At 34.0% G+C, this 206,315-nt stretch overlaps 8 protein-coding genes across 13 annotated transcripts; 4 read left to right on the top strand and 4 right to left on the bottom strand.

The window, feature by feature from the left end:
- The first annotated feature begins 27,409 nt into the window (after window positions 1–27,409).
- Window positions 27,410–91,522, top strand: LOC134251147 (uncharacterized). The gene is made up of 108 exons (XM_062733511.1): window positions 27,410–27,634; window positions 29,467–29,560; window positions 30,209–30,335; window positions 33,147–33,289; window positions 33,973–34,106; window positions 34,978–35,175; window positions 35,455–35,663; window positions 36,040–36,164; window positions 36,324–36,495; window positions 36,617–36,747; window positions 36,900–37,033; window positions 37,222–37,401; window positions 37,646–37,872; window positions 37,993–38,123; window positions 38,226–38,332; window positions 38,455–38,640; window positions 40,894–41,141; window positions 41,307–41,440; window positions 41,605–41,735; window positions 41,979–42,158; window positions 42,543–42,760; window positions 43,133–43,296; window positions 43,538–43,674; window positions 43,959–44,156; window positions 44,318–44,535; window positions 44,756–44,919; window positions 45,055–45,191; window positions 45,417–45,614; window positions 45,872–46,089; window positions 46,316–46,479; window positions 46,608–46,744; window positions 47,117–47,314; window positions 47,576–47,784; window positions 47,870–48,015; window positions 48,242–48,369; window positions 48,468–48,635; window positions 48,811–49,007; window positions 49,385–49,521; window positions 49,658–49,776; window positions 50,044–50,250; window positions 50,653–50,855; window positions 51,202–52,003; window positions 52,976–53,155; window positions 53,277–53,467; window positions 53,878–53,993; window positions 54,246–54,364; window positions 54,688–54,876; window positions 55,179–55,402; window positions 55,570–55,688; window positions 55,858–55,976; window positions 56,281–56,457; window positions 56,685–56,872; window positions 57,041–57,150; window positions 57,242–57,345; window positions 58,303–58,481; window positions 58,568–58,683; window positions 58,781–58,911; window positions 59,033–59,224; window positions 60,289–60,464; window positions 60,672–60,791; window positions 61,271–61,407; window positions 61,601–61,695; window positions 61,902–62,089; window positions 63,852–63,982; window positions 64,425–64,555; window positions 64,717–64,923; window positions 65,075–65,265; window positions 65,507–65,640; window positions 65,866–65,984; window positions 66,340–66,537; window positions 66,843–67,020; window positions 67,255–67,425; window positions 67,674–67,813; window positions 67,910–68,029; window positions 68,155–68,407; window positions 68,541–68,673; window positions 68,791–68,964; window positions 69,157–69,274; window positions 69,412–69,602; window positions 69,981–70,119; window positions 70,385–70,589; window positions 74,017–74,127; window positions 74,367–74,535; window positions 74,888–75,007; window positions 75,122–75,205; window positions 75,293–75,489; window positions 78,158–78,316; window positions 78,516–78,727; window positions 78,994–79,126; window positions 79,371–79,632; window positions 79,886–79,981; window positions 80,154–80,381; window positions 83,880–84,052; window positions 84,283–84,343; window positions 84,500–84,677; window positions 85,073–85,188; window positions 85,492–85,639; window positions 85,895–86,148; window positions 86,481–86,601; window positions 86,778–86,846; window positions 86,998–87,104; window positions 87,867–88,008; window positions 88,183–88,317; window positions 88,564–88,667; window positions 88,812–88,904; window positions 88,999–89,104; window positions 89,309–89,446; window positions 89,631–91,522. Exons 1-108 carry the CDS (start codon window positions 27,473–27,475, stop codon window positions 89,859–89,861), a joined length of 17,670 nt encoding a protein of 5,889 aa, XP_062589495.1. The 5' UTR covers window positions 27,410–27,472; the 3' UTR covers window positions 89,862–91,522.
- A 1,819-nt stretch (window positions 91,523–93,341) lies between these two features.
- Window positions 93,342–98,331, top strand: LOC134251183 (kelch-like protein 18). Of its 2 annotated transcripts, XM_062733566.1 has the most exons (8): window positions 93,342–93,447; window positions 93,734–94,736; window positions 95,259–95,405; window positions 95,673–95,804; window positions 96,069–96,245; window positions 96,393–96,539; window positions 96,724–96,889; window positions 97,294–98,331. In XM_062733566.1, the coding sequence occupies exons 2-8, from the start codon at window positions 93,785–93,787 to the stop codon at window positions 97,448–97,450; spliced, it is 1,878 nt and encodes a 625-aa protein (XP_062589550.1). In that variant the 5' UTR covers window positions 93,342–93,447; window positions 93,734–93,784; the 3' UTR covers window positions 97,451–98,331. The 2 variants fall into 2 exon arrangements, with proteins under 2 accessions (XP_062589550.1, XP_062589549.1); XM_062733565.1 differs by lacking the exon at window positions 93,342–93,447 and having other exon boundaries at window positions 93,695–94,736.
- Window positions 98,332–99,587: 1,256 nt separating this feature from the next.
- On the bottom strand, window positions 99,588–162,413 carry LOC134251136 (U3 small nucleolar RNA-associated protein 6 homolog). The gene is made up of 22 exons (XM_062733495.1): window positions 162,239–162,413; window positions 161,931–162,015; window positions 159,796–159,837; window positions 159,540–159,611; window positions 159,232–159,252; window positions 158,801–158,848; window positions 158,619–158,682; window positions 158,025–158,143; window positions 157,841–157,873; window positions 157,712–157,753; window positions 157,475–157,550; window positions 157,262–157,346; window positions 156,366–156,451; window positions 155,651–155,698; window positions 114,160–114,254; window positions 112,554–112,631; window positions 111,691–111,876; window positions 108,989–109,066; window positions 108,618–108,724; window positions 101,937–102,003; window positions 100,060–100,132; window positions 99,588–99,765 (listed from the first exon to the last, which is right to left on the bottom strand). The coding sequence occupies exons 1-22, from the start codon at window positions 162,328–162,330 to the stop codon at window positions 99,605–99,607; spliced, it is 1,758 nt and encodes a 585-aa protein (XP_062589479.1). The 5' UTR covers window positions 162,331–162,413; the 3' UTR covers window positions 99,588–99,604.
- On the top strand, window positions 120,744–134,121 carry LOC134251133 (uncharacterized). Of its 2 annotated transcripts, none has more exons than XM_062733491.1 (2): window positions 120,744–120,927; window positions 132,381–134,121. In XM_062733491.1, the coding sequence occupies exon 2, from the start codon at window positions 132,467–132,469 to the stop codon at window positions 133,448–133,450; it is 984 nt and encodes a 327-aa protein (XP_062589475.1). In that variant the 5' UTR covers window positions 120,744–120,927; window positions 132,381–132,466; the 3' UTR covers window positions 133,451–134,121. The 2 variants fall into 2 exon arrangements, with proteins under 2 accessions (XP_062589475.1, XP_062589476.1); XM_062733492.1 differs by lacking the exon at window positions 120,744–120,927 and adding an exon at window positions 129,498–129,779.
- A 5,069-nt stretch (window positions 162,414–167,482) lies between the features above and the next one.
- LOC134251135 (AP-4 complex subunit beta-1-like) lies at window positions 167,483–169,627 on the top strand. The gene is made up of 2 exons (XM_062733494.1): window positions 167,483–167,775; window positions 167,978–169,627. The coding sequence occupies exons 1-2, from the start codon at window positions 167,686–167,688 to the stop codon at window positions 169,502–169,504; spliced, it is 1,617 nt and encodes a 538-aa protein (XP_062589478.1). The 5' UTR covers window positions 167,483–167,685; the 3' UTR covers window positions 169,505–169,627.
- A 3,515-nt stretch (window positions 169,628–173,142) lies between these two features.
- Window positions 173,143–178,292, bottom strand: LOC134251137 (uncharacterized). Of its 4 annotated transcripts, none has more exons than XM_062733498.1 (5): window positions 178,082–178,288; window positions 176,797–176,882; window positions 175,499–175,774; window positions 174,795–174,950; window positions 173,145–174,279 (listed from the first exon to the last, which is right to left on the bottom strand). In XM_062733498.1, the coding sequence occupies exons 2-5, from the start codon at window positions 176,828–176,830 to the stop codon at window positions 174,059–174,061; spliced, it is 687 nt and encodes a 228-aa protein (XP_062589482.1). In that variant the 5' UTR covers window positions 176,831–176,882; window positions 178,082–178,288; the 3' UTR covers window positions 173,145–174,058. The 4 variants fall into 4 exon arrangements, with proteins under 4 accessions (XP_062589483.1, XP_062589482.1, XP_062589481.1 ...); XM_062733497.1 differs by having other exon boundaries at window positions 176,797–177,015; window positions 178,082–178,287; XM_062733496.1 differs by having other exon boundaries at window positions 176,797–176,885; window positions 178,082–178,287.
- A 4,686-nt stretch (window positions 178,293–182,978) lies between these two features.
- LOC134251177 (uncharacterized) lies at window positions 182,979–187,780 on the bottom strand. Its single transcript, XM_062733547.1, has 4 exons — window positions 187,711–187,780; window positions 184,547–184,777; window positions 184,291–184,374; window positions 182,979–183,537 (listed from the first exon to the last, which is right to left on the bottom strand). The coding sequence occupies exons 1-4, from the start codon at window positions 187,721–187,723 to the stop codon at window positions 183,317–183,319; spliced, it is 549 nt and encodes a 182-aa protein (XP_062589531.1). The 5' UTR covers window positions 187,724–187,780; the 3' UTR covers window positions 182,979–183,316.
- Window positions 187,781–190,885: 3,105 nt separating this feature from the next.
- LOC134251144 (guanine nucleotide-binding protein subunit alpha-12-like) lies at window positions 190,886–201,040 on the bottom strand. Its single transcript, XM_062733509.1, has 3 exons — window positions 200,560–201,040; window positions 194,400–194,450; window positions 190,886–194,199 (listed from the first exon to the last, which is right to left on the bottom strand). Exons 1-3 carry the CDS (start codon window positions 201,019–201,021, stop codon window positions 193,630–193,632), a joined length of 1,083 nt encoding a protein of 360 aa, XP_062589493.1. The 5' UTR covers window positions 201,022–201,040; the 3' UTR covers window positions 190,886–193,629.
- Between the last annotated feature and the right edge of the window lie 5,275 nt (window positions 201,041–206,315).

Here is a 206,315-nt window from a genome sequence, read left to right as displayed (position 1 = left end):
GAGACAACAAGTACTAAATACATGACTAAAAGGTTATAAGCGCACTACAATTCTACCTACTCACAAACTTAAGTATTGGTGAATAATCAGGATTTTATCGTGAGTGTAGATAAGCATTCACAAAAGGCATACATTTAAGAATTCAAGCCTTTTGATTTAATGTATGCTTTAAAGTTTGTAGTGATTGAGTATGGATTTTTTTTTCAAAGCCTTGCTTAAGTTTCAAATCAGTATGTTTGATGTACAGGCTTGCCGATACTTTGAATATATTACAGGCAGGAAGATCAAGAAATATGAATTTCACCAGTTTTATCAATCTTTTTTCTTAGAAAGGAGAGAATCTTTTTTCTAGGAAAAAAAACAATACCCAACATCCTCAGGAAGCAAAGCATAATCCCTGATGCTGGATCTGGGCCTCAATAGACAATCAAGTTTTTCTTCTTGTACATAGGGAAAAAAATTTTAAGATCAAGGCCATAAGTTTATAATTATTTCCTGCTTATAGGGTAGCAATCTCAAGTATTTTAGGTACAATTTTTCAACTTATTACACCCGGGGCAATGGTGAGGTCACAAATTCTTTTCAAGAACAGCACATTTATGATTAGAAATATTTAGTTGGAAGCCTTATAAAGAAAATATTTTGTATTTTCTAATCTGTAGCAGTAATTAAAAGTTAAAATATGATAATATAATGGAAAACTAACCAGTTCCGAAAGAGATCTAGAAGCGTGAATCAAACTTTTCGTATTCAAACTGTGTCAGTATGCTCCATAAGTGTCAGGATGAAGATATCATCCAGTGCGATGACACCTCATTGATTCTAGGGATAAGGAGACGTTGATTTTAGTCTAGACTGGTTCTCACTAAGAATGATAATCGTGAAAATGAAAAACTGGCTAATTTCCTGATAATTGTGACACTTTGTAAAATTGAGCATCTCCCACCCTGAAAATGTATATTTTATACCGCCAGGCATCAAAGATAAATCATGGATAACTTGTTTATAGAAACTCATCAGAGACAATATCTCAACTTATTGCAGAGATTATGAAGAAACCTTCTCAAGAAATAGTGCTAGATGTTCAATCAAGATTTGTAATTTAGCGTGAAATATTGCTTTTTAGCGTGGACTTTATAACCTGCACGTATTCAGGGAACATGATACCATTCTCCAATATGCTTCTTCAAATGTAGTATTTCTATAGATTTATCACCATTTCAACCTTTTCACTCTTTGTAAATCAGACACAGGCAAACGTTGACAGACTCATTACGTATATCTTACTCAAGTACAATAATGGATGAAAGGCCTAGAGTCATTCATATTTTCTGTTAGAAGATTGTGCGAATTACAAGTACAGAGCGAAAAAGAATTGTCTTTAAGCCGTTCATTGCACTGGTTCTGCCTTTGTGTCTTGCTTATCAGTATTCTCCAAAGAATAACATTACTTGTATAATATTATTAACTCGTAGGATTTCAAAATATAATGTAAGAATATTTATGCATATTTCTATATCAGCGATCACGATAATGATAAATTAAGAAATATATATACAGTGTTCAATGGCTTTATTATTTCATTCCTTTATAAAATTTTATTTCTCCCGGTTATCCACGCAGTTTTACTTTTAAGAGACATGATCAGTGATATGACCCCTATTAGTGTATCGTTACAGTACATACAGTATGGTCATTCAAAATCTCTCCATAGGAAACACAAAACAAACGTAAGAAAGAGAAGGTTGAAAAGGATAACAAGTATACATGTTCAAAACATCATAATGAGAACTTATCAAACAACATAAATACCAAATATAGGTATAAAAGTAACAGAAATATGGAGAAAACGTGCAATAATGAAGCTTAAAAGTCTATTTAAACAATACAAATTGGTAGCAGGGCAAACATGGGTCATTAAAAGCATCAGAGGTAGGATCAGGTGGCATAGAGAAGTTAGCATCCCTCGACACACACAACTTGTGTGTTCTTTGCCATGATCGGAAAAAATGTAAAAATCTCTAGATAATTTAGTGTGTAAATAATTGACTAACAACAGTATAGTTAAACCATATTGTATTTGAAATGACAAGCAGAAAATACAGGCAAGAAGCTCAAAAATCAAAAAGGATTCACAAAAAAAAAAATTCACAAACAAGTTTTAAAACTTATATTCATCCGTTTCCTTATTATTTATGATAAAGATGACAGACCCATATTAGAAAATCACAAAACACGGTTAAATTAAGCTGCTTGTATTAATATTGAGATTGACATACATATTGACTTAGAAATCATGTTGATTTACACAAATGAATGACGTTCTAATCATACAGAAGAAATCTAATGGATATACTAGTATAAAATACATGTATGTCTGTGTGTGAATGAGAAAAAACAGCAAAATATGGTTGAATTCAAAGAGAAAATAATTAAAGAGTAAACAGGTAGCAGTTACAAATATCAATACAAATTTGAGAAAAACAGCTATAAAAATGGGGGGGGAATATAGAAAAGACATGAATGACGCTTGCTACATCCCACCCTGAAAATGTATATTTTATACCGCAGTTAACAGAATGTACACAAGAACATATCTACGAGAGACAGAGTAGTGAAAAATTACTATGGTAAAACTAATTATATAAATCTTGAGGTAGCTTATTAGTAACAATATCTTTTTGGACAAATTTAAAGATCGCAACATTTTCTAACAACAGTATGAAAAGCCAGTCAGCATTCGACCAAATGATAGATTGTATTTGCTGACAAGGTCATTGTATCATTGTCATTTTCTTTACAGACAAATTCTTTGTTGTAAATTTCAGTTCAAGAAACTACGAATGAGCCAGGCTACCAATTTGTAAACCGTGATTTTTAGAGGAAGTCCCGAGACAAAAACTTCTAGAAAATGATCAGTCTGATCATTGGAAATCAGGTGAAAATGTTATCTTGCAATTAACTGTGGTGGTCAAATTCCATGTTCCATGTATTATTTATTATTTTCACAATTGGGGGGGTTAAAACTGTGATGGAGAAACTCTAAAATTATAATAGCTGACTTAAATTGACTTAAGTGTACATGCCAAATTTTGGAAAAATCTACAGTACAGATATTTTAGGGACATTGTCAAAATTCAATGTACGGAAACAATCCGTCGACAATTCAATGTATAAATAATGGATTAACAATAAGTACGAAAAACGTCAGTCAGCATTCGACTCGATGATAAATTGTATTTGCTGACAAAGTCATTGTACTGACCATAGAACTTACGAAATGATGACTTTAAACGAGACTCCTGATATTCTTGTTTCATCAAGTTGTTTGTCAATAATTTACCTCGTTTTAGAAATTATTCATACGTAGAGTATGCTCTTGCGTATAGAATCAACTGAGATATATAAACTCCGTATGCAGGTGATGAAAGATATATTGCTGCATAAGTAAGGGAAGTTGACAATTTAAAAGTTGAAGAGTCATCACGTTTATTATAAAGCTTGGTTGTTAGATTACCATTAACGTCTTTTCAAGTAAAATATCCAAATATGAAACAGCTGCGTCGGACTCTGTGGTATCTTTTATCTCAACTCACCAGGATATGTCGTATCGACATAAGAATGGAAATTACCATCGTTAATTGACAAAACGTCATCGATATATCTAAATGTCGAGTTGAAGGCCACAGCAAGTGTTTTCTTCTTTTCACACATAGGAATTTGCACAAATTCTGCTTCATATGAATACAAAAATAGGTCTGTTTATAACAGGGCGCAATTGGTTCCCATGGGAATTCCAATAGGTTGTTGGAAGACCCGGTCTCCAAAAACATCAAATGAATTGTCAAGCATCTTTTTGATGTCAACTTCAGAATGTAATCAACAAAGTAATTTTTGCAAATGACCAATGACAAGGTAAGTAAATTTACGTGTCCCATTTTTATTGAAAATACAGCTTTGAATGATATCAAAAAGCCTGGACTTTAACTTATCGTGGGGAATGGTTGTGTTAAAGCTAAAGAGTCGAAGTTTTTAAGCTGTTGATATTGGTAAAATCTTGTGATTTCAGATTGTCCAACAGTTCCTTGGAATTTTATACTGTACGTATCCACATCTGCTTTACCCACTTCTTGAATGTATTGTTGCATAGTACTCTTGAAGTTTCTTCTTCACTACTGTTAATATCAAAGTGAGGAATAAAGAAAGAGGCTTGGTTGAACATTTACTGAAACCCGCTATGTATCTTTGTTTGTAAGGATTTTATGAACTTTTGGAATCCAATATATCTGATAAGGTAGTTCAAATTCATTTTGGCTCTTTGGGATATTAAAAATATCCAAAACTGACATATGATTTTGAAGAATGTCTTCCTTACAAAGGGAACTATGAGTATAAGTTGGATGACCACTTGTAGAATTAAATTCAAGTTCTAAAATACAATTTATGTAATGAGTGTTATAAACAAAGACAATGTTGTTTCTTGCTTTGTCTGCAGGGACTATGCAGTACATGTACGTACAGATCACGTTATCTATCAAATTCTTTTTTCCCTTCTGGATTATTGAATACAGAAGGATAGATGGTTTTCATATTGCCCCTCAATCTTTTTATACGCAATTGTAACATGGATCTGATACATTTAATTCATTCTAACAACAAGTGTCAACGTCTCCTTTTTCATATCTGGCCCATCGCCTGACGTAATCTTTTATAGAATCCAAATTCCGACGCAAGTTGAAGGATCGGGGTTTCCTTTATTTAGTACCTTTTAAAATAAGTGATCTAAGGTCCCAATTATTAACTTTATTTATGCCACCTGTTATAAAGTGTCCAGCAGGACTATAGTTATAGGGTGATGAAGAACATGAACACGATTGAGGATTATGCTTCAGATATTCGATACCCAGGCCATGTAAAGTTTTTTTGTTATTTAAAAAGTTTAGAAGCAATAGTCGATGTATATTTGTAGTAAATACAAAGTGTAGTCTTTAACTTGAAATATTGTGGAATACAAGACTGGACCCTTTTGTGATTAAGAATATTACACTAAAAGAAAAACCTAGTGAATTTAACTAGTGTGTTTCGTAAAGCGTTGGTCGTGATTAGTAAACTTTCAGTTTACTGGTTAAGATAGTGAGTTGTGGAGCGGGGGTCGTATAGATACTTAGATACCTAGTGAAAGTTACTCATCAATTCTAAATTTACTAATCTTATCTAGTAAATATACCAATATCTGGTAAAACTACTATTAAGGTAGTGATTGTATGGACGGTGAATCTACTAGTTTTCTTCGTGACATTAACTAGTTATTTTTCTTACAGTGTACTTATGTTAACCGCGTCAATTCTTTTTTGGTATATTGAAGTGAAAGGAAAAGAAGGATTGTTTAGCTCCATTTTCTTCAGTAAACGTGGGGGTTTGAAACGCCTATGATTTGCAAAATTCATAATCACAGATCCGAGCCTATATTCTGGTGTCAAGGAATCAAAAAATGGGCTTTCATTGACCTTTTCAATAAGACTAAACGTTCCAAAGGGACAGAGTCAAGTTTGATGAGATTATGATGTAGACCTAACTGTTGATTTACATAAGGTAGTAATGAATCAAAAGAGACATCGTGTGTTGAAGGTTTATTGTAAGACTGAGACCCATGACTATGCTTACGTCTCTGTGTATGGTTAAAAAGTCTTGTTACACTATGGACTGGAACGATTCCCAACACTATCGACATTGTCATTTCATTCACAAGGAAAGGTTCTCCCTAGTTTTCTACTCCAATAGTCTTCCCGTTGTCTACGGAAAGGTATACTCAATGATCGACTGTTTGTGTGGTGATGATTCTTTTCGAGAATTCTAACTTTCATTGACAAAATAGTAAATTTATAGTAGTATTTTTTAGGCTTTTGATAAATAAGTAATTTTTTTATCGACAGTTCTTTGACATCAGATCGTTAAACTGCTTGGTGAAGAGCTATCATTATTCTCATGATTGTTAAGTATAATCATTTGGTGCCTTGTCAAATTTGGTTTTTTTTTTTTGGTTTTTTTTTTTTTTTTTTTGGTTTTTTTTTTTTGGGGGGGGGGGGGGGGGGGGGGTATTGTGTATAAAGTTGTTTAATAAAGTTGAACAATTTCGTTTTTATACAGAAAGAGGAAAGAACGACAACTCTAAGTTTTGAACTGTTTGTCGGTGTAGTCATTATTCAATACAAATTGAGTAACTAATTCGAGATACGGACGTAAAACAACATACAAACAAACAAATCCACATTCAAATTTCTCAGACTGTACCTATCTAACGCTTGACACATTTTAATATGCAAAGTACGTTAACAATAACAAAATAAGATAATGCACAAGAATGAGATACAAGAACAAGACTTTTACAATTCTTGAGAAATTAAATAAAATATACCGTACAGATAGTATATTGCACAATAATAAAGGAAAATCATACGATACAAACAGAAAGTTAAAGAATGCAAGTTATACAATACCACAGATAAATGAAAAATAATAAAGTCTAAAATTAAAATATACAATTAAAAAAATAGAATACAGATGGAAAACTATAGTATATAAATACATATTATATAATATTAATGAAAAATTGAAGAATACAAATGGAAAATTACAGTACAAATGAAAAATTACAAATACAATACAGAAAAAAATAAAACAATAAAAGTGAATATTATACAATGCAAATGGAAAGTCATGCAATACAAATAGAAAAGATCGCACATTGCAACTATAAATTTTCTTCAAAATATCTTCTTTTTTTTCATTTCAAAGATAAATACGAGGGGTGTCCCAAAAAGTCGTAGACAATGTATATAACTTTTTAAATATGCGACCAATACTAACCAAATTTTGCATAGACGTAATATATTCAATGTTCTTCAAACTGTGAATTCTTAAATATATATCTTTCATATCAATAATATTAGGACGATTTATATGAAGTCCGATAAGGTCAGTCGGCGCACGAACAAAATTCGGAATACAACTATTACATTTGCTTTTACTTCCTTAGTTCTAACTCAAATTTAAATCAGTGAAACCAGAATCAAATTCTTAATAATATGTCAAAATTTCATATAAATTGCATGAAAAACAGACGATTGATGACATGATTTTCAAAGTGTTGTTGGAATTGAGTTTGATGAAATTGACGTCGTCAAACACGTAACCGGCGCACGGAGATGTAATAAATTGTTTTGGATATATATATATATAAAGTATACACTAGATATTATTTTTATATATAGATTCAATGGGGGTTTTTCCTCTACACTAAAAAGAGGTATGGTGATTTATCAAGAAATGTGTGCATTAGCACCATAAAAGAATAAAGATAAAACTAAATTAGATATGCCAATGAATTTTTATAAATCTAGTTACATGTAGCAAAATCTTTTCTATCTATTAAATAAGTATAAATCATGTTTCGGTTCTATATAAATTATAACTGATTTGGTAAGCAATCGTACATGACCAGGCGGTTCAATTCCAAAATTTGACGTAGTTTTTCTCCGAATATTTTTTATATGAGTTAGCATTTGATGTATTAAATTTATCGCATTAGTCCATGACATTTTTTGTATCCTCTCGCACATCTAAGAAAATACTAGCACTTATATTTATCACTCTTAGTGCTGTATATTTCACATACTTTAAAAGTACATGAATAAAATCCCATTTTTGTCACGCCTGATCTCTTGTAACTTCTCATGGTATTCTTTATTCCTCTATCATATGAAGTCCATTAACTTTTATTTATTAAAGAAATGTTCTCTCATCTACAATCTATGTGGACATGGTTAGATGATGATGACCATCACGGTTGAATTGGGAACATTATCCAGGTTTAAACACCTTTTATCTCAATGTATAAGGCGGACACCCTAGTAACAAGGTCAGGACAAAAACTTTGAAATCTTTAATCAAAAACAATATAAGTAATCACTTAACACAAGGAGTCAACGTGATATAACGTTATTTTTATCATATTGTACTGCTATAAGTACACACAAGGTGAATTTGAAGGTTGATTGATACCCTAATTAATATTATTACGCATCATTGTCAAATGAAAAAAGTAAAGATTAAAGAGCAGGGTCATATTTCAGAAACTGAGTCAGAGATAGAATCTGATTGCGCTGTTTCCCAGTGGTTTGAGATGTGAAAAGACTTGTTAACATTTTATGTGAAACCGGTTTACACAATAAAGGACACTGAATTACATTCATGATCAACTCTTGACAGACTAAAGACACAATTCATATACAATAAAAATCTTTTAGAAAAAGATGGTTGTATAAAATGTACAATGCATGTGACTTACTTTTAAGAAAAACTTGGTAATCTTCAAATTTTCTTAAAGTTCTTTGAAGTTCTTGAGAATCCATGTTTGATTTACACCATTTCTTGAAACGCTGTATCAAAGTACGTCTTAAATTTCTCCACCACAGTAGTTCATATTTTTTGGAAAATTAAAGATATGGGGTTAAATCATTTGCTGGACCGAGTAATCATGTTTGTTTGGAAAAAGAAATGAAGCTCAATCACCAGTTGAAGAATGGAGCTCTATGCATGATTGAAGGCAACAGCAAAATAGTTCCATTCATGTACAAGTTTGAAAAATAGATTACCTTTGGAATTTCCAGCAGGTTGGTGAAGGATCTGGTCTTTATTATATATTAACCCTGGAGTACTTGTTTGTAGTTTAGAATGTCTTCACAAAACAAGATAAAGGATAACTAATGACAATGTATACAATTTACGAGCATTTTTGCTGAAGAAGCAGTTGCATTTGATGTCAAAATGATAGGTCTTTATCTGAAGGAATGCTTGTATAAAAGCCCCAAAACATAATCAATTCTATTTGTTTCAAAATTGTATTGAAAATTCCGATTTGCATCTAGTTTTATTTATTTATTTTTTTTTTTTTGGAAATGAAAATAAAATTATTCGTCTTCTGCATCACTGATTAACATATAAGAAATAGACTGCATCATCACACTAAGTTCGTGACGATTTATATCCGCTTAAAAAGCTTAACTTCCATACTTTTCTATGAATTTTCTATTACTTTTTAAAGGAATTAAAACGTTTTTCTAAACTTATTTCTTTTATCTCAAACTATTAATATCTTGATTATTCATTCACTTTTTTTTGTTTTAAAAAAATTTGGCTAAAAAGCATCTTTTAAATGATCACTATACTACAGTATTACTTCGTATTTCATCTGTTCTTTCACATGCTTGTAAATTAACTTTTAAGCCATGCTTCCCTGAAAAATTGTCATCTTCAGTGAATGATTCAGATGAAAACCAAGTGAGGACTTTTAAAGCTTTATAACACGAACCCTCCTTCAAACGTTTTGGAAAGATTTTTTTTTTCACACGTTTACATTAATTAAATACAGGTTGTGGAAGAAAACTAATGCTGAAGCGACATTTAAAAAAAAATTATATTTGAAAATACTTATGGTTTCAAGAATACCTCGTTTTGTTTTGTAAGTTTTGATGTGAACTATAAGACAATAGAAATATTTTTTAAAAAATTAATCAAGAAAATGTCACTCTCAGCTTTTTGTTATTTTACGACCAACATGAACACTGACATATACCTTGCTTGAATTCTTTACTGTATTTTAAGTTTACAGATCAAATTATTTTAAACATTTATAGTATGTACAATTATGTCATATTACAGTATTTGTTTCGAAAAAAAATTGTTCGATATAATGAAATATCTGTCGCTTGTTAGATAAGATAAAGAGTGGGTCTATTTAATTAAAAATGACGAATTCTAATGCAATTGTTTTGTAAAACACGTTTTAATTGGCTAATGCACTGATGTTTGCAGCAGTAAAACGAGCATTAACGAGACAGAAAGCTTTTCGTTGTGACGTCATAATAGAGCGACGCAAAAACACAATGCTCCGTGACGTATTTTATATAACGAAACTCAACAAAATAAGATGTAAACAACAAAAAAATGCATGGATTCCATTAGAATGGGAATAACTGATCTTCTAATTTGGTATTTGCGACCGTTAATGCTGATTTAACGGTCGCAAACATCCGTTTTACCGGCTCCGCTTACGCGTCGCCGGTAAAACTCAGTTTGCGACCGTTAAATCAGCATTAACGGTCGCAAATACCAAATTAGAAGATAGTTATTCCCTAAGTATTAGGCGTATCTTCATTGTTGACTTTGCTAAGTTGACCTAGCTTCAAATTTACCCTGCCTTATTTTTATATTTTGTTTTCGGTCAAAAAGTTATATCTAAACATGGTTAATTTCCTTGATTTTAAAAATGTTTTAAAAGCTTGAACAGTTTTGAACGCATAAGTGATGATCGAACTTGATAATATGTAAAAGTAAGTCTCAAAGGTTTATGTATCTAATAAATGCACTTTGAAAACAAAATTACTTCACTAATAAACAGCTTGATTTCAAGTCCATATTAAAAGTCACAAATGGATAACCAATTCACTTAAGTATGTTGACAAATTATCGCCTTTGAAAATATTAACACATTGCATTATAGAGGACTGGGTTGGGCTTTTTTTCCACTTTGCAGCTTTCCCTCTTACTACCTCATTATATTTAACATAATGAAAACAGGACAAACTGAATTTTCGAAAAATGAGCCATTGCGGATGACTAAGAAAAATTAATGTTGAAATTCAGGTAGTAATAACTTTAGGATATTCATTTGAGTCTTTTCAAGTATTTTATGTAAATTTCCAAAACATTCTGCAAACTTAATATTTGATTCTTTTAAAACCCGTCAGAACTTCATAAAACAACATTCTTATACCATTTATCTTCATTTATTTGCCTTTATATGTGTATATATAGTCAAAATATTAAAAGTGACACACAGATCCTTTGGGCCAGGTGTAAGAAATTGTTTTATGTTCCGTTGGTTGCATAAATATCTTGCCAAGTTGACAAAGCTTGTTTTTGACCAGACAGGCAGAACCAGTAACACAGTGTTGAATTGAAAAAATGTCATTAAATTGTTTATTGTAAATTATACTGTATATACATGTAACTGTACCAATATATAATAACATTATGTACACATAATACATAATAAATAATTTACTTCCCTTTTCACACTTGTCTACGGATTTTTTTTTTTTCATTTACCACGTCATGACATAAGGCAAACCGCGGATGTCAACATTCGACTTAATGATTATTGTGTTTACTGTCATTGCCATCGGTTATAAATTATTAAATGAAATGAAATGAAACTAAAATTTAAATGAAACTGCTGATATCCTCGTCTTATAAACGTATTTTTCAATAGTCTGTCTCTTTTCAGAAGTCGTTCGTACGTAGAGCAAACTCCTGAGTGTGAAACAACAATGAAATATAAACTCCATATTTAGGTTATAATAGTATATTGCTACATAAATAAGGTAAATTTACGATAGAAAAGTTAAAGAAATCACAGTTATCATATAAGGTTTTGGTGTTAGATTACTATTAACATATTTTTTTCGAATAAAACATTCAAATATGTAACAGATGTAGCAAACAATGTAGCAATTTTTATTTTTGCTGTTACATCTATTGCATATTTCCGATGTTCGTGAAACAAATCGTTTTAATCCTTAGGTAATTGACTAAAATGATTAAAAAAAAATAAGGATCTAGTTATAGGAGATAAACATATATTTGAGAATGTTCCTTAAGGGTTTTAACTGGGATATGATAACTACACGTTGAATATTTCCGAGCACCATTGAATTTTATTGTTTTTGTCTAAAACAACTTTGGTATTTAACATATTTGATGCATAATGTTGTGCATTTTCAAAAATAGAGTAATTAAGGTTTTTAGCTCACCTGAGCCGAAGGCTCAAGTGAGCTTTTCTGATCACATTTTGTCCGTCGTCTGTCTGTCTGTCCGTCCGTCTGTCCGTCCGTCTGTCTGTCCGTCTGTAAACTTTTCACATTTTCGACTTCTTCTCAAGAACCACTGGGCCAATTTTGACCAAACTTGGTACAAAGCATCCTTGGGTGAAGGGGAATTTAAATTGTTAAAATGAAGGGACATATCCCCTCGCAAGGGGAGATAATCAAGAAAAGACAAAAATAGGGTTGGGTAATTAAAAAATCTTCTTCTCAAGAACCACCCGGCCAGTAAAGCTGAAACTTATGTGGAAGCATCCTGGGGTAGTGTAGATTCTAAATTGTTCAAATCATGACCCCCGGGGGAAGGGCGGGGCCACAATGGGGAATCAAAGTTTTATATAGAAATATTTAGGAAAAATCTTTGAAAATCTTCTTCTCAAGAACCACTGGGCCAGAAAAGCTGAAACTTATGTGGAAGCATCCTGGTATAATGTAGATTCTAAATTGTTCAAATAATGACCCCCGGGGGAAGGGCGGGGCCACAATGGGGAATCAAAGTTTTATATAGAAATATATAGGAAAATTCTTTGAAAATCTTCTTCTCAAGAACCACTGGGCCAGAAAAGCTGAAACTTATGTGGAAGCATCCTGGTGTAGTGTAGATTCTAAATTGTTCAAATAATGACCACCGGAGGAAGGGCGGGGCCACAATGGGGTATCAAAGTTTTACATAGAAATATATAGGAAAATTCTTTGAAAATCTTCTTCTCAAGAACCACTGGGCCAGAAAAGCTGAAACTTATGTGGAAGCATCCTGGTATAATGTAGATTCTAAATTGTTCAAATAATGACCCCCAGGGGAAGGGCGGGGCCACAATGGGGAATCAAAGTTTTATATAGAAATATTTAGGAAAAATCTTTGAAAATCTTCTTCTCAAGAACCGCTGGGCCAGAAAAGCTGAAACTTATGTGGAAGCATTCTGGGGTAGTGTAAATTCTAAATTGTAGGAATCATGACCCTCGGGGGAAGGGCGGGGCCATTATAGGGAATCATAGTTTTACATAGAAATATATAGGAAAAATCTTTGAAAATCTTCTTCTCAGGAACCACTGGGCCAAAAAAGCTGAAACTTATGTGGAAGCATCCTGGTATAATGTAGATTCTTTATTTTTCAAATTATGACCCCCGGGGGATGGGCGGGGCCACAATGTTTTATATAGAAATATATAGGAAAAATCTTTGAAAATCTTCTTCTCAAGAACCACTGGGCCAGAAAAAGTGAAGCTTATGTGGAAGCATTCTGGGGTAGTGTAAATTCTAAATTGTAGGAATCATGACCCCCGGGGGAAGGGCGGGGCCATTATAGGGAATCAAAGTTTTACATAGAAATATATAGGAAAAATCTTTGAAAATCTTCTTCTCGGGAACCACTGGGCCAAAAAAGCTGAAACATATGTGCCCATGGAAGGATCATGGGGTAGTGTAGATTTCAAAATGTCTAATTTATGATCAGTGGGGTAGTTTGGGGATGCATTATGTATAACAAGGGGGAAATCTGGTAAAGAACAGAATGGTCAAAGCTTCTCAGGTGAGCGATGTGGCCCATGGGCCTCTTGTTGTAAATGGGGATGGAAACACATGCTCCGAGGAAACTACTAGCAACATGTACCCCATTGTGGGTTTTTTACTTATAAACGGCAACCATGTAAACATGTAATCTTATCTCCAAGCTTTTGCTTATTCATGTATTTGTATCTCTACAACTTTTTATGTGATTATGATACATCAATTACTTCCTCAGAACTGTATAAAATGTAGGGTTTTAGATTATCCTTCTTGTAAAGTTATAATTATAACTTAGTCGAAAGTGATACGATATAGATTCGGCAGAGATAGTGTTTACTAAAAACTGGTAAATTAATGCTATTTTCGGGACACAGAAAAGAAAACTCATCAGATGCACAGGGCATGATATTAATTTTATTCAAAACCGCAAAGGGAGCAGTAATAGGTTTCGAAGCACATGGACATAGGACCATTAAAACTTTTTAAAAACAAAACATTAAAGAATTTCCATAAATATATCATATGGTAGAAACAAATACAAGTCATTTTGCAAAGAAAGAAACAAAATACGAATTTTACAACAGACGTCAAGGCAATATTGGCATCTGTAGAGAAAGAAATGCTATCATTCTGATGCAAAATTTGAATGCCAATGTACAGAAATGATCAAACACGGATATGGTTCATATGAACGAAAAATGGGAAAGGCTTGCAACATTCTACTCAAAAAGTAGACAAATGTGGTACAATATTGCACAAAAAGCATCGTAAAATTCAAATGGGTATCACAGGACCACATACTGAGAACCAAAGGCCATATTATGTATTTCTAAAAGAATAGAAGATACTAGGATCAAACGAGCTGAAGATGTAGCGTAAGACCACCAATTACTGAAAGCGAATATCAATATGAAGTTAAAGAATACTCACAGAAACTCAGAAACAACACCAGACTCTGAAAATATACCCAAACATTAAAGAAGTGTAGGATTACTGTAAAAGAAAGCAAGTTCCTACAGGAAATATGTAAACAGACAGCAGTGGAAGTTTGTATTGCGTAAAAAGAGACATTTAACATCAGCTGTAAGGACATATTTGGATTGAGGAAAAATTACTACAGGACTTTTGCAAGGAGCGCTGACTTTTACAGTTGACAGCTTAATTTTACACTAAAAACAATGAACTTTAAAGATAGAAATATTTAGCTCAACATTCAATTTAACGAAAATAACGGTTTATTTCAAAGCACAAATAATTTGTCCGTGAAGAAAATGACAAATATGCTACCCTCAACTTCAGGCCTTCACATGTTAATGCCCCTAACACCAAACTTATGACCACCAAAAAGGTTTTCTTACCTATTATCAATTTTGTACCCCTGTACATGATACAGCTTTAAATGTCAAAGTAAACCGTCGACTGTTTAAGTCAGTGCGTCTTGCAAAAATCTATTAAGAATTAGTGATATACCGAAGGAGAGGACAATCAGAAAGAAAAGTCAATGCAAGCAGAGCAAGAGGTAAATTGCAAAGGCAAACATAGGTAGTCAAGGGCAAGCAAGAAGACAAAGCAGGGTGTTATCAACGCTAACAAAAAAGTATATTGGTGACTTGGCAACAGAAGCAGAAAGAGCAGAAAAGGTAGGAAAAATAAGGACCTGTAAAACATGAGCAAGAAATTAGATGGAAAACGAAGTAAACAAGAAAGACATGTAATAGAAGAAAATAAAAATAAAACAACAAAAAAGAAAGAACTTTTTAAGGAATTGTTGAAAAGGCAAAAACCACCTAATCCTCAAGATCTCACCACCAGAGCAATGGCGTCGGAAGCAAACTGAAAGTTGGAGGGGGCTAATTGAAGGAGAAAAAAAATTCCAACCAAAAAAAAAAATGGACAAGCATAAAAAAGAGCATTCGTCCAGAGTCCAAACTTCATGGAGGGGGATCAAACTTCTTTCGATACAATTTTAAGTGTATGGCGCCTATGTTAAGGAAGATAAAGACAAAAACTGTAGACTACCCTCAAAAGGAAAAAAAATTAAAGCAGCCTAAAACAGCTGAGGAATGACAATACAGGTAGAAACTAATGATAACCAGCAGAAGCACCACTAAAACAGATTGAGAGAGCTATCTAAAAACTTTTACAGAAGAATTGAAAAAGGGGATATCCCAACCATTGAGAAATAACACTATATTAAATGCTCCTTTGAATTGTCAGGATGGCTGACAGGTCTAGCGTATTGTTCCTGTACTGCAAGAAGATAGAGATTCGGTAGGTCGATAATTCAACCCTGGGTTATGGCGGAAATGTGTGAAATTTATACTGATTTCTGGGACCATAAACTAAATTACACCTTATATTAACACTCACCAATTCAATCAAATTCTTGTCACCTTCGGGTTCTTTTAATACATTGTATTTTGATGGAAGTCAACACATTTTTTTAAAAAGTTACGCAGGCAAATGAATTTAAAAGTTAAGTTATGCCTCTCTAAACATAAAATGAAAATTTATGAATGGAATTAATCCAATATGTAAGAAAGTTGGCCTAGGTGTGGGAATTTTTCAATATTAAGTAGTTGATCTTTCCCATTAAATTCCTTTGGTGGGTCGGAGGGCACCTGTATTTGACCAGTTAAAAGCATCATCGCTTCAGTGATTTCCATCTCTCTGTGTACAAAGACCAGGTCAATAAAAAATTATAAAGGTGAAATATCGGAGATATATCTAATCCCTGCATTTTTTATTCAGGCAATCCAAGTTTGTTATCAGTGCCATTGACTATATCATATTTTGGTGAAAAGGATTTTACTACCGTTATTTTAAAGGTAAGATCTTGTACTACTACGAAAGTGCTTTAATTCCTTGTTATGTTGCATGGAGAGACAGTTATTTCGCGAAGGTCCAATTTCATTTCTTCTGCTGTTTTTAATTTTAGTGTTTTGTTTCAATGAAAATATTAGAAATTAAATATGAACTATAAATAAAATTCAATGTGAACTCTTTTTATGGGGTATATTGGTAATTATATGTCGACATTCGAATGGATGATAAAGAGGTCAAATAACGTATGTAGGACATTCAGCCACATGTCGGGTCGACTTTCAAGTTGAATCCGTTAATCATAGTCTCCTTTTTCAGTTAACCTAAGACCTAGTTAAATAAATTCCAAAACTCCTTTTCTCAATTTTGCCTCGTCTTATCATTTTTGGGAGAAATCGACAGTATAAATTATGCAATCTTCACGGGTTTTATCATAAAATAAATTCAGACTAGTTTAGTGGCAGGCAAATGATATATATAATATCTGTAAATTATGGCACTTTGTATTTGCTCTTATCTTAAAGATATCGTTTTACCCTAATATAGGTACTTAGATATTACAAAAGGTCAAAACCACCATTATCCATTATTTAATTCACTTTCTTAAATTACATTATTTGGAATTTTGCAGCTCATAACAAACTGATTTATTGTAGCATGAATTTTATTTAACCTAAGTATGTTCTGCCAAGAAATAGTATTATAGGTGGGTGGAAAGTTGCGGAAATTTTAAAAATTCGTAAAGAAATCTAAAATATTGACATAGTGTCTTGTTTGATATAGGTTAAAAAATTGTCAAAGGGCACTTGTGTCAACAAGGTATTTACAATTGACCCTAATGAATAACAATCAATTTCAGCACAATTTCGAAATCTTAACGATGGGGGTACAGGTACATTTCATAAACTCTATATAGGACAGAGCTATCAGAACAAGTTTTCACTATCGCACCCAGCGAGAGGCACAAAGTTCACACCCTTATCACGCATGACCAATTTATCAACATTTGCGCAATAGTTTACCGCAGATGAGATTTTTTTTAATGTGAGGATTAATTAGTCAAGTTTTTAATCAGGTAAGAATTTATATTTTAAGTAAGAAATAATTGATAGTCACAAGTTTATCCTTCAGGTCAAAACTTATTAGAAGTATATTTTATCCTATTTAGGGGGTAAGAGATATCAGCTTTTTTTAACAAAGGAACTTGCAGTACATCAGTCTTATTTCATCAAAGTTTGTTCAACACCTTGCATTTAATCATAAATGATTTAATCGACTTTAATCTTATTATTTCTACAGTGAGCATTTTATGCATTCTAAACCATTTGGGATTCTATTGTGAACATATTTATATTTGTTTTCCTTGGGGGAATGTTTTCCGGATAAGTACGACAAATTGTGTTCATTTCAAAAAACTTTGCATATTACTTGTTCAATTTTATTTTCCTGCTTTGCTAAGAAGGGTTTTGTTTCTGTAAACTGTATTATTTCACTTTAATTTAAGTACAGCGTCCCTATGATGGAGATGTATAATTTATGGGGGTTTTTCTGCATTTAGAGAAAAAAATTTTGTAATTTTTTTTCTTTCAGATGCAATTCCAATGTTATTTTTGAATAGACAATTCTTTTTGAAACCAAGATTTAGTGTAAAGGAAAATTGCTTTTCAGTTTGCAGATGTCTAACTGCGCCTATGAACTGGGCTCGGATTTTTTAAAAAGAAAAACCACACCTTGAATCCATATCCAGTTATAGAGATAGGGACCAAATAAATCCCTCTGGGGTAACTGCGGGCTATCTCATGATTTTAAACGTCTTTGCATTTCGAAATGCATTACCATGCCTGAGTCGTTGCGATTGACTTGAGAAAATTGTTAAGGACTGGAAATTCTTCTTTCACATACTTCAAAAATTAAAAATGTATATAAAACTACAATTCTCAAAAATGTATATCCCAAATTTTGTGGGTCATAAATACACGTTTTATGTAATGTAACAGTATTCGTACATGGGTACCAAGATCGTGAATGAAGCTTTAAACAGCGTTTGTTTAAGACCTCTTTGCTTATCATGTTTGTATAGGAATTAAGATAATACAAACAATGTAGATTGTTCACCAAGTGAAGAACTGATGGAATCATAAAACAAATTTACTCAAATATGAAAAAGGTATCTTTCCTTTAAAGTGATTCTATGTTATTACACTGCATTAACACACCCATGTTCCATTTTATAATAATGTAATTTTTTGGTGTAATTATAAAAAAAAATTATATCCAATTAGAACAGTTAAAAAATTAAGGTCTTCCGTTTCCAACGGAAGACCTTATTTCACTGCATTAACACACCCATGTTCCAATTTCTAATTATGTAATTTTTTTTATGTAATTATGAAAAAAATTATACCCAATAAAAACAGTTAAAAAATTATTATTATTATGTCAATCATATAATTTGAGGTTTTTACAATAAGCACTAAAGGTTCAATTTTTAGAGTATGTAAAGTTCCTTTAAAGTCATCATTTCTAGAATGTGTAAAGTTCCTTTAAAGTTTTTTGGGCATTTCTCATTTTTGTTTAAAATGAAATCATTTCTAGAATGTGTAAAGTTCCTTTAAAGTCATCATTTCGTAATTTTTATGGTCGATTCAATTTATCATTAAGTCAAATACTGACTGACTTTTTTCATACGATTGTTAGTCCATTATTTACACACTGAGTTGTCCACAGATTTTTCCGTTATTTCCCGATTATGATAAGGAGCACATGACTAGTGGGAAGGGGATGCTTACTCCTCCATGCAACCTGATCTGACTTCTGATGTTTTGGAGGTCCGTGTTTGCTCCACTTCTATTTTATATTTTTATGCAATCTTGAGCTCGAATACTGTTCGTTATCTCCACATTATTTCATTCTAAATGCATCTTCCAGGGAGTCAAATAAGAGTTTTATAATATTAAATAACCTTTGTCTTCTCTGTGCTCTCCTATCTGTTTCGTCTTTTGTAGTACATCTGTTTGTGGGTTTGTATATTGATTTAACTTCTTAAGATAGGAATATTTTGACTCTTGATTGTGAATTCTTCGTGATTTATCTTTATATTATGAAAACAACACAATGCTAGCTTTCGCAAATGTTACTTTTAAAAAAAAAATCAATGTAGCAATTCCTTTGTACCGCGCATTTTGCCTAAGTGAGAAGAAACTAAGATCTATTGCCCTTCTGCGAATCATCTGCTACATCTTGTAGAATTTATTATTTAATTAATGGACGATATTGTCATTCTAACATATTATGAACATATTTCTGTCAGTCGTTTATTAATATTATGGAATATCTCTTTTTCAAAAATACTGATATATATTTCTGAAACCCCAACCCCTCCATATTTGTAACGTATTACATACAGTTGGTGTATATGGATATGAACTTCCTGAAGGTAGTTTGCTGGGCATATTTTAATTATCTAGTATGTTCAGAGACATATCAGTATTTTGTTTATGTAGCAAATCTTGTCTAGCCGCTTGACCTCGCATTAGTGTATCTTTGTTGTGTGAACTTTTGCATTAGGATACACTTTGTAGTTTCGATTACAAAATATACAACGTTTTCCATCATAAGTACATATATTGATACAAATTTTAGTGTTTAGGTACATCTTTCTGCCTAATATCCTAATACTGTGTGTTTGAAATTTCGATTGTATTCGATTATATAACTATTCTTAAGGCAAGGAAATCAGATAACAGTAAAATGAGCCTGAAGCTAAAGGCTGGCAGTGGACATTTTAGCGAAATGGCAAATAGTGTGGATGGACGTTTTAGCGGAGAGTTTGATGGAATCACATTGCATTCAAATAGAACAAATGTACTTAAACATGCATAATGGTCTTTTTTTTCAAAGTGATTCTATTAGTTATTACAATGCATTCACACACCCATGTTCCATTTTATATATAATTTTTTGTATAATTAAGAAAAAATTATACCCAATAAAATATTTCTTATTCTTATTTTGTTATTGTAATAAGCACTAAAAGTTCATTTTTAGAATGTGTAAAGTTCCTTCTAAATGAATCTGTCTGAGAGTGAAATAAGTTAATTATCATATTGAATAATATACGTCTTCTCTGTGCTTTACTATTTTATCTTATAGTACATCTGTTTGTGGATTTGTAAATTAATCTGAATTAAAATTAAGGACTCTTGATATAATAATCCTCCTTATTCATCCTTATTTCTTACAGACAACACAATACATAATTTTGCCAATGCTAATTTGAAAATCAATGTAACACGTCGTTTAACTGTGTATCTTACTAAGAGTGGGACAGCCACTAAAATCTATTGCCCTATCTGGGTCCATCTGCTACATCTTGTCTTTCTTATTATTATTATTTATTGGATGATATTGTGCTATAACATATCAATATATTTTTCAGTCTTTTTTTTTTAAATAGAATGGAGATTCTTTTTTTAAACGCTTTTAAATATTTCTGAACCCCTGTCCCACTTTATAAGTTATGAATTACATGCATCTGAAGGAAATTTGCCAAGTGCATTTTAATTATCTGGTATGTTTATATATTTGCTATGATACAAATCTTTATGTAGCAAATTTTGTCAAGCCCGCTTGACCTCGCATTAGTGTATCTTTATAGTGAGAACTTTATATATACATTACGATACACCTTGTACTCTCTATTGCGAAAAATACTCCATCATGGGTAAATTAGGGACAAACTATTTTAGTGTTTACAACTACTCGTCCAGTTTGAGAATAATGTATTTGTTATTACGATTTCGATTCGAATTCAATGAAATAAGATTACAACACTGTATAATGATACAATTATGTTGGAGAAGGACATTTTAGCGGAATGGCTAATGGTGTGAATGGACCTTTTAGCGGAAAATTGATGGGACATTTTAGCGAATGAAAAATTATTTACCTGTAGAAATTTAGCGAATTTCTTTTTACGGGAATTTTTTTTACAATCAACGTATTGTCGGCGAAAACCGCTAAGTTTCAGTAGGAATGACGAGTCTTGACACGGAATGAAATTAGCTCTTTTCTAGAGACGCACTTTACTGATCATATATTATAAAAAAAAAAAAAAGTGCTGGCGTTTAAAACGAGACGATAAATTTTCCGCTAAAACGACCATTTTCCATCGCTGAAATGTCTTTCAACCCGCTATTTAAAATGTCCAACGACACAATAGGCATCTGAGATTAAAAAGTAAGTTTACGTAAAGGTGGAGTTTGGAGTTTGAATATTCTGGACAATGTATTCTCCTCCGATTTTAATAACAAAAACAATTTTTAAAAAACTTATGTAATACTATTTCTCCGTCAATCTTACAGGTGAAACGTTACTAGTATACCATAGACACGCTTATTTCATAAATATGTACACGATTTCCCTTTTTTAATAATGCCCTGATAAAGTTATTCAGAATAAAATAACTCAGCAATTGTTTATTATTTCGCAATACATATTGTAAATTGATATACAGTATTGTTACACCTTTTGAGCAATCGATATCATGCTACATTTTGAAATGTATTTAAGGAAGTCAGTCTTATTCCTGTAATTTAAGATAAAGCTTAACATATAATGGCATTTGTTCGGGATCTCAATTTAAACGGTCTCATCCGAAGGACCGATCTCCATGTCCCACAGTGGGATTCGAACCCGCGGCATAAGGATCAACTCCTTTCTTCACGACTCTAGAGCAGACGATCTAACCACTGCGCCACATAAAGAATAATGTCATTGAAAATAATAACTCCTCCGCCCTCTAAATCAATAAATTTCTTATGTCAATATGAAATTTATTTTTAAAAAACTCATTTACATCTTCAAATCGAAGAAGACACACATTGCCTGAGTGTTAACAAATTGTTTGGACTACAAGTGTACATATTGGGCATCGAAGCGCGTTTTACAGGATTTTAAATGATACATATCAAACAAACAGAAAACCAAACTATTTAAAACTCTGGAGACAACAATGCTTAATTTTTTTTTTTTATTTATTTGCGGGATTCATTTTTATGTACATGAAGAACCCGTCAATGTTTCACCAAACGTTCTTTTAAGTATGTATAGAATTGATTAGTAGCCTACATGTACGCGGTACCTATGTGTATTTTCAAGGACGGAAAGTTGTTGACAATTTGGCAAATTGTATTTTGATAAGCGTTTTCAATAAAGGAAAGTGACCCTGGTGCATTTTCATTCGCTTTAAAAGTATCCTGCGGCGTAAAAAAGTTAAAGTAAGTCGTAAATAGGCCTAGATGTAAACAACCGCATGCCACCCGAAAGAGGACAACGCGTAGCTTTAATACGAATGCACAATCTATAAGTACCTCTTTATTAATGTATGAATAAAAATATCAGTAAATTTTATAAGCTAATTCATAACAAAGAATGATGTATATTGAGATCTACACTTGAAAGGGACGACATGGATTATCCTGTTATTTTTTAAAGTTTATTTTTTATATGTGAGAGGATCATACGATTTTCAAAATATTGCATTTTTTTTTATATCATCAACACATTTTGCTCTTAGTCGGGAGAGGACAAACAAACATTATTTTAAAGATGGCCTTGCATATCACCTTGAATTAGGTGATCTCTGCTAATAAAATAACCCTAGATGTAAATAAATGAATGGTATCAATATTTAATATTCCATTTTTTGTTTGATTTCCTATTCTATACCCACACTGAAAATGGAAATTATATATACAGTAAGATTTAACAAATCGAATGGAAGACATCTTACAGTTTAGAAGTTGCTTAATTTAAGAAAAGTAACAGATATCATATTGTTAGATACTCATAGGATCGTTTTAAATTTTTTAATAAAACTTTATTTGATTTAATAGAAGTGGACTTTTTTTTCGAAAGGATAAACTTAACTCTGATGTTTTGGAGGTCCATGTTTGCTCTGCTCCTAATTTGTATTGTTTTATGGAGTTAAGAGCTTGAATAATGTTCGTTATCTCCATATCTTTTCATTTCATAAAGGTATGTTAATGGCTAGAGAATCTCTTAATTTAGACTAATCTATCTGACATGCAGTCAAAGAAACTGTTTACAAACAACTTGAAAGGTCTAGATTTCATTCCACAATAAAGAAATTAAATTTCGTTTGAAACATGTAGCCACAACGTAATATGAAAAGGAATGAATCTATTACCAGGATGTACACTAAGTGTGAATACGTTTGTTTAAAAAAGTTATTTCACAAAAAAGATGTGATCGGTATTTGTCAATAAACATGTTATTGCGCAACACATCAGTCACAAACTACTTCATTTATTTACGTGAATTAGCATCTACACAGGTAGGCTGTTTTTATTCTTATTACTGTTAATTATGTCATACTTGTTTTAAAACCTTGAAGTAAAGAATTATATTTTTATTATAATTAATTCCCGTTTCTGAATATATATTGACTTTATCTGGCCTATAGATTTATGTCCTTTGTTTTTAAAGTATTTTACTAATATTTTATTCTGTGATAACTACAGTCGTATACATGTATTTATGTATGCTTAATATTAAACAGATTTTGGAGACAGGAATAATAATGAATATTTACATATGAATATTTACATTTTCAAATGTGTTTCTTTACAAAGTCATCTGTTACTATCTTCTAACTATCAGTGGCTTTGTAATTCTTTGGTCTGCTTACAGACTTGTGAATGAAAAAAAAAAGGTTAACGATAACGAACAGTGATCCATTTCATCAAAACTTCAGACAATATAAATCTGTTAAAAAAGGACATACACACGAACCCCTGGAAATTCCCGAGGGTAGATTAGGTGTTAAGGAGGAATAACCATCTTCTGTTGATCGATCACACCCGCCGTGAGCTCTATGAACCTATCACTGAAGTAGACGGAACTTTGGTCCATTGCAACTGAAAAAGGCAGGCAACATTCGATCCAGGGATAAGTTATAATTTTTGTTAAGGTAATTATAACGACCATAGAATTTACGGAATGCTGACTTGAAACCGAGGTTGCTGAAATCCCTGTAACATCAACTTTTATGTGAGTAGCCTGTCTCGGTATATAAAAATAATCATATTCAGAGCATGCTCTAGAGTATTGAATAAGTTGAGGGACATAAACACCATAAGCTAGTGATAGTGGAATATTACTACATTAATAATAAGAGTTGACATTGGAAAAACTGAAATCATCTCGTTTAATAAAACAATTAAGTTTGTCGTCTATAGTTATTTAAACATTCAAATAGGTAAAAGATGTAACAGACTCTGTGTTGTCTTTTATCATGATCACTGAGATAAAACGAGTCGACACATAATTGAAAATAGCTATTGTTAACTGATAAAACGTCGTCGATATACCTGAATCACAAGCACCTGACGTTACTTATTTTTAAATATAAAAAAAAATATACCCCCTACCTCATAATAAATTGTGTATTATAAGGTAGAGGGTATATTTTTCATTAAAAGAAATATAAGTAACTGCATGTGCCTGTGATCTGAATGTTGAGTTGAAGATTAAGGCAAGTGTTTTTTCTTTGAATAACATCTGCTTCTTTTTCCATCGTCAGCTTTCCCTACTTTTATGTAGTTATATTCTCCTGTTATCTACTTTTGTTAATTATGACTTACAACTTATTTTTATGCAAAACATGTTACTCACTGACAAGTAGATGTTACAGGGTTTCCAACATTTCAACATTTCCTATATTCTATTGTAGTATTAATTATCTTGCTGACAAATATAACCTATTATTGGGTAGTATTTTTGGCTGATTTGTTTCATACGGACTTTTGTTTTTATTCTGAATTTGACGAAAGAAAATCAATAAATAGGTCTAACGGTGGGTATGTCTGTTCAACAGGCAGGGATCCCACCACTGGAATTTCCAGATCCAATATTATGCCTTCTTTATTAATTATTTATACGAGCGTCCTCCCAGGCATCTGATCCCACCACTGGAATTTCCAGAGGTCCGTATTTTATGCCTTCTTTATTAATTATTTATATTGTTTACAGACTTTTTGAGATCTGACACTGTTTGTTTTCTCTACCTTTACCATCCAATTAGCTGATTTGTTTTCAGTCATGCAAGTGACTCATTTAGGATGTAAATAGTCAGAAGTCGGAAGACTTTTTTTTTCAAAGCAAGCATGTTTGCCCTTAAAGAAAGAACTAATATATTACCTTACTGGGAAAAAAATATTAGTATACATGTATTACATAACTGAAAAAGAAATAAGAAGAATTACCGATTGAGGAAGTTTGAAGACATTAACGCACATTTCCACTGGTAATGTAAAGTGGTGAAAACAGAAAAGTAATATACCTTTTCGGTTTGATATGTCCCAGTCAAATCTTCGCCAGCCAAGTACGCTCGTTGGCTGGCGAAGATTTGCTTCTGTGTGCTAGATATGAAGGCCCATTTCTCATCTGTTTTATTAACAGTCTTGCCGCAGCCTCACTTAATTTCTGAACACTGAAAATAAAAGGTTCCCAACATATTTATTTAGTAGGAATATGATCGACATACAACACTGAAGTACTTTTTATGCAAGTTGTGCATAACAAGTTATAAACCTAGTTATCAAAAATAAATTTTTAATTGAGTATCATTCCCGCTGAATCTTTTTATACCTGTCCCTTTTAGTTGTTAGTATGTTTTCTCAAAATTCCCCTATTGCACTTGAAAATTCCCATTAATTGCTCAGACAAAGTTTTAAATACATAAATACATTGCATTTGACTTTTTTGGCGTTCATCAAAATTACTGAAAGATGCTAAATCAATGCATTCTTGTTTAGTTTTACCACAAAGCATTACTCAACAAAGTAATGTGGAAAACACTCTAGCAAGATTTGTGCTCAGTCACAAAATACAAGGTTCTGTGAAATGTGTTTTATAACATGCCCAGTACTTTGATCAAGTTTTACTTTAAAACATATCTAACCATCAGTGGATGAAATCCCTAGCCATGCTGTACACGTATTACATTTGGCAAAGTATTTTCTTTTTGTCCTTTGAGTATGGACAATGAAAGAAAAATACAAAAACATACTATGAAGAATATGGAACAGTAACGAACAGTATTCAATACCAAAGTCCATAAAACAATACAAAATAGGAGCAGAGCAAACACGGACCTCCAAAACATCAGACGTGGGATCAGGTGCCATGGAGGTCACACCCTGCTGACCGGCCACACCCGCCGTATACTAATAGACCAGTAAAGAATAAAAACAGTAAAAAAAATCAATAAAAATTTAGAAATTATTACACAAATGATAAAACACATGCATATATAAAACAGAATGTGAAACTTACATCACAAATCAACAATTGTAGATTATTTGCGTAAAGATTAAACATTGCACTGCCATAGGTCCGCAGTGGTGGAGTGATATAAATACTACAGATGTAACGAGACCTGAGTGGTTAATATTGTCATACCATACCGATCAGTAGAACCTTACACACAGGGGATACTTACTCATCCAATGTATCTGATCCAATCTTTGGAATTTCCAGAGGTCCGTGTTTTTACGCACTGTTCACATATTTGTATTTTTGTAGAGGTTCTGAAATCGAACACTTTTCTTTATCTTCACCTTTTTTTATTTCATACAACACCTAATTTAGGGAAATAAATATCTACAATAAGTGCGTATTTATATATTTACATTATAAATATATATATATAATAAATAAATTTTTCTTTATCTTCACCTTTTTTGTATATTTATTTAAGATAATATTTTTATTTATTTATTTAAAGTCGGGTACATCAATGTATATATAAATAAATAAAAATATTATGTTAAATAAATATACAAACAATAGCTGTCTAACATATCGTAGAAAATGCATTTCGAAACAACCTTATAAGTATAATCTTTTACAATTCCCCATTGGTCTATACATGTAATACATTATTTCCTTTCCTTTTTTACTGTATCTAACAGGTGATTTTCAAGCTTTAAAATACTATAGTAATCAAACATATATTCATGTACATGTAAATCATAAACTCACGCGCATGTGAAAAACTCAGCATGTTAAAAGTTATCTTAACTTCCTTTCCTACTCGTTGTGAAATTAACAACAGGAAGGGAAAAGAGAGGAACATTTATGAATATCTAATTCATACTTCTCTCCCTCTAATGCCATGAAATATCGTAAATTTAATGAAGATGAAGGAGCTAAGGAAAAAATTTCTGAACGATTGCACAAACTTTATGATGATATTGCAGGTCTGGGAAGCATGGGCCTGTTTAGGCAGTTTCTTCAACTTTTGTGGAAGAACCTTATATTAAGAAAACGTCAAAAGGTAAGGGAAACTTAATGTGGTAATTCATTTTCAAGATTTTTCTTCCTCAACTAACCACATCAAAATGTTTTATCAATCTTTATGCACTATCATACATTGCAAGGTCTGATAAAAAGAAAATTTATATATATGTACTAACAAGCATTTTTAAAGGACCATCAAATACTTTCTCAAATCTATAATAAGGAATTTTAATTTCTATTAGTAAGAATATATAGTCGTTAAAAATGCTATACATGTAACGTAACAACAATTTAGAAAAAGCATTTTTCACTTGGTTTTAAATTCCAATTGTAACGATAGTTTTATTCAAAGTTTTTCTAAGTAAGCTGTCCTGAAGAAAAATCATTATATTGTAGTCAAATAAATATCAAGAGATCTTCAACCCTATTCTATTTACTTAATATTAATACTCTAAATATAGATATAAAATAAGTATACATATAATACTTGAAAACTTTACAAGATCAACAGAAAGTAATTGTATGAATCAAAACTCTTCCGTTCATTGCAAACGTAAGTCTTGCTGAAATAAATACGTTGTGAGGGCAATCCTTAGCGGACATGTCTCTATTTATTACTGGGTGTGCAATGAAACTTTAACTTCAGCAAAAATGTGAATATTACGCAGTACAGTTTTTGTATACAATACTAAGTCTTATATTTGAAATCTTAAAATTTTAAAATGACTAAAGACTAAAGATGCCAAAGAGTAACCCGATAACTGGGCACATGATCGAACGTCCGAATATCGAATACTGATATTTTGTTACTGGGTTACTCTGGAAGTAATTTTTCATGATACAAAGTACATATATTATTTGGAATTAAATTTTTCTAGTAAATTATTTATGCTTTGTCCAATTTTTTACAGTAACAAACTTTATTTATTCATGCTATTTATGTAAATTATGCTTTTCTGGTTAAAGAATGTTTTTTATAGCCGATGCTTGTGACCAATTCGGATTTTCCGTTTAAAAGTTAAAACTGAAAACTGTTTCTTTTCTAGCTACATAAAGCAGCATATAAAGTTTTGATTCGCCGGTCCAAATGTTTACATTTACAAGGAACATAATAAACTTGCATGGATGGCGAGGATATTCAAACTTTGATTTTTTTTGTATGCATTTTGCAGGGCTTGTAGCTCTTTGTCCAAATAACTCATTACTAACCGATCTGACATCCCAAAATTAACACACTTTTTTTATACAATAAAAATCCTTCTATAACATAATTTCTTCACAAATTCTCACTCAATTATTCCGGCTGTGGCAGTATGTACATGTCTGTCGAATTGTCCAATAATATACGTGTTACTCCTGCATCAAACAAAGTGTCACGTCTCGTCGTATTTTGTTATTATCATGACCAAAGAAAAATATATGTGTGCAAAAATCTATGTAATTGTGTGTGAATCCGGACGAAAAAGTAGACAAACAAGGAATAGAAATATAACATTTCAAGCCGGATATTTAAAAAAAAGACCTGTTAAGTCTTTGAAGAAATATAATTAGACAAACTAGGTACAAATATCCTACATTTATATGCATATAGGTATTAAATAAAAGTATTAGAAATCAGACATTTTAAGAAAATTAACTATAACAAGATTTTTAAATTTAGTTTTATTTTTTTCTAAATTCTAGACCTTTAAATGTAACAAATATTTTAAATGCAATTTTCCCTTCTTTTTTTCTTTCATGGATACCAAAATGTAAAAATAAACACTTATATATTCCTAAAACAAACAGAGAAACAAAAGAAGCAAAACTAAAAACCAAATTGATTTATAAACTGGACAATGTATTAAATGTTTCCTTGATTTACTTAAGCATGTGTTGCTGTTGGAAGTAGTGTGGCCTGTGTTTATATTTTTGGTGGTGATCATCATTCGGCAAGGCACACCACCCGTCAAAAAGGATACATGTGAGTACTCAATGTCCTTATCATTTACTCATCACGTGATCTGAAGTATTCAGAATGTAGAAAAATTCATTTAAGATATTTTTATAGGATATTTTTTTAAATGAGATTGTTGTAATAGGTCCAACAACGAAATTAAATCTTCACAAGTTTATATACTAGTATTAATATACATGTACAATATACATGAAATAGGAGATATGCTTATTATCAATACGAATACATGGACATGAAATATATGGAGATAGCGAACAAGTTCAAAAGATCATTCAAATAGTACAAATCAAGAGCTGAGCAAACATGGACCTCTCAAACATCAGAGATGGGATCAGGTGCCATGGAGAAGTGAACATCCCCTGCCGACCTTTAATTAATTAGATACACAAAAGGATGGTTATAAAATACGCAGGAAAACTCAGCGTGATTCCAAATTTCTCTGGAATAAGCATTTCTCTGAACTTTCATCTTTATACAAGCTTATATATTTTAAGCCTATTCTTTTAAGTTTAGGTTCTGTAAGTTTTCATAAAGGCAATTCGTACATTGTATTTGCTTCGTATGATAACACCCTAAGCTGATTTCTATCAATCCATAAATTGGTACCATAGAATTTAAGAAGTACATTTCTATTTCTAAGTTTTACCTTCACAGGTTCCTACAATGAGCACGCTATGCCCAGCGCTGGACTGGTTCCATTTCTTCAGTCCACGGTCTGCAATCTACAGAATCCATGTGAGGCACGGAGCAGTATAGAAATAAAGCAAAACAATATGAACAGGTAAACGATCATATAGTTTAAAGAAGAGGGATCAACTCGTTAATCATAAATCATTTATTTTGATGACTTCATTTTTTCCCATTCAATATCTGCGATGTAAATTACATGTACATATATATATTGGATAAAGAAACGATATGTGCAATGAATAATTGAAACATATTCCTTAGCCAATATCTATAATTATATTGCATTCAATTATATTTCAATATTTTCCTTAATCAATTTCTATAGTTATATTTCATACAATTATTTTGTGTTTTAACATCAAAGACAGAATGGTTGATAAAGGAAAAAGGCGAATTTCAAAGAGTACTAGCATCTTAAAACAAAAACTTGCAAACAATACAGATTTGTGTACAGGACATGTAACATTCCTTACTCCTGAAATATCTAGATGTGGGATCGGTTAACCAAGACGAATAATCACCCCTATCGACCGGTTACATCCACTGTGGACCTTATTTATTGATCAAGTAGACATGCAGAATATTTCATCGTTAAAAGTTTAAAAACAAAGGCCTAATTGTTATGAAATATGTCAGTCAAAAAAAGACCCAACGATGGGTTATACGACTACTAACGACCTTAGAATTTACGAAATGCTGTAGGAATTGACATGCTTGTCACAGTATGTCCTTGAGTATCGAATTTGGGAGAAATAAACGTCAAATGCAGGTGATAGTGAAATGTTACTATAGAAATAAGGGAATTGACGATGGAAAAACCGAAGTCATGTCGTTTAGTTGCCCATGTCGTCTCTGGTCAGTTAAACATCCAAATATAAACAGACAAGGAAGGCAATTGTTACAGGGATATATCGAGGTCGACATGTAAAATATAAATAAAAGTAACTATATATATATATATATATATATATATATATATATATTATTCATTCATAATACGTTCTCGATCTCTGAATGCCGAGTTGAAGGCCACAGCAAGTGTTTTCTTCTTCCCAACTAGTTTTGAAAATTCTACTGCATAAAAAATTTAAAACAAGCAGGCTGAAAAGGAGCACAGTTAATGTCCATATGAATGTTGGCTGACTTTTTTCATACCAGTTGTTAGGCCTTTGTTTTTTATACTGAATTTGACTACGGAAAGTTCGTCTACATGTACCTGATCAATATATAGGACGCACGGTGGGTGTGACCATTAAAGGGGATGCTTACTGTCCTAGGCCCCTGATCCCACCTCTGAAATTTCATGGGGTCTGTGCTTTATGACCTCACATATTTTTATTGTTTATAGATTTTTTTGAGATCGATCATTGCTTCTTCGCCCTTTACATTAGAAATATTTACTAGTATACTGTAGAAAAGATTTAATGAGGTCAAGTCTAGGCAATGTATGTTTTTTTTATATCATTATATATTTTGTTGGGTTATTCCTTATTGCATAAAAGTTTCACGGTCATTCCATGTACTGTTTCCCACTCCAAAAAAATTCTCCCTTTGTGTTTTAATATTTTAACAAAGTTTAGGTCCACATCGACGGAAAATATTTTTTATACTAAATCACGATGGGTTCTGGCGCTTATATGGTTACAAAAAGTGAACCTATGATATTTAAGTGTATAAATTAATAAAACAGATCAATATAAAACCCTTCTTTATAATTTTTTTCTCCTTTGTTAATCTTTCAAGCACATGAATAAAATTTATACCGAACATTTATTTGAACATTTTGATATGGCAAAGAAAAATAAACTGTAAAAACAAGTTTCACAGCCCCAGGTGGAATTTGTTGGATGAATTATTTTCACAAAGGTTTTATTTTTTATTGTTGCTCGGATTCTGAGATACATTTCGGGTTATATATTCGTGGAATGTTTATTTTTATATCATCCCCTTCAAACTAAAACGAATGTCATTGTTGATACCTTTATTTTCGATGCATAATGTATTATGGTTTTATATTGTTTGGATGACATTTCCCATATTGATAATGAAATTCAATGTACTTTAAAATTCCTTCGATATTCTTATGTATGATCACCTGGATAATTTGTTCAGTTGTTGATCTTAAAATCTAAAAATGTTTGTTTGAGCAGATAGGTTTACGGATTTCAACACTGAACCGATAGTTTTTCCTGTAATAATGATAAGGACAAAATTCATAATATGATATGTAGTGATTTACCCCCATTTAATTATGCAGACAAACCTACCAATCCTTGTGGTTTTTTTAATTCCTTGCGATTTCGCAATATCCGCGTGAGAATGTTTTTTAAAGATGGTTTTTTTTTTAAAAGAAGGTTAATATAAGGGATGGATCGATTTGGTTTTTCTCCACCTTGTGAATTTCTAAGTAGGTTAATATTAGGGATGGTTTAACTCCCATATCTTTTAAAATATTAATCAAGTTATTTGAGTGCGTTTTTGATATGCGTGTGTCGATCAGTCTAAAAGCTCGTATTTGAAATAAAAACACATGTAAATTGAAAAATATACAGCAGAATGAAACAACAAAGATGTATAAAAAATAAACTTCGATTTTATAGGACTGTTAATAATATCCAAAACAGTAGCCGTTTACAGATAATATATAATTACCTAATTTTCCACATCCTCTCCTTTCTTTCATGTGAAAAATTGACATACTTTTCAATATATGACTATGGATTGTTCCTCATCCTTTTAAATCATTTGAGAATTTTACCTGTCAAATAAAATACCTTTTGGTTAAAAATTTGAAGATATCAGCAAGAAAAATATATCTACATATATACTCTCATTTGTTTATTTTTCTGCTTGCCTTTCTTTAAATGAAGAAAATTCTTATTCTTATTCAAATTTCCTTCAGTTTTGCTGCAGCTATACAAGATTTGACTCCACATTTCTCAAGCGAACCGACTCTTAAGGCCCTGAAGTCTGTTAAGACTGGGATGAAGCTAGCTAACGCCATAAGTGACATCTCAAAGAATGGGTCTCTGTCAAACCTGATGAGTGAGTGATACGTAATCTTAAAAATACAGATGAAGACGCTAAATGGGTGGAAAGACATTGGAAAAGTGTTGATAAAGTTAAAAAAAAAACTTACACTGTTCATGAGAGGACATCTTTATGAGTAGAAAAATACATCTATCTATGGAATCAATATTCAAAAAGATCCAATTTTTGATGGTATCTTGGATAACCTGTCCATGAACTTACAATCATAAAATTACTATAGCAATACTTGATTTTTATAGCCAGAAAATTGTTTACTTTTTTTAAAACATCCCAAGGATAGGTTTGATAATGTCTGAAATTCCACAAATTAGAGAATGAAAATGGAAATTAAACCATATCAATATATTTTTACTGTATTAATGCTTTACTTTTCCCTTTTCATAGTAGTTTAAAATACTTTCGAGTCGCTAACTATAGCTAGTGGTACATGTATGAAATGATAAATATAGAGTGTATAGATGAACTTAAAAGTTTGATTAATTTTTGCACATCAGCAAGAATCATGAACTGTTGTTAAGGGCTGAAAATCTTGCTTCAAAGATAATTTTAAAAGTTTTTTTTTCAAATATGAAGCGACGGTTTCCTTTGTAATCAAAAAAAGAAAACACACTATACTGTATACATACTATTAACCTGGATTAATTTATTGACAATTTGCAAAATTGTTTACTTTGCAGACGACACCAGTTTCCAGCTGAAGAAATTTTTTCGAGACCCTGACAAGATGAAGGACATATTTGTCAATGACCTTGGGGTGATGACCAGTGACGTAGCTGACGCACTGCTCAACGCGGAACTCAATATTCCAGAGGTATCAATCGTCTGCAAGATCAGACTCATTCATGACTAACTTTATCCTGGATACAAAAAAAAGTACCGATTAATTAATTTGTCCAACAGGTGGTAAAACAGTATAGTGGGTGTGTGAACAAACCATTTCGTGAGTGTTAGCGGTTTTCACTTGACCGTAACAGATGAGACTACTCGAACACGATTTCACATTCTTTCTCCGTCGATTGCTTCCGGTGTCGTTCTAAGTAAATTTCCGGGTAGGGATTACGTCAAATAGCCTTTTACTGACGAACGCATTTTCGGGGTAATTAAAGGAAACTCTTACATCATGTCTCTGACCTATCATTCTGATATCAATATTATTAATTTATTACTTTAATTATTCATTCTTTATAAGGAATAATTATGATTTTTCTTGGTTTTTAAATACAAGAGGACTAAGAGGACAACATAAATAAACTTTGTTGACAAAGTTGTATTTTCTTGTTTCATTTTATTCATACGCAACACGTAACGTTCACTGTCCCTCAGTGGAGTTTTGAAAATAACTTGTGTTTCATATTCTATAGTAATCAGTCAATTTTGAAATAAATTCCAAATTCTGTTTTGGATTCACCTTAGCCTGGAGTATGACATGTCTCATCAGCTTATTGATTCTTGATTCGTTGTCCAGTAAATTGGGTTTTTATGAATACTAAAACTGAGATGGGGGTTAATTGGTCATAAACATACATTTAAAATCATCACCGGTAGAACTTTTTGGTACAATGGAACCTCTTTTTTCCTGAAATGGAATTTTTACGGATATATATACAGTTGTATTTCACAATTTTACAAGTTTATTTATCTATATCCTTCTAACGATATTACCTTTGTGGTTACTTCTTTAGGTCCTTCACAATATTGGTTCTATAGACTTCCGGGACATTGTCTGTGATCAGGACAGGCTGATGGAATACATGATGTTCCGGATAGAGGCCAACGTGACGTCAGTGTCCAGATCGCTTTGTGCTATCCCCGAGAGCAGGATCCCAGAGATCACTAATGTGGTACAGAACCAGATAGACGTGGCCGCCATTATCAGAGTGGTGAGTACCATTAGCCATCTGAACCGGAAGTACTTAGTATAAGCTGTGTATAGAATAAATACATCTTTAAAGGAATAATTTTCTTGTCCTATACTGAATCAACTCAAAACCCAGCTACTGAGATTATTTCATTTTACAAAAAAAAAAAAGAAAAAAAGAAAATACGTAACATGAAAAAAAATATAACTTTATATTTCATCATTAAAACTGTTTTCATGTTACTAGTATTTATGATATGCCATTAGAACTTCAATTATCCTCATTTTACACTTGCTTCAGTCTAAAACACTGACCGCCCTGACGATGGATTATACGCTGACGGACGCGCTAGAAGACATCGCCACCATGACAGACCTCTTGTACGGAACCTCCAACTTCATGAGCATCATCCGGGACCTTCCAGACCTCAAGGATCTCCCCGATATCATGCACAAAATCCCGGGGCTGGTGGAGTCTGTCATCAGACTCGGAGTCACTGATCTCTCCTGGTTAACAATTTAAAATTATTTTGTTAAAAACATTTTTTTAGGATTTGGTCTAATGGGCAAATAAAGAATATACTTTGTGATGAATGTTGATCTTCAAAAAAATTGTTTGTCTTCTCCCGACCAAGTGCCAAAGAAAAATGGTGATACTCAAAACTTAACCTCCAGGAAACGATATTTTTATTTCTGGATTTTGTCTTCCTATCAATAATGTTCTTTTTTTTTAATTTTCTAGGGGAAAAAATTCCTCACCTACCTACTAGCCCAATATTTTTACCCTAAGTCGGGAAAGGGCAAGCAAACATTATTTTTTTTTTTAGATGGCCTTATATTGCCTAAGGTCTCTGGCATCAATTTTCTGTAATACGTATTCTTGCAGGATGACTGATCTAGTTAAGTTTCTGGATCCAATCATTGATCGTATAGACCCTGACAATGTGGGGTGGAACGTCACTAAAGAAATAGTCGGGGTAGTCTTAGACGTCTCAAGTATAGCAAACGGAAGTACGTACATTCCATGGCTGTGGTTGTTTTTCCTCTTTTCGTGCACTTCTAAATACAGAATAAAATATACATGTATTGACAAATAAAAACATAATAAATGGTACTTTATCGTTTTACCTTTATACTTGGCATCATCAAAAATGGACTTGACTTTTCCAGAGGCTATTAACATGACGGACTTGGTTGGGAAACAGAAGGAAGTGATGGAAATGTTAGAGTCAAGAAACATGAGCTTGGATTGGTTGTCCACGGTACCTAACGTCAACCTTGACAACGCTGTAAACGCCATGTCTGCTCTGTTCAGTGGCAATCTTACAGGGCTTAACGAAACGTAAATCACTATGAGTATAGAATAAATCCATGCAATGAAATCTATCTTTTGTTTTTTATAATATACACGAGAATTATTTTATCAAGTGAGTGAAATGTACTAACACTGTCATTTTGTTTAGAACTATCCTGCATGGTATGAACGAGCTCCAGAATTTCACCGAGATGATCATCGGAAACAACAGTCAATTCATCATGGACTCTATTGATGGCACCATGGATATCCTGGCCACGGTCATGGACGTCATGCTTGGTATCGGACTTTTTCACTTGTTTTCTTCTTAATGATCTTTTAACGATTAATTCTCGGAAGTAAAAAAAAATTGAATGCACTTTGGTTTCTCGAACAAAGGAAACGAATGGTACAAATATGTGTATTCAGTATAAACATGCTTTTCTTTTCAGAGCTGGAAAAGAGTTTGAATTCAACCTTTGTGTACAATCAAGATATAATGGATGCCTTTACAACATTGATTACTAACGGTCCAAACTTGACAAAGTCTGTGGTTATGGAGTTCATAGAACCACATAATTTACTGGTATTGTCCTTTTTACTAGACACCAGTGTTAAAAACTGTGACGACTTACAATTTAAGAAAAAATAAAAATCCTATGCTGAAAATAATAAAGCTTCTGTTTCATGTCACTTATATTTCTTCTTGAGACATACCCAGATAAAATGATTTTTTTTAATTCCGTTTTTTTTTCTCATTTGTTTTTTTTTCAGGCCATAGTAAACAACACCAAGGACTATCCTGCTATTTGTAAACAGATCGTGGAGAAAATCATGTCTTCCGAAAAGAGCCATGCCCACATCTCCAAACTGGAAAACAGTCTATGTAGTCACAAAATTGCCAAAAGCATTGAGACCAATATACAGCTGTGGGAGGAAGTGTTTAATAAACAGGTGCGCGGTAGCAGGTTTAAATGTACGGAAGCATATTAGGGCCGCAGCAGTATTTTTTTTTATTTGTTATAACAAATTATTAATTTGTTATATCAACTAACCACCCTCTGTGCCACTAGTTAGACTATGCCATATATTTCCATGAAAAAAAGGCAGTTCATGGAGATATTTCCAATTTCCTTGACAATTTAACAACATCTTGTTCTCTGATTTCTTCAGTTCATTAATGTTGTTTACAATTCAGATCCAGCCTATGATAGACAATGTTGTAAACGGAACCGTTAGACGTGTGGAAATGGCCACGATCTACCAAAAGGCCAAAGCCCTGGTCTCAGGAGTAGAGGAACTGTACGGAAGGGGCAGTGTATGGGAATCTATGATCCGGAGAATGGGTTTTCCAACCATCAATCCCATGGCCGAGGAATGGCAGACATTCTTCAGAGACACACAAACATATCTCATCCAGGGAAGGTACACCCCCCTCTTTTTTCTTTACATGGCGCATTATCCGGACTAGTTCTATGCCAAATATGTAATTTATTGCAATTTTATCAAATATTTGATGGTAAAGCACATTCTCTTTTACTGCAGTTGGCCAGTGGTAGTTGTCAAGACTGGACAGTACCTAGAGAACTCACCGATGTGGAACACTATTGGTCCAATTGTAAAATCCATCAGTTTAGTCATGCAAGACCAGGTGGACAAAAATAGGAAATTGGAAGGTATAATATAGATAAACAGTTTTAACTAAAGATTTTGCTTTGTTTCTGTTGATTTTTTTCAAAATCACTTAAAGAAGTTTACTTTCCCATTGTCCATTTCAGAACTAACTCGTGAAAACTCAACCATGATGACCCTGATGAAGTTTGTGGTAAACTATTCTCCTGAAATTGCAACGGCGTCCATGAAAATGATGCAGAATGCTACTATGGTATTTTTTTAATATAATATGCATATAATGCTGTATTGAGGCATGAGACACAGCAATATTATTTTCACTAATCTTATCTTTATCAAAAAACAGTTAATTACAAAAATCGACTTTATTTGTAGATCCAGACTATAGCCAAACAAGGTTTTACGTTGGAATCTTTTTGTGACAATCACATGCTGCAAGAAATGGGTATGCCTAGCTATGTACCTGTGGATACTGTAGAAAACAAAATATGTACCACTAACTGGACGGCCATGATGACTAAGGTGGTCTCTATTGTGGACACAAGCTCAATGAGTGCAGAGGTGTGTGGAGGGGTCAACATTTTGAGGGAAATTTATCAGAATTCGCACTGTTTTTGTTAAAATATGATTTTGGTGCCAATAATAATATTTTTTGTTGGTGGTGGTGCAAATAATACTGATTACAATGCGGTTATTGAATCATTTCAGTTGTCAAAAAAATTTAATCCTATACCTGAGGGTTTTCTACATTTACTCAACTGCAATTCAGTAGATGTATTTTGGAAGGGGGCACACTTTTCCGTGAATAATCTTTAACTGTTAATTTACGTCCTTTTTATCAAAATGTTTACAGACACTTATTTGGTTTAATTCTCAATTACCTATTTCTGAACCCCCCCCCCCCCCCTTCCACACTTTTTTTGAAAAACACAAATTCCTGGAGATGCACAATTTTTTTTTCTGATTTAAAAAAAATGGCAGAGGTTTAAAGAATGATGACCAAATTATTCCTACTGTGACTGTCACAACGTATCAAAAACCAAGTACAAGTGTTTTATGGCCGTGGGAACCGGGGGGGGGGGGGCACCGTCATAATTTTGCCAATATATAGAATACTATAGAAAATATAGCTACCATAATATTATTGTGTCCCTCAATATAAACGTATGATAACCTTGTTTTGGCTTGTCAAGGAATTATGAAGTTTTTGGTAGTGTCCCCAAACTGAAATAAATGGCGTTTCCTCAGACCAGACTTTAGAAAATTCATGGGAAAGAAATTGAAAGAAAAAAAATCTGTAATTAAATACAGACTCAGATTTCCACATAATCATTACCTGTAGAACTTTTGGTTTCTTATATTTATTTCATAGAAATTTTGCCGAAAAAAATTAAACCGAACCAGGCTTTAGGCCTATATGGATCGGGTTTGAAATTCCGATTTTGCGGGTAATGTAAAAATCGTTTGGACTGAGTTTGAGAGAAGGTGTTTGAAGATCCTGATGGCGATGCTTTCGAAATTTAATTGTTGTCAGATTTTGTTATTTATAAATGAAAGTTTATGTTGGAAGGGGGTTGGATAGATTGACTGATGAAAAGGTAAGGGTTGAAGGCGGTTCACGGTTGCTATCGAAAATATATTCGGGTGATAAACAGTTCCAGGAAAATCACAATATTTAGCTATATAGCTTAATTTACCTATATAGCTTTATTTATCTATATAATGTAGCTTTATTTAGCTATTTCAGAATAAATTTCTGCTTTATGAAAAGCAGACAAAAAGTTGCATACTGAGGTAGTATTAGTTTTCAACTTTAAAATGGACTGAAAACAATTCACCAAAAATCCACTTCTAAAATGTTTCTCCTTTTGTGCAATTGCGATCAAAGATCTAAAAGTTCTGGGGCTATGTATAACAGTTAAGCTGTGATTAAGCAGCTACTTTAACAAAGAAAAGCAGATTTGGTCAACAAGATAATTGATTGGTAATAATTCAGCAAAAAGCAAGACAATCACACTAAGTCATGCCTCATCATGATCATTGCACACTCCCAGTGAGGGACAGCTATCCAAACAATAGAGATGCATTTTTTGGGTAAAAAGTGTTTAAAAAAAATTCATGAGGCAATGTTTTTACTATATACTATGCCCTAGGTTGTTTTTATCAAACCTTTTTTAAAAGATACCAGCCACAATTTTCATGCGACTTTTTGTCTGCTTTTCATAAAACAGAAAAGGGTTATATCCTAAAATAGCTAAATAAAGCTATATTATATAGGTAAATAAAGCTATATAGGTAATTCAAGATATATAGCTAAATATAGTGAGTTTCCTGGACCTGATAAACTGATCATGATATTCTACCTGCAGAATAGCTGCAGAACTGTAGCTCTCCGAAAAAATATATCCGGCCTGTAGTGTAAATATATATTTTTTTTTTGGAGAGCTACAGTTCTGCAGCTAAGCCGTCTCTACAGGAGATAAACTCGCTTGATTTGAATTAATTTTCTGTAACCCAACAGACATTGGAACACAATGTAAAATTATTTCAAAGTGAAAGAATCCATGGAGTACTATACTGGACATAAATGAATGTTCAATGAACAGGTGAAGATACCTTTTGATTTATAATTTGATTTCTTTGAAACATGCATTTAATGATTTTTTTTTCAATGCTGATTAGCTGATTTTATGTAGGATGCCCATATATATGAATTGATTTTTGTTAAAATCTTATATAATGGCTTAAATACAAACTAAAACAGGATCCAGGAAGGGGAAAGGAATGTAATTACACATACCTTTACAAATTCAGATTACAAGGTATATGACCGACAAGAGCACCAGCACCAATGTAGATTGGGATCAGATGGTATATAATATACAGAGTATGGTGTCAATGGAGCAGAACTCGGTGTCATACATGATTGAATCCATGATGTCCTTCAACTTCAGTAAACTTAGTGAAACTGTGGATGTGATGTTGAAGCAAATAACAGAGCCAACGATGATGTCCAACGTGGCATCAAACATGAGCATGATGAGTGTTCAGAATCTTATGAGGTATAACCAATATGTAGACTTTAAAACTGTAAATTTTACACCAGATTACATTTATGGTGTAATTTACTTTCATGTTTATACTTTTAGCATACATTTTAATATTTTTCTTCAAAATAAAATTATGTATTTCATTTGAATATTGTTTAAAGTAAAGTTATTTTGCAGTCTGGGTGCTGGTTTTGTGCCAACTCTGCAACAGCTAGATGTACAACTAGAAAATGTGACAGAGTGGAAAATGGTGAAGTACTATATTAATGTGTGGAACAGTATCTCAAAAATGGCACTGGAATTCCTTCAAGGTCAGGCAAAGATTTGCAAATGTTTACAATGATCATTTATAAATTTTAAATAAATGTCATTAATCTCATTATTTGAAAGAAAAAAAGAAGTATATGTACATTGTGCAGAAGAAAAATTCCACTACTTTACATTTTAATTCTGAAGCTCTGCTTTTTTTAAACAGATTCCATGTCAGACCTTGACAAATACCTTATGGATTTATCTCCCACTTTTGCGGACTTTTTGAACACTGTGAACAGTTCCGCTCCATCACTATTTAAAGCATTGGAGAAGGCCACTCTTCACCCTGGTGTGGTGAGTAAAGAGACAAAACTGATTTAGACAATTTCTACATTCCTACAAATTTTACAACACCAGTAATTTCTATTTAAAAGATACTGCTGTGAAATAAATATGATGTTGAGATTTTGTTTTATTTTGGTTTTCACTTTGTCTCACAATTGCTCGATAATAACTTTTTCCAACACCACTGCTTACACTTGTCATTTTCTTTCTTCTTGAATTCTCCAATGACTTATATATATTTTATTTATATAGCTGTTACAGAAGTTGCTGACTACGGACCTGGCGGAGGTCTGTCATGGCGTGAGGGTCTGGGATCTCCTGGACAGCCCCGCCCTGGCGCCGTACGAGACTCACCTGTGTCAGGTAGACTGGACTCAGGTGTACAGGGAGGTCCTGGACAACACTGGGCTGTCTGCCATCTTTAACGATACTGTAAGTTATGCTCACATCAGTTATGTAGCTCTGTAAAAACATTTTCCTGGAAAGTTAAGTTCTCTTAATGCAGTCTGATAGCTAGGACTCTGTTAATACATTATAGCACGAGTTCCGTCCTATCAATTTTACTGAACTTTTTAGTAAATCAAAAAAATATGTGATACCTATAATAGGTATTACGTATCATTTTAATTTACAGAAAATTTTGGGAAAACTGCTAGATAGATTGATTATAGAAAGTGTTATTGTTAGAAGTGTTAAAGATGTTTGTTATAGCCTTTCTTTAGAAAATAGATTGGTATTTGTGTAAACTTTGTGAGGGTTTGAACTATTTCGTAAGATTTTTTTTCTCTTGATAAAGAATGGTATTTTTGTTAATAGATGGAAACTGCAATTCATGAAAAAGTGTATGTCAACTGGAATGAGACATACTATCACACAGAGCGGCTGTTTGAAGAAGTCTGGAGAGTTCTCTCTCATCCTTCAGACTTAACGTCCACCCTAGATAAATTCTACAATATACAGCTGGGGAAAACTAACATGACGTGGGAAAGTCTTCTGTCCTTGTATAATACAACACAACACATGGATTTGACAAAGTAAGAGAAGAGAAGAACTGAAAAATTTTAAGATAGAGTTAGATTTTTTTTATTGAAATATGTATGAAATTATTAATTTGCAATTCATCATTAGAAAACATATTCATGATGTCAGATAATATTTGCAGTAGAGTTTATTTATTTCATAAAATAATGTAACAAACATATACAATAGTTATCACTGGTTCACATACATTTAAAAAAAGAAAAAGATGGTTTACAACTAAAAAGACTTTTTTTATATAACAATTTTTGTGCAATAAATTTGATATTTTGTGTGATTTTAAGCCTTCTATGTATTTCTTTGTACAGTACATAGACTAATTTATTGATCTCAAAATTCCAAATGCTTTTGTTGATAATCCATTGTAGGCTTGCAGAATTGGCAAACCAAATTCCAGCAGTTTTAGAAATGTTAAACAAGCTCACTGGAAATTCCTCTTCTATTTCTTCCTTACTTGGCATGCAGTCCCAGTTTCTCTACCAAACTTACTCCATCCAGCAGTTTATTATCAACCAACTACAGTTTTTTAATGGTATGAATGACTACTGTTAAAGAAATGCTTAAATTTGTTATGTTTAATATGCATAAAGATAAGATATCTATACAGTTTATATATGAATAGCATTTTTGGCTTTCTCTAGCTTTGTTGTTTTGATACCTGGGAATTCATTCATCTTGGAATATGTCTTCAACTGAAACCCCACTTAATAGTGTTGACATATTTTTAAATACCATACACATGTATCTTTAATTTTGATCCTCTTTCTATTTAGACACTACCCATGTGACTCTGTCTGTGTATCTGAACTCCCCTGAGCTGGACCGACTGTTTAACCAGCTGTCTGATTCCCCAGCAATGAGCGGGGTCCTGTATAGGATTATTGTCAACGTTGTGTTTGATCCCTCAAAGGTAAGTGTTATGTACTCATGCATCAAATTTGGATAAACTGTTGTATGAATTTTAGTTAAGTCAAACTCCAACAAGTGACACTTGATAAAGTAAAGGAAAAAAAGATAGCTGAACATTCAAGATACTTGCATTAAAATACAGAAAAGAGTGTCTGGGACTTTTACATCACTCAACAAATCCATTGTATTCAAATATTTGTTTGAGATCCATAGTATTAAAAAAAATATTTGAGATATCAAAATACAAAAATGTATTTCATATGATTTAAAATGATTATTTCTAAGATGACAAACCTGACTAAGTCCGCAGACAGGTTCTGTGTTGACTCTGGATTTCTGACTCCGTTTGTGTCGCCCAGTGACATCCAGTCTGCGGAGAAGTTAAGGAACGACATGTGTGACACCATTAACATGAACGTAACGGCTTTATTACACGAGCTGTCACAAACACATGGCTTTAATCAATTAATGGAATCTTTACAGGTAAATTGTCAAAATTCATGTAAAATATCAAATTCTCTGTAAGCAAGAGTCCTTGTTTTTAGAATATTTGAAATCATGATTAAATCAGTTGTTTTTACGAAAATTCTTAATTCCATTTTTGAGAATGCTTGTTGAAATTTATATAATTCTTTGCATTGCAGAAGACTGATAACTTTCCAGCTATCAACATGAGTTCAATCACAGAACAATCTGAGAAACTAACCAAGTTGATTACGGACCTAATTACGCACCCTCCCACCATCAGCCTGACTGATAACGAGGCCTGGTTAAACGGAACTCTCTACACACAGGAGTTTACAGACTTCCTACAGAGACTCACCGACAAAACGACCACCACAGATATCATACAGAATGGACAGTATGTATCACATTCTTAATGAAGCACGCTATTCTATGAAACAAGTTTATCGACAATCCTGTTCCATGAGAGTCACAATAAAGTCAGATATGTACACACATTACTGAAAGGAAAAAAATGGCGTATACATTTTGTTGACTTTATAATCCAACTCTTTAAAGATGTATACACGACATTGACATGTACAGATGAGGATGTATATTTTGATGCTATTTTACAGGTTGGCAGAACTCTCCAATCTGATCCCAGCTATATTTGAGATGATCAATAAAATGACTGGAAATTCCTCTGAATTTTATTCCTTAATTGCCATGCAATCACAGTTAACCTACCAGACTTATTCCATCAATAAGTTCATCATTAAACAACTGCGGTATTTTAATGGTACTTAATATTAAATTTCTCAATAGCTTGAATTGGTTTGATTTGCACATCTTAATGTCTCATTTTGGAATATTCGGATTGTACTTCTTTCAAGGAGATATATTCTTTTATTCACTTCAATGATTTTGTTTTCAGATTCCACACATGTCACATTAACCACTTATTTTAGTTCCCCGGAACTGACCCGATTATTGAATCAGATCTCAGACTCGCCAGAAATGAGTGGAGTGTTGTTCAGAACACTGGTCAACATCATGTATGATGCACAGAAGGTGAGAAAACAAGATGTTTGTACATTTAACTAGGTTAGTTACTACTCATTACCAATAAACCTATAATCAAACTTTTGGTATAATCAGAAATAGCAGCTTGTAGTGTAAAAACAGGTAAAGTGACCCTAAATTTGGACACTTTGTTACTGTAAACCTTGGCACATTTTACAGAAATTATTGACTGCATGCAATACTTAAATGTCTGTTTATTTTATATTCTCTCAGACACAATACCTTACAAACAACGCAGAGAAGTTCTGTACGGAGGCCGGTGTATTAACTCCAGTGGTGGATCCAAGTGATGTTCAGAAAGCCGAGAAGCTGCGTAATTACGTGTGTGATACCCTGAACATGAATGTCTCGGCGCTCTGGCAGCAGCTCTCAGAAGGTCATGGAATTTCACAGCTTATAGAGGCACTAGAGGTAGATGTTGTCTATTTTGTGTAAAATAAATAGCCGAATTGTTTTAATACATTTTGCATTAGAGCACAAAAGGCTAACAGCCAGTGCTTGAACGCCATCATTTAATATTACCAAGAATGTCATATCACTAGCTAAATTTTGTCAATATAGCAATGGTTTGAAATAAATATTAAATGACACATCATACATATACTAGATGTATTTTTATATTGTTTCAATATAACAAAATAAAATGATTTATTATTGTATAATTGTAGAAGACTGATGGTTTCCCGTCTATCAATATGAGTTTAATCACTGAGCAGTCGATTGAGATGTCCAAGTTGATTACTGACCTAATAATGCACCCTCCCACCATCAGCCTGACTGATAACGAGGCCTGGTTAAACGGAACTCTCTACACACAGGAGTTTACAGACTTCCTACAGAGACTCACCGACAAAACGACCACTACAGATATCATACAGAATGGACAGTATGTACCGCACTGTAATGGATTATGATATTCTATGAAACAAATTGTTAATTAGAAAATCTGCTCCAAAAGGGCAGGCATTCACAATTACTTTTACATTAATTTATTATGTATTACACGAATTACATTATAGAAAAGTAAAATGTCCTAAAGGAGTATGTATTTTGTTTATTTTATAATCTGACTCTTTATATAGATCTGAAGTATATTTTTATGCTATTTACAGGTTGGCAGAACTATCTAATATGATACCAGCTGTACTAGAGATGATTAATAAGATGACTGGAAATACCTCCGAATTTTCTTCCTTAATTGCCATGCAGTCACAATTAACCTTCCAGACTTATTCCATTAATAAGTTTATTATTAAACAACTGCAATATTTTAATGGTACCTAATTTAGATTTCTCATATCTTAAATGGTTTGATTTGCAATCTAAATGTTTCATTTTAGAATTTTTGGGTTGTGATACATCAGACAAATATTCTTTTTATCAATTCCCTGATTTTGTTTATAGATTCCACACATATCACACTTACCACCTATTTAAGTTCCCCGGAACTGACCCGATTATTGAACCAGATCTCGGACTCACCAGAAATGAGTGGAGTGTTGTTCAGAACTCTGGTCAACATCATGTATGATGCACAGAAGGTGAGAAAAGGAGATGCTTGTTCATTTAACTAAAGGTCTGATCTTCGTCAGATTTTGAAGTATATTTGATCTGCTTTTGCAAAAAACATTGTGATCGATTTCTCATTTATTCCTTTATAAAAATACAGTGTTTTAAAAATAGATAATAGTAATTTGCATATTTTGATCAGTGTATGCAAGGAATGAGGGATTAGTCACTACTCATTACTGATTAACTTGTAATTGAACTTTGAATACCATCAGATATAGCAGCCTGTAGTGTGAAAACAGTTATAAAGGCCTTTATTATGAACATTATGTAACTGAATGCATAATAGACATTTTTTAGTGCATGCAATACTTATGAATGCTTTTCATTTTGGATTTTTGCAGACACAATACCTTACAAACAATGCAGAGAAGTTCTGTTCTGAGGCCGGTATATTAACTCCAGTGGTGGATCCAAGTGATGTCCAGAAAGCTGAGAAACTGCGTAATTACGTGTGTGATACCCTGAACATGAATGTCTCAGCACTTTGGCAGCAGCTCTCAGAAGGCCACGGAATACCACAGCTTATAGAGGCACTAGAGGTATGTATAGCTTATTTAGAGAATGAGTTATCAAAGGGAATTGTTTTAATAAAATTTGTAGTCAAAAATGAAAGGCAAACGGCCCAACTTGAGCGCCACAAGTAAATATTAAGATTGGTAGATCACTGGCTAAATTATATGTATATCAATATCATACTTGTTTCACTAAAATATGAAATGAAACATCATACATATAATAGATATATTTTCATTTCGTTATAAAAGAACAAAATTAAACAATTTATTATTGTATAATTGTAGAAGACTGATGGTTTCCCGTCTATCAATATGAGTGTAATCACAGAGCAGTCTATGGAGATGTCCAAGTTGATTACGGACCTAATAAGCCACCCTCCCACCATCAGCCTGACGGATAACGAGGCCTGGTTAAACGGAACTCTCTACACACAGGAGTTTACAGACTTCCTACAGAGACTCACTGACAAAACAACCACCACAGATATCATACAGTACGTCTAAAGCATTGATTCTGAAATTTAGAGTATGGCTAATTTAGATTTGATACGTCTTGCCATTGGTTCTCTACTTTTGTAGAAGTTTGATGACAGCTTCCTACCAGAAGCCAATAATCGACGCCATTACTGCACCCCTGGCTAACGTGACAGAGTTCCAGACCATTGTACAGGTCACAGACTGGTTCCTGACAGAACTCAAAGACAAGATACTGACCGGAAGTTCTGGTTAGTCCACAATGTACAAGCTTATCTGTATAAGATACAACCAGGAAGTGTAACTTGAATGCTTCAGAGCTTTTGATTGCCTAGTAGACCCTCAAGATGTGGTTATTCCGGTGAAAAGTTTAAAGAATTTTGGCATTTCCTAGGGAACAATATTTATCGTAGTGATTTCAGGATGTAAAAGAACCCATGCATTTTATTTGATGAATTGAAGTTATTTCTGTTTCAGATGCTATGAAGGATATCATTGCGGAGTTCAAAGGTTATCCACAAATGGAGCGTCTGTTAAATCTTTTAGACCAGCTGCCAAGCTTCTACCAAACCTTGCTCTACAACATTGTCCATCACATGGAGAAGGTACATAGTGAAACAGGATTTTTCAAAAACAGTTGAGTTAAAAAACGTAAGAAAAAGGAAATAGTGTTTTTATCTGTATGTAATTTCTCATGTTTCAGTTGCCTGAGATGTTTACCGCTGTGTCCAAGGGCTGGGCTGGGTTCTGTAATCAAACAGACACACTGATTTATGATGACCCATCACAGACATTTAGTGCCAAAGCCTTCCTTGGAGAACTGTGCCTCTTGGACTTTGATGAAATGATGAATGAAGTTTCAAGATTTCAGGTACACCTGTAAAATTATTTACTGATCTTAATATTGAGTGACATTCTGCCTTATTATTCAAGATTCTTGGAATGTGCTCCTAAGAACACAACTTACATATATATATATAAACTAGTCATAATTAAAGCTAAGTAATATTGATCTTTCTTTTCTATAATGCCACTGTGTTTGTCAGGTGTCCAACAAGTCAGCTGCTTCATCTCTGAATGCCAGTGCTGGATTAGAGGACATTATCCAAAAGGTAGAGGACATCGTCAAAATGATGAACACCTCAGCTGTTGATAATCTGCCCAAATTCATGCAGCTGGAAGTCTGGAACAATGCCTCGTCCACACTGGTCAAATCGCTGACAGATCCTCAGATGATGTCCACGTAAGTAGTGAACGATTACTGTAAACCAACTTTTATTCGCGACAAATTTATTTTGCGATTTACTGAGGGTAAGCTAGTTCGCAACGATTAATATTTGCAATCAAGCATTTGTTAAATCTGTTGTTAATAGACACAGAGACTTTAAGGACTGGTTTATGGCGAGATATGTTCGCCATGACAAGTCTCTTGCTAACCTTGCAAAAATTTCTTGCACGCCAATTTAAGTTGGTTTACAGTATCACAGAAAAGATGATAAAGAAGGATTGATGCTTTAACTTATTAACTTTTTTTTCATACAAGAATAAAGTAAACAAGGTTGAAAATCATTTAAAACTCGGTAGAATCTTCCAAAGTCTCATGTTTTCTATCTTTAACAGTTGGATAAGTGGCGGATTGAGTAGCCTGACCAGTACACTGACCATGATAGATGGAGGTAAACAGTTGCTCCAGGTCTTTGATGCCGCGTTCACTCTCACTAAAGCTGTTTGGACAAGATTCAGTAGTCAGAAAAATGGTAAATCTTGCTTTTTAACCTCTCTCTCTTTTTCTTTTTGTTTCAACAGAGATAATATCTATAGCACTTGACAGTTTTTTCCTGATTTACATGATATAATAATTAATACATTGAACAATGAGATTTTACATTACAGAGTCAGTGTTAGACCTGTTGGAACTGCTGAATGGAGCTGACAACACACAGAAATTATGGAACTTGATACAACAACCAGGTTCTATTGAGGTTCTCATCCACTCGGCCAACACACCACAGGTACGGTAAAAAAAAAAAAGAAAGTGAAAAATTCAAAATTATAGTAAAAGCAGGAAAAATTGAGCTTGAATAAAGTTATTAAAGTAAATTTCAGTTGTAAGATAATACTTCTTTGTTATAATATTCATACTTCAAACAGTTCTCAAAATTGAAGAATTGCATTAAAAAAAGGTGTAATAAGACATGTTTTATGGATACGTTTTGACAAAAATCTGATCCTGAATGTAGAATTTGAGAGATAAATTTAACTGTTTTTTTTATGTACAGTTTAACCAGCTTGTACAGAAGAACCTGACTGAGGCTTTGCTGGATCTGTGTGCTCCCTCCAGAGGGAAGTTTACTCAGATCTTCACAGCCCCCGCGGGGGTGACGGCCAACATAACTGACCTACAGAACAGGCTGTGTGCGGTCAATATCACACAACTGACCACAGAGTGGGAGAACATCATAGATTTACACACCGTAAAACTCATGGTAAGTCAAAAAGCTGGTGGGAGAATATCATAGACTTACACACTGTAAAACTCATGGTACAAGAAAAGGTAGTGTTGGATATCATAGATTTACACATCATAAAACTCATGGTAAGATAGAAAGCTAGTGGGAGAATATCATAGATTTACACACCGTAAAACTCATGGTAAGATAGAAAGCTAGTGGGAGAATATCATAAGACTTACACACTGTAAAACTCATGGTAAGATAAAAAGCTAGTGTTGGATATCATAGATTTACACACCATAACACTCATGGTAAGATAGACTATTCCAAGTTCACAGAAATTTTCTCCAATATGGACCTTTAGATAAAAATTTCCATTATCATTTTTGAAGAGTTATAGAGTATAATTCAGTACCAGGTAATTTTTTTATCCAGGTGGATCCCAGTCACCAGCCGTCCCTGAACTGGACAGAGGTCACCTTGTTCTTTGATGAGATGACCAGGACGATATCGGAGTGGACGGTACACCCACCCCTAGTGACCGGGTATCCTAGCAGATGGTCAAACGAGTCCTACTGGCTTAACTTGTTGATGCAGCAGCCGGCCTCCTCAGGGTCATTGACCAACATAACCACTCAGTAGGTCACCACATACCTAGCAGAAAACCTACAGTAGATCACTTCATTTTTGCAACACCTTATTTTCACAAGATAGGCATTGCCTCTATATAAGTGTAACAAATTTTTCACAAATTGTGGTTATTGCTCTATATAAACTATAGGAATACTAATATATGTGAGAATGATATTTTTGCGAGCACACTGTCTCTCATAAATAGGCTAAAAATTCTCAAATATAAAGTGATTTACAGTTACTTATATACCTAAATATGCATAGAATTATGGTATTTTGATTTAGGAGGATTTCCATTTTAAATGGCTGTGTATAAATTTAATATTTTGCACTTTTATTTCTTCTCTGCAGGTTAAAAAGCATTTTGGATGCCATGTCACCATTCTTGGACCAGGAACCCATCAAAACATACGGTTTGTTTCTGGAAAAATTGCTCAATTTAACCAATCGCGAACTAGATGTGATGGCCGGTGGGAACTTCACAAACTTACAAGATCTGGTTCACTATGTCCCGGCCCTGGAGAAGGTAATGTTAGCACTGAATCTGAGTGAGGACACGGCCGAACAGTTAATGATGTCACCAATTAAAAACCCGTCTGAGCTCGTTAAGATGCTGATCAGTGACCAGCCTCTAGACATGCTTTGTTCTGTTGATTTCTGGCAGAGACTGGTCTACTGGTCCAATAGTACCAGTCCTCTGTCCTCAATGCTGTGTCACCTTAACGAGACTGATGTAATTAAGGTAATTATTGACTCACTCAAGGTATCAGACCTTGTCAAAATTCTGGAAAATGGGACGTCAACCCAGAAACCGAACTGGATGAACATCGTGGATGAAGTCATGCATATGGTGAGATCTGTTGAAGGGTTGATCAGCAATTCTTCCTTCCATCTAAGTTTAGACGGTGCCTTTGACAATGTAATGAAGGCTTACTCCACACAGAATAACGTTGATGATTTCTCTGCCCTGTTTAAAGTATACGGAGAGCTGGCCCTGATGTTCAACAACACAGAGGTTTGGCAGAAGGTGAATGAGTTCTTACAGACGGGGGAGGTACTGATGACCTCAGCAGTCAGGTTCATGGACCGACTGGTCTCTCTAGACCCAAATGATATCACAGGAATGATTCTAGGCCTGATGAAACCATATAAGGTACAGTGACTATATTCCTTCTGGATGTGCATCTGCAAATATAAATTGGCTCTTCTTCCTTGTCTTATTTTGTTTTATTTAATAAATAATCTGTATATTAACTTTACTTCTGATGCATATATATATACTAGTGTTGGCAAATCGGACGATTTTTAGTAACCGGTTACTCGCTTCATCTTCCGATCGAGTACCCGGTTACTCGGATGATTTTTGGTAAAAGTATCAATATCTATTATTTATCTTATTCTTTACTTATCGGTAGTAGTACTGCACAAATACACTGTATAGAGACATTATATTTACAATACACACAAACGATATCGTAAAAGATTTACGAATTTAAAATAAAGAAAATTAATAGGTAAATCGACACACAAAGACAGATGATCACCATTTTACACTTTCATATAATCAAGGAGAATAATTATTTACATACTCCATAATTAATAGGTACAGTGACTATATTCCTGTTCTTTTGTTACTGGGTGTGTAATTATAACGCAGGCCTTCAAAATATGTATACCCAAAGCAATCGAAGCTATCAATTATATAAATTGGCTGATTCTTCTTTGTCTTATGTTTGTTTTATTCAATAAATAATCTGTATATTAACTTTACTTCTGATGCATATATATACTGCTGCTAATAACTGTAACAGTTCTGATTTGACCAAATTTTTATTGGAATTAAAAAAATGAGTAAAGGATTTTCCATAACGGGCTTGTATATTTAGCCTCATTGTTTTAAAGGCCCACTGATGTCAATCACAAAGGCAGCCACACGAGATTTACATGCATATTTTGCCTCCTTAGCGTCATACACAGAGGCAGATGCACACGATGTTTGCATGCATATTAGGGTATCGACCTGCCTAATTACATGAATTTAAATTTCTGCTAACTTTCAATCAGGAAAACAGCTATTCTTTTATGAAAATCTGAATGAAATTAATGAAATCAGAATGTCTTGCAGATATCAGACTTGTTTACAAAGGACATGGATTTGTGGGGCGTGTACAACTTGACCTGTAATGCAACAGCCTGGAGAGAATTGTTTCATTTTGCTCCCACCACCAACATCACAGCTTTGACCAACCTAGCATGCTTTATGAACCAAAAAGAGGCTACCCAGTTTATTACAACTCTATTGATGGTACATGTATTTTCCGTATTTTTAAACAAAATTTATTTTAATTGTACTTTCTAACAATTTTGATACATGAAAGAATGAAATAGTTTGGATTATATGAAGGAGAATTCTTTTCATTCCACAGAGAAATCAGAGTCTCCCTCCGGTTGATATTCAACAATTCTTGAAGACGGTAGAGAAGTTCAACAATAAGTTTGCGATGTTTTTAAATGGTTCCAGCAACATGGCCGAGATCAACATGACGGCATTTCAACGACAGCTCGAGCAGGAATTAGCCATTCTTCCACAAACGACATCCCCCATTATGATGGAGAGGTACGTGTCATACAATCGCCTGCAAGATTATATCATTCTGTCTTGTTGTCAGATATGACAATGCTCATAAATGTCATTTAAATTTGGGGGATAAAGAAATACTGATTCTTAATGCCATATAAGTGGAAATGTTAGAGAGATGCAAATTTAGCGATTTGTCCTTAAAAACTGGTATTTTATTGTTAGCGAGATGTAATTTTAGCGATTTTAAAAAGATCGCTATAGAAGCTATTACAAATAAAGTGCAATTTATTTTTAGTGATATTAAATTTTAGCGATTTTGGCACCCTCGCTAATATTGCTAAAATCAAATCTTCGCTAAAAATTCTTATATGGTACTAGATCCAAGAAATATTTCCATATTTTATTTTTGAAATTAATGTAATGTAAGCTGATTTGAAATATTTCAGCTTGGAGAAATACTTTGCTGCCATGAACTCGTCAGATTGGGGGAAGGTGACAGCAGTAGTGAATGGAATGACATTGTGGCTCAAAATGTTGGCAGCTAAACTTGAAAATATAGCAGGTAGGGTGTTTTGAATCAGCTTTATAAGATTGTTTCAAGAATATATGTTTTGTATTAAAGAGATAATACATGTCTTTAGTGTATTTTATTCGATAATCACATATTTTAAAGAATTTTACATTAAAAATTAATAATCTCAGAATATTCCTAAGAAAGTAAATGTTCATTTTTGTTTTGTTCAGTACTGTTTCTTTCATGGTAGTTTTATAGAGACTAAGAATTATATATATCTTTATTTGAACCTCTACACAGACCAGCCCCTGAGTCTCTCTGTGATCCTGGGAGGAGCCAGTACAGACCCCGCAGTGAAGTTCATACTGAGTAATGAATTCCTCAACAGTATAGGGGATATCAAAGTCAACCCACAAAAGGTAAGAAGTCGCAGGCCAGAACTCGTGTCATTCATCATCCTTCTCTCTATAAAAAATATTCAAAGTGTTACTTCTCATACTTTTTTGTATGATTACAATAAATCTTGGTATCAAATTAGACCAAGTTGTTTTGAGGAGTATTATTTCAAATATGAACAAATATTACTCTTTTTTTATTCACAACGGCAACTTTTTTAAAATCAAAATTGAGGTACAGTGTACAGAATTATGCATATATGTGTTATGTTATCTTCTTATTATTTAAAACTTGGATAATATAGACATTCATTGTTTATCATTGAGTATTATTCTTGTTTTAACAGTTGTCCTCAGCCCTTCAGAATATGACTGACTCGGGACACGTGTGTCAGGCAATCTTACAGTCTCTGTCTACCCCAGCTAACAATGCCACCATGCTCCACCTCCAGAATTTAGTCTGCAGCCTTAACCAGTCCTCTGTACTAGAGGCAGCTATGACCGGCTTCCTGGCCAATCATCAGTTTGCTAAACAAGTAAGTTTCAGGCCAAATTATTTTTTAAGAATAGATGTATTCTTTGTTTATTGTATCAGTTGGGATATTATACAGAGAGAATTCTGACGTCTGATAGCGTTAAGATGTCGACTTTTGTGGTGTTTTATAGGGTTCAGAGGTTACAACTTGTTTACATTAAGGAAATTTTTATATTTTTCTCTGGAAGTTGTTATTGAAAAAGAGTAAATTTTTAATAGCTTGAATTCTTATTTGGAATTTGAAGATAATTCAGTTTGAACGCTTCCTTATAACATCTTTTCATTGTTATTCTTTTTGCACAGTTCCAGGCCGTGATAGATGAATCTAAGAGTGGACAGTTTGCCCTGAACATGAGCGCTTATAGCCAGGCAGCAACAGAATTCAACACAGCCATCCTACGCCTGGTCATGAGAAACTGGACAGGACAGAGTCTGGACAACATCTTCAATATGTCTGCCCTGCTTAATTCTATCCAACGATTAGAACAATCATTCCAGAATGAAATGAATGAAAATCTTCTGAAAATGTTAGTTTTTTCATTCAGTCTTATTTATAAGCCTGCTTTTTTCACATGTAATTTTATTGATTTGATATCATGATATGATTTTAACTGTTTATTATGGAAAAAGTGATAAATGTAGGTCTAAATTATCTATTAGAAATGTTTATACTTTGTGTGTGTGTGTTTTACAGGGCACCAGTCTTGCTGCAGTCAACACTAGGAGCTGTTCCAGATCCAGCGGTCGCTAAAACTGTAATGTCTGTCAACATGTTCTTAAAGTTTGCTAATGATAAACTGAGGTTCTTAAAAGGTAAAAATTGTCAGATACTTGACAACCTTAAAAAATATTACATGTAGATTCAGTATTTTGCTAAACTTAAATTAAAAATTATTAAGGCCCCATATCAAGGTGCTATTTAGTAATAATTTGCATACATAATGTTGAAGATATGCATAGTTTTTCTCTGTCATTTTCATAGGATCTTTGGGAATAAGTAATGTCTTCCAGAACTCCTCTGCTCTGATAGATTACTTCAATGCTGTACAGAAGCTGACAAACAATGGAATTCAAGAAGTCCAGAAAATGAATTTTACACAGGTACATATTAGCAATACTGACTGTGTAATGTCCAGGACAATATTGTGAGCTGTCAATGTGACAGAGTAAAAATTGCATGATAACTACACAATATTATCTGAGTATTATCAGATTCTGCAAATGTATATGAGCAAAATCTTTCACATAATATATTTCTGTAAAAATTTTTCCATCCGGTATCCTTTAGTCTAACAGCCTCATGCGTCCTCCAGGGCACAGAGAGGATATGTAAGTAAACAAGTATTCTTTTGAAGAACATATCCTTCAGTTCACAACTATAGCTGTTTCATTTTTTGTTTTTCAGCTGATAGATTCTTTGATGAACGTTGGCTCCATAGAGAACCACTGCACACATGGGACGATTGGCCCGTACTTTGGATTGACACCTGACTCTCCATGGATCCCCATTCTGTGTGCGGATTACGATCAACTTCTGAGTTCTCTAGATAATCTCACAGATTCTTCTTCCATTTCAAAACAGGTAGGATTCAAATTGATTTTCTAAAGATTTTTGAAAGAGAAAAAAGTGCATTTTGATTAGATACTAATCAAAAATATATGAAAAAATATGCTTGCCCCAGTGTTTGAAAGATTAAATTATGCATTTTAAATTCTTCATGCAAAGATCACTTTTTGTGGTTTGACATTATCGACACAGCTTTTCATTTTGTTGTGTTTTGTGACCTAACTGTTTTCTCCCCTGTGAAGTTGATGGACATTTGGAATGCCAGCAGTACCGTGGTGGTCGACTGGAGCGCCCTCAGTAACAACATGGATACCTTCAGCTCTCTCCTGACAGAACTGGTCAGGACCCCACCCACATTCTCACTGACCGCTCTCCTGGACACCAACCACACCATGAACATCATCTCCCAGTACATCAACAATCCGCAAAGGTAGGGAGGGGGGTTGACTTCCATAAAGCTCAGAATCTGAGATGTTTCTTACTAGAGAATCAGGAATTCCTATTTTCACAAAACAAATAGGCATTTAAAACAAAAAAATATCTGAAAAGTTTTTAACCTCTCTGTTAGATAAAGCTGACACAATTTTGAATATTTTAGAATTGTGGAGTTTATGCTACAAACCAGTATTATGGACAAGCTTCCTCCAATACCAGAGACCTTCAGAGGCATGTTTAATGTCATTACAGAGATGCTGGCATTCTTAAATGGTGAGTACAGTACTACATGCACATCTTTGGAAACATCATACAGTTAAGAAATTAACTGGTTTCAATACTGTTTATTGCATTCTTGTTGTAGATACTCAGAATGTGAAAGGACTGGCAGATATCTTCAAGACTTGGTCTTCACTGAATACGCGATATGAACTGGCCTCCAGTCGCTTCAATAAGCTAGTCATCTTGGTGAGTATTTTGAATCAAATAAATACATATGCAATCTTGGGAACTTTTTAAGCTTACACAATACATGTATCTTTATCAATGAAATTGATGCATTATTGCTCCTATATGTGAATTTTTAACAATTAAGTGAACAATATTGTATGGAGAACTTAAATTTTAATGTGAAGTAATTTATCCTTGTCTCAAAATATTGAGTAATTGATGTGCCTTAAAAGAACTTAAAGATTAACAAATATTGGTGTTTAATATGCTTATGATTTTGTATAATAAGCAGATGATATAACTTATTTCCATTGACACTTTTAACCCATCACTTCAGGCTCTGACAAATCCCATTGCCCGAGAGTGAATTTTAGAGAGAATTTTAAATATGGCACTTGCCCGTGGGCAAGTGTTTTCAATAAATATTTTTTAAAATGTCCCTTAAAATTATTTTGTTGTAAGAGTTATCTTCCTTTGTTTATCACACTTCATATGCGAACCAGTTTAATTGTGTCATCATTTGCAAATTCATTACCAATTTTAAGCCATGAAAGTGACAAATTGGCATTTCAGTTACATTGAGGCTGTGTACTCGTCCATAACAATGTTAGTTGACTCACATTATACCAGGTACAAAGGTACGAAACTAGCAGATATCATGACTATTGTTGAAATATGATTTTACAATTTTACATCTATACAAAAGAAAATATTATTCCACAGGACGTTTTCACAAACTATGTAAGTTTTGTATAATCAGCAAATGATATAACTTATTTCCATTGACACTTTTAACCCATCACTTTGTAATATTCAATAAAGTAATTATTAAATATCTTCATTTTTTAAAGGTGTTCTTTCATGTAAAACTAATTTTTATGTAAAAAATACAAGAATCTTGACATGAGTTCAAAGCCAACATGTTTCACAAATTAATGCATGCATATGAATTAACTCCAGCTCATATCTTTCCAGATCTTGGCTATATACTACACAGAGAGAAGTGTAGAGCTGATCCCAGATCCAGCACCAATAGCCTGGAGTGAGATGCTTAATGAGGTCAAAAAGGTCATGACAGCCTTGACCTCAGGAAATCAGAGGGACTGGGAAACCTTCCTCACCCAACAAACATCGGTCAACGACACCATCCAACAGTAAGATAATCTACACAATGAAATCTTATGTTTTATAGAGGTAAGAGGGGTATCTGATAATGTCATTGCATCATGTCTATTTATAGAATTATGGACTGGTTGAAGTTCTTTGAACAAGAGTTTCACATGGGTATAGGAGAGTTCTTCAATGTGTTTGTGCCAGTCAGTAACATGTTCAACAAGCAAATTGATAGAGTCAAAGGTTTGTATTTTACAAGTTTATATACAGTTTTCATATCCCTTGTCATGGTTTCCTTCTTGCTTTTAGATTTTTTTCATGTTTGTTTCTTTTTTTTCAGGTTTGGGTCACAATATTTCCCTTTCTGCATTCCTACCTGTAAACAACACAGAGCTGGCTAGTTTGATTGGAGATGAAATAAACCACCCCTCAGCTGCTATCCTTGTATCAGCTGTAGTCGCCCCAGATGTGGTATGAAATATGTCATTACCTACCTTGGGATCAAGTTTTTCTTCAAGTCTTATCCTGCGCATTCCTGAGATGTATTTTCCACAAGTGAGGTTGCCATTGAATTACTGTGTCTTTTTTGTAGTTGATGAATCTAATAGGGAATGGCCTTTGGAATGAGACCATGTGTGACCTGACTAAGTTCCAGTCTACTTTCACTTTCCCTGCTGAGACAGATGTGAAGAAGCTTCAGGCTGACCTGTGTAAGGACATGCAGGAACCGGGCTCATTTATCAACAAACTCATGGAGGATTTGAATGTCAAAGACATTGCAAAGGTAACCGGAACATAGAAGTCTCTTAATTTGTGGAAAATCCTTATTGTTTGTTTGTTTTTTAAAAAAAAAATAGCTAAAGCTTTGTTGTGATTACAAGTTTAATAACGTACAAAAATTCCTGTAAAACTTTTACCTTAAAATGCTATTTTATGTATTGTATTCCACCATAATCACATTTCTTTGGTCTCCACTGCCACATACATATCAAGACAGGGTACAAATAAACTATTTTAAAATTAAGCATACTGTATCACCCGGCGCTGTCGTTGTTTATTTTCACGCCCGATTCATTGTTTTTTCATCCTTTTCTTCTAAAACAAGTTTGTCCCGTTTTTTATGCATTTACAATGTCATTAATAAAGATTAATTTGTGGATTAATACATTGGGAGAGATATTATACAGTTTACTGTGAATTCGCCCCGTTTTAAATTTGCCCACTTCCATTGTGTATCCCTAGTGCGATATTAGGGTACTCTGAAAATTTCCCAGTTTCAGCATATTTTAGGTCTGTATACAGTATATAATGTAAAATAAAGTTTTGACATTCCGTGTAAAATTTTAAAATTTCATAGAACTTCTAGAATGAAGTGAAAATTTCCTTTTTCATAGAACAATTGTGTCCCGACACATACCTGAATCCGGTGATTTTTGGATGTCACATAATATCTGTTTTTCATACACATTGCTAGTCGATAACATCATGTATCATTGCTTACAAAACCATTACTAATTTATCAAAAAATAAAATTCAGGGATTCTTTGATCTGATGCTGCCTGGATCAATTGACCAGTGATTTTTGATAACCCCTCATATTGTATTCCACCATTATCACATTTCTTTGGTCTCCACTGCCACATACATATCAAGACAGGGTACAAATAAACTATTTTAAAATTAAGCATACTGTATACAGGGTTATTTTCACCCTCTCACATCTGAAAACAAGTCCTCATGTCTACAAAGTGTAAGATATACAGTTTACTTTGTCCTCATGTCTACTGTGTAAGTATGGTCCTCATGTACACAGTATATAGTAAAATAAAGTTTTGAGTATTTTTTCAGATTACGGATTCTTACACTCCGGTGGACTGGCAAAATGCTGTCATAAAGCTAGTAGGATCCTCATGTCTACAGTGTAAGTATGGTCCTCATGTCTACAGTGTAAATCTGTCCTCATGTCTACAGTGTAAGTATGGTCCTCATGTCTACAGTGTAAATCTGGTCCTCATGTCTACAGTGTAAGTATGGTCCTCATGTCTACAGTGTAAATCTGGTCCTCATGTCTACAGTGTAAATCTGATCCTCATGTCTACAGTGTAAGTATGGTCCTCATGTCTACAGTGTAAATCTGGTCCTCATGTCTACAGTGTAAATCTGATCCTCATGTCTACAGTGTAAGTATGGTCCTCATGTCTACAGTGTAAGTATGGTCCTCATGTTTACAGTGTAAGTATGGTCCTCATGTCTACAGTGTCCTCATGTCTACAGTGTAAGTGTGGTCCTCGTGTCAGCAGTGTAAGTATGGTCTTCATTTCTAGTGTAAGTATGGTCCTCATGTCTACAGTGTAAGTATGGTCCTCATGTCTACAGTGTAAGTATGGTCGTCATGTCTACAGTGTAAGTATGGTCCTCATGTCTACAGTGTAAGTATGGTCCTCATTTCTACAGTGTAAATCTGGTCCTCATGTCTACAGTGTAAGTATGGTCCTCATGTCTACAGTTTAAATCTGGTCCTCATGTCTACAGTGTAAGTATGGTCCTCATTTCTTCAGTGTAAGTATGGTTCTCATTTCTATAGTGTAAGTATGGTCCTCATGTCTACAGTGTAAGTATGGTCCTCGTGTCTACAGTGTAAGTATGGTCGTCATGTCTACAGTGTAAGTATGGTTCAAGAGGACTTCCAGTAATTATTATAGTGAAAGTGACACTTTGCTAAGTATGGTCCAAGAAGATACCCAGTAATTATTGTACTGAGAGTGACACTTTTCAACTAAAACCCCCCAGTTTAACAACAATGACAGACTAATTTTGTTTGTTTTTACAGTGATCTAGAGGGCACCTGTAATAACCTGGTGATGTATGCCTCTGATTCGATGTCCTATAGACGAGAGGTAGAACCGATACTTACAGCTGTCAGAACTAATCTACAGAGTACCAAGATACAGCTACAGCTTCAATTAGGTAAGCTCCTGGTGTTATGACAAGTTTGAAAGGGGGTAAAAAACAGGAACAAGAATTTCCCTCTATACAGTATTTTGTAATCCAGTATGTGTATTTCAATTATGGAGAAATTCTTTAGTTTAAAGCACAGTAGAAGAGCACTGGATTTGTCAGTTACTTTCTAAACCTACCCTCATTTCCATTTTTCTTTTAGAATTGGAAGACTTCATGTGTGATATATCAAGCATGAACATGTCATCTCTACTTCGCAATTTGGAATCGAAGAATATTTCACAACAGATTCAGGAGGTAAACACAAGTCTTAAAATGCCTGATTTTATATAATTGATATATGCCATATAAATCATTTAATTGAAAATCATCTTAGTATTTTTTGAAAGTATGAAGTATTTTTTGAAAGTATGATAATTTCCATGATAATTGCAAACTATTTTCATTTTAAAGGAGTTGACTGTATATTCATTCCATTAACAGATTGTTTTCCTGTTTTACAGTACATTAGTGTGATGACATTACAGAACTCCAGCAGATTTGAATGCCACTCACTGTTCACGACTCTGAAGGAGATCACGGAGTTGTTTGAGAGGATGGTCAATCAGACCTACCTTGATGGTGCCAGGACGATGCAGTGTCTGGAACAAATTACAATGCTACCATCCAAACTATTCTCAGGAGATTTCATGTAGGTTTAGGGGTCCATAAACATCCCTGGTTGGAAGTTTAATGATTATTTGTAGTAGTTACCCCATATCATACTGTTGTGAGATACCCGATGGGCGTGGTCATAATGACACGAACTCCAGCAGTCATTTGACCATGCCACATAATCAACAGTGTGATAGGGGTAAATGACACCATAGTTTTCAAAAATCATTCATATGTAAGTCAGCTTAGAATCGGTCGGACAGCGTGATTGAAACATTAAGTGTTTGGTTTCAAAGATGCATTTGGATTTTATATGATTTTACACTCCTTCGTGTCCTTCTGACCACGTCAATGGAATATAGGGTAAGTGATTTGTATACAATACTTTTCAAATTTTGCTACAAATTTTGCCCTATGCTCAGCACTCAAGGTCATTGAGTAGTGAGGGATGTTCTTCCTGACAAAACCTGCGACACGGAAACTCTGGTTATACTTTATAGGTCTCCACGTCCCACATTGGGATTCAACTCCTTACTTCGTGACTCCAGGGCAGGCGCTTTAACCACTGAGCCACGCAAGCGACATAAAAATTAAACATATCTAGGTCCGTTCAAAAAGTTTGATTTATGTAATTGAAAAACTAACGAGTTTGGTTTCAATGATATATGTTAAATTGATATGATTTTTTTTTTCTCGAAAATTTCAATCGTCAAAATTACATACTAGTAATTTGAATTCATTATGAACTTGGTTTAACATAAATTTTTGTAAACCTGATACAAGCTTTGCCGTGCACAGTGGTACGTTGATTGAAATGTGTATATTTCAATTTAATGAAAATTAGATCTTTGATCGGCTAGATTTGTAATCGAAAAGGTTATTTAAGTACAGTAGTGTACACCTGTTTTTACGTCAAGTATGTTCCGTGTTTCCTTTGTTGGTTATCAAAAGAACGATATATTGGAATCTACTTAGCTAATGTCACCCTGGTCATTACACTATTTAAAAAAAATGTTTAAAAATCAAGCGATTTCTGAAGGGTTTTTTTTCTTTACTCTTAACTAAAGTTAAAGTATTAATGACCGTTTTTAACTGTTATGTATTACAAAATGCTGTATACAATTGAAAATTTTTACTCCTTTTTACTCTCCTAAATTTGGTATAACAAGCCCGTATGATTGTTTCATTTAAAAACCGTGCATGATCGTTTTATAAATAGTTCTTTTGTCCCGACTCGATGGGCGGAGTTATAGAAAAGTGTTGGTTATATACAGAAAACCCACACTTTTAACAAAAGAAATCACACCTAACTATGGTACAAGATCTATCACTCATTCTTGAAATTGTGACCATTATCATAACCATGTTAATTAAAGTTTTGGGTATTGTGTTGCTACTGATATCCATCCATGTACACATACAGCATCTCACAGTCTGATAAGAGTTCCTCCTTTAAGTACAGTTTTAATGGAAGATTTTTTTTTTGGCTGTTTGGCAATGTCAAGGGAACATTCAATAAGGATTTAAGGGGACTCAAAAGGAATTGGCTTAATTTAAACTTTTAAATTTGAACCTTTCTTCATACTAGAATAAAATTTGTATATAAAACAGTCATGTAAGGGTTCAGAAAAATAAAATGACTGAATTCTTCATATGACAAATATGTCTAAGTGATCAGGTTAAAGTCTTTTAGCAAGTATATCACAATGTAGCTTAAATCCTTATGTTGATCAAACTTCATGGTACCACTAATAAGCTGTCAATCATTTAAGCTTGTACTTGTTATATTTTTGATACAGGGAGTCCATTAAATCCATTTCTCGTCTGATGGTGGACGGAATGTCTGTGCTGAATCAGCCATTCATGCAGAACAATGAAGTCCTGAAGATGATTACATCTGTATTCCAGAAACTAGCTACAGAAGATCTAAGTAAGTCAGGATACAGTATTTATATTTTGGGAAGAAAGGCATACAGTGTCATGGGTATATTTTAGGGAAAGCAGAGTGGCCAAACACCCTTTTTTTTGGGAAAGGTTGATAAGTACATGTACATTTAGTAAATACTTCATCAAATTCTTAATGCAGGCATCAAGTATTTTCTACTTGTAAAGATTTCCAAATCATGGACCACTATTTTGTTTTGGATTCTTATATTTTAATATGTTTACTGTAGATCACTTAATTTTCGCGACACCTTATTTTCACGAGATAGTCATTGGTTCTTTATAAGCGAGACAAAATATTCACGAATTGTGGTCATTGATCTCTATAATCTTAAGGAATTCTATTTCTTTTTCGCGAGCATACCGTGCGTTATTACGTATATAAAAAGTGATTTACAGTATTTAACCTGTATGTAATGTGATTTCAGCATCAGCTGGAGTCTTGGTTTCCAATCTTCTGAGTTCAAACTCCACAATGGCTGAGAAGTTACAGGACATCTTAAACCTGGCACCAGAAGCTGCCTCTGTGTTCCTTAATGCTACAATCAAACCAGAATTTGTATGTACACAATGCTCCAGATTGTACTTTCCTTAATTTTTTGTTGCTATATTAAAGAAAAAAGGATGCTCAAGCAATACTTTTCAATTTTAATGTCTGATGTTTAAGGAGTTTTGTTGGTCTTTGAATAATCATTGAGGAAGGTGAATTATTTGTTTTAGATAAGCTTGTTAGTCAACAATTCTGAGGAGGCAGCAGCCATCCTTTGTAACCCTGACAGACTGGAGAAGTATGTAGAACTACCTGGGGAGCTGATGAATTCCGTCCAGAATGTGTCCGCTGTATTGTGTGGTACAGATCCAGGACAGGCCGCAAACACGGCTAAAATTATAGGAGATTTACTGGGAGCTACTGCCAAAATTGTTAATGTAAGTATAGACTGTCATTGCCAAAAGACTGCTACTGTAGAAAAAATTTTATTGAAGTACATTTACAAAATGAATGACTCATATGGGATATCTTCTCTCTTTTTTTCCTATATTTGTACATTGTATCTATATACACCCTGCTCCCTTTCAGACCCAGGACTTTGGTAGTCCCTCCTGGTGGAACCACATTAGTGGAGATATTACAGATATCATTGGGAAGGTTCAGAAGCTGGGCCTCTTTAACCTGACCTCTATTGATTTAGACAGCGTAGACATGAAGACAGTACTACCGTATATACAGGAACTGATCTACAGGAACGGCCCTGATGCTCTGGCAGACAGGTACGATAAATAGGCTATGTTGGATGTACAGACCAATGCATGCTTTATCAAATCTTAAGAGTGTACCAGCGCATCTACATGTATTTGTCCATAGTTCTGAGGTTATAGGTTTTAAAGCAAATATATGATCCTTGAAATGAAATTATGTTCATATATTATACCTGTAGTATCATTACTTTGAAGCTCATTTGAGTGATAATGAATTTCTTTATTTAATAAAATACATATTTTTAATTAACAGTTTGGTGGAGCTTTTGGATGATTTCAAGCCCATTATGAATGACACCTTCATGATAAGTGTGACCTCTGACATTGAGGTCATCATAAGAGGCCTGACCTCTCTGAAGGCCATCAGAAACTTCATACCAAGAACAGGTAATCTTACAGCTATCGTAAAGATTTATTGTGTGATTCCACTACACAATTTTCTCAAATTCAGCCTTGTGCTGTTAAGGTATATTAAGTTTTGAAAGAGGTTACTGGCAAATATTTTCATCATTTCTGATAAGCAGTATTAACATGTGTTAAATTTTTTTTTCCAAATTTCAAGTTTTTGTTTATTTCGTCCTTCTGATACAAGATTGTCTTTTTTCTGTCCAGTGTTAATTAGGACCGTGTTGAAGGACCCCGCCACCTTCCATGACTATCTGACCAACAACCTGACACTGTCAGATGATGACGCCACTGCCATTATAGAGGGGACAATCAACTACGCTTCTGTAGGTATCACTCTGTCAAAGGGGAGAAAACTCAATTTTAACCATGAATTACATGTACAATAGAATTCAGATACAAGGAAGTCATAGGCATTTGACTTCCTTTTTTACCAATATTCTGCATTTCCACGTAAGAAACAAAGTGCAAAGTCTTTTATGGGATTCAAAAAACATCATTTGGTCAACATTTCATTATAAGCAAGTTCTTTATTATAAGAAAAATATACTTTACAATATTTTCTTGTATTTACATGTGCATGATCTTGTACAACTGGATTTGAATCATTTCTAGAGAAATTAAATTAAACATAAGCTAATAAAAAAACATTTCATGTATTATGCTTTTCTCACTTTTCAGCTAATGAGTCTGAGGGTAGAAGATTTTGGAGACTATGTCTGTAATGTTACCAGCCTCGATAAGCTGTTGAATGTGACGTCCACAAAAGTCAGTATTTCTGACGTTAGTAAATCCTTGTGTGGCATTGGAGAGGACAAGGTTGTTTCTTTTGTGGAGAGTATGTTGCAGAACATGGATCTTGGAAAACTTGTGCAACAGGTATGGTATGCGAAAACAAACTGAGGCTTGTTCATGTACTATATCAGGGTGTGGGTTTAAATACCATGTAGATTCAACTTTTCTTCATTTTACTTACTTTTCAAAGGCATAAGGGCATTCACTTAGAACAAAATTATGTTACATGTATAAGTATCTGGTAATTGAATCAGTCAAGAAGTCTCTGAAATCAAGGAAAATTGCCTAAATTATATCAATTCATTTCAATAACTCCTAGCTGCAACAAAATTTTTGAAATTTTCCAATATCATAATCTCATTTCTGAGTATATATTATTAATTTTTCAGTATGTCAGTATGTCTTCTGGTAAGTTCTTGGAGCATGCTCAGTTGACTCCTTCAGAAGTTCAGGATGCAGTGAAGTCCATGAGTGATAGTAGCTCTGAGCTCAATGATCTGGCCAATCTATTTAATAACAAGTCCAGCCAACTTGGTCTCAGCATGGGGACCTTTGATGCTCTTCATGGTATGTGGTTATAGTTCGTTCAAAAAAATTAAAATACTTTATCTGAACTAATAAAGTTTTCATGATTTCAAGAACATTTAAAATTTGGTTAAATTTGGAATGGAATTTTTTTTGACAAAGTAGAAACATTTTTTTGATCTTTATTTAGGTAAAAGTGCTTTCAGTTAAACGTAATCTTTGTCTTAGTTTATACTATGCAACCTTTTCTTTATGTGGCTCTGTATGCTTATTTAGGCTCGGGGCCCTCCTCTGTCTCCTCTCTGTATGACATGATCTGTGGGACGGGGAAGAGCACCGCCATCAAGGACACCACCGGAGTATCCTCCATCTCTGCCAAAACCACCCAATCCCAGCCCACCACCCACCTCACCCCCGACCAGCAGGCAGAACAACAGACACTGCCAGGTAGGTAGTTAGTATGTTTACCACCCAATCCCACCACCCACCTCACCCCCGACCAGCGGGCAGAACAAAAGACGCTGCCAGGTAGGTAGTTACTATATTTATCTCAGCCCCGATCAATAGGCAGAGCAACAGACACTGCCAGTGAATTCTGAGCATGTTTGAAAGAAACAACCTGTATTAAAGATATTTAATGTAATATAATGTTATGAAGCTTAGAGATTTTTATGTCAATATTTTTCTTCTACAAGGTGAGTTCTGTCAGGACATGTATGAGACCATTATCCAGATGAGCCACGGACCGGTGATCTGGTCCTACCTTAAACCCCTCATCATGGGAAAAATCCTCTACTCCCCGGATACCCCCGCCACACGCAGCATGATCGAAAAGGTAAAGGGTGGTACCTAACTGTGAATGTTTACAAGTAGTGTGATTGCTCTTTTGTATGTAGTTTCTTCTAATCTCTATCTACTGTAACTTCTTCAGATGTACAACAGCAGTTTCAAGGTGTTGGCAGAAGTCAAGGATTTAGCAGAGCAATGGTCAAATGGTACCCAGGATTTAGGAGAGTTCTTATCTAACACTGCTGCCATAGCAATGGTTAAGGTAACTGAACTAATCTGTAAACCAATGATTAAAGCAGCCAAACTTATTGTTTGAAAACATGTTTATGTATAAGAAGTAACAAATTTTAATTTGATCAGTTACCAATGTTTCTTTCTTTTTTATAGAGCCTGGACGGTAACAATTTCCTGAACAACCTCCTAGAATCAACTCTGCAGGTGTCCTCATCTGATGTGATGAATGGATTTTACACGCTGGACTCTCTCAGTAGTAACCAGGTCCTCAATATCTCCCAGTTCTTCCGACTCCTTGCCAACTACACCCAGTGTGTTTCCACTGACAGATTCGTACCGATGTCAACTGAGAGACAAATGGAACTCATGGCCATACAGCTTCACCAGAACAATACTTACCTAGCAGGTACTTGACTATATTTCTTGACAGAAACTGTATCTGTATTTTTCTATGGCTCTTTTTTATGTCCAAATAGACAGATTTCCCCAGGTGGTCAAAACTTTGATCATTACATTTAATGTTTTGGAATATTTTAAAGGAATTGCATTTCAAATGGAAACAACAGGAAGAAAGAAAAGACAGACAACTTCAGATTCTATTCCTAAACATGTGATCTACAAAATCAAGATGGACATTGAAAATGTAGAGAGCACAAGAAGACTGAAAGAAAAGTAAGTGATGGGGACAAGAGGAAAAAAAACTGGACCATGTCGTTAATTAATGCTTGGATAAATTACGTATGATGATAAGGAAAGTGTTGGATTTATGATTTTGATTATTATTAACAGATTCTGGAGGCCCTACCCAGAGGACGATATGTTCCTGGAGATGAGATATTTCCGAGGATTTATTCAGCTCCAGGACATGTTAGACCGTGCCATTATAAATCTCCAGACCGGCTCCGATGTCAACAACACAGTGTTCCTACAGCAGTTCCCCACTCCCTGCTATGTTAATGATAAGTAAGAATGATAAGTAGTTTTACAATCAAAGTTTTTCAATATTTTTTATCGGGATAATAAGATTCTCACAAAAATATAGGAGAGAAAGAATCAGTGTAACATACGTAAAGTGTATGAGATATAAATTTCAGTACAAGAACTTTATACATGTATGTAATTCTTGTTATATTTGACAAATTTGATTTCCAATAGATATATGGAGCTGTTGAGTTCATACCTTCTGCCGATCATGATGACTATAGCCTGGCTGGCCGCCATATCAGTCGCGACTAAAAATCTGGTGTACGACAGGGAAAACGGCCAAGAGGAGGTAACTCTGTCTTGAATTCTTTTTTACTCAAATTGTTTCTGTTAAAGAATTGATTATGTAAAGAAAAAAAATAGGAGTTTCTTTCGTTAAAATTTTTGTTTACAAACTACTTTTGACACCTGTACTTTATATTTCAGGCTCTGAAGATAATGGGCCTGAACTCTGTGATGACCTGGTGGGTGTGGTTCCTGTCCACCATGCTGATGATGACCATTATTTCCCTCATTTGTCTCCTGGTACTGAGGGTGGGGGGACTCTTCACCTACACAAACTTCGGCATCATCATCCTCTACTTCCTGGCTTTCTGCTTCTCCAGCACAATGTTGTGGTAAGTTTACTCTCCAGCACAATGTTGTGGTAAGTCTACTCTCCAGCACAATGTTGTGGTAAGTCTACTCTCCAGCACAATGTTGTGGTAAGTTTACTCCCTTAAACTTAATGTGATTAAAGTTCAAGGCAGGTAATTCTGTGTTACATTAATTATGGGTATGTTTTTTAGTGACCTCTTTCAAATTTTGAATACATGTATTTCTTTGTTTTTAATTTCTCTAAATTTAAACAATCCAAACAATACAATATTTTTGACCAACAAAACTCACACTAGCAGCTTTCAGACATCACAGTTTTTGTCACTTTAACGCCTGAACTCATTATAAATCTAAGTGCTAAGATAATACACATTAACATTTTGATTTTTATGTTACAGTTACATGGTGGGTGCGTTCTTCACTCAGGCCACGCTGGCTATCCTGTTTGTGATCATCATCTATCTCCTCTCTTACCTCCCCTACATCGTCCTCATCGCCATGTCGGCTGAGATGGAGTTCTGGCAGCAGATCCTCGCTGTGAGTTATATTTATATTTCATTAAAATAAAGAGTAATAAGAATGTAATTTAAACAGTAAGAGTAGACAAGATTTCAATTCTTTCTTGTTTTTGTACATTCCCTAAAAAAAGGACATGGTTCTATGAATGCCTTTGCATTTCATAAAAGTTTGAAAAAAATTATTCTGAAACAATGTAAACTGGAGCTAAGAAATTTACACTGTAATTATATGTAGAATTGCTCTATTATACAAATGCAGTAAGAAATGAGGGCTTTATTTGTAGTGTCTGTCCTCGACTACGGCGTTCGGGTTCGGATCTCAGTACCTGGCTCACTACGAGATCCAGATGATCGGGATTCACTGGGATAACATGGACTCCAGTCCTATAGAGGGAGATCAGATGAACTTCCATTGGTGCCTGATCATGATGGCCTTAGATGGTGTTATATATCTTCTGATTGGCTGGTACATCAGAGGGGTCAAACCAGGTCAGTTTAGGATCATTTGTATATAACTCATTCTTCAATACTGGTGAATTTTTAAGATGTATTTCTTTTCTCCTTTATTTTCCAATAAATAAAGTGTAAGCAGATAGATTGATATTGATATGATTTGATACTTGTGTAAGGATATAGTATAAATAGTTTTATGGATATGAGTTGAGGAATAAAAAAATTATTGATCATTGTTGTACTGCATTTAGGGGATTTCAGATGCAGAAAATGTGACATAATTTTCGAATAGGCATAAAGATGTTGTTTTATTTAAAAATAAAATCATTTGGCATGATATTTGTGTACATTATCTTAGCATATAAATGAAATAATACATTTATTTTGTCAAACATGCTAAAATTATCTTAATTATTTTTTTCTGAACTTAAAAATTTGTGGTTTATGTTCGTAACGCATGGTGTCCATATGCATTGAACTTTTTAACACCTCTCTACAAACATTAAATGATCTGTCAAGTTCAGTTTCTGTGTTAAATTAATGAGTATGTGTGATAAATTATTTTTAACAATATGCTTCATGAACATAACTCAGTTCTTTTTGTAAATTTAAAATGATCTCTGATTGTAAAATGTTTGGTGTCTTGACCGTTACGAACACAATAGCTTTCAGTATGATTGCTAAAATAACAGCCAATGAATCATAAGTTTGGCTCAAAAAGTCCGTAGCAGTGGTGTAATTATAAATTAAAAACGAAAGTAGAAAGGTTGCGCAGCTGTCTGCTAAAAAACATGGCGATGCTCATTGTGTCCATGTGGAAAAAAAGAAGTTACGAACATAATAGATTCGGTAAGTATTTTCATATATTGTATCAATTTTAGTGAATGTTTAACACATAAATACAGTCACTGTATCTTTATACCATGTAGCTATTAATCAGAAACTGAAATATGTCTCTTATGACCATACAAAATGCATAAATCTGTCCGAGTCGAGAACTTTCGGTTTAACATTTGACTTTTGATTCGCGTCTTTTGTTACGAACATGTGTTTTTGCATTATTTGTATAATCTATTAATGATAAAGTTTTATTGTACTATATTTTATTCTATATTTGTTTGTTTTGTTCTGCTCTTATCAAAGGATGAATACTTATTGAATGTTTGTTTTAATATTGCCATATCATTTACGCAATTACGTTCGTAACAGAGACACGAAAACTTGAAGTAGTGACATAATTTGTACTTTAATTGCCTTCTTTCTGATTTTATCAAAGATATATAATAAATATAATTAAACAGCATATGTGTTGATTACATAATGTTTTATTTTGTTTTATATATATTTTTTTCTTTCAGATTTACAAGAAATGACTGAATTATGTTCGTAACAATGACACAAAGATCCAAGACTCAAAATAGAAGACCTAGGATATTTAGTTATTCATCTGACAATTTACTTGTCTGCATTAATTCTCTTTGAAAGCTTGTCTATTATTAAGGTTTGAAATGGAATATTAAAAGTATTAAAGACAAGTGTTCGATTGTCTTGTTATTTTTTTGTTCCTTTTTAAAGCCTGATTCGGAGTTGGGTGTCCATGTTACTTACATAATTTCTCCTTTTTTGAAACTAGAAATAAAAATTGTGACTTTTTAAATAAATTCCATTTAATATAACATTAAACATGATTTCATCATACCTTATTGATTACATTATTTTCATATTTTAACAACTTGTTAAATTCTAGTAACATGTTACTTGTTTAGTGCTTATGTAAGTAACGGTGTCCATTGGTAGTCTTGGATATATTTTCTAATTGTAATGGAATAAGGCAGAAATAAGTCATGCAATAAAACATGCAAACTAGTGTTTATATACTTCAAAAAGGATTCACCAGAAAAGAATAGCTTATTGTTCTAAAAACAGTCACTGTGGACACCAAGTTACGTACATAAAATTTCAGACATGCTTGTACATTTGGACACCTATCTCCTCTTTAAGACTTCAGATTATCTTCCCTTCAATTTTTTTCAGAAGCAGGAAGGGTACTGACTTAATTAATATACATAAATTATGAAATTGATTATTTTTAAAAAATAACCCTTTGGTCACACTTCTGAACTCAGTACTGAAGAATGAGTTATATATTATTCCCAACTAATTCACTCTTTCGAAGGAAGTGCATAAATGCCTTACCTAAATCTCAGTACTACTGTGTACAGGGTTATTTTTGCCCTTTCACACTTGTAGGCAATTTTGCCTCAATTTAAATTCGTCTGGTCATAGTTTTGTTAAGTAATGATACTGTATTCTTTGAATTTCCCTCTTTTAAATTTGCCAAAATAAAACGGGGGCAGAAATTTCCCTGTATACAGTAATTCTTAGTGATAATCATTCTTGTCAAATGTTTTAGTTGATTATTGTCCCTTTTAAAATTTACACATGAGGGTGTTTTGGTTGCAACTTACTTTTTCAATTTTCCGGTGTCGACTTCCCAATGGGTTCCCACTTGTAATAGTGTATTATTAATTTGAAACAGTCATTGAAACTATTAACTGACTTGAAGGCTTGGAGTAGGCATAGTTAGTCTACCGTCCCTGATGTGAATGGATTTCATAAAAAAAAAAATAGCATGGTTATGACGTCCAAATTGTGTAAATCTAACAAGAAATTAAGATGGGGTAAATTTAAGCAGAACAGTGGGTTAATTAGTTATATTAAAAAAAGAGAAAAAGCGATCATCATCAAACCTTCCAGCATGATAGTATAAGTTATAAGAACAGGGGAAGGGGAAGGTAACTATATTAAACATTTACATGGTTGACAATCAGAGTTGCTAATGGCAACCTGAATTTTTTCATCCACAACCCAAGCATTTTTAAATCATGCTTACCAGGTATCTCCAGATTTTTGCTGAACAACTTAAAAATTTACTGTTTTCCGGATTTGGTTTTGTAACTGAGTTAACACATTCAATTTCTAGTTTTGGTTTTGAAAACCAATAGTAGAGGTATGAGTTTATATGCATTTTTAATAATCCACTAAACTTTCTTCTGTTATCAAGGCAGCCTTACTGGCTTAGCTTGAGTTAACAAATTCAATTATTAATCAATTTGATAAATCAGAGTTTGAAGTAAAAATGTCAGCAGGATCAAGACAAGCAAAAAAAAGTTCTGTCCATTTAAGACAATATGAAAATTTTTACTTAATTTAAAAATAGAATGTTCAATTAAAGAAAGAATGCTCAAATTCTCTTTCTTATGAGACAAAATATCAATTCACAACAATATGGCTTTAGCAAGCTAATTGCTTTGTGAAGCAATAATGTTTTATATTGTTAATGAACATTGTACATGTACTTGCTTTTTGTTGGCAGCACAATGCACAAGTTTTGTGCAATTTAAAATTACATGGTATATTTAATTTGAAACTTTTGTTTTCAAGTTGATTTTTTTTTTTTTAGGAAAGTATGGAGTTCCTGAGCCTTGGTATTTCCCATTATCTCCCTACTACTGGGGATGTATAAAATCCACCGTGAAATCAGCCGACAAATACAGAACAAGCTCAGGCACTGGTGAGACTAGTATCCTAAGCATTTCTTATTATCATGACATGTCAAATCTACTTTGATGATCTCTTATTTCTTTTAGCCTTAATGATGCATGGTTATTGTGTCACAGTGAATGTTACTTATACTTTTGATCAAGTATACTGTCAAATATTCCTGATTTCTCTCAGTATTTCCTCACATGCTCTATTGGAGGATTACCGGGGTATATACTGAATATTCATGATTTCTCTGTTTGTTTTCAGGTGCTTTACTGGAGGAGTACAGCAAGGACAGAAAAGTGGGAATGTCTTTAAGACACCTCTCTAAGAAATTCGGGAATCAGGAAGTGGTCAAAGATCTAAACTGTGACTTCTTTGAGGGTCAGATCACTGTTTTACTGGGTCACAATGGGGCCGCCAAGTCCACTACATTGTACGTACTTGATTAAATTAACATTTTACATGTAACTGGAGGGTATTTCATGATGCGATTAATTTGACCTCATTGTGTATGAATCCTGATACCGTATAAGTAGAATTTTTAGCGAGGATTTAATTTTGGCATTATTAGCGAAGGTGCCAAGGTCGCTAAAATTGAATATTGCTAAAAATCAATTGCTTATTATTTGTAATAGCTTCTTTAGTTAGCATTTTAGAAATCGCTAAAATTACTTTAAGCTAAAAATAAAACACCAGATCTGAGGTAGAAATCGCTAAATTTGCGTCTCGCTAAAATTTCCACTTATATGGTAAGATTTTACTAAGATTTGATATATTTGTATCAGGAATATGATGTGTGGGATTCTACAGCCTACTCATGGTAAGGTGTCGATATATGGACATCGAGCCAGACACGGGGCCAAGAAGATAGGAATCTGTCCTCAGTACAACGCTCTCTTCCATTAGTAAGTCTTACTGTTCCTTGTCTATTGTTGGACTTTATTAAATTTGGTAATGCCTATTTACTTCTCTGACTAGAGTGTTGTCTTGGACTGATGATATGATATGAATTCTTTCAGCATGACAGTTCGAGAACACTTGGAGTTTTATTCTGCCATCAAGTCTGATGCTTCAAAGAGTAAAATGAAAAAGGAGATTGACAGGTGAGTTTGTACACACAAAGATATTCATGAATTATGATACCACTGGCTTCACAGACTTTCAGAGTCATCTTTATGATTTTCCTTTAGTTTGTTGCACGACGTGGACCTATGGAATGTTCAGGACACGCTGGTGTCTACCTTGTCTGGCGGTATGCAGCGGCGACTCTGTGTAGCTCTAGCCTTCGCTGGGGATTCTAAGGCAGTCATTCTGGATGAACCAACAAGTGGAGTAGACCCCAGCGCAAGGAGAAGCATCTGGAACCTGCTGGTCAAACGCAAAATGAGTAAGTACATTAAAACAGTCAAATATGCAGTTTTCTTTAAAATGCATAATTTTCATCCAGCTCTTTTCCTTTTGCTTTAACTTTTGCTCACTCAGATAATTCCTGGTAAAATTGAAAGCAATTTGTATTTTTATTTCTACAAACAAATAATTTACAGCTCTTCAGACATAGGTTTATGGCTTGGAAAGAATTTAAAAGGAAATTTCAAATAGCTAAGGCCAAAAAAATTAATTTCTTGGTTTTCAGGCCCTCCCTCATCTCTTCCAAGGGTACCTCATTGACCCTTTTTATTGCTAAATCAATAAAATAATACAACAAATCACATCCCTCATCATTGTGTTGAGGTTTTGTACAATGTAAAAAGCTGCCTCATCATGTTTAGGGGGCAATGAAAAAGTTTTTAGAAAATGCCTCCCTCCCTCATCATATTTCTTGAAAAAAAAAAAAGGCCTGAGAACCAAGGAATTAACTTAGCATGGCCTAAGCTTTCAAATTTTTTTTTTTCTGTAAGAAAGAGTGTGTTTATTGTACTGTTACACAATGTTGGTTGACAGAATGATTATTTGTTTGTTTACTAGTGGGTGGAGATGAGGGTAAGTTACCTGGTTCAAGGGTTTATGTTTAGATAGCACATAACATTGGTCTTCTGATTAAAATTCCTTAACATTTGTACAAAGTACAGTAAAACTCGGTTATAACAAAGTCACAGGGACCTGGAAAATTACTTCGCCATATCCGTAATTCGTTATAACCGTAAAAAAGAAATTGAATTTTTAAAGCTGGGGATTCAAAATGAATTCGCTATATCCGTTAAATTCGCAATATCCGTGTTCGTACTAAACGAGTTTTGCTGTATTAATAATAATAGGAAGAAAAATATTTGTATTGTCTTGCATCCAATATTACCTAACCTAAGGGAAAATTAAATTAGGTATACAGTCATGTATTCCCAAAGTGAGATAGGGTGAGTTCACCATGCATCGGACACATACCTTGCTTCGGACAACTTTAGGCAATAAACTCTCTTTCAACTTAAGAGTATGTGTATTTATTTGTTTCTGTCATAAAGACGAAGATTTAAATTTTTTAATGATACCGATTGTGTTTATCATGTTGTGATAAAAATACCCCGCAAATGGCCTTGAAGTTACATCATATTTTTACATCATCTAAGGGGAATAACCCGAAATTTATAATTTTGCAATTTTTAGAGTTATCGTTCTTTTAAATTCGACTTCCACGGAACGACTCGGACTTTGGTGAATTTTGTCAGGGATTGGTAATTTTACATAAATTACAATTAAATTTCACTTCATTGTTTGTTTAATTCTTATTAGAGCTGGTTTTTACCAGTATGCTATTTTCCCCGTACATCGGACACAAATTAACCATGCATCGGACACTTTTCGATGCAAAGGTAAGTCTACCATTTTCATACAGAACCCAGCTGACAGCTGTTTTTTGCGGAAAAAGAAAATAAAAACTCTATATTTTCAGTCAAAATACAAGTTATCGATATATGACGTCTGGAATTTTACTCAATTTATTTCTACAAACCAGAGTATGATAAACCATGAGAAAAAGGCGCGAATTACGGCATTATAAGCATTTTAAAGCATTTCTTAGGCAGAGTGAGGTCTCGAGAATCATTCTACATTTGTGAAATAATATCGTCGATTAAATTAAAGTTGAGGGTTATTTCTTAGATAAAAGATGAAAATATATCCATATCAAGGATTTTAAAGCACTGTGATAAAGGTATGATATTTTTCCAGTCAGTCCGATGCATGGTGAACAATGTCCGATCCATGGTGAATTTTCAGTTTTTTCTAAAAACTCGATTTTCGGGGATATTTTCTCAATAAACGGCATACAATGGTGTCCTAAATTGTTATTTTAATCACAAACTAAATGTTAAACTCCATTTTGATAATTTTCCGTCGGTAGCGATATCGCTAGAACTTGTTGAAGTACAAGGGTATCCGATGCATGGTGAATTCACCCTATATATAATACAACTACAAAAGCACCTGTAACACTCCTTAGAAATATGAATTACACAGTTTTACACTTAGTCACTGTGACCCCTTTTCAAGCAGCATTTGATGATTTCTTGTTAAATGTAGCACACAGTGGATCTTGTAGTTGTGTGTCATGCAACCAAGAGGTATTGTGTTTGATAGATAAAAAGTTGCATACACTATAGGTATTTTTTCAGGATATAGTAATATTGCTTTTTATTAAATGATGCATAACAATACCATACCAAAATAAGGTCTGAATAAAATATGATTAGGACACCAAAACAAAATTACCAACAGAGGAACATATAGGTGAGAAAAACAATACCAAGTTAAACAAACATGGATCAAAATACATATATAAATGCATTTTAAAATCATGATTTATTGTGCATGACCCAAATATAATCATTCCAATATACCCAGTACTGCACAGTGGGATTCCTGAGCATTATGTGGGGTGTAGTGTATGTTAAAATACTTTGTCTGGGATGCATGTGGATTCCATTATTCTATCTTAAGAATGAACTGGAGTTATTCTGATATAATCCTTGTTAAAAATTTTCAAAAATTGACCATAAACTGTGTTTAATAGACACTTCAAATTAAGGAGTGGCATCATAATTTTGTGTTAAATTTTGGTACAGGATGTACAATTCTGCTGTCGACCCACTTCCTGGATGAAGCAGACACGATCGGGGACAGAATCGCCGTGATGCACAAAGGCCAGATCCTGTGTACGGGGTCACCAATGTTCCTGAAGGAGAAAGTGGGCAGTGGTTATCACCTCAGATTTGCCAAAGCAGGTGCTTATCCTACAAAAACTTTTTAAAAATTGTGGCAGGCATTTCAATGAAATTTTTAATTAAGACAACTTATTTAGTTGTACAAATGTACATACACATAATTCTTTAAATTTTATTAAAAGATATATTGAATTTGAGATTGTGAGCCATGCATAATTTTTCTGATAGGTTTGTGCAGATAGTTATATATTTTTGTCAGATACTTGTAATACCAATGAGGTATTGGCAATGGTGAGGAACTTCACACCAGAAGCTGAAATCGTCACCGAGCTCGGATCAGAGGTCATAATGTCATTACCTTTTGCAAGTGACCAATCAAATCAGTTCTTCAAATGCCTGTACAACCTGGACAAGGGGGCATCATCACTTGGTGTTAACAATTATGGGGTGTATGATACCACACTTGAGGAGGTAGGGAAACAGACAAATATATGGCTGTTACAAAAATAATATAAGGACTATTATTTTTTGTGGGAGGAAAAGGGCATAATTTGTAAAGGCAGTTGTAAACATAAAAACATAATGTAAATGCAAGTAATTGAGAGAAAATTTCTATTTTAGCATAAATAGATTTGGGTTTAAAAATGAACATTGAAAAAGATGATGTCTGAATGATTCAGAATCTACTCCAAATTGGTAAGGATTTTATTGATGGTAATTAATTTGAATGATTGTAGGTTTTCCAAAAAGTGTGTTCAGTAGCAGACAAAGACATGACCTTGACAGAAGAGGTTCTACTGGAATGTCGCCAAAAACCCAAAATGGAGGACCCAGAGAAAGAAGAGGCAGAGGATCAGACTTCTCAAAGCAGTAAGTTTTAAATTCTGTCACACTTTGTATAGCTCATATCAAGTGTGTAAAAGATTTCAATCATAAGGGACAACATCTCCAGAATGAAGTTTATCTTCTGCTGTATTTATCTTTTCAAATCTTATTCTTTGAAGCAAACATCAAAAGAATTTTTATATTTGTATTTATCTCATACATGTACTTCTACAAGTTTCGTTAAGTAAATACATGTATATCTAATTTGATGAATTATGTGTTTGTTCAGGTGCCAGTTATTCAATGCACTTCTCTGGAGACAAACGAAAGGGTCTGATTGGTCACAAACTGGGTCAGTTTAGCGGCATGCTGATCAAGCGTTTCCACCACTACCGCCGGGACTGGCGTATGTTTCTCTCAGTCTTCCTGCTCCCCCTGGTGTTTATGACGGCTAGTCTGGGTCTGATGGAGCTACAGCCACAGATAGGAAATGCCCCCGCCAAAATCCTCACTCCACCTCTGTATGGACCAAGAAGTCACGCTTTTGTCAAGTTAGTACAAAGATGGAGATTCCTTGTTATTTATGTAATCATATCCGTCCTCAATTCAGCTCCCCTTTAAAAGTTTTTGAGTTATTCTTTGCTGATTTCTTATATTTGTACTTTGCATTTTATGATAGACTGCAAGTACATGTACATGTAAATAAATTCTACTCTTTAAAAAAAATGTAGTTATTAATGTCATTAATTCCTTTAATAAAAACCAAACTGGTGGCTGACACAAATTGATTTGTGATCTTTTTAGAGATAATGTCAACAGTGATATGACCAGGTATATGATAGACAGCATGAAGTCACGTCCTGGATTTGGAACCACCTGCATGAAGAATACTAACTTTGGGTAGGTAACCACATAATACCACCTGTTTGGGTAGGTTACCACATGAAATCACCTTCATTTTTTAATTTTTTTTAAAGTACATACATGTGTCTGGTATTACTCTTGCAAACATTGCAAAACCTTTCCAGAATTTTCTGTCTAAGTTATTTATAACTGATTTTAACAATTTCAGACCTCCCTTTGAGTGTGTTAACCCAGACCCAGGGTTCTCTACAGTGACCAGTGGACAGAAGTATGATAACTGTACTTGTGAGAACAATAAGTACGTCTGTAGTCACAGGACGATGTACCAGGATGTCCCTCACATGACGACCCGCACAACTACTCAGCTGTATAATCTACAGGATAAAGACATAGACCAATACTTACTGCAGACCTCACAGAGATTCTTATGGAACAGGTAAGTTCTCACCTGTATAATCTACAGGATAAAGACATAGACCAGTACTTACTGCAGACCTCACAGAGATTCTTATGGAACAGGTAAGTTCTCACCTGTGTAACCTACAGGATAAAGACATAGACCAGTACTTACTGCAGACCTCACAGAGATTCCTATGGAACAGGTAAGTTCTCACCTGTGTAACCTACAGGATAAAGACATAGACCAGTACTTACTGCAGACCTCACAGAGATTCCTATGGAACAGGTAAGTTCTCACCTGTATAATCTACAGGATAAAGACATAGACCAATACTTACTGCAGACCTCACAGAGATTCTTATGGAACAGGTAAGATCTCACCTGTGTAACCTACAGGATAAAGACATAGACCAGTACTTACTGCAGACCTCACAGAGATTCTTATGGAACAGGTAAGTTCTCACCTGTGTAACCTACAGGATAAAGACATAGACCAGTACTTACTGCAGACCTCACAGAGATTCCTTTGGAACAGGTAAGATCTCACCTGTGTAACCTACAGGATAAAGACATAGACCAATACTTACTGCAGACCTCACAGAGATTCCTGTGGAACAGGTAAGTTCTCACCTGTATAATCTACAGGATAAAGACATAGACCAATACTTACTGCAGACCTCACAGAGATTCCTATGGAACAGGTAAGTTCTCACCTGTGTAACCTACAGGATAAAGACATAGACCAATACTTACTGCAGACCTCACAGGGATTCCTTTGGAACAGGTAAGATCTCACCTGTGTAACCTACAGGATAAAGACATAGACCAGTACTTACTGCAGACCTCACAGAGATTCCTATGGAACAGGTAAGTTCTCACCTGTATAATCTACAGGATAAAGACATAGACCAATACTTACTGCAGACCTCACAGAGATTCCTTTGGAACAGGTAAGTTCTCACCTGTGTAACCTACAGGATAAAGACATAGACCAATACTTACTGCAGACCTCACAGGGATTCCTTTGGAACAGGTAAGTTCTCACCTGTGTAACCTACAGAATAAAGACATAGACCAATACTTACTGCAGACCTCACAGAGATTCCTTTGGAACAGGTAAGATCTCACCTGTGTAACCTACAGGATAAAGACATAGACCAGTACTTACTGCAGACCTCACAGAGATTCTTATGGAACAGGTAAGATCTCACCTGTGTAACCTACAGGATAAAGACATAGACCAGTACTTACTGCAGACCTCACAGAGATTCCTATGGAACAGGTAAGTTCTCACCTGTGTAACCTACAGGATAAAGACATAGACCAATACTTACTGCAGACCTCACAGAGATTCCTATGGAACAGGTAAGATCTCACCTGTATAATCTACAGGATAAAGACATAGACCAGTACTTACTGCAGACCTCACAGAGATTCCTATGGAACAGGTAAGTTCTCACCTGTGTAACCTACAGGATAAAGACATAGACCAGTACTTACTGCAGACCTCACAGAGATTCTTATGGAACAGGTAAGTTCTCACCTGTGTAACCTACAGGATAAAGACATAGACCAGTACTTACTGCAGACCTCACAGAGATTCCTATGGAACAGGTAAGATCTCACCTGTGTAACCTACAGGATAAAGACATAGACCAGTACTTACTGCAGACCTCACAGAGATTCTTATGGAACAGGTAAGATCTCACCTGTGTAACCTACAGGATAAAGACATAGACCAATACTTACTGCAGACCTCACAGGGATTCCTATGGAACAGGTAAGTTCTCACCTGTATAATCTACAGGATAAAGACATAGACCAATACTTACTGCAGACCTCACAGAGATTCCTGTGGAACAGGTAAGTTCTCACCTGTATAATCTACAGGATAAAGACATAGACCAATACTTACTGCAGACCTCACAGAGATTCCTGTGGAACAGGTAAGTTCTCACCTGTGTAACCTACAGAATAAAGACATAGACCAATACTTACTGCAGACCTCACAGAGATTCCTATGGAACAGGTAAGTTCTCACCTGTGTAACCTACAGAATAAAGACATAGACCAGTACTTACTGCAGACCTCACAGAGATTCCTATGGAACAGGTAAGTTCTCACCTGTGTAACCTACAGAATAAAGACATAGACCAATACTTACTGCAGACCTCACAGAGATTCCTATGGAACAGGTAAGTTCTCACCTGTGTAACCTACAGAATAAAGACATAGACCAGTACTTACTGCAGACCTCACAGAGATTCCTATGGAACAGGTAAGTTCTCACCTGTGTAACCTACAGAATAAAGACATAGACCAATACTTACTGCAGACCTCACAGAGATTCCTGTGGAACAGGTAAGTTCTCACCTGTATAATCTACAGGATAAAGACATAGACCAGTACTTACTGCAGACCTCACAGGGATTCCTTTGGAACAGGTAAGATCTCACCTGTGTAACCTACAGGATAAAGACATAGACCAATACTTACTGCAGACCTCACAGAGATTCCTTTGGAACAGGTAAGATCTCACCTGTGTAACCTACAGGATAAAGACATAGACCAATACTTACTGCAGACCTCACAGAGATTCCTGTGGAACAGGTAAGTTCTCACCTGTATAATCTACAGGATAAAGACATAGACCAATACTTACTGCAGACCTCACAGAGATTCTTATGGAACAGGTAAGTTCTCACCTGTGTAACCTACAGAATAAAGACATAGACCAATACTTACTGCAGACCTCACAGAGATTCTTATGGAACAGGTAAGTTCTCACCTGTATAATCTACAGGATAAAGACAGAGACCAGTACTTACTGCAGACCTCACAGAGATTCTTATGGAACAGGTAAGTTCTCACCTGTATAATCTACAGAATAAAGACATAGACCAATACTTACTGCAGACCTCACAGAGATTCTTATGGAACAGGTAAGTTCTCACTTGTATAATCTACAGGATAAAGACAGAGACCAGTACTTACTGCAGACCTCACAGAGATTCTTATGGAACAGGTAAGTTCTCACCTGTATAATCTACAGGATAAAGACATAGACCAGTACTTACTGCAGACCTCACAGAGATTCCTATGGAACAGGTAAGTTCTCACCTGTATAATCTACAGGATAAAGACATAGACCAGTACTTACTGCAGACCTCACAGAGATTCTTATGGAACAGGTAAGTTCTCACCTGTATAATCTACAGGATAAAGACATAGACCAATACTTACTGCAGACCTCACAGAGATTCCTATGGAACAGGTAAGTTCTCACCTGTGTAACCTACAGAATAAAGACATAGACCAGTACTTACTGCAGACCTCACAGAGATTCCTATGGAACAGGTAAGTTCTCACCTGTATAATCTACAGGATAAAGACAGAGACCAGTACTTACTGCAGACCTCACAGAGATTCCTTTGGAACAGGTTTTTAATAGTCACAGTTAAGAAGTATAAAATAAGAGTTTAGTTACTCGAAATACTTTTGTGAAAATAGTCTTTAATTCTTGTCTTGATTTTAGGTTTGGTGGACTTTCCTTTGATCCAGTTTCTGGTGACCCAATGACAATGAAGTCAACAGTTTGGTTCAACAACAAAGGAAGACATGCCCTGCCCTCCTTCTATAATGCCCTGTCTAACACCATGCTGAGAGCTACACTGTCTGATGCTGGTGTAACTGACACAGAGAGCTTCGGTATTCTTCAGATGTTTTAAAACATATTGCAAATCTACTTGAATAACTTTTACCATAAATAAAAAAAAAATCCCTTTCATCTGAGCAAAGTTGTTAAATTTAGTATCTAATTTTAACTTTATCTTATTTTAAGTGCACTTTATTTCATTTCTCAATGACAGACAAAGTTGAAAGCAACTACCTACGTATGTTAAAAAAAAGTTGTATTTATTTTCAATTTGTCCGAACAGGTATCACTGCGATTAACGAACCCATTCTGCTACATGAACAGCAGCTGACCATTGATACACTGTAAGTTTTTATTACAATCACAGGCAGATCGTGCATTCTCTGCATTTAAACAGTAAATCAGATTTAAAACTCATAAGTTATACAATTTCACATACCATTCCTTACACAGATTTTTTCTCCATATAGAGAGACTGATAGATTTTTTTTGTCTTCCAGAACAAAGAAGGCCTCTGATGTTGGAATTGGATTGTTCATGTTGGTGGCTTTCTCCTTTATCCCTGTGGGCTTCACCATGTATGTCCTGAATGAACTGTTGAAGAAGGAAAAACAACTCTTGTTCCTCAGTGGAACTGGTCCCCTACTGTACTGGTTCACTGCCATCTTGTGGGATATGGTGAGCCAACAAGTCTTTATACCTTTATATGTGGGCTGCGTTAAAGCGCTCGATGGCTATGAGTGTTAAGATCTTGAACAATTACATAGTACATAGGGATAACAAGTATTATTTCATACAATGTGTTCAACTGACCTAAAAGCTAGCCTAGCTGCAAGACTTGATATGTAAAAACCTCATTGCAGCTCTGAATATTCAACTGTTGTTGGCTAGTTAAGCTCTCAGCCAAGAGATTATACCTGATAAAGTTGTTATATTATAGTTCAAATCAGATTATGTTCCTGTTTTAATTATGTAGCCTGTTTAATGATTTTCCCCTTTCATTTTAACAGTTCTCATTATATACCTCTTTTAATTATGTAGCCTGTTTAATGATTTTCCCCTTTCATTTTAAGCTCATGTACTGCCTCACTGTAGCACTGACTGTTGCTATCATGGCCATCTTCCAAAATCCTGTTTACTGGGAGAGATCCAATCTACAAGCCAGTGTGTTACTCGTCATCATGTATGGGTAAGTTATATTCTGTTAATTAAATCTTTCCCTTGCACTAAAGGCCAACACCCAATTCAGCTGCTTGTATCAATGTGTATGTACTATCAGTCGGTAGATAAGAGTGAAACTTATACATTTAATATGGATAGGACCCCAGTCCATGAATGTTTTGCCAGATCTACAAAAATTTTCTATAGACGATATTGTTCTTTAAAAAATGCTTTCAAAATTAGTTCAGGTCTGTATTTTAGATGGTAGCAGTGAAGTATTTGTAGCCACATACATGTTCTCTCTAATGGCTTTATATGTGTCTAATTTTAGCTGGGCGTCCATCCCTCTGATGTACAGCATGATGAAGCTGTTCCGAGATACGTCCACCGCATACATGGTTCTCTTCTGTGGCAGCGTGTTTATAGGAATCACCACCGCCTGCTGTACCTTCCTTCTGGAGTACTTCTCAGATTCAGAGGTATGTCAAAATGTGGTCCTTGTATTCATGTCCTCCCATGGTAAAATACAATGAAAGCTTCCTTATTATAATGCTAATTAGCAAATGCAAAGCAAGAATTTATATGTTCTTTAGTTCAAGACAAATTCTTAATTAACTTTAATTTAAATGTACATATAATTGCAAGTATGTACTTTCCAATTCTTTGTACATGTTATATGCTTCCTTACTGTATATACTGTAACAACTGACATTTCCAAAAAAAAATCTTTTCAGAAAATCCAGCATGCATTTGAAATCCTGAGTTATGTATTCCTGGTCTTCCCACAATTCAGTTATGTAAATGGCTTCCTGAAGCTTACGACCAATCAGCTGCGAACAGAGATCCTGTCACTGTTTAGCCAGGATGCCTATGTGGACCCATTCTCCTTTGATATGCTGGCCTGGAACTTCATTGCCATGGGAATACAGGGAGCTGTGTTCTTCATCATCACTCTACTGACTGAGTTTTCATGTCATTGTTCAAACAGGTATCTTGAAGGCAATTCGCATATGCAAAAATTTATGTCTACATTTGTTTGATGTAGAAATACAGGTAATTTCAGGTAATATCAAATTGCAGCACATTTATTCAATTCTCTATTTCTAAAGAAAGTCTAGGTATATTGTTGTTGATACATTGTACATATTATTACTGAGTGCTGTAACTGAGTGTCTATTGTGCTGTCTGGTCCAAGAAAATTTATTTCTGTTAACTTTATTCATAATAGTATCAGGAATGTCACATCAGACATGAATTACATGTGAATACTTGAAAATGTCTTAGATAATAATTCTTAACGATTCATATTTTTATTTACAGAGTTCCGCACAGCTTACACTCAGAGGAAGAGAAGGAGGATGAGGATGTGAGTGCTGAGCGTGCTCGAGTCCAGGGTGGCACAACGAGCGGGAACTCCGTCACTGTGTCCAATCTCTCCAAGGTCTGGTTATCACCTGAACAAACACCCCATTAATTAGTAACACTAATTAGTAAAAGAATATAGATTGAGACTTCTGGTGCAAAATTTGCATTATTTTTCATGCACTCATCTTTGATTGATTAAGACTTTGATACTGTTTCTGTAATATCTGTGTAAAATGTGTCTTTGAATTCCAGGTTTATGGACGTGGGGGACACGACTTCCTGGCAGTGAACCAGTTGTGTTTTGGAGTGAAGAAGGGAGAGGTCAGTTAGATAAATGAATTTAACCTAATTAAATTTGTTTGTGTTCTCCCTATATTGCTTACATGTATTTGCAGTGTTTTAAATTATTCTGAATTTTACCTTCTATATTTGTAATGTTTTAAATAATTATTGATTACTTATCTATTTGTAGTGTTTTGGACTGCTAGGTGTGAATGGTGCTGGTAAGACTACCACCTTCAGAATGTTAACAGGTGATATCAAGGCCTCTAGTGGAGCAGCATTCATCAAAAATCACAGGTAAGGTTTCCCATAACACCAACTGCCTGTAATGCAAAAAGCATTAACAATTTTATACAAAGCATGATTTATAATGTGGAATAAAGTGAGCAATGTTGTTACTTCAAATTAAGAATCAAGGCTGTTCAACATTAAGATAGAAGTTAGATATTTTTGATTTCAGAAGGCAGTTCTATTCTAGAAGACACTTAACAGTCTACGGAAGCCCATTTAGGACCTATTGAAAAATATTATTGAATCCGATATAACGAATTGTTGAATTTGTTATAACAATTTCTATGAATTTGTTATAACGATTTTAATCTGTTATAACAAATTTGTTGAATTCATTATAACGGATTCTTTCGTTAAAACGAATTCAAAAATTTGTTATAACAAATTAAATTCATTTAACAAATTCTTCAGTTTGTTATAACAAATTAAATTTGTTAAAACAAATTCCAAAGTTTGTTATAATGAATTAAATTCGTTTGATCGAATTCAATAATCAGGGTCTATAGAAAAATATATATTCGATATTAAGATTTGTCGAATACGTTATAATGAGTTTAATTCATTTTAACAAATTTCTGAATTTGTTATGACGAAATCAACAAATTTGTTATAACAGATTAAATTCACTAGAACGAATTCAGGGTGTGTTAGAGGTCCAATTCGGCAATTCGTTATATCGGATTCAAAAATATTTTTCGATAGGTCCTAAATGGGCTTCTGTAACAGTCATACATGAGATTATAAATGACATTTTGTTTCCTTCCACAGGATTGTGTATGGAGAGTCCAGTTTGGGTCGAGATATAGGATACTGTCCACAGGAGGAGGCTCTGGACCGCTATCTGACCGGCGGAGAAATGTTACACTTCTACGCCAGGATGAGGGGACTCCCCAACAGCTATAGAAATTATGTAAGTGGTCAATTCCTCAGATAGCTGCATAGTTTTAAAGTATCTGTACCGGGCCAGTTAAATGGCACAGAATTAAAAAAAAGAAGTTTAATTTTGTCAAAGAATATTGAAATAGACTTACTGATTCTGCTACAGTGATAAAATGTTTTTATTATAAATGTTTTCTCTTTTAAGTCTGTGCAAGACTTGATCCAGAGGTTAAAGTTGACATCCTTTGTTGACAAGCCTGTCCATACCTACAGCGGTGGAATGAAGAGGAAGCTCTCTGTAGCCATAGCTCTACTGGGAGAGCCCAGTGTTGTCTTTCTTGTGAGTAGAGCTGACTGGATTGCCTTTTTTGTTGAACTCTTGAAACCAATTTTTATACAACAGTAGAAACTTGAATATTTTTGTTCTGTCAAAATGATTTGGCCTTAATCAATTTAGTGCCCCTCCATCCCTCCTCTCATTTTTTTTTGTTTTGACAATTTAACATTAATATACATGTTCATATATTTAAAAATAATTGTGTTTGAAAACTTGAAGGATGGCAAATTCATTAAAATCTTGTTGCAGGATGAGCCAACCACAGGCATGGACCCCACAGCCAAGCGGCAGGTGTGGAACTGTGTGTTAGCAGCCATCAAGAATGGACAATCTGTTGTCATGACTTCACACAGGTTGGTTTATACTGCGTAATGCACAATTGTAATTGCATTTAAATTTATCCATCTCAGATTCTCAAGGAAAAAGTAAAAGTATTGATAACACTTTTGGAATTTGATATTTTATGCAATATTAAAAGAGAGTGGTCTTGTTTTCAGTATGGAAGAATGTGATGCCATTTGCACCCGCCTAGCCATCATGGTGAATGGGAGTTTCCAGTGCATTGGTAGCTCACAACACCTCAAAGACAAGTAGGTCTCCTTGAATGTACTATGTCTTTATTAATGTTGTTGAATTCAGAAACATTCATGAAATGATTTGTATTGTTAAATCTGTGATTTATAGGTTTGGAAGTGGACACACAGTGACAATATCCCAGTGTGGTCTTCCTTCAGAGAGACAGGAGTTAATGAACTTTCTGGAAGCAAGGTTCCCAGGGGTAATATTCAGGGTATGTTAACTTACATGAAATGCGGTATATTGTTGACTATGTATTTCTATTCAAATCAAAATATTTTGCACATCATTTTTATCTTTAATTGAAGTACCAGTATCTCACTTTCTACTATAATATTACTCTGCATGTTAAAAAAAGTTTTCTATTAAGTCATAATTTCAGAATATTGATAGAAAAACTTATAAAATAATTTGTCAGGTACAGCACCAGGGTGTTTTAGAGGTCCAAGTGCCGAGTGACCACACCTCTGTAGCCGACGTCATCCAAGTTCTGGATGAGCTGAAATGTCGAGGAGTCATCCAGAATTACTCTGTGTCTCAAACCACACTGGATGACGTGAGTTTGTTTTACATACACATTTATTTTGTGTGCTAAAAAATTACTGAGCTGGTGATAATGTTAATTTTGTGTTTCTAAACATGAAATTGATAGTATTAAAAATGGGAGACCTGATATCATCAAATAAATTTTCTGTAATTTTTTATTCTTTTATTTTACATGGTCTTTTTCTTTTTTTCAGGTGTTCCTAAGCTTCACCCGCGAGCAGACAGATGGGGTGGGGGCTGACGGAGAGGATTCCTACACAGACTTCAGCAGTGATGCCAGCGAAAACGTCTCACAGATCAGCAGCTCCATCGCGAAGAATCAGTTTGCCTACATGAACCCAGGTTATGCTGGAGACAAGGGAGAGAAAATGGGGCAGCTGTCAGCAGTGTTCATCAATCCCGAGGAAGAGTTCACTCCCCTTTGATCCACTGCATTGTGAATGTAGTGTTCTAATTCCACTGACGTTATAAGATTTCAACACTTGTGTTGCTGTTCTACAAGGATATTCCATTGTATTCTGATAGTTCTGTGATATCTGTTTTCTGACAAGGTGCTTCTATTTTGTGTTAAGATTCCTTTGGTCATTTATACCCTACTTTGGTGTATAATGGTTTTGATGCACAAATGTAAATATGTGCAGCAGGTCTTGTGATTTTTTAAAATATAAAGTCCAGGAACTGAATAAATAATGCTATGTCTGACAAACTTTGTCTTCCAACATAAAGTAAGGAGTTCCACCTATTGTACAATTGAAATCCATGCAACAGTTCTTAACTGATCATTTATTTATAATCATGCATTGAACTTTTATTCTATTTATCCAAATAAGCAGAGTAAAACCTATTAGAAGATTATATTTTTGTGTACAATTATACAATCAACCAGGGTAAAAATATATGTATGCTGTTGATTGTCAATTAGAATGTTTGTTTTTTTTTTCCTGTTTTTGATTACATGAATATGTATACTAGTACACAATATACTGTAATTAAAATGTTTAGTGAGAGATATTTCTGTTTACTAAGTCTATAAGTACACCTTGGGGTTATTTTCGTAAAAATTTTGAATATTTTTAATCATGTATAAAACAAATTAATTTTTATATCATTCTAAGTAAATTTTAATCTTGCAAATCTGTAAATCAAAAGTACACAGAGATTACTCAGCAAGGTGAACATTTTCATATTTACAGAATATACACTGTAAATTGATACTCTGGTTTCATCACCAGTGTTCTTTGTTATTGTGGTGAGCCAAAACAATATAAAGTTCACATTTTACTAATTATAGAAATAACAAGGTAGCTGTCCAAAAATTTATGCATCAGTGAAGTAGTTTACAGAAATGACCAACATCAGCCCCAAAATCAAATTTTAATTGATATTTTTAAAATTATGGTCTATTGAAGGGGTATTTGCAGACTTGAAAGCATTAAATACTTTCTACAATCATGACATCATAAGTTAAAAATAACAAAGTGTAAATTTCTTAGATTTTAAAAGAATATAGTGCTGCCAATAACACTCTTTCTTTCCATGACATATTTTGTTCACTCGGATTTCAAATGCAATATAGCCAATAAATATGTATTCTTTGAGTCAAAAGATTTGAATATTTGGGATGATAATAATTGTAATATATTGTTCTTAGATCCCACCAAGATGATCTTCATTTATAATTCTTTCATTTTCATGTACTTTGATAAAATATTTTTCAGTGAGGTATTGTTAAAATCTTTATCACTTTTTGCTTTTTTTTTTTAATTGTTGTTCAGCATTTTTAGAATGTCTTTATAGCATATTATCTACAATTAACAATGCAATTTTTAATGATATGACTATTTTATTTCATTAAACTGGTTCCCTGTAAAAGCTATAATCATATTTCATGAACAAATATCCAGTATATGTACTCACCTTCTCCACTTTATTTGTTGTCATTGGCTTGTTACAGGGAACCAGTTTATAGCTTGTTGTCATTTATATACTTGGTGCAACTTTGAATACCAATGCAAAATGCTTTAAGTAATTTTAATTCTACTGTATTTACATGAAATTCATTAAATAAAAATATAGTTTATTATTCTGCGATTGTTGTTATGAAAGCAGTGTAACAGGATATGAGAAAATTTATGCTAGCTCAGGAATTGGACCCTCAACCCTTGCAGGTGCTTTAACCACTGAGCTTAACAATATACATACAGACCTGCCTTCGCTTCCGCTCTTTTGGCGTAATTCTTCTGCTTTTTACCATAAAATTATGCCACTTATATTAATTTTACGCTTTTGATATTTAGGTTTAAATTCAATTATGAACGTCTAATTTTAAAGTTAAAGAACGACCTTCTGAAATGAAATGAGAAGTTCTTATAAAAGTAAAAAATAAAAGAGGACCACTTCGAAATTGTACATAATATACCTAGTAGTTACATGTAAACTGGTATGGCGAAGATTCGGAGGAAGACAAGAAGGCACTACTTACGTTAACTATTATAAAAGATAACGCAATGAGAACAGCTATTTCTATGCTCATTTTAGTTTATTTTAACATTGCTTACAACAAGATATAGAGAAATGTGAGTGTTAAAAAGATCAAATTATATGTTAAAATGTACGGTTTGTTTACACATGCAGACGCAAGCCTTCAATAAGTGATATGATATAAATTGACCAAAATGTATCACTAAGGATTTACGGTTGAATTGAGTTTGATATGGGGCACTGGTATTATACAACACTTTTTTTTGCTAATAGATGATTCGAAAAAGAAAAGTTTATGCCAGCTTTGTTTTGTAATGTACAATTTCAGTTGTTTTGAAGGGAAATTAAGTATTATAGTAAAACAAAATAGGAAAACATAATTGATTACGCTTTTACCTCTGAAATTCCACCAAAAATGTACTGAAATTACACCTTTGCAATGAAAAGGGTAGGCAGGTCTGTACATAGTCCAAACCTTAACATGTGAGACATGCATATGTACTCAAGAAGTAAATACTGGTAATGTGTTCTAAAGGGTTTTTTCTCTTCTGTAAGTTTTCTCTGAACTTTAAACCACTCACAGTCAAAGTTGCCTAGTAGATGGACACTCACTTTGTGCTTGGAATGTGAATAAGTTTGATTTTCATGCATTTTCAGCACTGAATCAAATGTTAGGTCAGTAACAAGGTAAACCTTAGGTCCCGTGGCAAGGGAGGTAAAGAAACCTCATAGTCCGACGGTCCTGATTGCAGGATGAAGGTTATAATTTGAAGCCCTTAACCGGCCAGTATTTGGTGACCCGGCGCCTGCTTCATTTTTGCAGAGGGACCCCCCCCCCCAAAAAAAAATTATTATCATTATTTCATATAAAAATGCCTTGGTGAGCTTTTGAGTAGAGATAATAATGCTGCATCAAAAAATCATACTTTTAACAAAAATTGATGTAATAATTTATGATAAAAGAAACACTTTCTCTAGTCGTTTTATTTTTCACACATGGATATCAACTTTGAATATAGAGGCAAGCTTTTCCAATTATTTTACATTCAGCTTTAATATATATATATACATGCATATTCAGATGGGGAAAATGTTACTCAGGTGCAGAAAACATGGTCAAGCCTTAGGCTGAAAAAAAAGAGACAGATGATAAGCAGCATTGGATTCTTTGAATCTTGGGTAGAAAAAGTTGAGTCTTTTCTAGCCAAGTCAGCATAGTCAATGTGTCTTTGAGGGTCCAATGACCACTAACAAAATTTCCGCTCAAAACATTGAAAACATTTACTCCTGGAACTACACTTTAGAGTACCCCGAATTACCCAAGGAATACTATCAGTACTTTGATTGTACGAGATCCAGTTGCAATTTGTGTCGGGCTTGATGTTCTCTTAATACTTAACAAACAACAAGTGCTTGCGAGGAAAATATTAATATTTTTTATTTTCAAATTGAGCTGAATTTTTCTTTAGTTTTAAAGAAAACTTAGCGGAAGCCGTATTTTCAAGAGAATTACAGATAAACAATGCCATAGTAGGTGGAACTCTGAAGAGTTGTTGCTGAGTAACAGCACAAATGAATGTTGTCATTACTCATTTTTACATGTAACTGCACTTATGCACAGATATTGTGCTCTGCACAGATACTGTGCAAACGTAACATTGTTAGCCTTGTGGGAATTATTGATACCCGGGGTCGAATTTGCTTTCAAGTTATTATGTCATGGATTTATGTATTATTTCATTTTGATTCAGTTATAACTGTTATAAATTGACTTATTCAATTTCAGATTTGCACAAGATAAAATCCTTCTTTTCAGATGCTATATTAAAGATGTATCTGTAGAGCAAACACATAGGACTGTACTATAATGGCTGTGTGTTTGGGAAAGCGTGATACCGTTTTTTCCCTGCCTGTGAATTTTTGTCCCTCTCTCCTGCGAGGAAATCGTGGCAGCATGGAGTCCGTTATGAGTATTAACGGATCATGTGAGTCTGGGGATGATTACAGGTACGCGGAGGTGTCACACCCCGCTCAGATGTTAGCAGGAATGCAGACACTGCGACGGAATGGCAAGCTTTGTGACGTCACTTTGTGTGTTGATGGACGAGAATTTCCTTGCCATAAATGTGTTCTAGCTGCCTTCAGTTCATACTTTGATGCCATGTTCAGTGGTAATATGGTAGAAAGCCAGCAAAGCAAGGTGACCATTAATGGAATCGAGTCATCTATTTTAGAAAAACTTCTGGATTATGCATATACATCAGAAATCACTATAAACAGACAAAATGTTCAAAATCTCCTCGCTGCTTCCAACTTGCTGGAGATCATTCAAGTTAAAGAGGCCTGCTGCCATTACTTAGAACAGAACATGGATGAAACAAATGCAGTAGGCATCCATTGTTTTGCTGAAATACATGCTTGTGATGAACTACAGCTAAAATCTAAAGACTTTATCCTGCAGAACTTCACAGCTGTCTCACAGCACGAGGAATTCAACAACCTGTCCCAGAGCAAACTGACGGAGCTACTGTCTGATGACGAACTGATTGTAGATACTGAAGAGACAGTGTACGAGGCAGCAATGCGCTGGCTTGATCACAGCAACGAGAGTAGACTCAAGGAATTCTACCACATCTTGGAGTGTGTCAGATTACCCATGATTAACCCGTACTACCTACACGACTTTGTGGAGCAGAATGACGTCATTAAAGCTTGTGAACAATGTAAGAAACTGGTGGATGAAGCTAAGAACTTCCACCTTCTGCCCGACAGAAGGACTGAATTCAATAATAAACGTATGAGGATACGTAAATCAGCAGGTACTTACAGTAGACATTTCTAATACAAATATTACATGTTAGTTGTACATGTAGTATTAACATTACTAACATTGCAATACATGTACATGTACTAAATTTACAGTTGTGTAGATTGGTTTTAGAGGAAATTCTGTTAGGCAGTCATATAAATCAATGAAAGCTGGAAAACTGTAAAAAAAATCATTTATTAATGTATTATATTTTGGTGGAAGAATAAATATTTTATACACTGCCTTTCCTTTGCTACCTAACATGTCCTCATCTTCTTTAAATCTTAAAATTATCTTAAAGTTTTTTTTTAGGTCGTAGTGGCTGTATTCAATAGTTTAATATGTAAGTGTGTGGGAGTTGGTGATAACTGAATAACTGAATATCTTTCCTATAAAGTTTTGACAGGTTTTTTGGATGAGGTGGTGGCTGTACTCTATTGAATGTTTATAGGCTTTGTGGTGACCCTACTATGCTTTATTTAATTTTTACAGGTTTTGTGGAGGTATCTGTATTCTATTTATATGTTGACAGGTTTTGTGGAGGTGGTGGTGGCAGTGGGTGGGGAGGATGATAAGGTGGTGCTGAGGAGCGTGGAGACCTTTGACCCCAACACACTGACCTGGAAACCACTAGCTTGTCTACCATTCGCCATCAGTAAACATGGACTAGTATCTGTTGGTAAGACAGTATATAGGTACTTTTTTGTAAATTTGGATGATATTGATGATTGACAAAAATAGTTTAATAATTTCAGCTCATTATCTAAATTTGGTTAACTTTACAACACATTTCATTAGTGTAGGTAAAAATAAATGATTTTTAATTAGCACATTTTATGCATATTGTATGGAAGAAGTATTCATTTGCTCATTGTATTAATTTCAAAAACACTTTAAGTTAAATCTGATGGACTGCATATACTCAGAGTAATTATCTACCTGTCAGGTGGTTCATATCTATACCTGGCTGGAGGGGAGTATCCGGATGGTAACGCCAGTCGGAGCGTCTGGAGGTATGATCCATGTCTGGATACATGGGATGAAATGCAGAGCATGCAGACTCCAAGATCCGAGCTAGGTAAGATTGGAGCTAGGTAAAATTGGAGTTAAGCAAGATCTGTGCTGGGTAAAATCTGAGGTAGGTTAAATAGGAAAGGAGCTGAGCTAGGTAGACTGGATCTAAAAAGAGAAGAATCTGAGCTGGGGTAAAATTTGGTCCATGTAAAATTTTGTTAAGTAAAAGTAAACTCTACGTAAGATTAAATTTCTAGTTTGTAAAGTAGGGTGATAAATTTACATTTGATTTGTATGTAATACAAGTTCTTGCCTGTATTATTTTCAGGACTAGCAATGTTAGACGGCTACATGTATGCTGTGGGAGGCTGGGATGGGAGTATGAGACTGGACACTGTAGAACAGTATAACCTCTATACCAATGTGTGGTGTTACATCTCTAACATGAAGATGGCACTGACCAGTCCAGCTGTAGCCCCGGTGGACGGATGTCTCTACGTAACAGGTGCTTCCTCCTACACTTTTCTATGTCAACCTGTTGCGTCTACATGTACTATATATTCTATAAAAAAAATTTGGAAATTATAGGAAAAAAAATTAACCTTTTTTTGTAGTTTGTAATTGATACATTTTGAATATATTTTTCTCGTAGGAGGAGCCATTTTGGATGATGGTGATGGGATAGAACTTGTCCAGTGTTACAACCCTCGCTCTGACGTCTGGTCGGAGAAGTCGCCCATGCTGATTCCCCGGTCAGGGTCAGGGGCCTGTGTACTGGATGGCATGATATACATCATAGGTATTCAGTCACTAATTGGTCAGAATACTCTACTATCTTGTGTACTGTTCTGTGTAAGCAGTTTAAAGATCCAATTTTTAATGAAAGTTAATGTCAATGCTTTCAAAATTTTTGTTAAGCATTAAATTATAAAGGTAAAAATTGCCTGGGATTGCAATGCATCAAAAATTGTTTATACTTTAAGGTGGATGGCACGCTTCTACTGAAAACACAAACAAAGTGGAGTGTTATAATCCTCGCACCAACCAATGGATGCAGAAAGCCTCACTGTCAGAGCGGAGGTACCGCCCCGGGGTGGCTGTGGTGGGCGGCAAGATCTACGTGTGTGGGGGAGAGGAAGGGTGGGACAGGTAATACAAAATAAGTGTCAGAGATGTAGATTGACGAGTTAGTGGTACTTTACAGCTAATCTGAGACAAAATAAGTGTCAGAGATGTAGATTGACGAGTTAGTGGTACTTTACAGCTAATCTGAGACATGGAAGAAAGAGAATTTATTTATGGAAGTGTAATAATTGATGTGCCTTTTGATCAATTTTGCATCTTTTTATAAGATTTTATTAGGAAGTGTACCAGGCTGAGAAAAAAAAACTTCCATATTAAATTGTGAGCCTTTGGGCTTCATGTGAAGAATTTCTACTTAACTCAATTTTAATCAAGGGGAAGACTGAAAGATAAATCTGAAATATTTCTTTTTTCAAGAAATATAAGTGGATATGAATAATATATTGTTTCTTACTTTCCATTTGTTGTAGATATCATGACACCATTGAGTGTTATGATCCGGAGTCTGATAGCTGGGAAATTATTGCAGAAATGCAGTCAAGCAGAAGCTGGCTAAGTTGTGTTGCCATGGTGATCAGAAAAGAAATAATCAACAAAGAAAGATCCTCCCCATTTGTCAATGTCTGATTGGACAAGAGAATCAGAATCTTATGTCTGATTGGACAAGAGAATCAGAATCTTATGTCTGATTGGACAAGAGAATCTTAATCTGATAACTGATTGGACGAGAATTTTAAATCATGACAATGTCTACAAAGTTAGAATCATGAGAATTTCTACAAAGTTGGAATCATGTGACAATATCTACAAACTTGCCCTGGTAGAATCATGTGACAATTCTTACAAGTCTGAAGCTCATGTGATGTCTACTAAATGCATTTTCTTTCTAATTAACTTCATCTAGTTATCAAAGCAGAATGATGACTAAACAGTTTTCTGAACTGTTCAATCTTTAATTTAACCCTTAGTTCATACATGTACATGTAGTTGTTTTGCTAACTTATATGCCTTCCATGTTATATTTATCTGAAGAATCTCGGACGAGTGTAATCTAAGTTCATTGTATATATGTTATCTATCCGTAATTCCTTTTTTTTCCTCCACATTTTCACAATTTCAAAACCTGCATGAAATTGTATTTCATTGTCTATATGTGACCCATTCTAAATTTGTGGATTTTTTTTCTCATTTACAAAACCTGTGTAAAATTGTAGTTCATTGTTTATTTAATTGTTACCCATTTTAGATTTCATGTTTTTTTTTCATTTTGACAGTCATAAAACCTTTGTAAAACAGGGTTGTAAAACACAGTGGAGCTGGTCTCCCAAATATTTTGTGTTCAGATTCAGAATGATGCTGGAATTAATCCTTCCTTCACTGTTTTGTTCATGTACTTTATCTGTTAAGCAGAGTTATCCCCCTTAACACATCTTTGCTGGACAAAGAATTTCCACCTTTGTACTTATTGCAATTATTATAATAAAAAAAATTAAAGATATGTGCAAGAATTATGCTTATATTCAACCTATCTATGATTTCATTTGATATGATTCTTTCATTAGAAAAAAAATTATGCAGTCAAAGAGGGTTTATGTTTGTCAAAATGTATGTACATTGTACTGTGTAAAAAAGAATCGGGAGTAGTGATGTTTGAGCTCTCCAAGTCTAATGTGACACAACTTGTGTAGTGGGGTGAATAAGCACACAAGACATGTACTGCATTCATTTTCTTTGGAAACATCAGGCACACATCTCTGCAATGGGAGATTTAGGTGTAAATGTTCCTAGTTTCTCAGAAATGCTCTACAAAATTAAACACACAGCCAGCTATGTGTATCTTTTCAACTGAATCTTTAGAGTACGCAAGTGAGTTAAGGCTATGTATGGAGGTTTATATGCAAAAAAGCTAATTAAAACCCCATATTGGCTTTATATACTGCACAGAAAAAGTTTAGACTTTTTTCTAATACATTCATAGTATCCACAACATGCAATAGCCTGTACACATTATGACGTCATATTATGACATCAACCACCTCTACTACACAAGTTTGTTAGGAACATCAACAAAATCCCATCAGCGCAAGATCATATCTTACTTTGTTTTACAGAAGCACGGTAAGGTAAAAAGAGATGCAGGATATTCCAAGGATTTAAGATATTGCTGCACAAATGTTGACACTGGAATTGGTTACTATTTATACATTTTTAAGTTGAAACAGGGTAAAAATTCACAGTCGAGTCTAATTTTACTAGAATTTTCATTGATTGTGAAAGAACATAAGATTTGCGCAGCAATTTTTTTAATTTTTAGAACATTCTTAATATTATACATTATTTAATTCAAATTAAATAGGATATGCCCTTGAGCCAATGTTGTTTTGTTGACATGTTTTATTACCTTGCATGAGAAAGAACAATGACGTCATAATATGACGTCATGTTGTGTACTAGCTTTATCGTGCTCTGGGTACAAAGTATGAATAATATATAAAATATACAACTTATGCATTTTTATTAGCTTATTTGCATAGAAACGCCCATACCTAGCCTTAACTTACTTGCGTAGATTCACATTAGGATTCTGCTAAATCATTAATTTATTCATCATGAAAATTTATGGTAGCAGATCTATAGCTCACTGGTGTGAAAAAAAAAAATTGTAAAGATGAAGAGAGCTGCAGTGCCACCATCTGAAAAAATTGTATATTGTACTTACGCAAAAAAAAAGTATTATCTATTGATATAAACAAGAACACACTAAAACAGGAGATATCAGATTTATTTAAGGTGTCCAGTCTGCATCAGAGTATGTTTTGTGACAAATTTTTCGTTTTCTTCTCCCTCCAAACACCGAAGAGCACGGAAGTGTATCTGGGCCGCGGACTCGGCACTTCCGTCTGGATGTTCCGACTCCAGTCTGAAGTACTCAATCCAGATACCTATAAAAGGAGCAGGAAGATTGGATTTCTATCATTCATAATATTTGTGTATTCCCTTCTCACAAGGACTCTTTAAAGTAAAGTGTTATAAAAAAGGCTTGTAAATATATATTGTATTTATAGAGAGAGAGAGGGTAAAATCACCTTTGAACAAATAATAAAATGGTCAAAGTTAGATTTAAATTGTTTGGGATAAAAATGTAACAACTGTGTACATTGATAACCAGTACTTAAAAACTAAAAGATGAAGTTCAATACAGAATGTATACTGGTTTAATGTTTGATAAATTTTACCTGAATCTGATGATCCAAATTCCTTTATGGCGTCCTCATACGCTGATCTCAAATGCTGTATCTTCTGGTGCACCTGTAATACATGTATGAAATATAATCAAGGTTCTTACAAACACATACATATATATTAAAAAAAGATTAATTGTAAAAATAAAAGTCAGAATTTGTGCTAAAAATTCATGATATTTTAATTTTTAGACAAAATGGATTTTATCACAAATATTTTATAATTGAATATAGCAAGAAATACATTTTTAAAATTTCAATAAAAAATATTTCAAACAAGTGAGAAAAAAATTTGACACCTTTTGTGATCTGTTATTTACTTTTGATGCAAATATCCAATTAATTATTTTCAATTGATTTATATATATGTACCAGTACATGCTTTTGATCAAATGTCCTTTTACAAGTACCGGTACGTCCTTCACCCGTTTAAACTAGATTGCACTCCTATTTGTTTTTTAATATGGAAAATCAAATAAATCTGAATATGTTCACAAAAGTGCAAATCTTTATTCTAATGGTACTCTAAAAACGTATTTAATGCTGACAGGTACTTGTTTAACAAGGACATGTTTACCCAGACACCCATCAAATTTGCCAATCAATTAAATTCATGTCAATTTATTTTTTATTTGTGAAATGAATTGATTTAGAGAGGGTAAAAATTGATACAAAAGTATAAATTTGAGTTTAACGTTTTGTATCTTTGTGATATGAACAGAAGACGACAATAACAGTTTTGTTGCACTTTTTTCCTTGCTAATAGATAAAGAATAGCTATAAATATTTCATATACAGAGCAGATGAAGTTATCTTGTGACACAAAGACTGTCAGAATTACATATTTAACAGATTTTTTCACCGTAGGATCAATCCAACTCTGCCAGTGATGACTAGACATTAGCAATAGTCTTATTTTTGGCAATAATAATAGACTTCTAGGAAACTTGGCAGCTTATGAATTATATAACTTCTCCCTGTATCGTTATCATTTACAGTGCACAATGTAATCATCAACAGCCAGACCATTCCTATATAAGGTTTTATGTGCTACAACACGTCTCCTATTCCAGTACTTTAGTATTAAAACTGATACAGACTGGCAGAAGAAACAATCCCTATCCTACTTTTAACAGAATTAAAATGTTTGATGGAGATTATGCCTGCACTTCAGAAATGACTAAGGGAAGAATGATTGTCCTTGTTTGAGTTTTAGTTTGCATTCTAATGATAAATGGTGTTGGGTTATCTTTGAATTTTGGCTACTTTACACTGCAGGGACTGTTTACATAATTTGTTGATTACTACCGTATATGTATTTTTTTTTCCCTGATTGACTTTGGCTATTTATGTCTTAATTTTGTATTCAGGTATTTTCCTCACGCATTTTGAAGGATCAATCCAACCCAATGATCAAAGACTAAAATTTAATGCTTATATACATGTGTATTTTGCTCATCATTTTGAAGACAGATTAAACTAACTGACAATGCAATATTTGATGCTCCACTCTTAATCAATTTGAGGAAAGATTCAACTTTGACCATATGCAATATCTGATAGTCCTTGACTTTCCTAAATGGACATTAATTTTTTTTAATTCTATGTTTATTCATTATCCTAAACCCCATTGCAGATGCAGCAAAATTAGAAAAAGTTTCTTTTCATACAAGCCCTGACCCCACCCTGTGACATCCAATGAGTAACATGTACATATATGTAGAAACAAATCAAACATCTTTCCATGTCTTTTGTGGGGTAGTGGTCATCATAACAAAACAAGGTTTTGTTGATATTGTAGGAGTGTTGAATTTGGTATACATGTATTATAAACTTTATTACATATTTTATTCAATGTAAAAGCCATTTACCTGTGATTTTTCCACCTGGATGTAGAGATGATAAAAACCAAGAGACAAGGGCTTTAAATGCTGGAGCCTGCAACAAAATGTTTACAAAGCGTTAATGTATTTTGTGAAATGAACTGAAAATAATAACAAAATAGCTTACTTCAAAATATGACAAAAAGCAATGAAGATAAATCAACACAGCTATAATTAACTGATCTGGACCATTAAAGGCGTGTAGGTTACCAGTCTGGGAGGTTAGGGGCAGATCCCCGAAATGCACCACAGATATTAATGCAGTTATTCGGGGCTTTACTTTGACTTTATGTACTGTAGCAATTACGTTAAGGTAATGCCAGCAACACTAAGATTATCATCTATAAAACATTCAGATGTGTCTGTAACATGCAAAATGTCCATATATACAATAGAATGAATTTTATATCTCGCACTGCAGGGCTTATTAAATCATTAATGAGAACCCAAAGAAAACCCTTTAGCCTATCGTATATCTGGCAGCGTAGATATATAAAACATTTATTGATATGGGCATGAAAATTATCACCAATGTCAGGCCATTCATAGATCCTTATTTACAGTTCAGCCAGTTTGAAATATGTTGTTTCTCCGATGTTCCAGGCATGAAATAGTCAATAAACCAATGTCCCGCGACACATCAATCTTTGATATCTCAATAGCGCTTTGTTGAATATTACATTTCCTGTGAAATCATTTTATTTTTGAAGTGCACAAATTACTTCTGGAGAGATGGTATTCAATTGAAAGCTGGGGAAACAATGCATCACTTTTATTACACACAGCTTTACATTGATGGTAAATAGCAGATCTATATATAAATATTTCTAATTCAGGTCCACTCCTACACTTCCAAAAATTATTTCAACAAATTGCTCTGAAAATCTTCTCAAAATCTGCAATCTGATTTGTTATGGATTAATCCTTACAGTGAAATATTTCTATAAAGTATTCACTGGGTAATAAATAAGACTTAAAACTGATAGGTTCATCAAAACCATTACTTTTAAGTTTTTGCTTCTACTATGATGAGTGAAATAAATTCAGTGATGGTAGAATTTCATGTCTAAAGGCATAAACACAATTAATTTTTCATCAAAACAAACATCAAACAATTTTAACTCAGAGTTCAGTGATCAAAATAAGCCTATCCTAAAAACAGATTAAGAAGGTATTGAATTCCCTGACATGTGCATACATGATGAAATACAATATAAGGCTTATTCTATACTGTGGTTTCATCAATTTTTGTTGCCATCAATTTTCGTGGATTTTGTAAAACAGACATTTTCAAGGATACATAATTTCGTGGACGAAAGCATTGTCTATACAGATGAATAACAGATTTCTCAATTCAATAAACATTTAATTTCATGGATCTGCTCAACAAAGAATTCCTCAAAAATTGAAGCTCAATGAATATTGATGAAACCAGTATCTAAAAAAAAATGTCCTGTGTCACAAGATGCTGGGAACCAGATAATCCTGACATCCAGAGCCATGAAGTGGATCATTAAAAGAAAACAAGAGGCCCATGGGCCTTATAGGTCACCTGAGCATTATGCAACAACTTTCCAGTGATTAAATTTAATTCATCATAACAATACACTTAGCAGTTGCTTAGTTTGTTTACTTAATACCCATACACAAGGTAGGGGAACAAAAAATGCAAAAGGCACTCATCATAACTATGCACTTAGACATTTTCAAAGAATTCATGTATTTTCACTTTATAGAATAAGACTATACAAAGATATCCAAAGCCAAGAATAAGACCATCTAAAGATATTCAGAGCCAAAAACTATGCACTTAGTTAGTTTATTTAATACCCAAAGACAATCAGAATTCGCCCCCCCCCCCCTAATACCAGAACCCCTATTTTCACTATATAACAAGGTCATACAAACCCCTGACCCTGTTCACAATTTTGGTAGAGGCACTCTTGCTCATCATAACTATGCACTTAATTTATTTAATACCCAGGAGCAGAGAAGAAGATTTTCAGAAAATTCATGTATTTTCACTTTATAATCGAGTACCCCCCTCCCTGGGGCCATAAAATTCAAAATTTTGGTACAGGCACTCTTGCTCATCATAACTATGCACTTAGTTAGTTTATTTAATACCCAGGAGCAATGAAGAAGATTTTCAAAGAATTCCTGTATTTTCACTTTATAAGAAAAATTAAACCAGAACCCCTGCGTGGGTAAAATTAAAAATTTGTTCATCATAACTATGCACTTAGATTTTATACCCATAGCAGAGAATAAATTTCATAGAATTCTTATTTTCCATAAAAACACTACACCATGTTTTTCCAATTTTGTAATTTTATCATAACTATGTACTTAGTTAGTTTATTTAATACCCAGGAGCAGAGAAGAAGATTTTCAAAGAAAAATGTATTTTCACTTTATAACCCTAGCACTAGAACCCCCCCCAGGGCCATGAATTTCACAATTTTGGTAGAGGACTCATTGCTGAACAATACAAACAGATCAAAATAAGGCCCCTGGGGGGGGCAGGGGTTTTTCACAATTTTTGCACTCTTGCTTTCATAACTAGGCACTTGGTTAGTTTATTTAATACCCAGGAGCAGAGAAGAAGATTTTCAAAGAATTCTGTATTTTCACTATATAATCAAGCCCCACACTAACACCAGAACCCCTGACCCTGGGGCCATAAAATTCACAATTCTAATTCTTTGCCCGAGACTAGGGCCATGATGGTAGAGGACTCATTGCTCATTACACTTTCAGAGAAAAGGCAGTTTGATTCATTAATGATTTCATAGTGTCTTATTTTCCATAAAAACACTGGTTTTGGCCCCTTCCCACTCAGCGAGCAGAGTTTTGAAGCTGATTACGGAGATAAAAGAAAATAAAGGCAAGCATGTCAGATATGGTTGTGTTTATAAATTATCGTTGAAGATATAAGTATAAACAGTTTACCCGTGCATTTCCTCTGAAAGTGTAAATGAGCGCGATTCTAAGGGAGGGGGGTACTTGGTGTAAATAGGAGTTAGATACCTTGTGTTATTATTATATACTATGGGTCAAAAAATTATTACAGAAACAAGTGCCTGTGATTCGGAGCCAAAAACAAGATCATACAAAGACACTCAGTACCAGAACAAGATCATACAAAGACATTCACAACCCAGAACAAGATCATAAAAAGACATTCAGAGCCAAGAACAAAATAATACAACGACATTCAGAGTCAAGATCAAAACAATACAAAGACATTCAGAGCTAACAACAAGATCATAAAAAGACATTCAGAGCCAAGAACAAAATAATACAAAGACATTCAGATTCAAGAACAAAATAATACAAAGACATTCAGAGCTAACAACAAGATCATAAAAAGACATTCAGAGCCAAGAACAAAATAATACAAAGACATCCAGAGCCAAGAACAAAATAATACAAAGACACCCAGAGCCAAGAACAAAATAATACAAAGACATTCAAAACCAAGAACAAGATCATACAAAGACATTCAGAACCAGAACAAGATCATACAAAGACATCCAGAGCCAAGAACAAGATCATACAAAGACATTCAAAACCTAGAACAAGATCATACAAAGACATTCAAAACCTAGAACAAGATCATACAATGACATTCAAAACCAAGAACAAGATCATACAAAGACATTCACAGCCAAGTACAAGATCACACAAAGACATTCAAAACCAGGAACAAGATCACACAAAGACATTCAAAACCTAGAACAAGATCATACAATGACATTCAAAACCAAGAACAAGATCACACAAAGACATTCAAAACCAAGAACAAGATCATACAATGACATTCAAAACCAAGAACAAGATCATACAAAGACATTCAAAACCTAGAACAAGATCATACAAAGACATTCAAAACCAAGAACAAGATCACACAAAGACATTCAAAACCAAGAACAAGATCATACAAAGACATTCAAAACCTAGAACAAGATCATACAAAGACATTCAAAACCAAGAACAAGATCATACAAAGACATTCAAAACCTAGAACAAGATCATACAAAGACATTCAAAACCAAGAACAAGATCATACAAAGACATTCAAAACCAAGAACAAGATCATACAAAGACATTCAGAGCCAAGAACAAGATCATACAAAGACAGTCAGAGCCAAGAACAAGATCATACAAAGACATCCAGAGCCAAGATCAAAATAATACAAAGACATCCAGAGCCAAGAACAAAATAATACAAAGACATCCAGAGCCAAGAACAAAATAATACAAAGACATCCAGAGTCAAGAACAAAATAATACAAAGACATCCAGAGTCAAGAACAAGATAATACAAAGACATCCAGAGTCAAGAACAAAATAAAACAAAGACATCCAGAGTCAAGAACAAGATCATACATAGACATCCAGAGCCAAGAACAAAATAATACAAAGACATCCAGAGCCAAGATCAAGATCATACAAAGACATTCAAAACCTAGAACAAGATCATACTATGACATTCAAAACCTAGAACAAGATCATACAAAGACATTCAAAACCAAGAACAAGATCACACAAAGACATCCAGAGCCAAGAACAAGATCATACAAAGACATTCAGAGCCAAAAACAAGATCATACAAAGACATCCAGAGCCAAGAACAAGATCATACAAAGACATTCAAAACCTAGAACAAGATCATACAATGACACACAGAGCCAAGAACAAGATCATACAAAGACATTCAGAACCAAGAACAAGATCATACAAAGACATTCAGAGTCAAGAACAAGATCATACAAAGACATTCAGAGTCAAGAACAAGATCATACAAAGACATTCAGAACCAAGAACAAGATCATACAAAGACATTCAGAGTCAAGAACAAGATCATACAAAGACATTCAGAACCAAGAACAAGATCATACAAAGACATTCAGAACCAAGAACAAGATCATACAAAGACATTCAGAACCAAGAACAAGATCATACAAAGACATTCAGAACCAAGAACAAGATCATACAAAGACATTCAGAGCCAAGAACAAGATCATACAAAGACATTCAGAGTCAAGAACAAGATCATACAAAGACATTCAGAGTCAAGAACAAGATCATACAAAGACATCCAGAGCCAAAAACAAGATCACACAAAGACATTCAAAACCTAGAACAAGATCATACAAAGACATTCAAAACCAAGAACAAGATCATACAAAGACACCAAGAGCCAAGAACAAGATCATACAAGGACATACAGAGCTAACAACAAGATCATACAAAGACATTCAGAGCTAACATCAAGATCATACAAAGACATCCAGAGCCAAGAACAAAATAATACAAAGACATTCAGAACCAGAACAAGATCATACAAAGACATTCAAAACCAAGAACAAGATCATACAAAGATATTCAGAGTCAAGAACAAGATCATACAAAGACATTCAAAACCAAGAACAAGATCATACAAAGACATTCAAAACCAAGAACAAGATCACACAAAGACATTCAAAACCAAGAACAAGATCACACAAAGACATTCAAAACCTAGAACAAGATCACACAAAGACATTTAAAACCAAGAACAAGATCACACAAAGACATTCAAAACCAAGAACAAGATCACACAAAGACATTCAAAACCTAGAACAAGATCATACAAAGACATTCAAAACCAAGAACAAGATCATACAAAGACATTCAAAAACAAGAACAAGATCAGACAAAAAATTCAAAACCTAGAACAAGATCATACAAAGACATCCAGAGCCAAAAACAAGATCATACAAAGACATTCAAAACCAAGAACAAGATCATACAATGACATTCAGAACCAGAACAAGATCATACAAAGACATTCAAAACCTAGAACAAGATCATACAATGACATTCAAAACCAAGAACAAGATCATACAAAGACATCCAGAGCCAAGAACAAGATCATACTATGACATTCAAAACCAAGAACAAGATCATACAAAGACATTCAAAACCTAGAACAAGATCATACAATGACATTCAAAACCTAGAACAAGATCATACAAAGACATTCAAAACCAAGAACAAGATCATACAAAGACATTCAAAACCTAGAACAAGATCATACAAAGACATTCAAAACCTAGAACAAGATCATACAATGACATTCAAAACCAAGAACAAGATCATACAAAGACATTCAAAACCAAGAACAAAATAATACAAAGACACCAAGAGCCAAGAACAAGATCATACAAAGACATTCAAAGCCAAAAACAATATCATACAAAGACATTCAAAACCTAGAAAAAGATCATACTATGACATTCAAAACTTAGAACAAGATCATACAAAGACATTCAAAACCTAGAACAAGATCATACAATGACATTCAGAACCAGAACAAGATTATACAAAGACATTCAAAACCTAGAACAAAATCATACAAAGACATTCAAAACCTAAAACAAGATCATACAAAGACATTCAAAACCTAGAACAAGATCACACAAAGACATCCAGAGCCAAGAACAAGATCATACAAAAAGACATCCAGAGCAAAAAACAAGATCATACAAAGACATTCAGAACCAGAACAAGATCATACAAAGACATCCAGAGCCAAGAACAAGATCATACAAAAACATCAAAAGCCAAAAGAACAAGATCATTCAGCAACATTTAGAAAATCCTTGCATACGCCTTTCTTACCTTGTATACAGCTGACGAGCAGCCTTGACACCTTCCCTCAGGTAGGTCCATTGTAAATAGGCTTCCTTGACAGGTACACAAACTTCTCTACAGGCCAGGATTCCTGACTATAGATAAAAATAATACACTGATTAAGATGTTGTTTGTCAAAATATCAGAACACAAACTTCTTCAAAACCTTGTATACATTTGACTATTTGATGCATGATTACATTTATCCCTATATAAAACTTTCGTTTTTTAATCACAAAAAAAAATTTTAAACTCTATGTTTTTGATAAATGTTTGTGCTTTGTGATGGGAGCAATTTAAAAATATAATATGATTTCAGAAACAGTCTGTGTGACAGTCATATAAGAGTTAGACGGTACCTCAAAGAGTTTCTGGGTTTCTGGAAGGTCACACGCTGCACATAACTCCAGCACTAAACACCACAGTGGGTAGCTCTCCTGTCAGAAAAAGAAAGGAGTGTGATAGACTTTATAGAAAAAAAATTCTCACAGACTTATTATTTACTGTCATACTGTAAGACTCTAAAGTCTGATGGTGACACCAAAGTCCGATGGTCTCGCCAAACCCCCATGGTCTGCGCCAAACCCCAATGGCTCTTTGTCATTATGAATGCCAAAGTCTGACGGTCATGCCAAAGTCCAATAGCTTGTTTCCTATGAGACAAGTTGCGCTGAAGTGCGATGGTCTGACACACCAAAGACTGATGGTGTGGATGAACAATCAACGTTTACGATGTCATAATAATCTGACGTCAATTCTTGACGCCATTTTCCTGCATTCAAAAGCAATCATTTCTGAATTCATCCTCGAATACAATTTTATTGATTTTGCTTATTGCTTGCACCTTCCAGAGATATTAGGGTTAGTCCTTGCACACCACTCAGCTGATTAGGGTTAGTCTTTGCATTGCACAACCCAAGCGAATTAGGGTTATTCCTCGCACACTAGTTGAGTGATTAGGGTTAGTCTTGCCCCCACTCAAGATATTTAGGTTATTGTTAATACACACTTTTTGAGCGTTAGTCTCACACCTATCTGAGAGATAAGGGTTAGTTTTCCCATTTATTTATACTTATTTTAAAGACCTTGGCATGGCCCGGCATTGAGGTCACAGTGCTACTATGACGTCATAAACGTTAATTGATTTCAGCACCATCGGACTTTGGCGTGTCAGACCATCGGGGGTTTGGCGCAGACCATCGGACTTTGGCGTGACCATCGAACTTTGGAGTCCCATTGCACTTTGGAGTCCTACATATGAAATATAGATAAATTATTAATTTCTTGCTTAAGCAATAACAATACAGTGAATCTTGTCTAATCATGTTATCAAAGTGTGTCTCCATTTTAATATTCGAAGCTTTCGGGCTTTTTTGTTGTTTTTCTTTGTTCTACATTATTCTTTCCCCCAATCAAGCCTAAGAATACCTAGATATTGGGCTATTATTCATTATCATATGATTTAAAAGAATTTTTGTTTTCCACTTTTCCATTTTTCTGTAAAATATTTATTTTTCTATCTTTATATGAAAGAGATAACAAAAAAGCAATGTGAAATTTGAAAGAAAAGATATGATTTATAAAAACGATTGCTCATTTCTGAAACACCAAAGCCATTTGATTTTGACAAAGCTGTCAGAATCATTTCTCTGCATTTACCAATGACAGTTGGCTTTCTTCAGAACACAGAAATCTTCCCTTTCTGTCAGAGCAGGTCATTTCCCCGTAAATGAGAGGAAATTGAACTGATTCTAAATATGACAGTGACTAGAAAGTGTAATTAAACGTTTAATCAGAATTTACAGAAAATAATCTGTGGAATTTGAGCACAAGTCCTTCATTAAAGGGGTAAAAACCCTTTTCTGAATGACCAATATGAGTGTTGAAAAGATGTCCATTTGATACCATTTGCATGTCCATGCTCAAACTCAATAATTCCAATATCGAGTTCCAGCGCTCCATGACATCTCTGCTCAAGAGTAATGATGGACATTGCATCCCAATTAAAGAGATCAATAAGGGCTTTGTCATAAAAATTCTCCTTTTAAAAGAATTAACCACACCATGAATGGAGAAGGCAAAAGTCACGACTAATGTATTTACTCACAACTCAAAGCAAACTGATGCCAAACCTGTATCTACAAATATCTAACAATGAAAGCCTTGTCTTTTAGTGGGTCAACAATTTAATGGAGGTAACTGCTGAGAGTAAACATTTATCATCAATATTTTAATGACAATCAATTCGGGTTTAAGTTTTACTCAGTGTTTTTGTCACTGATGTGTTAAGTTGTTCAGATGACTGACTATACCGAATCTATAGTGGAGCCCACTAAAGAAAAAGAAAGTTCCTTTCATCTGAAGGCTTCATACAAATTGGTTTCTCCTATTTCAATTGCTAAGACATTGGAGAGAGAAAAATCAATGATAAATAGATTGTTATATTCTGTCCGCTTTCTTTTCTACCTGAAGTAAAGGTTTGAGTAAGGTTTCTCAAATATCACCTTTGATCTGGTAACAAGGTGTTTATAGGCATTTGATAGGAATATTGGTTGATGGGTCCTTGTGTGAAAATTGGAGAATAGACCTATGTGGAAAGTAAATACAGACTCTGAGGTCTTATATAGGCTACAAAACACATGTGTCTATCTGATTAGATTTTTAAAGGAAGTCTAATAGTGGTAAAACATATGTTACTTAGTACACTGATGGCTCTTGAACAATTAACTAAAAGGGTAATTAACATCAGACAAAGGCTTGAAAAAATAGGGCTAAGTGATCTCCATGTCTATAAATTTCTCTTGGTTGAGTGGATCTCCAATCCCGTATCTGTTGCCTGCTTCCAAAACAGTACTTCTTCTGTTAAAACTCGTGATTTATAATGATAAGAATTGATCCGGTTTTTTTATAAAGGATAAATTATTATGACCTTTTTCATGACATTATATGATGTATCTTTTCAGGTTATCTTCAGATATGATCAAGTCAGCAATGTGGTCTATATGTCATTTATATATGACCAAGTTTTAGTCATGCGCATACCCAGTAAACTGGTCTGTACCTTTTCAGGAACCTTTTTCCTGGCCTTCTTAAAAGCCTTAAGGATTAAGTCTGCTGTAACATTGGTCTTTATCATGAGTTCCAGTCTCTGTAACCATAGCGACACACACTGAGGGTGAGAGGTCACGGCCGCCTCCAGCACGCCTTCTGCCTGAGTGACCTCCCCAAGGTCAAGTAAAAGTTTAACCTGTGTAAAGAAAAAAAATTGGGAAAATTAATTAAGTACAGGACAAATGAAACAAAAATTTTTTTATCAAAATTCCAGAAAATAAAAACTTAAATCATGTTTACATCATAAAATGAATAAGTTAACTGAATAGATTTTCATTTTTCATACAAAAATTCATAATAACAGAATTTAAATTAACAAGAAAATTATAGATTAATAAGGTTGCATGATTCCAGAATTTTTTAACATCATAGTAAGTTTACGATATCTGAATATTTTAGAAATTTATTATTTGTATCATTTGCAAACGAAAAAAGTTCAAAAATTCTACCAATCCATGCATATATTTTTTTAGTTTGTATCATCTGTCCCTAATGTTTAAAAAATTACAGGTGTTGTTCATTTTATGACAGGAAAAAGGTTAGTGGATAATCCCAACATATGTTGACTTATTTGTTACAAATATAATTATATATATGATAATTTGGGAAAGAATGTTACAGTGAATTATCAATTTAATCAGTTATTGAAATGAGTACTAGTATGCTGAATGAAATTTACAGAAAAAAAACGGTTATGTGTAGATTTGTGGTAAAATAATCGATTGTGTGGGAGTTATAGATCTATAGACCTTCATTTGCTTGATATACATATATGATACAAGAATGACTTTACAATAGTACTTTCTCTCTTACCCATTGTTTATACAAGTCTGTTGAAAGCAATATTTTCTCTGAAGCAGACTGAAATATTCCCAGAAGTTTTCCAATTTCCTATAATTTCACCAAAATAAAAAGTACTGTATAAATTGAATATCACCACATATCATGACAAACAAATATTACTTCTGCACATTTTCATACCTGTGGAAAAAATTCTCCTAAAACAGACATAAAATAAGATTAACCATTTAGGAAGGAACTCAGTTGTAAAATACATGCAAATTGTCAATGCAAGTCATAATGCTTAATGTATCATAGGGGCAATAACTCATGCACAATTTACTGCAACCAATTTATTTCCCTTGCTTTTCATGCCCAATTACTTGTCTCTAAGTGTATATTGCAAGGAATATTTTTGTTTACAATTTGTTCAAAAAGTTTCAAAACACATTAGCACTTTTTAAGACTCTGCATGGAAAAAAAACATGCTGACATTTCATTCACAATAATTCCTCATATCCACATAATACATGTACCGAAATATTAAGGCTATGAAAACATTAATCTTATTTTAATTGGAAGATGTAGTTTAGGTATTCTGCACTCTAAAAGCAAAGAGTCATAGTCTGAAAGCTTATATAAAAAAAGAAAATTCCTCTGAATGTAGAGAGATGAACCATGAATTAAAAAATGTCTGAATCATCCTGTCCGACCAAAAGAAATATTCACCCGTCATAATGTATGCAACATTTATTACACATAATGACATCAAAAGCCAATGCCAGAATACCCTATTAAAGAAATAATTCAACTTCATCATTAAGTGAAATCTGTTCATGAATATACAGATTCAATATGGCATTGCCTTGTATGTACCTGGTGACTTTTTTTATTGAATGGTACACCTCAATAGTGAAGGACGGGGTAGGCCACCCCAAGTCTCATTCTGTGTAATATGAAGAAAAATTCTTAAAGGGAATAAAATTTTGACAAAGATTATCATAAATGAAGCCTGGCATTATACATTTCTAGGGGTCTCATTTCACCCAGCACCTGGTGTAAAGCTGACATTAGGGGGCTAGACTTATGTGTCATTTATCATACCTCAACAAGATTCCAACACCACAAGACCTGGCCATATCGCCACCTCTCTTGTATCAAAATATAATGAGTTATGATACCTGAACATAAGATTTAATGGGTGAAATCACTGGTCTTTTGTGTGAACATATAAAGCCCAATATTAATGAACTCAGCCCTATAGAAACCTAGGGAGGCTGAAATTAATTAGGAACCCAGTTCATTAAAGAAAGTATAATAGAGCAGAAAATAACCATGGTATCTGGTAACAACACTTAAACCCACATAGAAATGGAACAATATCACAAAATTATTTTTCTTCTTTGTCCCCTTATAGGTATATTGTGTACTTGCTTTTTTTTTAAAGCAAAGGTGAATACAGCTTAAGGAAGACAAGAATTGACTGGTATTTTGTGCAGTTTGTTTGTTAAGGATACAAACAGAACATTGACAAACAACTATTTCACATTGAAACACAGACCAATGATGGAAGCTCATTATTGTCTGTGTGTCTGTGTGTGTTTTTTTATGGAGAGACAGTTGCTCAATAGTAACTTACCTGGTTTAAATCTATAAAATCTTCACTTAGAGGTGACTTCTTCTCAAATTGAATGATCTTGATACAGGCCAAAATGTACAGGCTCCAAATCTCATCTGAAGCAAAAAAATATTTATAATAGTGTATTTTATGTACTACATTACATACATGCATCAATGTCACTATTTCTTTCATATTTATGTGGTAAACAACAAATCAGCCAAATTATTCCTCACAATCATTTTTTTTTAACTTTTGTTCTAGGAATCAAAATCTCAAAAACTAAATAACACTTTTTGCCAAAAGAGTTTCATGTAGTGTATATGACCTTGTTTTTTAAGAGGAATGTGAAACTTGAGGTACTGTGTGCACTGAGCTCATAAAATGTCCCTTCTCCCATATAAGTGTAATGGCAAATCTTATTTATACCCATCATTAAATTAGTGTTACAACATGCATTAATTATGGAAGATAAGATCAATGGAGTATAGATATAGACATCTAATAATTTAAGTCCTATGTCAGTGTAACACTTATCAAGGGATTTGTAGGCATTGATGTTTGTAATTAAACAGCTGAATTCCTAGTTTCCTCTGTGCTGAACATCAAAATTATTTATTAACATTAAAGTGCTGCATCCCTTCTCTTTCATCAACTGTAATGTGACAGTTCCGATGTTTGATCAATGAAGTGTACAATGAATCTTTTTTAGGTTAGCCTACCCAGCACCAGTCAAGTTAGGATCCAAAGGATTCAAACAATAAAAAACTTTTAATGTTCAAAAAATGATGGCACCTAAAACAAAAGGCAAAGAAATAATGTCCATAAGCAAAAGTACAAGGCATAGTTAGCAAGGAACAAGAATCAATAAATGAAAATTAATGAAATTTGGTATGATTGAATAAGTCAGGTATACAGTACTTATTTTTTGTGTGTATGTTGATGGGGGGGGGGGGTTTAATCACAGCCATATCACATTTTAGTTCTTAGTTACCCCACTGCTTGAAGTGTCACAAAGATAGACAAGTCACATAAAGAATTTTTAGGATGAATGTTGGAAACAGAGATACTTATTGAAGGTGGAGGACTAGTGATAAATTGCAGCAATAATAACAATGTTAAGAAACTGAAATACCAGATGAGTGGCAACATCTCGACAGGACTTATACGGGCAACAAGTCACCAGTTCTTTAGAGAAATAGCTGATAGAAGCAACAAATCAACTGAAGACATAGGGCAACAAGGTTTCTCCTTATCCTTTGCAAATGACAAAATATGTTCTCTTAAACCTTTGCAAATTACAGAATGAAGTAAGAATTAGCTCCTCTAACACCTTTGCAAATGACGGAAAAGAGAAAGAACTTTCTTTTGTTATATTTACATAAAAGAAAAAGAATTTGTTTATCAGAGGCCTTTCCAACTTATAGAGAAATGACTTGCTTCTCTGAAAACTTGACAAATTACAGAGAAAAGAAAGAGCTTGCTATTTTTAAAAGTGTGCAAATTACAGAATTGAGAAAGAACTAGTTTCTCTTAAACCTTTGCAAATTACAGAACAGAGAAAGAAAGCTTTCCTCATGGGATTTTTCATCTGATTATTCGTAGAAAATAAAACTGAATAAAAGACAGTAAAAGAAGCCTCAGCTTTTTGCCATGTCAACAATGATACATTGTACTGTACAGAAAATTCTAGGAATGCATCAGTTCTCATTATGAACACTGTAGAAGAAAAAACATTTTGATTCACAAGTGACCAATAAATCAATTCTATAAATGGAAATGTTTTTGCCATGCTGTCCATTCTATTACCAAAGACTGATTCCAAAAGAGGAGTCAGCAGCTTTCCTGACCAATAAAGTCGGAAATATGAGTAGTATCAAGAAAGCTGTTCACCCCCAAGGACTTCACTGAATGAAATGTTGCATCCCCTTCAATCAACATCCCAGCTGATGGATGCCCACAAAAGTCTACCAGGAGAGGCTTTAGGGCTCTCACAGAAGGAAGCAACATAACGCCATCATGTAATGCTATTATCTTGTGAATTTTATTGAAAGGCTTTTGACAAGAATTGAATAAGACATAGTTGTCAAGAGAATACAGGCAGATGTAGTCCTCAATATAGGGTTAAAATAAGCAACATTAATGAGGAAAAAAAGATATTTCCACAGATCCTAAAAACTATTTCAGAAAAAAATTCATACAATTTATTTTAATTGGATTTTAAATCGTCTTTCTGTCTTTTTAATCTGTGAAGAAAAAAAAAATCACTGTTGTTCATTCAGTGTAACTTTTATTCATTACTTGTCAACTTCTAGAGAGCTGTTTTCTTAATGAAATAACGAGTGAAAAATACATCAAATTAATCTTCATATTCCCAGAAATTACATTTGAATGCTGGGATTCTGGAGTGATGAATGCTGTCGCTACTGTTTTTCATCACCAACAGGAAGTCAACCTTAGATGGAGTCCGGACTCGAAGCAATCAGGACCACAGTAGAGCCAATTGTTTTTTTTTCTCCAAGTTATCTTCTTTTCTATTTATCCAGATCTGGTTCTGCTAACCATCAATAATGCTTAAATTTTGAATTAATGACATGAAATCAATTTTCTGTCATTGTGTACCATCAAAATATCGGACTAAACCCTTTAATCCGGACACAAAACAAAAAAGATCTTTATTCTTCATGTGGATGTAATTGTATTAGTTTTTAATGGGGGCATGACATTTATCATAGTTCTTCAGGCAAGAAAAACCCCTAGAGACATATTTGAGACAAAGGAAAAACTGGTTGTGGGTTTTCGATTTTTTCTGTTGATAAAATAATTAACGTCATCTCCTGAGTGTTTTGCCTCTGTTGAACATCCATAAACACCTTACCCCCATTACCAACACAAAAATTAAGACTTCGTCCGGATTCTTTCTTTCTAATTCAATCAAAAATAATTATGTGGCCCACCCGACTGTAGAGAGCAAATTTCTCAAACTGGAGCAACGGTGTTTCCTTTAGAAACCCTCACTTTTATTCAATGTTACAATTATCACTCCTGTAATTTATACCCCCACATTTCGAGTGCCTAATCCAGCATTAAGGTAGTTTGGATGTCAGGTGGTGTGAATTCTGCTGTACCAGCAGACGTTATTCGGATTAATCCATCTTATGTCCAAACCAAACACTATCCCAAATTTCTGACTGTTAATTGACCAAAAAAATTTAAATCATCACATTCCCTTTATCAGATCCAGGTCTGTGGCCTAAATGTTTCAATTTCTTCATATCCCACTCTTCCTTTTATACCTTTTATCTACTAACTTCACAAGGATTATTACATTAATGCAAAACATACATATACTGAAAACATGGACTGATTTTCTTCAATACTTTGTAAATGTTTGTGCAGTTTTAGTAAACAATTGAAATTTTTCTTTGAAAATGTCTTTGCACAATCTTTAACTTTCCAAACTGTTTTGGCAAACTGGATGCAATATTGGCAAAACACTGTCAAAATCAAAAAAAGGCATACTGCATCTAGGAATTGAATTCCTTGTGAGGTCAATTACCAAATGCTTCAAAGTTCTAAATTATCTTGTGGACAAATTGTTTTGAGCTGGAGAGCCAATCAATATATCTCAATTTCAACCAGAAAACTCAAAATGGGATTGCATAAGCTAATTTCAAGGGTTGATCAACAACTGAAAAATTGTCCAATTAAATTCACTGTGCCTTCACATGGCAGTGATGAAGACTGAAGAGGTACGTAGAAGAAATTACACTTTTCCAACTTTCTAATCATTCCAAAATTCTTAAATTTGTCAGAAAATTTTCCCTCAGGGAAATTGACGTTTACAATGGCACTAGTGTTTTCCTATAATCCAAGACATACCTGGATTCTTATGCCACTGTACCATGGTAAATATTAATTAACCTGTCAATTATTTACACACTCACTTTATCTTCTTTTCCCCTTAATTGCTAAATTCAATTATGGACAGAAGTCCTAATTATACGACAGGCCATGCCGTTTTCTTTGTAGACGGTTTTCAGGTAATTCGATGTACAGCTTTGCCTCTAGCAGGCTCTGTTGCTATCTTCTTTCCTGACTTCATTAACCTTGTTTATGATTCTGTTTAGGGACCTATTTGGTCTTGCAAGTTCTTTGTACAAAGGAACCATTTTCTCCTGAACTCTCTGTGAGTTTATGATCCTTAGATGCCTTCTGTGTACCTAAATTCACTAGCATAGTTATTTCAGCAGAAATTCCTTGACTATATATACATTAGGCATTACCAGTACTGTTTGAAAATCAGTTCATCTTTATCATCCTAAATTCTTCCCAAAGGTTAAATCCACTATCTGCATTACTACCTGTATATTTATGAATGCATTATAATAGCTCAAAGTACATTCATGCAGCTACTCTTAATTAACATCAAATTACATGTACCACATTCTGCCCCACTAACAACAGTTTACTGGTATTATCATTCATCTAGCTTATCATGAATGCAGCTAAATATTAATTTCAACATTTATTGAAGGAGTAATAAAATCCCTTGGGTGTTAAATCTAATTGATTCCCATCAAATATTAATCTTGGACTCTGATTTCTATTTTAATAGCTAGAGACTGAAATACTGTCAGTCAGGAAATGCTTTAATTCAGACATTCTATCTCTCTCCCCAGCAGGTGTGTAACAGGAGAGGGCAGGTAAGGGGGATAACTCAGATGTTGGCAATCCTCCACTACCTCTAACATAGGGTTTTTAGATACAGCCCCACTGCCCCACTGCTTTTTAGATATTAGTTACACCCATACTGTCTTACAAAGAAAATCCCTAGATTTTGTGCTGCACTCTAATAAAATGCAAGGAATGTCATATAATGTGTACTCCTACACGGTCTCATATCAACATGCATTTAAGTGTACCAGAGAAGAGATTTTTTGGCTGAGTTTTGGTAAGCGATACACCCTCTTGCATAGTAGAGATAAAAATGCTTTATTTTTTGGTCAAAGTGGAATTGATAATGTGACTTATGAGATGCAGCCAAACTTTTATTATCCCATTAATTAGGTGTTTTGAATTCATTTTTTTTTATCAAGTATTATGTAGAGTATATCACTTTCCCCTGTAGACAACAGAATGATAACATTAGCAAACAGTTAAACCAAACAGCCCTCTCTGTACATATTGAGTTATTTTTTGGCACATGACACTTCGTCAACATTGTTGATAGTGAAGCATGTTGATATTGAACCATTCAGCCTGATTTCTTTATGTGCAGACCCGACCACACTCCATGCACAGTCCAAACAAATTACCAAATTATCTCCCCTTGATTAAACAGTAGCCAAGCCCCACACATTTACGCAAGTACTTCTATGTTGAATTTCTTTATCTTAGTTTGTAATTTAATCCTGAATTTGATTTAAAACGACAAATATGTTCAATTTTTTACTCAAATTTAAAAAGTAGATCTTCAAATAAATTGTTCTCTGCTAAGTGTGGGCATAGGAGATTTTGTATAAGGTTTTTTTTCTTTCAATATTGCAGACACTTATTGAGTGTTGTCTGTTGACATAAATTTTTCACAACCATCACTCTGTTTAATATGGTGACCACAGAAAATCAATATGGAATTATGGCACCTCCTTCCAATTGAAAAACACGGGGTTTTGATTTAATACAAAAACTCTGATTTATTAGAGAAACTTTTGTGTCCAAATTTATTTTTCCCAGCAAACACCTTTATGTCTTCACATTGAAATATAATCAAATTACAGTCTCTAAATGCCTGAATGCATTAATATATTAGACTCTATTCTACCTGTGCAAAGACATCTTTAAGAAATTTCAAAGAAAGATATGCCTTAAAATTTAATATAAATGAATTTACAGTGTCAAAATCAATTTTTATTGATGATTCAGAAATGCAGTTCACATTTATAGTGAATGTTTTATATACTGTGACTCTTACATCAGACACTCAGCTTTATGAAAAGGTGTGAGATTTCTGCTATTTCTCACCTAATGTAATACAACATTGTGATGCCCGATAATGTTTCAGGAGATAACATTTTTGTGTACATTTCACACAAGATGGGACAATATATATAGCATTACTGATTAAAAGCTCCATTTCTAACAATTTTATAACAGTTTTACACAGGTTTTCAAACAATATGTCAACAAATTGGTGTGAGAAAAGTTTCTCTTGAGAAACCCCGATGATTTATGAACTGTGTTTGAAGTAACAACGACACAATATAAATACTCCATTTCCAGAAGCACTTCAGACAGGAAAATATCATTCTCCCATTTCTTTATTTTTGGGTGATTAAGAAAAAATGTTTATTTTTCATGTCTTATAATTTTTCTGGACTATCCAAATGGCCTTCAGGGGAAAATTGCAGACCATAATACACATTTAATCTGAAAATCAAACAGTACCTGAATACACGCATCTACCCCTTCAGAGTTCAATACAAGGAGAGATATCGACAATATTTACATAAGAAATTGATTTTTATTTGCTCATCAGCCCCGATTGGTTGGTCGTTTCATGAGAGGTGTGTTTTATTGCTTTGATTGACTCGATGTTGTTGCAGTCATGCCATCTTAGTTTCAGATTACCCACAGTATACTCCATGTAAAATGTACAGTGTGATGTAAGGTCATTTCACCGGGACAATGGACGATTTTTAGTTTGTTGTGGACCACTGACCGTGTAGTTTACCTGGCCTAGTGATACACATAATGGGAGTGTACTCATCGGGACCCCCCTATCTACAGGTAAATAAGGTCCCCCGGGTCAGGGGGATACCTGTGTAATGGGATTACAGAATGTCTTGTTGTAAAGGTAATTATAGATTGCAGCAGTTTTTTTTCTTGGGTCTGATGGAGCTTGCTGCCAATTTCCAAGGACAGGAATCGTTGAATTTTATGAGCTGTTTACAGCTGTAGTTATATGATTGGATTTCAGGAATTGGACATAGAATCTGTGCAATTTGTTGTGTATAATTAAATCAAGAGAGAAACTGGGAAAGCAATATGATAAAAAAAAAATTACATGACTACCTATTACTTGAGGGAAGAGGCAATAAAACATTGTTATATCAAATCTGCTGAGCATGCAGTCGCCAGCTTCTTTATTGCTACAAAAAAATATTTTTTATGAGAGGTTTTTGCGTATTTTATAATTTTTATACCAGTTTCTATGAAAAGTCTTGATGATATATACAAAAAATAATAGGTACATATATTATTTACTTCTTTCTAGGAAAAGTCTTGATGGGAAAAAAAATAAATAAAAAAATTAATTCTAACTGCCAGGGTATGAAAACTTTTGAAATATTTCCTATTTTTAAAATAAGTAAATATATAAATGAACACATGAAAAATATATTAATTTTTTTAAATTTAATTTAATGACAATTTTATTTTATTATTATGAATTTAACAAAAAATTTCCACATTTTGATTACGAGTTTTAATATTTTAGGAATTTCTGAGATATTGAATCTGTTTCAATTAATTGTCTGCATTTTTGTCTTGGTATGTAATATCTATGCACAAAAGGCACCACAAAAGAATGCTATTTGGAAGAACAAGATAAAATAAAATAAACTTAACCATCAATAAAAACCCCCTTTCTAAAAAAAAAAGGAGATTTTTGTTAACTAACTCATGCAAACAGCAAAATACTTGAGGATTAAAATATCTATGAAATTAACTCGTGTCTCCAAGAAAACAACCCAGCAAGTTGGAAATATTTTTAAGCTCAAGCTAATGAAATAAATATTAATTTGGCTCAGATTAAATTGAAAAGTGCAATTTCAATTAACTCTCAAGTCAAGAATTTGCTCCATTTTAAAAGTGCTATCAAACCATCAAAAAAATAAAGCTACATTTAATCTTCATTTCATTTTTTTTAAATCTAATAGACACATTCGGTCAGACACATTCATTATTTCGAATTTCTAGCAATATAAATTTTTCATGTCATTTCAAATTATTTTTGATAAATTAGTTCTTGTTTAAGTAGATCCTCAGTTATACTTTTATTGTGATATCAAAAGTGCAAAAATATTAATTTTTTTGTTTAAAAAGATGACTTAAGACTTTTTGCAAAAACATCACCATGGTAACTCCCAGGTTCCAGTTTTCCTGACTATAATTCATAGCCACCTTACAAGTGATAGTCTCTAATATGTACTTTACAAGAGATTTTTTAAAAATAATTTTCTATAGATTTTTACAGAAACTTTCATTCACACTGTAAATTAATTTTTTAGATTAAAAAAAAATTAGTATATTGTTATGCATTTTTCAAGCATTCTGTAGGCAAAATAAAACTAGATTACTCTACAAATCATCTTAAATCTGATGTATTTTGGTATCTGACTCCCTTTTGACCTTTTTTTTAAATTCTTGCTTTAATTTTTCTTCTCATATGCTACCTTTAATTAAATCCTACTATGAAGTATCATTTTTCCACCCCTTAGTAAGCAAAGGTAACTTGGAAGTTCCTTGAAGTTGGAACATTATATACTAGATCATAGTCTGGTCCAACTGTGAATCTAATGCATATTCTGTCAGCACCTAAAAGGCTGGGATGCTAAATCAGACCCTCATCTTTTTATCTGCATTTTTTGAAAAACGACAATGTCACCCCTCGTGTCTGGGCCGGGAGATTGATCGCCTTTCAGTGTCCGACCGACCCCCGCTCCCCGACACCTGCTGGCTCAGGTAATCTCTCTCCTGTATGACGACATCCTTATGGAATGTGTGTCATTTTTATTCCTGATGTAAGGTCGGCTTAGGTAACATGGGGTATAGTTTTTAATAAATCTATAAGTATTTTTGCTTACCACAATAAAATGAAGAATCAATATTCCTGCAGTAATAAAGTAAGCATGAAGCTGTCAGATATTGTTATTGAAAGCTGCTGTAAAAATTACAATGGCTAATTGCTCTACATGAAATTTTAAAATCTATATTCAATTTCGACTAACTTACTGGGTAACCGGTCCACAATATCTCATTACATTTAAATACTCCAAATTTCTCCATGTTCAGCTTAAAAACTAAATAATTTAAATAGGTATAATGTTGTTCTTTTGTGAATTTTCAGAGAATTGGTGGAATCAACATTCCAGTCTTTTGAAAATAAACAATTCAAATTAATTCTAAATCATTGACTACAAATAGCAATGCTTAAATGCATTTAAAGTTTTAGCATTAAATATGAATAGAAATCAAAATTTTGGTTTCTAGTTGGTTTTTATCCATTTCAATAAAAAGGAGCAAATTTAAAAAAGGACTTATAATGAGGAAAAATCATATCACTAAACAAAAATGTATTTGTTTTGCAAAATATCTTATCAGTTTTGTTTGATATATTATTCATGACATTTTAAATAAAAAAGCAATTATTTCAATCTTTGATTAGCCAAGTCTACGGCAATAACCATTGTTACACATCGGAAACCGTTCTGACATTTCACACAAATCTAAATTTCACCTGTTTTATTAGTTCCTGTTTAATATTTACACTAACCTTGCACAAATAAGTAAACCATGTCTTTTATAGAAAACAAAATGTCCTGCAAACAAAAGCTGTGGTTTTACTTCCAAGCATATATATTTGAAGTAGTCAAATTAATCGTAAACAGCAATTAGCAAATATTACCCATGTGAGAATCAGAAAATGAAATTCAAACCCTGTCGGCTTATATCAAAGAGAATTATCAACAGAACACACTAATAACTGCCCTTCTTTTTGTTTACTATATTCATTATTGTTTTGTTACTTCACACAGTGGGCAAAAAACATTTCAGAGAATCTATTCTGGACCATTAAATCAATTCCTGGCAAATTAAACAGTAAGGGTTAGTAAATGTGTCTGCAGGCTGCCTGCACTCTGGTGTTAGATACAAGTTTTACGAACACAGAGCATTGGCTACTACTTATTGCTATAAGCCTCCAACTCAACTACTTCACTTTGTCAACCAAAAAAACTGCTAAATCACCCCATTAAAATTAATAAAAAATAGAATCCATACTAACAGACAATTTAGATTAGGAGAAAATGTAAAAAATATTTTTTTTTTTATGTAGAGTTTAACCTAATTTGTGCACAGCTGTCAAACTTGACTATGTCATGAACTTTTATCAATGAGAAAATAAAATACTTCATACATATTTAATAATTTGTATTTATTTAGGAAAAAACAAAATACAGTGGACCCTCATTTTTCCGGACACTTTGGTTCCCAGTGAATTTGTCCGGATATGTGAAGCGTCCGGATACCTGAATCACTAGTTAACAAAACAAAATAACATTTTAAAATTCCGTCCCGATGAAAATTCGTCCGGATACTGAAGCATCCGGATATCTGGCGTCCGGATATCTGAAGGTTCACTGTAACACAATCTTTTATTTAATTTATATTAATCTTTCTTTCTTTTTTTTTTGGAATTTATCCATTTGGTTTTGAAATATATTGTACAAAAAATGTACATGTTTATTTGTTTTCAATATAATTTATGATAGACGGATAAAATCATTTTTGATTTTAAAATTGCTGAAATTTAATTCAAAACTGCAAATTGAATGAAAATACAATGAACTTGAAGGGGAAGGAGGGGGGAGGGGGGCTTAAATGCTTGTCTACTGTGGTAGAAACACAAAATTCCACAAAAGGCACCTACATAAATTCACCTGAGTTGACCCTCCCAGCCCTGTACTCAGTGATAAGAGGAGGGTTTTATGACAGTGTCTCTGATGTGACCTATAGATTTCTACACCTCTGCAGCAGGTAGAGGGATGATATCAGCTCCAGACAAATTACCTGGTGATGCTAAGATCTTATAAGATAAGGCCTGACAGAATTCCCTGTACCGGATGAGACTGCCATTGGTAACTGTCTCTGAGAACTACAGCCTGGTGGTCCATGTTGCCTGGTGCTGATTTAACGTGGACCCCGCTACCAGACAGACAGCGACGTTAAATGTGGTTCCCGCTGGGCGGTGTACCGGTTTGTGTGGTGGTTGATAACTGGTCCCTCCCCGCTGGGACGTTATCTAGTGATACCCCCAAATACAGGAAAGCAACTTCACACAAATAGCAATTTATCTTGCTGATAAAGAATTTTGTTGGCAATAGAATTTTTATGTTATGTGCATTTATCTCTATTGATGAGACAAAAGCAGAAATCAAGAGTTTCGTGTGGTAAAGTGATTTCAGACAAGGGTTCAAACTTCAAATATTTGCGACTTTTTATCGCAATAACAGCCACATGACGTCAGTATTTAAAAATCTTTGTCTCGACAGGCAGAAATTTAAAACTCTTTCTCTTCTCAATCTGTGTCCTTTGACAAAATGCTAGCATTCCTGAAGGACCAATTTCTACCGAATATATTTAATTAAGAAATTGTTGGCGCTATTGCAGTACAGTTCTGTAATGTTTCGTAACACTACTGACTGAATCAATGCGTGGAACCTCCGTTATAACAAGAGAATGTCCTTTCTATCTTGGAATGTCCTGATTATTACAACCTCTGAGGGCCTAACCTTGTCTCTCTCCTGTGTTGCTGTGATCAGTTGGGTGGTGGGGTAGTCATGATGAAAGACTTATATCATCCCCTTCATGTAAAATCATTAATGATCTTTCTAACACTGTTATAATATGGTAGTTTATTGCCTCCCACTATCTTTAATATTCTGTGGAGTATGACAATGTCTGATAACTTTGAAAATATAATTTACTGGCTTAATTTCTCCACAAGAAACACTGAAGTACAGTTAAAATTGGACATTCAAGATTAAATACAATTACCATTTAACCCATCCCAAAATAGATTATATTTATCTGGAAAATTAATTTTGCAGAATACATCACAATTTATAATTTTAATTCACAGGCCTTTAGATTGCTTAAAAAAATTGTTGGTGTAAAAGTAAAGATACACCTCAAATTTTTCCTTAGCAATCTAAAGGCCTGTGTTTTGATTAATATATTTTTAAATGCACCTGAAAGAAACATTATACTTTTCAAACACTGTATAAATTTTTATTTTTAATTTTGGGCCCCTTGTAACTCTCTGACAAATGTGTATCTTAACTCTTTTTAATTGTTTCTGGAGTCTGTAATGCTGGGTGTGGCCATGTGGTCTTGTATTTTATACATTAAGGTGCTGATCCACATTCAACAGGTCTAAACATCCTTATGTTTTATTGGTGTATTGGTGTCACATGGCAGACAAGATCAAAGTGAGGCTGGCTTTTGTTGATATGGTTACTGAGTCTTTAACTGACAGGCTTCATTTTTTATTTATAAATATCCTAGTTTTCTTAAGCCTCTACAAATTGAAAATTAATATGATTGTCTAAACCACATGTAAACAAAAATCTTTAGTATAAACTTAATTGACTTCTAAATCTATATCAATCTTACATTATTCATAATAAAAAAAATTAATTTAAAAATATAATAAACATGATTCTCCACCCTGAGAGAAATTACAAACATGTCATCCCCTTAAAAAATTGTAAAGTGAACTTTGATAAAACAAACTTCAATGTTTCATTTTATATCAAAAGCATTTCCTTGTTATTCAAGACTTTTGTCACACTGGTGTTAGAAGTAAAGGGGATGAATGGACAAACAAGGTTTTTTTTTATTGACTTTGTCCCCAGATAGGGTCTCGTTTTTTGTGTGAGAAATTTATGACATTGTTGTAGAGCCCCCACTCTAAAAGGCTCTGAGCAGTAATTACAGTTTGTACTGTAAAAATATTGTTACAACCCTCAATTATCTCATGGTGTCAAACGCCCAGCACAAATTGCTGGTATAGTTCAACAAGGCAATTTAAAGTCAAGTAAGGTCAAAAAAGTTTTTTAACTGTAAATCAATTGATGTTCTGCTGAAAATCAAGATTTCCTTGAAAGTTAAAAAAAAGTTCTGAAAAAATGATTTTAAAATTTTCTTATAATTCAAACTTACACTAAGTCTGAGGTGAATTTTGTTTCCTTAATATAAAATCACTTTAAAGTTTTCCCAAACAGTTAAGATTTAAAGTTTTGCAGAAAAGTGTCCCATACCAAATTAAAATGCCTGGACAAGGTGTTTTTTAAAAGAAATCCATGTTTCTTTTTATCTCTTTTCTTTGATCAGTTTCATCTACAAAAACATGACATAGCTCCAAGCACCGCATGAGAGATAGAATTTCTGATTTGCATATTTAAAAGAATCATATCACATCATATCAAAGCAGAAACTAATTTCCCCCCAACATACTGTATTACATAATTCATCAACTTCACAAAAAGGCATTCAAAAATTGTACAGGCTTAAAAAGTGCTAAATGTTTATCTCCTTGATATCTTGTAAAATTTGATATTTAGTAAATTGGCCAATAAAATTTGTCTGATATAATAATTACATAAGGCAGTGCATGATCAAGACTTCATAAATAACTAAAAGTGTCTTGGACAGGTAACAAAGATCAGAGTAATCCAATTTATTCCCTTCTAATTGACCAGTCTATCTGGACTAACTAGTCTGTATAATCAAGGTAGATAACCCAGAGATCAAAGGGGAGATCACTGACTGCAGTAATATGACTTGACACTATGTACTATTAGTTTGAGTGACATAATAAACAGCTGTTTCGTAGCCTCTGGAGTGATTGTCTACCTGTTTTCACAGGTACTTCCCAAAACTGACCAGGTCCTGATAATAAGTATAATAGTACTGCTTCCTTCTTCTGATTTTAAGCTACTCAAACTGACAACTGATTAGTCTACACAGTCTAAAGTAGTTCTGGAAGCTTACTTATGTCAGAGTTACATCTAATGCACTCAGGATATTTTTCTTTAATTACTGTGGTGAATAAGGGATATTTTTTACGTTATGGTAAGTTCATGACTTGATTTTCTTTTCAATTCTTTCTAATCTACCATATTTCACAATTTCCTGTGGTTGAATTGTTTTGGTTTTTAATTTGCGAATAAAGGGGGATATAAATTCATGAATCACTTTTATTACGGAGACTAAGTGACCATTCTGTAGTTGTCAAAACAGCCCAAAAGTGACAGATTGTCCAGAAGCGAAAGATCAGCCTGATAAAACAAGGTTTCACTTACCAAAGAAAAGCCTTTAATCAATTAATTAAATCTATTCAATTGAAGTTTAAAGTGGTAAAAGTTTTCCCAAATAAAGTTCTGATGGCCCCAAATAGACCCTATAAATTTGTTGTTAAGACTGACCAAATTGTTTTCGTATCAATCAAAACCAATTAAGTAAAATCAATCAGTGAGCTGCCAAATAAGAGAGGGGATTCTATGGGTTATCAAAATTCGCTGGGCTAAGCCTATTTTCTTATCAAAATGTTTACACAAACATTAATGCAATCAATGAGACCATTTCACAATCAATACCACAATGTTTCTTACAATGGTAACACAGCTACAAGACTTGGGAGGGGGATAAATAAAAAAGAAATTGTTAGATCTGCTACCAGACAAAACACACAGTGTTATAGTGTGTGAAAATATAAAGTCTTTGAATGAGGGGATTTCAATAAAATTAAACTAGTTGAAGTTCTCTAGTCATTCTGAGCTTACTATCAAAATACATCAGCTACTGTTAAACTGATTTAAAAGATGTTTTCTTTCTTTTCAAAAACATCATTCTGGGTATAGCGTTTCGTCTTTGTTTGGGTGTACCAGACTGCAAACATGGTTTGTGTACAATGTCCAGAATATAGATCTTTTGCAAATATTGATTCTTCACAAACTTTTGAGAAATTATCCCTAATGAGAAGGTATTGCCTTCCCAAAACTGTGCAGGTGAGAACGGGGCTTAACTATATGGCCCGAGGGGTTCCAGGTGGGAAGAATCTCTATGACTAATTACTGTTTGTAATAATTTATATAATACACATCATCATTTGGTAGCATTATGTATTCTCTTGCACTCTTAGTACCATGTTTATTGCTTAACCAGTCAAAATTAATGCTTAAAGTTACTCTTCAGTCCAAAATTAAATAAAAAAAAAAAATCTAGGATTATTTTTACAAGAATTTCATCTTAATTCTGAAGGATTTTTTTTTTCAATTGGTTTTTTGACTTCTAAATGGTGTATTGAAATTAAGATATGTCAAAGCGGTTCAAATGTCTTTTAAAGCCATGATATCATCTCTCTCTACAAAATATGTTTACCTGGATTTTCAAGTGAATAAAGTTTTGAAAAATTAGTCTGATTGAAAAGATAAGATTTTAACGAGTATTTTTAGCACGTACATCACCTTGTGTACCATTTATCACTGAACACAACGTCACACCGCACAGTCTAGGTGTAAAAGGTAGCGTGTTTTAAAGGGGCTGGAACAAGAGACGCGCATGGATCGTTTTCAGTTGCTCTGGACTTGCTGAGTGGGGCATTCATTCATGTATCATCCTCCGGGACTAAACTATTGTGGATATATAGGTAGACTTATTGATCAGTGCTATAGTTTTGTGTTTGAGGAAAAGCATGTTAGATTTCTACCGAGGGACAAAAAAACTGGAACTTAAAGTTGAGGGATAGACTTATTGTTCCTAAATTTCTCATCTATAAATGTAAAAAAAAAATTCAGGTAAGATGTGTTAACTTTTCATTAACTAAGGAAATGATTAATTAAGAAGTAGCCTGAAATTAAGTAGGTTAATGAAATCGAATTGATCATTTGCCATGGATGGCTGATGATTCTTTGAGTTAACAAAGGAGAGAAAAGGCTCTGAAATCAGAAGTCGATACATTTGATTGATCTGTCGTTAACAAAGTCAAAATCATGAATAAAATGGAGGATTTCTGGTGTAGGTGCAGTCCTTCAGGTGTAAATGGATTTGAACTAAATACCAACAAAAAAATAAGACTTTCAACACAGATTCTTTAGCGATTTATTTAAATGTTTTTATTGTAATCTTATCACATAATGGGAGAGACAGTTTTAGAAATGCAAAAGTTTACGAACAGAGTGTAAAATTGAAAAGGTTTTTTCTTTCAATGCGACTCAAACAAAACAAGGGAAAAAGCCTTGAATTTTTTTTTTAAATATGAAAGCATTGCTTTCTCACACAAAAGCTGGTTATTATGTAGGATTTTAGATTTAAATTTGTGCAAACAGTTTGTAATGGCAAAGTCAACAGCACTTTTTCAAGACTCGCCTCCCCGAAAGGAAAAATGTTCTGACAATGTCTCCGAGATTAAATTACATTTAAACCCTCCGAATTTTCATACACTGTAAGGAATAAGGTAATGGGGGTAACCATCGCAATGAAAATAAAAGACAAATAATTGTTAAATAGAGAAACGGAATGAAAAACCGCCTCTCTAACAAAGGCCCATCTGATGGTACTCTAACAATAACATTGTCAAGCAATTTTAAAATCATCTTTAATAAAATATGACAGGTAGAAATTTCATCAATTTTTTTCCTATCATCAAACTTAATTGAATAAAAAGTCTTTGTACGCAAGAAAAAATTTTAAGAAAAAAACTTTGCATGAGGACAGACAATTTCTTGTCATTAAAATTGCTGTGTGTCATTGCAAGAAAAAAAGGTTTTTGTATTCCAAATGTAGAGATATAAAAGGAAGAGCTTACAACAGATTAGGATAAAATTCACCAGTCCTCGCTGGAAACAACGCATATCTGCTGTGTGTACATGGCTTCAGGGAACGAAGTGTTGTCTGTTTTGCTCCGAATACATTCATTATTTATGGAAGATAACAGATAAAAAGGCCCCTGTTTTAAAATATTTTCCTTTTTTTCCCTTTCCTTCTAAGCAGTTTACCAGAATCATCTAGAAAAAAAAGTCATCAGAAAAAAAAATATTGCTCAAATAAAATAAAGGTTTTTTTTTGTTGAGGAAAAAAAATGAACAAAAATTATGGAGAACGAATAGATAAATATTTTCCACTTCAATTATATACACGTATTGAAATTCTGCTTGGAAGAATATTCTGTATTTATGTATTTCACCTTAACAGAAAGAAGCAACTTTGAGAGGAAAAACTATCCCAAAATGTAAATGGCTATATTTAAACAAAGCACCGCTCTCAAATATCTTTTTTTGTGAAATCTTATCAATAGATCTTTTCCTGTGTTTTGTTTTAAAAACATTCCATTAAAGTCATATTATAATACCAAATTGTGCACAGTATATGCATTATATTCATAAGAATAAAAATCTGTGTAATATTTGGAAGGCTACATGGTAAAGTTACGTGTATTTGCCGTCAATGAAATGGTGAAAACGAAACTCTCCAATAATGCATCTGATGATTATCTATGACTCCTATGTGCAGTGTAGTAATACCCATTACAACAAAGAGCCTGTCTAACTTTACATGAAATGATACGATCAAACTTCAATCTAGTCAGGCAAAGACTTGCGTTTTCCCTGAGAAATTAACTAATTAAAGCTCCCTATTTTCCCCCGCCCCTCCCCTATCCCTGACCTCCACCCCTAACCTGTGTCTGGCTCTTATACCCCTGGTTAAATTAGTCAGAGTGAGCACCTGCCGAACTTACCAGGCTGAGAGATGTACAGTGTAATTATACTGCTGCGCTTTGTTAGATTTATGGTCACGAGACATATTCAGTGAAATCTTTCTGCCTGGGTACCTCAACAAACATTTCAATACCCCAAATCTATGCATAAGTCTGCACAACCTTAAATCTCCCCTTTTTGATTTGAAAATTGAAATGACTCCTTTTCACAGATGCAAGATGGAGAAATTATTGAAGGCAGCATTAAGATATGAGGAGAAGGCATTATGTGACAAAAACATAATAAAGAAATAAAAAGTCTAAAGAGCAGCCAGGCATCTAATTGGTTTATCTCGAATATAATCTCATATCTGTATGAGTAAATTTCACTTTTGAAAGGTAAATTTGCATTGGGAATGGACCGTATCAATAACTGACGACAAAAATATTTTATTCCGCTCAAAAAAATTATTGAAATAGGTCAAGTATGATTTTTTCCCCATTTTTCACAAATAAGGATATGCTGTGGTCGGTCAGGATTCCGCTGGATAAGGCTCTATCTTCTTATCATGTATTTTCTGAAGCCCTAAGTAATGCTGGATTAAACATGTAATCTGTTTGCAGATCAGCATTATACTTTGTGATGACAATAAATCTGTGATAGCCTAATCTGGGATTATATTCTGTTTTTCTCTTTCTCCAGGTGAATGTTTCAGACAACCTCGCCACCGCCTGACCTCACAGTATGGCTACAAAGTCCGGGACAGACACTACTGAAAGCCACTCAGCATGACCAATGCAATGACCGTCAATTATCTATTCTTCCTCGGAATCCTTATTCCCTGTATCATCACCATCGCTCTCTTCATCGTCTTCATCTACTGCATGCGAAAGTTCAGGATACGACGAGAAATTATGACAAAGAAGCATGACCCCCATGGACGACTGAGGAAACTCCATGGGGCCTACGCTCCCCCACCCCCTCCTCTCCCTCCCATGTGGAGCAGACAGTCCAAACAGTTTAAACAGAAGGACAGACTACTGAGTGAGAGGGACAATGAGGCGTACGAGGCAACTGGTGAATTATCACCAGACCAGCCCAACAACCCTCAGCTGTATCAGACGTGTAACGACAGCGGGATGTCAGATCTCAGTGAGGGACAGTACCGATACGAGAGAGAGCGACCGTATTCACAGTCCTCAACGGATTCCGAGGATTCTGGATTTCGCAGTTCCAGATCTGGACAATACTTACATAGTGCACAAAATAGCAATACTCAAGACATGCCTCTGTTCAAACCTATAAAATCTCATAGAGAAAGTCTAACAATGACTGTGCAACAAGGGTGTTCTTCAAAACAACCCAGTCCAAGTCACCGATCAAATTCCAACTGTGACTTTTATCGCAGTTCTAGTCGACAGTCTAAACATAGAAACAGTCGTCCTTCCTCCAGGAGGAAAGCTAGTGAAAGGTCCTCATCCGCCATTCATCAAACTCCATCCCCTTCCTGTACAAAACTTGATCCTATTACCATGACATTTATAAGTAACTCATCTCCATCAACCATAGATCTCCTACCACCGCAACCCTCCTACAGAAAAAGTACCCCGGAGGCCATAGATCTGCAGCAAATAGAGACAGATGTTAAACTTAACCATATTCCTTCTATCTCTCAGCAGTGTAGACCATTGACTATGACGACTGCTATGGTACATACCCCTCTCCATCACTACCCAGCAAACACCCCGCGTATGTCATATTCTGTTGTATGAAACATGGAGTATTTTCTAAATGGAATATTGTGATAGAGATGTGATTTTGTTCAGTGTTTCTCTGAGTAGAGGATTAATATTTCAGTGAGGCGATATCCTTGTGCAATTTTCAGACAGGATGTATCCATTTAGCTTACAAAGCAAGTACATGCTGTTGACAATATTTATTTTGTGTGAATCTGCAGACTGCAGAATAAAAATCAAACAAGAAATCCTATATAATTTCGAACCTCTGGAAATCCGCAAGGAAAAGAGAAAACCCAGCTCTCCGGGTATTTAACAGGACCAAGTCTGTGATAAATAGAAAATGTCTGATGATCTACTTTCACTTTGTGTCAGTTTAGACAGAAAGTTTCGTTTCCTGGACAATTTTATTTCGATGCCGGAATTCACGTGTTGTGTAAATGGTTGTGATGACAATCAAAATACAGTCTTTGTGACGATTGTCCAGCGAACAATCCATTTTTACTCAAAGACACAAACTAAAAAGGATTTTTGTTATGATGATGGAGAAGAAACATAATGTTTCTGTTAGGTAAATGTGATGTAACTTTGAAATGAGTGGCAGTGATGAATGAAGAGTATATTTTTCATAATTTCTATGCTAATTATTTGAACCAGGAATTATTCAGCTTCATAAAGAAGCGTGAAATAAATAAGGAGAAACTCTTTTTATGTAGATTTTTTATTCTAGTTTTTGATGGACATATGTGTCTGTTGAGGATTAGGTTAATGCAGTGTGAAGTAGACTGGCATTTATAGCACGATTCAAAAAACCACAAGGCAAATTTAAAAACACAAACCAAAAGCAAGGAGACCAGGGTATAATATCATATCAGTTTTGTGTGACACACACACCCAGTTTAAAATTTGAAAAATTTCTGATCGATTTCATCTGTCTGGGATTTCGTTCCTTGGTCAACCGTGACAAAACATACGTATTTTGCACAAAATTAAACATTTCTAACTTACACACAAATCATTTAAAATTCAATAAAATTTAATCTTTTCCAAATTGACTTTTTGATGTCGGAGATATAAAATGCATGCGGATATATCGAGCATACAGAGCCAGAAGGGCCAATTAAATTGCCTTTTTATCAACCTTATGTGATCATCCTCCATGAAAAGTTTTGTATAACATCCATCATTTCTCCCTTGTATGAAATTTAAATTTCAAAAACATTTCAAGCTTGATAGTCTAAAAACCTATTACCACTAAATATTTTTGTCATTGAGAAAAACAAGACTAAGGAGATCTTGCCATACTTTAGTCTCACCACAATGGAATCCTCTCAATCTCCATGTTTCATTTTATAGGTTAATTTTTGGTTCATTTTTACCAAATTAATTAATTTAAGCAATGAGCCTCCTTAAAAATTCTTTCTTTGCCAAAAAATGTGGATTCAAATTTTTGTAAAAAACACATTTGTGAAACATTATTTTAATTATTTTTTTAGGTATTTTTTCACTCTGCTTTTTTCTTTACACAATTATATTATTGTCTGTTTACATCCAAATATGGCTATAACTAAAAAATTAATTTTTAAATGGTGAACTCTTTCAAAAAAAAATATTCAGTATTCATACTTAAAGAGAAAAACTTGAGTTAAATATTTACTGACTTTGTTTTTTCTTTTTACTTCTTGCAAAATCTTTGATATTTTAATTCTTCATATGCGGGCAATTTTGTGTGAAAAACTCACTATACAAAGCACTATCAAAAGCTAGAGCAAGTGTGAAATTCAACTCTCATAACCATGAATGAATTTTTATTTCTAGTTAGAGAGTGTAAATTTCAGACAATTACAAATGATTTCATTTCTAAAATAAAGATGTTATGAACGGTGTAACAACGTTAGATTGTATCGGAGATTTGATAAAGTCCTATTTGATTTCCTACACCCTACTAAAGCTATCAGATACTGTGGAGATGGTAACTCTATACAAACCAAAACAATTGACTCTTTATGGAGATATTCAGGGCCCGAGGCTGATAAAAAAATCTAATACTATACGATACAAAAGTGGGAACTCAGTTGACCCCCACAGTGGAAAAATTAACCTGGGTGATCTCATAGAAAATGTGGGCATGGCTAATATATCAAGAAATATTACCAACAGATTTTTTTTCACTTCGGTTTGATATGATGTGGACCCTTAATGTTACAAATTCTGAAAAGATTGCTATATTCTCTCTAAGAAAAACATGGGAAAGTATTTACCTTATACTCTTTTCACATATTTCATATGAAGAAGTCAAGAATTTGAAAGGAATAGAATTATTTTAATAAACCTGCCCAATTTATTATCCTGTGAAAAGGATAATATATTCGGCTACATTGTCCACGAGAGGTGATTCTCATACGGAGTATATTAGGCGTAACTTTATGTTGATGATTTCATTTCCACACATGCAGAGAGAGCCATTGATAGGCAAAAGGAGCAGGACATCTTTTTAGAAAACTGATAAAATGTCCTGTGGCCCTAATAATGGACCGTCCCTGTTACCAGGGCTTAGGAACTGAATGATGTGACAGAAAAAAGATACAGTGACAGAATCCGAAACTCTCTTCTCAATTGACAGAGCTAAGCTTAATGTCTGATCTACAAAAAGTGGTAGACTAGTCATAATGAATGTCAAAAAGGGGATTAAAACCAGTGTAATGGTAGACACAGGGTAAAAAAAGCCAACTCAAGGACCTAATCCTTTTCCCATCCTATACTTTATACACTAATCTAAAATAGCTGTTTCTTCACCCTCTTGTTGCTTTTTTTTTTCAGATAAAAGATACTTCATAAAAACATTCATGAAAGCTTCTTACTAGAAAAAAAAAACTTCCATAGAAACTGATAAATTATCATGCATTCAATAAAAGAAAAAAAAGGATAAAAAAGACACCAAAATTTTTTTACTGAAAAAAAAAATCCATCATGATAAGTAAATGAAAGAGAATGAATGTTTTTTATGAATTTTCTCTTTAAAATTCCAATTTTCCTGGTTTTTACAATGAAGTCATGGGTCATCAGTCTATATAAATCATACATTGCCATGGATCATGTGTGGTCAACATACAACATCATTAAATAATCGCAGGTGTGTTGACTCCAGTAATTCTAACAATGTAAAAATGTAGTAAATTTTAATTTTTAATGGAGGACCAGTGTACCATAGGAATTTAAGAGATGGCAACCAGATGACTAATTTCAAAATGAATCTGTTTCCACTTTTTAACACCTGAGGTTAAATGTATATTCATTATATTACATAAATACTTAAAATACAAACAACAGAGAGGCAAAAAGAAATCCCAAAAAAAAAGAAAACATCAATGATTTTAACTCTAAATATGAACAGATTTTATTTTAAACATCATGTCCCTACAACCACTTAGGCCATCCTTAAAAAAATGTTTGTTTGGAATTGCCGCCTGAAGGGTTTCAGACACAGGAGGGAGGGAGGGAAATTATTTTTTTTTTAAATTGAAGATAAATTTTGATAAAAATCTCAGTAAACAGTAAAAACATTTTTTTTTTTACTTTAAAAAAAAAGCATCTACCATCAAACCCCCCCCTAATTTTTACAGAGATCTGAGACTATATTTCAGTGTTTTGTATGGTGCATGTGATGCATGTAATGGGCAAAAAAAATTGATTAAATAAAAAAAAATCATCTTACTTTTGGTCAATAAAATTTTTTCAGGAGGGGGGTATTTCAGTGAGGCGGGAGGCAATTCCAAACAAACTATAATTCTATTTTGGCCTTATTTAAATTTATTTTTTTGTGTGCCTTTCAACAAAGAAACAAACACTACAATTTTCTGTTGAAACATGTATTTCACCAGTATATACGGTCAACACTCAATAAACCACCACTGTGAGCGAATACCTGGTAACTGTACCCCTGATAATGAGAGGTAATTATGCATATCACAAAAATTAATCACCAAACCACAAAGATCAAAGCGACACCAATTCATCAACATATTGTTTTATAGAAGCTCCGACATTGCACGACATTGCACATCAATGCGGCAGCTATTAGCCAATGCTCATCTTCTCTCTGGAATTCTGGTCTCTATTTATCATCGAGTGATTACCATGCCATATCACATGGAAACTTTTTGTTAACCCTTATCAACAAGAGCAGATCATGTCAAACCTTTGAAGTGATCAGCACTGGGTATCTAAAGGGAGATAACCCCCTGATAAAATTCAGTGCACCAGTGTTACATTATTACATTATTTTACATCAAATACACATACTGCTTAATGAGGTAGAACTAAAACGGTTTCTCTCTAATTCCATGACAGTAATATTCAAATTGGATTATTTTAGTACCACTATGGAAGAAGAACTTGAAGACCTAAGTCTGACCAAGAATAGTAGAATCTGCATCAAGTTCTACTCTGATTTGGCTCAGATGCCGTATTTCAACTTAGACAATCTAACTTTTGATCTCATTCTCAATTTTACAAAAAGAATATATAATGGAATGGGAAAAGAATCCTATGTTCCAGGTCAAATCAACAATGGCAGTAGATCCAGAACAGAAGTAGAATCTTTAGTCCTTGGAATGATCCACAATAAGAGAAGAATCTTACGTCCTAGAACTAATCCTCAACAGGAGTAAAATCTAAAGCTCTAGGAATGATCCACAATAAGCGAAGAATCTTAAGTCCTAGGACTAGTCCACAATGGGAGTAGAATCTTAAGTCCTATGAATGATCCAAAATAGGGGTAGAATCTTAAGTCCTATGAATGATCCAAAATAGGGGTAGAATCTTAAGTCCTGGGAATGATCCAAAATAGGGGTAGAATCTTAAGTCCTAGGACTGATCCACAATAGGAGTAGAATCTTAAGTCCTAGGAATGATCCAAAATAGGGGTAGAATCTTAAGTCCTAGGAATGATCCAAAATAGGAGTAGAATCTTAAGTCCTATGAATGATCCAAAATAGGGGTAGAATCTTAAGTCCTATGAATGATCCAAAATAGGGGTAGAATCTTAAGTCCTAGGACTGATCCACAATAGGAGTAGAATCTTAAGTCCTAGGAATGATCCAAAATAGGGGTAGAATCTTAAGTCCTATGAATGATCCAAAATAGGGGTAGAATCTTAAGTCCTATGAATGATCCAAAATAGGGGTAGAATCTTAAGTCCTGGGAATGATCCAAAATAGGGGTAGAATCTTAAGTCCTAGGACTGATCCACAATAGGAGTAGAATCTTAAGTCCTAGGAATGATCCAAAATAGGGGTAGAATCTTAAGTCCTAGGAATGATCCAAAATAGGAGTAGAATCTTAAGTCCTAGGAATGATCCACAATAGGAGTAGAATCTTAAGTCCTAGGAATGATCCAAAATAGGGGTAGAATCTTAAGTCCTAGGAATGATCCACAATAGGAGTAGAATCTTAAGTCCTAGGAATGATCCACAATAGGAGTAGAATCTTAAGTCTAAGGTATATTCCACAATGGGAATAGAATTTAGACCTATGACTGATCCACAACTGGAATATAATCTAAAGCCTTGGGACTATCCACAACGGGAGAAGAATCTAATATTCTAAGAATGACCGATACTGGATGTAGAATTCATGACCTTTACAAACATAAGTTTAATCCTCTTGTGCTTAGTGGTTACATAGAAAGTTTGTAGCAAAATTAATCAAACAACATCATAGTGAATTTTGATAAAATATGAAGTGTGATTTATAAGAAGAATTTAGAACTTCTAATTTTAGTGGAATATTAGGTGTAGCATATTAAAATGAAAAAAAAATAGATAAAAAGGAATATAAACTTCAAAGGCTGCCATACAATTTTTTTTCTCCGTTTTAGGACGTCAGGTCAGCTTTCTTTGCAGCTGTTTTGAACAGCCATATATGATTATTTGTTCCTTCTGCTTCACAACTCTGGCTTGTAAAATTCATGAAGTATTATGGGATTAGGCTAGAATACATAAATGTCATGAATATATTGCTGGACTCAAAGGACTAATCCCTGGAATATTGCATTCATATCAAACAGCATAGGGTTTCCATATATTGCTGTATTATCTTGCTATCATGAGAACTGCACCAATCCATATATACATTGTAAAAGATGATGCAGATTTTTTTTTGATACAACTTACCGGTACTTTATAAACTGAAGTAAAAGTATGTGCTCAATTAAGTAATCTTTTAAGTGCAATTTAGAAATGTTACTCTCCTTTGTACTTATACAATATTATAAAATCTTGTTGGGAGTAAAAAAAAAATCAAATTTAATTGATACATGAATTTCATTCTTTTTTTTTTTTTTTTTTTTTTGGGGGGGGGGGGGGGGGGGGAGGGGGATACAAATCACTGGTTTACAGTACACCACATTACACCACATGACCAAAGTCAACAATGTAATTTTGGTGCAAATACTTTTTACTTTGAGACAATCTCTAATGACACTTTAAATTTTCTAAATAGAAAAACTCTTCCATTTCACAAAAGTTACAATGAAGCAGAACTGAAATTCCCATTTAATCGATAGGTCACATATTTAACCCAATCTTCATGAGCACTGCACTGGTATGTGTAATATCAATTTTGCAAAAAATTAAATACAGGCCAAATATTTGTCTTCTTGTTCAAACACCTTGCTGGGGGAGTCATTTGGACTGGGAACCCTACCACTTAGTCCCTCCTTAAACAGCTGTTGAATCGCTAAATATTCTCAAAACCCAATGTTTTCACAGAAATACATTGTCTGTGGTCCCAGGCAGGTATTGGATCAATCTGGCCATTGTATACATGGTAAATACCTGTACACTCTTTCATTTGCATTTATTCTGGACCATGCCAACATCAAAAGGGTGAACCTGTGGTGTGCTGTATGTATATAAGTTACATTGTTGTCAGTTTGTTGTCTCACCAATGTCATTTAATACTGACCGATTCTGTACTGAGCTAAGGGCAAAAATCTGCTCATGTAGTGATAAAAATCTTATTGTATCCCTAATTTGCATGTGATATCAAAGATTAGAATATGTGTCTATCAAAATACCCAGTAAACTGGAGAGGAAGGGGATTAAACTAATTCACTACAGTTAAACCTTATTATCTCATACTCAAATGGACATGGAAAAAAACCCTCAAGATATATGAAGATTCAAGATATTGAAGTAAAAGCTACAGTTAGCAAATAGTGATTTCGACCTCCAATTTTTACTTCAACAAATCCATGGTATTCAAAATATCGAAGTACTGTACACGTACTTTTTTCCACGGGGTCATAATTCCGCGGAATCACTTTTTCTGTTAAATCCACAGGTAGAAAATTATGCGGATTTCCTGAACTCTCACTTTTAGCCTTATATGCATTTTAAGTACGATGGGACAAATTTCCGCGGAAAATTTGTGAACGTGTACATAGCGTAAATTAATACCACGCATAAAAAAGTACTTCTACAGTATGAGATACCAAAGTCCAAAAACTTTATATACAATTCAACTTCAGTATCTTGAACATAAGTATCTCAAATGTCATGGATGTTCATGTATTTCTAATTTTATTTTAATCTCAGTACTAATCTTGAAAACTTGGATTTTTGCTCTCAAAGTTCCCTTACGATTATATAGATATCGAGAATAACAATTATTTGAAATTATGTTTGCTTACTATGAGTTCTTGAATTCAAATGAAGTTTAGCTCAAAAACATTTATTGAAACAAAATGAATATTCTGTTTCATTGGATAGTATCTCATTTTTACATTTATAATAACGAATTCTATTGAGCATGTTGAGAAGTCACAGTTTAACAGAAATGAACAAAAAAGATAGTATAATTTATTAAAATTGTCAAAAAATATTCTTTTCATAATATTTTATTGAAAGATTTCTTGGAATCCAGAAATAATTAAAACTTCTCTGAATAATAACGGCGAAAATTTCTTTTGCCACAAATTTTCTTCACACTTTATAGAACTTTTATGCAAACATACAAGGCTCTTCTTTCAATAAAAAGTTTTCTTTGAAAAACGGAAATGGGGATACTACTAAATGTTGATTTGTGTGCACTCTATACATTATCATTATTGGCTGCACTTTACGTTCTTTTACCAGCATTTCAAAAGGACTCTTCAAGACAGTCATGTATGAATCAAAACTTCCATTGGTGAGAGTTTAGGAAATCATTGAAGCGTGTAACAGATGATCATCATTCATCATAACAAAGGGAAGCCTCTATTATCCGACCTCGCGAATATCTGTGGCAACAAGCAGGATCAAGACATATCTCGACTCTCCCTAAAAATTGTATTAAAATCAAATTACACGGCCACTCGGCCATCAATCATTTCGACTTTTGCTAGTGTTAAATCTGTGCGACAACACTAACTGGACCAGCGGTTGAAAACCCTTCCGGTTCACTGGCAGTTTAATTTGCATTGAGAGGGTTCCTTTGCAATGATTGAGGGGGATTATAGGCTTTCCTACAATGCTCCTTGGAATCACATTTTTCACAAATCTGCTAAATTTGTTGCATGATTAACTTACATAATCTTCACCTCAAAGAGTCGCCTAATAAAGATGATGATCATGGACATCCGTTGGACTTGTGGAATGTTTTAAGTTTATTGCCATTTTGCTGTGATTTATTGCGATGAACATGCTCTGTGCTCTTTGTAAGGTAACGCCCCTGACATATGCGCCCAAAATAGGACCTTTGCAAGGACAATCATTTGTAATGCTCTTACTCCAGGCATTGGAAATTAAAATCTTACAAGTCTTGTCATGAAAAATTCTGTGGTCATAACCTTCATATAAAGCAGAACATTTTGTATCTTGCTATAGTATATTGTTTAACCTGCAAAAAGAAATTACTGTCCACCAGAAATAATAGCATCTGTTTCTATTAGCCTTCCTAAATAAGATTTGTTTATAATTCATTAACTACAAAAACAATCCCTTGCCTTGATAAACATTTTTTAATACAATAAATTTCAAATCAAGGTGAATGACTGCATCTGACTTTTTAGCATCTTCCATCAACTTGCAAAAGGAGTGCAAATATCTGGTTATCAAAAAATTATGTTAATCTAAATGCAATGTTATATAGAAAGAAGTAAATCAAAGAAAAATAAAGGAATAATTAGCTCACTGATGGAAAAACAGTACAGTATTATCTAAGTCATTCTGGAAACTAAAACAGCATGCTGGGGAGGCTAAACACCCAGAGAGCTGTGAGCTTCATAGCAACAGACCAGGCACATACTGAACAAGACACTGTAGAAGGCATCAATATATAAAACATTTATTACAAGATCAAGCTGGATAAGGAAGAGGTCACACAAGGTGGAGTACTCCTGGAATGCTACAATTAATAACAGAAGAGATGAATCTACCTTACAGCAAAGTCAGTCGACAGGTGAAGCAAAGGTTCTTCTTATCAGGAACCATTATTAAATTTGTTGTTTTAATATTTAACCAAAAGAATCCCCGATCATTACTCTGTCAATAAGAGTATGGGAAATTGAGGCTTAGTTGAATGGCTTGTTTGTCTTTATTAGCTGTATGGCCAGGTAAAACTGAAGGAGAAAGGTATGGGACTGCAATCTGTTTCCCTATTCCATAATATTCATTTCTCTTGCTGGTCAGAATGTTTCTGACAGAGAAAAAAATGCTATCATCCATTCGCACCAATCGACGTCTGCTACCTTAAATTGTCCTCCAATACTGATGAGGGCAAAGGACACAGCTCCCCCATCACTGGGAAGATATCAGATATCCTCTCATCTTGTCCTAGTCAGCAGTTAGACACCTCAGACTTCATGCAGACAATCCAACACAACAAGCAGACAGCGATCACCCTCCCTTGTTCTCACTGTCAGTCAGACACAGGAACACATCCAGATCACTTTCCTGTCTGATTGGACGGACATTATCTTTCAATATTTTTCCAATCCAATCTGACATTGTAAGGTATCGCAGTGGAGGTCGAACTATACAGGCAGGTGAGATCAAAGACGGATTTAATCAAGGTACAAAAAATGCTTGAATAGGGGATTTTCTAATATCAGTTTTTGATTTCTATGCCATTACTCTACTGCACAACAAAGACATGATCTCTGCTCCTCCAATCTTCAGTCACAATTCAAAATCCCACACATGCAGCTACACTTTTTATCATTTTAAAGAAAGTGTTTAAAGGATTACAATTTGTGCTTTAACCAAATCAAATTTAAATTATAAAGATAGGACTGAAAGAGGTAATGGGCCTATTTTTTTTTTATCATAACTTTGGTCTATATTCTAACCCTATGAAAAAGATATGACTTTTTAATATAAATTTCTGTAGAAATTCTTAAAAACTGAATTGACACCTGGACTACAGTTTTGCAATCTATCATGTCAAAAACAAGCCTTGTTCACAAAAGTCCTTCAATTTCAACTTACTGTAAAATTCCTGAAAATACAAAATCAATTCAAAATATAATATTTACAGTTTAATCTAAAATATTTCGATTATTTATTAAATTTTCTCCGACTCAATAAGATATTTTCAAGCAATTTTTTAATAGTTTAATTCACCTTAAAAAAAGGATTCAAAAATTTAATGACACCCATTTTTTTTTTTTGTCAATTGGTGATGAAGTGGATTATTACTTGTCCCCGTAAGTACAGCTCCTCTATCTGGCAGTCCTATCTAAATCCTGTAACCGTTTCACTCCGACAGCTGATGATATCTCAAGCACTTAGCTACCAAAGAATATTCTGTCGAGTGTTTTTTGATATTTTATTTAGACCCGTCAGCTCCTTTCTCTGCGTGGAGATTACAAGGACAACCTCGGCTTGATATAAATGCTCCCATGTTGGCCAGTCTTTTTTATCAGTCCCCCTTATCAATACTTGTGATATTTTAATGAATACTTTTTGTAAAACTTACAGGCCAGCTTTTGTGGTGCTCTATAAGGGTGTAAATAATGAGAGGGGAACTAGATAAGAAAATACTTACGACCCAGGTCACTTTACTTACAAATTCACCCACGCTAACGAACACCAAACAGCTAAATTAGATTTAATTTGAATAGCTCTATCTTGTGAAAGTGAGAGTTTTAAGTGCAGATCACATCTTACAAAGACTGTTAGCTCAGGACATGGGTCATCTTCATTAATCAAAATTTCTCATCTCCTTTTCTCTCTTTCTCCCCCCTCCTCCCTCTCTCTCTCTATATATTTTATATGTAGCTGCATACGTAAACATTACATGTTACTAAGCCTAACAAAAGAGATAGGTATTTTGTCTTACGTAAAAAGCTTTGGAGCATTAGCATTCTTTCATAATTCATTATTATATATGTACCGACATTTACCTCTAACAATTTGTAATAAAGTGCACGTGCACAATAAATTAAGCAAAAACATATAATGTAATTTGGAGTATCTGTCAAAAATTTGTACATATTTCATTTCAATTTATCCTGTAAAAGTATTTTTTAAGCATTCCCTTGTCCCATAAATAATGTCTTAATATGACCAGCAGCTTAAATTATCTTCATATATGTAAATGAGGGTTAGATATTCTACTTAGTATAGTAATAAACAAGGCCAACCTCTACCATGAGGCCAAAGCCAGCACTTTCTCTAATCCTTACACATTTATAATCTTTATTTATGAATATTCTTGATGCATTGTTTATGTTTTCACCTTTTCCACACATTCTAATAAATAATATTTACAGTGTGTGCTAGGTGTGCTGTAGATGATGTTCTATTATGATCTATGATGTAAACATGGTAGGACAGCCATGATGGATTGCTTTGGTTAATCATCTTCCAATACCTCTGGCATGACTCTCTCACACTATTCATCAAATCATATTACAAACTCTCCCTAGACATGTAAATTGTATGTAGTCTCTATCTTGTTTGGTTGGGTATTCAGATTGAGCTTTGAACCCACCAAGCCCCCACCCTCCTTTCCCAGATCCTAATTAATCTCAAAATGAGGTTTTATGAACAATTTTGTAGATGAACATTTTTTCCAGAATTGGTCCTCAAGATGAATTCAGAATTAAAACTAATTTTTCTGCCTTCTTTCCTTTAGGCTAGAATGGTGAGATTCAGTGAGCAGCCACGGAAATTTAATTTACACTCCGCTAATGAGATTTTAATTGTAACGAGAGAAATTATATTAAAGTGTCATTTGTAGACAAAGAAAGGAAACAGGCCATTGTCATTAAGGCCTGTACCAAAGTTTTAGGGGGACTTTTTTATATACGCATACATTGCAATTATAGGTCTTCAAAGACACAACTGCATATTTACTGTAATTCAACATACATGGTTCTCTCATAATTTTCTTTCTTTGCCTTAAGAACATAAACTTCATCAAGAGACAATTTCAGGCTTGAGAGATTGGGATGCTATTTTGCAATTCAATTAAGAAAGTAATTAACTGCAATACATGAATTCTACTTGGTATAAGCAGTAAGTGTTACAGAGGGATAATGGACTTGTCATAAACTCGTTTTTCCGTGGTTCCTTTTTTTTCTGATGATGATGATCCATCAATACATTACCCACGCCCGATTCTGATCACTTCTCTTTGTTGGTACATTCATACATCAATTTGGGATAATACAGGGAAACATTTTCATTAATGCCCACAAATAGAGTGTACATTGTATGGTTTCTGTGACCAATCGCTGTTTTTTTGTATTTAGAACATGGTAGATTGAACACAGGGTAGCATTAGGAGTCGGGGAGAAATGGGGAACTGATTTATGTGGAGTAATTACAAACCAATCGCATCTCACACATTCACGGCTGTAATCCTACATATTGATCAGACAAAAAGGCTTCAAAAATGGTTTACATTATACTAAGCACACTCCTCATTACACCAACAAAGCTAAACAAGCCCCAGCAATCTGCTTCTAGTGACGACACCGACAATTGGCATCATGTCCAAAATACAATCAATGACAGACGTATGTTGTTCTTTAAGAACTATTATTGCAATTTTTCATGCTGTGAAGTGGAATGCAGTCCCCAAATATTTGCACAAAGACTTTAATAATTTAATTTACTGACAATAACAATTCAATTAAGCAAAGAAACAATTGTTTTATTTCCCACTTCGACCATAGACATGGGCATTTAAAATGGCCCCTAGGAAAAATTAATGATGCACAGCTAGAAATATTCCAAAGAATGTTATAGGCAATTGAGTTTTCAGAACTAGAAAAAAAAATCATAAAACCAGTAGGCAGAACTCATAAGTTGAACATTTTAATGCATGTTTTCTCCTGGTGACCATAAAACTGTATTAAAGGTCGTGAACACGAGGCGATGTATGCATATTGAGCTGTCTCCTGTTAGACCTCTCTATTTCCCCCTTTTGTGGTGGAAACCAATGGAAAATTGATGGAATTAACCTCGGACATATTGCCTCTCAAACACACTGAAGCTGAAAATCTGTAGATATTGTGAATGTAGGATTTATTTTTTTATGAAGAAAATTTCCACTTCAAAAAACACCTAAAAAGGCCTTGGTAGCACCTGGGCTATTTAAGGGCACAAGTCAAGACAATCATGAGCAATGATGGGGTTAAAAACAGACAAAGTCATTTTACACAGATATAAACATACACGACTGATTTATGTCGTGAATTCTTTCAAAATGAAATAATAAAATAATTTTTACTGGACAGGAAGCTCTATCTAATGAGGCATGATATGGACCATAAAGAAACTGCCTGCACCTCTACAACTGTGATTAGCCAGGTCAAACGGAAAAGCACTGAACAAACACTGAAGTATTTTATTTAAGATACACAGAGACTATAGGAGCAGGAATAAGGGAGTTGATCCAAACAATCCATAAATGGATGTGTGTCCCAAAAACAGAGCAATTTAACTGCACTTCCAGATCATATCATCAAGTTATACAATCTACAGACAGACTTTGAGGTGTTCAACATTCATACAGTCTTATAGCACTTCAATCTAATAACATCAATTAATGATGCACATATAGACAAACAGAACAAAATGTCTGAAAACGCTGCAATTATTTACCACTTAAATTCCATACAGTCAAGTGGTAAAGCAAACCTCTGTCTTCTGTAATGACAGTACTTGGATAAACTTGACTTTATATTTTCTTTCACTTTATCATCATTGTTTGCAATATTCATAAATTAAAATAAGCTTAAACAACTCTTAGCTGTTACAATAATGCTGTGAATTCACAATTATATAATAGACAATGGGTGTGACTGAGAATCCAAGACCTCCGTTTGGCCAAACACGACCAAAAAAATTTAAAAATCATCATATGACCTTTGTTGTAAATGTATTAAACCACTTGATCTTACATGTTACCAAGTTTAAAGCCCTTCTGAGGACAACTTGATTGTCTTATTGGTAGAAAATTAAATATATTGTAGAATACAGATTGAATATAAGAGTTACATAGGTTATACTCCTTATTATCAGGGTTGGCACAGTCAACACACCTTTTATTTTATGAACTGTAAACTGTCCAAGCCAGTTAAATACTGTAGACATGGTTTTTTCATGTGATATTAAATAACACTATGTACACAGTCACAAATTTTCTGTCTAAATTGTCCCTGTGGACTTACAATTAAAACATACAGAGCACATTTAGTGCCCATTGGAATACCGAGTCTGAATTGTAATCTGTTATTCACAGATTCAACAGAAATTTTGATTTTGCTGAACTGTGACCAGCTGAAAAATGTATGTTTACAGTATTCATATCTAGCTTGAGTCGTTTTTAAATTTATTTCTGATTTTTTTTTTAATTGTTGATGATTGAAATTTGCTTGGCTATGAAGGCATTTTGCCAATGGTGTCAATAGGCATAAATACATAACAATAAATACAAGTATATATGATAAATGATCTGTAAATTCAGAGTATTAAAACTTACATATTACACAGTTGTTCTTTTCTTCTGTGAAAGATATCTGATTTAAAAATAATTAATGCCTTTTGGAAATTACGTAATATTCTAAAAGAGGAGGGAAAGAAATAAATTTATTATGAAAGATATCTTAAAGAGAACCTTTATTTCTTTGTTCTGTGAATTAGCTAATACTTCAAATCATTTTGTCATATCACATTTATCAAACAAATTCTAAAAAGTCTTTTGGCACCTGAATTAACTTTTGATTGGTAATCTTATTTAATGAGGCAGATTTTTTCAGAAACTTTTCATTACATTGAACAGAAGTGAAAAAAAGGCAATTTTTAAATCTTGTTGAAATGGTATTGGGGTGATGTATATCATCTAAATTATGAAGTCAGACAAACTTGCCATAAAAAGGAGTGAAACAGGTTTCTGATTGTTCAAAGGACCAGCCTATCTTTTATCAGTCCCTGAAATTACATAACCCAGACCAATATCCTGGGCCTATTTGTTTTGTGATTGAATGATTTCCCAAACCCAGTTCCTGCTGAACAATACCTGAGTCTCAGAGCTCACAGAAACATGTCCCAGGTACACAATGCAACTGTATGTACACCAAACAGGCCTGCCTCCTTTATATTACAGGTAACTTAGCAATTATCTACACAAGATATCAACATGCTTGGGGTTTTCTCAGTCCCAGGGAAAAATGAATTATTAAGTAAATTGACAGGACTTGTGGACCATCAGAATCAATCTGTAGCAAATAAGACATGATAATATCTCCAAATCAAATTCATTCATACTAACTGAAGGGGTTTTCCATCTCACTACCTGAAACCATCTCTCATTCCTCAATGTTTGGTTATACCTCTCATCAATATCTATTATGTATCCCCCTCATTTTCGTTAAACTATGTAGGACATTTTATTAATACATTTTGACATGAGTAGCAATTGATTAAGATGTCTGAATTAGTACCGGAGTATCGGAAAGTAATAAGCAGGTCATGGCGTCCGCCTGCATTTAATTCTCTTCCAGGTAACCAGAGGTCAGAATTGCAGATCTCCATGTTTCACATTAATACAGGGTCAATTGTCATTTGAAATCGATATAGTACTAATTTAATTCCATTGTACAAACTCTACTATTGAAATTTTTTCCGTGATTGCAGATGTCTCATCATTGAGTGGTAGACGACACATCGATTTTTGTACAGGGGTCACAAAAAGGAGAGGGGAAGTGAGGCCGCCAAATTGAATGTCGGCTCACGAGGGGGGTCTATATTGCATTGGTCTAATGCCATGGGTCACTATATATTGAACCAAACTAATAGCAAATCTGTAACATTCACTATTGAAAATATCCTCAGTTAAAAAATTTATTCAACACAATTATGTTTAATATCTTGTAATACATGAAAGTAAAATAAAACAATGTTGTAATACTAAATTGTTTTATTTGATGTAGATCATACTACTAGTATGATCTACATCAAGTGTAGTTTTTAAATTTTTCAATGTTTCTTTAATTTCATTTATTTCATTTATTCGGTTTTTTTTAAAAGTAAAATCAAATACAGGTAATCATTTTTCTATAAAATATTTCTTTCCTTGCAGTTTACTAATTGCAAACATTCTGATTTTTTAAAGCAAAATAAACCAGTTGTTTTATCTTCTCGAAATAATTATTTATCCTAATTAATTAACACACAAGGTGCAAATGTTTGACACATTTGGTTTTCCAATAGGCAGCCACTCTAGTTAGTGCCAGCAAAAAAAAAATCAAATGCATGTAAATTAATTCACACACTGCGATTTTTTACACAATGGATTGGGAAATCTTTGACCTTAAATTTGTTATTTGACAATTTTTTAGCAGACAAGGTCAGATGTGACATGTGACTGATTACAGGGAGGTTACATGGTAATTCACTGGTGTTCTGTCAGAATTCACCATCAAATCTAACATTTCTAGGTTTCAAATGTAGACTTTCAATGTCTCTGGTAAACAAAAATATTTTGTTATTTAAAATTTTTAGCATAGGCATCTTAGCAAATAAGTGATCTTGTTAAATGACTCACTAAAACTTTATTTACATGAAAGTTGTATATTTTTTCCTAACACTGTTTGACATTCTATATTTTGATTGTCCTCCCCACAACACCCCCACCCCATCCCCCCAAAAGAAAAATATACATCAGCATTCATTAAAGAAATGTATAAAAGTGGAATATCGGATCTGCAGTATACCTGGTATGTATAAAAGGTACTGTAAATCACTTTTTATTCTCGAGAAATTTATTTTCGCGTAATTACGCGAGACAGTATGCTCGCGAAAATTAAATTCTCGCACATAATAGTATTTTTTAAGATTATATAGAGCAATAACCAGAATTCGTGAAAATTTTGTCTCGCTAAATAAGAATCAATGACTATCTCGCAAAAATAAGGTGTTGCGAAAATTAAGTGATCTAAAGTATTTATAATGAAATGGCAAGCAAGCACAATCTCTTCTTTATTTTTTATTTTTTTTTATAAAAATAGTACTGTCAGACCTTATTCATGTTTTTAAAAAAGTTCAGAAATTGTCCTTAACGAAATAATATTTGATTATCAATTTTAATCCTGCTTGAACTTTCATAATAGTGTAAAATAATCTCTCATTCAAAAAGTTCTCTTTAAGACTTTCTTTACGTCAATCTAAAAGTCTAATTTAATGTTTGACTATCAGAACTTTACATACGCAGTGTATTCAATGATTTTGTATCCAAAGAGATATAAATGTCTGATAAATAATTACTGGTGATTTACTGAATATAGACTTCCCTATTATGGTACATTTATTACCTAATTTCATTTAAATTGGGATGTCTCCATTAATAAGCCTATGGTATGATGTTCACAAAATTAATGTGTTATGTGAACAATACTCTATTTTTATCTAAAATGGTATGATAATTATGACTGAATGGAAGGTGTCCAAATTAATAAAGACAGTCTGGATAAAATACCTCACTGAAAATTTAGTCGCTTCATTCACACAGGAAGTCTCTGCCAACTCTTGTCCTTTATATTACAAAGAACACAATTGTTAAGACCTACTGCTAGCTGACATGATTTAATTCAAAATACGAATTGGACATACTGAAGAGACAATTATGAACTGCAATGCCAAGTCAAAAAAAAAATTAATTTGGACTGGAAAATATTTTGGACCGGCATCATATGCCAGATATCATTAACTCCTCCCTCTCCACTACTAATATACGGCCTGAAATCACCACATCTCCAGATATTCAAATATTTTATTTTGCTGATTACAATATGAACAGTGTGATAAATGACCACAAATTAATGTAGATTTTTAACTGCATAACCATAGTATAATGTAGTGTGTTAACTGCATGACAATAATATAATGTAGTATGTTAACTGCATGACTGCAATATAATGTAATGTGTTTACTGCATGACCATAATATGTAATGTTTACTGCATGAGCACAAAACAATGTAATGTGTTAACTGCATGGCCACAATATAATGGAGTATGTAAACTGCATGGTCATTATAAAGTAATGTGTTTACTGCAATATAATGTTGTGTATTAACTGCATGACCACAGCACAATGTAATGTATTAACTGCATGACAACAATATAAAGTAAACTGTTTACTGCATGACCACAATATAACAAAGTCATATTCTATTAATCATATTTGTTAGAATGTACTTTAAAATACATGTTGCCTTCTTCAGATTGTAATCAATATCATATCTTAACTACAGTGAAAAATGAACCCATAGCCAAGACTTAACACTTATGGAATGAAATTCCTATTGAACAAACATTATCAACATCATAAGAGGACCCTAGACCATCGACATAAAAATGAACAGAAGCTGCCTTAGAAAACTTTTTAGTTTACATCCTTTGAATGGATGACAGTACTGTATCTTTGTTCAGTGGAATGTGTCCTTTTCACTAATATCTAAATTTGGATTCTTTTAAATTGTGAGAGAAAAAAAAATTCTTACAACCACTTAAAGTTCGCTTTTCACTTTTCAACACAAACCTAATTGAATAATCTTTCTGCACTACAAGTGTGAAAAAAGGTTTATTTTCTTTCAATCAGCAATTTGCACGAAGATCTCTGAACATAAACAATGTCATCCAATAAATATTTACAATTAAAATAAGTTTTAAAACATCTAAAGCATTACAAATTCCATGCAATTCTTAAATCTTTAAAATATAAAATAAATAGAATAAAAGAATTAATTAAAATTCTTCAAGTTTACCTGCATCATAATTTTTTATAAATTTATTGATCAATTATTTGAAAAATACCATGAAAATAACTAAACATTAAAATTTATTCTTTTTGGAACAGTAAGATCTTAAAACTGTGAATACTCTGAGCATCTAAAAATTCCCATTTTCTCATGAGACGAGGGAAGCCATTTGTAAGCCATTTTTGATCCCCGCGGCCTGCGGTTTTTGCAACAGATAACACATTGTTTTGTCAAGTATCCTTCATCAGACCCACCCTGTATAGACCCATCATCTCACTATCGCTACAAAAGTACGCGGGTATTCCCGAGCTGACAGTTTATCAATAATTAGCCGGAGAAATAACCCCATTCCTTGTCTGTCTCGTATCTTTCTCTGAGGGGTGAATGACAGCATTCAAATGACAAGCTAACCTGAAAAGCCACTCCAATATAAGGGGCACCTTGCAGAAATTACGGTCCCCAAAACCCCGGTATAAATCTTTGCTGGCAGAGTGCACCTTGATAATCGCAAAACGGTTTTAAATTTAATACAAAGTCAATATCGGACAAAGGTTTATTTTTCATGATTGCTTTCTAAATTTCATCACCAAATCCTTGTTCAATCCCTGATCATACAATATTATAACTTTGACATGCAGCTAGGATTAAAGTGCCCTGGCTATCCAATTTTCTACCGAGATATTGACAGATTTAAAAGATTGCTGTCAAAAAACTTTCTGGATATTTCACTGAAGATATCATACCATGAGAACATCTGCAAACAAGATTGTTTATGGAACTTTTTCTGTTAAAAAAAATCATGGAAGATTCACTTATTTCATTTATAAGCCTCTGTAGTTTTAATAAGTGCACATTCGTTTTATGAGTGATATCTTACCGAGCAAGAAAATCAAATATTTCAATAGAATAGAATTAAAGTATTAAAATCCTATTTTCTAATAAAATAATCACATAATTTGTTTGGCTTTTTCACCGTTTTAAATAAGGAATAAGTTCCATAATAATGAAAGAAATATATAAGTTTTCATTAATATACCCCTCAGATTTTGGTGTTTCAATAGAACAGAAAAGTATCATTTTTCTGAGGTGAAAACGTTTGGATTTGTGCATTGATATTATTATATATCATGATTATTAAAGCAGGAGATTGTTACATTCTATGCATAACATTCAAGCACCTGCTTGGGTTGTAAAGTTTTTTTGTAACTAAAATGTTTTAAAGCATTTTATTTCACATGATCTGAAAAGAAATTTGATTTAAATGTTCACTTTGCATATTTAATTTTAGTGATATTGTAAAAGACTAATGTGCAATCTAAACAAACAAACCAAGAGGCATAATCCAAACAGAAACAAAACTTGGCAGGATCACTGTAGAAGTACATGATTTTAGCAATCCTCTGTTCCAAAAATATTTTCAACCATATTATTTTTCTGTATTGTATTCAAATGGTAGTGCAAAGTTATATACACTTATTTATACAGGTAAATAAAATATTACCAACAAACCTCCTATCTCAAACTCACTGGGACTGATGAAAAAATTTTGAGATACATGTACTCTAGTATTTAAGATATCAACGTTATAAATTACAAGAGGCCCACGGGCTTTATAGGTCACCTGAGTATTGTGTAACAACTTTCAAACAATGAACTTTGGTTTGTGTTTTAAACCAGAGGCCATGAAATTTACAATTCACAATTTTGAAAGAGGCACCATTTCTTATCATAACTATAAACTTAGCATGCTTATTCTATTTACTTAATACCCAGAGGTAGACCACAGTAACAAAGAAAATGCACTTCCACTTTATAACCAGTTTTGCACCTCACCCCAAAAGAACCACTGACCCTGGGGCCACATATTTCATAATTTTGCAAATTTTATCATAAAATGGTTGATTAATACCAAGGAGCAGATTTCAAAGCATTAATTTATTTTCAGACTTTAGCCCCCCAACCCCCCCGACCCAAAGGGGGGGGGGGCATAAAAAATAACCATTTTGCTAGATGAACCTTTCTTCATCATAAATATATATATATATACTTGGATCACTGGCATAAAATCCAGGAGCAAAGGAAAAGATTTTCGAAGAATTCATGTATTTTCACTATATAATCAATTGAGCCCCGCCCTAACACCCAAACTCCTGACCCTGGGGCCATAGAATTCAAAATTTTAGAAGAGGCACTCTTGCTCATCATAACTATGTGCTTAATTAGTTTATTTAATACCCAGAAGCAGAGAAAAAGCTTTTCAAAGAATACTGGTAAATGCATTTTCACTATATAATCAACAGAGCCCAATCCTAACACCAGATCCCCTGATCCAGGGGTCATAAAATTCACAATTTTGGAAGAGGCACTCTTGCTCATCATAACTATCTACTTAGTTAGTTTATCTAATACCCAGAAGCAGAGAAGATTTTAAAAGAAATAATGCATTTTCACTATATAATCTATATAACCCCTCCCTAGCACTAGAACCCCTGATCCTGGGGCCATAAATTTCACAATTTTGGTAGAGGACTCAATGCTCATTACATTCATGCCACCAGTTTGCCCGCTTGATGTCCAGGAGTAAAGAAGAAGATTTTTAAAGATTGCAATAATTTTAGTGGTTTGGCCCAACCCCCCAGGCCCCAGGGGGGCAGGGACCATGAAATTCACAATTTATGTTCCCCTTCACCCATAGATGCTGTATACTAAATTTGGTTGATATTGGTTCAGTGGTTTCAGAGAAGAAGTTGAAAATGTTCGAATGTTGACACACAATGGACGACGGACGACGACGGACGAAAACGGATCGCAATAGGTCACCTGAGTTACTCAGGTGACCTAAAAATGCTAAAAGGATTAGTGGTTGGGACTTGCAAATCACTTTAACATTTCCAAGGTATTCAAGATATTAATGTACAAGATACGAAGTTCAACTGTATATGCAGAATGTATTGCACTGGTCCACTAAAAAGACTCCACTTACCCTCTTTCACTTTTTTAGTAGCCTCTTCAAAAACTTTATGAAACATTTCTGAAAAAGCATAAAAAATTTTCATCAACATCAATAAGTCACATTCAGGAAGATTTATCATAAACCTGAAACATTTTATACTTTAAAGCTGAACACAACTCGTAAATAGGCATACGCCATTTTTGATAGCATTATCTACGATACATCAATACTAGGGTATACTCGTCGCATTCGTTACACCTGACTGCTTTATTGTTACGGGTATTGGCGTGGAATGGCAACCCGTGTTCGTACTGGTTATCTTGCATTACCTTTGTTTATATTTTATCGCAGTTGCGTTTATCTGTGTTGTTTGTATACTGCACTGACTTATACAACTATAATTGTAAACTTATTTGGTATCTTATTTTCCTGCATTAGACGAAGTATTACGTTATTATTCTCGCTACCGAGTTCTGTACAGGATACGTCCGTCTTCACCGGTGTTGACTGATTACACTGAACAGTGACCAAGTTCTGTCCTATTTATAGGGGTCTGCAGGGTAGCATGGCTCGGGAACAAAAATGGCGGACAGATTCCTTTTACGAATCGTGTTCAGCTTTAATATATAGTTTTAAGATAAGCCTAGATTTACCTCACTCAGCTTATACAGGTTAAAGAAAAGTTTATGTCAAGCTTTTCCAGATTATTATGTAGCTTAAAAGATATACCTAGGTTCGAGCTTACCCAGTGGATGATCTTGGTCAATGTCTAGCTGTCTCATGGCTTTAGCCTCCCACAAATAGGGGTCACAGGGATAGAGTGTCTCCAATCTACAACACCAGACAAATTAAAAACTATCATCAGAGGAAGAAAGACACAAAGTTAAAATCAAAAGTAAGGGTTTATACAGAAAATTAAAAGATGAAAAGGGGGGAGAACGCGTGGAGAGGTAGAGAGGAAGAGGGCGGGGGGGGGGGGGGGGGGGGGGGGGGGGGGGAGGAATAATAGAGGGAGGGGTAGAGAGAGAAGGAGTGATAGAGAGGGGGGAGACAAGGTGGTGTTAAAGAGGGGGGAGAGGGAAGGATAAAGAGAAGGGGAGTGGTAGAGAAAGGGGAAGAGGTAAGGAGAGAGGTAGAGAAAAGGAATGGGAAAGATAGAGAGGGGAGGCTAGAAGGAGAGAGGGGGTGGTAGAGAGAGGGGAAAAGTTAGATAGAAGAGGAGAGGAAAGGATATAGAGACAGGTTAGTGGTAGAGAGAGGGGAGAGGGAAGGCTAGAGAGAGGGGAGAGGGAAGGCTAGAGAGAGGGAAGAGGGAAAGCTAGAGAGAGGGGAGAGGGAAGGCTAGAGAGAGGGGAGAGGGGAAGGATAGAGAAACAGGTGGGAAAAATTAAGGATAGAGAGACAGGGGGAGGGGGAAGGATAGAAAGATAGGGGAGTGGCAGAGAGGCAGAAAAAGGAAAGAGGGAAGACTTGAGAGGGTGGTAGAGATATGGAGAGAGAGGAGGAGGGGAAAGGATAGAGAGACATGGGGTGGGTAGAGAGAGGGAAAGAGAGGGGGAGGAAGAGATGGGAGAGGAAGAGGTATAAATGGGGAAGGATGGGAAAGAGAGAAGGGTGTGGGAGGTAGTGAGAAAAGCTTACCCTTCAAGCATGGCATCTTCCTGTTTTGACATGAAATCAAACGTCCTGCATACAGGCAAAAAAGAGAGGGAAAACTTCAGGTCACCTAAATATAGAAGGGTAAAAATAGCCATCAAAAGAAAAAAATTATCCTTGGCTTAAAAAATACATTAAGTATTTGTGATGGAACAATTGGAAACAAAGTGCTAATAAACAGCTAAATCCTGTACGTACCTGGAAAAGCCTCCACAGCCTTTCTGTAGACAATCTGAGCTATTGCTCCCTCTAGTATGTCACCCTGATCATCACTCTACAGAGATCAAATCATTTTCAGTTGAGGACAAATATATACAGTTTTACAATAACAATTGGGTGTATAATGGAACATACAGAGATGTTCAAGAATTTTCTGCAGGATTTTCTTGAAGATATTCAGACAGTCCTACAGTATATACAATATATTATACATACCTTCATTTTTGATGCTTGAAATAACTCTCTTCTCTTTCTCAGCTGTAATAGAGTTATGTACCATATGAATGAAAAGCCAGTTTTACAATTTGAATTTTTCAATCCTCGAACACTTTAATTCATCCTTACCTTCTCCACAAACAGTAACTCCAGTCTGTAGTACTAAAGAAAACAAAAAAATAAGGGATAAGGGACTCATTTTCTATTTTTTGCCAGTTATATACATGTGGTTTAAAATTTTATAATATTACAAGCCTTTATATTGGTTTCCTGTAAGTAAAATAAAAATCAAATATGTCCCCGAGACACAAACCTCCAACCAGAGAGCTTTGGAGGAGGGGTTAAATCTCAGGCCCCGCTGCATCAGATTCCTGGCATTATCTGCGTTCTTATTGTTCTCAAACTCCCACTTAGCTGCAGCTATCCACAAATCTACAGATATAAAAAAAGAATTTAGAAGCAAGTTGAAATCCACTATTGTCTAATATACCAGGCAGAAGCTGGATTTTATACATATTAGAATGCAATATCTTTAAAAGATACCTAATAATTACGGGTATATGCAAAAATCTCATCTAATGCCAACTCATAGTATGAATCTTATATATATATATATATATATATATATATGAAGATTACTACTACTATCTGAGGTTGATGCTTGGGATAAAAACACAGTTTTGTGTACTGTATACAGGGAAATGTTCAATCCCATTTTATTTTTGCCCCCTTCGCCCTTGTCATAAGTGTGCGAATTTTTAACAGGGTGAATTCAAAGAATGCCGTATGAATTCTTAAGCCGAACTGTGACTGGATGAAATTAAATGAGGCAAAATTGTTAGCAAGTGTAAAAGGGCGATTATAACACAGGGTGAAAATAACCCTGTATACAGTTATGTGTCATTACCTGGGTTTTTGCTGTGCACCTGAAGCATCTGAGTGAATATTCTGCTCACAGTTGGTTTTTCTTTCTGCAAAAAAAAAATTATCTAATATGAAAAAAAAACACTCAAAGTTGAATATGGTTCTAAATTATTCAACTTCATTTACTACCAAATATTTATGGAATTATTCAGAGCTCAGGCTTACCCTCATAATAGAAAACTTGACGTGCGACAGCCATAATTCCACATCACTCTGTTAACAACAGAAAGAATTAAGAGTTAAATATATTTAACTCATAAATACATATAAGTCAACTAATTTTTTGTTTTGAGAATACTGTAAACCAACTTTTATTCGCATGCGAGAAATCTTCGCGAGGTTTGCGAGAGCCTCGTCATCGCGAATATTTCTCGCCACGAACGGGCTCTTAAAGTCTCTTTTTCTATAAAAAACAGTTCCAAAAAGGCTTGATCGCAAAAATTCATCGTCACAAACTAGTTTACTCCTGGTAAATCGCGAAATAAAGTCGTCGTGAATAAAAGTTGGTTTACAGTATATGTGAAAGAGGTGTGTTGTGTCACTCAGATATATAATAACAACTTAGAATTAATATCAAAGGTTCATAATATTCTCACCTGAAACCTGGCAATCACATGCTGCAATAACAAAAAAAAAGATATTTCTGTTAAATATGTTTCTGAGAACATGAGTGTTCCACTCAAAAATGTAAGTCAGACACAATTCCATCTAAGCAGAGTTCAAAAAATTAAGGGAAAATTTTAAAATCTTTTTAAAGACAAGAAAATACAGGATATATATTGAGGTGTCATTGCATTATCTGGAAAAACTTCATTACCACCACATCATTTTTGCTAGCGATTTAAATCATAGTTCTGATAACTGACACACCTTTGAACCCTAAGAGGAGATGGACAAAACTTACCCTATATAGTCTGTGAATTCTATGAACCATGGCATAATCAATTTCAACCTTCTTATAATGGATTCCAGAACTCTATAATACAAAGAAATATGAATGTAAATGTCATCATAATTAATCCCTTTTTTATCACTTTCTTCTCTATTGATATTATCATAATATCACTGAAAGTTAAAAAAAAATTAGAGAAAGTTGATAATATTTATACTTCAGAAGCTTAAATGAAACACATTCACCATGATGTACAATGAGTAAATACCTTTCTTCTTCTGTTGATAAGCTCTAATACATTCTTTTCATACTGAAATTAAATCAAAGTAATCAAAGGGAAATGCAATATAACTGTAACAAACAACAAAAATTACAGTTGAACTGGGAATTGGACATAGTGACCCCTTTATGATGCGGCTTTATCCCTCGTCAGGTGCTCTACCTACTGAGCTACCCAGGCTGTTATTCATGGTCCAAACCACTTCATTCACAATCTATTTAGTTTATATTGCGCATGGTAGAGTTGGGTATTGCGAGTGAAAACCATATTGCGATATATTGCAATATTTTACCTTGAATATTGCAATATATTGCGATATATTGTAGATTAATTTTCATTAATAAATTTGTGCAGAAAGTTTAAAATGCTGTCAAGTTCAAAGGGGGGGGATAAGACATTAATTGCACACATAATTCTAATAACCTTTAATTAAATACCAGGTAAAATATTAAAACAAAATGTACTCATTTGATGTATTTTCAAATTGAAAAAAAAAGTTTATGCGTGGTATATTCTTTATACGTTTTTTTTTTTTTTTGGGGGGGGGGGGGGGGGGGGGGAGTTGTTTTATTGAAATAGCATAAAATGTAACTTAATGATTAAAACAATACATACTATATGGAAATTTTATGTGGTCACAGAATAAAATTAAAGCCAGAAAGAAATTGTGACCTATTTTCGGGCGTTTGGTGTTTTAGTCAGACCCGACCTAATTTCACATTATGACATATGATCAGGAACTGCAACTGACCTATTTCTATTGTTTTAATATACATGCTCCTGGTATAGCATGAAGATGTTTAAAATGGCATGAAACTTGTTAAAAAATGATAAAAAGCAATACTGTATCACGTGAAAACATGGATGGCCATTTATTTGTAATATGTATCTTGAACTTAACATTCATCGTCGATCGTGTAGCGATCGTGTAGATTCCATGAGATTTTGAGAACCACAGTACACATGGTATACACCCTGTAGAAATGTTTTATATATTTTCTTTCTAATTAATTTTATTTAAAAGTCTTTTTATTAATTATCAATTTTATTTTAAAGTAAGATATTTAAAATTGCGATTGTGAATGAAAAGCTTCCTCTCTCTCTCTCTCTTTTCTCTCTATCTGCCTCTGAAAGCTGACGAAGTATTTTTTAACTATATTGAAAAGGCCTTGGGAAGTTACAAGTATTATTTCAGCAGTTTCTACAATAAAGGAGGTTTTTATATATTTTTATAAATATCGTGAAATACCGGTATCTGATTTTCATATCGCGATATATTATCGTGGTGGATAATACCGCGATATACCGATATACCGGTAATATTGCACAGCCCTAGCGCATGGCAGCAAACTTTACCTAGTGCAAACCTGGGAGTAGTCTTTTTTTCTTCATTATTACTTTTAGCTTAACAACTTTTCAGTATACATGTACTATATTCAATATAATACAATGAGATAGAGTGCTGAACTACAGCAGTGGTTAATTTACAGGAGAACCTGCAAATCCAGGGATGGTCATAAGTCACCAAATTATGTAACTCTAACCAAAAAGGACAAAATGTATGGATGGACCAGGAATCAAACCCCAAATCTCTGTATTACTTGTCAAGTGCTCAATCCAATGTCTATGGCCCAAACCATTACACAATCTTTGTATTCAATTTTTACAAAAGGGGATCTTAAAATTAAGATTACAATTTTTCTTATGGCTGTAAATTTCAATAAAAAATGAGTACTAATCTTGGCAGAGAATAGGCTTATCTAGATATTTTGGCTGATGCTTTCACCAAATCTTGGAGCAGTCCTTCACAATTCATGTCTGGAAATTCAGCCCCAACTCTGATTGCTTGAATCAAAACAAATACACTAGCCGTATAAATTGTGGAAGAAAGACTATGTCAAGAAAAGACAGAGATTTTATTTACAGAAATAGTTAGAAAGATGATTAAGCTACAAATATGTAGTGAACAAAACACAGGTATGTCTCTATTTCAACTGCGATGAGTGATCATTATTGTGGCTGAATTTTCAGACCTGAATTGTGAATGACAGTCTGAAGATTTGGTGAAAGCTTCAGTTAAAATATCTAATTAAGCAAAACGTTTGATGAGATTAAGTGAGTACCTCTATGTATTGCATATAATCTTCTTTGTATTTCGTTCTTCTGCGCATTCTGTACTCATGTGCCCTCCTTTTCTTTAATATTTGACTACAAAATAAAAAGGAAATACACAATATGGAACCTAACATTAATTCCTAATTAACACATTCTGCATTCTTGCATGAAGAAAAAATACATACAAATAAATAACTTTCCAATAATCTTAAAATTATTAAATGCAAATTACACTCTATAAAATCAATTTACACTCTAATGCTGACAGATTTACATGACATTTGACAGGTATATACATTTTATGACCAGTTCTTACTTTGTCTCTGCCTTTGTGAACAGTCCTATTCTTTCCATCTGTTCGAGCTCGGGGAGCATCTCCTCGATGCTTTGTTGCACGAATTCAGCCATGATTAAGAATAGATCACCTCAGAGAAAATGTAAACACTGTCCACACGTGCTTGTCTTGCCTTCGAAAACTTTACCGGATATGATTTTTTTCTATCTTTTATGCAGAAGAGCTCTAGCATTATTTCGGAAATGTTGTGTGGGTTTCGGCACGTCGATTTACCCAAATGGACCCAAATGCGACCCAAATGGACCCAAATGGCGACCCAAATGGACCCAAATGGCGATCCAAATGGACTTACATACACTTATACATATACAGAATTATATATTTTTGCATTGTAATACAAATATTGTTAATTTAAATTAAAGGAAAATGTCTATGAGTGTGTGTGTTTGTTTTTATTCAGATATTCAGATATTTTAAATATGAAATTTAAAAAAATACGCTTTCCAATCAGGAAGAGTTTCACAAAGTTTTTTTTTTTGAGTAAATAATTACTTTATTAACCAATGACCTTCTTTAGAATGGATGGACCATTCAGATATTTCGATACAATTGAGAACTTAATGATGAGATCCAATGATTATATAAACACTGTATTTTTCAATTGCTGCATTTTCAACTAATGAAGTTGCTGTTTAAAGGTAAGTGTCATAATTACTTAATGTGTAATTATATCATTATATTCCATCATAATAAAATGAAAAATTAAAGCCATATATGGAGTAACTGTTGAAAAAAATATATTTTTGAAAGATAAAAAATTAAGTAAATAAATAAAGTTGATACATTTAAATTAAAGCTTTTCATTCAATTCTTAACACGGGGAACACCTCGTTTCATCTAAAAATACGATTTTAACTTTACGTTTAAAATTGTTTCTATCATTTAGGATTAGAAAATAAAAAATGAAAAATATACTTGTACTTGTACAGAGGACCGTGTCCAACAAATACGAGTTCCCGGACGATTGTGGTGTATGGGGACGTGCCGGTACGACAGTGAACTCTACTTTTGTAGAAAAAGACGATTCTCTTAAAACAGTGGTCGTTAGGGACAACCTTCTGTGCGTGGAAAAGAAGATACAAAATCAAAGACACTACATTCCAATAAAACCACAGCCGGAAGAGGACGTTGTTGTGAAGTGCCATCGATCCTACTCGAAATTAAAGACCGCCGAGGAGTACAAGAGGAGGGTAACCATCTTTACAAAATTACCACCTCATCACCAGGACAAAGAACAAGTTGCGATCGTAGAATACCTCGGCTCTTATAACTCTGAGAAGATCCCACATGGCAACTGTACTAAAGCATCTGTTCCCTATGTTCGCACAGACCCGGCCATTCTTCAAGAGGCAGCAAGAATCACCAGGGAATCACACCAAAAGCCTCTCAAGACCAGTCACCAGATGATGCTGGAGGATTCTATTAACGCCCCAAATGCCAAGCAAATTAGGGACAAAGTATACAGAGATTCCAAAAAGACAGACAACGGCCAGCATACCACAAAACTTCACAACATTGCTGATGAGGTCCTCTCCGTATTGAGTATGTGCCAGAACGGGGAAAACAACGTGAGGGAAGTGTTTATTAGTCCATCAAAACCCCCTAGCGTCGTTGTTTATTCCGACGAACAACTTGAGGATCTAAGGACGAACTGCAATGTGACCAACGGCAGTGTGATAGGAATAGACAGGACATTTATAAATCTGGGACCTTGCTTTGTCACTATAACAACCTACAAAAATCAAAAAATTATAAAACGCGAGACGTTACAAAATCCAATTTTCCTCGGGCCTACCTTTCTACACTGGGACGGCGAAACTGGAACTTACTATAAGTTCCTCTGTCATCTCAACGCCAAATTAGGTTACCCATCACAACTGAAAATTGGCAGTGACGAAGAAAAGGCCATTAAAAATGCCATCCAACAAGCATTCCACGACCCCGTTCACCTCCTGTGCACAAAACACCTTAAAGACAATGTGAGACGTTATTTGAAAGACAAAGAGGGATGTGGCGCAAAGGAAAGGGAGTTTATTGTGAAGCTAATATTCGGCTACGACGGACTTGTGAACAGTGATGACTCGTTCTCCTTTGAATCAAAAATTGCTGATATGGAGAGTCGTATTTCCAAATTTCCAAATTTTCGCAACTATTTCGATAAACGTTTAAAACCACTTCTTTTGGACCATGTCTTCAAACCTCTTCAAAATGGGACAGTGGGCGAGCTTTGGACAAACAATAACTCGGAATCCATGAATAACAGACTCAAAGAATCAATAAACTGGAAGCCACATAAACTCCCGGACCTGATTAGCAAAATTAACGAAATAAGTGCGTTTCAGTTCAATGATCTTCGTCGGTCCATCCATGGTAATGGTAACTACATCCTAGAGGACACCTTTAAGAATCATCATGTGTCACCAGATGTATGGGTGAAATTAAGCCAGACCGAAAAACGGAAACGAACTTGGAAACTCCTGTCGCAGAAACCCAGAGACGCCGAGAAGAAGAACTATATCAAGTCTACGAAGTGCAGTTTCCAGGTAAAGATAAATGTTAATAAATTTATTTAAATAAATAAGTGACTTTACTTAGTAATATATAAGAAAGGACAACCGGAAATATACATACATATCTATATGCACACTTTCAAATAACAATCCAAACAGTTAATTTTACATTATTTTATTATACAGGTTCCCCCGACCGCGAAGATAGCCCAGAAACCACACCAGAGGAAACGACCGAGAGCTGAGCGTGTGAGGCGTTAATTTCGATCCGTGAAACCGAATATATTACCGGACTTTCCACTATATATGTGACTTTACTGATTGTGACTGTATTACCAATTGTGACTAGAACTTTCCACTAAATGAGTGTGCCTATAAACCATATGTGACTTAAATTTACTGATTGTGACTATATTACCGATTGTGACTAGAGGCATGATTACCGGACTTTCCACTAATGTGCGTGTGCCTAACCAGAACGTGACTATATCAACAAGTGTAACTAAATACATATATGACTATCATCTACCATTATCATTTGCACTGTAAATATGTAAACAGTTTATTTCAATTTATTTTAATTTTAGAAATGTACGAGAAAAACTGAGTCTGGGCCCTGCGTCGTGTATTAACTCGATAAGAACAGTTTTCTTGTGCACTTGATAAAACAAACTGTTGATGATGTTTACTTATTTATCTTCCTTCTTGTGTTCCTTAGATGTAACGTCCATATTCTAATTCTTAAGTAATATTTTAACATTTTGGGGTTATGCGAGAAACTGAGTCTGGGCCCTGGTAGGGTGACGTGTTTTACAACTCGTTAAGAACAGTTTTCTCGACCAAAATTTTATTATATTACCTACCTTTTTACCTATACAATAGATACTAGTAGTGCTTACCCAGTAGCTTATATTGTTTCTTATTTTTATTGTGTTTTGCATGCCTTTATTTACTATGTATATATGTTCTGCTTTTAGTTTTGACATTTTTTTTTCATTTATTGCGTATAATTATTTTTTTTTAAAACATATCAAAAAATAATCCATACTTTTTTTGTGCGTAGTGTTACATTTTTTCTCGATATATATATATATAGAGAGAGAGAGATAGATATATTTATAGTAGGCTTCAAGTTTCTCATAGTTACATGTTTCGCCTTTTTTATATGTATATCTGACAGAAATTTGTTTTGCATGCCTATTAGTATGTATAAATGTTTTACTTTTTCGTGTTCAGTTTTTTATGATATAGTGCGTATAGTTAGTTGTTCTTATATATATGTATATACTTTAATGTTCTGTTGTTGTTGATTTTCTTATTTCTAGTGCTTGTACATATTGTCTATCACATATATATATATATATAGAATATTATGTTTTTACTTTCTTAGTATGGATTATTTTTTGAAATTCATTTGTCTTCTTTTTAACCCTCAATTTTATATTTAAAAACACCAAAAAAATATTATCAATTTTAAAACGCGTATGGATTAATTATTATACACTTTCCATTTCGGAACTTTGGCTTTTTTTTCCCAAAAACATAAATTATGGCTCTTTGTATGGGTGGCCTCCACGTGGCAAGAGCTGGGCAACGTTATTTATACATATACGTTCGAAATATGTCATATACAACGTGTCTGTATAAATAACGGCTAACAACCCTTTTCTTATCGGTTAAAATCTTTTGCACGTACTACTATTTTACTAAAATATGATTCAGAGTATCTCTGAGTCTTCTATTAGTCCATTTGGATCGCCATTTGGGTCCATTTGGGTCGCCATTTGGGTCCATTTGGGTAAATCGACGCACCCTGTGGGTTTTAAAATTAGCTTTCAATTGTCGTTTCTTGTTTCAGTTTGGGGATAAAAAAAATATTTAGTAAGTTAAATATAACTCTGCTTAGAAAGATTATATAGAAATTTAAGAGTAAGTATTCTTCTCCTACTCAGACCTATTTACCTGACATTTTATTTTATCCAAAATCGCCCTAAAACTCTAAATTAGAAGAATTTCACCCTCTGTAAATAAAAAAAAATCATCCATAACTTGCAACTTCTGTCTAGGGCCGACCTGTCTATTGCCCCTGATATTTAGCCATCAGCTGATGGAGATCAAGCGACAGAATTGTAGTTCCGAAGCTCTATTGTAAAAACCTTCAATCTGGACCAGGTGGATGGGTGCTTGGGTCTTGTTTTATAAACATGTATGTACTTTATTGATATGTAAAAAAAAAAAAAAAAGTAAAGGTATGGAGGCTGCATAATGGTGTCTGTCCTGACAACTCCGTTCTTTATATGGCTTGTTCTTTGAAAAAAAACACTGCTCCTGTCATTTTTCTGCACTGTACATCTCTGAACATTGATTCTTATATCTTAAAAGCCCTCACATTTTGCAGATAACTTTATTTAATTTTACATATATTCCAAGGTATCAATATGGTACATACATATTTATAAACCAAGACCCAAGCACTTTTGAAACGGTGCCAGACAACAAAATGATTTTAAATGATTTGAAAATTAAGTCAATCATTATTTTGGAACAGCAATTGCTTTCTACAATATTTTATAATGAAACAAAAACATGAGAATCACTAGTATGCACTTTCAAATTTTATGTCTGAGAGAGCTACAGTTGCAGGTCATGGAGATTGAGTCTTAAAGGAAAGTGGTATCTGTAAACGCCAAACTCTACATGGAGAAAACTCTCCTAAGAATAACCGTTACAATCATTTTGGCATTCAGAGTAAATGCAATGGAAAATTGTTCAACACCTTACTCTTCAATAATTTATCAAAACAAATTATGTTTGGCATATCCTCTTGTCTTCTATCTGCTTTAAGATTTATTAACATTATTTTATGAATACATTTCTTATGATTTCAGATCACGGAGGATGAGTTCAGAACTGGAGAACATTGCAGCTCAGTTTGGGAGCCTGACTGTGCATTCAAACCCTGCAGTGTGCAGGGTTGTGTTAACAAAGGTATACTTATTGTGTATACTCAGTCCAATACCATAAATATGAAAACAGTTAAAACACTCTCTGTGTACATTATATACTATATAGTAAGCATAAGCATGCAATCATCAAATTTCCCACTATAACTCTGGTATGTATAGTTTTCTAACTTTTCAGGGGAGTAAATGTTTAAGATAAAGTTTAACAACATCATTTATATTTATAGGTCATGAGGCTGCAGATGAATGGAACAGATTGTGCCCAGCTTTTGCCAGGGATGCTGAAGCTTTTGGCTCACCCTGATCTTGTGACCAAAAAGGCAGTGTACCATTTCACAGCGCTGTATGCCAACAAAAACCCAGAGGTTTCACTTCTAGCAGTCAACACGCTGATGCAGGAATGCTCAGATAGTAACCCTGTGATCCGAGGCCTAGCCCTGAAAACTTTGTCAACTCTTAATCACGAGTCCTTCATTGAATATGGTCTGAGAGGAATCAACATGGGTCTCACAGACAAGAGTGTTTATGTGCGGCGAGTGGCGGCGTGCTGCTGTGGTAGGCTGTACAAACAGAACGTGGATATGTACAATGACGGGCGTCTGATCAATCAGTTGTACACCATGCTGAGGGACTCCGATCCCATTGTGGTGGTGAATTCTGTGATGGCTCTAGAGGAGATTTTAAGTAAGGAAGGAGGGATAGTGATCAACAGGAACATTGCTAACCACCTCCTAAATAACCTCCAGGGCATGACTCCTTGGGGTCAAAGCTACGTCCTAAACATCCTACAGAAATACAAACCTAAAACACAGGATGAGCTGTTTAACATGCTGAACATTCTCGATACCTTCCTAGTCAGTAATCACACTGCCGTGGCGGAGGCTTGTCTACAGTTATTTCTCAGCCTGATTTCAAATCTACCTCACTTACGACCTCAGGTTTTCAAAAGATACATCAAGAATATTGTGGCAGCAATTCCACATGGAAATACAGAACTAGTTTTCCACATCTTAGATCATCTAAATTCATTTAGAGATGAAATTAAAGCAGAGTTGCAACCACATTATTTAATATTTTTCTGTAAAGAAAGTGACCCACTATATTTAAAGAAACTCAAGTTAGCAGTGTTACCACATCTTGCTTTGGAAAATAATGCAAAGGAAATTTTAGGAGAATTATTTCTTCATGCTTCAAACCCATCCAAGGAGGTGTCTCTTGGTGCTCTAGAAGCTGTCACAGTGGTATTCAAATCCAATCCTACCACTGCACCAACTGTGATCAAGAAACTGAAACAACTTATAGACTCAGAGGCCCCACATTTACTGTCCAATATCTTTCAAGTTCTGAAAAATTTGGAGTTAAATACAATTGATGAAGGACCAGATATAATAATGAAAATAGCCGACAAACATCGAAAATTGACAGACACTGAAGGTCGCCTGGCATTCCTTTGTTTACTGTCACAATATGGAAATTTGTTAGAGGAAAGCCCATACATTTTAGAAGAGTATGTGGAAAACTTTCAGAATGAGACAAACTCTATCATAAAATACCAGATTTTAATGACCTGTGTACACGTATTTTTCCATCATCCTGCTGCGATGCAGGGAATCCTGGGACAGATTTTAGAGTTGTGTTTGCAGGACTCGGACAAATCCATCCAGAGCCAAGCTTTGTTTTACTATAGACTTCTAAGCAATGATGTCAGACATGCAAAAATGATTATTTCTACAGAAACAAGGGCATTACAGTAGTTTTGTCATGTATTTTTCAATTCTTAAGTGCTTTTTGAATTCAAGGTATAGGATTTCTCTATTGTATCACATGGATCATTCCAATATACATTGTAAGATCATTAAAGACTTTTAAGTACTATTGTTTTTGTAGTTTATTTTAACAACAGCAATAGCAACATTAACAAAACAAAGGACATGATATGCAAATCAATATTCCATTTCTGAGATTCAGCTATGGTAGAGCTATAATTGACAGCTTGCATTGAAGGCACATATTGTTGAAGTAAAATTAAAATAAGACTAAATCAGAAGTAAGCTTGTGAGCAGTCAGATCATGTATTAAAAAATAATTACGGTAGCATTAATTTACCATTCTAGCAAAATTTAAGTAACAATTTTAAAGTTTTTCTAAAAGCAGAAATAAAGAGGCATGTACCTCTATTCAAGAATTGAAAAGTACTACAATATAATGTAAATAATGTAAAACATTGGTACTATATCAGATCAGCAGATACAGTTTACTGTAAACATATATAAGATTTGGATGTGTATCTATTTAACACCTCTCGCAAAAAGCAGCCTCCGCTAAATCAAGTACATCGCCAAATGCTTTGTGTATCTTCATGTAAAGCACATTCAAAAAGTGCTAAATTAAATTTAATTATTGAAAATTCAATTTCTGCCAATCATACTCGCAAAATAAAATACATTTTCATTAATTTAAAGAAATATCATATTTGGCATGTTACGTACCTGATTAATAGTTACAAGAATTTATAGGAAATGAATTACACTGTATAACACTTTTAAGACTGAAAAACTTAGAGAGAGAAAATGATCATAATGACCAATTAGTAGTGTCTGCATTTAAGGAAGATAAAACACTGGGGTCTAGAATATCTTGGCGAAGAAAACTTTATACTCTACAACAGAAATGGTCTTTATATATCTTCATTGGACATATCACATAAAACTTTAAAATATAAATTAGAGGAACATTATAGAAACAAAATCAGTGAACAATTAAAGAACATTTCTAAATCAAATTCTGGGAAATCAACTTTTTATAGTAATATAATTGATTTAAATGAATATAAATTACAAAACTATCTAGAATTACCATTGAAGAAATCTAAAAGAACTAGAAACTCTTGTTGCTAAAACAAAGAATTAGTGTTCTCCTACATATTTAAATGAATGAGCTTTCACCTATGTTAAAAAGGCATATAATATTTTTAATGATTTTTTAGGAAAACAAACAGCCATTAACTTGTACCAAGATTTTTTACTTTACTTTAGACAATTATAATCTTAATAACATGTACAAAAATCATTTTCAATTTTTTATCACTTCCTGTGACGACCGGAAGGAACGGCGTACGCATTTTACCCTATATTTTTTGCACAATCTTCATGTTGTTTTATTCATATAAGTTTAGTGTCTTGATCTGTTACAGTTTAAGAGATCTAGTAATATTATCTTCTCATTTTGAGGACAAAAAATCACGGGACCGTAAGTAAATTTTTGAAAAAATATTTAAGGTTACTTTAGAAATTTCAGTCTAATTATTTGTTTGCATTTAATTAAGTCCTTGCCAATCAAAAATATTTATGGAAAGTGTAAATAAATTTATGCAGTTTTTTCTTTGATAATGTTATTGTCCATTTTGTTTCCAGTGGGACTGACATATTTCAAAACTACAAAAAAGAAGTCTTTGTATTACTAAGAAAGATTCCATAAGAAAAGTTTTTATTCATTTGTTCACTTCCTGTGACAAAAGTGACGGTGCCAAAAAGTAAAAAGTTTTGCCTACACATCAAGATCTACCACTTGTTAAAGTTTGGTGTCTTAATCTTTTACCCTTTACAAGATATATTATGATAACTTCTCATTTTGTTCAGGAAATCACGAACCGGAAGTAAATTTTATAAAGATATTTGGCGTTACTGAAGACAGTTACAGTCTTAATAACATATCCAAAAATCATAACAAGTCTGCATCTATAAAGAATATATACTGGATAGAAAAATACTCAAATTATGAAGTTTTTCTCTTATAACCGGAAGTTGTTTTCTTTGTTTCCGGTTTTACTGACTTATTTCAAAACTACAAATAAGATGCTATTATGTGATAAAAAAAAGTTGAATTTTGGCTTCATCACTTCCTGTGAGAGAAGTGGAAATTATTCAATCATATATCCCCCATGGAATTGTTACATCAGGATATACCACTTGTCAACGTTTGGTGTCTTAATCTCTTACTGTTTAAGAGATCTAGCTATAATAATTTCTTTTTGAAAAATCACACGCTTTGATGAATTTAAAAAAAAAAGTTGATGTTACTGTAGACATTTGCAGACTGAATAACATATCCAAAAACAGTTGCAAACACTTTATCTATAAAAAATATATATTGGAAAGAATATATTCAAATTATTTAGTTTTTCTCTTATAACCGGAAGTTGGCGTTTTTGTTTCCAGTGGAGCTGATATATTTTGAAACTACAAATAAAGTGCTATAATGTGATGCAATAAACGTTCCATAAAAGGAAAGATGAAATTTCCGATTTTTCGACCACTTCCTGCGACGACCGGAAGTGACGGCGGACAAAAACACATATGTTTTTCCCTTTTCGAAAGATATACCACTTTAAGTTGGGGGGGGGGGGGGGGCTACATCTCTAACCGTTTTAGAGATATAGCTATAAGAACTATTCATTTTGAGGACAGGAAATCACGCGACCGGAAGTGAATTTTCCAAAGATATTTGACGTTACTGTAGTCATTTGCAGTCTGAATAACATATCTAAAAATCATTTGAAAAACTTTATCTATATATTTATGTAAAAAAAATACTGAAAATATGCAGTTTTTCTCTTATAACCGGAAGTTGTCGTTTTTGTTTCCGGTGGGACTGACATATTTCAAAACTACGAGTAAGATGCTATAATCTGATGCTAAAAAACTTTCAAAAAAGAAAAGTTGAAATTTTCCTATTTCAATGGTTCCTGTGACGACCGGAAGTGATTTTGGACGATTTTAACCCATATATTTGCCTACTTATCAACTATCATCCCTGTTTTGGCCCTCTTACCGTTTCTGATATCTCACTCGTATTAAATTTTTTTTAAAAAAGCGCAAATCGTACATATCTGACGACCGTATGTTAATTTTTAAAAAATTAAAAAAACGTCTCGGGGTATTTTCATTTTCTATCATCCCTGAAAATTTCAGGAAAATCCGTCCAGCCATCTCTGAGAAGAAGATTTTTAAAAAAATAAAAATATATAATAATAATAAGAAAAAACAGTAGAATCACTATAAGGTCTTCCGTCTGAAACGGAAGACCTTAACAATCCTAACAAAACTAAGAATTAGTGCTCATACACTACATATTGAAATGGGGAGATACTCAAGGTCACCTATTCCTAGAGAAAAACGTGTATGTCATTTTTGTAAATTTTTTATTGAAAATAAAAACCATTTTGTACGTTATTGTCCTTGTAATGATCAATGTAGATTACAATATTATACAATTATTGCTGTTTTTTTCGGTCAATACAATGATTTAGCCATCTGAGGAGTACAATATTCACCGAGCCTGAAGGGCGAGGTGAATTTTGTCCTTTGAAGATGGCTAATTCATCAGCAATAATTGTTTTATTATATGATTCACTGATAAAATGATACAGCTCATTATTTGTTTGCATTTAATTAAGTCCTTGCCAAATACAAGACAGAAGCAGAATTGAAATGTAAATAAACTTTACCAGTCGTATCAATTTGAAATGTTATTTTATCAATTTTAGTTGCCATAAAAAAAAAATAATAAGTCTTTTTTATAGGATAGATTTCGAAACGAAGGAGTATTAGGGAAAATTGACTGCCAAAAAGTAAAAATTATTGTTAAAATAATAGTATTGGAGGGGGGCCCTGCATCCCCTCTTACCACCCTCACCCGAAAATATATATTCTCTTATCTTTTGTTCAATTGAAAAAAAAGTCATAGTCGTTGAAATAGCTTATCAATTCAATTTGTATCAATTTGGAATTTCCCAATCTATTTTTAGATCAATGTAGAGGAAATAAATCCTTGTATTCACCTGAAACGTCACGTCCAGGTCAATACAACATAGTATTTTTCTAACGTAGTTGGATCTCAGCCAATCAGAGAGATGGAAATTATTCAATCATATAATAATACAATATATTTAATGCACACTGTTACATGAAGGAAAACCCTATTATTGACATTATCAATCCTACAAGTATTAGAACTGCTAGGAGAGTTTGTAACTTTTTGAAAAAGTGCTTTGATATTAGGAAAGAAAACCTTGATGGTGTTGTCAATAAAATGAATTGAATTGAATTGTATATTTAACAGATCTATATAAGGTTTTTCATCCAATAAATACATTAGCTCAAACAAATATCATAAAATAAAACTTAAAATGTAACAACACATGTCTACTGAAAGTAAAAAAAGCAGGTTTATCCACCATCATTTTGTAAGTACCAGTAGGAATATAAATGACAAATCGGAAAACAGTCGCTATTACTTCCGCCATTAAATCAGTCTGGTCTAAGTTTACTGTCTTCTACGACTGTCTCAATCATTTCCTTCAGCAGACGGTAGCGTTTGGGAGGTAGGTATTGTTTGGACTCGACGTATTCCTGGCGGAGTTTAGTCAGTCTGTTGTGTGCTCGTAAAAACTTGCTGTCGTAGCACTGTATGTGGTGCTTCAGTTCCTCATTCTCATCTGCGATCTCGGCTTTGTGCATTACCGAAACCTCTGTAAAATGATGGATGGAAGAGATCATTGTAAGCATTATTTACATGCCTATAAATTCTCTTTTTATTTACAATAAATCATCATAAAATTTGAAGTTTTTTCTCTGATTTTTTTTCTCTCTTATAATATAAGAAGAACATTTTTAATCATCTAAAAATCTATTCATGGATGTTTCTGTAATATGAAACTGAACATAAATAAAGCAGTCTTGTGGGCAGAGAATACAAAATGGATCAAAATATTACAATCTTAGTAAAGACAGATAAATGAGTTGACGAAAATCTCTTTGTATTTTAGTTTACCTTCATGTGGACTGAAATCAGTTTATACTCAGATTTTTTGTTTTTGATATTTTTACAAGGCCATCTGCTTGCAAAAATTTTATTCTCATGCATAATTTTTACCAGAATTTGTGTAAATTTTTCTCCTTTCATGTGAATACAACCATACTAAGGTATCTTGCGAAATGAATTATGAACATTTGGATGATGTTAAGAAGTAACATGTATACCCACCCCTCCTTCTCTGCTGTTGTACGTGACTCTCTCCCACACCAGCAAATTCTCGGCAGGACTGGAGGAATGCCCCCGTTCCTTTACGTTGATCGTACCGAGCGGCTACGGCGTCCTTAATGTGGAGCTCTACATTAGCACTGGAATTGTGGTTAAAAGCTACAAGAGAACACATAAAGAAACATTTCAAATTCAAATGCAACAGTATAATGAATTGATTTAACTTAGTTACAAAACTATTTTTTTAAGTTTTTTAGTATTTGTGTATCTCTTCAGAAAAAATATCTATCACTAATGTAGAGGTACAGTGTAGTCCTCCCCCCTTTCCCAGGTTTATTAGATTAAGATAGCTAATACTGGATCCACCATTGGCATAAAAATATTAAAATTTATCATGACGTTAGATACAGATTAACAGACAACCCTAAATAATCCAAAAAATAGTCTGAAAGTATATTTTTTGTTCCCCTGAAATACTCATATATATTACAACTCTACATCTTCAACATTTACCCATGTCAAAATGCTTAAACTTCATAGTTTAAATTACTACCAAGCTGGGTTTTTTTTTAACAAAGATGGAGCATACATATTCTGTTTTACAGGAGTTATTTCCCTTGAGAAAGCAGTTTTAACTTATAAACATCAGGATGTGGTGTTCTTGACTAAGAGATTAAAACTATAAACCTCACCCCTCCTTTACTTACAGTGATCCACCCCCTTGTTCTGTACGGAATGCTTGTGTTCTGGCAGTTTACATTGTTCTAGAACTTCATCACTCGTGGCTTCTTTGATCAGATGTTTGAGTTTTTCGTAGCTGGGTGTGAGATCTGTTTTGGTTTCATTATATCGTCTCTTCAGGTTCTCTATTACACTGTAAACGTTATCTCGATATTGCCGACGTAGGCTGTCCAGTTCTTTGCGTAGTTTCCTGTTTTTTTCCTTTAATTGATCTTTTGTCTTTGGTAATGGTGGAATGTTCACTAAAAATATTTTAATTTTTAAATAAATTATGCAAAACTAAAGCTAATTGTGCAGTTTTTTTTGTGTTTTTTTTTGGAGGGGGGGCATCAATTTTAAGTAAAAATCTAGGTGAATAACTTAAATATTGTAAGCATATTAAGGATTCTACCTATAGAACAATGACCCATGCAGCCAAGGAAAATGGATTTATGTACACACTAAAATGGATTGAAGACATTCTCTTAGTTCTTTCTTTAGGAAGATGAAGCAAACGTTCTAGACTTGGCTCTCAATTTAGAAATTAGTATTCTAACTAATGAAAGTTAAATACTCATGTTAGCCTATAGTTTTTCTAGTTTCATTTATTTGAGAAACTAAAGATATCAACTTGGGTTAATCAATAAAGTAAATAGAATTTTATTTTACTTTTCAATTAGCTTTTGCTTCAGGCATTTAATTTTTTTTTAAATACAACACATATTTATAGAAGTAAAACCCAATGAGAAAGGGACTAAAATTAGAAATTTTGTCAAATCTAATCAGCTGCACATATTGTATTAATAGTTTTTTTTTTTAAAAACCATGAAGTCAAACAAAGCTTTTAGGCCTAAACACCTGTGCAAACAACAAATGACAAGATTTCTTGATATAAAAGAAAATTATCCATTTCTGTTATATAATACAAGGTACTAGAGTTTTTATTTAGATTGCATCAAACAGAAAGTAAGCTTTATCCTCCAGGTAAAATGTCCACATAAACATCAAAAAGGTCACATAAGACATACAATTCTCTAACATGCCATGACAATTAATTATCTAGGTCACTGCTCTTTGATACACAAAGGTACACATTACAAGTTAGAGATTACAATGTTTAATTTGTTAAACTTACAATTCAAAATGGAAAAACAGTGTTTAAATTCTGTTGCATTTCTTTCAATGAAAGTAAATTCCTTTTATTTTCATCTTTCTGCATTTATTTTTATAGATCCATAATGTAACAAAAGACCTGATACAATTAACATGAAGGTTAAATACACACCTGAACGGGAATGGTCCAAGCGTCCCCTCGACATCTCTGTGTATCTAAGGCTTCATTTGTTTACAGCCGAATTAAAACACCCATTCCTTCTAATGACAAGACATACACTGTGATAAATCTATGTGGGTTGTCATGCATATAGCCATGCGGAGCAGGAAACATGCAGGTATAAACACAAGAAAATTGACTCAGGTGAAAAATCGTCTTACATTGATCGGACTGTAACAGATGGAGTCAAATTTAAAGAGACACTCATCAATTTTCCTATCTGACAATCTAATGTATGAACTGCTCTGGAATTTCACAAAGATTAATCGCATAAAATGGATTTATGTATTTATCAATGTGATGTTTTTGTGGAGAGATTTTAATGAAGTCAAGTAGCCTTTACTTGACTTTAAAAAAAAACAATAAATACCAGGGTTCAATCAAATTCCAAAATAAACCAGATTATTTATTTATGTTTCATTTGGTTGATTTTAAGTCAGTTTCAACTTTAATTAAAAGTTAATGATATATCAGGAAACTGATTATACACAGTCATTTAAATTGTACAGTTCAGTTCGATTCTTTACTAATTTTGAGTTTTAACCAATAAAGCCTATAAATTTTACAACTGTTCTAACAATCTGAGGTTACCCACATCCTACATCACTATAGAGTAGTGTTTTACATGAAATCATTAACAAGGATATTATTGATTTAATTTTATAGAACTTGCTCCTTGAACTTTTAAATAGTTTCCTGACATGCAGATCAAACTAACAACAGTTATAAGACCTTAGGCACAACATAATTTAAAGAATCAACATGATCAATACTATAGTAATGAAAAATACCTATAGTATAGCAAACAACATGTACAAGCAGACATAACATCAACATGATTTGTATTTTCACTAAGTTCTACAAAATATATATGTATGTTTTAAACAGTTAAAAGCGAAAGAACATTCCAATCAGCATGGTCAGGCATGTAGTATTGGAAAAGGGGGGTGTCAAATTTTATTTCCAGTAACATTTTCTGCCCCCCCCCCCTCTTTCTTTATTTGAAAAAACGAGACTACATGTTTCCGATGAAGTATGATAAATATACCCCCACCCCCTCCTCCAACATGCATTTAATTAAATCATTATTCAGTGGGGGGAATCTACTGAACAAACAAAAGAATAGCGCGAATAATTCAATAACTACTGACAACAATTAACAATACATTGTATAAAGAGATAAACAAAAGCTTTCTTATGAATGTGCCATATACGTATATACAGGGATATAACGCACCTTTCTCTCTGCTTCCCATCAGTGGTCCCTTACTCACCAGTCACTCCAGTCAACAATGTAAATCTGATCAATTTTTTGTCACGCATAAATTACGCAACTGTCTCGATAAAACATCAGTAAGGTGGTTATAATATGTTCCTGTTTAGTCGATCAGCAGTATGGTGGATGCACGTGCATGCATGTGTTGCTCACAAAGGAGACAAACAGGAGCTAGTTTTACACAGAATCCTGTCCTCCCGCCAAATTCATGGCGCGGATCTACTGACTGTTAAATTCAGGTCCACACTATGCTATAAATTGACGAACAAGTTAGTTTCTATCTCATTTCATGGAATCCAAGGAAACCAGTATTCTCCCTGACTTCGTGCAGATCAGAGATCTAATTTATAGATAAAATATCCCCGGTCCCTGTACTTATAATACTGGTATCAACTCTAACATGTCTAATACGAGGAAATCCTGTTTTTGTTTTTGTCAAATTGGAGTATGGGTTCATTCTCCACTAAATCGTTGAATGCAAAAAATACTATGTATGGTAAATCGATTCACCACACAGAGCATATTGGGACACAAAACAATATATTAAATGGATGAAAAACACAAGTTTTTGTTCAGCTGCAAATCCACTGGGAGGAGGCACAGCTAGGAAATTCAAGGCCGTAACTACCATTGAGGCAAGTGAGGCAAATGCCTCACTAAATTTTTAGAGTTTTTCCAAAAGTGAAAACGTTTTACGATAAATGTTATGAGGGTCTTTGTGCTAAATTAATATTTCAACTTTTGTTATCTCATCCCCATATTCGTTAAGAACATGCAAAATATAATTCAAATGTAAATTGTTTGATTGTTTTACTTTAAAAATTTCTTAATAAAGATGTGTTTGTGAAACACTTTCTTTTTGTGTATGTGATATAGGACACGTATGACAGCTTTTGACACCTTACTTCGAGACTTAAGAAGGACCAAATCTTTTAAGTTTTTCATATGCAAATCAAGCCTCACTTAAATTTTTGGCCTAGTTACGGCCTTGAAATTTGGACCCCCTTGTGATAAATAGATAAATTAAGTTGTTAAATCATATACATGTATTGTGTTAGCTTTAAATAATAAAGATGTGTTTGTGAAACACTGATGTTCAATTAAGAAATGAATTTAATTTTTGACTTGATGTCAATGAATTTAACTGAAGCGTTGTAGATATACCTCACCTTGCCATAAATTTACGCACCAACTGTCAAAAACAAAACAGGGTCATTAAAAACTTATGTCCAATGCCATATTTTAATGTATACCGCATTTTATTTTGTAAAGAATCATAGGGGAAATTTATTGGAAATGTAAATATTCACGTATGACAGCTTTTGGCGAAGGTAGAAGTTTTTCATATGCAAATCAAGGAATGAAAAATGTTATTACCCAAAGAAGGACTTGAGTCAATGAATTTAACTAAGACAGATGTCACCCCGAACACCAATCATTAAAAACTTATGTCCAATGCCATATTTTAATGTGGGTCCAAGTGTCAAATTAAAAGTACCCAGTGAGAGCCTTGTCATAAAAATACACATGTGAAATATTAATATATTGAAAAATGCAGTTTGGGTTGTCCTTCGTGCCCCATGTTGTCAGATTGCTTGGCGATGGCAACACGTCATAAGCGGCAGCCTTTAGCTGGAATTCCAGTCTTTGGGCTCTATTATATCCCATTCCAATAAAACTCCTTCCCAGTTTAGCCAGCTTCCCTGCTTCTTCATACAGTGTACCAACTGCCTTCACCATTTTTATGTGCTCTTTCATTTTGCGCACTTCTTTCCGCACAATTTAAGTTGCCTCTTCTCCACTTCTGACGTAATCCGAAATATCTGACGTTTTCCTGGCTTTTTTACGATTTTGATATTTTACATGCCAGGAAAACGTCAGAACCGGCGCCAAGTGTTAAGTTACGAAACTGGAAATTTCGCCGTCTTCAACTGGAGTTGACTTTCGATACTTGTGAACCGAACTAAATGCCGAAATCAGAATTTATCAAAAGCACAATGCCTCTAGTACTCACAAATATCGATGAAAAGAAAATTTCACTCCACATTTTGTAACAGGACATGCAAGATTTTAAAATGTCCGAAATGAAGACAAATCTCGACAGTGTGATAAAACCTTTTTAATCGGATTATTTATTTCATAAATGAACCATAAAAACTATATTGGTAAGTTCTGTAAGTATTGTACTATTGATGACTTTTGACTTTGAAATTTAATTCAGTTCGCAAGTATCTAAAATCAACTCGAGAATGCCGCCTCCAGTTGGAGGCGGCGATTTTCCAGTTTACGTAATGGCGCCGGTTCTGACGTTTTCCTGGCATGTAAAATATCAAAATCGTTAAAAAGCCAGGAAAACGTCAGATTTTTCGGACTACTTCTGACGATGTACCCTATCTTGCTGATGATATAATTCCTATTCCCTGATTCCTCGACAATTGATGTCAATGATAATTGCAGCTTTGTTCCTATGCTGTATAAACCAATGCTGCTAAAGCTTCTGGGAACTGCCAGCCATCTGGTAAGGTACCCACTGATCCGTCACTCCATCGATACAGCTGATGATAGTGGCACATCATAGATGATAGAGGGCAAAGAATTTGTGGAAGTACACCGTGCTGATATATCCATGATTTGTATTTTCCTATAGTAAGGCACCTTTGTCTATGATGTTCATCCGATTCTCCAATTGATTACTGGTGTCACTAACATTCTGTTTATCTCTCAGTGAATCATCAAAGAACTTTCCCAGGCATTTATTTTTTCTGAGACTGTTGAGATAATCTCATCTCCCGCTCTGAAACTTTTCTCCTGTGACTTCCCCTTTTTTCAATATGAGGCTTCTCGACTTTGTTGGCTTGATCTTCATACGGACCCAACCGATGATATCTTGTATCTCCTTTAAGCTCCATTTTGCCCTCATAATGATCTTTGTACTTATGGCCATATCTTCCATGAACACTCTGACAGGGAGTTGTCTCACGCCTACCTTCATCCAGGGACCTCTGCTCATCTTCTCCGCCGACTTCACCATCAAATTCATGGCTGCAGAGAACAGAATTACTGAAACCGTGAAGCCTCTGACACTCCCAACTTCTAGGCGCTGCCACGATGTTATGAAGTCCTGAGTTGTGAACCGTAATTGAAGCCTGTCAAACTCTTGAGCAGCGTCCGTATCCCGTCTGGTATATGATGGCGCTGTAGTGTTTAGTTTTAAGTTGGACTAGCATATGAAGCATTGAACCATAAGTATTGGCAAGATCCAACCATATTACTACCAGTTCACCTTTCATCTCTTTATCTTACCGTATTATCTCCACTGAAACACTTGTGTGCTCTACACACCCCGAGACCCCTGGTACCCATCCTTTCTGCAAAGCTATATCTAATGCACCTCTTAGATAGCACATAGCATGATGACAGCCTAGCATATAGATTGTCATCCTCTTGGCCAAAATAGCCAGGAAAATGTTCCCTTTGATGCTCAACAGGGAAGTGGTACGAAACTGCTTAAGTGAGTTTGGGTTTTTTCCTTCTTTACAACGAAGCATCCCTCAGCTTGGTGCCAACTGTCAGGTAACTGCTCAATCTCCTACATCTTTGCTAGCCAAGGGTTTCTGATACGCTCGTCTCCTCATAAAGAGAAGAGTAGCGTTTCAGAATCCCTTGGCTAACGAAGATGCCTCTCCTACACAACTCTCAGATGTTTCCATAGACGTTGAGTTAGTCTCGGAAAGTTCTTGTAAACTTTGTATGGAATTCCGTTTGGTCCTGGTGATGAAGCTGCTCTAGCCTTCCTGATGACATCTTTGACTTCTCGCAGCCTAGGTTCTGTTCCATCGAACAAATGGTATGGCTTGTCGGGCTGCATCAGCTTCTCAAACTCTTCTAAATCGATCGCCATACGCACATATCCTCCAAATATTGTTTGACTATCTCTCTTCCCGATGTTAGCTTTCCTAATCCTTTGCTGCCTTAAAGTTTTGATGTATATTGGAACAGGTTGGCTGTAAATTGTGCTCTTGTTCTCGCTCGCTCCTTCCATCTCCCCCTCATTCTTTAGCTTATCCCTAATGCTCGTCCTTAATTTAACCAAAGCAGGTCGTTCCCCCTCTTGCGATAAACTGAGCCGCTTTGTCACTGTCGTAGTCCTCGCCTCAGATTGGACATCCCTCTTTGTCTTGTTCTTATTTGCTACTCCCCTTGGTTGCTGCTGTTCCTTCTTTCCAAATCTGTCCAGTCCTACGTTATACATTATCGTTGCTATGCCGTAGATCTTTTTGTCTATTCCTCTTGTCAGTGATGCATTTAGGTTTGTTTACATCATTACGAAACCTCCCCCATTCTTCCTTATGGCAGTTAGCTGGCCAATTGAGCTTTCCTCTCTGATTCTGCTGTCTTCCTCCTGGGCTCGCGTGTCTGCTCTTCTGGTGTTGCCCCTTCTCCTTGGCTGCCCCTCGTTGACTGGCACTTTGAAATTGTGGTCGCTGTGGTTCCTCCTCCTCTGTCTCACCAGATTGCCTTTAGCGTTGCCTCAGTCGCTGAATAGGAGCGCATCCGATCTTTCAGCCCACGCTCATTCTTTTGGGTCTTTCCACAAATCCATCTGGTCGAATGGTCAGGAAAACCGTCAAATTGATATTAATTTATAGAGAAAGAGAGGAATTAATCCTCCTTGCCTACCTATACTCATCATTTGGGGACTGCAGATTTTTTTGTTTGATAACACTATTAACGCTCCTATCCCTTGTTCTTGGAGTCCTCAAAAGAGGTCTAGAGGGGCGCAGAAGGGGGCAAAGTCACGAGCTATAATATACAGTTAATAAAAAACAAGATCAATGTTTTTGTATTGGTAGATTTTACTGATAAATAATATAGCATAGTGGGAGAAGTCATGAATTGTCATACTCTAGCATATAGCCTACTAGCAAAAAACACAACTTCAAATTCTGCTTTATTTTTTTTTACCAATTAAAGAATATACTGACAGATTTATAAGGAACCCAATACATTTGTATACTAGTAAATATATAACGATTGTGGAGTCGTTACGTTATAGCAACTGGTTACTCGTCAGCCGTTGGAAATAACAATCGAGAAAATAGCAATAAATAATCCATGTACCAGCAGGACTGTTACTGTTATTACTGCTCCAGTTTGGAGCCACCGCCCCTCCCCACCACCCAAAAATCATCTTAATCAATCTGGTGTCAGTTCGCTGTCTTTTATAACAGTTTTAATCATTCTCTTTAGCAGACGGTAGCGTTCTGGAGGTAGGTGCCGTTTGGAATCGCCATATTCCCGTCTGAGCGCGCGCAGCTTGTTGTGTGCCCGTTTAAATCTGCTGTCGTAACGTTGAATGTGGCGGTTTAGATCTTCGATCTGAACTTCAATTTCCGTTTTTTGCATGTTTGAGATTTCTGTAAAACAGAGAATGAAAAGCATGATTTGTAAAAATTATTTTTATTTTCACAAGTTTTACAAGTCTTCTGAAATGCACAATTATGAAATAGAGGTTTTATTATTCCCCCCGAATATGTTAATTTCTCTCACTGGTGATTTACGAATTAATAAACTCTAGACCAAGCTATTCATTGACATTTCGATACCAGTTGACAAGATTATAAATAAAGATTGTGAAGAAAACAATGTTGTGGACATAACATACACTGTACAAATCAAATAAAAACAAGATGTTTGTGAAACACTGATGCCCCCTGACATATTATATGGCGTTCATATTTGACAAAATATGTCATGAATAATGACATCTCACCAACAAAGACACCGAAAGCGGGCATTTGAGAAAAATTAACCCTTGCAATGAAGCTGTCATACAGGGGGCATCAGTGTGATATTTCCGAGCATGCTATGATTTCTGACCCTTTGACCTTGACCTTTTTGTTTGACCTACACCCCCACCCCCCTAAAAACTTTCCACAGATAATGTACAGGTCATACTTGGAGGTCAAGATCACGAGGTTAAAAAAAATCAGTGTCTTTAGAAAAGCCTTGTCACAAGTAAAACACGTGTAATATAAAAATCCTATTTCTTCCCAATAAAAAGATATGACTAAGGTTAACGTTTTTGTGACAGACGGGCAGAACTTTAGACTGACGAAAAATGAAAAATGTCCCCTCGCTTTTGCGAAAGCAGGGGACAATTAAAACACCTCTCTCGTGTTGCGCACTCCTTTTCATCCGTTCAGCTAATTCCCGACTACTTTCCACAAATCCGACGACGGGTTCAGATATATCTGAAAGACAAAAAACTACAATAAATACATTTATATATAAGACATTGCATACACGTATATAATCATTAAACTCAAAGAATTTAATTCTCTCGATCTTGGGCAAGCAGTTCTTGTTGCAAGTTTTTATGCAATCTGCGGCAGTGAGATATCATACAGTAGGAACAATTTTCACCTTTCCCTGGAACGACATCAGTTTGTTCTAAGTTCTCATCACTCGTAGCTTCTTTGATGCTTTCTTTCAGCCTTTCATAGCGACAGGGGTCCAGTTTTGTCCGGTAATACTGCGTCTTCAGATTCTCAATAACACTGTACACGTTAACTTCATACTGTCGACGTAGGTCGTCTAATTCTTTACGTAACTTCAAGTTTTTCTCCTTTAATTGATCTTTCGTCTTTGGTAATGCTAAAGAGATTTAGCAGGAATTGCACAGAACATAAGATTTAAAAAATATATAGTTATACGTGAGTGGATCTTTGCTGATTCCTTCTCAGATAACGGAGACGTATTGGTGAAACACTGATTTCCCTGCATGGCAACTTATGGCCAAAGTTGGAGTTTCTCAAATGTAAATCAAACTCCATGGTCACAAGATACCAAAAATGTTGGTACCGAAAGAAAGTACAGTTTAAAAGTCTTGCACTAACAGGTTAAATGATATGACCAAGGTTAAAGTTAGGAGTTTTTTAAGCGCCTGGATCGATAGATCCGGACGTATATTGTTTTTAGCTCACCTGAGCCGAAGGCTCAAGTGAGCTTTTCTGATCAAAATTTGTCCGTTGTCTGTCGTTGTCGTTGTCGTCGTTAACTTTTCCCATTTTCATCTTCTTCTCAAAAACCACTGGACCTTGCCACAAAGTATTTTTGGGTGAAGAGGATTCAAGTTTGTTCAAATGAAGGGCCATCCCCTCTTCCAAGGGGAGATGATAATGAATTATTGAAAAATTAATGTCATCTTTGAAAAATATTCTTCTCAAGAATCACTTGGCCAGGAAAGATGAAACTCATGTGAAATCATTTTCAGGTAGTGTAGATTCAAGTTTGTTCAAATCATGACCCCCGGGGGTAGGATGGGGCTACAATGGGTTATCAAAATTCAACAAAGGAATACATAGGAAAAATCTTTAAAAATCTTTTTCTCCAAAACCACTGGGCCAGAAAAGATGAAACTCATGTTGAATCATCCTCAGGTAGCGAAGATTCAAGTTTCAAGTTTGTTCAAATCATGTCCCCGGGGGGTAGGGTGGGGCCACAATGGGGTTTCAAAGCTCAACATAGGAATACATAGGAAAAATTCAACAAAGGAATACATAGGAACAATCTTTAAAAATCTTTTTCTCCAAAACCACTGGGCCAGAAAAGATGACACTCATGTGGAATCATCCTCAGGTAGTGTAGATTCAAGTTTGTTCAAATCATGTCCCCCTGGGGTAGGTTGGGGTCACAATGGGGTATTTAAATTCAACATAGGAATACATAGGAAAAATGTTTTAAAATTTTCTTCTCCAGAACCACTGGGCCAGGAAAGATGAAATTCATGTGGAATCATCCTCAGGTAGTGTAGATTCAAGTTTGTTCAAATCATGACCCCGGGGGATAGGGTGGGGCCACAATGGGTGATCAAAGTTAAAATAGGAATAAATAAGAAAAATCCTTTAAGATCTTCTTCTCAAGATTCACTTGGCCATGAAAGATTAAACTCATGCAGAAGCATCCTCTGAAAGGGAAGATTCAATTTTGTTCAAATCATGCATGACCCCTTGGGCAAGAGTGTGACCAAGAGCTAAGGCTTTCATACTTCAAAAATGTAATCCTTGGTAAAGGTGAGAAGACCTTTCATTGAATACCAACATCTTTTGACCTTGACCTTGGAGTTTGACCTACTTTTAAAAAAAGCCCTTACCATAATTTTTGAAGGGTTAGGACAAGGGCTTTCATACTTCATATATTTAATCCTTGTGATAAGACCTTTCATTTGATATCAAGAACTCTCACCCTTTGGTTTTGACCTTGGAAGTTGACCTACTTTTAGAAACTTTAACCTTGGCCATAACTTTTAAACGGTAAGGGTCATGGCTTTCATACCCCAAATATGTAATCCTTGTGACAAGACCTTTCTTTAAAAACCAACAACTTTGACGCTTTGGAGTTTGACGTACCCTCCAGAAACTTATCCTTGACCATAACTTTTGAATAGGTGGTGAAAGGGCATTTATATTTTACGGTTGTATTTCTTGTGACAAGACCTTACTTTGGGTACCAACATAATTTAATTTGTATTTAAGTAAAGTTTAAGGACATACGCAACGTAGTTTGAACTTTTTTTTTCTTTTTCCATGGGTGGAAGAGTTCCATTTCTTGAAGGATTGGTGTACGTTATTTTAATGTCTGTATATGGTGTTTTATATTTTGAAATCATACAAGAATCAAAAAACCCTCGAAAATGGTGATGCATGCTGATTTTTTGTCTATGAACATCTGATGACACTATTATCTTAATTTTTTAATCTCCACATTGTTGCCATACGGGGGCATCAGTTTTCACAAACTCATCTTGTTTTTTATTTTTTTATTTATTTATTTTTTTTTTTTTTGCTCTGGGCCGGGGACCCAAAATAAGTTTCAGATGGAAAACTTTTGTATATTTCTCGAGACAAGTTTCAAGACAAATCAATCTAACTAAAAGATCGATAAAGTTGGTAATTTTAGGGGGTTTCCACAGGAGGTTTCCGGGAAATCTTTTAATATCAGCTGAGCAGGTTGATGGCACCAGTTTTATTTAAAATATGAAGTTATTGAATTTAATAAAATATATATCAATTTATACCAACTTGCACCATGTCTATACAAAAGATAGAAATCATCAACATGCCGGCCAAGACAGTTGCTCATTATCTATTACAATTTTATACATAAAACATTTTTTCTTGCATTATCATTTTAGCAAATGAGCCATTTGTTATAAATATATTCAACGAATTCTTGATAGTACAAACATAATCAAGGGGAGTATTCAAATGTTGAACCTGTTTTTGATTGGTTAGTTTGGATCTTGAATTTCGAAACTTGAATTTCGAATCTCGTACTCCGAAACTCGAATCTCGAATGAGCCTTCTGGGCTTTCGTACATACCGGTATGTACATACTTTACACATACATTTTACTACCTTGTTACTGATACATGTAAGAATGATAACTAAATATTTTTAAAATTCAAATATCAGTCAATAATAATTGTTGTTTCATTATTTTCAAAATAAGTAAATTCACTTCATTTTCCTCGTTAATTTTTACTAGATCCGTGATGTCAAACTACAATTTACAAAAATTTTACCAACCTGTCCAGGCCATGATACGTATGATATCAACTCAGGTAAAAAAAAAATGTCCTCGATTGATCTAGATCTGTAATCGACGAAGTTAAATTTAGAGACAATCACAAACTTTCCCTGTATCATTAAAAATCCTCCACTCTTAGCCACTTTCTGATTTTGTTCTGAAATTCTTTTATTTATTTTTAATTTCTTTAGAAACCTAGAAGGGTCAAAATGAGAAAAAAATGGGGAAAAAAGAAAAAGTGGAAATAACATAACAAGATTAAAAAGTCACTACATGTTTACGAAAAAACAAATCGCTATTACGACTAAGAAAGTCGTAATTAAGAGAATGTTGATATTCTTGTTTCATCAGCTTATTTGTCAATAACTTACCTCGTTTTAGAAATTGTTCATACGTAAAGCATGCTCTAGCGTATCGAATCAGCTGAGAGATATACACCCCGTATGCAGTGATGAAGGCATATTGCTACATAAGTAATCAGGAAAGTTGACGATTGAAAAGTTAAGTTATCACGTTTATCATAAAGCTTGGTTGTTAGATTACCATTAACATCTTTTTCTAGTAAAATATCTAAATATGAAACAGATATGTCAGACTCTGTGGCATCATTTATTTCAAGCTCACCTGGATATATAAGAATGGAAATAGCCATTGTTAATTGACAATACGCAAGTCGTCGATATATCTGAATAAAGACCACACTGACAGCAAAGCTTTTTTTTTCTTTCCACTTATAAGATTTTGGACAAATGTTGTTTCAAATTACAAATAATACAAAAGGGTCTGCTAACAACGTGCGCAATAGGTACCCATTGAAATTCCTATAGATTGTTGGAAGACCTGGTCTCCAAAAACCATATAAATATTGTCAATCAAAAACTCAAGCATTTTAATTATCATTTTCAGAATACCTGTATGAACAATCAGAATATTTTTAACAAAATAATTTTGCAAATGACCAATGACAAATTTTAATTTATTTACGAATTCCAACTGTATCAACAAAGCGGCTTTCAAAAAGCCTGGACTTTAATTTATCGTTGGGAATTGTTGTATATAAAGTGTATGAAAAGGTTTTGATGTTTTTAATTTTGATTAAATTTTGTGATTCCAATTTTTCCAAAAGTTCCTTGGAATTTACGAAATAGTGCCCTGCGTTATTAACAAGAACCCAGTAGCAAAACTGTTCACTCTGGACACACGTGACGAAGGAAGCAACCATGCAGCAAGTATACAGCAAAGTCTTGAAATATATTTTTAAGCACACTTTTACTCCATAAAGAGTCGTTGTCCACAACTGGTTTTGGTCTTTGGTCAAATACTCTTGATAGAAGAAGTCCTTTTGTTTGCTCAATATTTTGAAAACCGTGATTTGCTTAATTAAAATATACCATTGCTTTTTCTTGATTTTTGAATAGTTTCCAACATACAAATAGTAGGAATTTTGTCAGAGAAGATGTTTTTCAAAACATTTAATACTATTTATGCATTTCCACTCCATGGCCAAACAAATGGAATCCCACTCTAAGACCAGAAAAACTGGCCCAGGAGCCGAAAAAACAAAATAGTGGAAGAGGCGCTCTTGCTCATCATAACTCTGCATTAATTTTGTCTGCTAAATTATAAGGTGCAGCGAAGATTTTTGAAGAATAAAGGCATTTTCATTCCATTATCAATAGAGCCCCCACCTGAACTACAGAACCCCCTCAGGTAGAGTTGTTTTTTTTCACAGAGGTACTCTAGCTCATTATAACCATGCATTAGGCTATTTAATACTCAAAAGCATGCCTAGTACAATCAATTTTTCAACCGAGGCAGGCTACTGACAGATAAGTTGATGCACGGAGTGTTCCATCTACTTTATCAATACATAGGGCTCATGGGGATGCTTACTCCTCCTAAACACAACTTTGGAATCAGTGTCTGTGTCGTACTCTAAATGTTCAATACTACAGCATGCAGCTGAGGGTAACATTGAAAATGTTCATCTTCGAAAACCATTGTCAACCAAGGCCTTACCCTCAACGGCAAGATGTATTTATTATATTTACACTGAATGTTTTATACAAATAAATATAACACTGAACCGAATGTGAACATATTTGAAACATCACCATTCAAGAGATGTTGACTGTTGCTACGCTAGAGGGAGTGGTTTCACCATTCAGAGGGTAAGTGTTTTTTTTACAAATGTTTCTCAATGAATCAGATGTAACTAACTTACATGAAAGTATAAAGTATTATGACTATGGATGAAAAGCAGATATAAAACTAACTATAATGCAACACAGGTCAGAGAGAAATAAATTGCCTTATGTCAGGGCAGAGGTATAATTTTTTTTACATACATGTATTTAGTGTAAAAAATCAACAACACAAACTAGCAGTAGTATAGATAGATTTTAATCTAAAATTTCTATATATGTCATTAAGGTATTTGTTTACATGTAGATAAATGATTCTTACTCCAGCCTGGGCCTCACAAAGACTCTCAGGCTATACACATATCAGACAATATCTAGTAACCAGTGCCTTATCATTTGTGTCTACAGATAATTCTCTGTTATACTGTCTCTGGTTTGACTTTTTTCTGTTGTTTAATGCCTTGAAAAATAATGCTAGCAGTTCAAGATGAATTTAAAGACAAAAGTTTTATAGGAATTTGCAGATAAACTTCAATAAATTGTATACAGTTAAACATTGTTATCTTAAACTTGATGACCCCCCCCCAAAAAAAATAATAATAATAAAAAGGACACAAGATTTCAAGATTAAATTCCATAAAGAGATACCAGTTGGGACTTACTACTCACTTCAACATAGCAAGGTATTCAAAATTATTGATGTTAAAGATACCAAAGTTTAACTGTATAAAATAAAATTAGCATGACATATAGAATACTACTGCAATTGTAGAAGTTATTAAATCAAGTTTAGCTTGAATTAATCAAGTTGGCCAAAAAATAAATTGTAAAATTAAAATCAAACCAGATTCAAAATATGATAAGTTATACAAGTATCCGCCAACAAAATACATGAAAACATATCAGTATTAACAAATTCTTGGTCAATTTGGCTAAGTTAAAAGAATGAAAAGATTTTTGGCAATTAATGTAATTCTGATTTCATATCTTATCTGTGGTGGGATGAGAAAAAAAAATAATGCAATGAAAGGCATAACTTTTACACAACATGCAAAGTATACAAAGAAAATAAACAAGTTAGTAAAAGAAAGTGAAAACCTGGAGTTGTCTTTCTTTAAGACTGGAGTGGTCTTTCTTTAAGACACTAGCAAATGCACCAAGGAAGTTTTATATTCTGATTGTACAGTAATAAAATAGAAAATTATTGAGCAAAGTTGGGATCAAGATTTGCTAATAACTACGCAATGTACATAAGAACAATAAACTAGAATTTGTCTCATAGAAATAACAGTAAAATAGAAGCATGATTCATATATCGTTATCAGCAGAAGATTAAATACTGAACCATTTCCCCAAAGAATAAAAAGTAAAATAATGAAGTATATGACTATCTTAAAATACTGAGTGTGAAAGCTATAAAAATGATCATAGAACAGGTATAAAAATATTGCAACACAGGGAAAATGTAGTATTCGATAACGCTTTGTAACAGTTAAGTCCCTTATTTAGAAACAAATCATTACACATCATAACATTCTCCTCCTTGCCATAATTTTTTCCATTGTTGACTTATTACAACAGTTGTTAAGACCTTTATACTCTAGAACACATCTTCAATATTGCATTCATCGTTTTTTAAACTTGGAAACATAAACATTTAGAAAAACGTAATAATCACTAGACATTCTAACATTCATTTGTAAGATGTAACATGTATAATTTCTTAGGGGAAAAAAACTATTGAAATAAATGAGGCACTTAATGAACATTTGTAAATTTCTGCTTTACGAGTAAAAGTCAGCTGACCATCAGCTGGTCAGTTTCCATTCAATGCACCAACTCTCCTCCTAAAGTTAGGGTCTTTCACCATTCTCAATATACTGTAGAAGTACTTTTTTCCGCGTGGTATTAAATTACGCTATGTACGCGGTCACAAATTTTCCGCGGAAATTTGTCCAAGCGTACTTAATATAAATGCAAGGCATATAGTAACCGTCTGAAAAATCCGCATAATTTTCAACCCGCGGATTAAACAGACATTGAGATTCCGCGGAATTATGACCCCATGGAAAAAAGTACGTCTACAGTATAAGAATTCTGTAATTCACATAAATACAGCTTTAACATTTCTGAATATATATATGATATACTAAAAATGATTCCTCTCTTTGCCTCTCTCTTGCTCTCCCTCTCTCTCTCTTAGCTAAATTAATCCTGAAATTAGTTAAAATTAAATGTGAACATCTTTCAAACAATCATCTCCACTTAATTGATGCATTAAAATGGTCCGCACACACTTATTTCAACATTTACAATGACATTTGTAATCATTCAAGTTATGAAAGTGATACATACTTGAAATTTACTTTTCAGGTTATGAAGTGAGATTGAATTTTGGTATGCCTCTTAAACTTAGACAAGGAAGTCACCATCAAATACTTCATATGATGATTAAAAACAGTCGAGACTTAAGTACTTTAACAGTCGTCTAAATAAGCCTGTTTTTTGGAGGAAGTGATAATAAGTATTCTACAGGAACTCTTTAGAAAAAAAAGTATTGAATTTCAAAGGTCTCATTGATTGATCCAAGTGTTTACTACGACTTGTGAATACATAGAGCACGGACACAACCCTAGCGCAAGTAGTCAGCCAGGAATGTTACAAATATACAGGAAATGTAGCACAGTTTTCATTTGATAAATCACTACAACCTTTACATGTAAATCATTGTGTAAACATCTTCATACATAAAATATTTTCCTTGTTATTATATTAGTTTTAAAAGCATCTGGGTGTGCTTCTCAACTTTTAAAAATTAAACAATAAAATGCAACGCTATACATAATATTACTTAAATGACAATACATTTTTTTTTTGAAAATACTTAAATTTGACTGGGTCAACATGAATACAATAATATTACTGGGTTGCCAATAATTGGGCAACATAAATAAAAAGAAATTACAACTTCTTGTCATGTGATTTGTGCCAATATAATCTCAACAATTTGGTCAAAATGAAACTACTATATATAAAGTGATAGCCCAGGACCATTATCACTGGTAGATAACACATTCAATCTGTGAATCTGAACTTCTGAAGATAAACAAATTAAACTAAATCAAGCTTTACAGGAAAAAAATAAACAAATCTATGTGACCTTGAAGTGAATAAAATGGCCGATAACAAATTGACATGAATCTTTGTCTGAATTTTTATGTTGATGAGGAAATAGACAAAAGTGTTCTTGAAAAAACAAATAATGTACATCTTTGGTGACAGAAAAAAATCCATAAAAGGAACATGTCAATATATATTGTGAATGTATGTGTAATTTAACTTCTTATAGTTGATATTATCTCAAATTTACATGAATACAGTGCATTTTACAGTATGAAATGACAGAATTTTCAACACCATTACACGGGATCACCACACTACATGTACAACATGCATATTGACAGAGCAATTATAACTCCCTTAATGATAGACTAGAAAAAGATATATGCAGAATTTTGTATCAGTTAAGGTGATACCCATCTCTTACATACACGGCTCACATATTTTGCACGACACATGCCACATGAAGCTATATCAAGCAAGTCCCCCCTAATGAAGACCTTAGTACGTCTGACAGTCCCTCACTCACGTCAGGGGACCGAGTCAGAAGCAGGTGCTCCCCCTGGGTCACAGGCAGGTGCCCCCCGTCAGGCAATCTATATTCATTTGTTTTGATTTGCTTTTTTCACAACACTTGTAGGTAGATCCAGCCCCTCACTGAAGCATGAGGGACTTGAGGTTTTCTTGTAGAATCGTGTCCTTCACGGCCTGAAAGACAAATTTCACATTCTCTGTGTCTATGGCAGTTGTGAAATGATGAAACAGAGGTTTACTGCGATCTTTTCGCTTCTCATCGAACATTGTTAGCAGAAAGTTCTGTACATGTTCCAGATTATGAGGGTCACCTGGAAAGTCGGGGAAGTAGTCTCTTATGCTCACATGTCGGATTTTCTCTTTTAAAAGGTCGAATTTGTTCAAAAAGAGAATTATTGACACATTGCAAAAAGTCTTATTGTTTATAATTGTTTCAAAGATGTCACACGACTCCTGAAGCCGATTTGTTTTCCTGTCCTCTAAAAGCACTTGATCAAATTCACTGGAGGAGGCAAGGAAAAGAATTGAAGTAATGCTCTCGAAGCATTGAAACCATTTTTGTCTCTGTGACCTTTGACCTCCAACATCCACAAACAGAAATGGTACACCACTGATGTCAATGGTGTGCTCAATGATTCCTTTAGTAGCCTTTCTGGCATGCAGAATATCAAGTTTTGTTGGCACATAGCCCTGAAAAACAGAAATACAGACTTGCACATTTTTAAGCAATGAACTACTGATAAACTTTTCCCTTGTTGATAAAAAAGGGAAATGGTTTTCTTTGATCTGCTGTACTTGTTGCTGCACATTCAAGGTTGTATTCTAGCTTTTTGTTTTATCTTTATAAACTTGAACAACATTTTGAACTTGTTTAATAAAAGGCCTCTTACTGGTTGTCCTACTCGATTCAAGTCATCCAGGAAGTACTTCAGTGAATCTCCCTGAAAAAGAAGAATCAGAATACAGCCATTCTCATATGACTTATCACCCTCTCTCACACTGATAGAACGCTGACACCAGAATTAGATTTTTTTCAGTAGCTTTATTTATTTCTAGATAAATGGATCATATTCATAAACACAGTATTTTTAGCCACAATAGATTAGCCTTTGGGTGTATATGGTTAATGACTTGTAACAAGGGTATGAGAGTTTCCTACATACAACTGACACATTTTATAAAACTAGTTATTGCTATCTAAAAGCTCTTGTCAGAGGTCAAAACACAGGTATTGTCCAGTTTCAATTTAACAGTACAGATGACATTTCTTTGGGGAAGCGGGGAAGAGTGGGGGGGGGGGGGGGGGGGGGGGGGGGGGGGGGGGGGGGGGGGGGGGGGGGGGTAGATTAAGCTTACAGCATTATCGATATTCTGCTTCTTATAGTTAGATGTGTACACAGGTAAGAAAACAAATTAATAACTGTAATCACAAATAATGGCTTCATTAGCATGAAAATAACACACAAGCATTTGACTGGCTAGTTTCCTGAGCTGAGAATGTATATGCAGGGAAGCTGTTAATCAATATCTCTCTGCCATAAGTACTTACTTGTCACAAGATTGAAGATTGCTTGGGGTAAATTAACATTCTTATAAATAGTCCTGGGGTCTGGAAGTGACAGATTGATCTCACAGTGGGGTCTTCAAGTATTTGATATAAACAAATAATTCAAAACATAGTTTAATACTATGCAGTCGAAGAAATGTCAGCTTAACACTGCTTGGTTTCCTTGCTTTCTTCATGCTTTACCTTAATCCCAGATCTTTGCATTACTAGAATTTAAACTGCAAACTATCAAGGTACCCCATAATATCTAACTTAAAACTGTCAACCTAAAAAGTACATATACCTTAATGTAGGGTTGTACCTAAGACCCGGGGGATGGGATGGGGGGGGGGTTATTCCCATTGAACCCCCTATTAGGGAACAAACTGCTAATCCCTTTTACTATTGTTATGTCCCCTGCTACTTCAATTCATAAGGACAACAAGCCTTTTTATGATATATATGTATATACAGTGTATATTCTTATTGGACACAGTCTGGCACCATCTTAAATGAAATTGACCATGAAAATATAAATACTTAGTATAGCTTTTCTATGAGGTCAATCCCAAAATGTATTGACTTCATACACAAAAATTGATCCACCAAGCATAAGGTTGAGGTCAATATGTTTTTCTGAAAACCCAATATACAATATACATTCATTTAATTTACCAATAAATTCTTGTGGATAAAATTTTTATTTGCTGAAATTTTCTTTGAATTCATGTTTTATTCATTTTGATTAATGTCTCTTTGGATTTTCCTAACCTTATTTTTAGGGACTCAAGCACCAAGTATAAGGACAATATGTCTTTGTGACTTACTCAAAATTATACAAGAATAATTCTTTTGTTGATTTCTTAGTAATATCTAGTGAATTAAATTTTCATTCCCTAAATTTTCTATCACGTTTTATTCATTTTGATTAATCTAACTTTGGATTTTCCCAATCTTATTTTTAGGAACTCAAAATCAATATCATAAAAGTATGATTTAATTACTGTATATAATACAAAACAAACCAATCAGACTCATTAAATCGCTCTGCAAAAATTAATATATAAAATTAATGAAACATTGATTTACTGGAACTGTGACTTCCTGATGAACTTGCTATAATTCCTGCATGTCCTCGGCAAAATTTGTCCTGAATTAAGGATATGGACAAAATTACTTGTACAGAAGCAGATGTCATTGACTGTTCTCTCACATCATGCAAACCAAGGTTTTTGTCCACTTCTCTTTGTGAAGATTGAAGTATTCAAGACTAGAGCAAGAAACCTTGGGTTGCAAAGACAGTTATATCAAGAATATATTGTCAATTTTGACTCTCTACCATTGGCTCATATATTCAGTTAGTATATTAGCTTGCATATAACGCAGAGATATAAAGAACAATAAATACCAGTCGTTGTCTGAGGTAGACACAATCTCTACCCAGAGTTATTGTTCACTTCCCTACAATACCTCTGTCAACGTCTAAATGCCAAGATTCTTGGCAAAACTTACTTTTACCAAGTGTATCATAAATTTGTAAATGTAAAACTTCTAACTTCTGCTTAACATATTAAATGGAGGTTTATTTATGAGAATTAGAATCAGTTATCGCTTTCTAACCATATTTTATACCAGATTATTTCTCGGTAGGATATTACAAACGTGGAAAATTTAAAACACATTGCTGATAAATATCAACATGGTTTAGTTTTTACAGACAAACAACTTGCAGCTTTGACACATATATAGAAATGTAAAGGTGTTAATCTTCATGTGGACCAATTTAAACAACATTTGAAAAAAAATCAAGTCCCTCTGCTTCCGTTCTACTTTTTAGACGTTACTGAGGTATAAGTGGAACGATAACTCTGGGTAGAGATTGAGGTAGACACTGTATAAGACTATGGAAAAGTAAAGGAAAGTGAAGGATTTCTTTTAGTTTTCAAAGTTTCCACTCATCAAATTTCATGATTTGTGAAAGAACAATTTTAAAGAAAGCTGTTAAATAAAGAAAACTGGGATACTACCCAAATTCCTTGACAAACTTTTAAAAAAGGTCATCAGTCATTATTTTTTAGGGTGCACAAGCATATACTGGTTGTTTTCTATAGTATTCTACGTATTGATAAATTTATGTCCCCCTCCCTGTTTCTACAGCCATGTATACAGAAATTTTCAAAATTTCAACCCCAATTTAGACAATAGCCCATTGCAGAGGTATCTGAGAGAGGAAGGAATTACAATTATGCAAAGGAGATTGATCAATTCTCAATAATTCCTTAAGATGATGCAGCTCTAAACTTACACCTATTACCTTCAGGTCATAATCTAAAGTAGGATAATTACATGTACCATATATACTTATTTTGTACTATACTGGAAACATTGTACATTGCAGCACTGAATAGACATGTAAAGAATACCAGTTGCAAGCATATTTTTCCCTATAAAAAGTAACTGAAAATGGCATCTTAAAATATAACACACTGTAAACTGTCTCTGAACATTTTGGACTTCCACAAGTATATGTGCACAGATTCTACAGTACATTAAAATGGATGAAAAAGCCATACATGTATATCTGTCTCATATATTCAGATATTTTCCGAGTCTAATTTGAAAATTTCTTTATACAAGACATGTCTTTTGGCTTAGATAATTTATAAAAGGAACATCAAAGACCAAACATTGAACATTTTAACCAAGAAAATTATTAATTTAAAATTTCTGAGATCTAGTATAAGCATTATTTACACCCAAAGCAATCCCAAAATAACAGCACTACTCACATCCAGTTTAATTTTTGGTTTGTAGAAAGTGTTCTCAAGTGAAAAATTCGAACAGAAAAAACTTAATTGGGAAAGTTTCCTTGCTTCTTCATTATAAATTAATCCAACTTCATTCATTCAAATCAAACTTAGCTATCATAAATCATAATTTAATTAAAGACTGTAGTATTTAGTTTCCCTGAACCCCTTTTTAGTAAAAGAGTGGTAGATATTGGTTAATGGTTTGTATCAAGTATGAATACTGTAAAAGCAGTAATTTTCATAAAGTTGAAATTTCATTTGTCATAAAAAGGGTTTCTGGAAATTAAATGTCATTGTTGTGAAGATAACCCTATTCATTATTCAGTCAAATAAAAATTCCATGTGGGATTTAATTTTGTTAGTAATTGTGAACAAGAGGCCCATGGGCCACATCGTACACCTGAGTTACTTTGGCCATGCTGTTCTTTACCAGATTTCCCCCTTGTGGTAACGCCCTACCCCAGGGAATCATGATTTGAATAATTTAGAATCTATACTATCCCAGGAGTTTCCACATAAGCCTCAGTTTTCCTGGCTCAGTGGTTCTTGAGAAGATTTTTTAATGACCCACCCTATTTTTTGTCTTTTCTTAATTATCTCCCCTGTGAAGGGGACTTGGCCCTACATTTTAACAAATGAAACTCCACTTCTCCTAAGGATACTTTGTACCAAGTTTGGTTCATATTGGTCAAGTGATTCTTGAAAAGAAGAATTTACAGACAGATATATATAAGACAGACAACAGTTGGTCAAAAAGGCTCACTTGAGCTTTCAGCTCAGGTGAGCTAAAACTAAGTAAAATGAATGAAATTTCATCAATTACCATTGAATATTTCTGCTTTTACAGTATTCAGATAAAATTTGAATAAAATATATTTAAAACATAAGTATCTAGAATCATTTCACCATCAACTAAATATTTCAGTGCAGAGTGAGAGATACATGATGAATATTCATTTTGGTGGGCTTGTTTTTTTAAGTCAGAGTGACCTTTAATGCATATTCAATTTACCTGTATATCATTAAGGTTACCTGTCTACAACAAGAAAAACTTCAAAAACAAATAAAAAAGTGAATGTAAAATTTAAAATTTAAAATGATGCATCAGAAGTCTTGCTGCAAATGAAATGCAAGGTTCTTGTTTTAAATAGATAAGGCATATCACTCTGTATCCAAATTACACAAATGTCAAAAACTGGTTCATCCAGGATTCAAGCATGTTTAAGATCAAAAGGGCACCTGTAAGCACATGCATTATTTCAGATGAAGTGAAAGTACACAGAACTCTTCATTATTTGTAAAACAATGGTCTGAGTGTGGTTTCATTTTGGCTCCATGATCAGGAGGATACATGCATCTTTAATTCTCACTTGATAGCTCAGCATTCCAAGATCTAATGAATTTTTTGTCTTCCCCCCATTACAAACTGTACATCTGGTGTATACAATAAACAAAGCACAATGCTTTGGGCTCCCCTATATAATACACTGTACATATCTAAATGTACTGAAATTTGGCTAGAATGTTTGGATTCTCCGAAATGATTTGATGACAGCTCAAGGATGAATGAAGAATCACTACAGCTTTGACACTGATGATGCTCTTGACTAATTTACACTTTGCACATGCACTTATGCGTTGAATAAGTAAGATTTGTATCAAATTTCCAACAAAAGCAGACCAGCCCGTATACATAACAGTAGTGTATCTACATACATTTAAACATTTGCACATGTTTATCATATTATTATTTCCTGCTTGCAGACTGATAAATGAAATCATGAAAAAGGAGGACAAAGAATGTGGGCAATCGATAGAAATCTGCTGATCCTACCAGGTAGCAAATCAAAAGCATTAAAATATTACACAAGTCAATCATGATGACATAGTAATTCTTATTTCTACATTACAATGCAGTTCTCTAGCCTGATTCAAAATTTCATATCATGCAGTTTCAAAGTCCATTCTTCTCCTCCACTAGGATTAGATGCTTGTCAATGTGCAGTGCATGCATCAGCACAATATTACACTTATACAACATTAATGATTATATAAATTAATAATTATTTTTGTAAAAATGTTTTAATTAATTTGAAAAAAAAAGGGTTCTAACTTTTAAAATCAACTTCTAGACATATTTACATTCTCTGCAAGACACTACAGGGGATCAAGATAAAGTCTGGTGAATTATCAGACTTTTTTTTTTCTTTTATGATATTTCTTATGATGGAAATAATCTTGCAGCACAGCTGCGAGAAATCCTTTATACATATGTCATAAGCTATAAGTATTTAAACATTTATATTGAAATAGATTGCAGGATATAAGTTTTGTGTTTATTTTGAATCTACAGAAAGTAATCTAAATCACATTTTGAATAGGATTTTGCACCAATAGCACATAAAGTTTTCCTAACATTGAAGAATGCCCACAACACAATAATACTATTAACTTAATATAGGTCATTGATATTATGACAGAGATGAAACTAAACAAATCCTACTCCTTTTACCTAATATCCATTTTCATGCAGTGCATACTACACTCAAACATGCATACCACATGCATACCTCAAACCAACACCTGTATTCATTGGCACCGACTCCCAAACACATTAAACCACAGCAGTACATATCTTATTGTGTAAATAACACGTTAAAACCGTGATATCTCTAGCAAGGGAGAGCAACCTACCAATTGGAATTCCCTTCTTCTATCATACGCAGCTTGAATACCCTTATCCTGCCAAAGACTTCTCATCGGTTCTACATACTGCAAAAACGATGTCTCATCCAGTTTCGTGGTCGTGTTGTAACTAAAAACGAAGGTCCCGTGTCTGGCATTGTCTTCGTCACCCCAGGGTATTCCTAGTTTTTCCCGGGCGTCTATAAGAACTCTCAGACCCTTGACTGCGTTACCGTATATCACACTTTTGAATTCCTTGATAGACTCCTCGTCAAAGTCCTGCCCATGAATGATTCTCATTTGCTTCAAGAATGTACTTTTACCACTCTCACCTGCACCGAGCAAAAGAATTTTAATTGTCCGTCTAAACTGTGCCTTTTCTTTGGCGATGAGTCTGTCTATATCTTTACTTCGACTCTTCTGTTCTTTTTCCTGATCCGACATACAACAAGACATGACAATGTCGGCCATTTTGCCCTCATAACACACCCATGACGTCAAAAATACAAACTTCCGGTTCTTTTTAGGTCACATTCTAGTTTCATTTTCACTTGACTCTCGTGTTTTTTTTTTACGAAAAATGCTGTACATGCTATGGACTGTTTTATCATAAATAAAGAGAATAAACAAAATTTAGAAGGGAATTGGGTAAATGTTTTAATGTTAATCGCCTCCACAATCCTATTTTACATTGTACATTGATAAATAAAAATCTTATTTGCTTTTAATAGGGATACCTCTTTTTAAATTTTGTTTTGTCATCTCTTTCCGAAATGGTACAACATACTTTTTGGTCGCATTTATGCTATGTTGTGACATACTGCTATCTGTTTTATTCCGCTGTTGCCGTCGACTGCCGTGAGTTAACTTTCAGTCTCAACACAATCAATTCAATGGACAAAGGAAGTAACTCGTCCATGATGGTCCTCCCCCTTGGGCATCTTGTGTTAGGGTGGGGTTATATTGGTCACGTAATTAAAATAAAAAAACTTATCTGCTCCTAATTGCTGAGTAGAAAAACCAAGCGCACGCATAGATCGTCATCCAGTAGATTTTTGAATATTGTGAAGTTCGAGTTTTGGGTTGGGAAAGGGGGAGGGGGCATGTCGAACTATAAGAATAAACTAAATTTATGGTAGATTAAAAAATAACACGAGTATGCTACATGCAGAACGTGTATGAATACTGCAAAAATACTTTTTTTATCGACAAGTAAACTTATGAAAAATGGTGAATTTTTAAACCGAGACAGGCTACTGACAGATAAGTTTATATTGCAGGGATTTCAACAATTTTGTTTCATATCAGCATTTTGTAAATTCTACGGTAGTTATAACGACATTGTTAACAAATATATGCTATCATTTGGTCGTATTTTGGCAGGAGTCATTCATAAATTGCCGGGTTTGGATTCGACTACGGAATGAGTCTATACCTCAATGATTTTAAATAAACAAATAACGACGAGCGTGACCGGTGAACAGGGGATGCGTATTCCTTATAGACACCTGATCATAGCTCTGGAATTTCCAGGCTTCGTGTTTTTGCCCTATTCACAGATTTGTTTGTTTTTTTATATTGATCAGGTGTTTGTTCACCCTTTTCAACGAATAAAAAATATAATATCTGTACATCAAATATTACTCAAAGACCAAGAAGGGCCATTGGTTTGTCAATTGTTGCTGAATATCAGACTGTTTAATATTTTTAAAACTTGTTTTTATATGAGAAAATTTCTTCTTCCTTCATTGCTTTATTATTACTCTATAAATTTTTCCCAGAAGTCGCTGTATATGGACCAATCCCCGTTTTGACGTGCGTTAGTCGGTGAGCTAATCCCTGCTTTGAAAGCTAATTCCTAAGTATCTGTAATCCTATAAATTTTACTTTAATTTAGAACTTAGAACCAAAAGTTTTCCAATTTAAGGGCAATAACTCTTTCCTATGTATTTTCTGTATCGGTCGAACTTCTAATGTGAAGAGATTTTTTCCTGGTATTCACAATGCAGAAATGTTTATAAAGTGGCAACTATTTAAGAACACACAACATCAGAATTAAGGATTTGAACATATTAACACGTATAATATTATTTATAACACCGTTTACTAAAAATGTAAATCTTTTATGCTGACAAAAACCCCTTTATATTAATGGCCTTAGACATCTTTTAAAAAAATTGCAATCTATACACTTTAGGCAATTTTAATTAGACTACTCGTTTATCAAATAGAATAAAAGTAGTTTTTTTTTCTATTTTGAACCATTAAAATGGTACAGATGGAGACACTTTAAGCATTATTATTTGCTTTTGTATAATTAATATGAAAATAAAATAATGTACTAGGAATGTCAATAATTTGTACCAGAAATAAATTATTTGTTCTTGTTTTCAGCATGTGCAAGCCATTTCCTGATGATCTGTTATTTCATGTTTTTGATTATCTGGTTTTGAGGTTTCTTTTCATCCTATAATAAGCTATAATTGTTCTCGTCCTCTTTGGTTAAATATGGATTAGTTTTATCTGATGTTATATTTTCTCTTTTTATTGTCATTACAGTATACCACCGTGATATCATTTCACACCTTTCAATCAATAAATGTTCGTGTACTCACTTTCACTAGAATGACACTGCGATAATCACAGATATGATGATGTGGGTTTGACTATCCTCCCAAAGTCTTATATTATATATATGAGATTTCCGAATTATACGAATATCTCTCTAGCGCCACATAAAGTTCTCTCTCTCTCTCTCTCTCTCTCTCTCTCTCTCTCTCTCGCGCGCGCGCGCGCCATTTTCTGAATCATTTTCTTCTTAATTTTGTTCAGTGTATAGAAACCTTTTTTTCCTTACGTGAATGTCAGTCAAAGTGAGTCCAATTGGACTACATTTCCCCTCTCTATTCGCTATACCCTCTTTTATTACACTCTGATTATTTTTAGCTCACCTGATGCAAAAAAAATAAATAAATAAAAGTGAGCTGTGCCCTTTGTCTGTCGTCTTTACCTTTCCATTAATTGTTTTTCTACCAAAGAACCACTTTCGTTTCTTTCAAAAGGAGATCATTAAGATTAATAAAACATCCTATTTTTTTAAAAGATCTTCTTTTCAAGGTTACGGGGGGGGGGGAAGAATTTTTTTACGCAGAAGGGTGTGACCACGATAGTATTTTATGTGAGATTTTATAGGAAATGACTTTTAAAATCTTCTCGTAGAATGTTTTCTCAGTCGTGAAAATTCTCACAGATCAGTTGAAATTGTCGAATCGCAAATAAGTTGTCAAGAACAATGGATGATTCACAGTATTTCTGCTAAACTAATCCAAAGAAATAACGTAGAAAATATTAGTACTTCTATTTTTTTCATTTCAGCACAGTTTTAAGTACATGGAATGGCATAAAAATTATAGAAAACGCATATTCAAGAAAAATAAAAATCCTCTGACCATATGATTGATACTGATTGATATATTAATTTCACATAATTACTATCATTATGTGCCACAGTATTATGAATAACCAGTGCATCTAAAAATGAGTGCAAAATGAACACCCATCAAATACAAACAATACAGGGCCTAAAACACGGACCCTAGAAATTCAAGAGGCGGGATCGGATGTCGAGGAGCATCCCCTGTTGACCAAACACAAATGCCATGAAGACTATGCTTGACTAAATAGGAGGAACATTCTGTATAAAAGTAAAGGCCTACGTCAGTCAAAATAAGAAGAAATTTTCTGATAAAGAAATTATAACGACAATATAATTCTTTAAATGCCGATTTAAAACGAGGATGAAGAAATCTATGTTGTATCAACTTTTCTGTCAGTAGCCTGTCTTAGTTTAAGTTTTTATCACATTATGAAAATGCTCTTGAGTACTAAATAAGTCGAGAGACTAAAACACCATAAGTATGTGACAGTGGTATATTGCTATATAAATACGGAAAGTTGACCTTTGAAAAGTGCAGCTCGTTTGTCATACATGAAACAGATGTAACAGATTGTGGTGTTTTATTTCATTTTGAATTCACTGGTCATTCGCGTCGGAAGAAAATTGAAAGGGGGAGGGGGCTAAGTGAAAGAAAAAAAAAATCGAACCTGAAAAACGTAAAATGTGTCTATTGTCCTAACACGAGAATCCTTTTTCGGGGGGAGGGGGGGGGTTAGGATCGAACTTCTTTCCGTCCCTTCTTTGACTATATTGTAACGTGCCTGTTGAAAGGGGGGAGGCTACACCTACGCCCCAATGTTTGATACCTATATGATGTCTATCTTTGCAACCCCCACCCCCTCCCCGGGTTCCGAGGCCTATGCTGGTATGTAATGAGTCGGTTTCACCTTGTGATTGGAATTACGATTGTTCATAACAGGATAAAGAGTTGAGGGCCGTATCAAGTGTTTTCTTCTTCTCATATACATGTATAGGCTTAAAAAAATCAAATCTGTGTCATCGGAATATAAAGAGAGGTTGGTTGAAATCAAAAACCGATACACAGAATTATGATCTATATTGATACTGTGTGCAAGTTATATTGAAATCAGCAAAACCTTTTAATGGCACCTGTTGAAGTTCTGTGCTTAAAAATGTCTGAGAATGTTTTATTAATAAAGGTCCATTTTCCGCTTTTTTATGTGAAAAATTTGTCTAGCAATTCTCTATGTTTATACAAGTTTTTTCGTCTCAAACATTTAACAATTGATGACAAGAATAGAATTCCACAGAAGACAAAGAGGATGGATGCAAATCAAAAACCGATACACAGATATTTGTAACTTAGAATTATTTGTTTGCCAAGTTATATTGAAATTACCTAAATTCAAAAAATCTTTTTTATAAATATCACAGAAATTTCAGGTTTTTTACCAACGCCAACATCGTTCTGTATATCAACAATATACAAATATACCATTCTATTGTGCCAAAGTATATGATGAAGGTAAATTCTGCTGTATGGTGTTCTGTGAATTATCCAAGGCATTTGATAGAGTATGGCATAAAGGCTTAATTCATAAACGATTACAAATGTACGGAATTAATATGGTAAAATGCTAAAATGGTTTGAAAGTTATTTAAGCAATAGAACACAACAAGTCAAGTACAGACATTTGCTCTCTTCCATTGGTTATGTAAAAGCTGGAGTCCCTCAGGGATTTGTACTTGGACCACTCTTATTTTTGATATATGTAAATGACGTTGCTCAAAATATGATTTCTGTTTGTAGATTATATGCTGATGATAATTCTTTACAACAATGTTCAGATAATATTAATCATATTGAACAAAATCTTAATCATGATCTTAATTAGTATTACATGAATGCTGACTTTTGAAAAAATGGCTGTTGAAATTCAACCCACAGAAAACAAAAGCTGTATTTTTTCATTTGAAAGCTGTGCAACAATATATCCAAATCTAATTTTTGATAACTGTCAAATAAATATGTCACACAACATACACATCTTGGGGCCACATAAAGTGTTTTCTTCTTCAAATTTAGGATGGTCTGATCATATTGATATCATTGAATACACTGAAGGCTTACAAAAAACTTGGTTTACTGAAAAAACTAAAATTTAATGTGTCTGTGTTTTAAAAAATTGTCCCAATGTATTTTATTTCTTTTTTTATGTTACAAGTGGAATTCTGCAGTTGAAGTTTGGTCGGGGTGTAAACATTTAGGATGACATAGAAAAGCTTGAGAAAGTTCAATTATTTGCTGCTAGAATTGTAACAGGTCTTACACTTATTGCTTCTAAAA

This window comes from Saccostrea cucullata, unplaced genomic scaffold (assembly GCF_032062105.1).
Source record: "Saccostrea cucullata isolate Sc308-1 unplaced genomic scaffold, CSIRO_AGI_Scuc_v1 ctg84, whole genome shotgun sequence".
NCBI classification, from domain to species: Eukaryota; Metazoa; Mollusca; class Bivalvia; order Ostreida; family Ostreidae; genus Saccostrea; species Saccostrea cuccullata.
The sequence above is the reverse complement of the archived record's forward strand: the minus strand, read 5'-3'. Positions and strand labels throughout refer to the sequence as shown.

Coding starts and splice junctions, on each gene's coding strand:
- LOC134251136 (XM_062733495.1), bottom strand. CDS start 162,330: ATGGCTGAATTCGTGCAACAAAGCATCGAGGAGATGCTCCCCGAGCTC. Junction 159,838..161,930: donor ATTATATGCAATACATAGAG/GTACTCACTTAA, acceptor ATTTAATTTCAG/TATGAAAAGAATGTATTAGA. Junction 99,766..100,059: donor ATTTGGATCATCAGATTCAG/GTAAAATTTATC, acceptor CTCCTTTTATAG/GTATCTGGATTGAGTACTTC.
- LOC134251133 (XM_062733491.1), top strand. CDS start 132,467: ATGACCAATGCAATGACCGTCAATTATCTATTCTTCCTCGGAATCCTT.
- LOC134251135 (XM_062733494.1), top strand. CDS start 167,686: ATGAGTTCAGAACTGGAGAACATTGCAGCTCAGTTTGGGAGCCTGACT. Junction 167,776..167,977: donor GCAGGGTTGTGTTAACAAAG/GTATACTTATTG, acceptor TTATATTTATAG/GTCATGAGGCTGCAGATGAA.
- LOC134251177 (XM_062733547.1), bottom strand. Junction 184,375..184,546: donor TGATGTCGTTCCAGGGAAAG/GTGAAAATTGTT, acceptor TTTGTCTTTCAG/ATATATCTGAACCCGTCGTC. Junction 183,538..184,290: donor GAGTGCGCAACACGAGAGAG/GTGTTTTAATTG, acceptor TCTGTTTTACAG/AAATCTCAAACATGCAAAAA.
- LOC134251147 (XM_062733511.1), top strand. CDS start 27,473: ATGAAATATCGTAAATTTAATGAAGATGAAGGAGCTAAGGAAAAAATT. Junction 75,490..78,157: donor GCTGGTCAAACGCAAAATGA/GTAAGTACATTA, acceptor ATTTTGGTACAG/GATGTACAATTCTGCTGTCG. Junction 78,317..78,515: donor CCTCAGATTTGCCAAAGCAG/GTGCTTATCCTA, acceptor TATTTTTGTCAG/ATACTTGTAATACCAATGAG.
- LOC134251144 (XM_062733509.1), bottom strand. CDS start 201,021: ATGGCCGACATTGTCATGTCTTGTTGTATGTCGGATCAGGAAAAAGAA. Junction 194,451..200,559: donor GAAGAAGGGAATTCCAATTG/GTAGGTTGCTCT, acceptor CTTCTTTTTCAG/GGAGATTCACTGAAGTACTT. Junction 194,200..194,399: donor TGAATCGAGTAGGACAACCA/GTAAGAGGCCTT, acceptor TCTGTTTTTCAG/GGCTATGTGCCAACAAAACT.
- LOC134251137 (XM_062733498.1), bottom strand. CDS start 176,830: ATGTCGAGGGGACGCTTGGACCATTCCCGTTCAG. Junction 175,775..176,796: donor CTTGGACCATTCCCGTTCAG/GTGTGTATTTAA, acceptor AAATATTTTTAG/TGAACATTCCACCATTACCA. Junction 174,280..174,794: donor ACAACAGCAGAGAAGGAGGG/GTGGGTATACAT, acceptor ATCATTTTACAG/AGGTTTCGGTAATGCACAAA.
- LOC134251183 (XM_062733566.1), top strand. CDS start 93,785: ATGGCTGTGTGTTTGGGAAAGCGTGATACCGTTTTTTCCCTGCCTGTG. Junction 95,406..95,672: donor ACATGGACTAGTATCTGTTG/GTAAGACAGTAT, acceptor TCTACCTGTCAG/GTGGTTCATATCTATACCTG. Junction 96,890..97,293: donor GGAGAGGAAGGGTGGGACAG/GTAATACAAAAT, acceptor CATTTGTTGTAG/ATATCATGACACCATTGAGT.